This window comes from Oryctolagus cuniculus, chromosome 9 (assembly GCF_051225735.1).
Source record: "Oryctolagus cuniculus isolate XC-2025 breed Fujian yellow rabbit chromosome 9, ASM5122573v1, whole genome shotgun sequence".
Lineage (NCBI taxonomy): Eukaryota > Metazoa > Chordata > Mammalia > Lagomorpha > Leporidae > Oryctolagus > Oryctolagus cuniculus.
The window spans coordinates 94178118-94466475 of record NC_142875.1 but is presented as its reverse complement, the minus strand read 5'-3'; the positions used below and the strand labels follow the sequence as shown (position 1 = coordinate 94466475).

Here is a 288358-nt window from a genome sequence, read left to right as displayed (position 1 = left end):
TGAAAATGTACATAATTACTTTTATTTTGAACTATACAAAAGTTGGTTCTGTCTCCTCTCATCTAGTATTCCCTGTGGTTTTCTAGCATTCTTGGCTTTTGGCGTTTTTAATGAAACATCCATGTTGGTTTAAATGACAAGATTCCTCATTCATCACTTAGAAGGTCCAGATGTTTAACTAAGTCCAATGATACTGAAATGGAAAGTGAAAGATTTATTAAAAGGAGAAGTAAATCAATATGCTGAATCTAATGGCCAATAGCATCGGTATTATTAGAATTGAGCAGTAACTTTTGCTTGAACCTTTTCAAAAATAAACACAAAAAGGCAAATACAGGTGCAGGTCTAGTTGCTATTGCTCACTAATGAAACACTTTGTTTAGTAGATTCTTTTGATCAATTCTCAAATAAATTTGGTATAGGAGCAAAAGTATTGCCTGCCTTATTTACCACAGAATCTGTTTCAAAGGAAGTATTCAATGAATAATTTGAACAGATGAATATTGGACATTTTACACTGACATCAAGCAGAGAAAACCACAGTGATATGAAAATTCTTTCTAGTGTTTATGGGACTGACCGCTGACCCAAGTGCTATGCAAAAAGCAGTGTGTTCGAAATCTCAATTATTTCACAGAGGCAATCTGTAGGGTGTTAGTATGATCCTCATTTATTTATTTATTTATTTTGACAGGCAGAGTTAGACAGTGAGAGAGAGAGAGAGAGAGAGAGAGAAAGGTCTTCCTTCCGTTGGTTCATCCCACAAATGGCCGCTAAGGTCGTCGCACTGCCAATCCAAAGCCAGGAGGCAGGTGCTTCTGACTCCAGCTCCCTGCTAATGCAGATCCTGGGAAGCCCACTGACAGTCAAGTAGTTCGATTCTTGCCACCTACCTGGGGCTCCTGGATTTGGTTTCTGGCTTTGGCCAGACATTTGGGGAAGAGGAGCAACCAGGACAGAACCGGCGCCCCAACCGGGACTAAAACCCGGAGTACCGGCACTGCAGGCAGAGGATTAGCCTAGTGAGCCATGGTGCCAGCCGTCCTCATTTATTTTTAAGATTTATTTTATTTCTTTGAAAGGCAGAATGACAGAGGGAGGGAGGGAGGAGAGGGAGAGGGAGAGGGAGAGGGAGAGGGAGAGGGAGAGGGAGAGGGAGCGGGAGCGGGAGAGAGAGCGAGAGCGAGAGCGAGAGCGAGAGCGAGAGAGAGGATCTTCTATCCTCTGCTTCATTCTTCAAATAACTGTATAAGATGGGGCTGAGCCAGGCTGAAGCTAGGAGTCCAGAAGAAACCCATTCCAGGTCTCCCACAAGGGTGGCAGGAACCCAAGCACTTGGTCCACCTTCTGCTGCTTTTATGGGCTTATCAGCAGGGAGCGGGACTGGAAGTGGAGAGGCCTGGACTCTAATTGGCACTCTGATATGGGATGCTGGTGTTGCAAGTGGCTGCTTAAACTGCTGTACCACAATGCTGTTCCCTCATCATTTTACATTTGAGAGAACTGAGGCCTGCAGACAAATAAGTGTCTCAGGGTGCCATAACGGGAAGTGGGGGACCAGGACTTGTGCACGGTTGGCAACCACCCAGCCTCCCTGCCATGCCAATGCTGAGCACATCGTGGTGCAGGGCCCCTTCCTCACAAAATCATCCACAATTTTCTCAGACTGGATAAACCCCGAGGAATACTATGGAACGTTCATCTGAAAATGAACATGGCCTCTCTCAGCCCCTGCTAATGGGAATCTCAATTGGAAAAGTCTTGGAGAGCTGTTTGGCAAACTCTTGAATGAAGGCTTTCAAGAAGTAAATAGGCAATCTGTGTTATGAAATGACTGTGCATGGATTTCGAAAGTTTTTTTTTTTTTGCAACAAAATAGACTTATCTTTTAATGCCATTTTAACATGATGTTTTTTTGAAGTACCCTCATATAAGATGACTTGAACTTTTCCATCCTTTTGGCCTAGTTTCAACTTTGAGGAAACAGCATAAGGAAATTACTTCCATACAAGCAAAGATTTATAGCTACGAATTGGATATATCTGAAATAGACATTGGCAAAGACTTGGTCTAAAACATGTAAGTATGGAGGTGGAATCATATACTCCATTAAAAATTATATTTTAAAATGAAACTTTAATACTCAGAAAAATGTTAGCAGTGTTTTGTTCAATGGGACAGAGCACAAGCTTTGACAGAAAGTACATTGTGGCTTAGTGCACTTGGTAAAGTGATAGGTATAAATACACAACTGATCAAAAAGATAGGGTATCTGTTGGTGAGATTTCACAAATAAGACCAGTGTAAGCAACTAATGAAGGATAGAATTAAAAGGGAGAGAATGATCCTGCAGGGGAAACAGGACACACAGCAGACTCATAGAATGGCAGCACTCCTGCCTCAGAATCAACCCTTGGGACATTCGGATCTGGCTAAAAGGTCCATGAGAGTCTCACAGGCATGGGAAGCCATGATACGGTGGCAAAAAACAATCTAAATGAAAGATCCTGGTGAACAAGACCCCAGCAGAAGGAACAGGCCATCAAGGAGAGAGGCGCCTTTCTCTGAAGGGAGGAAGGAACTTCCACTGTGATACGACCTTGACTAAACAAGTTCAGAGTCGGTGAACTCAAGGGGCTTCCATAGCCTAGACAGCTCATAGCAAGAGTCTCGGGTGATTGCTGATGTCATAAATAAGAGTGCCAATTGTTAAATCAACAACGGGAGTCACTGGGTACATGCTCCCCACGTAGGATCTCTGTCCTTAATGTGTTCTACTATGAAACTTAAAAAACAACACTACTAGTCGAACAATACCCTGTACCTTGTGCGGTTGTGTGAGTGCAGCCTGTTGAAATCCCTGCTTAGTATATACTAAGTTGATCTTCAGTATATGAAGGTAATTGAAAATGAAACTCGATGAAGGGCGGGATGGGAGAGGGAGTGGGAGAGGGGAGGGCCACGGGAGGGAGGGAGGGAGGTTGGGGGGGAGAGCCACAACAATACAAAAGTTGCACTTTGTAAATTCACATTTATTAAATAAAAAAATAACTATATAACAAACAAGAAAAAAGAGAACTTAATACTTTACCCTTTTAGTATTTTTTATGTTCTACTTAAAACTATTGGTTGAACTCTGTAATTAATACACAATTACTCTTAGGTGTTTAATTAATGCTATAACTAGTACTCAAATAGTATTTTACACTTTGTGTTTCTGTGTGGGTGCAAACTATTGAAATCTTTACTTAATATATGCTAAATTGATCTTCTGTATATAAAGATAATTGAAAATTAATCTTGATGTGAATGGAAGGGGAGAAGGAGTGGGAGAGGGGAGTGTTGTGGGTAGGAGGGAAGTTATGGGGGGGGGGAAGCTATTGTAATCCATAAGCTGTACTTTGGAAATTTATGTTCATTAAATAAAATAAAATATAAATATAAAAAAAGAAAGTATACTGTGGCTTTAATTTTAATTTTGCAAAGGATATGCTTCTGGTGGGACATTAAACTGAAACATACAAATGCTTTATGTTGATAGAGCCATTAGACAGTACGTGTTAGAATCCAATGGTCCATCAATTCCACCTCGTATGAACTGCCATAGAAAAGTAGGCACATGGACATGGAGAGGCAGGGACATGGATGGTATCATAGTATTTAAAATGTTTTTTATTAGAGGGGGAGAGAGAGAGAGATTAACAAAGACACACACACACACACACACACACAGCTACAATGGTTCGTTCCTCCAAATGCCTGTATCTGTCCTGGGCTGGACCAGGGGCTGAAGCCAGGAGCAGAGAACTCAATCTGAGTCTCCCACATGGGTGACAGGGACCCAATCACCTGAGCCATCACACGTTGCATCCCAAGATTTGCATTAGTGGGAAGTTGGAGTCAGGAGCGGGAGCCAGCAATCAAACCTAGGTATTCCAATGTGGGACATAAGTGTCTCTCTCTTTTTTTTTATTTACAGGCAGAGTGGACAGTGAGAGAGAGAGAGAGAGAGAGAAAGGTCTTCCTTTGCCGTTGGTTCACCCTCCAATGGCTGCTGTGGCCGGTGCGCTGTGGCCGGCGCACTGCGCTGATCCGAAGGGCAGGAGCCAGGTGCTTCTGGTCTCCCATGGGGTGCAGGGCCCAAGCACTTGGGCCATCCTCCACTGCACTCCCTGGCCACAGCAGAGAGCTGGCCTGGAAGAGGGGCAACAGGGACAGAATCCAGCGCCCCTACCGGGACTAGAACCCGGTGTGCCGGCGCCGCAAGGCGGAGGATTAGCCTATTGAGCCGCGGCGCCGGCCAGGACATAAGTGTCTTAACTGCTAGGCCAAATGCCCACCTTTTCTGAACTTTTGACAATGCAAACTGGAAGACACTTTAATGTGAATGTCTATCAAGAAAAGAAGCATTCGCTATAGGATGTGTTGTGAGTACAGAACAATATGCAACAGTTAGAGAGAATGAGGTACTAGCATGGAAATCTAGATTATTTCCTGAGATTATGAGGCACAGAAAGGAAGTTGCAGAAAGAAAAGTAGAGCTTACATTCTTTTAATGATTTGTATGATGTGCTGCTATGTTTTATGAATATGCATTATCGAAAGACTCAGACTGCCTTTAGAAGGAGAACGCTCTGTTCAAGTCACCATTTCTCATAGTGTCCATTTCACTTCAGGAGGTTTCCTTTTTGGTGTTCAGTCAGTTGAACTCTGTGATAATGGTTACCTATGATGAGACATGGGACATGTGCTTGCTGTATAAGATGGTTTGCTTAGCTGTAGGACTCAGGTTGTTTATACAAAGAATGCAGCTGTATGTTACTTGTGTAATAAAAATATTCTTTAATAATTTGTGAAAGAAATATACAAAAATACTAATAGCTGACTATCTTTGTATTTTTTATTACTGTTAACTTTAATCCCATCAAATGATTAATTTTAACTGTAGTTCTAGACTGGAAAATTCTGTATTTTATAAGCCTTGCATAGGATGAATATCCAGAAAATAATTTTTGACTTATCTTGCTCTCTAACATAGCACTTCCCTAACACCATCACTATCTCTTCTTATTCTATGTAATTTTCTTTTCTTTAAGTTTAAAAAATGATTTTAATTATTTTAAAGGCAAAGAGAGAAAGAAAGAGACAGATAGGGAGGTCTCCTAACTGCTGGTTTACTCCCCAAATGCCTGTAACAGCTAGGGCTGGGCCAGGCCCAAACCAGGAGTCTAGAACTCCATCCAGGTCTCCCACAAGGATAGTAGGGCCCCAACTACTTAAACCATCAGGTTGTGCATTAGCAGGGAGCTGGAATTGGGACTAAACCCAGCTATGAGATGCAGTCATTCCAAGTGGCATCTTAACCACTTATAGCCAATGCCGAATCCCTCTGCTTAATTTTCTTCTTAACATCTATTGTAACACTGGCATACATGTTGTATGTGTTGGAGCCGTGTCCCTTTGGTTTACTGCTTCAGTGGGTTGTTCATCTTGTCAATAGATGTGACCAGGACAGCTTCAAGCATCATCTTAAAAATGGACAGTAATTCTGCCTACGCTTCCTCGTGTAGCAGGACCGGTTCAGTAATTAAAGTGCACAGAGTCTGTAGCTCCGCACTGTGATATGCTTATACTACGATGCAGGCACAAAAGGAACATGATTGCAGCTTTGGATAAACAGCTGCTTACGTGGAAACTATGTGGCGATGGTGTCTGTACATTTACACAGCCCGCTTCAAGAGGCCTGGAACCACACACCTCTAGGATCCTGCAGGAAGTGTTAAGTCAGAGCCAAGATTCGGGATCGGACTTCTTAGAAACAGTTCAGGGGACCCGTAGCAGATTCGTAAAACAGTGCGACCACCTTGGTCTGAGGTGGAAGAGGGCGCTGTCCCAGGTGCCCTCTGTTCTGCATTCCCTGGCATACACCTTCCATGTGCACCCCCAGGGCTGGAAGCTTCGGGGATTCAGAGGGAATTTGTCATGGGGTTGGTGTATTTAAGGTGCTGTCTTATTTGAGGAGCCACATTGCTTCGGAGTTTTTTTTTTTTTTTTTTTTTTTTGTTCCATTTTGACCGTGATTGGAATTATTTTGCTGTTGTTGGAAATGAATGTAGTTGGGGGTTTTCCAAAAGCCTTAACCTAGAGCTTTTTGGTGATTTTAAGGGACTGTGTCTTGTCTCTCCCTTTAAAATGAAAAAGTGTCTCAGAGCAGGAAGAACAGCAATGCGTGCTCATCACCTCTATGATGAGAATACGTACGGGCCCTGCACAGTGAGCTCCTTTTTTGGAAGGTATTATTCCCACTTCACAGATGAAAAAGTTGAAAGTCAAAAAGCTCACGTGACTTGGCTGGCTATTTACTGGTTCATAGGAATCGAATCCCTATCTGCACTATTAAATACCAGGAACAGTTATGGTGGCAGCGAGCGGCACAGCCCTCAGGTGAGTTAATAGAACCCGTGGCAAAGAGAACAAGGCTGACTCCAGAATCATGAGTAGATGCTGAGCTTGAGCTGATACTGCTCAGGTTGAACCACAGAATTTTCTGGGTGGATAAGATCCATCATTCCTGAGACATCGTGCAAGAGTCCAAGCGAGCCACATGGTCACCAGGCCACAGGAGAACAGAGCTATGGCCACATGATGTAGCTGGAGAGGAAGATGGGGACCAGTGTGGACAGTGGTTGGAGGGCTCCAGGAGAAGGAGCAGAGCTGGTGGTGCCAACTGTTTGAGTGCTCTGGACATGCGGTAGACTCGTCCTCTGGCTGGGCCCTCGTGGCTCTTGGCAATGGTGGGCACCGGGCAATATTTTCTTACATCATGTTCTAGGGTAGGCTTAAGGTGAAATGAAGACATGGTACTCATTAGGGTTCTCCAGAGAAGCAAAACCAGTGGGAAAAATACAGCCACATAAGAGGGGACACGTTGTGGGAACTGGCTCCCACGATTACGGAGGCTGAGGGGTTCTCTGTTCTGCCATCCACAAGCTAGAGACCCAGGCAAGCTACTGGCAAGATCAGTCCACATCCAGTGGCCTGAGAACCAGGGAGTTGATGGAGAAAGTCCCAGAACAAGGACAAAAACTTGGGGGTGGGGATATGCGGTGCCAATATAATTCCTAGAGTCAAAAGCTCAGAGAAGCAGGAGCTCTGATGTCCAGGGTGTCCCAGCTCAGAGAGAGAGAGAGAGAGAGAGAGAGAGAGAGAGAGAGAAAGAGGGAAAGAATCCTCCTTCCTACATCTTTTTGTTCTAACCAGGTCCTTGATGGATTGGGTGGTGCCTGCCCATCCTGGGAAGGGTAGATCTTCCTTATTCAGGCTTCAAATTCTAATACTAAGCTCTTTGAGAATCATCCTCACAGACTCATCCAGAAATTATGTTTTATGATATGTGGGCATCCCTTAGCCCAGCCAAGTTGACATTCTAGCCTTTGCCTAGAATGGGAAAGATCTGTGATTTACTAATCATCCAGAAACCTTTGCCTTCTTAATATGTTTTGAAACAAAGTGTGAATTTTTTGATAGCAATGTTGCAAATACTATTAGTGGTACCATGAATTTAATTGGAATGGTTTGATAACTCTGCTGTTGTGTCTGGACGGGGGTGGGAGGAAGGACATTCAGTGGACATGAACCGACCTTCAGCCTGCACACAAAGCCGCATGTTAATAATGGCAGTCAGTGCTCAGTAGATGCCTGCTGAACTAACTGATGACAACTGAAACCATAGTCCTAGAAGTGAGGGGCAGCCACACAGCCTCGTGGTGACAACCCGATCAATGGGCCCCCTCAAGGCACCATGTCTCTTTCCCTAATAGAAACCTGTTTTACTTGTTGTTATATAGTGATTTTGTTAGCACGAGACATTTCCTTGTTATCTCCCAAGAAGTCATATTATCTAATCATCTCTCCATAACTCTGCATTCTGCACCCAGAAATTCAACCAACGGCAGGTGGAAGATAACAACACTGATCATGCACAGACATTTGCTTGTCACTGCTCCCTAAACGGTGTAGTACAACAGTTATTCACATGACATGTATGTACATGGCCTTGGGGAAGTACAAGTAATCTGGGCTGATAAAGGGTATGGGAGGGTGTGTGTAGGTTCTGTGCACTTGCTATGCCATTGTATTTTGGTAGCCACAGGGTCTTGGAACCAAGAATCAGTGAGTCTAGACTGTGCAGGAAATACTGTCAGCATTGGCATCTTAGGTGTCAGCTCAGTGTGGGGCCCCAGCAGAGAGAGAGGAGACAGGGCCCTGCTTCTGGAGTCAGGGCTGACATTTGGGACAGGCTTTTCCCCCAAGAGAGATCATCTGAGCCTGTTCAGATCCAGGGTTGATTGAGCTGAATGAAGCATTTTCCACAGGGGAAGAAAGCAACTGGGAGCTTCCAAACTCCAGCAGCCCCAGGTGGGCCTAAATCCTTGATTTGGGGGAACCCACTGGACAGTTCTGCTGGGAGACACAATGAGGAACAGGTGGTCCCGAAGGACAGGAGAGGAGGACTGTGTGTAAACACTGACACTGTTGAAATTTTGTGGGGGAGTCAAGAAAATAGAATTCTATTTGATTTATATTATATTATCCTCATCACTAAATTGACATAGCAATGAAAACTTAGAACATTGTGACTTTCTAGCAGTTCACAGTTTACAAAGCATTTTGAGTGAGTCCTTTTTAAGTTTGGAAACCTCATCCTCCAATGCAAATAAATAGCACAGGGCTATTTCTTGGTGAGTTAAGGCACACACCACAAACACACCGTGGTGCTGAATTTTTTCTGCCCGTTTGTTGCCAATGGCTTTGTACTTGTTTGCAGTCAAGAAGAGGGTTTCCAGACTGGTCCTTGCCTGGTCGCAATGTTACATTTCTCCTGTGCAGCTGAGCCCCACTTGTGGGGCGTCAGTTCCCACAGCTAGTCCTGGCTTAGCCCAGCCTGCCTCCTGAAAAACTAATCTTGATCTTGGCTGTGAGAAGGGAATACAAATGTGCTGACAGTTGCATTCGTTGAGCAACAATGCCGCATTTGCAGCATCATTGACACCTGAGGTCGATGTCAGTGCTATCTCTTTAAAAAGAAAAAAATCAGGCCGCTGGGTAGGGGGAGCTCCTGACTCTGCGGCAGTCATCGGCCAGGCCCCGGTGCGGCTGGCTGCGGTGGCAGTCACGCTGGAACCTGCTGATGGCACAGAAGGCAAACAAAGGCACGGAGACCAGGACGCCCTCAGCCACGGCCAGCGAGTGTCTGAGGCTCCAACTAGACAGCAAGTGGGAAGCCTAAAGGAAGCCGCAGCTTACAGAGGTCCGCAGGCTGCGCGGTCTGATTGGTCACTGGATCCTCCCAGAGCTGTGGAAACCAGGTCGGTCGGTCACTGCAGTTGTTTGCAGAAGCGGACGGAGTCGCTTTCCTGGAGGTAACTGGCCTTCGCTAGAGGATGGGGGATCTTGGTTAGCGTGCTGTACAGCTGTGAGTAATGAGTTCTTTTACCAACGTACGGTTCAGGCTGGCTGCCTGCGGATTTGTGGGTGAGGCGCCAGCTGCACTGTTACTAGAGAGTGGGGGGGGGGGGGGGCGAGCGCGGGAGCTCTACCCTGGGCAAGATGCTCAGTCCAGACGGCTTTGTCATTTTAATTCCCACCCTGGGTTGCAGTGTGTGGTCACAATGGGTCTATTGCAGTGGTACTAGGGTCTTGCTGAATACTAAAGTGGGATTCTCAAAGTAGCTTATTTAATTTGCTGGGATTGTCCTCATTTTAAACAGCCTGTCCATAAAGGATCCCATACATTGTAGTTATATAATAATACCCGAAAATCCTACTTTCAGTTAAAAATGTTTTATTTGTTTAATGTTATTCTAATAAGTAATCATTAGATTCTTAGAAAGAGTTTTCCAATTTTAGTAACAACCTCTCCCTCCTTCCCCCCTTCCTTCCTACGTTCTGTCTGTCTTCCTTTCTTTTGGCAAGGGTGATATCTTATAGAAGAGTGTTGGATTTGTTCCTAACATAATCATTTATTTGGACTCTAATTTTATTCTCTCTCTGAAGACGAGTAAAAGTCTGTTCTGTGTGAAAGGCAGAATGCAGGTGGGTTCCATGTGTTTTCCCAGTACAAGCTAACCCTGATGTTATATGGGAAGGGACCTTTTTAAATCTCCACCAATGCAGTTCCGAGTAATTGACACTTAATCCCATTTGATTTGCCACATGAGAAGTAAATTTCCTGCATTGTTTTGAAGGTCCCCATTGAAGGCCAGACACCTGCTAGGTGACTGCTTGGTTCTGGTGACCCCGAGGTTTTACTTATGACTGTCCAGCTTCCTCGCCTGCATTCTGCATCACTTATGGATGATGCCCAGTCCTCTTTCCCACTCCTTGGCTGCCCTCTTTGTCCTTTCTTTATCTGCCTTAGTTGTTTGGCTGACCAGTTTTCCCCTTCTTTCCTCTCTTCATCTTCAAGACTCCTTCAGTTTCCATCAAAAACAAACCAAGCAGATCTCCTGTATTCCCGTATTTTCCTTTTCCCTTGCTCAGACGGCAAGAACTTTTCCATGATGAGTAGGGCATTTTCTATTTTTCACATGGTAGGAAGAAAAGCCTGGTGGTGGCTTTTTGAGACTAAGGGTAGTTTATCTTAGAAGCATGTCACATATTGTTCTTTTATGTGGGGTTTCCCCTCTGGGGTCTTGAGTTCAAATTTTGTCTCTGCAGCCACTGACAGTTTGCTTCACTTGCTGTCCCTTTGCCTGTCGGAGAGGATGGTGCTCATCACTGGCAGGATTGTGATAGGGGTGCAGCCAGGTAATGCCTGTGAAGTTCTTGGCACAGTGTAGCTATTTAGTAAGTGTGCTTTCATTTTCTCATTCAGCTCACCCATCTGCCTGTCCATCCATCCATGGTGAAGCAGGCATAGTGGTTTAGTAGTGCATTATTCATTATATCATCCACTACTATTATATATTATTTGTTCCCCAAGTGGGTAAAATTGGAAATGAACTTTTGGTTGAGTATATCTTCATCAACTCTGATCAGTATGAAAATAGATGATTCTTGCTATGGGCTTAGCACCACTCACCTGTAGAAGCAAGGCTGACATTTCCATGTTGCTATGGGTGTATTCTGTTGGTGAATGGAAGGCAAGGCCAATTCCCTTTGTGTAACTCTTCCTGAATCTCCTGGCTGTCCTATGCTAGCAGCAGTGATGATGATGTTGACCACCAATGCTATGAGCCCGAGTGAGGACCGCAAGTGTGATTGATGGCGAGGGTGCCAGATGGGACAACAGAACGGTTCTTGTTGCTATTCTGCTCTCAGGCAGCCTGAGTGGTATGTGCTGTTCGTATTGCCCATCCTATTGCTATTTTCATTTCTGTTTTATATGTTATCTTCTTTTCTCCTTGACATCATTGCTTTCCTTAAACTCTGTACTTCGCAAATTGTGCCAGATTTCACTGTCCAGGATGGAGCCGCTGTGCCTCTGCCTAAGGAGAACATAGTGAAGTTACAAAAAGCACTGGACTGGGGACCAAGGAGTGTGGCTCTGGCTCTGCTGTGGCTTCTCTTTGTGCTAATGAGAAAGTACTGGCCTCTCATCTCTCAGATCCGAGGTATGGAGCAGAGAATCCTTGTAGTCCTGGGTATGTGATTCAGGTCACTCCCTTGGGGGACGTCTTCAGTTTAAAACAATTATTTGATCAACTCACAATCTTTCACCTATGTTGTCTCTTGACCCTCACGGTAGCCTTATGAGGTAGGCAGTCCCATTCTGCAGATTACAACATGCAAGACTCAGGAAGGGCAGAACCCTGACTCTTTTTGTGGGAAGAGAGCTCACCTGGATGGTATCCGGGTTTGCATGTCTGACTGATCTCTGTGAGTTCTCAGACTGCACCTGGGAGCTCTGTTCCTTACCCCAGGACCCTTCAGGGCACTCAGAGTCCATGGCAATGTGAAGCCAAGACGTGGTGGGGGTTTGCAGTGTGTGAGGAGAGATCTGAGGTGCACGTATGTCAACGTGACGTCTAGACAGTGTTTTCAACATTCAGATTGAGATCAGACCATGAATCTGCCATCTGGGCCAGAACTAAGGACAGTGCAGCCCCGCACAGCCTTTCATGGGTTCTGAAGCTGCAGTCTGCTAAACGAAGTCACACGCCCTCTAAGATCACTGTGGGCGATCATTTATGTCTCATAGACTCCATGTTTCATCAAGTACTTCATGCGATTAAGGAGGATGGGTCTGAATTTTATAGTTACCTGTAATTTTTTTCACATTTTTATATAATTGAGGTTTAGTCTTTTTCTTTGTTTTAATGAAGAGATAAATTTGACCATCAAAAAAATCCTGAGGATTATAAGAAAAATATCAGAAATAGAGCATAAGACATATACATACTAGCAAATTATCCATTGTATATCTGAAATACAAGCTTAACCAGGCATATTTATGTGTGTTCATAATTCTTACTAAATCTGGCAACACTATAAAAAAAGAATCTGAATTGATGAATTAAATAATAGTTATTTTGAGTTAAGAATAGTAACTTTGTTTGGTCTTCAAACTTAACACATAACAGATTACAACCAATCTTTGTCAGTTCTCCACAAGTTATGCCAAAGGTCCTACTAGTTTTATTTATTTATATTTTTATTAAATGTTTGTGAGAAGTGCCTATTCTAAGAAAACATCCTGATCCTGAAGAATTTATAATGTTTTCAACTTACCTTCATTTGCCTCTGAGACCCTGCTAACAATGAGAAAAGAAAAAAAAAAAAAAAAAGAAGTAAAGGAAGTATTTTAAAGGCATTTACTTGGAGCCAGTTAGACATTGTTTGAAACCTGGACCTGTATCATTCTATTTCTGATACTTAACCTCAGTTTATTCCTTCTTCTTCTTATTTCTTATGATTTATTTATTTAAATGACAGAGTTATATATAGAGATGGAGAGATCTCCCAATTACTGGTTCATTCTCCAGATGGCTGCAATGGCCAGGGCTAGGCCAAGCCAAAGCCAGGAGCCTTGAACTCTATAGCATCTCCTACATTGGGTGGCAGGCACTGGTACTTGGGCCATGCTCTGCTGCTCTCCCAGTGCATTAGCAGGGAGCTGGATGATTTAAATCAGCCCTCCTCTATAGGTTGCTGGTGTGTGATAGCTTGACCTGCTGCACCACGAGGCCGGCCCCTAGATTAAGCTTTAAAAGGCTAATCCAAGTCTCCTAGGAGCCAGTCCCTACAACCCGTGCCACGCATATTTAGCTCTGTAGACTGACATCTGAACCTAGATCATTTCAATACAAAATAAGCTACAAAAGTGCATGAGTAGTTTCATTACCTGGAAATTAGCCAGAGTGGTGTTTTTCACTCTTTATTGTGTACTCTCTGTCTCCATGGCCCTGAATCTGGTTGAGTGGGAGAGTAAAAGGAGACTCTGATGTGCTTGAGTAACTTTGAGCAGAGATTTGTACAACACAGAGGGATCTGAAACACTAGGGGATCATTTCTATATTTTTCTTATTAAATCTGAGACAGAGGATATAGTCTGTTACACAGTTCACGTGGAAATCTTTCTTACGCACACACACAAGGTAAGGAACACTCACTCTTAGCTTCACCATTGACCGTCTCTGAAGTGCATTGTGGGTAAATATCCAAGTACAGGGCTGTATAGTGAGATCAAGCCATGGTGATGATGACCACGGCCCTTTCTACCGCACAATTTGCCAGCACAGCTCTGCCATGAATGACGTCCGCGGCACTTGCTGTCTCGCGTTTTGGTCTAGCGATGTATAGGCTGAATTCCTGAAGAATTTTTTGCAAAACTTCCACTTTAAACCAGTTGGGTGTTTGCTGACTCATGTTTTCTGTTGACATAATGGAGGACAGGGTGGTTCCAGTCATTCCAGGCCTTCTGGGGGCCTTGAGTCTCTCTTGGGCTCCTTGTTCTGGTAGGGGCAATGGAGGGCAAGTTCTCACCATGTCCCAGCGGTGTTAGCCTCCTCTGATTTGATTTGTGTGGTCATACCTAATGTGAAGTAAGCTGGATTTTTCCATTCCCATTTTTCCATGAATGGGTGCCCTGTTCTCGGGAGATGGCCAAGGCCATTCTGCATCTGGCCTTTGGTGTAAATGGCTTAGATAGTCTAAGCCTATTCTGGTGGGTGGAGTTTCAGAAAGTGTGCCTGTGAGCTCTGCAGCACCAGGAAAGAGAGGCGGTCTTCCAGGCTGGCCTCCCTCCTCCCCACCCGGCCCCTGGAGGAGGGGGTTTCACCAAAGTCCATGCAGAAAGGCTACGGTTTGAAATTTAACAAGCACCCTTCAACAAACAGAACAGACGTCACGTTGACGAAGGTGATGTCTTAGGGTGGTTCCTGATTAGCTTTTCGTCCCATGCCCATGGCAAAGGCCTTTCTTGTCATTTCCTTGGGTGACAGCCTGGTGTTCGTGTGCTAGTTCCCCGAAGTTTGCTTGGTCCTCCTCCTTTCTGCCGAAGTTCGCTTTGTCTCACCTTAGGAGCTTCTTCATCTTCGCACACGCGCCTCCCTGTCCACCTCTGCCACAGGGCGGCTTTGAGTGAAGGGAACATTGCCAGTTATTTGTACCCTGGTCGTGAGTGAAGCCTGGAGTCTCCTGGCTGTTTCTGTTTCAAAGCTTCACATCCGTGAGAAGTGGAGCTCGCATGTTTGTCCTCCCACTCCTTAAATGAGACCATTTTTGGTGCCAAATCCTTGGCCCATGGGCAAGCCCAGGTTGCCAAAGTTGGATATTTTTGCTGGGAAAGCAATGAGGTCATTGAGTGCACACAGCGAGCTTCTGTGAGCCGTGAGTAGCAGCTGCAGGTGTCAGCCCCAAGTGATGATTCCCCAGCTGTTGAGGTTGGGTGTCCAAGCCCGTTCCCTCACAGCGATCACTGGAGCATGGATCCTGCTGGCCCTGATGCATGAGAGGGGGTCAGGGGTCGGCGGGTAGAGAGTTCATCACAAGCGCATTCCATGTCACATCAGGTGTTATACAATGTTATACAATGTAACACTCCAATATCTGCAAAACTTGTCTGCATTTTCCTAAGTACTTTCAGACAAAGTTCAAGTTGGTCTTTACCTTGCTGCTGTTCATGCTGAGAGCAACCTAGCAGGCTTTTTTTTTTTTTTTTTTTTTAAGATTTATTTATTTATTTGAAAGAGTTACACAGAGAGAGAAGGAGAGGCAGAGAGAGAGAGAGAGAGAGGTCTTCCTTCTGCTGGTTCACTCCCTGATTGGCTGCAACGGCCAGAGCTGTGCTGATCCGAAGCCAGGAACCAGGGGCTTCTTTCAGGTCTCCCATATGGGTGCAGGGGCCCAAGCACTTGGGCCATCTTCTACTGCTTTCCCAGGCCATAGCAGAGAGCTGGATTGGAAGTGGAGCTACTGGGACTTGAACTGGCGTCCATATGGGATGCCAGCGCTGCAGGCGGCGGATTTATCCACTATGCCACAGCACCAGCTCCCCAGCTGGCTTTACAGAGGAGGTAAGCTGGGTATGGAGGTACTTCGTGACCCTCAAGTCACAGTGGTAGAAAACACCGGCTGGCTCTGTCTTGTCTCACTGCGCCCTGTGTGGCAGGGTGAAAGCAGCTTCCTTCCCCCTCCCGCAGGAGAGAGGGCAGAGGAAATAATATTTGAATGTCTGATCTGTCATCCCCGGTATCAGTGGAAGATTGCTTCCAGGACTCCCTCAGATAAGAAACCCTGAGGGTGCTCAAGTCTTTTAGTAGAATTTGCAAAGAACCTATTTACATCCTTCTGTATACGTCAGATCATCTCTAGATGACTCATAATACCTAGTAGAATGTATGTGCTATGTAATAGCGGCTACCCTGTGCTGTTTAGTGAATGATGACAAGAAAGAAGAGTGTGTACACATCTTTTAGTACAGATGCAATATATGTTCAGTCCACAGCTGGATCTGTGGATGCTGAGCCTGTGGGTGTGGGGCCAGCAGTGCCCATGGCAGGCATTTGGTTGTTGGGAATGAATTAAGGGTTGAGAGTCAGGACAGCCTCTGGTGGGCTGTTGTTTGAGTCTTCTGGGTACCAGCTTGTCTATGAAGCGGGACTAACAATTCCTAACCAAATCACCAGGCTATTCAGAGGCTGAAGTAATGACTATGAAATCATGTAAACTAATCTAAATTCCAGGCTTCTCCAAGGTAATCTTATTATGCTGCATTTTACTTTTATTATCAATAACAATTTTAACTATATACAGTATTTAAGATATACTAATTTCCTTGGCTGTGTTAATGAATTACATAAAGACAAAATTATCATGAAAGCAGTTAAATAAATATCAGACCAATCATATCATGATTATTTTGATTGGGTTATTGAGGAAATGTCTTCAAGTCATTAGTAGGGAGAGCTTAAATGTTCTCGTTTCTTATTTTCTAAAAACTGCATTAGACTGCTGCTTAATTGCATTAAGAGTCATAAAGAAGGCTTTTATCTTCCATGCAATGTTATTATCAAGAGTTACAAAAGTAATTGTGTGATATATTGGAGCACTCAAAAATGGATGCGTTATCAGATGAGGGTGTATATACAAAGGAAATATTAGGCATGAACATAGAGAAGTCCTGTGCAGTCTGAAGTGTGTTATCAGGAAGGAACAAGGGACAATCCTGTAGTTTAAAATAATAAAATCAAAGTGGCACTAAATGTGTATTTCAGTACAAGCAGAGATATTCTTCATGTATATTCCCCCATATCTACCACATGTTTAAATGCCTAATTATGGCATATTAAGAAATGACTGTTGAATTGAAGTAAGGTATATGTGTGTATGTGTGTGAAATCATGAATTGGCAGTTTTAAAAATCTATATTTAAGGGGCCGGTGCCGCAGCTCACTAGGCTAATCCTCTGCCTGTGGTGTCAGCACCCCGGGTTCTAGTCCTGGTTGGGGCGCCTGTTCTGTCCTGGTTGCTCCTCTTCCAGTCCAGCTCTCTGCTGTGGCCCAGAAAGGCAGTGGAGGATGGCCCAGGTGCTTGGGCCCTGCACCCGCATGGGAGACCAGGAGAAGCACCTGGCTCCTGGCTTTGGATCAGTGCAGTGCGCCGGCCACAGTGGCCATTGGAGGGTGAACCAACGGAAAAGAAAGACCTTTCTCTCTCTCTCTCTCTCTCTCTCTCACTGTCCACTCTGCCTGTCAAAAAAAAAAATCTATATTTAAGTATTTCTTTGCCCATTCATTTTGGTCTAGCGATTTATAGGCTGAATTTTTGGTCTTGGATTAGTACTTGTAGTAATGAGAATGTTGATGTGTGCTACTCATTTCTTTCTTTATCCGGGAATCTATCTGCTTTATCGTAGAAAACCTCTCTCTGAAGCAGAGCCTGGATCTGGCGCTGGAGCTGTCACCTCCTCCGTGTGACCTTGCAGGGGTGTCCTGTGCCAAGAGGCACTGCGATGTGTGTGCATTTTCCCTCCCTAACCTCTACTGCAGAAGTGGATTTTGCAAACACCAACATCATGGTGGCACTCCTGTAGACTGGCCCCAGGGACATTTTTTTTTTTTACTAGGTCTTCTTCTTCTCCAGACCCTGATAGCCTGGGTGCATCCTTTAACCTCTTTGAGCTTCAATCTCTTACCCTGTAGTAAGGAAGCTATCTGGTCTACCTCTCTTGTAAAGCTGTCTTGAGGGTCACATGAGGCAATGTATATAATTGTGAAAGACTGCACAAATGCAAGGTCCTACAATTCAAAAATCATATGTATAATTTAACAGAGATTACGAAGTGTCTACCAGCATCATGTGGATCTTTGGACAACCAAAGAATAAGCTCATGGTTCTCACCACTAAGGAAGGAGTTTCACAGGTTTATGACACATGCTCCTGCCAGCAGTGGGAGGGTGGTTAGTGGTTCAGGGAAGACGTAGGTGCCACTCAGACGTAGGCTGCAAGTAAAATGGGTCATGCAGTGAGGAGGTGATCCCTTCTACCCATCCTTCTGCCCCTTGCCTGCTCTCCTCTCCCACCTCTCCCTCCCGCCTTTCCTCCCTCAAGTGTTATTACGTTGACTATTATTTCATGTTATTATTATTATTATTTTATTTTTTGACAGGCAGAGTGGACAGTGAGAGAGAGAGACAGAGAGAAAGGTCTTCCTTCCGTAGGTTCACCCCAATGGCCGCTGAAGCCAGTGCGCTGCTGCCGGCGCACCCCGCCAATCCAAAGCCAGGAGCCAGGTGCTTGTCCTGGTCTCCCATGGGGTGCAGGACCCAAGGACTTGGGCCATCCTCCACTGCACTCCTGGGCCATAGCAAAGAGCTGGACTGGAAGAGGGGTAACCAGGAGAGAATCTGGTACCCCGACCGGGACTAGAACCCGGGGTGCTGGCGCCGCAGGCAGAGGATTAGCCTAGTGAGCCGTGGCGCCATCCCATGTTATTATTTTTTAAAATCAACTGCTACTTTTGTAACAATTAGATTTTCATAATGAAGTTTTATTTCTTATTTTCGTTTTATTTGAAAGGGATAATGAGGAGGGAGGGGGGTGGGAGTGGGAGTGGGAGAGAGAGAGAGAGAGAATCATCTATCCGATGGTTCACGCGCTAAATGCTTGCAATAGTCAGAGCTGGGCCAGGCCCAAAACCAGGAGCCAGGAACTCCATCTGAGTCTCCCTTGCTGGTGGCAGCAACTCAAGCACTTGAGCCATTACCTGCTGCCTCCCAGGTGCAGATTAGCAGGAAGCCTGGATCAGAGGCAGAATGAGGACTGAAAACCAGGTACTCCAGTACAAAGTGCAGGGTTTCCAAGCAACAGCTATTAGGCTAATAAATGAAAGATATTAAAGTCACTATTTCAAAGATGCTACTATATATTCTGCACCATGTCATGAACAGATTTTCAATAATATCCAGTGTAGGGATACATTTATAGTACAAATGAAATACGATCCATATAAAAAGATTTGTAGAAATTGGACACTATTGCTCATTATTCTGTGAGGTTGTTTCTTTTATTTATTTATTTTATTTCCAAGAATTCTTTTTATACTCTGGACACAAAGCCTTTGTCAGTTATCTGTGGGGCAGACCTGTTCTGATTTATATAGCTTGCCTAAGGGGAACAGAGGGAACAGAATTTCTTAATTTTAATGTAGTTTGAATTTTATGTCTTTTCCATTATGTTTTTTAGTTTTTGTTTGTTGTTTAAGGACATCTTCTCTACAGAGGCCCTGAAGGTAGTACGCCACACTTCTTCCTAAAAGCTTACAGGTTTATATCCTTAATCTCCTGGAATTGATATTTGTGCACAGGGTAGGGTACAAATAAGTTTTTGTTTCCTTGCAGATAGCAACTTGTCCCAGCAGTGTTTTTAGCATGGTGCAGCTTTCCTTGCTCACTTATCAACTTTCCACTAATTCATGAATCTGATTCTGAAATTCTTACTGTCTGTGTCCCTGTGTGGATGCTGTACTGACTTAATTGTTATAGCCTTATATTCATTTTTTTTTTAATTTAAGAGGCAGAGAGAGAGAGAGAGAGAGATCAGAGAGACATCAGAGAGAGATCAGAGAGAGCACCTCTCTGCTGGTTCACTTCCCAAATGCCCACATGGTCTGGCTGAGCGTCGCAACCAGCATTTCACCCCCCCCCCCCACAGTTTTGTAATCAAGGCTGAGAGTCTAGTAAGGCGAGCCATCCCCCTGACTCTTTTTCCTAAGGAGTGTCTGGTTATTCTTGTCCCTTCATTCTTCCATAACACTTTTAGAAGCAGTTCACCAAGTTTAATTTTGTTTGAGATTTATTTTATTTATTTGAGAGAGAGAGAGAGAGAGAGAGGTCTTCCATTCGCTGGCTCGCTCCCCAAATGGCTGCAATGGCCATTGCTGGGCCAGACTGAAGCCAGGAGCCAGGAGCTTCTTCTGAGTCTCCCACATGGGTGCTTAGGCCAAGGGACTTGGATCCTCCTCTGCTGCTTTCCCACATGCATTAGCAGGGAGCTAGACTGGAACTGGAGCAGCTGGGATGCGAACCATCACCCAAATGTGATGCTGGTGTTGGAGGTGGTAGCCTTACCTGCTATGCCACAATGCCAGCCCACCAAGTTTCATTTTAAAAAATTATTGGAATTTTGATTGGATTGCTTTTAATTAAAAGTTCAATTTAACATGAATAACATGTCTGTGCTATGAGCCTTCTTGGCCATCATGCACAAAGCTGCATTTTTAAAAAGTACTTCTTTCTTGGTTATTCATTAAAATTTATAAATCCTTGTACAGATTCTTTTGTTATAGTTACTCCAAGATGCTTTACTTTTTATTGCTATTGTCATTTTATTGCCATCTTTTTTTAAATTTTTTGACAGGCAGAGTGGACAGTGAGAGAGAGAGACAGAGAGAAAGGTCTTCCTTTGCCGTTGGTTCACCCTCCAGTGGCCGCTGCGGCCCGCGTGCCACACTGATCCGAAGGCAGGAGCCAGGTGCTTCTCCTGGTCTCCCATGGGGTGCAGGGCCCAAGCACTTGGGCCATCCTCCACTGCACTCCCGGGCCACAGCAGAGAGCTGGCCTGGAAGAGGGGCAACCAGGACAGAATCTGGCGCCCCGACCAGGACTAGAACCCGGTGTGCTGACGCCGCAGGTGGAGAATTAGCCTATTGAGCTGTGGCGCCGGCCAAATGGCCATCTTTTAAAGAATACCCTTTAAGAAAACTTGTGGGTAGGTACTTGTATCAATGTGCTTGATAAACTCTATTATTAATTATGCTGGTTTGTCTGTATTTTATTTTTAACATCTGTGAGCAGTGACAGCTTTGTTTCCCTTCTTCTTTCTCTTCTTATTCCATTCCCCCTTTTCTGTCTTGTTTTGGTCTTGACTTCTAAGAAAACACTAAAAGAGGGGCCAATGCTGTGGCATAGCAGGTAAAGCCGCCGCTTGCAGTGCATCCCATATGGGTGCCGGTTCGCTTCCTATCCAGCTCTCTGCTATGGCCTGGGAAAGCAGTAGAAGATGGCCCAAGGACTTGGGCCCCTGCACCTGCATGGGAGACCTGGAGGAAGCTCCTGGCTCCTGGCTTTGGATTGGCACAGCTCCGGCCTTTGCGGCCATCTGGGGAGTGAATCAGCAGACGGAAGACCCCGCTCTCCCCCGCCCCCGCCCTGTGTAACTGTGACTTTCGAGTAAAATAAAATAAATATTTTTTTAAAGAAAACACTAAAAGAAATAGAGCTAGCAGTGTTCTTCCCACTGTGAAGCATGACCTTTAAAACAGTTCCCATCAGGGTGGGCATTTGGTGTAGCAGTTAAGATGTAGGTTAGGCTGCCTGCATCCGTAGGGGAGTGCCTGGCCCTGCTCTGCATCCCTGCTTCCTGCTGATGTGAACCCCAAGCAGCTGTGATAGCTCAGGAAGCTGAGTCCCTGCTCCCACCTGGAAGACCTGGAGCGCATTCTGTCTGGTGCAGCCCCAGCTGGGCATGTGGGGCGTGAACCAGTGGGTGGGGGATGGCTGTGTCTCCCTGTCTTTCTCTCTGTTTCTCTGCCTTTCATGTAAACAAATAAAGTTCCCCTGTACTTGTGTACTGGGAGTTTTTTGTTTTCTTTCTCTTTTTTTTGGTTGTGAAGGGATAGTGAATTTGTCATATGATAGATCCAGTTTGAACATACGATATTTATTCAACATTACTGAATTCAACATGCTAATATGTATTTTGAATTTTTACTTGTATAATTATGAGTGAGATTGGCAAATAATTTTCATTTTTCACACTATCGCAATCTGGTTTGTGTGTAATCTTAAAATTATATGGACCTATTGCCTGTTTTAATGTTCTCTGGTAGAATTTTTATGATATTAGAGTTATCTGTTTATTGTGCGTTTGATAGAACTTATTGGTAAATGTATCTAGTTTAATGTTTTTTTCTGTGAGGAGGCTAATATCAGTAGATAGAAACTATTTAGTAGGATTGACTTATTCTTTTTTTTTAAAAAAGATTTATTTATATTTATTTGAAAGGCAGAGTTACAGAGAGGCAGAGGCAGAGAGAGAGAGAGAGAGAGAAGAGAGAGAGAGAGAGGAATCCTCAATTTGCTGGTTCATTCCTCAAATGGCCACAATGGCTGGGGCTGGGCCGGTCTGAAGCCAGGAGCCAGGAGCTTCCTCCAGGTCTCCCATGCAGATGCAGAGGCCCAAGCACTTGGGCCATCTTCTACTGCTTTCCCAGGCCACAGCAGAGAGATGGATGGGAAGTGGATCAGCCGGGACTCAAACCAGCACCCATACAGGATGCTGGCACTGCAAGTGACAGCTTTACCCACAACATAGCCCAGGCCCCAGATTGACTTTTTCTTGGAAGACTTTTGGTACTTTATACTTTACAGGAATTTGCCTATTTTCAAAATATTCAAATTCGTTCCCTCAGAGTTGTTTATAGTATTTTCTTACTTTTTTTTTTTTTGGTTTAAAAATGATTATTTATTTGAGAGGCAGAAGACAGAGAGACAGCAAGCGAGCTCCCACCCACTGAGTCACTCCTCAGACCCCCAGAGTCTAAGTTCCCCACGTGGGTGGCATGAACTCGATCCCTTGGGCCAGCACTGCTGCCTCACAGGGGCCTATAAGCAAGAAGCTGGGATCAGAAGCGGAGCTGGGAATCAAACCCAGGCACTCGCATATAGGACACAGGAATCCTAACTGCCTTGCTTTGTGCCTGCCTCTTATCTTCTTAATTTCTAATGCACCCATGTTTTCATTCTCAACATTGTCTATGACTTACTTGCTTTCATCCTGATATTTCTTTCAGAAATTTGCCGATTTTAGCAAGTTTTAACAGAATTAACTTTGTTTTTGCTGATCTTTCCCTTGTGCCTTTACTTTCTTTCTCATGAATTCTGCTCTCATCTTTATTTTGGATTTTCTTTGGTTTTATTACCAAATTTCTCAATTTAACCTAGTGTTTCTTCTATCTGAATGAAATCATTCAAAACTGTAAATTTCCTCTTAAATTTATTGGTTCCCATTTTAATAAAGGGCAGGTCACAGACTCAGTATTTTTGGTGGACATTTGCATCCAATCAGAATTTAATAAGAGTCCTTCACTTATCATTAGAGTTACTGTTTGTGACTCATGGTATGGGGCTTCTTTTTATGGAAGGGATGGAAAGTTTTTTTTCCCTTTATTTAAGCAAAGAATTATTTTAAAGAAAAATATTAAGTAAATAACAGGTAGTACACAAATAAGCCAGAGATCCCCAAAGTGCTAATGAAGAAATGAGGGTCATTCATCAGGGATTGTAATTTGGGACACTAATGTTCTGAACAATATATTACTTTCTCTTATTCAGACACATCATCTCCCTGACATGTGGAATTACCGAATCGCAGTGGAGGATTGCTGACAATTATGGAGACTAAGGCAGGTCCTAGGGGCACTTAGTGTGTTCTAGTGTCCAAAAAGGAATGCTAATTGTGGGAATTCTGAATTATGGGTTAGATGTAATGGTAAAAGCTGTACTAAATGATTAGAATACTGAGAGAGATTGCATTCTGGAGGAATCAGACAAGGGCACAGTGATCCCTAAGACCCAGGATGAGTTCGTCAAGAACAAGTCCTCTCATGTTCACCTACTCCATCTGTACTGTTGGTCAAGGATGTGTGACTGGCAGACCTGTGTAATTCAGGAGGAAGACTGCAAAGTGATCATAGCCTGCTAAAAACTAGCATGAATGTAGTAAGAAGGCATTATTCAAATATTTTTTTTGTAAAGGAAATATATCATTTTTATGGGGAAAAAATTTAATAATTTGCCACGGGGCCTCTTTGCCATTTAGCGATTTCATCAGACACATCAGGTGATAGCTAATTAATATCACTGATTAAGAATGTGTATTTTAAAAGATGTCGACAAAGTGGAAGGAGAGGCCCAGTGAGGTTGACAAGCACAGAGGATCAGTGTTCCCCTGAGACTGATGCTTGAGTGTCCCCCTGAGGCTCCCACAGCAGCAGAGCGACTCCAGGAAGACATCCTATGAGGACTGGGGGAAGAGTACTGCAGGTGTAGCTGTCCGCTTGAATCTCAACTTCTGTCATAAAGATTCGTACAAACCTGTGTCTATTTTATAATGCTTTCTTTTTTTTAACTTTTACTTAGTAAATATAAATTTCCAAAGTACAGTTTATGGATTACAATGGCTTCTCCCCCCCCCCATAATTTCCCTCCCACTCATACCCCTCCCATCTCCTGCTCCCTCTCCCATTCCATTCACATCAAGATTCATTTTCAATTATCTTTATATACAGAAGATTGATTTAGTATCTATTAAGTAAAGATTTCATCAGTTTGCACCCACACAGAAACACAAAGTATAAAATACTGTTTCAGTACTAGTTATAGCATTACTTCACACTGGACAACACACTAAGGACAGATCCCACATGAGAAGTAAGTACAGTGACTCCTGTTGTTGACTTAACAATTTGACACTCTGTTTATGGCGTCAGTAATCTCCCTAGGCTCTAGTCATGAGTTGCCAAGGCTATGGAAGCCTTTTGAGTTTGCCGACTTTGATCTTATTCCGACAGGGTCATAGCCAAAGTGGAAGTTCTCTCCTCCCTTCAGAGAAAGGTACCTCCTTCTTTGATGGTCCTGTTCTTTCCACTGGGATCTCACTCGCAGTGATCTTTCATTTAGGTCTTCTTCTTCTTCTTTTTTTTTTTCTCAGGGTGTCTTGGCTTTCCATGCCTGAAATACTCTCATGGGCTTTTCAGCCAGATCGGAATGCCTTAAGGGCTGATTCTGAGGCCAGAGTGCTGTTTAGGACATCTGCCATTCTGAGTCTGCTGTGTATCCCACTTCCCATGTTGGATCGTTCTCTCCCTTTTTGATTCTATCAGTTAGTATTAGCAGACACTAGTCTTTTTTGTGTGGTCCCTTTGACTCTTTGACCTATGAGTGTGATCAATTGTGAACTGAAATTAATCACTTGGACTAGTGAGGTGGCATTGGTACATGCCACCTTGATAGGATTGTATTAGAAACGTGCCAGGGGATTCCAATATAATGCTTTCATACTTAATGGTTTTATTTAAATTGACAATTCTCATCAGTGAAGACTTTCATTTAAATTACATATTTGAAATCCTAGTCTCAGAATTCTTGATGAGCTTAAAATATGGATATACTTACGAATAATAGAATTTTAGAGCGACTGATCACTTGGAACTTATTCCAATCCTCTTATAGATAAAATTAATTGATCTGAATCTTCCACTATATTATATTTGACCACTGTAAACCTAAACACTTCAAACTGCTGCATTGAATTTAAAAAAATCTATTATTATACAAAATACTCTCATCCTCTTACTAATGTAATAGTTTAATTTCATCCTAATTTTTTTAAAGATTTGTTTCTTTATTTGAAAGGCAGAGTTATATAGACAGAGGGAAAGACAGAGAGAAAGACATCTTCCATCCATTGGTTCACTCTCCAAATGGCCACAATGGCCAGGGTTGGGTGAAACAGAAGTCAGGAACCAGGTGTTTCTTCTGGGTCTCCCACATGGTGACAGAGGCTCAAACATCTGAGCCATCTTCAGCTGCTTTTCCCAGGCCATTAGCAGGAAGCTGGATCAGAAGTGGAGCAGCTGAGACACGAACTAGCACCTTTTTGGGATGCCAGCATCTCAGGCAGTGACTTTACCTATACACCACAATGCTAGACCACATTCTAATTCTTAAATCCTAAATTTTAATGTAGGACTTCTCTAGTTTTTGATGCATAACAATCAAAATGTCATAATGTATTGCTTTATACGAAAGCATTATAAGTTTTTGGATTGGTTTGTTTCAATTAATTGCACTTAAATGCCTTGCAATATTTTTTAATTATACCAAGTTACTGGGAAAGTGTTTTAGGGGAAGTGTTTACAAGGAATTTTCAATTCTTTTTCTGGGCTTTGATGGAAATGCGAGAATCTGTGATAATATCAACACAGCTTAGATGATTATCCCAAATTGTCTCTGTCTACAATGAAACACTGTTGGATAATGAAAACAGAATAAGAGCTAGGAGCTGGTTTCTACTTCCCAGTCCTTCCCTTTCTAGTTGGGTGAGTTTAAACAAAGTCACGTACCTTCTCGCCTCAAGAGCCCTAGACACAGTAATAATGTTATCTCTGTCAGTCTATCTACTTCAAAGAACCATTAAATGTAATAATATCTAGGAGATATAATATCTGAAATTATGAAGTGTTTTGTAGCCATGGCATTTGCATAAACAGGCAAAACGTTCAGTCTCATTGTGTCCATATGGCTTGCTGTTGTTGAGAAATGTTGGTCATGTTGGTCTTCCATTTGTTACAATGCTAGACTGTTGCAGGCACCAGCGGCTACTAAGACTATTGCTAGTTAGTAGACTGACACCTTTTGATAGACAGATTTACTCCTTCTAAAGTAGATGTTTTGCTTTCAAACACAAGTTGTTGTGTGTTTAAAGGTATACATTCTGAAGCACGTGCTACCACTTGGGAGAAGCCAGGTAAATAGAGAGAATGTGAAACTAAGTTGTTCAGTAGATTTGCTTTTTATTTCTAAGTGTGCCACCTGTGCGGGTGCTGGGTACTTATCTTGTAGGGAGGTGAGTGATAAATGACATCTAGCTGGCAGGGCTGTCCAGCAACCCGCAGTTTATAATTAGAAAGTCAGTAGAGCTAAGAAGCATGGCTGTCGTCCACAGGGAGCTACACCTTCAGTGTGTTCCCCTCGGCTACTGTTCCTAACTCCTCTCTTTCCCCTTCCTTCATTTTTCCTTCAGGGTCACAGAAGCGAGGCCAAGATGCCCGTATCGAGAGAGCCAAGTGAGGCTGGCACCAGCAGCATCCTCCGTTTGCTGAGATGAGGGGGACAACGCCGAGTCCAGGGACTTTTCCAACAGAACAGCTTCCCCTGTCACCTTCCAAGAGAAACACAGAAGATTCTCAGATGAAAACATTCATTTTGCTCTGGGGAAAAGCCAAAAGCACTTAGGTAATCAATATTGCTTTCCCTTAAGAACTTGTGTGGGGTGCTGCATCCCACGCTCACTATTGGTGGACTAGAGAGTTCTCCTTTAAAGAACACGGATACAAAACACAGCCATGATGTCGGATATCAGATGATGAGCAGACACTGAGGGAAAAACAGGCTTTTCCCCGGCCGGGAAGAGCTGAACTGGGTGTGTCCATCTCAAGAAAACCCAAGCAAAAGACTTAAACACGACCGAGGGAAATACTTTCATGGTTTGCAAGGACGACTATTCCAGAAGAAGCAACAATGGAGACCAAGGAGAACAGGTAAATGAGTTCGTGGCTTCAATGACAGCAGTGTGTGCTGAGATTTCCAGAGCTTGTTGAGTTTTCTCGGATGAGTGTAGGTAGGCAAGACCAGATGATGGCTCTCTGGAGGGAGAGGTGCATCCATGACAGATACGTACTGCGGGCCTGTGAAATGGTGTGTGCAGCTTTTCAGGGGCTGAGAGCAGCCCTTTATGTTTGTCCACATAGTTTTGGATTTTCCATTTCCTGGTGCGGGTATGGAAGCAAACAGTTGACAAGACAGATGCCATTTTTTCTTTCCTGAAATGCATGTGTTGTTGTCCCTCACCTGCCATGTGATTATCCAGAAAAGTTAAAATAAACAGCCACTTAGAATTCTATCAAATGATCTGAGAAGGGAGAGAGGGAGGGAGAGAGAGAGAGAGAGTGAGAGAGAGAGAATGAGAGGGAAAGAGAGGGCAGCTCTGCTTCCCCTGTGTAAACTCTTAGGATAAAAGAAAATGCTTGCTCCTTTTTTCAAATATAGTCGCCGTTTTATAAGAATTATGCTTATTTTGCAGGCTTGAGGACTAATACAAAAATATATTATTTATGATTTTTCTAATTATTCCTTCCATGTACCTTTGTATTTTCTTAAGCTTACAGGAAAATACTCTTTCATTAATTTTCATGCTATATTCAAATACTGTGTTCAATAATCAAAATTTTACTACCATAGAGACTGGGAAAGTCTTGACATCTTGTAACTTAATGACATCAGTAGAATAAAAAGCCTTGTCAAATTTGACTTTCCAAACTTAAAGCATCGAGAAAAGAAGCACAACTTGTTTTTCTCTTTATCTTTCAAAAACCTTTACTCGTTAGAAAGATGACCTAAATCTTACTTTTCAGTAGAACTTGCCTCTTAGTATATCAGGATTAACTTTGTGATTGATGTTTTTTATTTATTTATTTATTTTTTGACAGGCAGAGTGGACAGTGAGAGAGAGAGACAGAGAGAAAGGTCCTCCTTTTGCCGTTGGTTCACCCTCCAATGGCCGCCGTGGCCGGCGTGCTGCGGCCGGCGCACCGCGCTGATCCGATGGCAGGAGCCAGGTGCTTATCCTGGTCTCCCATGGGGTACAGGGCCCAAGGACTTGGGCCATCCTCCACTGCACTCCCTGGCCACAGCAGAGAGCTGGCCTGGAAGAGGGGCAACTGGGACAGAATCCGGCACCCCGACCGGGACTAGAACCCGGTGTGCCAGCGCCGCAAGGTGGAGGATTAGCCTAGTGAGCCACGGTGCCGGCCTGATGTTATTTAAGTATGTGAAAACACAGAGTTAGTGAGCCAGTTTATTGGTGTAATTTTTATTGAAAAATGGAATATTTTATTATTTTCTGCATTTCCTAGGATTATGAGGATTCATCTGTAATTGTCTTACTAGTACTGATGCTAAATTGTTTAAACATGAGAGAAATCTATTTATCATCGTACACGTTATCTTACAGTGTTTATGTTGATTTTTAAAAACCTGCTAAAGTGCTTCTGTTTTGCTTCCTGCCCTCCCCTAGCCAAGTTTGGGAAGTAAATGCTTCTTCAAATGAAAGGCAAACTCATTTTCGTATAACCTACCAGTTCGCCAATTTGTTATAAGTTGTTTCCTTCATACGTATACTTAAAAAGAGCCATGATCATGCTCGGGCTGACTTGACCCAATTGGTAGAGTTGGAAACATACCAGGGGATTCCAGTTCAATCCCATCAAGGTGGCATGTGCCAATGGCATCTCACTATTCCAAGTGATCAATTTCAGTTCACAATTGATCATAATGAAAGGACTAAGAGTCAAAGGGAGCACATAAACAAGTCTAGTATCTGCTAACACCAACCGATAGAATAAATAAAGGGGAGAGTGATCCAACATGGGAAGTGAGATACTCAGCAGACTCATAGAATGGCGGATGTCCTAAATAGCACTCTGGCCTCAGAATCAGCCCTAAAGGCACTCGGATCTGGCTGAAAAGCCCATGAGAGTATTTCAGGCATGGAAAGCCAAGACACTCTGGCAAAAAGATCTCTGTGAGTGAGATCCCAGTGGAAAGAACAGGTCTTCAAAGAGGGAGGTGCCTTTCTCTGAAGGGAGGAGAGAACCTCCACTTTGACTATGAGCTTGTCTAAACAAGATAAGAGTCGGAGAACTCAAGGGGCTTCCATAGCCTTGGAAACTCATAACTGGTGCATAGGGAGATTACTGATGCCATAAACAGGAGTGTCAATTGGTAAAGTCAACAACAGGAGTCACTGTGCACTTACTCCTCATGTAGGATCTCGGTCCTTAACGTGCTGTACACTGAGGCTTAATGCTATAACGAGTACTCAAACAGTATATTTCACTTTGTGTTTCTATGGGGGTGCAAACGATTGAAATCTTTACTTAATGTACACTAAACTGATCTTCTGTAAAAAAAAAAAAAGAAAAAAAAGAAAAAAAAAAGAAATTATCAATTCCCAACTTGACTCTCACTGGGATTAAACATGACAATAGGTCTGATCTGATTTCATCATCATTTAAAAAAATCATCTATTATTTTTCACTTTATGTTTCTGTGTGGGAGCAAACTGTTGAAATACTTACTTAAGGTATACTAAGCTGATCTTCTGTATATTAAGATAATTGAAAATGAATCTTGATGTGAATGGAAGGGGAGAGGGAGTGGGAAAGGGGAGGGTTGTTGGTGGGAGGGACGGTATGGGGGGGGAAGCCATTGTAACCCATGAGTCGTACTTTGGAAATTTATATTCATTAAATAAAAGATAAAAAAAAAAAAGAGCCATGATGATATGTAGCCACTGATGCATACCTTATGTGTATATTGTCAATGATCAGGATTGATTTTTTTTAAAAGATTTTATTTATTTATTTGGGAGGTAGAGTTATAGACAGTGAGATGGAGAAACAGAGAGAAAGGTCTTCCATCTGCTGGTTCACTCCCCAATGGCTGCAACGGTCGGAGCTGCGCCAATCCGAAGCCAGGAGCCAGGAGCTTCTTCCAGGTCTCCCACGCGGGTGCAGGGGCCCAAGGACTTGGGCCATCTTCTACTGCTTTCCCAGGCCATAGCAGAGAGCTGGATTGGAAGAGGAGTAGCCGGGACTAGAACTGGCACCCATATGGGATGCCGGCGCCACAGGCAAAGGATTAACCTACTGTGCCACGGCGTCGGCCCCTCAGGATTGATTTGAAGCATCTAACACATAAAGAAACCAACAGATTGTATTGTCTTTGCCATTGCTAGGTGACAAGTTCTATTTATAGCTAGAAAAAAAGAAGCATGACTTTGAGCGTATTTTTGTAGAGATTGACATTATATAGGCGTTGAATACTTTGGAGTTTTCAATTTACTTCAACCAAAAATATCAATGACTGGGTATGGTAACCTTTATGAGAAGAGCATATGTGTTGAGAGTTAAAGCATCAATTATAAAGTTTGCTTTTTAATACGCACATTCTTATCAGGATACAGAAATTCTGTCTTACTAGGACCATAAATATGCAAAATATGATTTGCTAGTCTCCTTGTTTCTGGGGCAAGATAGTTTTTCAGATATTCATTTATTTACCTGAGAGAGCTCTCTTAGTATATCAGGATTAACTTTGTGATTGATGTTATTTAAGTATGTGAAAACACAGAGTGGTGAGCCAGTTTATAGGTATAATTTTTATTGAAAAATGGAATATTTGATTATTTCTGCATTTCCTAGGATTATGAAGATTCACCTGTAATTGTCTTACTAGTACTGATGCTAAATTGTTTAAACATGAGAGAAATGTATTTCTCTATCTGGCTTAATCTCCAAAAATCACCCACATTGGCCAGGGCTGGGCTGGACCCAAGCTGGGAGCTGGGAGCTGGGAGCTCAGTCCAGGCCTCCCACTTAGGTGGCAGGAAACCAACGACTTCAGCCATCAGCACTGCATCACCGGGTTTGCATTAGCAGGAAGCTGGAACTGAGAACCAAGCCGGGATTTGGAGCCAGGAGCTCTCACGGGGGTGTAGGCTTCCTAACTGGCATCTTAACCACTAGGCCAAAATCCACCTCCAAGATCATTTTTAAAGCTAAGAAGTGCTCTGTGTGGGCTCCTTGTGCTGTAGGGTTTTTGCATCTGAGATCACAGGTGTGTGTGTGTGTGTGTGTGTGTGTGTGTGAGTGACAGAGGCTTCCTCAGAGTTGGCTGAACACCCAGGACTTCCCAGGTGTTGAGTTTATGTAAATAGTTTTGGGGAACAAGTTAAATGGTCTATTTAATAAGCCTTACAAAATATGGTATATATGGTAAGATAAGAGCAGAAATATTATTGAGTATATTCATCTGAAATTTTAAGCTTAAAGTTATAATGTAAGGAATCTCACTTATTATGTATGTGTATTGATTTTTGTTTATTTGAAAAGCAGAGAGAGAGAGAGAGAGAGAGAGAGAGAGGAGATCTTCCATCTGCTGGTTCACTGCCTAAATGCCCAAAAGCTGAGGTTGGGCCAGGCCGAACCCAGGAGCCAGGAGTTTCTTCTCCCACTGGGTGTCAGGGGCCCAAGTACTTGGGCCATCCTCCGCTGCTTTCCCGGGTGCATTTGTAGGGATCTGGATTGGAAGTGAAGTGAGCAGCTGGAACTTGAACTGGCACCCACGTGGGATGTCGGTGTCGCAGGCAGTAGCTTTACCTGCTACAACACAGCGCCGGCCCCTATGATCTTTTCTCTGACCAGCATCAGTCCATTTTTCATGCTGCCATCTTTTCTTCCTCAAGGACCAGAGAAAACATCTGTGGAGATCTGAGACTAGAGGATATTTGCTAGACTGTTCAAGAAGTCAGGCGTTTAGCGAGGGGAGTTTCTATGAAAATGAAGAAATACCAATTAATGGTTGGAGCAGACAAGTGGGCAGTTTCTGAGTCTGGAGTGCAACTTGCTAAGGAGTTACAGGTGCTGGGCTTGAGCACCCTTGACAGTGGAGTGCGGGTGCTGCTGGCCTTGGAGTGAATGTCCTGGCTTGAACATCTTGGAGATGGCGTAGACATTGGTGTCACAGTCATGGTTATTTTGCAGAGTGGAGCTTGGAAGGTGCAGGTGAGGACTGGGAAGGGGCTGGCTGACAAAGTCCCCCTCTGATGAGCACAAGCAGTTTGACTGGTGGTGGACCGCAAATGTTTTGAGGGAGAATGAAAGTAAGACAAGGACTGTGTGGGTGACAAAATGGATATTGTTAACAAGCTGATGAGAATTCATTTAACAAGAAAATGTGGTTGTTTCTATGGCATACAACATTTTAACACAATAACTAGAAAATACGATGATAACCCAGTAGCAGAATGTGTCATGGACAGGGAAGTTATTGAGAAATTCCCTATGAATGTCTTATAATTTCTGCAAACTTTTTATTATTAATATCTGGCCACATGAGTTTAATCTAGGGAAAGTTAAGCATCTTTTTTTTTAATTATACAATGCTTTTCCATTCAGTTCAACATAGCAAATAAACCTAATCCATTTTTTCTTTTTTTTATTTTTTATTTTTATTTATTTATGTTTTTGACAGGCAGAGTGGACAGTGAGAGAGAGAGACAGAGAGAAAGGTCTTCCTTTGCCATTGATTCACCCTCCAATGGCTGCCGCGGCCGGTGCGCTGCGGCCGGCGCACCGTGCTGATCCGATGGCAGGAGCCAGGTACTTATCCTGGTCTCCCATGGGGTGCAGGGCCCAAGGACTTGGGCCATCCTCCACTGCACTCCCTGGCCACAGCAGAGAGCTGGCCTGGAAGAGGGGCAACCGGGACAGAATCCGGCGCCCCGACCGGGACTAGAACCCGGTGTGCCGGCACCGCAAGGCGGAGGATTAGCCTAGTGAGCCGCGGCGCCCTAATCCATTTTTAATATCACTGCTTTTTGTAAAAAGCAAACAAAAAGCAAAGCAAGAAAACAAATCCTTGAGGTCTCCTGATGAGGAGACTGTGGGGTGCAGAGGGGCTAGAGTGGAGTGGAAAGACCTGGCTAAAGGTTAGGGAGGGAAGGAGTTGAAGGAAAACTTATAAAGGACCCAGAGGAGTTGAAGCGAGACTAGGAGATAAAAAGCAGAAACAGGGGTGGAAGTGATGAGTGGGGAGAGGGCTTAGAGGGCAGGGTCTGGGGAAGCCCTCAACATTCCAAACTATTCTTAGTAAAATCAGGCCACAGGAGAGAAGGTGTCCAGAGCCAGTGCCATAGTGGAAGCAGTGTGTAGTCTTGGGGTTTGAGGGCAAGGGCTCAGTCGACTGAGAAAATGCTGTATTCTAAATCAATGGTACTTTGCAGAAGATGCAGCCTGTTTGCCTGGAGTGCCACCCCAGCTTCTAGAGCATACTCAGAACCTTAGGAGTCCAAACTGTCCTTCCCATGGTCCCTGTGGCCTGCGGTCTGCAGTGCTGGCTCAGGAGGTGGATTCCCCAAGGGACACTGAGAGCCACTAGGACTGAAGACAAGGGCTACAGGGTGTGGCTCTCGGGTCCTCAGGGCCGGGACTGGGGGTCTGATGATGAACCTGAGTCTACACAATTCAAAGCTCCATCAGAACAAAGTCTTCTGGTGCTAGTTGAAACAGCTAGGAATACTTTAGGATTATTGCGATGAGGGTCAAGACTACCACAATGGTGGACAGCGTGGGCTCTATTCCTGATACAGCAAGAACTGCAGGTGATTTCCAGTCACTTAACAGAGTGAGCAGTCAGTGGATGGAAAATTACTAAGAAGAGACATCAGGGATCAGGGATTCTTGCTTAATCAACTTGACAGGATTCTTACTGAAGGCAGGCCGAGGTGATCAGCGATTAAGGGTGGTCAAGGACAGAGTCCCAGTCAGGTTCAAACCCAGCTATTCTGGACCAGGCCGTCCCGTCTTCTTGCAGGCCCACTCACTATGGCTAGCTCTACATCCACCTGGAGGTTGTAGTTTCCTACTTCTAGTTAGGGTTCTCCAAACAAGCTTCTGCTCTTAAAACCATTCACTCCACCAACACATATTGAACATTTATTATGGAATTATCTTGGAAATATACTGGAATTATATTGGAACATTATATCAGAATATATGACCAGATGAAATTGATACAGAAACATACTTTTGCAAATTTTATATTCTAGCAGGGCAAGACAGAGAGACAAGTGATACGTGCGATTGTTAAGCTGTATGGTACATTATGTTATGGAACAAAAAGAAAGGTAGGCAAGGAGGAGGAAGTGGGAGTCCCATGAGCTTTGGTGGGACGTGTGCTGGTGTTTTTTATAGTAAGGTCAGGATGGACATTGTGGAGGTGAAACCTAATCACTTGGCGGAGGTGAGGGGATTGGTAATGAGCCAGTCAGGAAGAATGTTCCAGACAGGGGAGCATATCCAAGCCCCCTACAACCTCCAGGTAGATGTAGAGCCAGCCCCAGTTGCGGGGCCTGCACACAGAGGAGACGTCATGGCTGAAATGAAGTGAGTGAGGGCAGGGAAGTGGAAGATGCAGGAGAAGAAGGAGCCCTACACCAGGTCCCTGGGAGGAAAGGAGCCACTGTAGGGTTGCAAGGAGTGACATGGTGTGATTTACGTTTTCAAAGTGTCCCTCTGGCAGCTCTGTAGAGGAGCAGAGGTAGAAGAGGAGGAAACCCATTGTGGATTATGACAACCAGGTATGAGATGGTGGTGGCTGTGGCCAGGGTGGCAATGGAGGTACTCACTGGTGACTCTTTGCTGGCTTATGTGTCAGGCCCTCCAATGAGGGTGAGGCTATATCCTTTTCATCCAATGGGGTTGGAATGTTGAGTCCATTTGAGATGAATATCAATAACCAGATTGTTGTAGGTACTGTGCTATTTTTCTAATCACAAACAATTTCCAATTTTCTGATGTTTTTCAAGTGCTCAGCAATTCCATTCATTTCTGACATTAACTCTCCAGAGGTAGCACAGACTCCATAGGTTAAGGGCTCAGCACCAGAAGCATGTCCACATTTCAGACACTAACCGCAAATGAGGTTTTCAGGCCACTTTGCTCTACTTAGCCAACTGCAAATTCAAGGCTTCCCAAACTAAAATTATCTCCTCCAAGTCCGACAATTTGCTGGAATGACTCAGCCCTTAGGAAGTGATTTGCTTATGATTGCAGGTGATTATAAAGGTTACGATGCAGAAGCAATGAAGTGGAAGAGACACACAGGGCCAGGTGTGAGGGCAGGCAGATGCACCACCCTTTCAACACCCAGATGCGTTCCTTGTTTTGAAATTCCATTAAGGTTTCCTTACATCTAAACTATTGATTAAATTTTTGGCTGCTGGCAACTCAGCTCCGTCTTCATCCCCTCTCCCATCCCTGGAGATCAGGGAGTCAGGCTGAGAAGTTCAAGTTCTGATCACATGGTTGGTTTCTCTGCCCACCAGCTCCCATCTTGAAGCTGCCTGGGGGCCACAAACTCGGGTAACAACCAAAGGGGCTCTTTCCCAGTAACAAAAGACGCTCCTACCCCTCAGGAAATTTCAGACTTTAGGAGCTCTATGCCAGGAATTGGGGACAAAGATCAACTATGTATTTTCTGATGCTACAATGGAAATATCAAAAATTCAGAAGGAAGAACAGGCAGATCGACAGTCCATGTGTGTGAAAATAAACCCAGACAGGGAGGAGCAGGTGGGCAAGGGTAGACCAAGAACACCAGCCAGTCCAGCTGGTCTGAGCAGAGCCAAGAGTGGATTCAGACTTGGAGCCGCAGTCTTTGGCAGGAACCCAGAAACATTCAGGGGTGCAGGAGGAGCAAGTGGACTGGCAGTTATTCCACACCTCCTGGGTTTCAGGAGTTCATGAGTACAAATGAGGTCAATTAGTATTTACATGCATATCTCCATGGCTCCACAGCCTCACCTACCTCGACAAGACCTTAACCCCCAGGATTCTCTTGTCTGCTGTAATACTTCCCCAGCTATTTCTGAGTGTTCTTGGGGGTGGTGACATCTCCCAGGGGTGCAGGAATAGGTTTTCTCATGTTCTTTCCACTTGAGCCTGTTGGACTGGGTGCCTTGCCACGCCTCTGCAGCTGGTGCCTCTGTTGGACTTCGTTCCCATGCACCCAGCAGGCCCCTGGAGCCCACAGTGACTGCCACCTGTGGATGGGTGGTGAGGGGAAGTGAATGGCTGCTCCCCAAGCCTGGGCAGCCCTCAACAAACATCTTTTCATCTCCTTTAAGAGAAAACAGGTGGTGTCATGGAAAGAGCATATAAAACTGGAGCTGGACACCCTTGGGTTGCATCTCAGCTTTGCCATTTGCCAGTCATATGGCCTTGAATCAGTGACTTTTTCCACAACACAGGAAAAACAATATGTGCAATAATCTTGACTAAGAGATCATGAGTGTAAAATACTTGGCATAGAACCTGAAGCAGAGAGAAGGCCCAGAAGAGGCAACTGTCATTATCGTGACCCCAGAAACCAGTACCACACGTAGCCATCAAAGGCGCTGTGTCTTCTTTTTTCATTTTTTAAGATTTATTTTATTTATTTGAAAGAAATACACAGAGAGAGAAGTAGAGCTAGAGAAAGAGAGGTCTTCTATCCACTGGTTCACTCCCCAGATGGCCACAATGGCCAGAGCTGAGCTGATCCAAAGCCAGGAGCCAGGAGCCAGGAGCCAAAAGTTTCTTCCAGGAAACCCAAGCACTTGGACCATTTTCTGCTGCTTTTTCAGGTGCATTAGCTGGGAGTTGGATCTGAAGAGGTGCAGCTGGGACTCAAACTGGCACCCATACAGGATAGCAGCACTGCAGGCTGGGGCTTTAACCTGCTGTGCCACAGCGTTGCCCTGGCACTGTGTTTTCTAAAAGTCCCTCTGCAGCTGCTACTGGAAAGGGGATGCCCACCATTATTCCTGCCTAGTGAGAGCTGCATCAAATCTGTCTAATCGCTCTTGTTTTCATAGAGTTTCCTTCTTGCCACTACTGTCCCCTCAGTGTGTCTAAGAACTTGTTTTTGGGAAGGGGAATATTGAGTGTCTTTAGCCATCCAGTGGGAAGGAGAGGGCCTGGGTAGAATCCTGATGAACACCACACAGTATCCTTAGAAAATAACCATCAGGTACAGGATGGGGTCCAGCAGTTAAGACTCCTGTGTCAGACATCCAGCTCCAGCTCTGTATTATAGCTTCCTGCTAACGCAGACTCTAGGGGCAGCAGTGACAGCACAAGTGATTGGGTTCCTCCTACCCATGTGGGAGACTGCATTGAGATCCTGGCTCCCAGCCTTGGCCTCATCCAATTCTGGCCACTGTGGTCATTTAGGGGAATGAACCAGTGGGAGGGAGCTCTCTCTGTCTTTCTGCTTCTAAACTAACTTTAAAAATTGAAAACAATAAAGAACCCGCAAAAGATGGCAGGATGCTGCCTTACAGGTGCGGTCCTCAGAGTGGTGATGGAAAGAAGGATTCTGAAGACCTGGTTTCCTTGCAGGCTCCCCCTGGAGGCTCCCCCAGCCTTCCTTCTTACTGGCTTCTGGGGGAGAGAAATCTCACCCAGCTATGTGATCTGAGCTCTCCTTTTGAGTATTTGCAATTTGGGTTTGGTCTGCTGGTGGTGACGGGTTAGCTCTTCCAGCCTCATGGGGGAGAGGGATGGTGGTGCCGGAGATCTATTTTCAACGTGCAAGTGAAGGAACTTAGTGAGGGAAGGAGATACACACACAGCAGCACTGTTCTGTCACTCAGGCCTGCTGCTTCTTGCCATGAAAGTGAGTTTGGGGCTGGCGCAGTGGCTCACTAGGGTAATCCTCCGCCTGTGGCACTGGCATCCCGGGTTCTAGTCCCAGTTGGGGCGCCGGGTACTACTCCCGGTTGCTCCTCTTGCCGTCCAGCTCTCTGCTGTGGCCCGGGAAGGCAGTGGAGGATGACCCAAGTGCTTGGGTCCCTGCACCTACATGAGAGACTGGGAGGAAGTACCCGGCTCCTGGCTTCAGATCAGCGCAGCGCTGGCCGTGGTGGCCATTAGGGTAGTGAACCAACGGAAGGAAGACCTTTCTCTCTGTCTCTCTCTCTCACTGTCTAACTCTGACTGGCAAAAAAAAAAAAAAAAAAAAAAAAGTGAGTTTGGTTCTGTGTTCTTCCTGGGTAGGATGTGAGGTCATACTGTGTTAAGGGACTAGCAGTCAGGGTCCCAACAGTCAAATGAGGGTGGGTCCAGGCTTTATAAACACAGAGTGGACAGGGTAGAGAGCATTCTGGAGCCAGGAGGAGGGCAATAGCAGTGGCAAGTTACTACCTGGGGCCTGAGGGACTGGGCAGGAGCAAATACAGGTTAAGTATCTCTAATGCAAAAACCTGTAGTCAAAAGTGCATCCAAACCCAAAGCTTCTTGAGCACCAGTATGACACCACCAGTGGAAAATTCCACATCTGACCACATGAGATGGGTTGCAGTTAAAATGTGCCGACAGGGGCCGGGCCGGTGCTGTGGTGCAGCATGTTAAAGCCCCGGCCTGCAGCGCTGGTATCCCACATGGGTGCCAGTTCGGGTTCTGGCGGCTCCACTTCTGACCCAGCTCTCTGCTATGGCCTGAGGAAGCAGTAGAAGATGGCCCAAGTCCCTGGGCCCCTGCACGCATGGGAGACCCGGAAGAAGATCTTGGCTTCTGGCTTTGGATCAGCCTAGTTCTGGCCACTGTGGCCATTTGGGGAGTGAACCAGCAGATGGAAGACCTCTCTTTCTCTCTGGCTTGACCTCTCTCTGTAACTCTGTTACAAATAAATTAAATAAATCTTTAAGAAAAATGTACAGACATAAAATACTGTATAAAATTACCTTCAGGATGTGTGTAAGGTATACATGAAACACAAATGAATTTTGCATTCAGACAAACCAGTGAATGGGAGCTCTCGTTCTGTCTCTGTGTATCTTTGCTGCTTAAATAAGAAACTAAATAAAAAATAGGAAATAGGATTCCCACTGACAATAGTAGTCCTCATAGGAGATACTTTGCATATACATGCAAATATCCCCAAATCTGTAAAGGTCTAAATTCCAAAATCCTAAAAAAAAAAAAAAAATCCCAAATCCAGAACGTTTCTGATGCCAGGCATTTCAGGTAAGGACACTAAATCTGTACTTGAATTACAAAGGACAGGACTGACCCCTTGAGAAGGGCAGTGACCTTGGGATGAAGGACACAGCCTGACTGGGAGGCAGCAGGGTGGGTACTGGGGATGAATTCCCTGGACTCCTTCCCTTTCTTCCCCTCAGCTCCTGCCTTGGCTGCTCATGGGCCAATCTCACACATGGATGATGTGCCCAGGAGTGCCGCTGCCCACACCAGACAGTGTGGGCCAGGCAGCAGGGTGGAGAGAGCCCCGGGGCCAGAGGGAAGCTATTTGAGATGCGTGGGGAGATGCCCGAGACACTGTGCTTGGCCTTGATGCTTCATTATCTCTGTCCAAAGGTTTTATCAGCAAGTATTTCAGGCGTGTGCAGAAGCAGAGGAAAATGTTACAGGAGTATCCATGTACCCATTATACTGATTCAACAACTGTTGCTATACATTACTCTTTTACTTTGCTTCTGATTTAAAAGTTTTTTGCCAAAAATTTTATTGGAGAGGCAAAGAAACAGAGAGACACAGGGACAGAAAGAGCTCCCTTCTGCCGACTCACTTCCAGATAACCTTGATGGTTAGGGCTGAGCCTGGCCAAAGCCAGGTCTCCCACGTGGGTGGTAGGAATCCAATCACATGAGCTATCACCTGCTGCCTCAAAGAATGAGCATTAGCAGGAAACTGGAGTCAGGACCCAGAGCCAGGACTTGAACCTAGGCACAATGACATGGGAATGTCGGTGTCCCAACCCATGTCTTCACTGCTAGGACAAATGCTCACTCCTTTTTCATCATTCGAAAGCAAATCCTATGTTGTGCTGGCCCCCATGGCAAGGTCTTGTGATAGCATCTATGTGTAGGGGCACTTCTCACACAATGCACTGGACACTTGGAGGGGCCCTGAGAATAGCTCTCTGCTGGGTGGTGCAGCACTGGGGCAAATTCAGCACAGTGAGCTGATAAGGGACACTAATGGCCTGCCATTTAACATGCATATTAAATTTTATGCTATTTCAGATGGTTGTCTTCACTGAAAAAAATCAACCGACAGCTTTTTCAAGAGAAAAATATAGAATTAATGTATTGACCAGCATAAAACCCTAGGATTTTAAATTATCTCACTTACTGAATTTCCTAGAGGAAGCAATAAATAAATAAGAGTAAAACTGACTTAAGATTGCTTTTGAAATTAACTAATAGGAAAATTTACTTATATGTGAAAATTTAATGTGGATTATTCTCTTATTCACTATTTAAGATATAAAACAATAGCCATGAGAAAAATAGCACAGGCACATAAGGTGAATTCTTTTCAGAGGCACAATTTGAAGGCTACACAGCTCTTAGATCAGGTAAATAGATTCTGTAGAAAGAATAAGTTTTAAACTTTTATAAAGTAAATTGAACAAAAAAAATCCCTTGAAAAATTGTAGGAAATACAAAAGAAATCAGAAAAGCTGTACAACAGTAGCTGTGTGCTATTGTGACTTTTGCCATCTCTCTAGGCAAAGTCAACCACTGTGGGGTTTTGACATAAAACTGAAGTACCTCCTTCTCTACTACCTCCTTTCTTCCTAAAAAAAGAAAAACAGATGGAAAGAAGGGAATCAATCCTTCTCATATTGGAAGGACAAACATGACTAAATGCAGGATCCACAAAGAATGGATTTCAGACTTTATCATTGATTTGTTCTTTTGCTGGCATGGAGAAGAACTGAAGTCAATGTGTCCTTCCAAGAGAGTAACATGCTGCCCACCCCCATGGGTGTACACCTGCATGGTCCTCTGTTGTTTTTAATTAGGGAAGGCTTAGCTTAAACTTAGCTGAGTTACAGGATCAGCTCTTTTTAAATTTAGAGAGGGCAGAGTTTGGCAAAGAGGGCGTGTGCTTTGCAAATAGTGTGTGAAGTATGGAGGGAACTGGTTATTTCTTTCTGGCTACCCAACAGGGTCTCCAGAAAACATGAATACCACACAGCAGTCTGCCTATTCACTGTTTACTAATGGATAGTACCTCGTCATCAGATTCTTTTGGGTTATGTTATAATAAGAGATGCTTTATTTTATTTTTTTATTTATGTGTGTGTGTATGTGTATGTGTATGTTTGTGTGTGTGTGTGTGTGAGAGAGAGAGAGAGAGAGAGAGAGAGAGAGCGCGAGTGCATATGCACTTTGCTCTGCCACTTCACTCCCCAAATGCCCACAATGGGAGCTGGGTCAGGGGATGGGAGCTGGGTCATTTGTGAAGGCAGCACAGGGATCAGGTTAAGGCTCTTTGGCCCATCACTTTGCTTCATAAAGTGCATTTTCCATGGATTAAGTTGTCTTAGTCTCTTAACCCTCTGTGTCCAGGCCTAGATGTTGGTGGCTGTGTTCACCTTAAGTATTTTAAGATAGAGTAACCTACATTTCCTAGTTATACTCTTTTTTACAGGCTACTTCACATTACAAAAAGGTTAGCTTTTATAGCCATTACTTCTCATGGTTAAAAAGTCACTTAAGTGGACTTTACATTAGGGTACACATCAAGTACCAAGTTCACACTCAGAAATAGTACTCTTGGAACCATGTGGTCTACAGGTGAACTTGTTACCCTGCTCATAAGTTGTGTCACTTAAACCATTGCCTTCCACAGATAAATGATACCTTTTCAGAGAAATGGCTTAATACCAGCCATCGAAAAGAACTCCAAAGAAATGTGTAGGGTGACCAAAGGGACCCTCTGATCTCTAAGGGGCCCATGAATTTAAAAATATTTCCTGAGATATAGTCTCTTGCCAAAAATGTTCCTTTTTACTTTAAATTCCTTATGTAAATTCCTTAGTCATTTTAATATGTGAAGATTATAGAAATATATTTATTTATATTTAGGTTTGAGTGAGTTCCTAATGAAATATACTTTTGAATGTTATTTGCTTCCCTTATTAAAAAAATCCTGTCCTTAGTACTTCAGTAACATCCATTGTATAATCAGTGACTAAATAGACATCCTCTTTTCCCATTTTATAACTCTTTTTGTTTCTAATGAAATCCTACCAAGAAAATTTTAAATGGCTTGGAAAATGAGCAAACTATAGGATTTTAACAGATGAAGTTTCAGTTCAATTGTAGCAAACATGTAAAATCCAGTATTTTGTTTTTTTGTGGATCTGTTCCCAATTTCCCTTAAAAATCTCCCTTGGCCTATTTTTCTTACTGTGTTTTCTTTGTGTCCCTGTTGGTAGTGGATGCCTGCCAGCTACTAAAATTATTCTGCGTGGCAGCAAATGCATACTGCCATTTATAATCTCTTCTCCGTGAGGAAGACTGTAGCATGCTCCTCCTCTGATACAAGCAAAAAAAGAATATCGGGTTCTGCTCATCACAGACTCACAGATCTGTACTCTGTGGGCATGGTTCCTGTGCTTCATCTTTCCAAGTTACTGTGGCATTGGCTCTGCAGAGAAATAAAATAATGATCATTCTCTGAATGGTTTATTGACATTATTACTCCAAATCCAGATATTTAGAAATATTTAGAACATGGTTTTATTTTAAAAACTCTTTAACAAGGGGCTGGCATTAGGGCATAGCGGATTAAGCCTCCGCCTGCAATGCTGGCATCCCATATGGATGCTGGTTCAAGTCCCGGTTGCTCCAGTTCCCATCCAGCCCTATGTTACTGCACTTGGGAAAGCAATGGAGGATGATGGCTTGACCCTTGAATCCCGCACCCATGTGGGAAACTCAGAGGAAACTTGACTTGTGCCTGGCCCAGCCTTGGCTGATGTGGTATTTGGGGAGTGAACCAGGGGATGGACAATCTCTGTGTTTCTCTCTGTCTGTAATTTTGACCGTCAAATAAATAAAAAATAAATAAACAAATATGAGAACAAGATTTCTATGTATTTTTCATAAACAAACTCATGTTTCTCAATCAGTTATGACCAGAGGGTGTAATTTAATAAAATCCTATAGGGATTCTATTTGAGACAGCATTTCAAAAATAAATAAAGAGAAGTGTATTTTTAAACAAGTCACTCAGTGGACTGTAGTTAACTGAATAGAAGTAGATAATTGTAAGATCACACCCTTTTGGTAAATGCATATATCTCTGTTCTGTAATTCATATTTATTTATTTGCCCTGTGTTTTTAGTACATGTTAAGTATACCTAATAAAAAATCTAGAATTTAAAATGCTCTAAAAATCCAAATGTTTTATGCACTGATGTGATACCACAAGTGGAAAATTCCATACCTGACATGTGATGGGTTGCAGTCAAAATGCAGGAGCTATTGGTATAAGGTGAATATGAAACATCCATGAACTTAGTGTTTAAACTGGGGTCCCATCTCCAAGATATCTCATTATGTTTATGCAAATAGTCCACAGTCTGCAAAGATCCAACATCTGAAACACTTCTGGTCTCAAGCATTTTAGGTAAGGGCTACCGGACCTGGAGCAATGTTAGTTTTCAATGTGTGTGGGAGGGCTTTGTGCTGCCTACCACCCCGAGCCAGACTATGAAATTACCACCTGCTTGGGAATACAAGATTGTTATTAGCTCTTAGGAGGGAACTTAGGACACTTTTGTCCCTAGAGAATACAGGCCATGAGCTTCACAGTCTCCAGCCAAGTGCTGGTTTCAATCCCTTCACTTCACAGCTAAGAGGAGTGCAGCAGAAGGGAATTCAGGCAGAGGCCTGGGTTCCAGTCCTGGCACTTGCGCTTGCAAGGGAACTTGAGACACATTGCTGACCATCTCTGTGTCCTGAATCCTGACTGCTGACTGTGGATGGTGGTGCCTTAAATGAGATAGTATAGATGTAAAGGATTTGGCATACACATGAATACCATTCTAATTATTGGAATGTTTCTCCTTCCGTTGAGCCCCAAATTTGTCTGACTTTCAAGCCACAAAAACGTTCATACCCAAGAATCCTTCCCCTGTTTCAATAGTGTAAGGTATCCCGTGGACTCATCTTTCCTCTTGGATAACCATCTCCGGTTAATCAACAATAGGCCCACATGGGGGTCTATTCAGTGATGAAGAGCGCAGACTTTGGGCTCACTCAGGGCAAAGCTAAATCTCAGCCCTGTGTGAGGTCTTGGGCAGGGATAACCTTTCTGAGTCCCTCTTTTACCATTTGTGAAATAGAAATACAAATGTCCTAGTGAAGATTAAATATGATGATGTTTGTAGAAAATTTAAATCATCTGAAATGTTTGGTGCCTACTAAGTGCTCTATTAATGGAATATTTTATTATTGTTATTATTGGGCATGGTTTTGAGTTTCTCATCATCACAACTGGTCTTTGTGATGTGATTTCAGAGGCATTTGGATGACTAACCTTTCCAAGTGCGAATCCAATGCCCCAACCAGCAATAGAAATTAAGATTCCCCTGTTACAATACAGGTGCCATAGATGTGAGAGAGGTAAGCATTGGCTGTGATGAATGCTCTTAGCTGCATTCCTGTATGAAGCAGCAAGTGGTGATCAAAGGGCACCTCCTATGGCCACTGAGAATGAGCAATGCTGATGCCAGTTACCCAGTCTGCATCATCCTTGCTTAAAGTCTAAAGAGAGGGGAAGAAAAATCAATTGTTTGCAACTGTGCACACACATACACACACACACACCAGAAAGAACACCAGGGCCACTTTGGAGTACAATGTTTATTGTGAGCAGTGAGGATGTTGAGGGACTGAGGCCTGGCCTATGTGGGAAGTGGAACTGATGACATCCCATGATAGGGAGCTCTGGCTGGGAGCTGAGCTCAGCAGTATGCTTGGGAATTATGACATTGAGGGAAAAATAAACAGCCTGTTTCATTCCAGATGTCAATCAACCAGGAGGACACTTGCTGTCCTGACTGGGACATAAAGCCGTGGTGGGTAGTCCAGAAAAGCCCCGTTAATGGAAGACAATCATTGAGAATTTGGTAGCCAATAAAGATGTAGAGAAGCCTCCTTTATGTTGGTAGCCTCTCTTTTATCTTGCAATTGATTTTATATTTGCACATCTCCTTATTCTTCCAGCTCCTTACAGGTAGAAGTGTTTTATTCCTGTATCTCTGGTTTCTCAGCACCCTGCTGAATGCCTGTACATGGAATGCACACAGTTAATGCTTGCTGTACTCAGAAAAACCGGGGAGTGGATGGAGGACAGGGTGGGGCGCATCAAGAAGGGAGGCGGAGTTGAGACACAGAGGTTGAAGTACTCCAGCCACCCCTGGCCCCCTTCACATTTCCTCTGGCCTTGGCCTTGATTGTTCAGATGAGAAACCACGAGAAAAGGATTGCGAAGGGGCTGAGAGTGAGGAGAAAAGCACACGGAGCCACTATCCTGTCATCCCTGTTAGGTTGCTTTTCTGAGTGAGCAGGGGAGGTGATCACTGGGCATTGCAACTGTGGTCTTTGCTGTGGTACCAGTGCCCAGCTTCATGGTTTTCTTGTTTTTTTTTTTTTTTTTTTTTTTTTTTTTTTTAAGTTTATTTATTTATTTGAAAGGCAGAGTTACAAAGAGGCAAAGGCAGAGAGGGAGAGAGAGACCCTTCATGTGCTGGTTCACTTCCTAAATGGCCACAACGGCTGGGCCTGAGCTGATCCCGAGCCAGAATCCAGGAGCTTCTTCCAGGTCTCCCATGTGGGTGCAGGGGCCCAAGCATTTTGGGCCATCTTCTGCTGCTTTCCCAAGCTCATTAGCAGGGAACTGGATCGGAAGTGGAGCAGCTGGGACTTGCAGGCAGTGGTTTTACTCACTATACCACAGATCCGGCCTCAGCTTCATGGTTTTAATGTATGAATAAATGAGCATCTCCTGGGTCAGTAATGGCCCCATTCTACCTCACAATAGCCTTTGGAGGAAGGTGTCTCCAGTCCAGTTTTATGGGTGAGAAAGTGACCTTGGAGAGGTGACTTATCCACAGGTGTGAGAGCTGGGGACGCAGAGAGCTGGGGCAGAGAGCACAGGTCACTGATTCAGAAATATAAAGGACAAGGCTGAAGGAAAAATAACTGGAGGAAAGGCAATTGGGAGAAGACACAGAAAAAAGGAAAAGTACGAGTATTGTGTACGTGACAGCTTTCTTTGCTCGTACTATTTCCTTCCTTTGTGTTCAATGCTGTCAGTTTTATGATGGAAAGTATCATGGGGTCTGTGTTCCAACTTTCCCTGAGACATCATTCAAACATGCTAATTATTTGCTTTCTCTTATTTTAATATACTACCGCTAGAGCCAGTTTCACCCTATTCCCATATTTTCTGCAAAATATTTTTTAACTAAAGGCTGTCATAAATGCAAGAGGAATTCAGCAACAACATGTGGTTTGTGTTCTCCCTGGAGTGACTAACCCAGCTCATGATGTGTCGCTTTCCAACAGCCCAGGGCCTGAGTCACATTTTTTTTTTTTCCTTTCTAATGCAAAGTTCCCTTGGGTTACTCAGTTGATGTAGGAGTGTATGGACTATGTTTAAGGCCATTACTCATTGGTGTTCCTTTGTAAAGTTGTCTTTGAACAACCCTTGACTTTAGGCAATCAAGCAACCAGCTCCCATCTAATGGATTCAAAGCCACCACGTGGCGTCTGTACACTCTCATTTTCTGATCACTTTTACAGCACTCCAGGGAATTTGCAGTGCCTTCCTTGGAAGTAAAATAGTCAGAAATGCTAATTTAGAAACATGACATCACTTTCCAAAGGATGTCTAATGACACTAAAAATAGAAGCTAAGCAGTTGCGTTTACATTAGCACAAAGAGAAGGGAAGTTTTGTCTCTTGTCTGCCATACTGCCGACTGCTGGAGAAATCCCACCTGGGCCTGCAGCATTTCCTGGAGAGCTTCCAGGCTTTGCTGGAAGCAGCTGCTCTGCTCTAGGTGAGGACGGCAGAGCCAGGCACGGGGCTCCCTGTGGGAGAGGAGGCAGAGACAGGGCTCACAGCACAGGGTCTTCAAAACGCATCAGGCATTCCAGGATGGGCTTTCGGGTTGAATCTGGTGGAGGGGATGGATGTGCAGGAAGGAAGGGACATATTGCCTCTATGAAGGCCAGGGTTGAGAGCTTGGGGAGTTACAGGAGAGCCAGGCGCTTAGAGAGGGAGGCGAGGACAGTCAGGATAACAGCGAGAGCCAAGGGCGAAAAAAAGAATTTGGATTTTCTGGGATGTGCTTGTCTTGTCTTGCCTTTAAAAAGTATTTATTCATTCAAAACCAGAGAAAGAGAGACGGAGAGACAGACAGTGATTTCCCACCTGCTGGTTTAATCCCCAAATGCCCACAACAGCTGGGGCTGGGGTAGGCTGATGCCAGGAACCCTGAACTCAATCGGGATCTCTCATGTGGCTGATGGGAAACCCAAGTATTTGAGCCATCACCTGTTGCCTCTCAGAGTGCGCTTTAGCAGGAAGCTTGAATTAGCAGCAGAGCCAGGATTCAAACCTGTCAGAAGTGAACCAATGGTCTATTTTCATAAGAATTAGCTTAGCCTAAGTACAGCCATGATGCTGGGGCATAGTCCTCAGCTGCAAAGGGGGTTAAGTAAAACAAAACAAAACAAAACAAAACAAAACAACTGATGAACTTGCTTAGAAATGAGTAGAATAGGTTCTTATCTTAATGCAAGAAAGAATTCAGGCAGGAGACGGAGAGGAGTCGTCAGCAAGAAAGCAAGGTTTATGAAGTAGGGCATCTGTCACTACAGATGGGCCCCTCTCCGGACAGGATCTGAGACTGGCTCCTTTACATTAAGACAGGGGAGTTCTAAGGGAATGGGGTCCAGTTCTTCATGCCATTTCTCCTTCCCTCTCTATCTGCTCAAAGGCTTTGCGGAGTGTGAATTAGGTAAAATTCCTCTTGAGGTTTTACTACTGATTGTTATCAGCCCCACCTGGAGCTAAACGGAAGTGATCCTTTTGGGGGAAGACTGGGACCACCTATAGAGCTCTTGGTATATGGGCAGGAGTTTATAGTGTACAATACTGGGCTGCTTCTAGGGTTTCCTTTCCAAGGCTGTTACATTCTTTTTTTTGAAGGAATTTTGTTTTCAGGCCCTCACTCACAGGTAGGCTAATTTCTAATTTCCCAACAGTTTCAACTACATAGCCACAGAATAACCTCCCCTTCCCCTATGCTACCTGTCCAGCAATACTCAACTCCATTGGCTCACCCCCTTCCCTTCACTGTTGTGTGTGTTTAGATTGTGTTTCCTGAAGATGCTCACACTGGGGGAAGGGAAGTTTGCCTGAAAGATATAAAAGGAAGTAAACTTCTGAGAGCACTGCCTGCTTCCAGGGGCTGGTCACCACTCTCAAGACTATGCATTAAAACACGCCTCACTGTCTGCTTCCTTCGTGTTTCTGAGTCCATCCTTTGGTGGGTGGGTGGTCTCGGGTAAGCTTTGTTCCCACAAACCCAGACGATCTGATATTGGTTATGGGCATCCTAAGCAGCCTTTACCACCAGGCTAAACACCTGCCCTGTCTGTCTTGTGTATGTGTATATTGAGCAGCCATGATGTCAGTTCTGATGATTTAATGGACTGAAGGCACTGGAAGAAGACAGCAGTGAGCAAACCATTGGCCTCCCCAGAAAAGTCAAGCTAGCCATATTCAAATGTGCCCAGAGGGATGCTACATTGGATGGTCCAGGAAAAATTTATTTTGTGGTCACATCAGCCACAATGTTAACTTTTATTTAAAAAAATTCACACACCATTTAAATGAACACAATTTTGTGCATTTAAAATTCACCACTTGGGTCCGGCACTGTGGCGCAGTGGATTAACTCCCTGACCTGAAGTGCTGGCATCCCATATGGGTGCCAGTTCTAGTCCTGGCTGCTCCTCTTCCAATACAGCTCTCTGCTATGGCCTGGGAAAGCAGTAGAAGATGGCCCAGGTCCTTGGGCCCCTGCAGCCATGTTGGAGACCCAGACAAAGCTCCTGGCTCCTGGCTTCGGATCGGCACAGCTCTGGCCATTGCTGCCAATTGGGGGATGAACTATCGGATGTAAGACCTCTCTCTCTCTCTCTGCCTCTCCTCTATGTAACTCTGACTTTCAAATAAATAAATAAAATCTTTAAAAAAATATTCACCACTTAAATGGGTACAGTTCAGAGATTTTTAAGATAGAAACAAAGTTCTACAGCTTTGAAGACTATCTAATTCCAGAACAATTCTTTTCTTTTTAAATATATTTTTCTCCAGAAAAATCTCACAAATCTGCACTTTCTTACTGGAAAAGATTAAAAGGCTGGATATTCACTTTCTCTGCCTTCCCTGTGGTTGGAGTGGCTATGTGATAAAGTCTGGCCAGTGAGACAGAAATAAATCTACTGGGGGAAATTCTTATTTCCCCGATGAAACAAATAGTCGCAACCCGCATCTTTCTCTTTCCTTTCCTGCCTACAGCAAACACACTTATATTAGAGCTGGATTAGTCATTTTAGGAAAAGGAAAGAGACCCCAAACATCACCAGGGCCCTGGTTCTGACATTGTTGAGGAATGGCCTTCGTAGAGACTTATTGACAAGTCAGAAAAATAAACCTTTATGGGTTTAGCCATTGCTGGTCAGGTAATTAATTACTTGCAGCCAAAACACTCCCAATATAACCAAAGCCAAAATAGAATCTCATTGACTGACTTCGGGAGTGAAGGTGATACCCACCTATATGGGTTGTTCATTCAGCTTTCTAATATCTCAGGGAACATTTACAGAATATTACTGTGTGTGAGCCCTTACGACACAAAGAGAAATGTGAAGATGCTCCTATCACAATGAATAAAAGTGAATTATATTGAATAAAATGTGATAAATGCTCTGATGACAATGTGAAAATAAGTTATGTAGAAAGAAACAGCCTGGAAGCATTGAGGAAAAATGCAGGAAATAGAGGTTCTTGGGCTGGGACTGAGGGATTCCTACATGGGGAGTCGTAGAAAGGGGACAGGACTGAGGTGTGGACAATTCAGGTGCAATACTTGTGCACAGCCAGGCCAGAGGATGCAGTACTGTGTAGTTTAGCATTTACTGTTTCACAGTGCTTGGGCTCTGGAGCCGACTACCTGGGCTCAAAGCCTGGCTTTCCTATTTGTACCTGTGGGACTCTAGGTAAGATGTTCAATTTCATTTTCCTTATTGAAAATGAGGGTTTCACATTGGGAAGAGCACATGTATCCATCACAGGCCACAGAAGGCTTTTGGCCATTATCTGGCACACACTGAACACTCTGTAGCTGTTACATATGATTATCACCTGGATGTGGGGAGAGAATGGATCCTGAGTTCAGGGGCAGTCCTGAGAAAGTCGAATGGGGCTGACATCTGATGGACCATGGGTGCCAGGCAGGATAACTTGAACTTGACCCTACAGTCATTGAAGGTTCTGGAACACAGAACCCCATCAATAGTGGCCTTCTAGTTGTCAAATCTGATGGGCACTGCACCTCCATGACACTTGGCACTGCGGATTCCCTCCTTGAAGCTTTTCACTTAATCTCATGGATACGATTTTCGGGGGCTTGGTTTTGTTCCTATTTTAAGTCTTTTTGCCTTTGAAGTGATCCCCCTACTGCCTAAGGAGTCTTTGTGAAATACAATTATGATTGCCTAACTAGCTTAACTTCAAGAAAGTACCTCCCTGGGGCCGGCACTGTGGCACAGTGGGTTAACGCCCTGGCCTGAAGTGTTGGCATCCCATATGGGTGCTGGTTTGGGACCCAGCTGCTCCACTTCCAATCCAGCTCTCTGCTATGGCCTGGGAAAGCAGTGGAGGAGAGCCCAAGTTCTTGGGCCCCTGCACCAGTGTGGGAGACCCAGAAGAAGCTCCTGGCTCCTGGCTTTGGATCGGCACAGCTCAGGTTGTTGCAGCCAATTGGGGAGTGAACCATTGGATGGAAGACCTCTATCTCTCTCTCTCTCTGCCTCTCCTTTCTCTTGTAATTCTGACTTTCAAATAAATAAATAAATCTTTAAAAAAAGAAAGAAAGTACCTCCCTGTTCTGTTCAGGTAATTCCCCAGGTAACACAAAGGAGACCTGCCAACCATGCTTCTGCCGTTTCGCCAGGCTCACCATTTTCTTTGCCCTTGGGTGCATCTTGCTCTGTCCTCATGTGGAAGCAACAGCTGGAATTCCCTCAGCTTTATTGCTGACTTTTAACTCGGTGATCTTACAGGTGCCACTTCCTCTCCCGTATGATCTTTTGTGTTTGCCTTGTGGATTTTACTCCCTCTTTAGGACTTCCTGAAGGGTGTGTCCTCCGTGCCCTCACTTTTCTGTTTTCTGCTCTCAGCCTTGTGCTGATTCATTAAATAAAGTAGAAATAATGAATCCTACTTTTGTCTTTGCAGAACTGGCAAGCATTCTGCAGAAGGGTAAAATTGGTGGGCTCCCTCTGAGTGGAGGCATGCCATGGAGTCCATTCGACTCAGAAAATCACAAAGTGTTATTTCTGGGAGGTCCCCGTCAGCTTCACACTGTGCTTCTCCACTGCAGTGTGCCTATGGCCATGGCTGAGGATGGGCGGGGACCCCGGCTATCTAACCGTCTATACACTGGGCCACGCTGGCATTTCGATTATTATCCAGGATAGGATTTTCAGGTACTACAATGAATCCATTTGAGGGACTGTGAGAGACTTGCCATCCAGGAATGATGGGGAAACTATGGTTCCTGCTGGGTTCTTTATCCAGGGATAAGGAAAGAAGCCCAGAGGCAAGTTAAAATGGGCATCATGAGAAGCAGTGGTATGGCTTTATGCTATGATGGTTGGAGTCCAGCCTCTGCAGATAGGCAATGCGTGGTCCCGTGACTTCCCGTGGGTTGTTGACAGGGACTCACTCTCAAGGAGCGGCTAATGTTTTGGCTTCCTGCTGGGCTACAGCTGAGCGTGTGCTCTTGCAGGGTGAGTTCAGGCCCAGCCAAGCATGTTTCAGAATACATTAGTGTTACGTATTTCCTTTTCCTCATAAATAGTGGTAAAAGCTCATGAAAAAGTTAATTCTTGGAATTTTTATGCTTTTGAAAAATTAAAATACCTGTGTAAATACCAGAGTTAAGCAGCCTAAAATATTTCTTCTTAGTAGAATATAATGCAGAAATTTTACATGAAGTTTATACACTGATAAAAGGTTGAATATACTATGTATCCACAGTGTAATTATAATCATCTTGAAAATAGTTACATTAATGGCATTATAAAAATGGTGCTTGTATTGGGGTGTGTGAACTATGGATAATGTTTGCAGTTCTTTCTATTTTTCTGTGTTTTCCAAATGTTCTTTGCTCCCTCCCTCCTTTCCCCACCCAAACCCTCCTTCTCTTTCCTGTCTCCTCTCTTTCCTCCTTCAGCCATCCTTCCCTCCGTCCTTGCTTTCTTCATGTTTATCAAGCACCTCTTCTGTGTTAAACAGCTTTCAGATTGTGGGGAGCTGTCAGTACACAGTGTAGACACCAACTCCAAATCTGACCTGGGGGCAGGTTGGGTGGTGATTTGAAGAGGAGAAAACTGGAGGAGGCCAAGGGGTAGGAGGTGAATAGACTAAGCCAGGCCAAGGATGATGAACGTGTGAATTACACCTGCTACCCTGGGCCCCCTTCCTTCTCCCATAGGCTTTGTCTGAGGAAGATCAGCTTCCAGCAGTTCATTCAGGCCTTTGATGCAAGGTCACATCTCAGAAAATCATCCTATATCTACCCTGCCTTCTTGGCTCTGTTCTCTTGTCCGTGCCCTAACCCCCTGCGTCTTAAATAGTTCTTATCCCTACTGGAAATCATAGGAGGAATTTATACAGTGCTTGTTGATTTGCTATTGTCTTCCTTCGGTGAGATGTAAGCATGAGAGTAGGGACTTTTTTTTTTTTTAAAGACATTTATGGGGGCTGGTGTTGTGATGCAGCAGGTGAAAGCCACTGCCTGAGATGCCAAATTCCATATGGGTGTTAGTTCAAGTCCTGGTTGCTCTGCATCTCACCCAGCTCCCTGCTAATATGCCTGGAAAGGCAGCAGAAGATGGTCCAAGTACTTTGGGCCCCTGTCACTCACCGATGTGGGAGACCCTGATGGAGTTCCAGGCTCCTGGCCTAGACCCAGTTCTTACAACCATTTGGGGAGTGAACCAATAGCTGGAATAAATCTTTCTCTCTCCCTCTATTTCAAATAAATAAATATTTAAAAAATTATGCATTTGAAGGACTGCCATGAGTTCAGTGCAGACAGAAGCTGCTGTGTGGACAAAGTTCTGGGTCTCAGTCCTGGCCCTTTCACTTCCAGTTCTACCCAGCTGCATGACTTTGGGCAAATTATTTCACCCCTTAGCCCTTCAGGGTCCTCACCAAGGTTGGATTCTCTCCGTTTTTGGGAGGGAGGTGGAGGGACTCATATACTTGGTTTTCATTGGGATAATCCTGTCATTTATTCAGATAATGTATGTTAGAAACCATTATCATTCATTGAGAAATTAGAAAACAAAAGCTGCAGACACTGAAGTCTGTCTTTTTACCAATTCCAATTATGAATACCTTGCTAACAATATATTGTGACTTTCATCTTCTTCAACTGCTGGGCACCCAGCTTCTTTCTTGCTCTTTCTGGCCTTGCAGCCTTTGGCAGCTTGTCCTCGCCTGCCACCTGTACTGCAATAGTAAATCTCTCCTGTGGCCACAGTTGCTGATGTGTGTCTCAGCTGTACCACAACCTGCTTCCAGCTGCTGCCATTGGCTCCAACTCTTCTCATTCACTTCTTCAGCGTTTCTGAACTAGTTTAAAATTATTTTATTGAGACAAAATACATATAACATGCATACATATTTTCAGTATACACTCTATGCTATCAAATACATGCATAATGTTGTGCAAGCACCACCATCCATTTTCAGAATTGTTTGCATCTTGGACAACAGAAAGTCTGCAGGCATCAAGCAGCCACTTGTAGGATTTGTCTTGTTCAGGGCTGTACCCCTGTCATTGGGAAATGTGTTTCCCAGCTAGGGTACAACAAGGTTTCAGTGAATATTATCCAAATGGCTAAGTGATTATATGTTTAGCTTTGCTATCTCTTCTGAGTTCCATATCTGAATATCCCATGGTAACTAACCTCTTAAAATGTATCTGAAGGCATTGGTGTTATGGCACAGTGGGCTAAGTTGCTGCTTTCTTTTTTTTTAAAAAGATTTATTTATTTATTTAAAAGAGTTACAGAGAGAGGAGAGGCAGAGAGAGAGAGAGAGAGAGAGAGAGAGAGAGAAAGGGAGAGAGAGAGAGAGAAAGAGGGTCTTCCATCCGCTAGTTCACTCCCCAATTGGCTGCAATGGCTGGAGCTACACTGATTCAAAGCTAGGACCCAGGAGCCTCCTCCAGGTCTCCCATAGGGGTGCAGGGGCCCAAGGACTTGTGCCATCCAGCATTCCTTTCCCAGGCCATAGCAGAGAGCTGGATTGGAAGAGAAGCAGCCGGGTCTCGAACCAGTGCCCATATGGGATGCCGGCACTGCAGGCCAGGGTGTTAACTCGCTGTACCACAGTGCTGGCCCCAAGTTGCTGCTTTCAATGCAAGCATCCCATATGGGAGTGCTGGTTGGAGTCCAGGCTCCTCTGTTGCAGATTAAGCTCCCTGCCAGGGAAGGCAGCAGATGACAGCTCAAGTACTTGGGTCCCTGCCACCTATGTGAGAGACCCTGATGGAATTCTTGGCTCTTGGCCTCCACCTGGCCCAGTCTTGGCTCTTGCTGACATCTGGGGAGTGAACCAGAAGATGGAAGGTCTCTGTTTCTCTGTTGCTCTACCCTTAAAATAAATTAATAAATCTTTAAAAAAGAATTATCTCTAGGATGCTTTGAACTGTAGATAATCAAAGTTGCTTCTTGTTTTTCTTCTTATTTATTTATTTGACAGGTAGAGTTACAGACAGTGAGAGAGAGAGACAGAGAGAAAGGTCTTCCTTCCGTTGGTTCACTCCCCAAATGGCCATCATGGCCAGAGCTACAAGGATCCAAAGCCAGGAGCCAGGTGCCTCTTCCTGGTTTCCCATGCAGGTGCAGGGGCCCAAGCACTCAGGCCATCCTCCACTGCCTTCCTGGGCCACAGCAGAGAGTTGGACTGGAAGAGGAGCAACTGGGAGTAGAACCTGGCACCCATATGGGATGCTGGTGCTGCAGGAGGAGGATTAACCAAGTGAGCCACGGTGCCGGTCCCCTTCTTCTTCTTTTTCAAGATTTATTTTGAAAGGCAGAGTTATAGAGACAGTGGAAAGTATATATATATATATATATATATACACATACATACACATATATATGTATGTATGTATGTGTGTGTATATATATAAATATATATAAATATATATAAATATATATAAAATATATAAATATATATATATAAATATATAAATCTTCCATCCACTGGTTCACTTCCTGAATGGCCACAACAACCAGGTCTGGGCCAGGCTGAAGTCAGGCACCAGGATCCAGGAACCAGGAGCTTCATGCAGGTCTTCCAGGTGGGTGCAGGGGTCCAAGAAGTTGGGCTATCTTCTGCTGCTTTCCCAGGTGCATTAAGCAAGGAGCTGGATTAGAAGCAGAGCAGCCGGGACTCTAACTGGCACCTATATGGGATGGCAGGTGTCTCATGCAGCAGCTTTACATGCTACACCACAGCACCAGCCCCCATCAAAGCTTCTGTCCAGCCTCCTGTTCCAGCTGGATCCGCTTTACTTTTTGTGGTTTTGGACATTCCTGTGTCTTCAACAAATACCCAAGGTCCCATTGCCACCCCATCCTGTTTGCCTGTTTGCCTGGGTCTCCTGGAAAGAGCAGAAGGAAAGCTGGTAGAATCGGGTTTGCCATGGAGGCTTTTTGTTGGATGTAGATGTGCTTGCACACTCTAGCAGGAGCTGGGCTTCCAGCCTTGGCTACTGAGCACTGTGCCTGGGCCAGGGAGAGGTCATTGGAGAGAGGTTAACCCACATTCCTTCCATTTGTTGATCCTGGAATGGATCTGCTTCCACAGACTTGGCCATCAAAGGAGGATTAGAATCTTCTGTCTGGTCTTTATATAGAACTACCATATTTTCCTCTGATTTACCAAACATGCTTATCTCTTCCAAGTAGTAATAGGCAGGGAAGATTGACATCACCCTCCCTTTTAAGTAGGATAAGAAAGAGGATGGTTCAGCTGAGGGGGTATTCTGTGTCTCCACTACTGATGATGAGTCTGATTTAATATTTTTTGGGGGAGAGGGAGAAGTGGTAATTTAAGTAATATTGAGTCATTGTGAAAATTCCATTCTATTCAGGGTATTTAAAATAAGCATACACGTCTACACATTTGTTCACATTGTAGTTTTTTAAAAAAATGTTCATTTGCACTTATTTATTTTTATCTACTTGAAAGGCAGAGCGAGAGCCTGCAAGCTTGAGAGATCTTCCATCCCCTGGTTCACTCCCCAAATGTCAGCAACAGCAGTTAGGGCAGGTCCAGCAGAAGCTAGGAGTCTGACACTCAAGGAGGCTGGTCTCCCACCTGGGTGGCAGGGGTCGGAAGCACTAGAGCCATCACCTGCTGTCTCCCAGGATGCAACAGCAGGCAGCTGGATGGGAAGCAGATGAGCTGGACCCAAATTAGGCATTTGGATATGGGGTGTGGTTGTCCCAAGCACACCTGCCCCACCCCACAATGGAACTTTGGATGGACTTAATAGATGTTGCCATTTCTTTCTTTTTTGCAATGTGTCTCATGAATAAAATAGAGCCAAAAGAAGGGCTTGGTGTTGACTGAAGCCTTATCAGACACTCTGCACTTTCAAAAGACAACCTTAGTTACTGGTGTGGGCGACTCCACCAACTCTATGACTCGTGTTCCCGCCTTTAAGGAGCCTTAGGATCAGTTATAATGGGGAGACCTTGAGGCCACGATCAATAGACTATAATGGCGCCACAATAGGCTACACTTTTAACATGTCCCGGGCTGTATTTGTGCGACTCTCCACTCCTACGTTGCTACTGGCTCTCTCTGCTTGCAGCCAACAGCATCGCTCATCCTACTTCTATTCCTTCAAAACAAACACGAAACGACTCCATGGAAAACCTCTGTCCTCTGGAACCACCGCGCTCTCCTCATGAGTCAATACGAAAATCCCACTCTGTTCAGGGTATTTAAAATAAGCATTCATGTCTACAGATTTGTTCACACACCATCAAGCTTATTTGGAGAAGCCTCCTCCTCAGGGCAAACGTCATTGGAGCTGAGGAGACAGAAGCCCTAGAAACGTCAAATTTTGCAGTTCTAGGCACTGTGGAACACGGTCAGGGACCTACATTCCGCAAATACCGCTGCCTTGTGTTCGGGTCTGGCCAGAGGCGCCGCCGCAGGCGGGGCTGGGCTGGGGGCAGGGCTTGGCGGGGCGGCTCCTCGGCTAACGGTCCGGGGTTGGGCGGGGCCGGGCGGGGCCTGGCGGGAGTGGGGGGCGGGGCTGCTCATCTGCTAAAGGTAGTGTGGGGCAGGGCCCGGCGGGCGGGGCGGGGCGCCTCCTCGGCTAAAGATCCGGGTTGGGCGGGGCCTGGAGAGTGGGGCGGGGCGGGGCAGGCTCGGCTAAAGGCAGCGTGGGCGGGGCCCGGCGGACGGGGCGGGGCCACTCCCCGGCTAACGGTCCTCACAGACGGGCGGGCGCGTGCCCGCGGGCGCCGCCGGGAGCGCGCAGCCGCGCCGCCTCCTTCTGCTCCTCCTCCTCCGCCGCGGCTTCCTCTTGCGTTTCTACCTCGGCTCCGGCCGGCTTTGCTCACGCTGCTGCGGGCGGTGCCCGGCCGCGGGGGCGCCGGCCTGCGCCATGAGGCTCCCGCCCTCCGGGCCCGCGCCGGGACTCTCGGTGCCGCGGCGCTGGCCGTGACCGGGCGCCGGCGTGAGGGGGCGGCCACGAGCTGCGCGGCCGCGGATGCCCGCGATGGGGGACAGGTAACCCCGCCGGGCCGCGGGGGGTCCTCGCGCGGGAGAGGAGGGCGCGCGCTCGGCGGAGGCCGGGCCCGCGGTGCGGCCGGCCCGCAGGCTCCCTCTGAGGGTGCGTGTGGCTCTCGCGCAGGTGCGTCCGGGTGACCGTCCTCCCCGGCTGCGTGGGCTGCAGGACCGTGGCGGTGCCGGCGTCCGCGACGGCGCGGGACGTCAAGGAGCGCATCTTCGCCGAGACGGGCTTCCCGGTGTCGGAGCAGCGGCTGTGGCGCGGAGACAGGGAGGTAGGCCGGGGTCTGCGGGAGGGCGCGGGACCCCCTTAGCTGACGGCGGGGCCGGGCAGGGGTCCTTGGTGCCAAGATCGCCCCGCGCACGGTGCACGCCTGGAGCAGTGACCACGCGCGCGTGTGCCTGGCTTTAGTCGCTGGGTGTACCTTCCCTGCATTTGTATCCGTCACCCCCCTTTTGTCTGAGCCTTCACTTCCTGAAATTAAGGTAATTCTTTGATGCACGTTATAGCAAGAGGAGGATGTGTAGAGCCATCACCGAGGTGACCTTATCATTACTCATATATATATATATAATTTTTTTCTTCGTGTAATAATTTTAACTGGAGTACTGTTAAGTCTTCACCTTTTATGTCTTGGAAGTTTTTCTGCACTGCTGAGTCACAGAAATGCAGGACTGAAAGGCTCTGCTCGCATGACTTAATACACAAGGTATTATTTTTGAGGAGTAAAGTTGTGTTAAAACTTTTGAAATACTAACGAATACCGGATGGATCAAAACTTTGGAAACGAGGGATATTTCATTTTGTTCTGGGCACCCTTTATGATGGGTCAAACGTTCCAGCTTTCTTGAAGGGGGAGTTTTGGCTGAAGGCATTCACCACTAGTTCATACATTCTTTAATTCTTGTAAGTACAGGTGTCTTCACGTTTTTATGTGAGAAGAGCATCATTGGCGGGACAGAAAGAGGAGAGGTGCCTGAACAGTGCAGGGCAGTGTGTCCAGTGTTGGGTTTCCTTACCACCCAACATAAGCAATGCGAAGGACTTGCTGCCTCCGATTTTTAATCCTCTGTGCAGTTTTGACCTTCCGTGTCCCTGGGTCAGTTCTCTGGTGGTTGTTTTGTTGTTGTTGTTTTTTTTTTTTTTTTTGCCCAGGGAGACAGAGATTTCTGCTTAGTCTGTTCTTACCCTCTTCCCTCATGATGAATCTGTTCTTGTCGGTTCCCTGGGGTGTGTGTTGGCCACAGAGACAGGGGCTTGAGGACCCGGGACAGCATTGAAAAGGAACACAGTCTGTCCTTGCTGTCTCTTCTGTGCCTGCCCCCTTTTTTCATCCCCTCCTGCTTCCTGCTCCTGGTTCGCTGCCCACTTCTGTACTTATTCCCCTGGATCTACTTTAGGTGTGGCCACACCCAGTGGCTTCGCTGTGGCTCAGTCTTGCTGTTTCTGCAGGTGTCTGTGTGCAGCCTGGGAATCGGGTGGTGAGTGTGGCAGAGGCTTTGGGATGGGGTGGGCAGGTGGAAGGGAGTCCAGAGGGGACATCCTGTCCTGATGTGACTCACGTAGTGACGTTCTAGACCGTGGCTGCAAAGGGCGTGTGGTTCAGATGATGGTGAGACAAGAGAGGCATCGCGGAGAGTGCACAAGACAGGGAGAATGGTGACCTGGATTCTGCCTGCTGCATTGCCCATGTGTAGAAAACACAGGCTAAATTAGGACATGGGTCGGGTCTGCTTACCCTGTTTCTGATATGTACGGCAAACGTCTGATTCTAACCACTCTAAGGCCCCTGGGAGATAGAGATATTCAACAGGCGGCTGCAGAGCTGGGACTGAAGCTGCAGGGAGCAGGTCCTGGGCTGGAGATGGAGATTTTGGGCATTGACTCAGGGTAGCAAGTTTCCCTGAATGTGATGTGGACACTTTTGAAGCAGCTGTGTTCCAGACATTTGTCTAGGAACATTACCCATATTGTTTCATTTGGTGCTCAGAGATGCTCCTGGGCTCCTTATCATTAGTTGGTTTTGGGGAAGTGAACCAGCAAGATTCAGAGCGACGTGTCAGGTCGGGATTTGAGCCAGGTCTGTCTCCTTCAGTCTGGGGACTTTTTCCCATTTTACACCATAGAGAATCTGAAGTGTGTTGGTTGGGGATAAATTCAAGACAAATACAAATTAAAAGTTCTTTTTAGTAAAGGGGGAGGGCTGAAACCATGAAAAATAAACGTGGACAGTTAAGGATGAAGCTTGGGTGGCAGACAAGCAGAGGGCCGAGTCCTCTCCTGATTCGGAGAGGGTGGGCTTGTGTTGTCAGAAAGGGCCACCTGGATGCAGGCGAATCTGTCATGCAGGTGGCATGTTCTTTTTCTTTTAAATTCACCTGCGCAAAACCTTGTAGATTTGAGTTCTTGGTGAGAATTTGAGTATTTCCGGGTGACAGGAAACAGAAAGCTGTTGACAGCTCCTTGTCAACTAAGTCACTTACTTACTAAGTCGCTTCGTTGGTCACCTGCCATTTTCTTTCTCTTGGGTTTGCTTTTCCTGTCCTGGAAGTAGAGTAAGTGAATGCCCCATCTTACCTCTTGTCCCATGAAGATACTGAAGCTCTAAGTTACAGCTGTGCCACTTCTTGATCCTTTTTCTTCTTTCCTGAATGTGTTTGCCCCGCCAACTGGGAAGTTTGAAGTCTTGCCTAGCTTTTCTGTCTTCTGATTGATCCCCAGTGCCCTCCTCCTCCCTGCTCCCAGCTGTTGACTCTTGACCATCTCCCTGTGTCTTTGACAGCTGAACCAAGAGAGAAGTGCTGGGAGATCCATACTGAACTAATCTTGTCATGTTTGCTTAATACTTCGTAGAGAGTTACCGTTCCTTAGTAAATGAAGATGAGGGTCTCTGAGATTTACAAGGGAGAGTGATGCTGCATGAACAGAGATTCAGGCGTTCAAATTACTTTATAGACACTCTTTCAAAAGCAAGCAAGAGGGACTGAAATGGGCACTTTTAAGATTTCGTGGGCACATTGTAGGTGGGGATGAATAGGACCAGGTTCCATTGAATAGGACAGTGTTGGAGTGATTTGTGTTCCAGGAAAAGGAGCAACCCAAGCAAAAACTGCCCAGGGTTGCTTAGCCCAGGGGGAGGAAGCAGGTACTGAAGGCGGCTGTGCTGCTTGCTGGCTATGTGGAGGATCCTTCCCTGGGCCTGGGCCGCAGTTACAGTCCACCCACACGCTGGTCGTCAGGTCCCTGCCGCCTGTGTAGACCAGCCTGGTTCCGCTCAGTGTCGGCTTCTTCTCAAGTCCTCTTTAAGACCAGGGCACTTCTCTCTGCATTATAAAGTTTCTTCTTCCCTTTCTGCCCTGCTTTGTTGCAGTATACCTTAGCTATACTGAATTGGTCGTATAATCCTTGGCTCACGCATGGCTTTGTTTTAACAGTTATTTGGCTAATTAATTGATGAATGATAGAATAGTCATCTAAGATGACATCATCCAACCAGAAAACTAGAACACTGCGAGTAGGTTATATGTATCTTTGAATATCTTCTCCCCAGCCTGTGTGCCTGTCTTTCCTTATCCCTTTGTGTTTATTATTCTGTTTCATTTTTTGTAGTTTTAATAGTTTTGTAAGTATATGTATGTATATATATGTGTGTGTCTGTGTATGTGCAGCCCAGATATATAACCTAAGCAATATAGTATTTACTTTTCATTGTTTGTGAACTTTTTAAAAAGCCTATTACTCTATATGTAGTAACTTGGATCTAGTTTATTTCACTAAATACTGTGGTATTAGTATTCATCCAAATTTGTGTGAGATTGATTCATTTTTCATTGCTGCATAATATTTTACCATATGAATATGTCACCGAACTTGGGTTGTTTGTAAATTTTTGTTGTTTGTGATAGTTATGTTGTAAATATTCATCTATGTTTGCTGGAGCAAGGAGTGAACTAGATTTTGCAGGTTAGCTTTAAGATTCACTGTGTACAGGTACACGAGTGTGATTTATAACCTGGGAATGGTAACAACGTGCTCAGATTTGTGTCTGTAGCAGTGGGGACTAGAAAGAGGATGGCATACCGAAGGTAAAAAGACCAGGTGGGATGGTTATAAAAGTTCAAGAGATGTCTAGTGTGTACAACTGGAAATGGAGAAGGCGAGTACGATTTGAGAGAGGTTGGGGGATGGGCATGCTGGGACCTAGAAATCAGTTGGGTGTGGCCAGGGATGGGGTGGGGTGAGGGCAGAGAAAGACTTTCCAGCAGAAGTGACAGTAGTGTTAGATGGTGACACTGCTAGTTGAGATACAAAGTAAAATGAGAACTGAAACTGGAAGGAGAGCTACTGAATTCACCTTCTGACAGTGCAATTTCAGGAGCTTCGGGGGCCGTCAGTGTGAGATGCGTGGGAGAAATTGGTGGTGTCGGATGTTTGAAGCGGTGCGTGATGTCCTTCACACCTTGTCCATGGGATGTAAATTAGAAAGAGGCCCTTCAGCGGACACTTGAGTAGCATTGTGCATGCTTAGACTGTGAGAGGTGGTTATAAGAATCCAGGAGATGCTGAATGTCTGTATAACTGCAGATGGAGACAATAGAACAGGAGACTGTCAGTGTCCTGTATGATGACGTCATCCAACCAGAGAACTTTACCATTGCCAATGGTATTTACCTCTGGGCATCCTTTCCCCAGTCTGTGTGCCTGTCTTTCTCTTTATCCCTTTGTATTTACTATTCTGGGAAGACTCAGGAGTGGGCCTCAGTAGGGAAAGTTGGAACTGGGGGTGGATAACTTACCTTATTCTTCAAAAATGGCACTCTTTCAATCCACTCTTGTGCATCACAGTGATGCATGTTGTCCCCTGCCTGTATGATGCCAGAGGATAGTGGATCTCAAAGTATTTTTCTGGAACCTCAGATTCAGGGACATCGTGGACTACACCCACCCACTTCAGGGGTTGAAAGCATCATTTGTCCCTTCCTTCCATAGCACAGTAATTTCGGGAGAAACCTGTGCAGACATGCTTTCCAAGATGTGTTTCTAAAAACTCTATCCTACTTCTAGGAATACTAGGATGCTCTTTGAAAATAAGTGAAAAAAATTACTTACTGTTAACATTTGGGAAATACTTCTTGGTATAATCCTTTCTAAGAAAGTTATCATTGGTATTAATAAGTTAATGCCCTAAAAGCCAAATTAGTTCAACTAGTTATAAGTAGAATCATTTTTTTTTTTTATCCTCCAGTATCTGCGGAGGTCTCATGGTGTTTGGTTCTGAGTAATATGTTTGGCAGTGTTGATCAACAGAATGATTCTCTTTGTGTTGCAGATTCTGATTCATCATTTAAATATCTGAATGTTATAGCAGGAATATACATATCCCTATCTATATGTAATTACTTAAGGAAAAAATCCTGACATATTTTAAATCTAAGTCCTTTGTATATTTTAAGTTAACTTTCTCTTCTCTGGAATACTCACTTCTGAGGAACAGATTCCTTGCTGATAAAAAATCAAGCATTTCTTCTTAAGTACAAAAGAAAAATTGAAGTAAACTTTTAAATTTACAGCGTTAGAGATAAGAGATTATGTTGCTTTTCATGTTTTCTTTTCTTTCTTTTTTTTCAGTTAGCTGACTGGATCAAGATTGGAGATGTGGCTTCCAAAAGCTGTCATCTTTTTGTCAGCCTTCAGTCAAAAGGCTTGAGAGGGGGAGGTATGAATCTGACTTTTCCAGGGGTGAATGCCCGGCTCAGTTGTATGCCGATTGTGTTCTACCATAGCAGCATGGTTGCTGGGGGCTGGGGTAGAGAGCAGCGTGTGTGTGTGTGGGGTGTGTGTGTGTGTGTGTGTGTGTCTGTTCTTGGTCAGAGGGTACAGACTTCCAGGCATGCACAATCCCCAAGATTTGGAGCTTTGCTGTATGACAGAGGGCCTCTCATTAGCAGTCCTGTAGTGTACACCTACACATTTGCTAAGAGGGTGGATCTTTTACTAAGTGTGCTTCCACAGAAGAGGTGGGAGAAAACTTAGGGAGGTGATGGATGAACTTGTGGCGCTGGTGGTGGTGCTGGTTTGATGGTTTTCTGGCGGTGTACTCATCAGCAGGTGCTTCAGACTGTATACACTCAATATGTACAGCCTCTCTGTGTGTGAATTGTACCCAAATACAATGGTTTTTAAAATGATCCTATTTTAAAAGTGAAATGGAAGCATATAATGTTGGGATTAAATGAAGACAGTGAGGGTCAGAGGAATACAGGAAAATGGAGCTAGTTCTAAAGTGAGACAGAAGACTATGAGAAGCAGGGTTTTATTTGAGCATGGACTTTGTGGACAGTTGTACCAAAATAAATGTGTATAGCTTGAATATCCCTAATCCGAAAATCTGAAATGCTCCAAAATCTGAACCTTTCTGGGTGCTGGTGTGCTGCCACAAGTGGAAAATTCCACACTTCATCACATTGCCAGGCCTCAGTCACAGTGCAGGTACATTAAATATATTGAATAAAATTCAGGCTGTGGGTATGAAACAGTGAAATTTGTGTTTAAACAGAGATCGTATCCTCAGGATACCTTCTTTATGTATATGCAAGTATTTCCAAATCTAAAAATACCCAAAATCTTATACACTTCTTGTCCCTTGCATTTTGAAAAGGAGCACACAATCCATAGTGACGATTTGGATCTTTAAGCACAGCCGGCTTTTAACTTATTTACGGATTTTAAAAGTTCTGTGCATTTGAGGAGTTATTTCCCTATTCCCCATTCTCATACTACCTTCCTGTCACTTCTCGGAAGGTGTCCCCGTCGCTTATTGTAGGGTTATCTAATGTAGGCAGGGCTTCAGACTGCTTGAGCTGGATAACCACTGAGACAGTGACGGCCGCATTTCAGAACAGTCAGGACCTTGGCTCAGTTTGTGAGTGTTAGCCATGTGACGACAGGCGACAGGCGTGCTGCCACGTCTGGCTGGTTATTCAGCAGCAAAGCACCCACAGAGTAAATCACAAGGTAGCACCATTTATTTCATTGCTCTGGAAAAATAGCAACACCAATCCCCCACCCCCCCGCCCCGGGCTCTTTATTTTTGAATTAATAATCTTTTGAGATGGTTACTATATTTTGGAACATTCTTGGAAACACTATGCAGTTCAGTTAAAAATCTCAAGATTTGATAAGGTAGAATCTACTTTACTGAATTGCTTATGTAGATTTTGTACCAGGGTGCTGGAGTGAGGTGTATGACATTACTGTAACTTGTATAGTTATACTGTCTCCTAGAACCAAAGTACTCATTGGTGATAAGTCAATGGGATTTTTTTTTCTAAATTATTTGAAATATGTTCTATAATTTAGGTCGCTTTGGTCAAACAACACCACCACTTGTTGATTTTCTTAAGGACATTTTAAGAAGATACCCAGAAGGAGGACAGATCCTTAAGGTAAGGCATGTATGGTATTTATGTTTGATTTTCCTTTTCAGTAACAATTTGATAAAATTACTCAGGGGTCCTATTAGTGTTTATATTTCTAAAATCTTGCCTAGACTTGAGTGGTTGTATTTGTCTTCCTCTGTGATTACAGTACCTAGCTGCATGGGATGGGTTCTGAGGACCGAGAAGCACGCTGAGCCGCTGGCTGTGGTCATCCAGCAGTGTTGCTCCAGGAGGCTTTTACACAGACCCTGTGAAGGGGCGCTCCACAGCAAGCATGCGCACAGTCGGACGCAGCTTCTGCAGTCAGAGGCCACCAACATAGGCTCATTTGAACCCAGGATTTGGAGGCTTGCTTTTTTGGGAGGGTTTATTTATTAGGATAATTATTTTAGTGGTTTATTTCTGTTTATAAAATATTTGAATATACTCACTAAAAAAGGAAAACAAATTTGATTATTAAAGAAAGCAGTAACGAAAAGTTAGGTTTTGTATTTGAGCTTAATAAGAAACCTTCATGAACTGTAAAAGTAGATCAGTTATTACACATTTTCCTTCTCTTTTTTTTTGTAAATTTTCTTCCTCTGGGTTTTTGGGAAGGGTGCCTTTTTTTTTAAAAAAAAAAGATTTTATTTATTTATTAGAAAGTCAGAGAGTTACACAGAGAGAAGAGAGGCAGAGAGAGAGAGAGAGAGGTCTTCCATCCGATGGTTCACTCCCCAATTGTCTGCAACGGCCAGGGCTGCGCCGATCCGAAGCCAGGAGCCAGGAGCTTCTTCTGGGTCTCCCACGTGGGTGCAGGGGCCCAAGGACTTGGGTCATCTTCCACTGCTTTCCCAGACCGTAGCGGAGAGCTGGATTGGAAGAGGAGCAGCTGGGACTCAAACTAGCACCCATATGGGATGCCAGTGCTTCAGGCCAGGACGTTAACCAGCTGTGCCAAGCGCCGGCCCCACATTTTCCTTCTCATTAATGTTTAGTACCTTCAGTGTCTTATCCCCTATTATGTTTTCTAGGTTAGGTGGTATCTGTTTTATTTGTGAAAACACAGTCAGGCTCAGATAGGCACGGCCTGAGGATCATTTAATAAGATGGGATAGTGGAATGGTGACAGCCCATCTTTTAGAATAAGCACCAGTGGTTTACAGAAGGTTAATTTAAAAATTACTGTATTGATGTATTGGGCAAGTGAAAGGAAAGAATATGGTTGTGGGTTGTTATGGGCATAGAGAGAAGTGAAGGCAGTAAATTCAAAATGAAGACACAGTTGGTGGTTACAGGAGAGGGCGTTGTCAGTTCTGGGGGAGTATTGAGTCCTCACTGAGAAGTGAGCAGGGTCTGGCGAGGAGCTCAGCTGCTTCGTGTGTGTGTGTGTGTGTGTGTAGCCTGCTCAGTATCATCTTTATCCTCAGATAGTTTAGTTGCAGTTTCATAGGAATCTTACACAGCACCTAGACCTGTCACCATCTTTGGTGATGTTTACTGAGACAGGTTCAGAGTGACTTGCCCAAGAGCAAATGCAAATTTTATTGCTGCTGTTTCTCAGAATCGGTTTGAAAGTGATCCTCTGGGGAGTGCAGGGTGGGGGGCTTCCCATCCTGTTGCTTTTTCCACACGTGATGGATAGGTAACGCCTGGGTTTCATCTTCTACTCCAACTCTGCTTACTAAAATACACATAAATCACACATACATTCTGAATGAAAACTAGCTTCTACCTCTAACGTACTATCATTTTAAGTTTCATATTAATATTTTAATTAATTTATTTTAATGTTAACATTTTAATATTAATGTATACATACTAAGTTAATATTGTGTTTTGCTACCTATTTCATTCTTGTATCCTTTATATTCTCATAATATTCTAATGTAAGTAAAATGGGTAATTTGGGGGGATTCTATTAGATTGAATAAGGTAGAAAAAGGCCTTGAAAAAGTTAAAAATCCTTTGAGAAGTGGGCAGTTGTGTGAATAGGAGGTATTAGTAGCTGATCAGAAGGCGTGTTTGGGGTTGAACAGCTGGTGGGTGACACCCTAATCCATTGGAATGTGCTGGATGAATTGAATGCCTAACCTCAAACTCACTTTTTAACTCTGGCCTCTTCTGTTACTCTACTGATGGACTGATGATGGTTCTTTTGGGTCTTTTGGACACTGCTTCCCCTTTCTGCTCTGATCTGATACAAGCTTTACTGTTGGCATTGCTGTTGCATCAATATAAGCTCTTTTAATTTCTTGCCCATTCCAACTCCAAATTTAATGATCTCAAGTTTCTAGGGCAGTGAAAATGTAATTCTCCCCAAACTCAGAGGCTTATAAGTTTAATAATATGGAGTCAGTATTATATCGCCATCCATTTAAAACATAACACTTTCAGTGGATTTTGTCAGAATCTGACCTGATTCAGGAAATTATCATTTATTTATTTTTCCTTACCTTACTTAGGTATTTTATTTGAATGGCACAGAGTGAGAGAGAGAAAGAGAAAGAAACAGAGAGAGACTCTCTCTTCCACTAATTCACTCCTCAAATGCCTGCTACAGCTGTGGCTGGGTCAGGCTGGAGCTGGAGTCCAGAATTTATTCTCAGTCTCCCACGTGGGTGGCAGAGACCCAAGTACTTGCCCTAGCACCTGCTGCTTTCTAGGGTGCACATTAAAAGGAAGCTGGATACACGAGCAGAGTTAGGGCTCTTAGCCGTGCACTCTGAAAAGGGATACAGGTGTCCCACTGACATCTTCACCAGAGTTCCAAATGCCTGCTCCCGAATTTTCCTGGTTTTTATACAAGGTCCAGAATAAGTTAGAGATTGTATCTTTGGAGTTTATTTCAAATTTTGATGACTATGGGGTTGGTCAACATTGGAAATTTGGTTGAGGCTTAGATGAGTGGGTAGAGAGCCTGCAGACTGCACTTTCCTGTCTGTATTACAGGTTCTGGCCTCCCATCCGCTCACTCACCAAACAAATAATATTCACTCTGTTCCTTGTAAAAGAAATGAGTCTGTCCTGACCACGGAGAAGCTGGTAGCTTAGTACAGGAGAACAAACTGTGCGTGTCTCAGGCTCTCAGGCTTGCAGCCTGTTAAAGGGCACTTCTAGATTGATACTGTTTCGTAATTTGGTTTCATCTTTTTCTGAGAAGTTAGTTTGGTAAACAAATAATAAACGAAAGTCTGTTTTTGCCAACCTTTCATGGGAGAGATGCCTCTCAGAAAACAAACATGTACAGCTTTTGAAAGTGGAGTAATTTCTTTGAATGAAGGCATAAGTACATTTTCAGTGAATGGGAGAATTGTAAGTAGTTCCAAGACTTGTATTTAGAGGCTAAGTGGAAACAAAGTAAAAGATGAATTTCAGGCGAGTATAACTGGAAAAGGACTTTGCAACCATATGCTTATGTGAGATTCTTCAACAAGATGCACGTCATGAAAAAACAGCGTGAATTTCAAATTTCTTTTGCACAAAAATAAACTTTTTTGTTTTTAAAGATTTATTTATTCGAAAGATTACACAGAGAAGGAGAGGCAGAGAGAGAGAAAGAGAGAGAAAGAGAGAGAGAAAGAGAGGTCTTCCATCTGTTGGTTCATTTCCTAATTGACTGCAATGGCTGGAGCTGTACCGACCCGAAGCCAGGAGCCAGGAGCTTCTTCCGGGTCTCCATGTGGGTACAGGAGCCCAAGGACTTGGATCATCCTCCACTGCTTTCCCAGGCCATAGCAGAGAGCTGGATGGGAAGTGGAGCAGCCGGATCTTGAACTGGTGCCCACATGGCATGCTGGCTTCGCAGGCGGCGGCTTTACCTGTTACGCCACAGCGCCGGCCCCTAAACCCATTTTTAAATTCCATTTTTCATGTACTTTTTAAAGTCCCCTTTGTATGTGTGCAACAATTACTTTCAATGATAACTTCACCAGATTTTAAGGATAATGATCTAATAATTTCTTTAGGTATACTCCTGAAATATATTACGTAAATGCAAATATGAGCAGTAGATTATTATTAAACACAATTATCTTTTGGTATATTTTGTGGTTAGGAATTAATTCAGAATGCAGAAGATGCTGGGGCCACAGAAGTTAAATTTTTATATGATGAAACTCAATATGGAACGGAGACTCTTTGGTCAAAAGATATGGCGCAATATCAGGGTAAGAACCAATTGTTACTGAGAAGTAAGTATTGACAGGTGCTTTGTTATGGTTTCCAATACTTTGTTTCATGAACAGCCTATCATTTGGGCTTTGCTTCTTAGCATAAATTCCACTTCTTCAGATACTTTCTTATTTGTGGTGGGGAGGTGTCTCTGCTTATGCTATTTTTAGAGAATAAAGAATAAAAATCTCAAAATTCAAAATAAGAAACTAGATAATGGCATTGGCCTCTCATTCTGTTTGTCACTTGTGTTGTGTGCTATCAGTGAGATAAAGGGATGCTCTTTCCATATCCTAGCAGTTTCTTGCATCAGCAGAGAAGTTGTAAGAGGCTGCACTTCTGTGTGTGATTTTCTACTTTAAGTGTACCGTGGTAGAGGGGGAAGAGAGATTGAAGGAGAGGCAAGAGAAAGGCGAATGAAAGGGAAGGCGGTAAGACAGCCATGGTTAGTAGATTCTTGAGTGAAGCGTTGGGCTGAAAAGATCTTCATAACTCTTCGTGCAGCTCTGATGCCAGTAGGATGAGTGTGAAAGTCTGTAAGTGATGGAGAGGTACTGAGAAAAAAAGGGTCACTTCAGAGCATCTTAGATTTTTAAAGAGCTAGAAGTTATACATATATATATATATTTTGACAGGCAGAGTATACAGTGAGAGTGAGAGACAGGGAGAAAGGTCTTCCTTTTACTGTTGGTTCACCCTCCAATGGCTGCTGCGGCCGGTGTGCTGTACGCCAAGAGCCAGGTACTTCTCCTGGTCTCCCATGCAGGTGCAGGGCCCAAGCACTTGGGCCATCCTCCACTGCACTCCTGGGCCACAGCAGAGAGCTGGACTGGAAGAGGAACAACTGGGACAGAATCCGGCGCCCCGACCAGAACTAGAACCCGCTGTGCCTGCGCCGCAGGTGGAGGACTAGCCTATTGAGCCGCGGCGCCAGCCAGAAGTTATATGTTTTTAAAAAGATGTTTTGTGACTTAGGAAAGTACCAACATTATTGTTTATTAACTATTTAATATTTATGTAGCTAAGGTGGTCGTTTGTAGATTAAATTTGTGATCTAAAAGTTTCCTTTTTGAAAAATTTTTCTATAAAAGGAGATTAATGAGCTGTGGTACCATTAGAAGTGTTGGGCTATAGTCCTGCTGCTACCCCCTTGCTGATCCTGGGCCAGTCATTTCAGAGGCCAGATCATTCCTTTTTTTAAGATTTATTTATTTATTTATTTTTTGACAGGCAGAGTGGACAGTGAGAGAGAGAGAGGCAGAGAGAAAGGTCTTCCTTTTCCATTGGTTCACCCCTCATTGGCCGCTGTGGCTGATGCACTGCGCTGATCCAAAGCCAGGAGCCAGGTGCTTCTCCTGGTCTCCCATGCAGGTGCAGGGCCCAAGCACTTGGGCCATCCTCCACTGCACTCCTGGGCCACAGCAGAGAGCTGGACTGGAAGAGGACCAACTGGGACAGAATCTGGAGCCCTGACCATGACTAGAACCTGGTGTCCCGGAGCTGCAGGCGGACGATTAACCTATTGAGCTGTGGTGTAAGCCACTTATTTATTTGAAGGCCAGAGTTACAGAGAGGGAGAGATGGAGAGGTAGAGAGGTAGAGAGAGAGAAAGAAAGAGCTTCCATCCACTGGTTCACTCCCCAAATGGCTGTAACAACCAGGGTTGGACCAGCCTGAAGTCAGGAACCAGGAGCTTCATCTGAGTCTCCCACGTGACTGCAGGGTCCCAAGCACTTGGGCCATCTTCTGCTGCTTTCCCTGGAGCATTAACAGAGAGCTGGTTCAGAAGTGGAACAGCTGGGACTTGAACCAGTGCCCACATGGGATGCTGGCTCTGCAGGCATTGGCTTTACACTGTAAACCACAGCGCTGGCCCCCAGATCATTTTTATAATGAGGGGATTAGAATGTAAGATTTCTTGGCTCTTTGTGTCTATGATTGAATGTAACCGTGGTGGAAAGACATCCAGTATGGATTCAAGAGACTTCAGGTTAAGTTGTGATCCTCTGCAGCTATACCGTGTCCTACAGCTCTGCGACCCCTGGTGCAGCAGGCGGTGCCCCTGATTCTCCTGTTTACCCACCCTCAAGTGGTAATAAGAGCAAAATTTGCCTCTCAAGTTATTTTGAGGATTAAATGAGGTCATATACATGATAATGTTTTACATCTAGTGTCATACTGTTCTAAATTATCATATACGAGTATGTGCTATAGAACTGTAAAATTGAGAGTAAAGAGGTCCTAGAAGTACTTTGCTTCCAAATTCCATCTAATGTTTAGGATTTTTTTTTTGTTTCCAGCCTTGACTTCACCTCATTAAAAAAAAATTGAAACAAGGTTATTTAGTTGAGTTTGTGCATAAGTATATTTAGAGATAGACTTTTATAAAACGTGATATCATATTAAGCTAATTGAAGATAAGCATAGATGTGTAAAAGTAGGTTGCGATGATCTTGGATGCCCTTAAGCGAGGAACATTCCCTGAGGACCCTTTGTGTTCTTGCATGTTGGAGAATGTCTTCCTCTTGCATTCATGTAAATTGTCCCTTTCTCAGGTCACAGTATTTTTTGCTTTTCTGGTACTTGGTATTGCAAATGAGAACTCTTGAGTCCAACTTGTTTTATTCCTGTTTCTGTAATTAGATAACAAAAGGCTTAGATTGTCAAACTGTATGTACAACACAAGAGCTCTTACCCAGTATCACACTTCTCTAAGGAGTTCATGGATATGGTAAATGAAGACTCACAGGTGCACAGTGCATGGAGAAGTCTGGACTCCTGACAGCTCCCTGGAGTCCTTTTGTGTTACGCTGGGCACATCTTGGCCTGCATTTGGCAGAGGTGGTCTCTGGGTGGTACCTGCAGACCATCACCTCCACAAAGGGAACTATTTTGGTGACATGTTCCTATTTTTCTCTGATGATCACATAGCTTGTGACATTTTCAACGAATAATGCCTCATCAATGTATACATTCCAGGCTAATTTACAATAAACTACCTTCTGAAAGTATCCAATAGCGCAGGACTTTCCCCCTGACACAGAAGGAGAGTATGCCCAGAGATCTGTCATTAGCTTCATGAAGGGTGTGATTATGGCTTTTCATTCCTCCTTGGGTATTTCCTAGGTGAAGGGACAAACTGCACAGTTAGCTTTACCTTTCTAAGCAGCCTTTTGGTTTTCTCTGGATGTTTCCTTTCCTATCTCATTTTCAGGACCAAGAGCACTCTTTTGGTGAGGATAGATATGGGATGATTTTAAATTGATCCCACAGAGACAAAATGTACAGCTTCTCCTAATTGCAGGAAGAGTAGCAATGGATCTGTGCTTTGGTGGAAAACATGAGATGATGACTAGGGTCTTCTGACTAGAGGCTGCAGCTGGTTGAGAAGCAATGCATGGAGCCGACTTTTGCCAGTGCCCTGAGCCAGGGTGGTGCTGTCCTCGTGTGCTCCATCTGGGTCTGACACTGAGTAGTCAGAGCACGAAGCAGCTCCAGTTCCCAGGGGTTAGAGCGGCTCCAGTGCAGGATGCTTCTCACCTGTCCCTTCTTTCTAGCAGCTGCACTGATAACGTAGGATGGAGAATAGCAGTTCTGATCCCTTTATAAGCCTTGGAGAATTGGGATGTGAAGGGGGAGTTCACACTCACAGGAATTTGTCAAAACAAGGCTTTTTTATTCTGCAGTTGAACAAATCTTTTATCTAAAAAGTTGGGCAGTAAAGAGTCAACTACCAGCTTTCCTGCTGACAGAAGGAGGGAATGTAGAGCTCTCTGTAGGCTGTGGGGCTCTGGTGGCATTACAGTGTGTCCTCTGCTAAGTATTTTAATTCCCTTCCCTGGATGCTGTAGCTACATGAGCTATTTCTAGATTCCAGCAAGAAGTTAGCTCTTGGGGACCATGTGTTCTCTTGTTTCTGTGGTCCTTTTTTCTCTGTATTTGTAGGTATTTTTGGAGCAGGCAGAACCACACACTGCTTGCTAGATGTTATTTTAAGCCAGCTATCATTAGCTGATAAATAATAACAATATTATAATAACAATAATTATAATAACAATAATAACAATATTCTGTAACTATTCCTGTGATATTTATTCTGTACAGTTATATATTACATTTTACTATGTAGAGACTAGTAGCATCACTTTAAAGACTAATAGTTCATACACGGATACCAATCACATCAGGAGGGATGCCTGACATTTTTAGGAGTCTGCTGGGTGCTGTGCTGAGTCTCTTGTTTGTGGTGGCTCACTGGGCCCTTGGCTGGGCGTGTGTGCTCCGTTCCTCCTTGGGCCTCAGCTGAGAAACCTGGGCTGCCTTGGCTCTGGTTTGCCTGAGGTGCCACAGTTGGAAACATCGAGCTGGCCTGATGGGTCCTCTCACCAGCACAGGGTCCTCTCGCCACAAGGCTTGGCCTTTCGAGCAGCCTTTGCAGCCTTGACTGTGACTGTATCAAAAATAGTCACACTTCTGTGTAACACAGAGGCCAGCACCGCAGTCTTGCTTGCATTTGTAGGAGCTAAAGGAGAGACTTCTGGGGGTCCTGGGAATGCTTTTTACAGCACACATGATGGACGTTGCACATGTAGCTGTGCTTTTTAGGAATTCATCACACTGTACGTGTAACATCCCTCCTCTCGTGTGTGTGTTGTAGTAATTTTTAAGGTATGAATTAATATAGGTGAATATATTCAAAGCATGTTAGAGCTTCTAAAGATTTGTTTCAAAATAGAATTCCAAAAATATTTGTGCAGAATTATAAATGTAACTTAAAGAAAGATTTATTTATTTGAAAGGCAGAGAGAGGAAGAGGAGGAGAGGGGGAGAGGGGGAGAGAGAGCGCACGTGTGAGAGCGCTTCCATCTGCCGGCTCACTCTCCAAATGGCCTCAGAGATCAGGGCTGGGCCAGCCTGAAGCCAGGAGCCGAGCACTCCATACAGCTCTCCCAATTGAGTGGCAGGGAGCAAAGTACTTAGGCCGTCATCCTCTGCCTTCCCAGACACATTAGTAGAAAGCTGGATTGGAAGCCGTGTAGCTTGGACTTGAACCTGTACTCTCATGTGGGATGTGGATGTCTCAAGTGGTGACTTCACCTCTGCACTGCCACACCTGCCTCACAAATATCTCTATGAAGAAACTACTTTGGAGACAGGGTGGTGATATTGTGGAGAATTTATTTAAACATCTGTGACTTTAATTTTTTAAATGATGCAAGTAATATGTTTTATAGGAAAACCTAGAAGCTGGCCAAAAACATAAAACTCTAAACACAAGGTAACTTTACTTTACTAAAGAATTTTCACCTTATGAAATATTATATGTGAGTACTTTAAACAGTTCATGGAAAATGGAATTAAAATTATGAGTTAATTTTTATGCAGAAAGTTTTGAAATTCATACATAAAACTTTTCATAGTATACCTTATACATCATCTGAAAAAAATTTTTCTGTTCCCTAATCAACTCCATTAATTCTATTCTTCATAAGCTTCTTGAAGTACTCTTAAATCCACAAGGTTTCTATAGATAGCAAATCTCCTTAATACATTTTCAGGTAATTCCACATGCAAAAATAGTGATTTAAATATGCTATATAGAACAGTTTTCTTTTTTTAAAAAATATTTATTTTATTTATTTGAAAGAGTTACAGAGAGAGGTAGAGACAGAGAGAGAGGTCTTCCATCCACTGGTTCACTCCCTAGATGGCCGCAACGGCTGGAGCTGTGCCGATCCAAAGTCAGGAGCCAGGAGCTTCTTCTGGGCTCCCACATGGGTGCTATCCCAGGCCATAGCAGAGAGCTAGATTGGAAGAGGAGCAGCTGGGACTAGAACCGGCACCTGTATGGGGTAGCAGCACTTCAGGCTAGGGCTTTAACCTGCTGTGCCACAGTGCTCGCCCCAGAACTGTTTTTGTAACTTGCAGTACACTGTGATTGTTTTTCTGCTTGCTCCGTGTTTTAGATGTCTGCCATAATACTGTTGCTTTTCTCCTTTTGTACTTTTAGCCAACTATACTGTATTTCTGTTGTTACCGATTCCTACTTTTAACCTGTATTTTTATTTTTACTGTTAACATAATCAGAATTACAGTGCAGAATGCAGTTACTCTATTCACTTCTCTCCCTGTCCCATCAAGTAAGTAGTTTTGTGTAGCGGAAGCCCTTCAAACAGAGCTGAACTCTCTGGTCTGCTTCTTTCTGAATACCTACCTATGTGTGCTATCACCCAGGGGCCGCTCTCTATGTGTACAACAATGCAGTTTTCACCCCCGAGGACTGGCACGGCATTCAAGAAATAGCAAGAAGCAGGAAGAAGGATGACCCTTTGAAAGTCGGAAGATTTGGGATTGGGTTTAATTCTGTCTACCATATAACAGGTATGGTTCGCCTTTTATCGTTAATACTGGAGAATATTTTGGCTTATGCTCTGTGATGTGTGTGGTTAACTTCAGAGATGATACTGTTCTGACAGCATCTTTCCAAAATTTTTCTGGCAGTGGCATAAAATGAAATACGAAATATCAGTTTGTCTTGAGTTTTCTATAATTGCCACAGCAGCTCTTCCAAAGTTTTACTTCACTGAGTGGTGCTAAAAATTAAAGTTCAACACCCATAATTCAGTGGAGTCAGTATGATGTCTCACCATTTTATATGAGATTTGAAATATCCAAAATTGTTATTCTGAAAAATTTTACACTGGGAATCTTCACACAAGCTGATTATTACAGATTTTCTTGTGTGAGGTTACTTTAAGAAATTTGTGAAAAATGGAATTAAAAGACAAGTTTATTTTAGCATAAAATATTTTGAAATCCTTGCCTACTTGTACATAGTTCAGAATATCAGTAAGGCTTAAGAGGAAGATCTAATATCTAATGATATTGAATAAGGAAATGAAGATTGTTGATTGTGGTTCTGGTGTCTACATTTTTGTGGTTCTGTTGTCTACATTTTCCTCTCATGAACATTTTGCTTTTCTTAGGCTTACAAGTGTTTTAAAAATTACTTTAAAATCATGTTTTGAATCTAGAAAGAAAATGAGGTTTCTGGCTTGCAGTTACATAGGAAATACTTGCAAGGTTCCTGTAGGCATAAGTGTATATGGCTGTTCTTCCAGAATCAGAGCTGTTAGTACTTAACAGTTTTGTCATCGACATTTTTTTTGTGGAATTGGCTTCATTATGGTTTGCTTTCAAACTGTCTTTCCCAAGGGAAGACTGAATGTGCAGGACTAGAACTGTAGCTAGGGTAACCATCATATTTCTCATCCATGGTGGGATCCATTTCAAAGAAAAAGAGGTAGTCTTATTCTCAGACCATTGGCATAAACTGAGGCTGCCCTGGACAATGGGAAGTAGTGTTATCCTAACTCAATTTTAGTAAGCCTGTTGCATTTGCTTTAATATTAATTATTAAATAATACTGACTGTGTTATATAGTACATAATAAAACTGTATTAGATTATATTTGTTGAAGTACATGCTAAAATTATAACTATTATACATACTAAAATATAACTGTTATACATTATATAACTATTATACTATTATATAGTTATAAAATTATCACTATTATAACTTACGTGTCACATATTTGCATGTTACCCTTCAAGTCTGTGATGTGGTTATTTGTAAATGTCAGGGGAAGTGTCAGTGTGACTTGTACAAGTGAGGGGACTGTTGGGTAGGCATGAACAGTGCAGTTAGGGTGCAGCTGACTGCCCAGCATCAGCATCCTGGTGTGGTTTGTTCCCTGGTTGAAAAGGAGCACATTTATGTGAAACGTTAACTGGAGGCCTGTTCTCTAGCCTGAGGATTTGAGAAGGTTGTAGATCATGCTGGCCAATGTTGGGAGTCCCCTGACCTGATTTCAGTCATGGGGGTGTGGCACTGTGTAACAAGAGTGGAAACAGCCATGACCCAGATTGCATAGTCACTGGATTTTGCTAGGGAGTTGGTGGATATAACATCTGCTGCTTTAAAACATCCTAGGGCTTAGGGGTTCTTGACTGCACCAGCCAGCCAGTAGTTGGATAACCACAGATGTTAAATATGAGCCTGCCTGGAGTTGCATCTTACATGGAGGTTAGGTGCTAGAGTCAGCATGTGAGGCAAAACATACGTCAGAGTTAGACTCTTGTGACATTCTCAGAAATGCACTGTGTAAAAATTGTTCTCAGTACAGTAGGTCCAACACATCTAGTTTTTGTGCTAGCCAGATACACTCTTTCTTTGGTTGAGAAACAGGTGAAATAGTTGGTGTAAAGTTAGGGGTCATGTTGTTGAACAAGGATGCACCTGTAAGTACTACAATGAGACAGTGAGATGTTCCCAGTATGAGAAGCACTTCTACTCTGAGAGGCACAGGGCCACCATCCTACTCACTGTTGTGCATGTGCTTGTTGGGTGACAAGGTGGGCAGAATTGCCACATTGCATTCTCATCCCACTCTTCTCAGGGTCTGTAGTTGAATTTTAATTGTGAGCCATTCTGTTCTGTTAAATTGGGTTCACATGGCAGTGAGGTGGTAGGTGTATAGCAATCTAAATATTCTTTTCCTCTTTTGTTTAATGAGTATTTGCATATACATTCCAGGTGTTCATAAGAATCATGGAAAGTCTATGCCTGGCACGTATTATTAGATTGAATCAAAAGAGAAATCATTATTTTGCATGTTCAAAGAGTTAATTTCAAAAGCTAAATTAGCTTTCAGATGAATCTATTTTCAGGCCATTTGATGGCTCATGCTGTTCCATATGTAATATTCTGATGGTGGTTACAGCTGTTCATTATAACTTTAATTCTAACTGTCCCTTACATTTCAGTTGATCATGTCTTAAATGTTTCTTTCCAGATGTTCCTTGTATCTTCAGTGGTGACCAGATTGGGATGTTAGATCCTCATCAAACACTGTTTGGCCCCCACGAGTCTGGCCAGTGTTGGAATCTCAAAGATGACAGCAAAGAAATCAGTGAACTTTCAGACCAGTTTGCACCATTTATTGGCATTTTTGGAAGCACCAAGGATACATTTATAAATGGCAATTTTCCAGGAACGTTTTTCCGTTTCCCTCTCCGCTTACAGCCCTCACAGCTTAGTGGTAACCTGTACAATAAGCAGAAGGTTCTGGAGTTGTTTGACTCTTTTAAGGCAGATGCAGACACAGTGCTGCTGTTTCTGAAAAGCGTGCAGGATGTCTCCTTGTATGTCCGAGAGGCCGATGGGATGGAGAAACTGGTATTTAGAGTGACAGCGAGTGAGAATAAGGCCCTGAAACACGAACGGCCAAATTCTATAAAGATCCTGGAAACTGCTATAAGTAACTATTGTAAGAAGATTCCAAGCAATAGCATCACTTGTGTAACATATCATATAAATATAGTGTTAGAAGATGAGGGTACCAAGGATGCGCAAAAGACATCTTGGTTGGTGTGTAACAGTGTGGGTGGGCGAGGGATCAGTAGTAAACTTGACTCTTTAGCTGATGAACTGAAATTTGTACCTATCATTGGAATTGCCATGTCACTAGCAAGCAGAGATGAGGAGGAAAAAGGAGCTGTATCGGATTTCTCAGGAAAAGCATTTTGTTTTCTTCCTTTGCCACCTGGTGAGGAAAGCAGAACGGGGCTTCCGGTTCACATCAGTGGGTTCTTCGGCCTGACTGACAACCGCAGGAGCATAAAGTGGAGAGAGCTGGACCAGTGGAGGGACCCAGCTGCCTTGTGGAACGAGATTCTTGTTGTGAATGTTGTCCCCAAAGCTTATGCTACTCTGATCTTAGATTCCATAAAGCGCCTGGAGATGGAGAAGAGCTCTGATTTCCCCTTGTCCGTTGACATCATCTACAAGCTGTGGCCTGAAGCGAGCAAAGTCAAGGTGCACTGGCAGCCGGTGTTGGGGCCGCTGTTCAGCGAGCTGTTCCAGAATGCTGTGATTTACTCTATTAGCAACGACTGGGTCAAGTTGGAGCAGGTATACTTCTCAGAACTTGATGAAGGTTTGGAATACACACAGACTGTGCTCAACTACCTCCAGAGCTCAGGGAAGCACATCGCCAAGGTGCCAGTGAACCTGGCTGCTGCTGTTCAGCTCACCGCTGCCCCCGGCACGGCGTCCGCGAGGAAGGTGACGCCTGCTTGGGTGCGGCAGGTGCTGAGGAAGTGCGCACCCCTGGGCAGTGCTGAAGAAAAGCTCCACCTTCTCGAGTTTGTGCTTTCTGACCAGGCCTACAGTGAGCTGCTGGGGCTGGAGCTGCTACCATTACAAAATGGAAATTTTGTCCCCTTTTCCTCATCTGTATCAGATCAAGATGTTATTTATATTACCTCAGAAGAGTTTCCAAGGTACAGATCACGCTTCTAAAATGCTTGTTAACTCTGGGGCTCCCCGCCCCCGCTCACATTTAGAATTCTTTATCATGGCTTTCATCAGTCAACAGTGTAGTTTATGGTTAAGAGACTTTTGCAGAAATGTGTTGTTAAAATAAAAAAAGGTGTGTTTCATATTTTATTTTTATTCATTTTAAAATTTTATTTATTTGAGAAGTAGAAAGAGAGCGTGAGCGCTCCTGTCCACTGGTTCAGTCCCTTCAGACCTGCAACAGCAGGGTCTGGATTGGTTGCTGAAGCCAGTAGCCAGAAACTCAGTGTAGCTCTTCTGCTTGGGTAACAGGGAGCAATTGAGCTGTCACTGCTGCCTCGCAGGGTCCACATTGGCAGGCAGCTGGAGCCAGGAGCTGGAGCCAGAGCCAGGTGTCAGACCCAAGGGAGGCCGGCGCTGCGGCTCACTAGGCTAATCCTCCGCCTGCGGCGCTGGCACACCGGGTTCTAGTCCCAGTTGGGGCGCCGGATTCTGTCCCGGTTGCCCCTCTTCCAGGCCAGCTCTCTGCTGTGGCCAGGGAGTGCAGTGGAGGATGGCCCAAGTACTTGGGCCCTGCACCCGCATGGGACACCAGGAGAAGCACCTGGCTCCTGCCATCAGATCAGCATGGTGTGCCGGCTGCAGCGCACCGGCCGCAGCGGCCATTGGAGGGTGAACCAACGGCAAAGGAAGACCTTTCTCTCTGTCTGTCTCTCTCACTGTCCACTCTGCCTGTCAAAAAAAAAAAAAAAAAAAAAAAAAAAAAGACCCAAGGGAGATGAGTGTTTCCTAACTGGCATCTTGTCTCAATCACTAGGCTAAATGCCTACCCCTCCCATGAAAAAGCATTGAAAATTGTATAAGTTAAAGAGTTATCCAAGCAGTTCTTTCTCTTGGAAATTTCAATAACAGACACTGAAAACTGGCCATAAAGTGCTAATGATAACTAGGTCAAAATATTTAATGAATTATTTTTGATGAAATTTAATTTTCATTAGTGTATTTTTATAGCTGAGGGTATGCATTGACATTTCAGGAAATAAAGTGAATTTTATTCTTAGAGTATTTCTGAATTCATATGCTGCTCTCATGTTTTAAACCAAAGCCTAGACAATATTTGGACAAGAAATATTATAATTTGAAGTGTATTTTATAATGTACATAAAATGAAGTAGTAGGCTATTTACAGACTTGAAAATACATGATTATTTTAAAAAAATTTTAGAATACTTAGAAGATTATGATAATCGCTTGTGTACCTTTCACTGTTTAGGTCCCTTTTCCCAGGTCTTGAAGGAAGATTTATTTTGGATAACTTGAAGCCTCACCTACTAGCTGCTTTAAAGGAAGCTGCCCAGACCCGAGGTATTATAGTTGGCATTTTTTTTTTAAATAAGCCTCTTTGTAAAAAGATAAATAGTTTTCATAAGCTTTCTATTAATAGTTACTACTTTATATCTATAAATCAGCAATTTCATTGTGGTTTAACCTAATATAATTGTTGTATTTTAAGATGTCAGTAGCCTTTCTGGCATCTGAAAGAGCCTGGAGATTATGCTGTGTTTAGAGTTGCCTCCTGTCTTGGGCTGGTGGTGTGCAATTACTGCAGTTACATCTTACACTGCTTATGTTTTATAGTTTTTCCAGTGTTTTCCTATGACTTTTATCACTTGAGTCTCTCATCTCCCATCTGGCAGCCTGTATGGTAATGAGGACAGTGATTATTGAGTTTCGCAGATGAGGAAAGAAAGATTAAGTTCAGAGTCCTCAGCTCAGTGCCTGGAGGTGAGGTCTTCCCCTCTTGTTGTCCTTGCTGGCTTTAAGTTAGGCCTGATCGAAAATGTGGACAGGTAAAATTAATTCTGTAACGGTGTCAGCTAAAAGGTCCTGGCAGTCTTAGGGAAGCCACGGATGTCCTTTTTTGATAATTCTTATTAGGAAAAGACAGTAGCGTGGGAAAAGCAGTCACATGGTTCTGACTGTAAAACTGTTTTCTAGCTTTTGCTGGCACCCTTTCCCTTATGAAACTGTTGCCTGACCTTTTTCTAAGTTAGATACTGAGGTGAAAAATCGTAGATTTGTCCCATTGGTTAACGTTGTAAAGCATATTCACTGTGATGCGCCTTTTATAGTGCATGCTCCTTTCCTTTCAAAGGTAGTAACTCCAGGGAAAAGTGCTAATAATTGGGCATCTTTATTCATTACAGTACAAGTGAGAGGAATTGGCATGGGGCATCACGTTAGGTTGGAATTAAAGTGAGACTAAAAGAAATTGAGTATATAAATGTTGCTTAACATAGGGATCTGTAACTATGAGCTAGTTCCAGTGAGATTAATTTTGCCAGCATCTAGTTTACATATTTAATTGTGAATTATCCTTTCCAAAATAGCCTTTTGGGGAGTGTAAACATGGATTTCTATAACCCTACAATTCTCTGTTCCAAAGTTTTTGAACTCTTTTTATTTTCCTTTATTTAAAAAGTTTGCATTGGTCCATGTGGAAAAGTGCATGTATCATAGATGTAGGTTTAGTGAAGTCACAGGCTGAACCCTACATGTAGCCTAGATCAGAAAACAGGAGATTACCAGCACCAGAGCCTTTCTCTTGCCTTTTCTTGTCCTGCCACTCTAGAGGAACCGTGATTCTGGCTTTTAATAGCAGAGATGAACTTGTATGCTTATTGTACTTTCTATAAAAGCAATTATACGGTATGTAATCTTTGGATCTGGCTTCTGTTTATTTACTCATATTGTTTTGCCTGTGAGATTCAACTAGATGCATGTAGCTGTGAATGGTTCTTTTCCATTGCTGTAGTGTTTCATTGTGTCGTGTATTACTTTCTTTTGAAGAGGATATTTTTGTTGGTGGCAGAGTTTCTGAGGTGGTTATGGAGTTGTTACTCAGAGTCAAGTCAAGTGAAAAGAGTAGAAAGACCATCAGAATTATACTGCTTTTATTCAAAAATTTCCAGGTATCCTGTGATACAGTAAGACCACTCTTTGTTTCTCTTATCCTGGCTGGATAGGGGGATGAATCTCACATTATATTTTTAGGGATGAGTTAAATTTGTAAATTGATTTAAAATTGGATGTTTTTACTAAGTTGAGTCTTCTTACTTTTTATGTCTTTGTTTTCTTATGTACTGTAGATTCCTGTTTGTTATTTTGGGGTCATATGATGAGCGATAAATACTGTGTTTTGTCTCTGGTTCTTGGTTTCTTTGTACTGTTACTAGCAGTTGTTTCTCTAGTGTTTTTTGTCAACCATAATATGTGGCTCAGTCTTCCCAAAAGTTGTCTTTATGGTCACTTTTCTTTCTGATTTAGATGTTAGGTGCCCAATTCTTGCAGTGATTTAATAACCCGATCTCTAGGCTCTGCAGTGTTGCTAACTGGTCATATGGGTGATAAGTAACTTCTCCTGGGATTCTTCCTGGTTATTTTTATTTTGGACAAAAATTGTTTATTGTATTTCATTGATTTAAATTTTCAGCTCCAAGTTTGTTGATTCTTCTGTATAATTTCTTTTTTTTTAAGATTTTAGTTTTATTATTTATTTGACAGGTAGAGTTACAGACAGTGAGAGGGAGCAATAGAGAGAGATCTTCCATTCACTGGTTCACTCCCCAGATGGCCACAATGTCTGGAGCTGTGCCGATCCAAAGCCAGGAGCCAGGAGCTTCTTCCAGGTCTCCCACGCAGGTGCAGGGGCCCAAAGATTTGGGCCATCTTCTACTGCTTTCCCAGTGTGGGGAGCAACCCGGACTGGACTGAGTTACTGGAATTAAGACTTATTCTATGCATCTGCTCTCCCACAATATGGCGCTGGGAGAGAAGAAAACAGCTTCTACACAGCTGCCTCCAGTTCAGCCAATAAACTGTAGGACTTGCTCCTGATTGGAGGAGAGCAGCGTACTCGGCGTGTGGGCAGCCGAGTTAGGATTGGCGGAGGAGGACTATAAAGGAGGAGAGAGACGGCATGTACCAGGAACATCTAAGGGGAACATCTAAGGGAACACCTGTGCAGCCCCCGAGAGAGCCGGCCGGCGGTGTGCCGCTCCCCTGCGGAAGTGGGGAATGTGGCAGGGGGAACCGCCCTTCCACGGAGGTGGAAGGGATAGTAGCCAACCCGGGAAGAACCAGCAGCAAACCTGGGGAGGGCCGAGCAGACGAAAGAACAGCGCAGGGTCCTGTGTTGTTCCTCCATGAAGACGGGGAGCGACATAATGGTGCCGTGACTCGGATATGAAGCCTAGGCAGGGTTTAGTGTCGTTCCTCCATGAAGAGGGGGAGCGACATAATGGTGCCGTGACTCGGATAGGAAACCTAGGACGGATAGGAAACTTAGGAGGGAAGAAACGGGAAGAAGTGGAAAATATCGGAGAGAGAGACTAGCAAACAGCCTAGGGAAAAGCCGGACGAAAAAGGTGCCGGAAGAAGCTATTGAAAGCCTAGGCATAGAATCGGATACGGACTACGGGGGGAAGCTGGGAGAAATCTCTAAGGTCGAAAGCGAAAGTGAAAGCTAGAACAAACAGACTCGGATGCGGACTGTGGGGAGAGGCCAGGAGAAATGAGGGAGGAGTATTGTTGGAGGAAAGCTTGGGGAAACATACCGGGTAGAGAAAAATGTTAGGGAAATTGAAGCCGCGGGGGGCAGGCCAAGGCGGAGACAAAAGCCACTTTGGGATTCTCAAGTTAGCCCGGGAATAGGGGGCGAAAAGTTAAAACCAGAAGCGGAAACGTAAGCCCGGTTGGGATCCGTCTGATTAGCCCGGGGAGCAAAGGACGGGAAGCCAAATTGTGGGGCGGAGACGTGAGCTGGGTTGAATTCGCCAGGTTAGCCCGGGGAACTTGGATTGAATGCTAGTGGCGGAGACGTAAGCTACGCTGTGTGACTCGCGGAGGCTGCCGCGCGCAGAGAGAGCGTGCGGGGCACAAGTAGATAGGGAACGCGGGGCTAGTGAGAGACCGCGGAGTGTGCGCGCGAAGCCGAGCCGCGCAGAGCCGCGAAGCTGCGCAGATGAGAGAAGCGGGCTGAAGCGGCTCAGCCGGGAAGCCGCCGAGAAGCAGCCTCGGGGCGGGCGCCGGGAAGCCGCGGGGATAAGAGAAACAGAAGTTTAGAAGTAAAACGAGACCGGGAAGCCGCAGGGATAAGAGAAACAGAAATTTAGAAGTAAAATGAGAGAAATAGGAATGTTGGCAGACAGAAGTAAAATGGGAGAAATAGGAATGCCCGGAGATAGAGAAATAGAGAAATAGAAAGGCCTCCCCACAATACTGCAATGAGAAGGCTTGGATTCGGTCTGCCTGATTAGTGAGGCGATGAGCACCTGCGGGTGGCTAGCAGCTTATGCGCCGCAGGTCACCGAAGACAGGCACGTTATCAACACCAATAAGTCACCCCACAACATGGCAATGAGAAGGCTTGGATTTGGTCTGCCTGATTAGTAAGGCGGTAAGCACCAGTAGGCGGCTCGACCAGAGTATGAGCCGCAGGTCACCGAAGACAGGCACGCATCAGCGCCTAAAAACCTCCTCACAACATGGCGAAGAGAGGACCCGGATTCGGTTTGCCTGATTGATAGGACTTGTAAGAACCTGTGGCAACTCTAGCAAGTAGAGCAGAGTGTGTGCTGCGGGACACCGAAGACAGGCGCGTATCAACGCCAAAAAATAAAAAGAAAGGGGGATCTGTGGGGAGCAACCCGGACTGGACTGAGTTACTGGAATTAAGACTTATTCTATGCATCTGCTCTCCCACAATATGGTGCTGGGAGAGAAGAAAACAGCTTCTACACAGCTGCCTCCAGTTCAGCCAATAAACTGTAGGACTTGCTCCTGATTGGAGGAGAGCAGCGTACTCGGCATGTGGGCAGCCGAGTTAGGATTGGCGGAGGAGGACTATAAAGGAGGAGAGAGACGGCATGTACCAGGAACATCTAAGGGGAACATCTAAGGGAACACCTGTGCAGCCCCCGAGAGAGCCGGCCGGCGGTGTGCCGCTCCCCTGCGGAAGTGGGGAATGTGGCAGGGGGAACCGCCCTTCCACGGAGGTGGAAGGGATAGTAGCCAACCCGGGAAGAACCAGCAGCAAACCCGGGGAGGGCCGAGCAGACGAAAGAACAGCGCAGGGTCCTGTGTCGTTCCTCCACGAAGACGGGGAGCGACATAATGGTGCCGTGACTCGGATATGAAGCCTAGGCAGGGTTTAGTGTCGTTCCTCCATGAAGAGGGGGAGCGACACCCAGGCCTTAGCAGAGAGCTGGATTGGAAGAGGAGCAGCTGGGACTCGAACTGGCACTCATATGGGATGCCAGTGCTGCAGGTGGAGGATTTACCTACTGCGCCACGGTGTGGGCCCCCTTCTGTATAATTTCTGTCTCTTGAATTTCTCACATCATGAATTTTTTTCCTTATTTCTTTGCATTACCTATCTATATTCTCTTGCACATCTCATTGAGCTTCCATAGGATCATTGTTCTAAATTCTTTTTCAGGAACTTCATAAGTTTCCCTCAGTTGTGATCTGATTCTGGAGAATTATTGGGTTCCTCTGGTGGTGTCAGGCTTCCTTGCTGCTTCTTGTTTCTGAGTCTGTGTATCTGAGATAATGGTTGCTTCTTCCAATTTATGGAGTAGCTTTTTTTTTGGAAAAGTTTTTCTCATTTAGGTGGGCTGTAGTGTCAGTAGATGGCTGTGTTGCCTTTGGTTCTAGGTGAGCTCAGCAGCATAGGCTCTGGGTGATTTCTGTGGGTGCAGGCCACATCAATAGTGGCTGTGAGTGCCACAGTTGTGTTGTCTGCAGCAGTGTGTGGGGTTAGTGATATGACTTTTCCAGTGGACATGGACTCCCAAAGCTGTGTCCTCAGGCCCTGCAGAGTTACGTGCCAATGGCACTGGGGTTTGTGATGGTGGTAGGCATAGTCCTGGTACTGTGGGACCCAGATGGAACCATCCTGTGGTCAAGCAGAGCAAGTGCAGGTGATGCGAGGACTGTGACATATGCAGCTGTGGTCTCAGGTCTACAGGGAACTGGGGACCTTGCCCAGGTCCCACAGGGCAAGAAAGGGTGACTCCTGGCTTGTGTGCTGGCTACCGAGGACCCTGAGTTGTGAAGACAGGAGGTTTTCCCCAGATCTTGCAGCACTAGTGTGAGCAACTCTGGAGCTTATGCACCACCGTCCTGCAGCTGGGGACATTGAGAGGCCTGTCCTCTGCCCTGTGAGGGGTGTGCTGGTTCTGGGGCTTCTGGTGGTGTCTGGGGCCACCTGTTGGCCTAAGACAGTGGCTGTGCAGTTTGTAGCAGCTCGGGTCATAGGGGTGGGAGGAACACAAGCTAGGTTCCCTTTTTAAAGTAAAGCAATCTCCTGGAGAGACATGAAACGCTCACCCTGGAGAGTTTCAAGCCAGTGAGGACTGTGGATTTCTCCTGTGGTGGGGGCTGCTGGTTTGCAGTGATCAAGGTGACCCTGATCACTGAGTTTTCCTGTTTACCTTTTCCCAGCAACAAGGGGCTTCCGGGCTGGGAGCTGCAGTGTGCTCTGTTCCTCTCTATGCTGGCGTCTGAGACTGCTGTTCAGGTTCTGCCACTTGCTGTTTTTCCAGAGTTGTCCTGCAGTCAGTCTCCTCAAAATCCAACATTCTTTTATTGCCCTTTTCTTTGTCAGCGGAGAGTGCAGGGCACCTCTGTTTGGCTCGCTTGCGTCTGCCTGAAAAATTAGTTTTTGATACAACTTTATTGCCATTAACGCTTTCAGTGTTTGAGGTGCATAATGATGTTGGGACTCTAGGGGCCCAAGACATGACACCCTCTCTTGCCTAAGACCTTAGCCAGTGAAGAGGTCAGCAGAGGTGTGGGGCAGGTGGATGGTAGTCACCCCTGTTGCTGATAATGGCGACAGTGAGGATTATGGCTGGGAAGGCAGTGGCTTCCACTGCACTCCATAGGCAGCACTCAGAAGCAGCAGACCATCTGTTGGCTTGCCCCTGCAGACGTGGGGCATGAAGATTCCCTACAATGGCCAAGCAGAGGAGTCCTTCCATTGTTGGAGGTGTGGGCATAAGGTGGGTATCAGTAGGAGGGGAGAAGCCAGGAGTGCTGTGTCCGTGGAGTGCTGTTGGTGTGGTAGGGAACACCCAGGTGTGGCACAGAATTTGATGTTTCTTACTCTCAATAGTGGCTACTCCTATTGAGTTCCTGACATAAAGTACTTTGGACTTCTGTTTCCTAGTAAAAAATGAAAAGTTTATAGAAAAAAGGTACTTTAATGTACTACTGCATACAACTGAAATGTGATTTTTCTCTACAGATGTTTCTCTAATTCTATAGCTGTAACAAACTCTTACTATTCGATAATTTTATCTTCTAAGTCAAATATTGAATCATTGCTTTTATTTTCAGTGTATATGTTTTTAAGTTTTTACTTATTTGGGAGGCAGAGAGCGAGAGACAGAGAGAGAGGGAGGGAGGGAGGGAGGAAGAGAATCACACGCCCATCTGCTGGTTCACTTCTCAGTTGCTTGCAGTGGTCAGGGCTGGGCCAGGGCTGGGCCAGGGCTGAAACCAGGAGCCGGGAACTCAGTGTACATCTCCCATGTAGGTGGCAGGAACCTAATAACTTGAGCCAGCATCACTGCCTTCCCAGGGTGCTCGTTAGTTTGAAGCTGGAGTCTGGAGCCTGGAGCCTGAGTTGGAGCTAGGACTAGAACCCAGACACTCCCATGTGAGGCACAGGTGTCTTAACCATTGACTTAACCACTAGCCTTAACGCCCCTCAAGTGTCTGTCTACCTTTGCTGGTCTTTTTTAATTAGTGATGAAATGTGTTTCAGTGTCTCCCATTTGAAGGTCAGCCTTGTTATTGATTTCCTTTCTTGTGTTCTGTCATAGGCAAGCTTATAGTCTGACTTCCTTCATCATTCGTTATCACACCAAAAAACCTTTTGCTTCTGCTCTCATTCCATTGAAACTGTCTGGTTGCGCTCTGTGGTATTGTGTCCAGTGGACATTTTCTTTCTTTTACCTGTTCCCCCTGAAGCTCTGGGCCTCCTCATCACTCCCTCTTGGGAGCCTCAGCTTTCATGGTACTCCCTGGTGTCCTGCTATCACTTTGCCTCCTTCTCAGAATTGTTTGTGAATCTCTGTTCCTCAGTTCATTCCCTAAATATGGGTTGGTCTGGGGGCTCCTTCTTTGACTCTTTTATTTTGTCCCTTACTTAAGCTGAGTACACTCTGCGTGTGTTAAAGACTTCTGCATAGTCGCTTGCAACCCCAGATTCAATATGAATCTGAGCTCAGACTTCACTCTTGTATTTATTGTGTGATTTTGAACAAAGGAGCTGCCCCGTCCACGCCTCTGTGTCGTCTTCAGTAGCACAGTAATGCGGTGACATCCTTCTGTAAGGGGATACCTGAGATCCCCAGGATTCACTTACATATGGTGTGGGGTTGCTTTATTGCAGGGTGGCTGGAAGGTGGCAGCAGTCACAAGTTACTAACTGCATTTTGTCCACATGAGCATTATGGTAGAAGCAGCTCATTGGAAAGCCTTATTGTAATATTTGATTGATTGATTACAGCATTCCTCTAAAGATTAAAGGCTATAGCATAGTATATATACATCAACACAGCACATAAGTGGCAGGTATTATTAACATTTGATACTCGACGTTCCTAAGGTATTTCAAATCTGTGTTGTGAAACCTTAGTCCTCACTCTTCCTTTTGAGTGGTCTGCTGAAAATGGCTCAGCTGTCCACAGAGCTGCTTGAGTGGATCCTCAGTTTGTCATCTTTCCTAGTTTCCAGGGTCTGCTCATCAGTCCCTTGAAGCTTTTTGCATCCATCCCTACGTCTTACTCCACTGCCACTGTTGCAGTTCAGGCCTGTGCTTTCTTGTGACTTAGTTCTGTGTCAAGTGGACGTGCTTGCCTCCAGCGCTCGCTGTGCATCTGATCATGTCACTCGCCTGTGATGGGCAGCTTTCCCGGGGGATGCTGATTCTATCAGGAGAACCTAGTCTTGCGGTCAGGACGAGAGGGCTTCCTGTGATGGCAGTTTTGCTGCCATGGCAGTGAACTTCCTGGCTGTGAGTGCTGTCTCATTGGTGCTGCGTTCTTCCAGGCACAGCAGCACACAGAGGTTGATAACTGAATCCTCTAATTTCATGAGAACAGCGAGACCTGTCACATTTGTCCCCAACAGGTAGCGTGGTGCCTCCTTCAAGGTAGATGCCAAATTATTATTTTTTTTAACTCTAAGTAGGCGTTTTATCTGTGTTTTAGTGTATGCTGTTCCTTTTGCTTAGAAAAGCTCCTTTGCTTCCTCACTTTGCTCAACTAACTTCTGTCTGTCTCTTCCTACTGAGCTGAAGGGTCACCCCAGCTCATGGTTGTCTTCTGCATCTCTCCCTGTGCTCCACCCTGCTGTGCAGTCTGAGGCAGGTGGCTCCTTGATCTTCTTAGCCAGTGCACTGCTCATTTAATCCACTTGGCTTCATTGCAGTATTGTTACTGTGCTAAACTATGAAATTCCTGAAAGCGGGGACAGTCATTGTTTTAGTTTTGTATTCTGGACTCTGGCCAAGTCCTGGGTGGCGAATTTGGTTGGCATGTTGATGCTTTCATCTGCTGTGCTGGGACAGGATGGCATTGTGGGTTTGCAACTTGAACTTATTTCTACAAGTGTGAAAAGGCAGATTCTGGCATTGTGTCTGTGATTTAGTGTTTCTTTTCCAATTCGGTACCTTCTATTACAGTATTTGCTCTTTAAGCCACGAGATAATAGTGTGACATTGCAGTTCTAAAGAAACGGAAGGATTTAAACAGCCTGCTTGGGTGCAGAGTTGAAACTGCTAGTCTGGGCTTGTCTTCCCCACCCTCACATCCCTCCCACAGGGTCTAGATTATTTCTATATTAAGTTATTTCAGTAAATAAGAGAGTATCAGAAATTTGGTAGTAGCTAGGAGAGTAAGCAAATGGGCTTTGGATAAAGCAAATAGGAAAAAAGCAGTCGAGTGAGACAATGACTAATATATTAGTACCAGAATCCTGTGTGTATGTTTTTAAATTTGCATACATAGTTATTAGGTATGGTTACAGGCATTGTTCTTTGTCATGACAAAAGACTTCCGTAACATTTTGTTTTGGTTTCCCACATGTACCAGGCATCCTCTAGTCATCCAAATGGACTTAATGTAAAGCACACAGCTGAGGCAGCTCCTAGCTGGGTGAGGACACCAGTGTGAATCACTGGTGTCATTTAATGTGAGGGGCACTTTATCAAGTACTGAGACTAGAGGAGGCCTGCCCAGTGGGTGGCACGTCAGGGAGCACAGCCGCGTGTGCTGTGTGCGGGGGAGACTGCAGACCTCATGTCTGCAGGGAGAGTGTGATGCCCTGTCACAATCGCAGTATTTATGACAGATAATGAAGTTCTTAAGCATACCTGGAAATCTCGGGAAACAGCAGCATTTTTAGGGGCCAGCCTCAGGTGCACAGAGTTCCTGAGACCTTGGACCTTGGTGGCAGATTAGTGGTGTGAAGATGCTCCGGGCTGCCCCCCCCCCCCCCCCCCCCGCCCCATAGCGACTTCTTGGGTCAAAGAACCATGTTCTAGGAAGTCTCTTTCTCTCTCCCCACCCACCTCCAGCCTCAGTGAGGCAACAGTCATCCTCCTTGAAATGCAGAAACAACCTGGGCAGTCTCCCCATACCCGTCTTACCTGTCTTTCCTCTGGTGAGTTCCACATTGCACTGTCAGGAGTATTTCTCTGAAACAGTGTTTTCCCCTTCTTACCGAAAATCTTTTTTTTTTTTTTTTTTTTTTTTTTAAACAATGCAAAGGGCAGTCTTGAGCATTTCCTGTGGAGCTGCATTGCCTGGCTCCATTTTCTGGGTGTGGTAAAGATGCCTGATACACAGACAGGCTTTATAAAGTTTGCTGTTCTTTATCTTCTTCCTTAGTTTCCATTGCCTCCCTTTTTTAAAAAAAAATATATTTTTTAAAAAGTTATTTCCCCTGTACGTATTTATGGGATATAGTGTGATAATTTGTTACAGGGAGTCAGGGTGTGATGATCAAATCAGATTAGTTAGCATTTGCATCCCCTTAAACATCAAACTTTTTTTTTTTGCTTAAATACTTAAAAATAGTATATATTTTTGGGGTACAGTGTGATATTCCAGTAAGTGTATACATGTATTGATCAGGTTAGTGTAATTAATGTTTCCTTCTGCTTGTCGTAACTTTTCTTTAGGGCCTTTGCACTGCTTTCTGTTTGCTCATAGAAATACACTGTGTACTGTGAACTAGAGTCACTCCCCGCGCATTGGAGCTGAGGACTTTGGTCCCTGTTACTCAGCCCCCTGCCATCCTGCCTCCCCGTGCCCTTCCCAGCCTCTGGTAATCCTGGTCAGTGTTTAGGTACATGGTTTTAAATTTCCTCATATGAGGGAGACAATGGAGTATCTGTCTTTGTGTACCTGCTTTATTTCACTTAACCTGATATTTTCTTGTTCCGTCCATCTTGCTGCAAATGACAGGATTTCATTCTTTTATCTGGAGTTGGGCTTGGTCTCTTCCCCCTTGGATGAGGTTTCTTTTGGTTTCCTTTGCCAGCTCCCTCATCTCTGCCTCCTACTCATCTCCCGCAGCACTGGTTTGCCACAGCTCTCACCCCATGCCCACGCGTTGTTTGTAACAGTTGACCCAATACCAGCCTTCCTTGTTGGACTGTGGGCAATGTCTAGAGCTGTGTCGAGTTGCTCATTTCTTTATCTCTAGTACTTGCTCAGTATTACCTGGCTGTAAAATGCCTGCCTCTATAGCGTAATTGGGAGGATGTTAAGACTGAAGAGCTTACCTTCCTTTGGTTCGAACCGTGGCCCCAATGTCTAAAGCTGCCAGGTTGCGCCTCAGGCACCCAAGGAGACAGACATCTCACAGGGTGTAGGAGAAGTCTGCTTGACCAAATAAATGATTTAACAGTAGACAGGGAGTTAAGTGCTCATGGAGAGGTTCTTAGACACTGGTAATTATTGGTGGTTACCATAAGCAAGAAGTGGAAATGGGAGAATGTGATAAAGTCTCCTTTTTTTGGTCATAAAGTATGGCACAGTTACTTTGTATGGATCCTCCAACACTTTTAAAAAATCAGACTTTTCTTCTTTCTGAATGTTGTATCATGGTATCCTGTGTGAAAAGCCCCAGGGAAGCTTCTCACATGACTTTTGTGGTGCCCTGTGATTTATGTATGTAAAGTTTTCCTTCCTTCTTTACTTTTTGTTGAACTAAGACTCCTTTACGTAGTTCAAATTTAATTCACAATGAGATACATCTTTAAGTCTGAAATACATATTCTGCTATGTTTGGGGTTTTGTTTCCAGTGTTCTTTTATATGTGATGTGTAAAGGTTCTACAAACAGTGTTATCTTAAGATACAGAATAATTTCTGTAGCCATCATATGAAAATCATGACAATTCTGGCCTTTTCTAAGAACAGATTTGATTATATTCTAGCACAACAACTTCTCTGGGGATATTCAGGTAGGATAATTGACTGAATGTTGTGTTCATCTGAAGCCTGTTATTTTTGTTTATTTGGTTCTTTGAATCCTGTTTTTTTTTTTTTTTCATTTACCCACGTAGCTAGAAATTCTGTGAACAATTTTGTTTTCTGGTGGTAATAACTACTAAAGGAGAGAGGAAACTACAGATGTAGGTATTTGTTGTTCCAAATACCACAATAAAACCATGTTTAAATGACCCAGAAATACCCTTCACAAAATATTTAGTTTCAAGTGAAAGAATTGTGTACAGATTTCTATTTAAAGCTGCGGAATTTAATGGGAAGGTATGGTAGTGAATGTGTCTCTGTTTCTTGATACACAGATTCTCACAGGGAGTAGTAATCCCTGGGTGCTGTGAGAATGAAATTAGAACACTCAAGACCCCTTTGCGCTGAGGCTGGAGGCAGTAGGACGCCCTTATGCAGGCATACCAAGGGAGAGCAGAAAGGCCCACCCAGATTTCCTTGGGAATGGTAGCTCAGGGTTATCCCACTGTGTGCTGTGTCATTCTGCTGACTGCCTTTTTAAACAAGGATAAAACATTTTCTACTTGTGGTATTATTTTTCCCCAGATTCATATTTCACTTAGAAAGCTAGAGGATGTAAGATTTGCTCTACAGAAATCATTTTTATGATTATTTTTTGAAGTGGGCCATACATACACTAAAATTAACTTGGAAACCAAATGATTATTATGCTGATTGTTTATGTAAATATTTAATTTGGCTTCTGGCTTCTATCATTCATAACTACAATTGCTATACTTTTCCTAAATAATTATCAAAATATCTTACATTTTGTAGGGTATAGTGAGGTCAAAGAGGAAAGCCAAATGCACCTGCCCCGGGGACTGTCTGGGTTCTGTTAGTGATCATGCTCTATTGGTACATCTCCTATTCAAGATGAAAGCTAGGAAGTCACTAGGAGAGTGCCACTGCTGATTTTGGAGGAAGATGTGTTGTCACTGGGGCTAATTTTGAAATATCTTTTCCACATCAGAGAGGGCCATTTCCGCTCAGCCAAATGCATGCTGAGCTGCCCCTCAGCTGGCAGACTGGCTGCTTTTTTCCTTCCTTTTTTGGATTTCATTTCCTCCCCTCCCCTCCTCTCCTCTTCTTATTCTTTTTCTACTTTCTTTTCCTTTTTCCCTACTGTTTCTTGGAAGGTTATGTTAGACCTGATTGACAGCACACCACTGATTGGACCCTAACTATGTCACCTAAGTATTTACAAAGATTTGACCCTCACTGCACAGTGGAGCACTGTTAGGATTTATCAGTCAGCAAAGCTGCTGTGGCCACTTTGTGTTTCAGAAAACTGTACAGAACCCGCGCTGTGCCTGGAGTCTGGGATCACCACCGTGGCCAGCTTTTGTGATTGTGGATTGTGGTCCAGTGTAGTAAATTACAGTTAATGAAAACATTCAGGCCTGAGATATCTTGGTTGACTAAATTATTAAGTAGACTGTAATATTTCCATCTGTGTGGAATTCCATTTCAAAGTTTGCACTGAACATAAATGTAGAAGTAAATATAAACAATTAAATCATGCAATCTTTGATTTGTGATTCATTGTGTTGAAGCTATTCTGATCATATAAGGGATTAAACTGGTGTAATAGTAAACCAAAATCTACTTTTAAAATAAGAGTTTCTTCTAAGTTAAATGACCATGTTTGGTAATTTAAATAAAACCCTTATGTCTCTAGAAACAAGCTAAATGTCATAGATACAAAATAGATAAAACTCAGGACTTCAGATTGAATTAACTTAATGGACTTAGAATTATGTCTTACTACATTTTCTCTCTCCTTTATTTTCCATGTTTTTTTTTTTTTTCAGTTGAGCATGACTGGTGTGTTAGTTGCATGCTAAATGTGGGGTGTGTGTGTGTTTTGTTGACATTTATTCATAAGTATCAAATAATCTTCCTGAAGGTAGGTATATGTTTTATAAATCTGCTAAATTTCATGCAAACATATTGAGTAAGATTATTGGCAGAATGCATGCCATGTGGCAGTTATTAACAGAACATGAAGTGGTATATATTTACTTTTTGGTTTTCTGTGTGATTTGAATTTTAATCTCTAACTTTTTGGTATCCTTATATCCTTGCCTTACTTATAATTTATATTCTCTATTATAGTTCATACAATTCAGTAAATATTTTAAAAGGATATTGTATATTTTAGTGGAACTCATAGACTGCTATGAGACTACCTTAGGCTGCTGATAAATCTTATAATTTCTTAAATATTACTACTTGAATTAACCTAAATCACCCTATGTAGAAACTGAAATTGTTCCAAATTTGGGTATTGACACCCTCCTGAAGTTGGAAAAGTGTGTCTTTGCTTCAGTTTCCATAGCAGTAATTTAAAATTGTCTTAATGTAACATGAAAGATAATTTCTTATTAGAAGGTAAAATCTTCCTGTTGTGTAAGCCTCTGAAATAAAGGCTTCTTTCCTTGGTTAAAAAATAATTGTAGACACACATTTCAAAGACCTGACCTGTGCCACCCCTCATAATGTTTTGCAGACTTGCTCTTTTAAAGGTCTAGAAATTGGATGCCCACAGGAGAAGATTGCATGTTAGTTTCCACATGTCTGAATTTGAGGTGCTTTTAATTTTCCTAAATGGGTAAATGCATACCTATAGGTATATAGTGCTGTTTTTTCATTTTGTCCCTACTGCTATTATAAATATTATAAACATTCTAAAACAAAAATGCACTTAGAAGGAAAATGCTGATTTCTGGAGCAGTGGTTAAAATCAGCAAGACTTTCCACCTCAGCATCTTTTTAGTTTCCTTCTATATGAAATGTCCAGCAATAGAGCTAGTCTTGTGGGAGACCACCCTGCTTTTACAGCAGTGCCCCACTTGCTCCTTTTGCTTGCCCCCAAAGCATTTCTGCAGAATTCGAGGACTCTGCAGAACTCACTTAGCAAGCGATGAATAATGAATAGCTGGGAAAATGCGTCTTTGAGAAGTTGTAAATGTGTTTCATGTTTTGGCATGTGTACAGAGCAGTCTTTAGACCTAGAATGCCATTCCCCTTACTTTTCCAACTGAGCAAATTCCAGAAAGATTAAATGACACCCAAATTATACATGTGGGTAGTGGTTGAACCTATGGCAGTCTCCCCCTGCCTTGGCTCCAGAAAGTGTTGGTCGGCTGAGACCAAGACTCTCATCAATCACTGTGCTCTGATGTCAGGCCCTTCTTTCTACCCCCTGCAGCCACGCGGCTCCTGGGAACATGAAGTAACATACACAAAAATTCATGTTGGCTTTGCTTATCCATTTTTACCCTTAAATGAAAAGGTACTTAAACTTTATCTGCAATTTCTTTGGTGCTTTTATTTGTGACAAATAAGCACTAAATGTTGCTTTTCATACTGATTCCATTTGCTGACCTTTAATGGATATTTTTAAGAACACATGTAAATGCATTTTATATATTTACTTCATAAGGGTGAACTTCAAGTTGTTCATGGAAAATTAATAAAGATGTTTCTTCTGGTGCAGAAAAGTTCTTAAATCCATGCATAGCTTTTTTTGTATAATATACATTTTTCCATGAATTTTTTGAATAGCCCCTCATGTAAACACTCCAGAGAAAGTTATTTATTTCATAGGTTATCATAAATTCAGATTTATGCATAAATTTTCATTATTTAAAAATCATTTTAGCCAAGCTGTGCTGTTTTGGCATGTACTTAGAACTCTTCAAGCAGCTTTTGTAGTGCTTGTACTATCTTATCTGTGAGAATAGAAGGCTATTAAAGTAGAATTATATGTGTTTATAACATTTGTGTGTATGATTTACAGGAAGACCGTGTACTCAGCTACAGCTTCTGAATCCAGAACGATTTGCACGTCTTATCAAAGAAGTAATGAATGCATTTTGGCCTGGCAGAGACTTGATCGTTCAGTGGTATCCATCTGATGAAGACAGAAACCACCCATCTGTTTCATGGCTTAAGATGGTTTGGAAGAATCTCTATATACATTTTTCAGAGGATTTGACTTTATTTGATGAGATGCCACTTATTCCCAGAGCTACACTAGAGGAAGGTCAGGCATGTGTGGAACTCATTAGACTCAGGATTCCCTCATTAGTCATTTTAGATGATGAATCTGAAGCACAACTTCCAGAATTTTTAGCAGACATTGTCCAAAAACTTGGAGGGATTGTCCTTAAAAAGTTGGATGCCTCGATACAACATCCACTTCTTAAAAAATACATTCATTCACCATTACCAAGTGCTGTTTTGCAGATAATGGAGAAGATGCCATTGCAGAAATTATGTAATCAAATAGCTTCACTACTTCCAACCCACAAAGATGCTCTGAGGAAGTTCTTAGCTAGTCTTACTGATAGCAGTGAAAAAGAGAGAAGAATAATTCAAGAATTGACAATATTCAAGCGAATTAACCATTTACCTGGTCAGGGAATTTCTTCTTACACAAAACTGAAAGGTTGTAGGGTTTTGCACCATACTGCTAAACTTCCGCCAGACCTCCGGCTTTCTATTTCGGTGATAGACAGTAGTGATGAAGCTACTATTCGCTTGGCAAACATGTTGAAAGTAGAGAAGTTAAAGACCACTAGCTGCTTAAAACTTATCTTAAAAGACATTGAAAATGCGTTTTACTCAAACGAAGAAGTAACACACCTTATGTTATGGATCCTTGAGAATCTGTCTTCTCTTAAAAATGAGGATCCAAATGTGCTTGATTGGTTAATGCCATTAAAATTCATTCAGATTTCACAGGAACACATGGTGTCTGCTAGTGAACTCTTTGATCCTGATGTCGAAGTATTAAAGGATCTCTTTTATAATGAAGAAGAAACCTGTTTCCCACCCTCAGAGTTCACCTCACCAGACATCCTTCACTCTTTAAGACAGATTGGTTTGAAAAATGAAGCCAGCCTAAAAGAGAAAGATGTTGTGCAAGTGGCAAAAAAAATTGAAGCCCTACAGGCAAGTTCTTGTCCAAATCAAGATTTTCTTCTGAAGAAAGCCAGAACACTCCTACAGGTTTTAAATAAGAACCATGCACTGTTGCAGTCATCTGAAGGAAAGGTAACTTTGAAGAAAATCAAATGGGTTCCAGCCTGCAAGGAAAGGCCTCCCAATTATCCAGGCTCTTTGGTCTGGAAGGGAGATCTCTGTAATCTTTGTGCCCCGCCAGATATGTGTGATGTAGCCCATGCTATTCTTGTCGGCTCATCGCTTCCTCTTGTTGAAAGTATCCATGTAAACTTAGAAAAAGCATTAGGTATCTTCACAAAGCCTAGTATTAGTGCTGTCTTGAAACACTTTAAAACTGTTGTTGACTGGTACTCTTCCAAAACCTTTAGTGATGAAGACTACTATCAGTTCCAACATGTTTTGCTTGAAATTTACGGATTCATGCATGATCATTTAAATGAAGGGAAGGAGTCTTTCCGAGCCTTAAAATTTCCATGGGTTTGGACTGGCAAAAAATTTTGTCCCTTAGCCCAAGCTGTGATAAAACCAATCCATGATCTTGACCTTCAGCCTTATTTGCATAATGTCCCCAAAACTATGGCAAAATTCCATCAGCTGTTTAAGGTCTGTGGTTCAATAGAAGAGCTGACATCAGATCATATTTCCATGGTCATTCAGAAGGTGTATCTCAGAGGTGAACAAGATCTCAGTGAACAAGAAAGCAAACAAAATCTTCATCTGATGTTGAATATTATCAGATGGCTATATAGCAATCAGATTCCAGCAAGCCCCAACACACCAGTTCCTATACATATTAGCAAAAATCCTTCTAAGCTTATCATGAAGCCAATTCATGAATGCTGTTATTGTGACATCAAAGTTGATGACCTTAATGACTTACTTGAAGATTCAGTAGAACCAATCATTTTGGTGCATGAGGACATACCCATGAAAACTGCTGAATGGCTAAAAGTTCCATGCCTTAGTACAAGATTGATCAATCCTGAAAACATGGGGTTTGAGCAGTCAGGGCAAAGAGAACCACTTACTGTCAGAATTAAGAATATTCTGGAAGAGTATCCTTCTGTGTCAGATATTTTTAAAGAACTACTTCAAAATGCTGATGATGCAAATGCAACAGAATGCAGTTTCATGATTGATATGAGAAGGAACATGGACATAAGAGAGAATCTTCTTGACCCAGGAATGGCAGCTTGCCATGGGCCTGCTTTATGGTCATTCAATAATTCTGAATTCTCAGATTCAGATTTTGTGAACATAACGAGGTTAGGAGAATCTTTAAAAAGGGCAGAGGTTGACAAAGTTGGGAAATTTGGTCTTGGATTTAATTCTGTGTACCATCTCACTGACATTCCCATCATTATGAGTCGAGAATTCATGATAATGTTTGACCCAAACATAAACCATATCAGTAAACACATTAAAGACAAATCTAATCCTGGGATCAAAATTAATTGGAGTAAACAGCAGAAAAGACTTAGGAAATTTCCTAATCAGTTCAAACCTTTTATAGATGTGTTTGGTTGTCAGTTACCTTTGACTGTGGAAGCACCTTACAGCTACCACGGCACTCTGTTCCGACTGTCCTTTAGAACTCAGCAGGAAGCAAAAGTAAGTGAAATCAGTAGTACCTGCTATAATACCGCAGATATTTACTCTCTTGTGGATGAGTTTAGCCTCTGTGGCCACAGGCTTATCATTTTCACTCAGAGTGTACACTCAATGTATTTGAAGTACTTGAAAATCGAAGAAGCTAATCCCAGCTTAGCACAAGATACAGTAATAATTAAAAAAAAAGTTTGCTCTTCCAAGGCATTGGCTGTACCTGTCTTAAGTGTTTTGAAAGAAGCTGCTAAGCTCATGAAAACTTGCAGCAGCAGTAATAAAAAGCTCGCTGCTGAAGCCCCAAAGTCATCTTGCATTCTTCAGATCACAGTTGAAGAATTTCACCACGTGTTCAGAAGGATTGCTGATTTACAGTCGCCCCTTTTCAGAGGGCCAGATGATGACCCAGCGACTCTCTTTGAAATGGCCAAGTCTGGCCAAGCCAAGAAGCCTTCAGATGAGTTGCCACAAAAAACAGTCGAGTGTACCACGTGGCTTATAAGTTCCTGCATGGATACAGGAGAGGCCCTGAAGTTTTCCCTGAGTGAAAGTGGAAGAAGACTAGGACTGGTTCCTTGTGGAGCAGTAGGAGTTCTGCTGTCTGAAATTCAGGATCAGAAGTGGACTGTGAAGCCACACGTTGGAGAAGTGTTTTGTTATTTACCTTTAAGAATAAAAACAGGACTGCCTATTCACATCAATGGGTGCTTTGCTGTTACTTCGAATAGGAAAGAAATCTGGAAGACAGATACAAAGGGACGGTGGAATACCACATTCATGAGACACGTTATTGTGAAAGCTTACTTACAGGCCCTCAGTGTCTTACGAGACATGGCCACCAACGGGGAGCTAACTGATTATACTTATTATGCAGCATGGCCTGATCCTGATTTGGTTCACGATGATTTCTCTGTAATTTGTCAAGGATTTTATGAAGATATAGCTCATGGAAAAGGGAAAGAATTGACAAGAGTCTTCTCTGATGGATCTAGTTGGGTTTCCATGAAGAATGTGAGATTTCTGGATGATTCTATACTGAAAAGAAAAGATGTTGGCCCAGCAGCCTTCAAAATATTTTTGAAATACCTCAAGAAGACTGGGTCCAAAAACCTTTGCGCTGTTGAACTTCCTTCCTCAGTAAAATTGGGCTTTGAAGAAGCTGGCTGCAAACAGATATTACTAGAAAATACATTTTCAGAGAAGCAGTTTTTTTCGGAAGTGTTCTTTCCAAACATTCAAGAAATTGAAGCGGAACTTAGAGATCCTTTAATGAACTTTGTTCTAAATGAAAAAGTTGATGAGTTCTCAGGCATTCTTCGTGTCACTCCATGTATTCCTTGCTCCTTGGAAGGGCATCCATTGGTTTTACCATCAAGATTGATCCACCCTGAAGGACGGGTTGCAAAGTTATTTGATATTAAAGATGGACGATTTCCATATGGTTCAACTCAAGATTATCTCAATCCTATTATTCTGATTAAACTAGTGCAGTTAGGTATGGCAAAAGATGATATTTTATGGGATGACATGCTAGAACGGGCAGAGTCGGTAGCTGAAATCAATAAAAGTGATCATGTTGCTGCTTGTCTAAGAAGTAGCATCCTGTTAAGTCTTATTGATGAGAAATTAAAAATAAGGGACCCTAGAGCAAAGGATTTTGCTGCAAAATATCAAACAATCCCATTTCTGCCATTTCTAACAAAACCAGCAGGTTTTTCTTTGGAGTGGAAAGGTAACAGTTTTAAGCCTGAAACCATGTTTGCTGCAACTTCTCTTTATACAGCTGAGCATCAGGATATAGTTTGTCTTTTGCAACCAATTCTCAATGAAAATTCCCATTCCTTCAGAGGTTGTGGTTCAGTGTCTTTGGCTGTGAAAGAGTTTTTGGGGTTACTTAAGAAGCCAACAGTGGATCTGGTTGTAAACCAGTTGAAAGAAGTGGCAAAATCTGTTGATGATGGAGTCACCTTGTACCAGGAGAACATCACCAATGCTTGCTACAAGTACCTTCATGAGGCAATGATGCAAAATGAAGTCACTAAGATATCGATCGTTGAAAAGTTAAAAGCCTTTCGCTTCATTCTAGTTGAGAATGCTTATGTCGATTCAGAAAAAGTTTCTTTTCACTTGAATTTTGAGGCAGCTCCATACCTTTATCAATTACCTAATAAATATAAAAATAATTTCCGTGAACTCTTTGAAAGTGTGGGTGTGAGGCAGTCATTTACAGTGGAAGATTTTGCCCTTGTCTTGGAATCCATTGATCAAGAAAGAGGAACAAAGCAAATAACAGAAGAAAATTTCCAGCTTTGCCGACGAATAATCAGTGAAGGAATATGGAGTCTAATTAGAGAAAAGAAACAAGAATTTTGTGAGAAAAATTATGGCAAAATATTGTTGCCAGACACTAACCTTATGCTTCTCCCTGCCAAATCACTATGCTACAATGATTGTCCGTGGATAAAAGTAAAGGATACCACTGTAAAATATTGTCATGCTGATATACCCAGGGAAGTAGCAGTGAAACTGGGAGCAATACCAAAGCGACATAAAGCCTTGGAAAGGTATGCATCCAACATCTGTTTTACAACACTTGGCACAGAATTTGGACAGAAAGAAAAATTAACCAGCAGAATTAAAAGCATCCTTAATGCCTATCCTTCAGAAAAGGAAATGTTGAAAGAGCTGCTTCAAAATGCTGATGATGCCAAGGCTACAGAAATCTGTTTTGTGTTTGATCCTAGACAGCATCCGGTTGATAGAATATTTGATGATAAGTGGGCCCCCTTGCAAGGGCCAGCACTGTGTGTGTACAACAACCAACCTTTTACAGAAGATGATGTTAGAGGAATTCAGAATCTCGGAAAAGGCACCAAAGAAGGAAATCCTTGTAAAACTGGACAATATGGCATAGGATTCAATTCTGTGTATCATATTACAGACTGCCCTTCTTTTATTTCTGGCAACGACATTCTGTGTATTTTTGATCCTCATGCTAGGTACGCACCAGGAGCCACATCGGTTAGTCCTGGACGCATGTTTAGAGATTTGGATGCAGATTTTCGGACGCAGTTCTCAGATGTTCTGGATCTCTATTTGGGAACCCACTTTAAGCTAGATAATTGTACAATGTTCAGATTTCCTCTTCGTAATGCAGAAATGGCAAAAGTTTCAGAAATTTCCTCAGTTCCATCATCAGACCGGATGGTCCAGAATCTTTTGGACAAATTGCGCTCAGATGGGGCAGAACTTCTAATGTTTCTCAATCACATGGAAAAGATTTCAATTTGTGAAATAGATAAAGGTACCGGAGCTCTAAATGTGCTGTATTCAGTCAAGGGCAAAATCACTGATGGAGACAGATTGAAAAGGAAACAATTTCATGCATCAGTAATTGATAGCGTTACTAAAAGGAGGCAGCTCAAAGACATCCCAGTTCAACAGATAACTTATACTATGGATACCGAGGACTCCGAAGGAAATCTTACTACATGGCTAATTTGTAATAGAGCAGGTTTTTCCAGTATGGACAAAGTATCTAAGAGTGTTATATCTGCCCACAAAAACCAAGATATTACTCTCTTCCCTCGAGGTGGAGTCGCTGCCTGCATTACTCACAACTATAAAAAGCCTCACAGAGCCTTCTGTTTTTTGCCTCTCTCTTTGGAGACGGGGTTGCCCTTTCATGTGAACGGCCACTTTGCACTAGACTCAGCCAGGAGAAACCTGTGGCGTGATGATAACGGAGTTGGGGTCCGAAGCGACTGGAATAACAGCTTAATGACAGCGTTAATAGCGCCCGCATATGTTGAATTATTAATCCAGTTGAAGAAACGCTACTTCCCTGGGTCTGACCCAACGTTGTCAGTTTTACAGAACACACCCATTCATGTGGTAAAGGACACTTTAAAAAAGTTTTTATCATTCTTCCCAGTTAACAGGCTTGATCTACAGCCAGATTTATATTGCCTGGTTAAAGCACTTTACAGCTGTATTCATGAAGACATGAAGCGTCTTTTACCTGTTGTTCGGGCTCCAAATATTGATGGCTCTGATTTGCATTCTGCAGTTATAATTACTTGGATTAATATGTCTACTTCAAATAAAACTAGACCATTTTTTGACAATTTACTGCAAGATGAATTACAGCACCTTAAAAATGCAGATTACAATATTACAACACGGAAAACAGTAGCAGAGAATGTCTATAGACTGAAACACCTACTTTTAGAAATTGGTTTCAACTTGGTTTATAATTGTGATGAGACTGCTAATCTTTACCACTGTCTTATAGATGCAGATATTCCTGTTAGTTATGTGACTCCTGCTGATGTCAGATCTTTTTTAATGACATTTTCTTCTCCTGACACTAATTGCCACATCGGGAAGCTGCCTTGTCGTCTTCAGCAGACTAACCTGAAACTTTTTCATAGCTTAAAGCTTTTAGTTGATTATTGTTTTAAGGATGCAGAAGAAAATGAGATTGAAGTGGAAGGGCTGCCCCTTCTCATTACACTGGACAGTGTTCTGCAAACTTTTGATGCAAAACGATCCAAGTTCCTAACAACATACCATGAATTGATACCATCCCGCAAAGACTTATTTATGAATACATTATATTTGAAATACAGTAATATTTTATTGAACTGTAAAGTGGCAAAAGTGTTTGATATTTCCAGCTTTGCTGATTTGTTATCTTCTGTGTTGCCTCGTGAATATAAGACCAAAAACTGTACCAAGTGGAAAGACAACTTTGCGAGTGAATCTTGGCTTAAGAATGCATGGCATTTTATCAGTGAATCTGTAAGTGTGAAAGAAGATCAGGAGGACACAAAATCCACGTTTGACATTGTTGTTGAGACCCTGAAGGACTGGGCCTTGCTCCCAGGAACAAAGTTTACTGTTTCAGCCAATCAGCTTGTGGTCCCTGAAGGTGATGTTTTGCTTCCCCTCAGCCTTATGCACATTGCAGTGTTTCCAAATGCCCAGAGTGATAAAGTTTTCCATGCTCTAATGAAAGCTGGTTGTATTCAGCTTGCCTTGAACAAAATCTGCTCCAAAGACAGTGCATTTGTTCCTCTGCTGTCTTGTCACACAGCAAACATAGAGAGCCCCTCAAGCATTTTGAAGGCTCTGCATTACATGGTCCAGACATCAACATTTAGAACTGAAAAACTAGTAGAAAATGACTTTGAAGCACTTTTGATGTATTTCAACTGCAGTTTGAGTCACTTAATGTCCCAAGAGGATATAAAAATTTTAAAGTCACTTCCATGCTACAAATCCATCAGTGGCCGCTATATGAGCATTGCAAAATTCGGAACTTGCTACGTACTTACAAAAAGCATCCCTTCAGCTGAAGTGGAAAAATGGACACAGTCGTCATCATCTGCATTTCTTGAAGAAAAGGTGCACTTGAAAGAACTGTATGAGGTGCTTGGCTGTGTACCTGTAGACGATCTTGAGGTATACTTGAAACACCTCTTACCAAAAATTGAAAATCTCTCTTATGATGCAAAATTAGAGCACTTGATCTATCTTAAGAATAGATTATCCAACATTGAGGAATTATCAGAAATTAAAGAACAGCTTTTTGAGAAACTGGAAAGTTTGTTGATAATCCATGATGCTAACAGTCGACTAAAGCAAGCAAAACATTTCTATGACAGAACTGTAAGAGTTTTTGAAGTTATGCTTCCTGAAAAATTATTTATTCCTAAAGATTTCTTTAAAAAGTTGGAGCAAATTATAAAGCCCAAGAATCATGCTGCTTTTATGACATCCTGGGTGGAATTCTTAAGAAACATTGGACTGAAGTACATACTTTCTCAGCAGCAGTTGTTACAGTTTGCTAAGGAGATCAGTGTGAGAGCTAATACAGAAAACTGGACTAAAGAAACATTGCAAAATACAGTTGATATCCTTCTCCATCATATATTCCAAGAACGAATGGATTTGTTATCTGGAAATTTTCTGAAAGAACTGTCATTAATACCATTCTTATGTCCTGAGCGGGCCCCTGCTGAATACATTAGGTTTCATCCTCAATACCAAGAGGTGAATGGGACACTTCCTCTTATAAAGTTCAACGGAGCACAGGTAAATCCAAAATTCAAGCAGTGTGATGTGCTCCAGCTGTTATGGACATCCTGCCCGATTCTTCCAGAGAAAGCGACACCCTTGAGTATCAAAGAACAAGAAGGCAGTGAACTTGGTGCACAAGAGCAACTTGAACAAGTTTTAAGTATGCTTAATGTTAACCTGGACCCACCCCTTGATAAGGTCATTAATAACTGCAGAAACATCTGCAACATAACAACTTTGGATGAAGAAATGGTAAAAACTAGAGCGAAGGTCTTAAGGAGCATATATGAATTTCTCAGTGCAGAAAAAAGGGAATTCCGTTTTCAACTGCGGGGGGTTGCTTTTGTGATGGTTGAAGATGGTTGGAAACTTCTGAAGCCTGAGGAGGTAGTGATAAACCTAGAATACGAATCTGATTTTAAACCTTATTTGTACAAGCTACCATTAGAACTCGGCACATTTCATCAGTTGTTCAAACACTTAGGTACTGAAGATATTATTTCAACTAAGCAGTATGTTGAGGTATTGAGCCGCATATTTAAGAATTCTGAAGGAAAGCAGTTGGATCCTAATGAAATGCGTACAGTTAAGAGGGTGGTTTCTGGTCTGTTCAAGAGTCTACAGAATGATTCAGTCAAGGTGAGGAGCGATCTTGAGAATGTACGAGACCTTGCTCTCTACCTTCCAAGCCAGGACGGTAGGTTGGTGAAGTCAAGCATCCTAGTGTTTGATGACGCACCACACTATAAAAGTAGGATCCAGGGGAACATTGGTGTGCAGATGCTGGTTGATCTTAGTCAGTGCTACTTAGGGAAAGACCATGGCTTCCACACGAAGTTAATAATGCTCTTTCCTCAAAAACTAAGACCTCGTTTGCTGAGCAGTATACTCGAAGAACAGCTAGATGAGGAGACTCCAAAAGTTTGTCAGTTTGGAGCCTTGTGTTCTCTCCAGGGAAGGTTGCAGTTACTCTTGTCTTCTGAACAGTTCATTACGGGACTGATTAGGATTATGAAGCATGAAAATGATAATGCTTTCCTGGCCAATGAAGAAAAAGCCATAAAACTTTGCAAAGCCCTAAGAGAAGGATTGAAAGTGTCCTGTTTTGAAAAGCTTCAAACAACGTTAAGAGTTAAAGGTTTTAATCCTATTCCCCACAGCAGAAGTGAAACATTTGCTTTTTTGAAGAGATTTGGTAATGCAGTCATCCTTCTCTACATCCAACACTCAGACAGCAAAGACATTAACTTCCTACTAGCATTAGCGATGACACTGAAGTCAGCAACTGACAATTTGATTTCTGACACTTCATATTTAATCGCCATGCTAGGGTGCAATGATATTTATAGGATCAGTGAGAAGCTTGACAGCTTGGGAGTGAAATATGACTCTTCAGAACCATCAAAACTGGAACTTCCAATGCCTGGCACACCAATACCTGCTGAAATTCATTATACTCTGCTGATGGATCCCATGAATGTTTTCTACCCAGGAGAGTATGTTGGCTACCTTGTTGATGCTGAAGGTGGTGATATCTATGGGTCATACCAGCCAACGTATACGTATGCAATTATTGTACAAGAAGTTGAAAGAGAAGATGCTGATAACTCTAGTTTTCTGGGAAAGATATACCAGATTGATATTGGTTATAGTGAATATAAGATAGTTAGCTCTCTTGATTTGTATAAGTTCTCAAGGCCTGATGAAAGTTCACAAAGCAGAGACAGTGCTCCCTCAACACCCACCAGCCCTACGGAGTTCCTTGCCCCTGGCCTGCGGAGCGTCCCACCTCTTTTCTCCGGCAGAGAGAGCCACAAAACTCCATCTTCAAAGCATCAGTCTCCCAAGAAGCTTAAGGTTAATTCTTTACCAGAAATATTAAAAGAAGTGACATCAGTGGTGGAGCAAGCTTGGAAGCTTCCAGAATCGGAACGAAAAAAGATTATTAGACGATTGTATTTGAAATGGCACCCTGACAAGAACCCAGAGAATCATGACATTGCTAATGAAGTTTTTAAACATTTGCAGAATGAAATCAACAGATTAGAGAAACAGGCTTTTATGGATCAAAATGCAGACCGAGCTTCAAGACGAACATTTTCAACCTCAGCCTCCCGATTTCAATCTGACAAGTACTCATTTCAGAGATTTTACACTTCATGGAATCAGGAAGCAACGAGCCATAAGTCTGAAAGGCAACAACAGAATAAGGAAAAATGCCCTCCTTCAGCTGGGCAGACTTACTCCCAAAGGTTCTTTGTGCCCCCCACTTTCAAGTCGGTTGGTAACCCTGTTGAGGCACGGAGATGGTTAAGACAAGCCCGAGCAAATTTCTCAGCTGCCAGGAATGACCTGCACAAAAATGCTAATGAGTGGGTGTGTTTTAAATGTTACCTCTCTACTAAGTTAGCTTTGATTGCAGCTGACTATGCGGTGAGGGGAAAGTCTGATAAAGATGTAAAACCAACTGCACTTGCGCAAAAAATAGAGGAATATAGTCAGCAACTTGAAGGACTGACAAATGATGTTCACACATTGGAAGCTTATGGTGTAGACAGTTTAAAAACAAGATACCCTGATTTACTTCCTTTTCCACAGATCCCAAATGACAGGTTCACTTCTGAGGTTGCCATGAGGGTGATGGAATGTACTGCCTGTATCATAATAAAACTTGAAAATTTTATACAACAAAAAGTATGAGAGTATTGAAAGAGAAAAATTGCAGAGCCAGATCTTGAGTGTGTTGTAGCACAAATGCAAGTTGCTGTACTTTGTTTAAGCTTTGTTGTCACTTATCTAGGAATTGTGAAGCACATTGCGAATTGTTCTACAAGAATTTTGCAGTTACTAGCAGTATAAATGCCAAGAGAAGACCTTAATGAATCTAAAAGAAAGTTATTTTGAAGATGGTAAACTGCAGAATTGCTCAGTGTGTTGGAGGGATTGGGATGGCACATGGTTGAACCGCACTTTATATAACCAAAGCTTAGCGATCAGTTGAATCTGTGGCTCTGGCTAGGGTAAAGTTAATTTCATGTTTTGAACGTGTATTTTTGAAGAAGCTAATGAAACACTGGACATATCATTGGTTTAAACATGTAGGGGGGATTAAGTCTTCAGAGTTTTCATATGTTTTATGTGGATCTTCTTGGATGCATTATTTTCTTATCAGCTGGATCTGATTATGAATTTGTTGCAGTTTTGCATCTTAAATACCCAGTACATTTAAAATGGTACAGTATTTTAATCCTGAATATTACTTGATCAGAGTGGGAAGATAGAGTGCACTGGGTGCACTTTGCATCTTTATTTTAGGTGTTTTTTTTTTTTTTTTAATTTTATGTTTACAGGCTTCCTATTTGATGAAGATACCATATGGGAAACTCAGAATGGTGGCAGTTCTCATTACCAGATGTTGATATTGTTCCGGAAACTGCTTACCAAAACAGCATTTATCAACTGTCAGAAAGCTTGCTTTACATCTGCGTGTACATTTGCCAGAAGTGTCACAATTTGTACAGTGTGATTGGCCAAGATGCAATCTTTTGTTGTCTAAAGGTGCTGCAGTTAAAGTTTTGTCTTTCAATATGGCATTTCATAGAGGTTTTTTTTTTTTGAACTTTATGTTAAACACATTTAAGAAGTTGTTCATGTAATTGTGATGATACCCAATAGTTTATAAAAGGAGTTTTCAGCTTGTATTTCCCCCTTGAGTGATTCAGAACTGACATATGATTTTAATCATGTTCAGATGTCTTACCATGCTTATTTACTTTAACATATTTCTTTTGCAGAATGTAAAAAAGTAATGATAATTAGTTTATATAACTGTACTGGCTGTAAATGATGCTAAGTATAGTATTTTATGCAATTAAGGGCTTACAGAATATATTAAAACTTTTTTTACTTATATTGGTAATAAGGAATGTTTGCACCTCCACAATTGTGTTGCTTCTGGATGTGAAACCGTGTAATTATTCCTGCTATTATATTAAGTGCCATAATTTTAATAAAGCAAAATGTACATATTAATTCATTGTAACTGGTATTTCCTGAGAACTAGTACATTGGGAATCTAACTTAATGTCTTTATATATTAAGTATTGATTGATCAGTTGAGTTTGTGTGTGTGTGTGTGTGTGTGTGTACTTGGAGTTTTAGGATAGAATTTTGTGATGCATTTTCATGTTGGAATTCTAGTTAAATTTCTTTTTCATGATTAATTGGATGTAAAATACATATTATACACAAGGTTCATTAGTTGTTCATGATTTAGTTGAAAGTTTTTTTTTACCTTCTCTGGGAAAAAGATCAGTTGACATGTGGTAAATACACTTGTGTGTTTTGAAAGAGATTCCTTATGAATGCTTCTGTAGGCAGAGGCTGGATTCACATTCTGCTTGCCTCTCAGGGTGTTCCTGCCTGAGTTGTGGGTCTGCTTCTTGGTGCCTATAATGAAGAAACACAAGCAGGAGTTGTCATACAAAGTAACATCTTATCTGTGGCAAAATAAGGAGGCCATGGGCAGTCACTTCCAAAGCTGTGGTGCCTCCACCAGGGGAAAAGTTTCCTCTAGGTGGGCAGTGAAGAGGAAGTCGTGTCCCTGTATTGAAGTTAGCACAGGTGCAGTTTGGAAACAAGCTTCTCATATATGTACAGTGCATAAACAGTAGTGAGGCCTGAGCTCCCTCTAGGGTGGAGATTTTCACATTAAAATTAGGGAAATGGGCAGTTGTTGCAGCACAGCTGGTTAGGTCGCCTCTTGGGATGCCAGTGTCCCATATTGCAGTGCCGGGATCAAGTCCTGGCTACCCTGTGCTTCCTATACAGCTTCCTGCTACTGCTCCCGGGAGGCAGTGCATGATGGCCCAAGTACTTGGTTTGGGTTCCTGTCAACCACAAGGGAGGCCCAGATGGAGTTCCAGACTACTGACTTAGGCCTGGCCCAGCCCTGGCTGTTTGTGAGTGGGGAGTGAAGCAGAGGATGGAAAATTTCTCTGCCTCTCTCTCTCTCTCACTCTGCCTTTCAAATAAATAGATAAATCTTTAAAAAACAGTAAAATAAAATTAGGGGAAGGGTAACCTTCTCACACTTGCACATGCACGGTTGTCTTGGCTGTGGTCCTGTTTGCTTCCAGCTGGTTCTCAGGTCTGTTGAAGTCACCTGTTTCCTCCATCTGTGACTGAAAAATAACTTGCAGGAAATGTTAATCTTTTTCCTGGTTACCCAGGGGTGGAGCTCCTGTCATCCATTGCAGGGGACAGCCGTTGTGTGGGAAGCGAATTCATGCTAATTCCTGACTGATAGGAAGGCTTCATCTTTAGACCTGAGGCATGAGTCTTCAGTTAGGCTGCCCAAATTATGGGTTTTCAGCTTTTTTTTTTTTTTTAAAGAAGTGATTGTTACTCTGAACCTCGGATTCAGCACTTAGAATATATTTTATTGCTTTTGAATATTAAAATTTACACAGAAAATCTTGGCTGGCTTTGATAATAGTTGATTCTATTGGAGTTTTGTATTTTTATTGACTGAGTGTAGGGAACAGTGCTGAAAAACCAATGGTTTGGGTAAAATGTTGAAGAGTGTTCAACAAAGTAGAGAAGTGGCTCACCTGTCTAACCTGGGGATGGTGGGGTTTATTTCCATTAGTGCCAGTTGAAGTGTTTTGTAGGCCTCATGTATAACATTGGTAGTGCTAGTAGAAATCTGTAGTTATAGAAGATTTTAATTACTTGGGTGTCAGAGAGCTACCAGAGAAACAGAACACACACGTGAAGAGGTTGGTTGCCAGGATTGCGCCTCACGATTGTGGGGACTGCCTAGTCAAAATCCATCAGACGGGCCAACAGGTTAGATTTGCCCAGGCTAGAACTGAAGCTGCAGTCTGAAGGTGAAATTTCTTGAAACTTTGGTTTCTTAAGTTTTTCCCCCTATTTATCTTGCTTTGAGAGAGATGGCTTCAGATTATTGCTGTTCAACTATAAGCCTCGTGTGCACTCTCTCGTGTGCACTCATGTGTAGGCATTTGGTTAAGGTTGGAGTCAAACCACAGTCTGGGAGTGACTTTCCTGCCAATGCTGTGAAATCAGTCTCCTTATATCCTGAAGCCAGACCAGATATACTTTATTTAAAAATAAGAATTATGGGGGCCAGCACTGTGGCATAGCGGGTAAAGCCGCCGCCTACAGTGCCACCATCCCATATGGGCACCAGTTTGAATCCTGGCTACTTCACTTCCAATCCAGCTCTCTGCTATGGCCTGGGAAAGCAGTAGAAGATGGCCCAAGTCCTTGGGCATCTGCTCCCAGAGTGGGAGACCTGGAAGAAGCTCCTGGCTTCAGATCGGCGTAGCTCCGGCCATTGCGGCCATCTGGAGAGTGAACCAGTGGATGGAAGACTCTCTCTCTCTCTCCCTCCCTCCTTCCCTCCCTCTCCCCCCACCGCCTCTCTGTAACTCTGCCTTCAAATAAATAAATAAATCTTTAAAAAAATGAATAAGAATTACATGCTGTTAATGAGCAATGCTTCAGACCTACAGGCTCAATCTGTTTCTTAATGCTTGATGGAAAATTTATTGAGTTTGTAAACCACAGCAACTTATAAAATATGGAGAAAGCTGCTAAGAAGTGATATTATTTTGCAGTTTTATTTATTTTTATTTATTATTTTTTAGTTGTTGAGGGAAGAAACAGAGAAAGAGAGCATGCTTCCCCCAGCTGGTTGGCTACAATGTCCTCAATGGCCAGAACTGGGCCTGGCTGAAAGCAGAAGCCGAGAATTCAGGTCTCCCATGTAGTGGGTGGCAGGGGCCCAACTACCTGAGCCAAAACCTGCTGCCTTCAGCAGAAGGCTGGAGTCAGGAGCTGAGCCAGGAGTTGAACCCAGACACTGCTGTTGGATGAAGACTTAACCACTAGACTAAATGGCTGCTCCCAGAGGGCTGTTTTAAATCAGAGTAAGAAGGGGACAAGAAACTGAGAGAGCAGATGTACCCTGAAAACCTTAGCTTGGGGCCTCTGCCCTTTCAGAAGAGTTTCCACCCTCACTCACTACTCCCCAGAGGAGAGACTGGCTTGTTGGGTGTACTGGTCCCTTCTCCCTTCAGGAAGCTATGGGAGTTGGGAGCCTACAGTTAGGCTTCTGAGCAAAGAGGTTTGTGTTTTATCAGCTATGAAGCTTTAGAAGTTGATTTTGCTGCAAATAAAATGTCTTTATTATTTAAAGCTTATGCTTTAATTTTTCATGTTTTTTGATCTGATGGAACAAAGACATACACCTTAACCGTTCTCGCTCATTGACTAAAAGGTAGACACTGGAATTTATTGTTTGCCCTTGAATCTCAACTGGGTCTCCCACCCCACCCCCGCATTCTTCCCTGGGGTTCCAGAGGCCCCCACACAGGGTCACCTGAAAGACCAGCTCCAGGAATTCACCCTCCCCCTCCTGCCCTCTGCCCCCATCCTAGCCCTCCTAAAATATAAAAAAACCTGGCTCAGGGGTCGGGGCCTTCTGCCCAGTATTCTCTCAGTGTGCACACTGGCAGTTGGTCACCCACCTCTGCGAATTTATTTTCTCTGTATAAATTCGGTCTGGCTGTAGGTTTGTACACTGCCTCCTCTCTGTTCCGTGCCTCTTTTTCTAACATGATCCATGTCTGCTCAGTTCATTGATAAATTGAAACAATGTGCTGGTTTTAGATCCTTAAAATACCTGCGTTCAGTGATCTAAACCACTCAGTGTAACAGAGATCAGTCTCTGTACCTCATTTGGTGTGTTCATAATCATGACCTTGGGTCTTCCATGAGGATTTTTTTTTTATCTTTTATTTAATGAATATAAATTTCCAAAGTACGACTCATGGGTTACAATGGCTTCCCCCCCCATACCGTCCCTCCCACCCACAACCCTCCCCTTTCCCACTCCCTCTCCCCTTCCATTCACATCAAGATTCATTTTTGATTATCTTAATATACAGAAGATCAGCTTAGTATACCTTAAGTAAGGATTTCAACAGTTTGCTCCCACACAGAAACATAAAGTGAAAAATAATAGATGATTTTTTTAAAATGATGATGAAATCAGAGCAGACCTATTGTCATGTTTAATCCCAGTGAGAGTCAAGTTGGGAATTGATAATTTCTTTTTTTTTTTTTTTTTTTACAGAAGATCAGTTTAGTGTACATTAAGTAAAGATTTCAATCGTTTGCACCCCCATAGAAACACAAAGTGAAATATACTGTTTGAGTACTCGTTATAGCATTAAGCCTCAATGTACAGCACATTAAGGACAGAGATCCTACATGAGGAGTAAGTGCACAGTGACTCCTGTTGTTGACTTTACCAATTGACACTCCTGTTTATGGCATCAGTAATCTCCCTATGCACCAGTCATGAGTTTCCAAGGCTATGGAAGCCCCTTGAGTTCTCCGACTCTTATCTTGTTTAGACACGGTCATAGTCAAAGTGGAGGTTCTCTCCTCCCTTCAGAGAAAGGCACCTCCCTCTTTGAAGACCTGTTCTTTCCACTGGGATCTCACTCACAGAGATCTTTTTGCCAGAGTGTCTTGGCTTTCCATGCCTGAAATACTCTCATGGGCTTTTCAGCCAGATCCGAGTGCCTTTAGGGCTGATTCTGAGGCCAGAGTGCTATTTAGGACATCCGCCATTCTATGAGTCTGCTGAGTATCTCACTTCCCATGTTGGATCACTCTCCCCTTTATTTATTCTATCGGTTAGTGTTAGCAGGTACTAGACTTGTTTATGTGCTCCCTTTGACTCTTAGTCCTTTCATTATGATCAATTGTGAACTGAAATTGATCACTTGGAATAGTGAGATGGCATTGGCACATGCCACCTTGATGGGATTGAACTGGAATCCCCTGGTATGTTTCCAACTCTACCATTTGGGGCAAGTCAGCCCGAGCATGCCCCAAATTATACATCTCTTCCCTCTCTTATTCCCACTCTTATGTTTAACAGGGATCACATTTCAGTTAATTTTCAACACTTAAGAATAACTGTGTGATAATTACAGAATTAAACCAGTCATATTAAGTAGAACAGACAAAAAAAAAATACTAAGAGGGATAATGTATTAAGTTGTCCATTAGCAGTCAGGGCTATGCTGATCAAGTCACCATTTCTCATAGTGTCCATTTCACTTCAGGAGGTTTCCTTTTTGGTGTTCAGTCAGTTGTCACCGATCAGGGAGAACATATGGTATTTGTCCCTTTGGGACTGGCTTACTTCACTCAGCATGATGTGTTCCAGATTCCTCCATTTTGTTGCAAATGACTGGATTTCGTTGTTTCTTACTGCGGTATAGTATTCTAAAGAATACATATCCCGTAATTTCTTTATCCAGTCTACCGTTGATGGGCATTTAGGCTGGTTCCAGGTCTTGGCTATTGTGAATTGAGCTGCAATAAACATTAGGGTGCAGACCGCTTTTTTGTTTGTCAATTTAAACTCCTTTGGGTAAATTCCAAGGAGTGGGATGGCTGGGTCGAATGGTAGGGTTATATTCAGGTTTCTGAGGAATCTCCAGACTGATTTCCATAGTGGCTTGACCAGTTTGCATTCCCACCAACAGTGGGTTAGTGTCCCTTGTTCCCCACATCCTCGCCAGCATCTGTTGTTGGTAGATTTCTGTATGTGAGCCATTCTAACCGGGGTGAGGTGAAACCTCATTGTGGTTTTGATTTGCATTTCCCTGATTGCTAGTGACCTTGAACATTTTTTCATGTGCCTGTTGGCCATTTGGATTTCCTCTTTTGAAAAATGTCTATTGAGGTCCTTGGCCCATCTCTTAAGTGGGTTGTTGGTTTTGTTTTTGTGGAGTTTCTTGATCTCTTTGTAGATTCTGGTTATTAACCCTTTATCTGTTGCATAGTTTGCAAATATTTTTTCCCATTCTGTCGGTTGTCTCTTCACTCTCCTGACTGTTTCTTTTGCAGTACAGAAACTTCTCAATTTGATGCAATCCCAATAGTTGATTTTGGCTTTGACTGCCTGTGCCTCCTGGGTCTTTTCCAGAAATTCTTTGCCGGTGCCAATATGTTGTAGGGTTTCTCCAATGTTCTCTAATAACTTAATGGTGTCAGGATGTAGATTTAGGTCTTTAATCCACGTTGAGTGGATTTTTGTGTAAGGTGTAAGGTAGGGGTCTTGCTTCATGCTTCTGCACGTGGAAATCCAGTTTTCCCAGCACCATTTATTGAATAGACTGTCCTTGCTCCAGGAATTAGTTTTAGATCCTTGATCAAATATAAGTTGGCTGTAGATGTTTGGATTGATTTCTGGTGTTTCAATTCTGTTCCATTGGTCTATCCATCTGTTTCTGTACCAGTACCATGCTGTTTTGATTACAACTGCCCTGTAGTATGTCCTGAAATCTGGTATTGTGATGCCTCCGGCTTTGTTTTTGTTGTACAAGATTGCTTTAGCTATTCGAGGTCTCTTGTGCCTCCATATGAATTTCAGCATCATTTTTTCTAGATCTGCGAAGAATGTCTTTGGTATCCTGATTGGGATTGCATTGAATCTATAAATTGCTTTTGGGAGAATGGACATTTTGATGATGTTGATTCTTCCAATCCATGAGCATGGAAGATTTTTCCATTTTTTGGTATCCTCTTCTATTTCTTTCTTTAAGGTTTTGTAATTCTCATCGTAGAGATCTTTAACATCCTTGGTTAAGTTTATTCCAAGGTATTTGATTGTTTTTGTAGCTATTGTGAATGGGATTGATCTTAGCAGTTCTTTCTCAGTCATGGCATTGCTTGTGTATACAAAGGCTGTTGATTTTTGTGCATTGATTTTATATCCTGCCACTTTGCCAAACTCCTCTATGAGTTCCAATAGTCTCTTAGTAGAGTTCTTTGGATCCTCTAAGTAAAGAATCATATCGTCTGCAAAGAGGGATAGTTTGACTTCTTCCTTCTTGATTTGTATTCCTTTGATTTCTTTTTCTTGTCTGATGGCTCTGGCTAAAACTTCCAGAACTATGTTAAATAGCAGTGGTGAGAGTGGGCATCCCTGCCTGGTGCCAGATTTCAGTGGAAATGCTTCCAACTTTTCCCCATTCAATAGGATGCTGGCTGTGGGTTTTTTATAAATTGCTTTGATTATATTGAGGAATGTTCCTTCTATACCCAATTTGCTTAGAGTTTTCATCATGAAAGGATGTTGAATTTTATCAAATGCTTTCTCTGCATCAATTGAGATAATCATATGGTTTTTCTTTTGCAGTCTGTTAATGTGGTGAATCACATTGATTGATTTGCGAATGTTGAACCATCCCTGCATACCAGGGATGAATCCCACTTGGTCTGGGTGGATGATTTTCCTGATGTGTTGTTGTACTCTATTGGCCAGAATTTTATTGAGGATTTTTGCATCTATGTTCATCAGGGATATTGGTCTGTAGTTTTCTTTCAGTGCTGGATCTTTCTCTGGCTTAGGGATTAAGGTGATGCTGGCTTCATAGAAAGAATTTGGGAGGATTCCTTCTTTTTTGATTGTTCTGAATAGTTTGAGAAGAAATGGGATTAGTTCTTCTTTAAATGTCTGGTAGAATTCAGCAGTGAATCCATCTGGTCCTGGGCTTTTCTTTGTTGGGAGGGCCTTTATTACTGTTTCAATTTCTGTTTCAGTTATGGGTCTATTTAGGTTTTCTATGTCTTCATGGTTCAATTTTGGTAGATTGCATGTGTCCAGGAATCTATCCATTTCTGATAGGTTTTCCTGTTTGCTGGCATACAGGTCCTTGTAGTAATTTCTGATGATTCTTTTTATTTCTGTGGTGTCTGTTGTTACGTTTCCTTTTTCATCTCTGATGTTAATGATTTGGGTCTTTTCTCTTCTTTTTTTAGTTAGTTGGGCCAATGGGGTGTCAATTTTGTTTATTTTTTCAAAAAACCAGCTTTTCACTTGGGTGATTTTTTGTAGTGTTTTTTTGGATTCAATCCTGTTAATTTCTTCTCTGGTTTTAATTATTTCTATTCTCCTACTAGATTTGGGTTTGGTTTGCTGCAGTTTTTCTAGGTCCTTGAGGTGCGCTGAAAGCTCATTTATTTGGTACCTTTCCAATTTCTTGATATAGGCACCTATTGCTATAAATTTGCCTCTCAATACTGCTTTTGCTGTATCCCATAAGTTTTGATATGTTGTGTTGTTGTCTTCATTTACTTCCAGAAAGTTTTTGATTTCTCTTTTGATTTCTTGAATGACCCAGTGTTCATTCAGGAGCATGTTGTTCAGTCTCCATGTGTTTGCATACTTTCTGGGGTTTCCTGAGTTGCTAATTTCCAGCTTCATTCTGCTGTGGTCTGAGAAGCTGCATGGTATGATTCTAATTCTTTTAAATTTGCTGAGACTTGCTTTATGGCCTAGTATGTGATCAATCCTAGAGAAGGTTCCATGCACTGCTGAGAAGAATGTGAAGTCTGTAGATGTAGGGTTGAAAGTTCTGTAGATATCTGTTAGATCCATTTGGGCAATAGTGTCAATTAAATCTGCTGTTTCCTTGTTGATCTTCTGTCCGGATGATCTGTCTATTTCTGAGAGTGGAGTATTGAAGTCCCCCAGTACTATTGTATTGGAATCTAAATCTCCCTTTAAGTCCCTTAACATATCTTTTAAATAGACCGGTGCCCTGTAATTAGGTGCATATACATTTATAATAGTTACATCTTCCTGTTGAATTGAACCCTTAATCATTATATAGTGTCCCTCTTAACAGTTTTTGTATTAAAGTTTATTTTGTCTGATATTAATATGGCTACACCTGCTTTTTTTTGGTTTCTGTTCGCATGGAATATCTTTTTCCAACCTTTCACTTTCAGTCTGCATGCCTCTTTGTTAGAGAGATGTGTTTCTTGTAGGCAACAAATAGTTGGGTTGTGTTCTGTGAGCCAGTCAGCCAAACGGTGTCTTTTAACTGAAGAATTCAGACCATTAATGTTCAATGTGACTATTGATATGTAGTGACTTTGCCCTGCCATTTTCCCGGAAATATTTTCTAGTCTATGCTTTGAGCTTCCCATGCTCTTTTACTGGTAGGTGTTCTTCCTTTCCATTCTTTCATATTGATGGCCGTGTTTCTGTGTTTCTGAGTGTAGCACATCTTTAAGTATCTTTTGCAGGGCCGGACAAGTGGCCACAAAGTCTTTCAATTTCTGTTTGCTATGAAAGGTCTTTATTTCACCTTCATTCACAAATGAGAGCTTGGCAGGATATAATATTCTGGGCTGGCAATTTTTCTCTCTTAGCACCTGTGCTATGTCTCGCCATTCCCTCCTAGCCTGTAGTGTTTCTGATGAGAAGTCTGCTGTGAGTCTGATTGGAGATCCTCTGAGAGTAATCTGACGTTTCTCTCTTGCACATTTTAGGATCTTTTCTTTATGTTTCACTGTGGTAAGTTTAATTACCACGTGTCGTGGTGAGGATCTCTTTTGGTCATGTTTACTGGGGGTTCTATGAGCTTCCTGTACTAGGATATCTCTGTCCTTCTCCAAACCTGGAAAGTTCTCTGCTAGTATCTCACTAAAAAGGCCTTCCAATCCTTTCTCTCTCCCCATGCCTTCAGGAACTCCTAGAACTCGAATGTTGGTTTTTTTAATAGTATCCTGTAGATTCCCAACAATATTTTTTAGATTTCTAATTTCTTCTTCTTTTCTTTGGTTTGACTGTATGTTTTCCTGTGCTCTATCTTCTAAGTCCGATATTCTCTCTTCTGCTTCACCCATTCTGTTTTTAAGGCTTTCTAATGTGTTTGTCATTTGATCTATTGAGCTCTTCATTTCATTTTGATTTCTCTTCACTATCACACTTTCCTGTTCTACTAGTTTCTGAGTTTCATTTTGACTCTTCCTTAAAATTTCATTTTCACGAGAGAGATTTTCAATCTTGTCCATTAAGGATTTCTGTAGTTCAAGGATTTGCTTTTGAAAACTTCTAAATGTTCTTATCATAAATTTTTTGAAATCCATATCTTGCATTTCTTCTATCTCATCATCTTCATACTCTTGGCTTGGGGTGTTTTGCTTATTTGGAGGCATCATAGTGTCATCGTTGATCTTGCTCCCTCTATTTCTGTGTTTGTTACTTGGCATAGTTAATTCTTCTTGCGTCACTGTGCGTTTTTTTTTTTTTTTTTTTTTTATACTGTGTCCGTGTTAAGTGGACTGCCTGCTGTTGGAGGAGCCTTAGAGGCTTGAGATGGGTGCGGCCTGAGAGCTCTGCCTGGTTCTTCCTGGTTAAGGGTGTGCAAAGGTGACACCCTCAGGTTATGCGTGGTAAATCTCTCTCTTTTTATTTATTTATTTATTTTATTTATTCAGGGGGTAAGTAACACCGCAGGGCAGGGCTGTGCAGAATTGATGGTATTTCGTTTCCAGTCTTTGGCTCCTCTGGACTCCCACTGGGTTGCCTAGGCTACTGAATTGTAGTGACTCAGTTCCTTAGCTCTCCCCCATTGATATGTAAATCCAGAGAGGAGGCCTGCTCTTTGTCTCTTGGGAATTCTTCAAGCCTTGCAGCCTTGTAACCTTTGCAAGGTTAGGGGGAAGAGAAACCCCGAAGCTTTTTTTTCCTTCTTTCTGGTAGTGAGTTTGCTGCACTTTCCGGCCCCCCTCTAGATTCTGACCCCCGTTTCCCCACCAATGTCTCGGGTTATTGAGCTCACCTCCCCTTCCAGCGCCGATGTGTGGACTCGGAGCCCTGAGCGTCCCAAGTCTCCCCGCTGTTGTCTGTGTGGCATGCACTCCCCTTCGAGCACTGATGTGCAGACCCTGGGGCTTCTGCGGCTGGGTCCCGGGACTTTGCTTCCGTGTGGTGGGCGACCTTGTTCTCCCAGTAGGTCCTCCGATTCACGGCCACTCCATCCAGAAGGGTTTCCCCTGCAATATTTTCCTGGTTCTTTTTTCTGCGGCTACCGTAACTCCCCTTTTATTAAACTAAATTTTCCCGGACTATCGGTGCGCGCCCTCACTATTCTGCCATCTTGGCTCCGCCTCCATGAGGATTTAAATTACATTGTGCATTTAACACAGATTTATGTCATACATTTTAGAATACAGATCCAACTAAAAGCTTTGCTTGTAACAAAGGATCATTTCCCAATCATTCTGGAGATTGTAGCTGTCCAAAATAACTTCTTCCAAGATGATTTCGTATGGCTAAGAAGCTAATGAAATCAAATAAACCTTCTATTCAAAAGGTCCTATTATTCATACTCTCTTCTTGGTCCTTTTTCTTGACCTCATTTCATCACCTAAGCAGCCTCTCTCTGGCCATGTGCTTTGAGGACCAAAGCAACAGATGCTTGGCATTGCTGTGTTATGGCAACAGAGCTTGAAGAGGTTTGTTTTGCACAAATATAAGAGAGGAAACTACGTATGACAAAAGAGCAGAATGATTTACAATAGGATTGTCACAGGATGAAAGCAGTCTTGAATCTTAAAAATCAGGACTTAACTAAATGGAAAAGGTGAATGTCAGTTTATAACTAACACCACCCAATCCCCTGCAAAACTTAAGGAGCAACAAATCTATTAGAGTTGTACTCACTCCACCTCCTTGGGGCATGCTGAATTTTCATTTTGCTATTTTAAATGTTAATGCATACTAGCAATTGAAAAATCAAAGAGTTGTCCTAAGCTGTTCTACTATAAAATGACACTTATTATGACAGCTCTAGAAAGACAGTTCACTTTTCCATGTTCTGTTTATTCTGAGACTGTAGAAAATGACTTTGGACTTGTGTTTAGAGATGCAGATCCTATAGTTAGCAGTGCTGTTGGTCTCCATCTTGAGCTGTTTGGGGATTCTTCTAACAGTGGGTGAAAAACAGGAAGTCTACCACTTTTGTGATGGAGGGCATTTTACAAAGTGAGTGGCCTACACTGAAGCTGTTTCCATGGGTTTAGTGTGTCCTTTTAAATTTATGGCAGCTTATACAACCAATTGACACTGACCCACCGTCAGACCACGAGAGTGATTCTGTGGGATCACATACCACCTCCAATCTCTGCCATAGAGAGCAAGCACAGGAGCGGAACAGGCAAGAATCCCACCACCCACTTGCTGCTGGTTCTTGGTTGACATCACAACCCCATTGGGCTTCAGTTTTGTCATTTGCCAAATGAGTACCACCCCATCATCTCAACACAGCTGTGTGGATGGAACGAAACAGCATACCAAAGGTTTTCTTTTTTCTTTTTTTTTTTTTTTGGACAGGCAGAGTGGACAGTGAGAGACACAGAGAGAAAGGTCTTCTTTTGCTGTTGGTTCACCCTCCAATGGCCGCCGTGGCCAGAACGCTGCAGCCGGCGCACCGCGCTAATGCGAAGCCAGGAGCCAGGTGCTTCTCCTGGTCTCCCATGCAGGTGCAGGGCCCAAGCACTTGGGCCATCCTCCACTGCACTCCCAGGCCACAGCAGAGAGCTGGCCTGGAAGAGGGGCATCTGGGACAGAATCCGGTGTGCTGGCGCCGCTAGGTGGAGGATTAGCCTATTGAGCCATGGCGCCAGCAACACACCAAAGGTTTTCAAAGTTAAAATGGCTATGTTCAAGTTTCAGGTCATATTTTGTTTTGATTTCAGTAGTTAATGTACAACTTGTGACTCGTCCTATCTGAGTCTTTGTCACTGATAACTTGGGGAAAAATTATACATACCTGAAAAGGTTATTATGAGGATTAAAGAAAAGTAAGACACTCAACTGCCAGGTCCTTGAAAAATGTAGGTTGATTTTTATTGCTCACTGATGATATACAGAAAGCACGGCCAATTCTGTGTAACTTATTCTGTTGACTACATCTTGAAAGTCAGATCAACCTCAATCCCTTCCAAACCTTTTTCTTGCACAGTCTCAGCATCAAACTGAGTGGAAGGCCGGCGCCGCGGCTCACTAGGCTAATCCTCCGCCTAGTGGCGCCAGCACACCGGGTTCTAGTCCCGGTAGGGGCGCCGGATTCTGTCCCAGTTGCCCCTCTTCCAGGCCAGCCCTCTGCTGTGGCCAGGGGGTGCAGTGGAGGATGGCCCAGGTGCTTGGGCGCTGCACCCCATGGGAGACCAGGAAAAGCACCTGGCTCCTGGCTCCTGCCATCGGATCAGCGCGGTGCGCCGGCCGCAGTGCGCCGGCCGCGGCGGCCATTGGAGGGTGAACCAATGGCAAAGGAAGACCTTTCTCTCTGTCTCTCTCTCACTGTCCACTCTGCCTGTCAAAAAAAAAAACCAAAAAAAAAACAAAAAAAAACAAAAAAAAAACAACTGAGTGGAGAGTTTGAGGTTTGCATGATGTACACGAAACACTGAATAGAACTTTGGGGGCATCTAATACTGACTAGTGCTACTTTTATGGGGAGTCAGAAATCCAAAGTTGAATATGGTAAATTCATTCCTCACAGCAGTTCACGTACCTAATGTGGGGAGGGAGGTGAGGAAAAGAGCCTATTGTTTTCTTTCTTTTTTTCTTTCTTTTTGGACAGGCAGAGTTAGAGAGAGAGAGACAGAGAGAAAGGCCTTCCTTCCGTTGGTTCACCCCCCCAAATGGCTGCTATGGCTGGCGCTGAGCTGATCTGAAGCCAGGAGCCAGGTGCTTCCTCCTGGTCTCCCATGCGCGTGCAGGGCCCAAGCACTTGGGCCATTCTCCACTGCCTTCCTGGGCCACAGCAGAGAGCTGGACTGGAAGAGGAGCAACCGGGACCGAACCGGCGCCCCAACTGGGACTAGAACCCTGGGTGCCGGTGCCGCAGGAGGAGGATTAGCCTAGTGAGCCGTGGCGCCGGCCAAGAGCCTATTGTTTTGATGAAAATTAACAAATCCAGTGGAATACACACATTGTTTTAATGCTTCTTCAACCCACGTGCCAGTGAGACCCTGTCTTATCCAAACACCTTCCCCTCCCGGAGACATTTTTCTGAGTCCCTCTGGAAGGCACGCCCTCTTCCTGAGTCCCACCCCCCTCTCAGTCCTCCAAGGCATCATGGGGCTCCCAAGGCGGGAGGGCTTGAGGCCACACCTCCCAGGTCACTGAATCAGGCAGGTGCTCTGGAAGAGGCTGGCGGCGGTCAGAGACAGATGTGACTGTGCTCCTGGCATGTGGTGCCCGCGCCTGCCACAGACAGATACAGCTTCCCGTCTGGACACACGCAGATTTCATAGAGCCCCTGCGAGCTGCCGGAGGCGGCTTGAGTTCCCTGCAGCAACTTGGGCAGACACACGGTTTCAGCATCGAGCACAAGCTGGTGGGGAGAAAGAGATGAGATGTTAGAAGAGGGAGGAATCCATGCGCAGGAATCAGCTCATAAGCCACACCCTCAGATCGCTTCTAGAGTGCCTAAGTGTTTCTCTAAGACGCCTGGTTTTCCAGCAATTGTACTTTTTCTTTTGTAAGTAAATGGGATTCTAACAATTAATATTGAGTGGCATGTATTCTCTTGTCTCGTTATGACTTTGGTCTGTTTTGGTGATGTTTGATTTCTAGACTTGAGCTCCCAGATTTTGTCCTTATTATGGTTGACTTTTACAAAGTGTCCTTATTTTTCATTTAAATTTCATTCTGTGTAAGTAAGCACTGCGCTCTGTGGGCTAAGAGGGAACTCATGTCCTTAGCGAGTCAGACTGAGAGATGCTGCATTAGTAGGAAATGACTACACTGATGTTCTCTGTAAGCTCCAAAAGTCTGCAGTGTTTTTTTGAAGTTGAAGATAGGTGACTTTGTAGCATACAGGCCAGTTAAAAACAGCTGTCCAGATCTACTATAGAATAACATCAAACTTCCTAGGCCCTTCTTTCAACTCGAAATTGTCTTTTGTTTCCATTTCATGTTATACTCTATGACTTTCCCAAGGTTTTGTTACAAACTAACAGAAATTTGATACAACAAAACCTCAATGGACTCCATACCCAGCGATGCTGTCAAGACATACAATAGGCATTTGGATCCATTCAACTTACCGTTCCGTCGCTACTATGGAGAACGATGTCCATCTGAGAAAGGGCCTCGACTTCCCCAGCATGAGCTTCTATATGAACTCCCCTTGGGGCATCCATGCTTAGGCTCCGTGTGGGGGATTCCAACCTGAATGAGGAAGAGCGAAAAACTCAAAAGGCGCCACCCCAGCAATCCCTCCACCACAGGCTGAGCATAGGAAACATAATTGATAAGGTATGGAGAATCTTCAAGTCACTCCTGAATGCTAGCATAATGCACATTATTCATTGATAAACCGAAGAATAATGTGCAGTAGGAAATAAACTTCCTGGTAATGAGAGACAATGAAATTAGATTTCTACAAACAGACAAAAACACGGTAGTGCTCTAATCCTGTGCACTGGTTGACTACTGCACCCCACACCAGAAGAGAATACCATTTGTGAATGAATTTGTGAAGTTTCAAACTTAGTTAAGAAACAAGCTTGTTTGGGGAACAGAAAAGAGAGATTTAAGGACAACATAGACTTTTACTGCATGATCAGGAGTCAGTGAAAGTTTGGCCTCTTGGTTTTGTTTGCATTTTTACCCTTTCATTTGCTGTTTTTTTAGAAAGATTATGGGGAGCATGGGGAGATGACTTCTCAAAAGATCCTGAACTGAGAGTGCTGAGAGATGGTGGTTGGCCTCAGCACGCTTTGTTTTTGAAAAATTAATCAGAATCTCCTTGAGGTTAATTCAAGCTTGGGAAGAGAACTGGGGAGACAAGAGCAAAGTGTTCTCCATTGTTTCTGCCTGGAGAAGAATTCCAGCAGGTGGCACAACATGATCACCGGGACGATTTTTCAGCTGCTCGGCCCCAAAGTTTGGAAAGCTGATTTTGTTGAAATTTTTCAAGATCAGTTAAGAGGCAGAATGCATAGAAAAAGATACGTCATTCAGAGACCCAGCCCAGTGTAGGGCAGGAAATGGCTAGAAGGCGTGGGAAGGAGAGGGGAGGAGAAATGGTATGAGAGAGAAGTGCCTCGGTAATGGATTTGCCTTTAAAGCAAGCGTTGTGGAGCTGGCATTGTGGTACAGCAGGCAAAGCACTGGCTTCTCACTCCCACGTCCCATGTTGGAGTTCTAGTTTCATGTCCTAGCTGCTTTGCTTCTGATCCAGCTCCCTGCTAATGCATCTGGGAAGGCAGCAGAAGATGGCCCAAGTACTTGGGTGTCTGCCACCCATGTGGGAGACCTGGATGGAGTTCCTGGCTCCTGACTTTGGCCTGACCCAGCCCTGGTTAGTGTGACCATCTGGGGAGTGAGCCATCGGATGGAAGATTCTCTCTCTCTCTCTCTCTCTCTGCTTTTCAAATAAAAATAAATAAAATGAAGATTTGTTTCTGATTCTAATGTGTATATATATATATATATATGTTCACAGTAAAAATAATAGTTGTAAAAAGATACAAAAAAAAAAAAAAACCAAATAAATAAAGTGACTGCTATTTGTTCCATAGACTTGCAAACCAGATGGATTCCTGGCTTCAGTCAGCAAGTTTTTGTATCTTTGGCTATTTATTGGAGAAGACAAAGCTTCATTTTCTTATGCATGTCGGGGCATGTACACCATGATTTGCTACACATTTTGAAATCTTACCTTGAATATGAGAAAACTCTCACCGATGCAATTTATTGGCCCAATTAGGTTAGGCTTCACTAACGAGGAAGCGCTTTAGCCTGCCTGCCTGTCCAGTTTGCTCTTTTGAGTTCTCGGAGTTGCCTGTATTTTTCCTGGCTTGGGGGAAGGGAAGGAAGGAAGAACACAGAAGGAAGTTTCAGAGGCCCGGTCCCTGTCACCATGTGTGGGCCTGAAGATGCTGGCGAGATGATCTGTTCCCACCTTAGTTACTAACCCACCATGAACTAACCTCACCGTGATGACGTGCTGGTAGATGGGTGGACAGGTGTGATATGACGGTCATGGCCAACACTCCCATAACCAAAGGCAGGTTAATAAGACAGGAGCAGAACAGACTTATTTAAGTTGCATGTGACATGGGACTCTGACCCAAAGACCCAGGGAAACCGTCTCTTTCTAGGCCTAGGTTGGTGAACCGTGGTCAGCTTCACTGTCGAAAGGTGAGCTGGGAAGGGATACACTGGGGCTATGTGCCCCGATGCTTCTTGGTCTCTGTGAGGACTCCTTCCTCCCGGGGAGGGGACAAGGCCCCTCTGCAATGAGGATCTTCTGGGAGAAAGGAGAGTGTGAGCTCTCTAGGCTTCATGGCCAGCTTTGGGGGAGAAGGGAGTTCTAGTTTCTGTGACCCCACCTTGACAGTGACAGGTAAACGGCCTTTATCTGGGGAAAATGTTCATGCGGTTATCAGTGGCTAAAGAATGGACACTTGCATACCACTCTACAACTTCCAGTTTTCACAAACCTGGAATCTCATAAATACACTCAGCGCTGAAACTGAAACTGAGCATGGTTTTATATTTCTTTAGCAATTTCCTAAAATGACTCAGCAGGTGTTTTCAGGAGCCCTAGTTAATACAAAACAACAGCTCCACATTTACAAGTACAGCTAAAAAGATGGCATTCAAAAACGGAAACTGGTTAACACCTCCCTACCTGCTATGCATCTTTAAAATCTTACCTCATAACTTCAAGTGCAATTATCCTGACAAGTTTGTCCCTTTCTTTCTTTGAAAATATCAAAACCCACCAGCCTTCCTCTCTGGAAAGAGAATGCATCAGGGATTTTGGAGCCGAGCAATGAGCATCTTAAGGGTTTTTGTGAATTGGCCTTGAGAGCAATTCATGGTTAAGGACATAAAGGAGGACTCCGAGCTTACAGAGATTTCTCTCTGATAGGCAGTTGGGAGGGAATTTATGAATATGAAGTTAGTATCGATCCAGATGCTATGAAGCATTTGGCTCCTGGCTTTATTTGCAGGCAAAGAAGAAGCCAGTGTGCATTGAGACTTGGAAGGTGCTTAGCAGCCCAAGATTTCACAAGCAATGAGAGGGGATGAGATCAAGGGCTTATGCGGCAGGCACAGCCTCAGAAAACCTAAGGCTCACCTTTTCCTCCAAGATTGCATAAAAGGAAGAACACATGCAAACTTAGAGTAGATTTTAGAATTGGGAAGGAGAAAAGTTGAAAGGCGTTGTCAGCTGACTTCAGATGTCAGTCAATGATGAAGGGCATAGAGGTGGATTTGGAGGCAGAGAAGGAAGAAAAATAATTTCAATTTAAAAAACTTGTGTTCTCATATCAGAAATTGGAGACAACAGCAGCTGAAAATGCATGAAAAGATGACTGTGTATCATTTAGGAACTGTTTTTTTTTTTCTTTTTGAGAGGCAGAGCTAGACAGTGAGAGAGAGAGACAAAGGTCTTCCTTCCGTTGGTTCACCCCCCAAATGGCCACCACAGCCGGCGCTGTGCAGATCCAAAGCCAGGAGCCAGGTGCTTCCTCCTGGTCTCCCATGCGGGTGCAGGGCGCAAGCACTTGGGCCATCCTCCACTGCCTTCCTGGGCCACAGCAGAGAGTTGGACTGGAAGAGGGGCAACTGGGACAGAATCCGGCACCCCGACCGGGACTAGAACCTGGAGTATCGACGCCGCAGGTGGAGGATTAGCCTAGTGAGCCACGGCGCCGGCCTGTTGGGTTTCAATATGCATTTTTAGTAGCTTTCTGCTACTATGGAGGAGGGTAATGGACCAGATTTTTTGTTGAACACCTTGCCTTCAGGACTGGGTGTCAGCCCTGTTGTGCCCTGTTCTTACCCCTGGGCAGTGTGATGACAGCCAAGACCACTGCCTTGCACAAGGAGCTGGACACTCCCCAGGGGATGGATGGGGAAAAGCAACTTTTCCCTTCTCAGAAAGAGGAGCTGGGCAGCTACGCACCTCCCTCCTGGAAGGGCCTCCCTTACTTTAGCCCTCTGCTAAGTGAACACAGTGGCTTCAGGTAGCAGAACCAGCAGCTGGGCTTTAGGAGCCAGAGACATCTCCCAGCTCCTGGGCCTCCCTCTCCCTTGAAAGTCGACTCCCAGGGAAGTCAGCCCCTCCAGCCTCCTCACCCCTTGGACAGTACCCTAGGAACCTTAAACTGAGCGAGGGCGAGTGCACTGGGCCTCTCCAGGTGATTGAGAGCTTTTACTACACCTGCAGAGACAAATGCCTCCAGATTCCATTCTCACAGTCCCTGAATATGCCTCAGGACACAAAGGCTTTTCCCAGGAACATGGAGAAAGGCAGGGAAGCTTCTTACCCCAAAGGGATGAGCTGCACAGGGTTAATCTGTCAACAATTTGGCAGTAGAGTGGGAAGATGTGTGAAAGGCTGGGGAAGACTGAGTTGCAGGTGGGCACGTGCAAAAGCCTTGAGGTGGGAAAGGCCTTCATGTAGTCCAGAAATGAAGAGTCTAAAATGTCTAGAGCTTAGGGACAGTGGGAACATAGTGGTGGAGAGGCAGGCACTGGCCAAATCCATGCATAATTTTTTCATAATGCACATTTTTCATGGACTTTAGAAAGACCCCTCATATGCATGTATATCAGATTTTTTTTTGCACCAAGATTAGCTATGTTTAAATTCCATTTTCTCTCTTATAAGGATAAATTAACTTTCACATTAGACAAATGCACCCCCTCCCTGTCAATATCTATAAATGTGTGATTGACAAGTGAAGCGTTCGTGGTCTTTGGCCATCTGTTACTCCTGGACTTGACCACGTTTGATGTTTATATTCACAGATGGCTGGATACATGCAGTTGCTTTCATTTTCATTGCTACATCTATTTTTTTGTACATAAAACTTGTATTTTGGTTTATTTTCACTAATAAATTCAAAGCCATTTCACATATGTATTTGTATTTATTACATGTCTACCTTTTGATAGTTACACATTCATTTATGATATTCATTTTGACTTCTAATGCTTACGAGATTTGAAATTCAACTATTTCACTTGAATTTTTTATAAATTATTTTTCAATGCAGATATAGTTGGACACATCTTCAGAATTGTTTATTTTCATTTACCTTAACGGAGTGAGAGATGTAGACAGATACAGAGATCTTCCATCTGCTGATCCACTCCTCAAATGCCTGAAACAGTTAGGGCCGGGCTGGGTTGAAACCAAGAGCCCGCAGAACTCAATTTGAGTTTCCCATATGAGTGGGGGAGACCCAAGGACGTGGGCTGTCACTTGCCGTCTCCTACTGTGCACATGGGCAGGAAGCTGGTGAGAGTGGAGCCAGGACTCAGACCCAGGCACTCTGATATGGGACACAGGCATAACTAATGTGCCAATCACCTTGCCCCTAGCCTATCACCTTAATAATGAACATAACTTTGTGTCTTTTCCTAACATGCACCTTCCTAACCCCAAGTATTTTAATTTGAATTGGATGGCGTATTATTACAACTTAAAATGAAAAACAGAGCTCTGTAGAACATATCTCCTAAAAGATGCTCAACATGGCACAGGATTAAGCACTGTCTACAGTTGTCACTCCCGGGATTTCTGTATTTCTGGAGTCTGTGTCAGTCTTGAAAACGTATTGGATTCCTTTAATTCATGAAACATTAAATTATCTTGTAAACTCATTAAGGCAGCACTCTGCAAAGCGGTGGACTGTGCTTTGCAAGGAACGGGAATTGGGGAGGGACTGTGTTGGGTGTCACGATGACTCAAGTCACTCGCATATGATGCCTGTGATGAGACCTTCTGTGACATGCCCCATTACACTCTCACCGGAGCCCTGGCTTACTCACTGCAGAGGTCAGACTGAAAACGTGCACTTGTCCTTGAGACCCCCCACCCCTTTTCAGTACCTGTGTTTAGTACTCCATCTTATTTGTCAATCTTAAGGAGAACAAGACATTTTTTTTTTGCTAAAAAAAAAAAAAAAGTAAACCTGTAAGATTCCTTTTAGCTAAAAGAAAATGATAACCTATATATTCAGAAATCCATCTTGGAAGGATAGCTTTTTACTTGACTTTTGGAATATTAACTTTTTTTTAACCTCATGTATTTCACCTTCCTGATTTAAGAGTACCTTAAATATAGATATCAACAGAGAATTCAACTTTGCCAAACTCAGCCAAAATATGTCTCAAAGTAATTGCACTACTTTCTAGTCCTATGAGTAGTGTGAGAATTTGTCCTTCCTCAAATTTTTATGAATTTTTGACATTGTTAGACTTTATAACTTTTTTCATTATTGTGAGCGTTTTATTTATACAAAGTCACCCCAAAGAGTTTGTGGAAAATTGATTTAAAATATTATTTGTGTGCAAACAACTTTGCAATCCATGTGCACATTTTTCATAATTCTCGTTTCCATGAACTTTTGGATGAACTCTCACAGTTAAACTTCAAAAAGTTCATACAAAATGCATCTCATGAAAAAAAAAAAACTGGATTGTTTTGCACCCAAACAAATCTATCTCTAAAAAACTTTTTAGAAAGATTTATTAATTTATTTGAAAGGCAGAAGGATGGAGAGAGGGCAATATCTTCCATGCCTGGCTCGCTCCCCACATGGCAGCAACAGCCGGGTCTGGGCCAGCCCAAAGCCAGGAACTCCATCCTGGTTTCTCAAGTGGATGGCAGGGATCCAAGCATTTGGGCCATCTTCTGCTGCCTTCCCAGGTGCATTAGCAGGGAGCTGGATCAGAAACGAAGTAGCCAGACTCAAACTGGCCCTCTGATAAGGGACACTGGCACTGCAGGTGGTGGTTTAATCCACTGCACCAAAATGCCAACACTTAATGCTATCTTTTCATTTCATTTTTCTGCAAACTTTTTGAAGTCTCCTTGTATTATGGTGCTCTGTTTTTCATTTTCCTGAGGACTGGTGTGCTTAAGAATCTTCCATAATTTTGTTATTACACTGAGTTTCTCTGAATTGACTTTTCATCTTTTTTGCTTTGCTTTTAAAAATGGATTCATAGGTATTAAAAACAGTGTATAAGTGTTCCAATTATAAATGTTTTCTATTATATTTTCATTAATTTCATTTATAGTGTATTTCATTGCACAAAAACACAATGTTGATATAGGTAAATTAAAAATTGTTTCTTTAAATATATTTTCGCTGTTTTACTAAGCAATCCTCAGCATATAAAGATACTTTTCCACATTTAAAAAATTTTTAATTTTTTGTTTTTCACTTTGTCTTTAACAAAATGTGATTTTGTTATATTTAAAATTTTAGTTTTTTATTCATTAATTTATGCTATTTCTTCCATTCTTTCTTTGATTTCTTCATAGTTTTTCACTTTTTTTGAAGAATGTTGATTTTTGTTTTTTCCTTGTTTTAAATAAAATAAATGGAGAGAAGCCATATTTTGCTCTAAATAGTAGTTAATTTACATTTTGGCAAACTTATTGTCATTTAAATTATAAATATTTCAAAATCACCTTTATTATTTTCTCTTAAATCACAGATTAAGCTTATTTTAAATTTCTAAACCACATTCCTTTTTAAAATTTTTACTGGTGATACCTAATTTAATTGATTATTACTAGTGAACATCTTCTATAGCTTTTCCCTGCATTTGTTTTAGAATTTAGAATTTTTTTTTTTTGACAGGCAGAGTGGACACTGAGAGAGAGAGACAGAAAGAAAGGTCTTCCTTTGCCGTTGGTTCACCCTCCAATGGCCGCCGCGGCCGGCGCGCTGCGGCCGGCGCACCGTGCTGATCCGATGGCAGAAGCCAGGAGCCAGGTGCTTTTTCCTGGTCTCCCATGGGGTGCAGGGCCCAAGCAACTGGGCCATCCTCCACTGCACTCCCTGGCCACAGCAGAGGGCTGGCCTGGAAGAGGGGCAACCGGGACAGAATCCGGCGCCCCGACCCGGGACTAGAACCCGGTGTGCCGGCGCTGCTAGGCGGAGGATTAGCCTAGTGAGCCGCGGTGCCGGCCAGAATTTAGAATTTTTTAAGAAAAATTTATTTATTTGAAAGGCAGAGTTACAAAGGGAGAGACAGAAAGATCGTCTATTAGTTAGTTCACTCCATGTAAGGCCACAATTGTGAAGACTGGGCCAGACAGGAGCCAGGAGCAGGGAGGTTTATCTGGATCTCCCATGTGGGTGTAAGGGACCCAAGCACTTGGGCCATCTTCTGCTGTTTTCCCAGGCACATTAGCAGGGAGTTAGATCAGAAGTGGAGCAGCTGGGACGTGAACCAATGCCCCAAAGGGATGTCAGTGTTGTAGGCTTTACCCCTATGCCCCAGTGCCCCAGTGGAGTCCTTGGAATTTAGAATTCTGATTACAATCTGATTTGTATGATGTATTACTAGAATTCACTAGGTAATTTGGGAGTTTGATTATTGACTTAGTATTTGGCCAAGTTTTATGTTTTCTGTGTACCTGAAAAATAAGGTATGGTTTCTTTTCATGGTCTATATAATTCAATGTATACATTGAGTAGATAGGTAATATATTTCTATATCCTTATTGATATTTGTGTTGCTTGAACTAGCAGGCTCAAGAAAAATATGATAAATTATTCAACTATCACTATGGATTTGTCCATGTCTCCTTGTAATTCTAGTTTTCATTGTGTATATTTAAGTAAAAAGCCATGAAAGATAATCAATAATCAATGTTAATTTGACTTGGTAAATATTTCCTTTCATCATTAAATAGTATTTCTACTGATCCTTCTTAATGCCATTTTTTCTTAATTTCCATTTTGTTTGCTATAACTTCTTCTTTTTGGATGGCATTTCCCTAGAATATATTTTCCCATCATTAATACACAGTTACATGTGATTTTGATTTTTGGTGATTTTCTCATAAGCAACAATAATTTGGATTTAAAAAAAATCAGTGGGAGAATTCATCTTTAAAGACGTCTTTAACCTATTTAGAATGAGAATGATTATTGGCAGTTAAACTTACTTTGTATTTGCTAAGTATTTTTTCATGTATCCTTTTGATTAACTTTACTATTTACTCTGGAAATTATATAGTCTATTTTTCATGCAATTAAATTAAAAACATTAATGCCAATAACATAATCTAAAACTAATAGAGTTAGCATTGGGAGGTCCTCCAGTTGGCTCTTGTGTCCCTTTGACATTTCTCCATTGTTTTTTTTTTCTTCTTTGAGTGTTTGCCTTCTGTCTGGCACCACACACTGCTCCAGGCTCATCTACAGTCCCTGCTCCAGCCCTAGAATCAGGTGCTTGAGAAGGATATCAGAAACGAAGTTCTGGGTTCTACTGATTTTATTTATTTTTTAAAAAATATTTTATTTTTGAACGGCAGAGTTAGAGACATAGGGAGAGAAAGAAGAGAACTGACATCTGCTGGTTCACTCCCAGAAGGCCGCAACGCCTGCCACTGCACCGATCTGAAGCCAGGAGCCACGAGCATCTTCCTGGTCTCCCATGTGGGTGCAGGGCCCAAGCACTTGGGCCATCTTCCACTGCTTTCCCAGGCACATTAGCAGTAGGCTGGATTGGAAGTGGGGCAGCCGGAACGTGAACCAGTGCCCATATGGGATGCCAGCCATGCAGGTGGTGGCTTTACCTGCTACGCCACAAGGCTGGGCTCCTACTGATTTTATTTCAATGATTTGATGTCTTATTTCTATAATTTATGATGTGTGATTTTCCATATTTGCTAGTTTTCATATGCTCTTCCATTTTTATTATTTTTTTTTCTTTTTTGAGCATAATACTTTAAAGTCTCTTCACTTTGCTCTACTACTTACAGTTTTGGGGGTTACTTGTGGCTGCTTCTGGTTCTTACTCACGTGTATGAATCAGCTTTTCATTACTACAGCAAATATCTGATAGGAGCTACTGAGGAAGGAGAAGGCTTATTTAGGCTCATGGTTTTGGAGGTTCACAGTTCAAGATCAGGCAGCCCTGCCCCTGTTTAGGTGAAGCCAGAAGATGGCAAACTGTGATCGCATGGTGAGCAGGAAGTAGAGAGACAGGGGGCATGCTCTTCCTCTGTGTCCCTGTGTTTCTATAAAGCCATTATGACTTAATCATGGGGCCCATACCCTAGCAACCTAATTCAATCCAATCACTTCTCAAGGCTCCACCTTCAGACATAATCCATCAAGCTTTCACTCTTAATCCATCAGCGGTTAACATTGGTTTATTAACCATTAACATCAGACTTTGGGATTTAAATTTCCGCATGGCTTTAGGGAGCCAAATCCTGTTCAAACTGTAACACCACGGTAATTCAATTTCTTATTCATTTGTCTTTTTCTTTGTTTAGCAAACTTATCTTCAGTAGGGGTTATTCACATATATCTCTTTGTGTCATTGGCAATGGGATAATTTCTTCAATGGAGTTTCTCTTTTTTTAAATTGTCCTGTGGATTTCAGTCTTTGGTGATGTTTTATGCTAATTTTCCAATTTGGAGTTCCTATGAAATGGGGTGTAATGGATGTGGTCATCCAATTATTGGCCAGGCAAGTGTTTATAGTTTATGATTTCTTATTGGTGTTTTATAACACATGCCTAAAGACAGCAACTTTCTTATAACATCCTTGAGCTGCTGGCCACACTGCTTTAAGTACTTATTCCATGGGAGGCCAGGATTAGTATTTAAACATGCACACTGGGGTATAGCTTGAAATCTTGAGTCACCATATAAGCATTAAAGTCTTAGCCTCAATGGGATCCTGATTCTCTCTGAGTACCCTGGGTTAGTGATGGTTCTCTGCTCTGACTCTGAGCTTCCTCTTTGTTAGAGAATCTGGGAACTACTCTTTCTTGGTTTCTAGTTGAACTTAGAATTTCTAAGCTCTTACTAAGTAAGTCCCAGTATTTATAAATGTTTGCAACAGGAGCTAATGTTTCCATGTTTGTTCATTTTGCTTATCAAATGAAGACATACATGTATTACAGACTGTGTGCTAGGCATCATTCCCAGAAATTTGCAAACAATAAATTACTTAATCAATGCTACATCCTCATGGGGTTGCACAGGATTCAAATACTGGGATATCATCTCAGATTATCCTGGGAAGATTTTTATGCTCATTCTTATACCCCGACTGTAATTTATATTTGCATCCTAGTCATTAATTATATCAGTCTAGTTTGTCTGCACATTTTTTCCTAATGAACTGTAAATTCAATAAGGTCAAGACCATGACTTTAACACCATATACTAGCAATTTTCATAGACTGTAGTGTAACTTTTTTTTTTAAAGAATGAATTACACCATGTATGAATGAAGCTTGAAGGTGGTATATCAAAGTTCATACTTTTTTTTTTTGGTGACTAATTTTGAAATAGGTTATGCAAATATAGCTTTCGTATAAGTTATTTATTTTTGCCTTAAAGAAAATAATAACCATCTCCTTTCTCTATCAAAGTTCAAGTTCTGATAAACATATGTTTCATGGATATATTTATAAATGTAATGTGATCTTTATCTCCCAAGATCTTTATTACATACTTTCTTGGGTTAGTCAGGATATTCTAGAATACTTTTCACTTTCCTTGGGCCAGGAATGGTAACACTACTGGACCCAGGAATTAAAAGTGAAAATAATTTATGATAAGAAGTTGTGGAAGCAAGTATGACTATCATGTAATCAATTCATAAAATCTGATAGCAAATAAAAGACTATATCACTCAAAAATTCACTTAAGTATTAATAGGGATACCGTGTTTATTGCAGTTCAATTCACAATAACTAAGCTATAGAATCAACCCAGATGTCCATCAACTGATGAATGGATTAAAAAAGTGGTATTTATAAACTACAGAATGCTACTCAGTCATAAAAAAGAAATTCTGTCTTTTGCAAAAAATGGATGCAACTGTAAACCACTGCACTTTGGTCCCCCAAAGACAAGTACCATGTGTTTCTTTGATTTGTAGTATCAAAGAAATTAATGTTGAATATAAAAATGTATAGGAATGAAATGGACATCTTGTGATTTGATTGCTGTTTTTAGCCCTGTTTACACTCCTGTGGAACTGTGTCTTTCTACTTTTTACTTGTTGAATATTATGTCTAGTGGTGCATTAAGCCTAAGTGGAATGAAATTATGTTTTTGCAAAAATTAAAGAAAAAAGGGGGCTGATGCTGTTGTGTAGCAGGGAAAGCTTGCAGTGCTGGCATCCTTTATGGATGCCAATACGAGTTCTGGCTGCTCTACTTCCAATCCAGCTCTCTGCTAATGCGTGTGGGAAAGCAGTGAAGATGGCCCAAGTGCTTGGGCCCCTGCACTCATGTAGGAAACCTGGAAGAAGACTCCTGGCTTTGGATTGGCCCAGCTCTGGCTGTTGTGGACATTTGGGGAGTGAACCAGTGATGGAAGATCTCTCTCTGTTTCTTTCTGTCTCTCTGTCTCTGTAACTCTACCTTTCAAGTCAATAAATATATCTTTAAAAAAATTTAAAAAAAGAAGAAAGGAAGAAAGGAGGAGGATTGAGGGAGATATGAGAAGAGTGAGAGAAATATGGTTGTATGCTTAGAATTGTACCTATGAAGTATATGAAATTTGTTCTCATTATATTAGTAAAATTAAAAAGAAAGTGGGGACAGTGCATAGAATGTACATGGACTTTGAATTTGAATTATGAGTCAGCTACACTTTTAGCTTTGTAATGTAAAACCTGATATTATCCAGATCTCATTTTCCTCCTTCGTAAAATGATAAAATTGTTTACATTTAATGCTGTCTAGATGATTAAATGAGAAAATTTATATGAAAGCAACACAGTTCCTGGCAATCAAAGACCTTCAATAAATGTGATTTCAAATCTTCCATCCTTACTTTGTCCCTGAAATAATTCACAGTTTCATTATTTGCTTAATCTCTTTGGTGAAAACATTTGGGGTATCTAAACCTCCTTGTGTACATTTTAGAAGAAAGGAAATACTCTTGCAATTTCTTCTTCATCAAGAGCCTGCAGTATGAGAGAGCAGATTTATGCCCTCATAAGGCAACATAAGATGAATTATTTAATTTTAAGCTCTATATATTTTAAAATTTTGATGTTCACTTTATAAAGTGGCTTGACATCTATACAATTTATATTATTTTATCATTTCAAAATGGCTTTAGTGGGATTATTTTTAAAAGTTATTGGATCATTTTTCTATCTTAGGGGAGTAAAATGTTCTTCTTCTCTAGCTATAATAATTCTTTAATACTGCTCTTGTAATCCTCTATCAAAATTAATGAACATTGTTATAACTTGACTATAGCCACAATTTATTTTTATGATGCAAATGTTCTCTAAGTGGGTGAGATGAATTAAATTCCTGTTTTCTTTTAATATTTAATTAGCTATAAAAGATAAGAGAAATGATAAATTTCCTAACTCCTATTTAGTGTGACTATCTACTTAGTACAGAAACAATAATAAAGATTATTATTTGTATTTGATTTTTCAGTTTACAAACTACTTTAAATATTTCTTATTAAATCTTTCCTAGAATACTCTGAGGAAGGGGTTACTATTAGTATTTTAATATGAGAAAAATTAGTCTCAAAGGGTTAATTTGGCCAAGGACACCAGGCTTGTCGGTATTAAAATGAGATTCCAACTATGTTTTGTTTTCCTTATTATATATTACTTATTATAAAACATTAATTGCCCAGCATATACTTCAATTTCAAATTTTAAATGTGATTTTAAGTGATATCTTGGACTTTAAGGCCATTTGTTTAAAAATATTATTTGGTTTTGATAGAAGAAAATATATTATTATAGTAAACAGTTATAGCACTAAATGACCTTCAGTTGTCTAGGGACAAATTGAAATACACAAAAGTATGCAGACTATAAAAATTTTACATATGGAATTAGGAGATTTGTATATCGAGGATATTGTGTAGAGATATACCAAAGGTTGAGGACATTATGCTAAGTGAAGTGTACCAGTTACAACAGAATAACCACGTCACGGGCCCATTTACATGTGGTGCTCACTGTAGTTAAATTCATAGATGTGGAGTCAGAATGGCAATTACCAGGGGTGGGCAGGAGGGAAGAAAGAAAAGTTTAATGGGTATAGAGTTTCAGTTTTGCTAAGTGAAGAGTTCTGGAGATGGAGGACAGAGGGAATGATTGTAAAACAATGTGAATGTACTTAACACTGCTGAACTGTGTGCTGAAGATGGTTAAGATGGTGAATTTTATGCTGTTTGCTACAATGGATAAAAAGAGGTATACCAAAGATTTCTAACATTATTGAAGATATGAGTTCCTTATGTATTTGATATTGAAATATTCTGTTTTCTACTAATAGTGCATTTATTTTTAAAATTTTAAACTAAATTGACATGTCAAGAATGCCTTTTGCACATTTCAGGCACCATTCACTTCCCCTAAATGGTACAAAGGTATGAACTTGTTTGTAGACAGTGTAGAGATGGCTGGTATACCAAGAGGGGCACTGCAGTCGGATGCAACATCTTGTGTAAGATATGGGGTGGGAAGATATGACAGCCTCTCATGCCTGGGAGGCCGGTGAGGGTGGGGGCCATGAAAGGCCACGAGCATGTGGAGGGGGCCTTTGTGGCTAATGATCAACATAGAGTTTTAAATAACTGGCAGTTGGCAAAGTCACTAGCACAGGTGTGAAGGGCAGATTGGAGAGGAACAAACTGGAGGCAGAAGTAGGCTGCTGGTATGGCCCAGAGCCTGCAAGGAAGCACAGGGATATAGAGAGCAAAGGGGTATGGGACTCAGAGACAGCAAGACTACAGATTCCCTGGGACTTCTGCACCCCCTATAGATTTTAATACATGAAGACTTTTCTCAGTAGAATGTCATGAAAATAGATGATCAATTGAGTAAGAAGAAATCTGGTACTGATTGCAAACATATTATTTCAGCATATATTCAGTTGTCTTCTCTAGGAGGCTTTGTTTATAAAATTTTTGTTTATATTTTAACAAAAATTAATACCTGAGGTCTTGAAATGGATCAGCTGTGACCAGAGGTGTCTCCACTGAGTGTTCAAAAAGAGCTCCTTCAGGTCCTAAAGGAAAATGAAGCATACATCAGTACTGCAGATGGCATCAAACACATTAAACTCTTAGTCTAGACAGTCATCTCCCAGTATCTGTGGGGGGTTGGTTCCAGCAGCCCTGTGGATATCAAAGTCCATGGATGCCCAAGTCCCTTGTACAAAATGGAATAGTATTTGCCTATAGCATATGCATATCATCCTGTATGCTTTAAATTATCTCCAGATAACTTACAGTACCAAACACAGGGTAAATGCTGGGCAAATGGTTATCATTTAAGGAATAAAGGCAAGAAAAGAGGTTTGCACGTATTCAGTGGACATGGCAATTTTTCAAATACTTTTGTTCCATGGTTGAATTCATTTATGTAGAACCCATGGATATGGGTTGACTGCATTAAAGCACGAGTCGATTTTGTACTTTGTTGCCGAATTTGTGAACATGTTTAATTACAGGGAAAAAATCAGCACAATTCCTTCCCTTTTCTGAGGCTATCACAATATTCAATCAACAAAATATGATTTTCAAAGCAATTACAAAGCAGAAGACTTATTTTTAAAACTAGAGAGCAACATTAGCCCTCAAGTTCAAACATTCCTGTTGAACTTTGCATATGTCTACATACTTTTTAGGTAATAGTAAGTTCTAAGTTTTATGTGTGTAACTTGTGCCTTGTGCTATTTATTTCTAAAACACACAGAAAAACAAAAACTTTAAATATTTAAATATTTCTAGGAAGCAGAATGTTCCTAGTCTCAATAGTCTGGGAACTTAATTACATGCAAGGCCCAGTGTCAGGGGCAAGCGCCAGCGGTTTGTTCCATCCTAACTTGCTTAATACCCAGGTGCCTGTGCTGGAGGCACTATCATCCCATTTACTGACGAGGAAACTGACGAGCAGGAAGGTTAGTTAACTTGCCTAGGGTACCTTGAATTCAGAGTCCAGACTTTTATAAGATTTCTTATATGCTGTTAACAAACAAGACACAAGACAGAAAGCAGTGTGCCGGGAGAAAAGCGCAGCTCCATTATTGTGGAGTTGTCAGCAGGTAAGAGTTACTTTACCGCCGGAGGACTGTACAGTAAAATGCAGTGGGCCTGGACTTTAAAATGAGCAGACAGGCCAGCGCTGCGGCTCACTAGGCGCCGGCACCCCGGGTTCTAGTCCCGGTCAGGGCACCAGATTCTGTCCCGGTTGCTCCTCTTCCTGTCCAGCTCTCTGCTGTGGCCCGGGAAGGCAGTGCAGGATGGCCCAGGGCCTTGGGCCCTGCACCTGCATGGAAGACCAGGAGAAGCACCTGGCTCCTGCCATCAGATCAGCGCTGTGCACTGGCCGCAGCGGCCATTGTGGGGGTTAACCAACGGAAAAGAAGACCTTTCTCTCTGTCTCTCTCTCTCTCACTGTCCACTCTGCCTGTCAAAAAAAAAAAAAAAAAATGAGCAGACAAACATGAGCATAGGGAGTTTGTGGACAAGGATTTCAAGGACAGCATTACCTCATGGGCATCAAAATGTAATGTGCATGGGCACAAAGAAAGCAATCCGATCCACTGGAAACGTAATGGATTCAGCATGGAAATACAGGTTTATCATTTGCATTGCGCTCAGACTGTTTCTTGTCCACATATACCCATTATGATTTAGCCAGGTGCTGTGTTTCTGGCATGGTCCTAACTCTGCTGTAGGCTCTGACTCTGGCTTAGGACCGCTTTGGCTTTGGCCTGATAATCTTGTTTAGGCACTCTCCTGTTCTAGGACTGTGGTTACATCTTACAAATAATTTGTTTTTCTTTATCTTGGTTCCATAAGGATCTCAGGACTCCTCTTCACATTGTGTAGACTTTCCTTTTTAGGAAATAAATTTTTCATCTTTTAATCTGTGCTTGTACTAGTTTTGATGTTAGATATAGGAAAAATAATTGTTTGAGTGAAAGTTCCCAGACACTAGGTTAAGAAACCACCATTCTGGACAAAAGTCTTCTCAGCATCCCACATTGAGTAGACAAGTCACAATACCCTCACATCATCCATACAAATTACCAGCTCTGTTAGCTCCATTCCCGCCATCGTGGATTTCTTTAAACACGAAGCTATGACAAAAACCCATACTGACATCCTCATTCAAGAAATCATAGCTTGTGGTACATAAGAGACTTATATCAGTACAAAGTGAACTTTTAAAACTACAACCAGGTTTAGTAGCATGATTTACATAAACGCTATGACCAGCTAAAATAAATGAAGACATATAAATGAAGGTTAACATGTCATGAAAATTCTTATCATCATTCATGTAAGTAATATTCATATGAGAAACAGATTCTGGAATGGGTCACACTACCTGTAAGTGCCATGTAAGCAAACTTATTTGCTAAAAGGGAGTATTACATTAAGTAAGGCTATAAACATTGGTGTTTCCACAATAAAGTGTGCCAACCAAATATGATAGAATAATTTCTGGTTTGCTAGAAGCACAGATGACATTCCTATTTGGCCTAGAGTGGAAAATGTGTGCAATACTTGTATGCCCTGCATTCTTTTCTTTCCTCCTTCCTTCTCCTGATTTGTAAAATATCAAAGGAAAGTAAAGAAAAATCCTATGGGTGGGGGCTCTGGTGAAGTGGGCTAAGCCTCCACCTGTGGCGCCAGCATCCTAAATGGGCGCGGGTTTGAGTCCTGGCTGCTCCTCCTGCTAATGGCCTGGGAAAGCAGTGGAAGATGGCCCAAGTCCTTGGACCGCTGCACCTGTGCGGGAGACCTGGAAGAAGCTCTTGATTCCTGGCTTTGAATTGGCGCAGCTCTGGCTGTTGTGGTCTTTTGGGGAGTGACCCAGCAAATGGAAGATCTGTCCCTTCCTCTCTCTGTTTGTAATTCCACCTTTCAAATAAATAAAAAAATTTAAAAAAGAAAAAAATCCACTTGAAGTGATTAACTAAGACAAGTGAAGATATGCTCAATGTAATTTTACACAAATAGATCTACCGTGTTTCAAATAGCACTGCTTGAGTGGTGCTGTGCTGTGAGAAACTGAGAAGGGTCTTTACATATCATCAAACAACAATGGTTTCTTTCCATGACTAAGCCAAATGAAACAAAAGAAATGTGGATCATAAAATTTAATGTAATTATTTTTTCTGGTTCTATACAAAAGATATAATACTAGAAAAAAGTTTAAACAATTCTGTTCTCTATAAGCATATATCATATCCTTTTAAAAAATCAAGCTAGAAAAGGCAATGTAGTGTAGTTGCATATGCCATTTTTAAAAAGAGGTTTTATTTATTTGAAAGGCAGAGAGAGAGAGAGACTGACTGACTCTCCCATTTGCTGATTTACTCCCCAAATGCCCCCATTAGCCAAGACTGGGCTAGACCAAAGCCAGGAGCTAGGAGCTCAATCCGTCTTCTCTGTGGATGGCCGTGACCCAACACTTGAGCCATCAACTGCTGTGTCCCAGGGTATGTATTAGCAGGAAGCCGAGTCAGGACTCAAAAGCTGGGTACTGGCATATGGGATGCAGGCACCCCAAGGGGCATTTAACTGCTGTACTGAACGTTCACCCCAGCATTTTTAATTTGAGCACAGTTTCATTCTTTTTCCTCTAAGACCTGAAATCATCCACACTGTCAGTGGCACTATTTAATAGGCAAACACAACTCAAGTCTAAGTTCATGACAATTATCTTCTAAGATGAGCATAATTAGTGATATTACATTGGCATGTGATGATAGTACTGCACTTTTGGCAGATATAAACTGTTTTTTTTTTTTTTTTTTTTTTTTTTTTTTTTTTTTTTTTTTGACAGGCAGAGTGGATAGTGAGAGAGAGACAGGGAGAAAGGTCTTCCTTTTGCCGTTGGTTCACCCTCCAATGGCCGCCACGGCTGGCGCGCTGCAGCCAGTGCACCGCGCTGATCTGAAGGCAGGAGCCAGCTGCTTCTCCTGGTCTCCCATGGGGTGCAGGGCCCAAGTACTTGGGCCATCCTCCACTGCACTCCCGGGCCACAGCAGAGAGCTGGTCTGGAAGAGGGGCAACCGGGACAGAATCTGGTGCCCCGACCGGGACCAGAACCCGGTGTGCCGGCGCCGCAAGGCGGAGGATTAGCCTATTGAGCCGTGGTGCCACAGCAGTTTTTCTATCATTGCAATTCTAAGTACTCAAATTATATGATCTTGATTATATCATTAATATTCAACTCCAAAGTAAATACTCCTTGGAACCTATATAATTAAAAATTTTTTCCCTAAATGGTTTCATAAAATGACTCTTTGTAAATAGTTGCTGATTTTCAATGTACTTTTTTTCCCTTTCATGTTGGCACTCATATTTAAGTATTTCCAACCAAGATTATATGACAAAGTCATCGGTTTAACACTTTGTGTGTGTGTGAAAATAGAACGCATTATTTGCATTTGTTTAATCTAAGTTTTAGGCAGGGAAAGAAAGTTATATTATATCATATCATTATGTAAATCATGCATTAAAATAACCCTTTTTAGTATGCATTATTTATACAAGTAAGTATAGCCAAAAAGGAGGAAAAAAAAGGAAAATAGTCTTCTAGTGTTCACTTTTATTCTCCTGGTTTATAGTACATATCACTGAATTAGACAACGTATCTGCTCTGGCCGTATCTGCTCTGAAGTAGTAGTATTTGGACAACGCCCTGCTGTTCTGGACCCCAGAACATTTAATGATGAATGATACTCATGTGAGGAGCTGTGGTACAACATGGATTGAAATGGTGGAAAGAGTAGTTGAAGAATTCATGGATAAATTCGAGCAATATATACCCAAGTACATGTTAGGCTTTTCTATCTGTACTGGTAACTATAAGGCTAATTCCACTTATTCACTGAGCATTTGTGGACTGAGAGGGGCTTTTCAAGTGGTGCAAAACAATTCCGTTGCTTCGCTTCCCATCCTTGCCAAACTTGCACATCGTGTTTCTCCTGCCTCCCATTCTGCGCAGTCTGTAAGCACTTTGAACTGTTTTTGCTTTTAATACTCCAGTGAACATGCTCTCATATACGGAGCAATGGGCTCCATTATGGTGAATTTCCTTCCTGTCATCTGGATCCAAGCCATGGGAACTCAGTTTCTCCTGCAGCAGAATGGCTATCGTGTTATTCCTCTCGCCACGTTTCTGTGCCTTCCCACTCTCCTCTGGTCTTTTCTTAGCCTCTAATGTTGGCATTTTTCAGAGCTTAGCTGGATGATGATGCCCATGTTTGTGTCTCTAGCCTGGACTTCTGTCCTGGGAAATAGAGAGCTCACACCCAATAACTCACTTACCTTACCCACTTTTCTCCAGGTATCGTCAACTTCAGTATGTAAAGTGTGAGCTTTTGCTGCTTATTGCTATACAAATATAGTCTCCTGCTCAAGGCTTCTCTATTCCCCAGAGAAAAATGCCATCACTCAGCAACAAATACTGTCATTACCTAGACAGTAAGCCATTGCCCAGGAACAAATATCATATAAGTCTCTCCCTGGATGCCTGCCACCAGGGAATCTGCTGGCCAGTCTCTACATGTCAGACACTAATTTGGAGGAATTTACTTCCCTCTAGGACTAATGCTACCATCAAGTCCAGATATTTTAAACAAGTCCTCTAGCTGATTCAGATGTACCTGTGCAAGTTACCAACATAGCTGCTTATCAGTTTTTCTCACCTGGTTCTCTAATAGCAACATCATGGCCTAGAAGGAAGCCTGGGCTACAGAAAAGCTCATGGTTTCTGATTTCCTGAAGGATGGGTTAGGCATGAGGCAATCTTAGCCGTTGCTCAGACTTTTTCCTTACAGAGTGTATGGCCCTACAGTGCAATAATATTCTATTAGGAGTTGTGCAGTCCTTTGCAGACATTAACACTTAAGCGAGAGTACAGTAGACATTCTCATCCCATTTTTAGAAGTGAGGAAATAGTCAAGAAGACTGAGTTACGTGCTTGAGCTCATGCAGCTAGTACCTGTTGAGGTAGGAATACAATCGAGATATCTAAAGCCCACACTCTCAATACAGAAGCTTCTCCAATTACAGTGGGGTTGTGTCACTACACCACTATAACAAGCACCTGAGAGGATCCGCTTATGAAGGAAGGAGGTTTATTTCAGCTCACCGTTTTGGAGGCTCACAGTCCAATATCGGGTGGCCTCTGGTGTCTGATGAAGGTGGTGGATGGCAGACTGTGTGCAGAGAAACTATCCCACAGTGAGCCAAGAAATAGTGGGTCAAAGAGTGTGCTCATCCAACCATAGGACTCCTCTCTAGCAACTTAATCCACTCCAGTTACTTCTCAAAGGCTCCACCTTCAGACACCACAGTTGGATTAAGTTTTCCTCATGCCAGCTCCATTAACATAAGCCTTTGGGTTTTAAATATCTGTGTTAATTGGGCAACCACATCATGTTCAAACTAAAGCATCCCAATAAACTCATCACAAAAGACTACTGTAGTGTAAAACACATGGAATCCATCTACACATCTACCCTATTGCACACCCCAGCTCTGCTGCACAGTGCACCACAGAGCATCAGCTGTGTTTCCCTAGGCCTGCAAGGCTGGGTGGGAGCTGTGGCCACTGCTACCACCTAGCATCCCAAAGAGGATTGGGCTGCACAGCTCTTGCCTGGAATGAGCCAAATTCAACACTGAGTATAATTTGTTCTGAATTCAAAAGTTGAAAAATCTTAAGTTGAACTGTTGTGAGATGGATTTCTTTTCTTTTTTTTCTTTTATTTAATGAATACAAATTTCATATGTACAGCTTTTAGGGATATAGTGTTTCCTCCCCCTCATTCCTGCCCTCCCACCCCCCTTCCCATCCCACTCCCTATTCCCTCTCATTCCATTTTCCATTAAGATTCATTTTTAATTGACTTTATATACAGAATGACAACTCTATACTAAGTAGAGAGTTCAACTATTTTCACCCACACAGACACACAAAATATAAAGTACAGTTTGAAGACAAGTTTTACTGTTAATTCCCATAGTACACCTCATTAACATGGGGAGCAAGTGCACAGTGACTCCTGTTGTTGATTTAACAACTGACACTCTTACTTATGACGTCAGTAATCACCTGAGACTCTTGACATGAGCTGCCAACGCTATGGAAGCCTTTTGAGTCTACAAACTCCATCTGTTTTTAGACAGGGCAATATGCAAAGTAGAAGTTCTCTCCTCCAGAGAAAAGTACATCCTTCTTTGATGGCCCCTTCTTTCCACTGGAGTCTCACTCACATAGATCTTTCATGCAGAACCGTTTTTACCACTATGTCTTGGCTTTCCATGCCTGAAATGCTCTCATGGTATTTTCAGTCAGATCTGAATGCCTTAGGGGCTGATTCTGAGGTCAGAGTGCTGTTTAGAGCACTTGTCATTCTATGAGTCTACTCTGTGGACTGCTTCTCATGTTGAAACTTTCTCTCCTTTGTAATTCTATCTATTGTTATTACCAGACTCTTGGTCTTATTCATGTGATCCCTTTTACTTATGGCCCTATATACATGATCAATTCCATACTTAATATGATCACTTTATCACATAAGATGGGATTAGTGCCACCCAGATAAATGGGATTTGGAGTCCCCTGGCAAGTTTTAGCTTCACCCTTAGGGGTAAGTCTGTGGGAATGTGTGCCCATCTGTACAGCTCCTCCCTCTCTCATTCCCACTCTTATTTTTAACTGGGATCTATTTTCAATTGACTTACTACATGTGAGATGGATTTCTAATTGTACCAATGAACAGCGCATTTTTCATTTTTTTCCATTTGGCTCCACTTGAGAGATTTATGTACTATTTATTTACACAGGTCCAACAGTGCAGTCAATAAATTTCTGACAAAACATGGCACACTTATAAGCATTTAACATGACTTTGCAGAGTTCATTTACCCTAAAGAAACTTACTAACCCGGGAAATAGCTTTGAAGCCCGGGAACAAAGACTGTAAAGAAATTCCTAAATGTATTTGTCTGGTAAATTTTCACTCTTCATGTTGCATTTGAGCAACATCATAATCAATGAAGGACCACAAAAATTCTTTCATTATATGTATTACATGTTACACTTGGTACTTCAAAATTTCCAGTTCACTAGCTAAGGTTAGATGATACATAAATAAAAAGCATGAATGTTATTTATAAAATGCCCACTTTCTAGTTCAAGGTTTTTTTATAGAAGAGCTTTATTTAATAAATACAAATTTTGAAAGTACAGCTTTAGGATTATAGCCGTTCTTCCCCCCATAACCACCCTCCCACTCGCAAGCCATCCCATCTCCTACTCCCTCTCCCATCCCATTCTTTATTAAGATTCATTTTTATTTATGTTTATAGACAGAAGATCAGCTAGTCCAAGTTTTTGCTCAATAATTACACTATGAGTGCTTATGATGCTCCAGAATAACCTACATCTGTGGACATAAACATCTTTATTCCATCATAACATTCACAATATGTAATGGAGTTACTAATAGCTCACTTAAACACGGGCAAAAGATGTAAAAAAAAAACAAAAAATAGAGTGGGAAAGAAAAATAACACATTTATGCAGTCATTTACAAAGCTGAGACATGGAATTTCAGCAACTATAGTAGTATTTTGGTAAATGTAACTTTTAGCATTGTTGAGTTTCACACAGGTGCCAGCGAAGAGCTGGTCAAGGCCAAGAACTTGCAGCACTTTCTGGACTTTGGGGCTCATACCACTGATATCTCTGATCCTGATGGCAAAGGCCAGTTTGGGTTCTGCAGGCACATGGAGGTTGCCAGCTTCTCTCGCCATCCTTGCCATCTGAATTTCAGTTCCTGCATCTGCCTGTGTTCCTTGCGGTAGTGCTCAGCTTTTTCATAGATAAGTTTCCTCCTGGCCTTTCAAAGCATCTTTTTGGGCAGACTTCTTTCTCAGGCACTTGATCTGCAGCTCTGCAAAATTTTGCTTTTTTTTAAGGGGTTTCTGGCACAGCAGGAACCTTCTTCCTCTTTTAGCACCCTCCAGTCAGAAAACAGCTGATCAGTGCATTTCTAATGGCAACAGCACTTGGGCTACTTAGTCCCTTATTAATTAGACCATAGTCAATTTCCTCTCATTAGATTTCCTAGTGCCCTGTATGAGTATTTCAGTAAGAACCAGGATCACTACTGCTTTAGACTATGCAGCACTTACTTGATTATGATTTTTTATACTTTGTTTGGTCAGGAACTAAACATTGCATAAAATCATGTGTTAGGATTGTATTTCCCTTCTAGGTCAGGAAACATTGCTTCCTTTTCATTTGGGAGTGTTGGTAATATTGCGTGAGAGACTAGTGTTGCTATTGATGTTCAGAAAAGTGAAGTAAATTGATCCAACCAGTATCTGATTGCTTGTGTCTCCTGTTCTTTATAGAAACTCAGCCAGCAAATTCAAAATGTGTTTCAAATTTTTTTCTTTAAATTTCTTCTTTTTAGTACTCCCCAGTAAGTCTTGCGAGAACCCTATTCAAACTTCAGTTCAAGAAGAATTTTTGTTTTTCTAGAAATACAGGGCATTAAATACCTGATAGAATGGAATAGAAGAAGCTTGGAAAAGATTCTCGGACTGTTCAGATGACATAGGAATACATGATAAGCCCTTGGGTTACACTCACTAGAGAGAAGCAAAGGGTAAGAATATGGTGGAAGAAAAGATTGGTGAGGTTTTCATTCTTCTCGTAGAGTTCCAAAGAATGTCCAAAGAAATGCCATTAAGAAAAACCAAACACACACGCTACCTTTTCTTTTCTACCTGAAATATTGTGGCTTAAGCTCGCTACGTACAATCTGTTTTTGCAGAAGTGCACTCCATGAGAAATCAATTTTTTCAACAGCTACTACATACCAGTTACTCGAAGTCTGTCCGTGCCGACCACAACTTCCTCCTCATCAACCGTAAACAGGGACTTGCCCTCTCTGGAGTTGATCTGAAATTGCTGACTCTGAACTTCTACCATTTGGGGACCTGAAGAATTATAATAAAACAGTTTATTGTAAAGTATTTATTATAAGTAGTGTTTAAACCTCTATTTTATACATCATATCATCAAGCAACACCAAATAACTAGATATTTAATATTTTGTACCAATATTTTTATTTATTTCTACTTCGTGCATTTTAAACCTAAGTCTAGAATAGTATTGAAATTAATCATGTCAAGCATATGCTAATATAAATCAAATATATGTATGAATAAATTTAAAACTTACCAAAATAATATATTTATTTTAATCATAATCAAAGTTGTATTCATTTGGTTATTAACCACTAGGGAATTTGCATTCTGAAATGTGAGATTTATGAAAGACTATATTACAGAAAGCTTGCTTTAGGGATCCAAGTTCACCCAGAAGCTTAATCACACCCTGAGTCTCAGAAGAGCCCCTTTCCTCTTACCACATGGGAAAGCCTGGGCAACACTCTCCTGTTCTTCCCCTGAGAAATTTCCGATTGCTTCGTGACATTATTCTTTCTATTTCACTTTCATCTCTAAGTTTAATCTCTCCCCCTGGGCTGTAGACACATTGTCTGCCAACTCACAAATCTGTTCGGCACATGATTGTGTGTGCCCACTGTGTGCCAGGCCCTGGAGGTACTGTGCCCAGTGGGGCATGGAAGATCATGCTTGGCTTCTCACCCGCTCGCCCACTCATGCACACGGACACACACCCCAGGCAGTCATCCTTGTGTGACGTCCAGCTTCCCTTGTGCCTTACTTCCCTGTGTGTCCACTTAACCCGGCAGCTTTGAGACTCAAGCTCTCTAGAACACAGCTTTCACCATTGGCTTAAATAACTACCAGAATTTTCCAATGTGTAGTGTGTTTTATTTTCTCAGCTGTAAAAATGAGGTAATTGAGAAACAGGTCATGTGTTATAAGTTTTGTGTTTCTCATCGTACTCATTAAAATTGCTGGGTACCTGATAGAAATTTTAAAAAGCTTTTCAATTAATGTATAAATTACTTTTAAACATGGTCACCAAATAATTCCTGTTCTCATATAGATTTATTAATTTGTACTTCAAAACCTTCCAAGGATTCTTCAGTTATAAAAATAGATAAATAAATATATATTTTTGTTGAGAGAAGTAGGTATAAAGTTCACTTTTTCCATTTTTTTTCACTTTTTCTAGGTTAATTTTTTTTTAGAAAACATGGCTTTTTTTTGGATATTTGTGTGCATTTTCCTTTTAAATTTATGTTCACTGTTTACCTCTTCTCTTTTTTCCCTAAGGCTGAGGGACAGAGAGTGAGCGAGAGTGAGCAAGAGAGAGTGAGAGTGTTTCATCTCTTGGTTCACTCCTCAAATGTTGGTGATGACCTGGGCTGGGCCAGGCTGAAGCCCGGAGCCTAGAACTCTATCCACATCACCCATGTGGTTGTCGGGGCCCAAGCACTTGGGCCATCTTCCCCTGCTTTCCCAGGCATACCAGCTCAGATGCAAAGCAACCAGGACTCAAACTGCCGCTCATATGGGATACTGGTGTTTCATCTGGCAGCTTAACCTGCTGTGCCACAATGCTGGCCCCACTGGTTTACATATAATGATGGATATGAAGTTACCTGACTTTAAAATTAAGAAAAAGAAATTAGAATAATGTATCCAGTAAAAGTCCACTGTTCTGTTCATTGGAGGGTCATATAATTCTAGAAGGCCTTATTAAATGAAAAGCGCTAAACTTACATTTAATTGACTTCATATTTTTCTGCAACTATTATTTAATATACTCATATACTGATGGCATATTCAACAACTAGATTTAGTTGCACTTTACTTATCAAAGTATCAAAGCCATATAAATCCTTACTGAAAAGACATGTAGGAAAGTGAATCCCTTACATGCAAAACAAGTTGATTGAATGCTTTTTATGTGCAAGGTTCTGTGCTAAGAACCAAGGCTAAATAAATGAGTGACACACAGCTCACAGCTTGTTGAGGTTCATAGTCCATCAAAGAGAGACACACATAGACTTAGTTTCAGGTAATCCAATTAAATGCTGTGTTGAAGAAGCATGGACCAGCGTTCATGAAGAGTCCTGATAAGGAATGCATGGTCCATCCTTGGGGGTCAGGAACAGTATCAGGGGAAGACAATATCTGGGCTGACCTTGCAGAAAGAATTCACAGCTGCCTGATGAGGGCAGAGGGAGGCACTCCAGGTGAAAGGAACTGCCTGGACAAAGGCCTGGAGGGGACGTCCATCTCCAGTTTAGTCAAAGAGTATAGACACTAAATGTTTACGTTTAAATATGATTTTCATATCAAAGGAAACTCTTCTTCAAATGATAACACGCCCATAATTACTAAATTTGTAATGAATCCTTTAACTTTTATTAGTATTCTACTTTTTATAACCTCATGGGACACTGAAGCAGAGATCTTTAAGTAGAACTGAAATTCTACCTTTTTAATAAGAACAGAGCTATGTGGTACAATACCATGTGTAATGAAAGACTTCAGAACAAAGTAGCAAAAGTTAATGGTTTTATAATTTGATTAAGTTTATTAAATTGGCTTAGACTTTTAAGTGAAAATATCATTGAATTCTTCCTTACATACAATATGCCTTGTTAATAAATAGTTGTTTTACCCTTATGATAGCATTAATTTAAGAAAACAACATTTAAAAACAAATATTAGGAAATGAGTGTTTAGCCTAATGTTTAAGATGATGTCCCGCATCAGAGTACTGGGTTCAAATCCTGGCTCTGGCTCCCGGCTCCAGCTTTCTGCTCCTGCAGACCATGGGAGGGAGGTAGCAGTGATGGCTCAAATAGTTGGGTCCCTGTCACCTACATGGAAGACGCAGATTGAGTTCCCAGCTCTTGGTTTTGGCATAGCCTAGTCTTGGTCATTGCAGGCATCTGGGCAGTGAACCAGGAAATAGCTCTGTGTCTGCCTGTCTGCCTTTCAAATAAATACAAAATAATTGAAAAGAACTCACAGAATCCTGGGGCAGATGTTTGGTGCAGCGGTCAAGCCACCACTTGGAATGCTCACATCCCAGGGTGGGAGTCCTGGCTTTGCTTTCCATACAGCTTCCTGCTGGTGCACATCCTGGGTGACAGCAGGTGACGGCTCAGTTCGTTGGGTCCCTGACACCCACATGGGGGACGTCCTCTGGATTGAGTTCTAGGCTCCTGGCTTTGGCCTGGCACAGCCCTGGCTGTTGCATGTATTGGCCAACAAATATCTCTCAGTTTCTCTCTGCTCTTCAAATAAATAAAATAAAATTTAAAAATTTCAAAATCCTTTATGAAAGGTCCATGCATAATATGATTTGGCAAATGCCAGGAACTTCAAGGAGTTTGTGGAAAATTTGTATTATCTTTAATCCCATTTTTCTGCTTTTTGAAGCCCCCTCATGCAGTATTGTAGAGAAAGTACTGGACAGAAAGCAAAAATCATGATTAAGTTCACGCTACTGCTTTTACAGCATGACCTGTACTATTTGGCTGTACTTTACTAGCCTGACATTAATGAGCCTTATCTGTATTAAAAATTAATTAGAAAAAGATAGAATAGAATAGAATACAATAGAAAAGGTTAAAGACCAAGCTTGAAAGTTCCTTGAGCAAAGTCAGTGAATCCAAGCAAGTGAAACTTAGACGACTTCTTATAAATGCCTTTGATATTCATAGAGGAAACTTAAGTTGGCTTCCAAAAGGGTATAAAATACTTCTAACTAATTCTCTGCTGTCTGGAAGCTTCCACTTTTTGTTGTTGTTGTTGTTGTTTTATTTTTATTTTTTTAAACTTTTATTTAATGAATATAAATTTCCAAAGTATGGCTTATGGATTACAATGGCTTCCCCCCCATAATGTCCCTCCCACCCGCAACTCTCCCCTTTCCCACTCCCTCTCCCCTTCCATTCACATCAAGATTCATTTTCGTTTCTCTTTACATACAGAAGATCAGTTTAGCATACATTAAGTAAAGATTTCAACAGTTTGCTCCCACACAGAAACATAAAGTGAAAAATACTGTTTGAGTACTAGTTATAGCATTAAATCTCAATGTACAGCACACTAAAGACAAAGATCCTACATGAGGAGTAAGTGCACAGTGACTCCTGTTGTTGACTTAACAAATTGACACTCTTGTTTATGGCCTCAGTAATCAACCTAGGCTCTTGTCATGAGCTGCCAAGGCTGTGGAAGCCCACTGAGTTCACCGACTCTGATCATGTTTAGACATGGTCATAGAAAAGTGGAAGTTCTCTCCTCCCTTCAGAGAAAGGTACCTCCTTCTTTGATGACCTGTTCTTTCCACTGGGTTCTCACTCGAGGAGATCTTTCATTTAGGTTTTTTTCCCCCCCCCCAGAGTGTCTTGGCTTTCCATGCCTGAAATACTCTCATGGGCTTTTCAGCTGGATCCGCATGCCTTAAGGGCTGATTCTGAGGCCAGAGTGCTGTCTAGGACATCTGCCATTCTATGGGTCTGCTGTGTATCTCACTTCCCATGTTGGATCGTTCTCTCCCTTTTTTATTCTATCAGCTAGTATTTGCAGACACTATTCTTGCTTATGTGATCCCTTTGGTTCTTAGTCCTATCATTATGATCCATTGTGAACAGAAATTGATCACTGGGACTAGTGAGATGGCATTGGTACATGCCATCTTGATGGGATTGAATTGGAATCCCCTGGTATGTTTCTAACTCTACCGTTTGAGGGAAGCTTCCACTTTCTAATAACCAGTCATTGCAACACAGGCCTTATAGGAATATATGCATAATATGTAATTTTATATACTATTTATTATATACTGTATAGATATATTGTATACAATATATGCAATATATTCTACATTATTGTATTATATCATATAATGTATACTATATGAAAATATATAGTATATTATATATTATATACAACACATATTATATGCAATATACAATATATATAATACATTAACTTATATATGTACTCTATTATATTATATAATTAATGTATTAATATGCAATTCCACATTATGATTATATTATACTATATAATATATTATATACATAAATATATTATAGCATATGTATTACATAATATACAGCATATAATATATGTAGTATATAATATATTATATATAACATATAGCATACATAAAATATATGATTTTATATAATATCAGATAATATAGCTATAATATACATTATATGGTATTATATATTACATAATATATAGCATTATACTACATAATGCAGTGTATAGTACATAATATGAAATACACATGCATTATTTTATATAACATACCATATGTTATATGTACAACATATATAATATAGTATATATTATATAATATATTAGCTATTATATACTATATATTAGCTATATTATATTCTATGCTGTATCACATTATATCATGCATAATATACAATTATACAATATAATACATATATATTATTATAGTGCATTATATATATAGTGTATTATACACATAACATATTACATCATATGCATTATATAATATACAGCATATAATATATGTATTATAAAATACATCATAAATAATATATAGCATACATATATTTGTATTATGTATATATTATATATGAATTATAATGTATTTATAATTATAATGTATATATAATGTATATATAATTATAATGTATATTATTATATTAGAGATATTACACAGTATATATAAAATATATCACTGTTTATTATATAATATATGATATGTATTATATAATATATTATGGCATATATAATACTATATACTTCATATAGCTATATTATATGTCATATCATATAAAGCATTATATCATGCATTTTATATATACTATATAATAATATAATATAAATATATAATGTAATTATGCACTATAATACATAATGCATAATATACAATATATTATAGCATATAAACAATGTATAATGCAGTATATAAATTATATATAATAAATTGTATATATATCACATTATATCATATAATAAATAAATTATACACTATACAATATAATACATAATATAACATATTATCACATTATAATATAATATAACAGTGTATATTATATATTATATAATATACCATGATATTGTAGCTTATATATTATATATTGCATGTATTATATAATGTTACATTATATAGAATATCACATCTATATTATATAATATACATAATATAAAACATATACTATATATTTTATTACATGCAATATAATATATAATATATTATGCATTATTATATATTACATATCATACATATTATATAACATACAATATAATATATCATGAATATTATATAATAGATTATATAATATGATATATTGTATATGTAATACACTTTATATACTATATGTACCATATTATATATTACAGGTTATTATATACTATATCATATATTATATATTATATATTTAATATGTAATACATATTATATTGTACATATTATATATGCATACATAATGTATTATACATCATATATTATATATGACTATATAATATTATATAATATTACATATAATATATGCAATATATTGTATATGTAATATATTATATATTATATAATAGCATATCATATATACTATAGAATACATAATGTATTATCATACAATGTATAATGTTACATATTATATATGTGATATACTATATAATACATATATTATATATACTATATATGCAATATAATATACTATATCATATATTATTATAATATATAATATATAATATAGTATTTTGTAATATTATATTATAGTATATAATAAATTATATAGTATAATGTATTGTTATATAATAATGTATAATAATATAGATGTAATATATTATATAATATATAGTATGTTTTATATATTACTTATTTTACATGTGAGATTATATAGTATATGTAATATATTATATATTATATAATACAATACATAATATAATATAATCATATGATACAGTGTATTGTCTAGTGTAATAATTTATTTATTATATGATACAATGTGATAATATTATATACAATTTATTATATATAATTTATATATATTTATATATAAATATATTTATATCTATATATTTATATAGTATTATATACAATATATTGAAGATATTATATATTAGATATGAATTATATATTATACAATATACTATGTATTCTGTAATATATAATATGCTGTATAATTACATTTATAGTATATAATATATTATACATATATCACAATATATGATATAGTATATATAATTATAATGCATAATGCCTAATTATTACATTATACATTATACTATATAAATATATATTATATAAAAATACATATTAATATGATAATGTATAATGTGATAATTATGCATTATGTATTTTAATATATATGAATATGTATATTTATGATATATAGTATGTACAATATAATTATATGTATTATAATATATTTTTATTTATAATATGTATTATATAACATATATACAGCATATATATTATATATTATATAATTATATTATATATACAATATATAATATTATCATATGTCGTTTATTATATGTTATTTATTATATAATATATAATATATATAATATATATTATATAACATATATAATATATAATTATATAATATATAATGTATAATATATGTAATATATATTTATATATTATATATAAGATACAGATATATAATATACAGAATATACAGTATATAATGCAGAATATATATAATTGTATAAATATATGTAGCAGATATATTTATTTATTTAGGATGTAGAGTTATGGACAGAGAGAGGGAGACAGAGAGAGAGGTCTTCCATCTACTGTTTATCTCACTAAATGGCTGCAACTGCCAAAGCTGTGCTGATCCGAAGCCAGGAGTCAGGAGCTTCTTCCAGGTCTCCACATGGGTGGAGGGGCCCAAGGACTTGGGCCATCTTCCACTGCTTTCCCAGGCCATAAACAGAGAGCTGGATCAGAAGAGGAGGAGCCAGGACTAGAACTAGTATGCATATGGGATGCCAGTGCCACAGGCAGAGGCTTAGCCTACTGCGCCACAGCGCCAATCCCCTTATTTGGTTTTAGTATCAAGCTAATGCAGGCTTTCTAAAATGAATTTGGAAAAATTATCTCTTATTTTTTTGGAATAACAAGAATTTATGCTATTTTTTATTTAGCATTATGTAGAATTCAGCAATGAAGTCATCTGTTCCTAAGCTTTTTATTGATGGGAGTTTTTTTATTACTGATTAGAATGCTGCTACTCATTATTGGTGTGTTTAGCTATTTCATTTATTCATGGTTAATACTTGGTAAAGGTGTATGAGACCAGGTATTTGTCCATTTTTTTCTAGGTTATAATTATTGTTTATACTTGTTCATAAAATCGCTTTTATTTCTATATATATAATTTCTTTTATTTCTATAGCATCAGTTCTTACCTCTGAAATTATTTATTTAAATCTTCTGTTTTGTTCTTAGTTCATCTAGCTCATTTTCTTATGAGAGAGAGAGAGAGACAGAGAGGAGGGTCTTGCTTCCGTTGGTTCACTCCCCCAAATGGCTGCTATGGCTGGCACGCTGCACTGATCCAAAGCCAGGAGCCAGGTGCTTCCTCCTGGTCTTCCATGGGGTGCAGGGCCCAAGCACTTGGGCCATCCTCCACTGCCTTCCTGGGTCACAGCAGAGAGCTGGACTGGAAGAGGAGCAACCAGGACTAGAACCTGGAGTGCCAGTGCTGCAGGTGGAGGATTAGCCTAGTGAGCCATGGTGCCACCCTGCTTATGTTTTCAATGAAGATCCTTATCAAGAAACTCTGTTTCATTTTTTTGGTGTTGATTTTTATTTTCTATTTCACTTATTTCTACTTTGAGTTTTTTTCCTTATACTAACTTTGGGTTTCATTTGTCCTTATTTTTCTAATTCCTTAAAGTGCAGTGATAAATCATTTGAGATCTTTCTGATGTTTTGATGTAAGCACTGATTGTAATAAACTTTCCTCTTAGTACTGCTTTTGCTGTTTAGTATGCCATTTTCCATTTCCATTTCTTTAAAGAAATTTTAAAATCTTCTTAATTTCTTCCTTGATCCATTGGTTGTTGAGGTGTAAAGGCATTCAATTTCCATGTGTTTATGTTGTTTTCAAATTTTTTTTTGTTACTGATTTTTAGTAACAGATTGTGGTCAGAAAAGATACTCAGTATGCTTTCTATTCTTAAAAATTTGTTGAGACTTATTTTGTGAATGACCTATGATCCATCCTGAAGAATGGTCCATGTACTGTTAAGAATATGTATTCCGCAAATGTTGGACGGAATGTTCTGTAAGCGTCTATCACATTCAGTTGATCTAGGGTGCGATTTGACCCTGCTATTTCTTTATGTATTTTTCTGTTTGTATGATCTGTCCATTTCCGAAAATGGGAAGCTCAAGTTCCCTACTATTATTGTATTAGAGTCAATATCTCAATTTAAGTCTACTAACATTTGATTCATGTATTTGGGTGCTCTGATATTGGATATTTAAATTCCTCTTTCTAGTTTGAACGATTTATCACTAGGTTGTGATCTTCCTTGACTTTTTATATTGCAATTGATTTAAAGTCTATTTTATTTGACAGACGTATGAATACTCACGCTTTCTTTTGGGATGCATTTGCATGGACTATCTTATTCCATTCCTTCACTTCCAGTCTACCCATGTCCTTAGAAGGGAAGTGAGTTTCTTGTATCATATGGTTATGCTTTTTCTTCATTCAGCAACTGGATGTTTTTAAAAAAGATTTATTTGATGGAGCTTATGTTGAGAAATAAAGTGTTGTACTTGATCACTGATCATGAACTGCCTCTGTTGTAACTGTGGATCGAAGAGCTAGCAGAGAAATTTGTACTTTTATGCGTGTGCTCAGAGTTAACAGACTGTGGTAACAGAAATCTGAAACGTATTGTTGGAGGACTGGTGTTATTTAACTAAATCATGATAGCTGAAATTTGTGCTTATCAGAGACACACAGGACGAGGACTGCCTGTATTTTCCTCTCTGACATTAATAGTGAATACATCTTTACCTTGATGATAATGTAATTTTGTAAATACAGAAAAACATTTTGAAAATTCCTTGATATGACAGGTTCGACTACTTTCACTTCTATGTGGCTATTACGGATATCCAGAAACTTAACCATGGGTCAGAAAACCAGGACTTTACTTCTAATCCTAGCGCTAATGTACCACATAACATGAGAAATCACGTAAATTCCTTTGGACTTGGGGCCCATATTGAGGTGCAGCGGGGTAGGTCACTGCTTATGATATTGGAGTGCTGGTTCAAGTCTTGGCTGCTTCACTTCCAATCTAGCTTCCTGCTAATAATGTGCATGAGAAGGCAACACATGACGGGCCAAGTATATGGACCCTGGTCACTCGTGTAGGAGACCATGATGGAGTTCCTGACTCTTACTTCTGCCTGGCTCAGACCTGCCTGCTGCAGACATCTGGGGAGTGAACCAGCAGATGCAAGATCTTTCTCTGTCTCCCTCTCTCTCTATTGCTCTGCCTTTCAAATAAATAAATAAATCTTTAAAAAATAAAAAGCTCATGTTTTAATTTTTATCTTGTGATTCAATTTTTCCCATGGACTTTATTAAGTCTCCTCATAATTCTTTAATTAATAACTTTAATTAAAATATTTCAGGCTTTCCCTGTACTTTTCCATGGCGCCCTGTGGTGCTATTTTCTATGGTCAACATAACATAAGAATTAGAGAATTCATACCATAATGGTTCATAAATGTTTTGGAATTCTTGAGAAAAGGTAATTTATCTAATTAGCCTATTCATGGGCCAGGTGCACGCAAACACTGTGAAGCTGGACTCACCCACTTTCAACCTGCCTGTGACCTCCCCATCTGAGTTGCGAGCATTTACAGTCACATTCTGGGTCGACTGGAGGAGCAGAGATGAGTCCTAGGAAGGAAATCACAGAATTAGCAAAGGAGATGCTATTTTAATGATCATATCACTTATAGACTTAGGACTTAAATAAAATAAATTTCTGTATAGTCACAGACCCTGGGAGCCTATTAAATTTGTTGCTAAAACCATTAAAAATTTTGAGCTATGTTAAGGGAGTAAATGTATCAGCTTTTCCATAAACTATAACTTTATGGGCTTATTAAGATTTTGTGCACTGGTTACAACGTGCCAAGTCTGTTCTCAAGGTAAAGATCTAAAATGAACAAATTTTAATCAACGCTCTTTTTTTTTTTTTTTCCAAGGAATTGAAATTCCATTTCTGGTTATACCCAGGACACGACACATTTTAGAAACATAAATCAGAGAATGTTCGCTTCTCCTACAGGAAATATCATTCAGAGTGGGTTAAGCTGCTGCTTACCATGACAGCATCTGATATCAGAGAGCTGATTCCAGCCCTGGCTGCTCCACTTCCAATCCAACTTTCTGGCACCGTGTTTGGGAAAGTGGCAGAAGATGGCCCAAGTATCGGGGACCCTGCCTCCCATTTGGGAGACCAGGATGAAGTTCCTGGCTCCTGGCTTTCACCTGGTGCTCCAGACCTGGCTATTGTGCCCATTTGAGGAATGGACCAATGGGTGGAAGTTCTATCATTCTCTCCCCCTCTGACACCCTACATTTCAAATAAATAAAATCTTAAAACACAGAACTCAGTAATTTGGCTGTTGGAATCAGGTAAGTTTATGGCTCACTCAGTAGAAACTAAGTCTCTTCCAAAGTGGTGGGTAATTCTGTGATTTTTTTCAGAGGAAAAGAAGTTTAAGACTATATATAAGAGATCAGATTTTTTTCTAATTTGCAGTATGGAAACAGATGAATCTATCAGCAATTATTATTTAACAATGCGACCTTTTTATATTTTATTTATTTTATTTTTTCACTCTTTTTAAACTTTTATTTAATAAATATAAATTTCCAAAGTACAACTTTTGGATTATAGCGGCTTTTTCCCCCCATAACCTCCCTCCCACTCACAATCATCCCATCTCCCACTCCCTCTCCTATCCCATACATATCAAGATTCATTTTCAATTATCTTTATATACAGAAGATCAATTTAGTATATACTAAGTAAAGATTTCAACAGTTTGCGCCCACACAGAAACACATAGTATTTTTTTTAACTTTTATTTAATAAATATAAATTTCCAAAGTACAATTTTTGGATTATAGCGGCTTTTCCCCCCATAAACTTCCTCCTACCTGCAACCATCCCATCTTCCACTCCCTCTCCCATCCCATCACATCAAGATTCATTTTCTTTTTTTTCATAATACACATTTTTTAAATTTTTATTTAATAAATATAAATTTCCAAAGTACAGTTTATGGATTACAATGGCTTTTTCCCTCCCATATCTTCCCTCCCACCTGCAACACTCCCATCTGGAGTGTTGGACTGCAGACATGGGCCTGATAGAGCTGAGTGCTGAGTTGATGGTGAACTTGCCCACTCCATTTTGCTTTATGAGAATAAAAGTTCCCACAGTCTGAGGATACCTAATCTGAAATGCTTAGGACCAATAATATTACAGAACATTTTGGATTTTGGAACATTTGCATACACATAATGAAACATCTTAGGGACAGGACCCAAGTCTAGATGTGAAATTCATCCATATTTCATATACACTTTGTACATAGAGCCTGAAGATAATTTCATATGAGGGACTCCAAAAATTCATGGAAAATGGAACTAAAAGATGTTTATTTTGGGGCAGAAAATTGAAATATATTTATGGTTTTTTCATGCACATTTTCCATGAGCTTTTTGAAGTTTCCTTGAACAATATTTTAATAATTTTGTGCCAGAAACTAAGTTTTGTGGAGTTGAATTTCCCATTTGTGGTTCATGTTGATGTTCAAAAAGTTTTGGAGTTTGGGTTCTTGGGCTAGAGATGCTCAACATATATCAAATTATGGCACTCATCAAAGGAGGTAACTTTCTCTGAAGGGAGGAGAGAACTTCCACTTTGAATATAGCCTTGTCTAAATAAGATTGGAGTTTGTGAACTCAAGAGGCTTCCATAGCCTTGGCAGTTCATGACAAGAGCGTTGGGTGATTACTGACGTCATAAATAACAGTGTCAATTGTTAAATCAACAACGGGAGTCACTGTGCACCTACTCCCCATGTGGGATCTCTGTCCTTAATGTGTTGTACTATGTGAATTAACAGTAAAACTAGTATTCAAACAGCACTTTATACTTTGTGTGTCTGTGTGGGTGCAAAGTGTTGAAATCTTTACTTAGTATATACTAAGTTGATCTTCTCTATATAAAGATAATTGAAAATGAATCTTGAAGAATGAGATGGGAAAGGGAGTGGGAGATGGGATGGTTGTGGGTGGGAGGGAGGTTATGGGGGAAAAGCCATTATAATCCAAAAGTTTTACTTTGGAAATTTATATTTATGAAATAAAAGTTGAAAAAAAAAACAAATTATGGCACTAGTAGCTGGGTATTCTGCTTTTTTTTTTTTAAGATTTATTTATTGATTTGAAAGTCAGAGTTAGAGAGAGAGAGAGATCTTCCATCCACTGGTTTACTCCCTAAATGACTGCAATGGCCAGAGCTGGGCCAATCCAAAGCCAGGAGCAAGGAGTTTCTTCCAGGTTTCTTACCTGGGTGCACAGTTCTGCTGTTCTCTCTGGCACACTGGTAGGGATTTGGATCAGAAGTAGAGCAGCTGGGACTCGAACCAGTGCCCATATGGGATGCTGGCTCTACAGGCATAGGCTTTACCTGCTATGACACAGAGCTGACCCCATATTCTGTCATTTGTTGTAAAGCTCTCTTAATTGAAAAATTGGCAGGTCAGAAACTGCAGTGTATCTACATTAACAAGAAAACAATACATGTATTCTCTATTACTTAACAAATCTCATATTAAATTATACTTGTCCTGTAATCTACATTTTAAGAATCTACAGCAAAACAATCAAGAGGTACATTAAGGAACAATTGTAATTTTTTTTTTTTTCTGGGAAATACAGGAGCATTGTTTTCATTTTAGAAAAGGAAATCAAGAGCTACACAATGTGAATTATTTTTTCTATTTCGGTTTTCCTAATTAGCTAGTCATGCTATTTTTCTTTAAGAAACGATGTATTCATCTGTTTGAAAGGCAGAGTTACAAAGGGAGAGGGAGAAACAGACGAAGGAGAGAGACAGAGAAAGAGAGAGAGAGAGGGGGAGATATCTTCAATGTGCTGGTTCACTCCCTAATTGGCTGCAACAGCCAGGACTGGCCAGGCTGAAGCCAGGAACTTGGAACTGCATCTGGGTCTCCCACATGGGTAGCAGGGGCCTAAGCAGGGAGCAGCCAGGACTCAAAGCAGAGCCCATACGGGATACAGCTATCACAGCAGCGACAACCTGCTGTGCCCTGCTGGTGATGTCCTTTAAAAAATCTAGAGCATTTGCAGAATGACAGCAATATAGAAGAACACTTTGTTTTGAATTCTGAATGTATTTATTTGACATAGTGTGACACTCAGCACTATTTTAACTTTAGGGTGTAGATAAAAGAGGCAGAGGACATGGTGTCTTTTGTCAACAGTGTGTGGTCCACGTAAGGGACCATGGGAGAGAGCATGAAAGACAACTAACAATATAAGGTGTATTTGGTAGGGCCTCATATGGATCAAAATTGCCATAAGAGCTCTCAATAATCCTCTGTGACCACTTCATACACACACATAGTTAATTATTTCAAATGAACCTAACATGGGAAAGGTAGAGACTAATTTAGTCAATGAAGCAACATCCTTAAGAATTCTATCATATAGTATGTGAAAAGTTATATTAGCTGGCATGAAGATATTCATTATATTCTCTGACCATTCTTTGAATGGTGGTGGGATCCACAGGGGTGTCTCCAGTTAACAGTCTGTGTCCTCTGTTTATAAAATGATCTATCTGGTTGTATGCTTATGAATGTTTACTGGTCTTCTGAAAGATTGTCTTTGGGTTTCATTAATTTTCTCTATTGTTTCAACATTTTCTATTTTACTTTGGATCTCTATTCTTTCATACTTTCTCTTACTTTGCTCTTGTTTTTCTAGTTTTCAAGGAGGAAACGTAAGACATTTATTTTATTCTTTCCTGACATAGCCCTTTATGTCCATAAATTTCCCTCTAAGCATTGCTTTAGCAACGTCTCTCAAATTTGAAATACTGGTATTTTTTTCAATTTTATTCAGTTGGAAATACTCTTTAATTTCCTGTTTGTTTTCTTCTTTGATCCATGGGTTATTTATAAATACTTTACTTAATTTCCAAATATTTGGAAAATTTTCAGATCGTTACTGCTATTAAATTTATTGTGGTCAGATAACATGTTTTATGACTTAAATGCTTTTAAATATATTGATATTGTTTTATGACCCCAAACATAATGTGTATTGATAAACGTTCCTTGTGCAACTGACAATAATTGTGTTCTGCTCTTATTGAGTGGAGTGCTTTGTAAATGTTAATTAGGTCAGATTGATTTATAATATCCAGGTTTATTGTATGTCCATTTGTTCTACCAATTATTGAGAATATGGTGTTGAAATCTTTGTTGTGGATATTTCCAGTTTTTCCTATATTTCTATCTGTTTTGACTTCACGTATCTTGAAGTTCTGATATAGGTATATAAATGTTTAGTTACTCATAGATAAAGGTTGCCAAATGTACTCCATTACCATCTGAAATGACTTCTTTCTGTATCTATGAAACCTTTATCTATTTGCTTTAAATCCACCTTATTTATATAGCCACTCCAACTTTCCTTTGATTAGTGTTAGTATAGTACATCTTTGATTCTTTTCACTCTTAACCTATTTGTATTTTAATAATTAGGGTGTCTTTCTTGTAGGTGGCATATACTTGAGTTTTGCTTTTTCATTCAGTGTGACATTGTCTTTTAATTAGAATGTCTAGCCATGGATTTCATGTGATTGTTGCCAACTTGCTATTTATTTGATTCCTATTTATTCCCCCCTTCCTTTAGCTTCCTTTTGGATTGAGTGTAATTAATTATTTAACTTTTCATCTTTTTGGTTGATGTGCTAACTAAACTTTTTTAGTTATGGCTACTTCAGATTTATATTATACATCTTTAATTTATCATGACCCCTTTTTACCAGTTCATTTATTTTTTATTTTTTTAAAGATTTTATTTATTTATTTGAGAGGTAGAGTTACAGACAGTGAGAGGGAGAGACAGAGAGAAAGGTCTTCCTTCTGTTGGTTCACTCTCCAGATGGCCACAATGGCTGGAGCTGAGCCAATCTGAAGCCGGGAGCCAGGTGCTTCTTCCCGGTCTCCCATACGGGTGCAGGGGCACAAGGACTTGGGCCATCTTCTACTGCTTTCCCAGGCCATAGCAGAGAGCTGGATTGAAGTGGAGCAGCTGGGACTAGAACCAGCGCTCATATGGGCTACCAGCGTCACAGGCAGAGGATTAACCTACTGTGCCATGTAGCCGGCCCATATCAGTTCATTTATGATATAAGAACCTTACAATGATATTTTCATTTTCTTTCAGGGTCTTCTTTTTTTGCTATTGACATACGTTTTATTTTTATCCTTTTATAAACTCACAAATACGTTGTCATTATTTCTGCTTTAAGCAGTCATGTAGATTCTAAACTGTTTGAAAATTTCTTTTTGTTTAGCCACATACTCACCATTTCTGGCATTTTATTTTTTTGTGAAGATCAACACTTTTATCTGGAATCAGATTTTCTTAGTCTGAAAGACACCCTTTAAAATTTCTTGCAGTGCTGGTTTGCAGCGATATTTTCTTTCAGTTTTAGTAAGTCTGATTAAAGTAGTTATTTTGGCTTCATTTTTTGAAAGCTTTTTTTCTAGGTATAGAATTCTAGTTGAGTTGTTTCATTTTTCTTTTAATATTTTGAACTTGGTGCTTTGATGTCTTCCGGTTGGCTTGTTCCTTTTTAGCAGTTCAGTGTCATCCTTTTCTTTGTTCCTTTGTATATAACACACTGTTTATCCATGGTTGCTTTCAATATTTCCCTTCACCTCTGCTTTTAAGCAATTTGATCATGGTGCATCTTGATGTTGTTTTTTCTTGTTTCTTCTGTCTGGCGTTCATCAGACCATGTCTGATCTGTGAATTTAAAGTTTTCATCACACTTGGGACAAATGTCACACTTTTTTTTTTCAAATAATATTTTCCCTCCCATCTCTCTCTTTTCCATTGGAGATTCCACTTAGACATACACACAAGGTGCCTCAAGTCACTGATACACTGTTAATCTTTTTCCAGTCTTTTTTTTTTCCCTCCAGTTCCTGGGAGCAAGTTGCCATCTTGTTATTTTTATTTTTATTTTTTTTCAGTCGTTTTCTTCTGTGCTTCATTTTGGAGAATATCTGTTGCTATGCCTGCTATTATTCCTGCCCAGTGACATTTTTTTAAATTACAGATACTTTTCATCTCTAGACTAACTTGGGTCTTTTCTGTCTTTCCATCTTTCATGCCTCTCTTTAACGCAGTTGTATTTGATGTGTGCGTACAGTTGAAACATAGCTTCCTTGGACTTTGTAGACTTCTAGATGATTTGTCAGAATGAGCCAGGGCAGCATTTGTTCTACTGTTGGTTTTCTGCCACTCTTGCACCAATGTCCTTCTGTCTCGTGTTGCTGTCCCAGGACTTTGGAGTGTCTCCACTCTGGCTGGTGGGAACATGAATTGATCCCAATCTTGTGTGAACTCCAGGGGGGTGGGTCCTTCTGGTTCCCTTCTAGGAGTTATTTCCTCAGTCTCAAGGTGCTTCCTCACACACCTGCAGACATGGGGCAGTGGGCGAAGAGTGAAGGGAGCAACTCTGCTGTCTCTGGAGACCTGGGAACCCCAGCTGCCTTTGGTTCCAGGTTACTCTCAACTCTAGGGAGAGGATCTGCCTCTACTTGGTTCCCCTCCCTTGCTGTGGCTGGAAACTCTCTCAAGGCAGTGACCTGGGCAAGTCTTTCCTCAGGGACAACTGTCTCTTAAGCTGCCCACTGTCCAATATTTGAAAACCACTGATCATGTACTTCCCCCTCCCCTTTTATTAGTTGCTTTGTGCAGGAATAAATCTATTCCCTTTCATTTCTACCCTATAATGATTTGTTTTATTTTTACATTTTTTTGTTCTTTTAATGAAAACTTCTCAAAAATAGCTGTATCTCATTTCAAGGGAAGTTTTATTGCCACAAATTTCTGCTGCATTTCATTTTTGGTCACAGTTATAAATAACAGTTTGAGCATTCCAAAATCCAAAAATCTGAATCCTAAATTCTCCTGAATATGAAACTGTATGAGAACTGACATGACACTCTTGACCTCAGGTATTAGGCTGCAGTTGAAACACAGGTACATAAAGCATGGTATAAAATTACCTTTAGGCTATGTGTATAAAATGAATACAAAACATAGATATATTTCGTGTTTAGATTTGGGTCACATTCCTAAGATATCTCATGATGCAGATGCGAATATTCCAAAACTGAAAAAAAAAAAAACCCAAACGTGAAATACTTCTGGTTACAAACATTTCAGATAAGCAATAGTTAACCAGTAAAACCTTTTTGTTTCATCAGTGATCATGACTATGTGCTTGGGTTAATGAGCAGGCTAGACGGCTTTAAACCAGGAATTCCTTTTTGACTTTTTGAGTAATCAGATGTTGGAGGCCAGAGTACCATGTCGATTTATGTAGAATGAAAGAATTCTCTCAGTCCAGGAATACAGATAAAGGAACTACATGTCAAATTTTGCAATGTCATAAAGAAATTTCTTTTCTGTAGTTTCATGGAAAGTTGCTACATTGACTCATCTTTGGAAAGGAAACTGGTAACTAAAATATCAGTGCATACAGAAGTTTCGAGACAGTTTTGTTCTGGGACTGCTATTGTTGGTAAGCCATATTAGTTACAAAATACTGTTAAGCTCTGTTATCACATATCTTTCTCAATGTTACTATAACTGTATGCATTGATTGGCACACTCATTAATCCCTCATTGTGAGACTTTAATATGTGAGACTTTAATATGCGATTATCTGAGATATTTTGCATAATTTTTCTGTTTTTTTCAAAGCATCCTGGAGATGAAGAAGTCTGATATTATACAACTGAATGTTGTTATTAATTCTCGAATATTAAACTTGCTATCATCTAGCCACCTGATTTCAGTTGTCAGGACAGTCTGATGTTTTCTGAATTACTTCCCAGTGTGTGGGGAAATCAGCCAACACAATGCTGGAGGGACGAAGACTAAGTCCTAATATCTGAATCATTTACTCATGTCTGATTTCCCTGTCTACAAAAACTTGCATAGACTCCCCATGCTCCTGTCAGGCAGGGCTGACACACACCGACATGCCATCACGGCCAATGTGGTAGACCTCAATAAGCGGAATCAGGCTCATCCACGGATCAGCTGATATTTTAGGTCATTGCCTGCTCTTGTAGCCAGTAAGATATTCCTAACAGTAATCAAAACCGCCTATAACTACTTGCACCCTTGGCAAGTGCTTATGAGTAAGCTCCAGGTAAAGCTTGATGAATATTCTGATTTTTAGGTTAGCCCAAGAGTGTTTTAACCTCTAGCAAAACTTTTGTTCCCTTTCTAATTTCCCCATCAGATGTACAGCCCCTGAAGTTAGGAGACACTGAAATATCCTTCCGTATTCGGAAGTATGGACGGAAAATGAAGAAGGTACTCGTCAAATAACAGGTGATTTAAAGTTGGATGCAATTTTTACTTTTTGGGGGGACAATCCTATTTATCAATAAACTAGTTCAATGTTTATGTCTACTATAAAATTTATAGCATCACATAAAGGAAAAAAAGAAGATATTGCAAAAAATTGTCTGAACTAAATTGTATGAGGGTTCTTCAAGAAGCTCATGGAAAAATGCATATTATGAAAAGACCAGCATATATTTCAAAATTGTTTAATTTTTTGCACCAAAACAAAATTATTTTCAAGCTTATTTGTTTATTGGGGAAAGAGAGAGAGAGAGGGAGAGGGAGAGGGAGAGGGAGAAGGAGAGGGAGAGAGAGGGGAGAGAGAGAGAGAGAGAGAGAGAGAGAGAGAGAGGTCTGAAGGCCTGCAATAGCAGGAAGCTGGAGTCAGTAGCTAGAGCCAGGAATCAAACTCAGGAACTCCAATGCAGGAGCAAGCTTCTTAACTGCTAAGCAAATATCGACTTCCTAAATTCATCTTTTCCATAATTTTTTGAGATATCCTCACATTGGTTCTTGGCTACACTTCTCATAAATTCTATGGTGGTAAGTGAAAGTCATGATTTAAAAGTTTCACATCATTTGCTGGTGATTTGAGCCTATTTATGGAGAATCTTATAGGTAGGATAATAATCTGCAACTAGTAGAATTAATGCTGAAGATATTACTGTGAAACTAATTCAAACTTCTCAGATAATTTTATATGTCTTGCATTAAATGTATTGAAGTTAGTTACACAGATGGAAAACAGCACAAATTGATTTTGGTCAATACTTTTATTTTTAAAAGCTTTAGTTTATTATGGTCTAAATTACTGAGGGCACCAAATTTAAAGCATGACACAAGCGAAGTCTCTTTAAAATGTAAAATTAGAGATAAGTTTCACAAGCTAATATTCAGGCTATTAAAAAAGGGCTTATTGTAAATGTGGGCATATGAGCACACCCTAAGAATAGCCTTTGAAATATATTCAATTTCTCTGCTTAACTATTATTTTGATAATGAACCAATTACTTAAAAATGTCATCAGATTATTCAAGTCTTGTATTTTCTTACCACTCTGGAGTGTATTTCTTTGGCGTACAATGGGAATAAAAATTCTGATTCTCCTTCCAGGCGAAGTCCATCTTTTGTTACATGCAAGTGACCCATTCCTGTCTATTTAAAAAAAGAGAGAAAGAAAGATATAAAACAGATGTTTTTGGTTGCTTTCTTTTCCATGTCTCTTTGTACTGATTTAAATTTCTTCACATTCTCACTAGAACTTGTTATTTTATGGTCTTTGATTGTAGCTAACCCAATGGGAGACTCACCTGTTTTTATCTGTTTAGCTTCTTTAAGTTTCATACCCACATAAACAATTGTTCACCTGTACTCCCTTTTTGAATGTATTGGAAGCACATATATTCAACCAACTGAATGTTGATCTTCTCTCCCTTCCCCCAGGATAGAGGGTTTTGTCTATTTTTTAGAAAGGAGAGCAGAGCAGTGCAGAGAATGACACAGACACTTAAAAGCATTTTCTACAGTGACAGGTGAATTTCCAGGGCAGGGACAGGTGATTCTAAACAGAAGCACATTCTGTGTTGCAGACTTCTTAGGACTTTATCAACAAGTCGCATTCACAAGAATCAAATTAAATGTGTGATTCTTCTGCAAGGTCTCCTCTCCATGACCCACCACTGTAGTCCTCTTTCCAAGGAGGGAATGTCTGGCTAAGGAAGCTCTAAATGCCGGTGGGCGTGGCCACTTCCACCCAGGCATAGGAGGTCCTTGGAGTCCCTTTTTGGCTTGTGATTCAGAGGATGGCGTGATTTGAAGGCCAAGCTCACATTAGAAAAAGCTTAACTACTGTTTGAATTCACAGAATTCAACCATGCAATTGTAAATCAAGGTTTAAGAAATTAAACCAATAGTGTAAATATTATAAAATCCATCATGAAATGGGTAATTAGCAGCATTTTGTTTCTACCAGGAATCTTTTTTTCATCATAGAATTAATCAAAGTGAAACTTCAAGATTATAATTCTTATGTGAAAATCTGCTGCTGAATTTCTGGGTTCAAGTAAATAAATGCCAACAGTTTTGTCAGAAAAATAAGCCCAGGCTCTACGGCACAGTGTGCTAAGCATCCGCCTGTGGCACTGGTTGTGTCCCCGTTGCTCCTCTTCACTTCTGATCCAGCTCCCTGCTAATGTGCCTGGGAAAGCAGCAGAAGATGGCCCAAGTGCTTGGGCTCTAGCACCGGTGTGGGAGATCCGGAAGCAGCTCCTAGCTTTGGATGGCCCAGCTCCAGCCATTTGGAGAGTGAACCAGTGGATGAAAGACCTTTTATTCTTTCTTTCCCTCTGTCTGTAACTCTACCTCTCAAATAAACAAATAATATCTTAAAAAACAAGCAAACAAAATAAGGATGATGCTAATCTTAGCGTCTGACATAGCTAATTTCACCATCAGATTGCCAAAGCTAATTGTCTGTGCTTTCAAGTGGTTATTTTTTTTTATTTGAAAAAATGAGGGAATTGACATAAGATGACTTAGGTATCTTTTCACCATATTCTATGATTTCAATAAAATATAATCTTTTAAAAAATAAGTCATCATACAAATCTTGAAAATAAAATACTTTTTGCTCAGCTTTTTAAAAAGATCAAATATATTAAGGTGTAACTTACAAATACCCTAGATCAAACTTCATTAAATAAGCTTAAATGCAGAATTCAGGTTACCATCTGATGATTCTAAGTTACTATTGCATGTCTGAATTTACTATCCTTTATTAAATAATACTGAAAATAGAGTAACAGGTTATGGGACTTTATAATTTTGTGCCAAGTTTAAACCAAGCATTCAATTAAAATAATCATGAACAGTTCGTATGTGTGTGTGTGTATGCATGATCAAAGAATCACAGACTGAACACAATCCTGATTAAAACCACCATTCTTACCCAATCTGACTCTTAAACTAATGTTCTTCTCATTGCTTTATAGAAGCTTTAAAGTAGTTTTTTTTTTTAGACAGTGAGAGAAAGACAGAGAGAAAGGTCTTCCTTCCATTGGTTCACTCCCCAAATGGCTGCCACGGCCAGCACTGCGCTGACCCGAAGTCAGGAGCCAGGTGCTTCCTCTTGGTCTCCCATGTGGGTGCAGGGCCCAAGCACTTGGGTCATCCTCCACTGCCTTCCCTGGGCCACAGCAGAGAGCTGGACTGGAAGAGGAGCAGCAGGGACAGAACCAGCGCCCCAACCGGGTCTAGAACCCAGGGTGCCGGCACCACAGGCAGAGGATTAGCCAAGTGAGCCGCGGTGCTGGCCAAAGTCTTTGTTTTAAACAAATGAGATTGTTAGTATATAGTTTCAAGATACCACCTCCATTAGCATTCACATAAAAATAATTATGATCCCAGAAGACAGTAACAGCTTTATATTGCTGGTGGGAGAGCGGAAGTGGGTACATTGACATGAAAAAGCACATTAACATCGAGGGTAAAACTGCTCCACGTGATAGGAGCGTAATTCTGGTTCAAGCTGATGAATATCACTGCTCACAGGGAGAACCTGTGGCTTGTAAATGTCTATGTGGGCCTTGGCCGCCTTTATTTCTTGGTTGCTGTCGCTCCCCCTCTTCGTGGAGGAACGACACAGGACCCTGTGTTGTTCTTTCATCTGCTCGGCCCTCCCCGGGTTTGCTGCTGGTTCTTCCTGGGTTGGCTACTGACCCTTCCACCTCCGTGGAAGGGCGGTTCCCCCTGCCACTTTCCCCACTTCCGCGGGGGAGCGGCACACCGCCGGCCGGCTCTCTCGGGGGCTGCTCAGATGTTCCTCAGGTGTTCCTTCAGATAGATGTTCCTCTTAGATGTTCCTGGTGCATGTTGTCTCTCTCCTCCTTTATAGTCCTCTTCCACCAATCCCAACTCTGCTACCCACACACTGAGCACGCTGCTCTCCTCCAATCAGGAGCAGCTCCTGCAGCTTGTCAAGTTGGTGAGAGGCAGCTGGGTAGAAGCTGTTTGCTCCTCTCCCAGCGCCATATTGTGGGAGAGCAGCTGTATAGAATAAGTCTTAATTCCAGTAACAGTATAGTCCAAGTTGCTCCCAACAGATCCCCCTTTCTTTTTATTTTTGGCGTTGATACGCGCCTGTCTTCGGTGCCCCGCGGCACACACTCTGCTCTGCTTGCTAGAGTTGCCCACAGGTGCTTACAAGCCCTACCAATCAGGCAAACCGAATCCGGGTCCTCTCTTCGCCATGTTGTGAGGAGGTTTTTAGGCGCTGATACGTGCCTGTGTTCGGTGCCCTGCAGCGCATGCTCTGCTCTGCTAGAACTGCCTGCAGGTGCTTACAAGCCCTACCAATCAGGCGAACTGAATCCAAGCCCTCTCATTGCCGTATTGTGGGGAGACTTATTGATGTTGATAACGTGCCTGTCTTCGGTGACCTGCAGCCGCCCACAGGTGCTTATCGTCTTACTAATCAGGCAGACCGAATCCAAGCTCTCTCATTGCCATGCGTGTTGTGGGGAGGCCTTATTTTTCTCTATTTCTCTATCTCCGGGCATTCCTATTTCTCCTATTTTACTTCTATCTGCCAGCATTCCTATTTCTCTCATTTTACTTCTAAACTTCTGTTTCTCTTATCCCTGCGGTTTCCCGGCTGCTTCTCGGCGCCTCGCTGCCCCACGGCGGCTTCCCGGCTTTGTGCCGCTTCAGCTGGCGCTTCTCTCATCTGCGTGGCTTCCCAGCGCCTGCCCTGCGGTGGGCTCCCGGCTCTGCGCGGCTTGGCTTCGCGCGCTCCGCGGTCTCCACGCCCTTCGCGCCCGCACCACGGCCTTCGCGCTAGCCCCACGTTCCCTATCTATTCACGCCCCGCGTGCTCTCTCTGCACTCGGCGGCTTCTGCGAGTCACACAGCGTAGCTTACATTTCCGCCACCGGTATTCAATCTAAGTTCCCCGGGCTACCCTGGCGAATTCAACCTAGCTTACACGTCTCCGCCTTATGGTTTGGCTTCCCGTCTTTTGCTCCCCGGGCTAATCTGACGGATTCCAACCTGGCCCACGTGTCTCCGCCTCTGGTTTTAGATTTTCACCTTTTGCTCCCTGGGCTAACTTGATGAATCCCAAGCTGGCTTCCATCTCCGCCTCAGCCTGCCCCCGCGGCTTCATCCTCCCTAACATTTTTCTCTACCCGGTATGTTTCCCTAAGTTTTCTTCCAACAATATTCCCCTCTCACTTCTCCTGGCTTCTCCCCACAGTCCGTATCCGAGTCTAAGTTTCTTCTAGGTTTCACTTTCACTTTCAACCTGCAGTCCGTATCTAAGTTTCTACTTGCTTTCACTTTAAATCCTAGCTTTCTTTTTTTTTTTTTTTTTTTTTTTTTTTTTTTTTGACAGGCAGAGTGGACAGTGAGAGAGAGAGAGAGAGAAAGGTCTTCCTTTGCCGCTGGTTCACCCTCCAATGGCCGCCGCTGCAGCCGGCGCACCGCGCTGATCCTGGCAGGAGCCAGGAGCCAGGTGCTTTTCCTGGTCTCCCATGGGGTGCAGGGCCCAAGCACCTGGGCCATCCTCCACTGCACTCCCTGGCCATAGCAGAGAGCTGGCCTGGAAGAGGGGCAACCGGGACAGAATCCGGCGCCCCAACCGGGACTAGAACCCGGTGTGCCGGCGCCGCAAGGTGGAGGATTAGCCTATTGAGCCACGGCGCCGGCCTAAATCCTAGCTTTCAATCCTAACTTCTTTCCCACAGTCCGTATCCAAGTCTATGCCTAGGCTTTCGATAGCTTCTTCCGGCACCTTTTCCGTCCGGCTTTTCCCTAGGCTCTTTGCTAGTCTCTCCAGTATTTTCCCACTTCTTCCCACTTCTTCCCTCCTAGGTTTCCTATCCGAGTCACGGCACCATTATGTTGTTCCCCCTCTTCATGGAGGAACGACACTAAACCCTGCCTAGGCTTCATATCTGAGTCACGGCACCATTATGTCACTCCCCCTCTTCACGGAGGAACGACACAGGACCCTGTGTTGTTCTTTCATCTGCTCGGCCCTCCCTGGGTTTGCTGCTGGTTCTTCCCGGGTTGGCTACTGACCCTTCCACCTCCGTGGAAGGGCGGTTCCCCCTGCCACTTTCCCCACTTCCGCGGGGGAGCGGCACACCGCCGGCCGGCTCTCTCGGGGGCTGCTCAGATGTTCCTCAGGTGTTCCTTCAGATAGATGTTCCTCTTAGATGTTCCTGGTGCATGTTGTCTCTCTCCTCCTTTATAGTCCTCTTCCACCAATCCCAACTCTGCTACCCACACACTGAGCACGCTGCTCTCCTCCAATCAGGAGCAGCTCCTGCAGCTTGTCAAGTTGGTGAGAGGCAGCTGGGTAGAAGCTGTTCGCTCCTCTCCCAGCGCCACATTGTGGGAGAGCAGCTGTATAGAATAAGTCTTAATTCCAGTAACAGTATAGTCCGAGTTGCTCCCCACAGTTGCCATCCTATGCTTCAATCACCCATAGAAAAATTATAATAACAGGAAAAACTCAAGGCATATCCCTGGGATAAAAATTACAGCTACAGTGCTTTTTGTATCTCAGACTCCAGTAATCACAGGGCTCGGGGTGCTCACGGCAGTGATAATGAGACCCCTCTGCACCTAGGATAACTTCAGATTTATTGTTCTCCTGCAAATGCAGTCCTAATAACCTCTTGTCTTAGCACGAAAACACCACTAGGTTAGCACGCGTTTCTCCTGCTTGTGACCTCTGCTTCAGTCCTTCTCTGTTACAAGAAACATATACATCAAAGATTTCAATTTGGTTTCCAGACTGGAAAGCACTGGTGGAATATAATACCTTGCAGAAAGAAACGACTTGGAAAAATGCCAAGGTTAAAAAAGCCACAGCACCCTATTTTTCTTTTAATCATACTTTCCATCAGTTTGTAAAACAAATGGGAAGCCGAGGCAGGCAGTTTAAAGCATCTGTGTCAGATAAAGGAAAACCTAATGACCCCGTGGGCAGGGCAAGGGAGAGGCAGGGGTGGAGCCGACGAGAGGGGACCAAGCTCAGTCCTGGTGCAGTCAGACCCGTGGTGAATGTGACTGAACGGAGGCATCATATGTGTGTGTGTGTGTGTGTGTGTGTGAGATGTTCCCAGCCAAGAAGGAAAATCCTTTTCCTAGAAGCCAGACAATATTTGATTGCTTTCCCTTCTCACAGGTTGCTTTCTTGGGCGGAGATGTGTCCTTTTCACAACTGATTTCATGAGACATGGAGACTTGCAGGGGTGAGTCTCAGGTAGTCCAGCAAACCTGCCATCAAGCCGAGTGAGGGAGGTGTCCTCCTGGTGTGGGGTAGTGTCATGCCAGCCTCTTAGTGACGCAGGGAAGCAAAGCTGGCTGATGAACGCAGGCACCTTCAGTGCCCTCCTGAAGCAGTCAGGACAGAAACAGTGGGCATTGTGCTCGTTCATACGATCACTGCTACAAGGTACTTTTTATCAACCCTTCCTCCAGTCTGATATCCCTCATTTGTAAAATACGGAACATTTTGGCTGGGGCTCCATTTGATCTCTTACATTGAATGAGTGATCAAGGACTGACACAGGCAGACAGAATTTCAGTACAAGTCTCACATGCCTTCTTTTATGAAGAAATCTTACAAACTGCAACCCGATTCAACATGTGTGCTGCTGAGAGGTGGGTAACGAGATGGGCAGCTTCAAAGAGAGGCTCACATCTTGGGTGCAGGATCTCATTCAGACTCACTTCTTCTGCTTGTGTTTCCCCAGACAAGGAACGGAACCTCCCAATCCACATCCGGATGATATAGTACAAGAAAGAACGTGAAGTCTGGGAAAAGGACTCCAAGCAACTCCTGCTGTATTCTCCAGAGCGGCTGAACTTCCCATGACCCTGGGAAACGCGCCTGCAACCCCACCTGCACAGCAGACTTCCCTGCGGCATGAGAGATGCTTGGTACAGATCATCAGGTAAGTTCATTTAGGTAACTGAGGGGTTTTTTGGTTTTCTTTCTTGTGATTGATCACTCGGCAGCAAAAGCAATGTTAAGCCCGTCTTTGTGGAATGTAGTGACATTGTATTAGTTTTGTCTTGCCACGAGATTACTTTAAGAAGTTCCTGGAAGGAAAGGCAGTGGGGATTTGGCACGGTGGGTAAGCTGCCTAGGTACACCTGCCCCTGATTCCAGCTTCCTGCTCATGTGCACCTGGGAGGCAGCAGGGGCTGGCTCCAGGTGGCTGTGTCCCTGCCAAGCACGTGGGAGAACAGGATGCAGTTTCCAGCTCTCAGCTTTGGCCTGGCCCAGCCCATGTTGTTGTCCAACCGGGGAGTTTTTTCTCTACCTCTCGATGCCCAAATAAATAAACAAAAATATAAAAACACCCAAGTGGTTTGATCTTTTTAAAAAGTATGTGGAAAGTGGAATCAATACGTAGTACCTTGCTGCTGAAAAATTTTGAAATGCATGCAGTAGTTTTACATACTACACATTTCCGCGAACTTTCTGAACTCTCATTAGCGTCAGCAATGCGCTTTTCTTCTCCCCGTTTCTGAGGGTCCGTGTCGCCGAGCAGGCCGAGCCGAGGGCTCTGTTCAGGGCCTCACACGGCTGCAAAGTGTCGGCCCGACTGTGTCTGCTCCGGAGCTTGTGTGGGTGTGGGCACAATTCAGTGTCTTGCTGAGTGGGACTGATGTCTCTGTTTTCTTGCTGGCTATCAGTAGCTGTTCCTCTCGGGTGCCAGAGGCGGCCCCAGTTCTGCTACGGTCCCCGGTCCCCAGACCCTCTCCTAATACGGCAGATCCAGCTCCAGGGCGGGCTGGAAAACCTCTCACTAAAGGCTCAGTCTCTCGCCTAAGGCCCTCACACCTGTAACTAATCTCCCTTTCGATGAACTCACAGTCAACTGACCCAGAACCTTAATTACATCGCAAGAGTGCTTTACGGCACAATGGCAACCAAAGTTCCATCACTTTCCTTATATTTTATTGGCTGGAAGTAAATCAAACCCCGCCCACAGTTAAAGGGAGGGGCTACAGGGCTTAACTCCAACGGGTGGAGATCCTGAAGACGTCTTAGAATTGTACCAGATAGGTTTTTTTTTTTTTTAAAAGATATTTAAAAAATAAAGACACTTAACCACATGAAAGCATTTTCATGGATATCATTGTCACCATCAAATGACGTTTTTATAATACAGTCCAGATTATTGCAGAACTAAGTATGCCATACTACATTTGCACTTACCCAAAGCAACTAAAGCTTTATTTAGAGGGTGAATCTTGGTGCAGGAAAGTAAGACCTATCTAAAAATCCACGAGTAAAATATGCTAGGCATAAAAATCATCTGTTTTAAATCAGGTATTTTAAGGAAGAAAATAAAGACTATTGTGATAAATGTTATTAAAGTGCTCATATGCAGTTAGTAAACACATTTTCTCAGATTGTGAGAGCTTTTAAGATGCAGAAGATTTTAGAAAACAGCACAACAAAAGTGGTATTTTAATGACCTTCTCTGTCCCTTGTGCAGTCACAGAATGCAAATAGTCATTTGTACACCTGCATTCTTTTTCCACTGAGTGTTAAGAACCCTCTTCCATTGATTCTACAACCACAGGTCTGTAATAGACATCATTAAGATTTCCCCAGCTTCCTATAAATGATCACTGACTACTTAATGAAGAAATATATGTTCTAGGGGACTAGCATTGTGGCATAGAGGTAAAGCCGCCACCTAAAGTCGCAGCTGCTCCACTTCTCACCCAGCTCCCTGCTAATGTACCTGGGAAAGAAGCAGAAGATGGTTCAAGTCCTTGGGCCTCTGCACCCACATGAGAGACCCAGAAAAAGCTACTTGCTCCTGGCTTTGACCTAGCCCAGCCCTGGTCATTGCAACCATTTAGGGAGTGGGCCAGTAGATGGAAGATTTCTCTCTCTGCATCTCCCTCTCTCCATAGCTCTGTCTCAAATAAGTAGATATATCTTTTTTTAAAAAAGATCCATCGAAGGAAAAGATGATATCTAGTAAGGGTTTACATTCTTGGGATGTGAAAGACTCTTAATGAGAAGGTCTTTGATGGAAGATTTCTGACTGCTAGCTTCCAAAAAATTAATCTCAAATACTTCTAAAGGATAAAAGCACACAAGGTTTTTGACATCTTGAAAAGGGGAAGGTTACCTATTGCCACAGTAAATGAAAGCGAAATTTAACAACAAAGTATTTTACAGAATTATAAATTTAAAGATAATATTGGCGGAGCCAAGATGGCGGAATAGTGAGGGCGCGCGCCGATAGTCCGGGAAAACTTAGTTTAATAAAAGGGGAGTTACGGTAGCCTCAGAAAAAAAGAACCAGGAAAATATTGCAGAGGAAACTCTTCTGGATCGAGTGGCCGTGAATCGGAGGACCTACTGGGAGAACAAGGTTGCCCACCGCGTGGAAGCCGAGCCACGGGACTGAGCCGCAGAAGCCGCAGGGTCTGCGCGCCAGTGCTCAAAGGGGAGTGCGTGCCACACAGACAACAGCGGGGAGGCTTGGGACGTCCAGGGCTCCGAGTCCACACGTCGGTGCTGGAAGGGGAGCGGACCTGCGTGGAGAGCGTGGGAGCCCACAGTTCGGGACACCAGCGGCAGACTCAACACACCAGCGCTGGAACGCGAGGTGAGCCGAACCTCAATAGCCCGAGACACCGGCAGGCAAGCGGAGAGAGGAGACTAGAGGGAACAACCCCCCCGGGGTGGGGGAGTTCACCAGGCTAGCTGGAAGAGAGAGAGAGAAAAAAAAAAGGTGACTGGTACGGACACGGGTTTCTCTCTCTCCGCTCACCTCTCAAGGGCGAGCAAGACAAAGAGCAGGTGCCATCTTGGACATACGTCATAAGCAGAGCGACCTCAGGTCTGCACCGGCCCTGAGCCTAGCAGAAAAACCTGACTCTGGGCGGGGCGAATGAACAGGAGATTAGGACCTAGTAAATTTGTGGTGCTACTGAACTGAGACTGTGAAAAAAGAGACGGTGGGGGAGAGAACTCATGGAATTCACGTGAGCACTCTCCAGAGATGCTACAATTCCGTAACTTTGGCAACCCAGTGGGAGACTGAAGGAGAATTTGAGCCCACTCTGAGGGCCGAACAGATTCCCTGTGTGGTCCTTGGGAAAGAGCTTCTGATCTCTGGCTCCTGTGGGTATATCATTTGCCTGCTAACTACCTCCAACTTCGTTCAGCTGTGCAGAATAAATTCCCTTTTGAATCAAAAAAAAAAGAAAGAGAGAGAGAGAGAGAGAGGTTTACCACGCCTAACATGGGAGTGTCACCTTTGGCACACCAAACAGAGCTCTCAGGCCACACCCATCTCAAGCCCTAAGGCTCCATCAAAAACAGATAGTCCACTTAATCTAGAGTCATAGTATAACAAGAAAAAAGCACCACAGTGAAGAAACTAAATATCTCCAATATGCCAAATAACAAACGCAAAAACCAAGGTAATAAAAACAAGGAAGTCACCATGACGCCCTCAAATGAAAAAGACACCCCAATTCAAGATTATGAAGATGATGACATAGAAGAAATGCAAGAAGCAGATCTCAAAAAATTGATAAGAACATTAAGAAGTTCTCAAAAACAAATTCTTGAACTACAGAAATCCTTAATGGACAGGATAGAAAATCTCTCTCACGAAAATGAAATATTAAGGAGGAATCAAAATGAAATGAAACAACTAGTACAACAGGAAACTGTGATAGTGACTGAAGTGAAGAATTCAATATTTCAAATGAAAAACACAATAGAGAGCCTTACAAACAGAATGGGTGAAGCAGAAGAGAGAATATTGGACGTAGAAGACAGAGAAAAGGAAAGGAACATTCCTCAATACAATCAAAGCAATCTATAAAAAACCCACAGCCAGCATCCTATTGAATGGGGAAAAGTTGGAAGCATTTCCACTGAAATCTGGCACCAGGCAGGGATGCCCACTCTCACCACTGCTATTTAACATAGTTCTGGAAGTTTTAGCCAGAGCCATCAGACAAGAAAAAGAAATCAAAGGAATACAAATCAAGAAGGAAGAAGTCAAACTATCCCTCTTTGCAGACGATATGATTCTGTACTTAGAGGATCCAAAGAACTCTACTAAGAGACTATTGGAACTCATAGAGGAGTTTGGCAAAGTGGCAGGATATAAAATCAATGCACAAAAATCAACAGCCTTTGTATACACAGACAATGCCATGACTGAGAAAGAACTTCTAAGATCAATCCCGTTCACAATAGCTACAAAAACAATCAAATACCTTGGAATAAACTTAACCAAGGACGTTAAAGATCTCTACGATGAGAATTACAAAACCTTAAAGAAAGAAATAGAAGAGGATACCAAAAAATGGAAAAATCTTCCATGCTCATGGATTGGAAGAATCAACATCATCAAAATGTCCATTCTCCCAAAAGCAATTTATAGATTCAATGCAATCCAAATCAAGATACCAAAGACATTCTTCGCAGATCTAGAAAAAATGATGCTGAAATTCATATGGAGGCACAAGAGACCTCGAATAGCTAAAGCAATCTTGTACAACAAAAACAAAGCCGGAGGCATCACAATACCAGATTTCAGGACATACTACAGGGCAGTTGTAATCAAAACAGCATGGTACTGGTACAGAAACAGATGGATAGACCAATGGAACAGAATTGAAACACCAGAAATCAACCCAAACATCTACAGCCAACTTATATTTGATCAAGGATCTAAACCAATTCCTGGAGCAAGGACAGTCTATTCAATAAATGGTGCTGGGAAAACTGGATTTCCACGTGCAGAATCATGAAGCAAGACCCCTACCTTACACCTTACACAAAAATCCACTCAACGTGGATTAAAGACCTAAATCTACGACCTGACACCATTAAGTTATTAGAGAACATTGGAGAAACCCTTCAAGATATTGGCACAGGCAAAGAATTTCTGGAAAAGATCCGGGAGGCACAGGCAGTCAAAGCCAAAATCAACTATTGGGATTGCATCAAATTGAGAAGTTTCTGTACTGCAAAAGAAACAGTCAGGAGAGTGAAGAGACAACCGACAGAATGGGAAAAAATATTTGCAAACTATGCAACAGATAAAGGGTTAATAACCAGAATCTACAAAGAGATCAAGAAACTCCACAAAAACAAAACCAACAACCCACTTAAGAGATGGGCCAAGGACTTCAATAGACATTTTTCAAAAGAGGAAATCCAAATGGCCAACAGGCACATGAAAAAATGTTCAAGGTCACTAGCAATCAGGGAAATGCAAATCAAAAGCACAATGAGGTTTCACCTCACCCCGGTTAGAATGGCTCACATTCAGAAATCTACCAACAACAGATGCTGGCGAGGATGTGGGGAAAAAGGGACACTAACCCACTGTTGGTGGGAATGCAAACTGGTAAAGCCACTTTTGAAGTCAGTGTGGAGATTCCTCAGAAACCTGAAGATAACCCTACCGTTCGACCCAGCCATCCCACTCCTTGGAATTTACCCAAAGGAGTTTAAATTGATAAACAAAAAAGCGGTCTGCACCCTAATGTTTATTGCAGCACAATTCACAATAGCCAAGACCTGGAACCAACCTAAATGCCCATCAATGGTAGACTGGATAAAGAAATTATGGGATATGTATTCCTTAGAATACTATACCGCAGTAAGAAACAACGAAATCCAGTCATTTGCAACAAAATGGAGGAATCTGGAACACATCATGCTGAGTGAAGTAAGCCAGTCCCAAAGGGACAAATACCATATGTTCTCCCTGATTGGTGACAACTGACTGAACACCAAAAAGGAAACCTCCTGAAGTGAAATGGACACTATGAGAAATGGTGACTCGATCAGCATAGCCCTGACTGCTAATGGACAACTTAATACATTATCTCTCATAGTATTTTTTTTTGTCTGTTCTAATTAATATGACTGGTTTAATTCTGTAATTATCACACACTTATTCTTAAGTGTTGAAAATTAACTGAAATGTGATCCCTGTTAAACATAAGAGTGGGAATAAGAGAGGGAAGAGATGTATAATTTGGGGCATGCTCGTGCTGACTTGCCCCAATTGGTAGAGTTGGAAACATACCAGGGGATTCCAATTCAATCCCATCAAGGTGGCATGTGCCAATGCCATCTCACTATTCCAAGTGATCAATTTCAGTTCACAATTGATCATAATGAAAGGACTAAGAACCAAAGGGATCACATAAACAAGTCTAGTATCTGCTAACACCAACCGATAGAATAAATAAAGGGGAGAGTGATCCAACATGGGAAGTGAGATACTCAGCAGACTCATAGAATGGCAGATGTCCTAAATAGCACTCTGGCCTCAGAATCAGCCCTAAAGGCATTTGGATCTGGCTGAAAAGCCCATGAGAGTATTTCAGGCATGGAAAGCCAAGACATTCTGGCAAAAAGATCTCTGTGAGTGAGATCCCAGTGGAAAGAACAGGTCTTCAAAGAGGGAGGTGCCTTTCTCTGAAGGGCGGAGAGAACCTCCACTTTGACTATGACCTTGTCTAAACAAGATAAAAATCGGAGAACTCAAGGGGCTTCCATAGCCTTGGAAACTCATGACTGGTGCATAGGGAGATTACTGATGCCATAAACAGGAGTGTCAATTTGTAAAGTCAACAACAGGAGTCACTGTGCACTTACTCCTCATGTAGGATCTCTGTCCTTAATGTGCTGTGCATTGAGATTTAATGCTATAACGAGTACTCAAACAGTATATTTCACTTTGTGTTTCTATGGGGGAGCAAACGATTGAAATCTTTACTTAATGTACACTAAACTGATCTTCTGTCAAAAAAAAAAAAAAAGAAAGAAATTATCAATTCCCAACTTGACTCTCACTGGGATTAAACATGACAATAGGTCTGATCTGATTTCATCATCATTAAAAAAAAATCATCTATTATTTTTCACTTTATGTTTCTGTGTGGGAGCAAACTGTTGAAATCCTTACTTAAGGTATACTAAGCTGATCTTCTGTATATTAAGATAATTGAAAATGAATCTTGATGTGAATGGAAGGGGAGAGGGAGTGGGAAAGGGGAGGGTTGTGGGTGGGAGGGACGGTATGGGGGGGGAAGCCATTGTAACCCATGAGTCGTACTTTGGAAATTTATATTCATTAAATAAAAGATAAAAAAAAAAGAAAAGATCCTAAAATGTGCAAGAGAGAAATGTCAGATTACTCTCAGAGGATCTCCAATCAGACTCACAGCTGACTTCTCATCAGAAACCCTACAAGCTAGGAGGGAATGGCGAGATATAGCCCAGGTACTAAGAGAGAACAACTGCCAGCCCAGAATATTATATCCTGCAAAGCTATCATTTGTGAATGAAGGTGAAATAAAGACTTTTCATAGCAAACAGAAATTGAAAGAATTTGTCGCCACTCGTCCAGCCCTGCAAAAGATGCTTAAAGATGTGTTACACACAGAAACAAAGAAACACGGTCATCTATATGAAAGAAGGTAAAGGAAGGAAACCAAGGAAGGAAATCTCACAGCAAAAGATCACAGGGAATTCAAAGCATATATTAGAACTTATCTTTGGCAAATGGCAGGGCAAAGTTACCACTTATCATTAATCACATTGAACGTGAATGGACTGAACTGTCCAGTTAAAAGACACCGATTGGCTGATTGGGTTAAGGAACAAAACCCATCTATTTGCTGCTTACAAGAAACACATCTTTCCAACAAAGATCCATACAGACTGAAAGTGAAAGGCTGGAAAAAGATATTCCATGCCAACAGAAATGAAAAAAGAGCGGGCGTAGCCATCTTAATATCAGACAACATAAACTTTACCACAAAAACCTTTAAGAGAGACAAAGAGGGACACTACATAATGATTAAGGGATCAATTCAACAGGAAGATATAACAATTATCAATGTATATGCACCTAACTACAGGGCACCGGTTTATCTAAAAGATTTGTTAACGGACTTAAAGGGAGACTTAGACCCCAATACAATAGTACTGGGGGACTTCAATACTCCACTCTCAGAAATAGACAGATCAATAGGACAGAAGATCAACAAGGATACAGTAGATTTAAACGACACTATAGCCCAAATGGATCTAACAGATATATACAGAACTTTCAATCCTACAGCTAAAGATTTTACATTCTTCTCAGCAGTGCATGGAACCTTCTCTAAGATTGACCACATACTAGGCAATAAAGCAAGTCTCAGCAAATTTAAAAGAATTAGAATCATACCATGCAGCTTCTCAGACCACAGTGGAATGAAGGTGGAAATTAGCAACTCAGGAATCCCTAGAGCATATGCAAACACATGGAGATTGAACAACATGCTCCTGAATGAACAATGGGTCATAGAAAAAATTAAAAGAGAAATCAAAATTTTTCTGGAAGTAAATGAGGATAACAGCACAACATTCCAAAACTTATGGGATACGGCAAAAGCAGTGTTAAGAGGAAAGTTTATATCAATAGGTGCCTACATCAAGAAATTGGAAAGGCACCAAATAGATGAGCTTTCAACACATCTCAAGGATCTAGAAAAACTGCAGCAAACCAGACCCAAAAGTAGTAGGAGAAGAGAAATAATTAAAATCAGAGAAGAAATCAACAGGATTGAATCAAGAAAAACATTACAAAAAATCAGCCAAACGAGGAGCTGGTTTTTTGAAAAAATACACAAAATTGACACCCCATTGGCCCAACTAACTAAAAAAAGAAGAGAAAAGACCCAAATCAATAAAATCAGAGATGAAAAAGGAAATGTAACAACAGACACCACAGAAATGAAAAGAATCATCAGAAATTACTACAAGGACTTGTATGCCAGCAAACAGGGAAACCTATCAGAAATGGATAGATTCCTGGACACATGCAACCTACCTAAATTGAACCAGGAAGACATCGAAAACCTAAACAGACCCATAACTGAGACAGAAATTGAAACAGTACTAAAGGCCCTCCCAACAAAGAAAAGCCCAGGACCAGATGGATTCACTGCTGAATTCTACCAGACATTTAAAGAAGAACTAACTCCAATTCTTCTCAAACTATTCAGAACAATTGAAGAAGAGGGAATCCTCCCAAATTCTTTCTATGAAGCCAGCATCACCTTAATTCCTAAGCCTGAAAAAGATGCAGCATTGAAAGAAAATTACAGACCAATATCCCTGATGAACATAGATGCAAAAATCCTCAATAAAATTCTCGCCAATAGAATGCAACAACACATCAGAAAGATCATCCACCCAGACCAAGTGGGATTTATCCCTGGTATGCAGGGATGGTTTAATGTGCGCAAGACAATCAATGTGATACACCACATTAACAGACTGCAGAAGAAAAACCATATGATTATCTCAATAGATGCAGAGAAAGCATTTGATAAAATACAACACCCTTTCATGATGAAAACTCTAAGCAAACTGGGTATGGAAGGAACATTCCTCAATACAATCAAAGCAATTTATGAAAAAACGAACGGCCAGCATCCTCTAGAATGGGGAAAAGTTGGAAGCATTTCCACTGAGATCTGGTACCAGACAGGGATGTCCACTCTCACCACTGCTATTCAATATAGTTCTGGAGGTTCTAGACAGAGCTATTAGGCAAGAAAAAGAAATTAAAGGGCTACAAATTGGGAAGGAAGAACTCAAACTACCCCTCTTTGCAGATGACATGATTCTTTATTTAGGGGACCCAAAGAACTCTACTAAGAGACTATTGGAACTCATAGAAGATTTTGGCAAAGTAGCAGGGTATAAAATCAATGCACAAAAATCAACAGCCTTTGTATACACAGACAATGCCATGGCTGAGGAAGAACTTCTAAGAACAATCCCGTTCACAATAGCTACAAAAACAATCAAATACCTTTGAATAAACTTAACTAAGGACGTTAAAGATCTCTACGATGAAAATTACAAAACCTTAAAGAAAGAAATAGAAGAGGATACCAAAAAATGGAAAAATCTTCCATGCTCATGGATTGGAAGAATCAACATCATCAAAATGTCCATTCTCCCAAAAGCAATTTATAAATTCAATGCAATACCAATCAAGATACCGAAGACCTTCTTCTCAGATCTGGAAAAAATGGTGCTGAAATTTATATGGAGGCACAAGAGACCTAGAATAGCTAAAGCAATCTTGTACAACAAAAACAAAGCCGGAGGCATCACAATACCAGATTTCAGGACATACTACAGGGCAGTTGTAATCAAAACAGCATGGTACTGGTACAGAAACAGATGGATAGACCAATGGAACAGAATTGAAATACCAGAAATCAACCCAAACATCTACAGCCAACTTATATTTGATCAAGGATCTAAACCAATTCCTGGAGCAAGGACAGTCTATTCAATAAATGGTGCTGGGAAAACTGGATTTCCACGTGCAGAATCATGAAGCAAGACCCCTACCTTACACCTTACACAAAAATCCACTCAACGTGGATTAAAGACCTAAATCTACGACCTGACACCATTAAGTTATTAGAGAACATTGGAGAAACCCTTCAAGATATTGGCACAGGCAAAGAATTTCTGGAAAAGATCCGGGAGGCACAGGCAGTCAAAGCCAAAATCAACTATTGGGATTGCATCAAATTGAGAAGTTTCTGTACTGCAAAAGAAACAGTCAGGAGAGTGAAGAGACAACCGACAGAATGGGAAAAAATATTTGCAAACTATGCAACAGATAAAGGGTTAATAACCAGAATCTACAAAGAGAGCAAGAAACTCCACAAAAACAAAACCAACAACCCACTTAAGAGATGGGCCAAGGACCTCAATAGACATTTTTCAAAAGAGGAAATCCAAATGGCCAACAGGCACATGAAAAAATGTTCAAGGTCATTAGCAATCAGGGAAATGCAAATCAAAAGCACAATGAGGTTTCACCTCACCCCAGTTAGAATGGCTCACATTCAGAAATCTACCAACAACAGATGCTGGAGAACATGTGGGGAAAAAGGGACACTAACCCACTGTTGGTGGGAATGCAAACTGGTAAAGCCACTTTTGAAGTCAGTGTGGAGATTCCTCAGAAACCTGAAGATAACCCTACCGTTCGACCCAGCCATCCCACTCCTTGGAATTTACCCAAAGGAATTTAAATTGGCAAACAAAAAGCGGTCTGCAGCCTAATGTTTATCACAGCTCAATTCACAATAGCTAAGACCTGGAATCAACCTAAATGCCCATCAACAGTAGACTGGATAAAGAAATTATGGGATATGTATTCTTTAGAATACTATACCGCAGTAAGAAACAACGAAATCCAGTCATTTGCAACAAAATGGAGGAATCTGGAACACATCATGCTGAGTGAAATAAGCCAATCCCAAAGGGACAAATACCATATGTTCTCCCTGATTGGTGACAACTGACTGAACACCAAAAAGGAAACCTGTTGAAGTGAAATGGACACTATGGGAAATGGTGACTTGATCAGCATAGACCTGAGTGTTAATGAACAACTTAATACATTATCCTTCTTAGTAGTTTTTTTTGTCTGTTCTACTTTATATGACTGGTTTAATTCTGTAATTAATACACAGTTATTCTTAAGTGTTGAAAATTAACTGAAATGTGATCCCTGTTAAACATAAGAGTGGGAATAAGAGAGGGAAGAGATGTATAATTTGGGACATGCTCAAGCTGACTTGCCCCAAATGGTAGAGTTAGAAACATACCAGGGGATTCCAATTCAATCCCATCAAGGTGGCATGTACCAATGCCATCTCACTAGTCCAAGTGATCAATTTCAGTTCACAATTGATCATAATGAAAGGACTAAGAGTCAAAGGGATCACATAAACAAGTCTAGTACCTGCTAACACTAACCGATAGAATAAATAAAGGGGAGAGTGATCCAACATGGGAAGTGAGATACTCAGCAGACTCATAGAATGGCAGATGTCCTAAACAGCACTCTGGCCTCAGAATCAGCCCTAAAGGCATTTGGATCTGGCTGAAAAGCCCATGAGAGTATTTCAGGCATGGAAAGCCAAGACACTCTGGCAAAAGTTCTCTGTGAGTGAGATCCCAGTGGAAAGAACAGGTCTTCAAAGAAGGAGGTATCTTTCTCTGAAGGGAGGAGAGAACCTCCACTTTGACTATGACCTTGTCTAAACAAGATAAAAATCGGAGAACTCAGAGGGCTTCCATAGCCTTGGAAACTCATGACTGGTGCATAGGGAGATTACTGATGCCATAAACAGGAGTGTCAATTTGTAAAGTCAACAACAGGAGTCACTGTGCACTTACTCCTCATGTAGGATCTCTGTCCTTAATGTGCTGTGCATTGAGATTTAATGCTATAACGAGTACTCAAACAGTATATTTCACTTTGTGTTTCTATGGGGGAGCAAACGATTGAAATCTTTACTTAATGTACACTAAACTGATCTTCTGTCAAAAAAAAAAAAAAAAAAAAGAAAGAAATTATCAATTCCCAACTTGACTCTCACTGGGATTAAACATGACAATAGGTCTGATCTGATTTCATCATCATTAAAAAAAAATCATCTATTATTTTTCACTTTATGTTTCTGTGTGGGAGCAAACTGTTGAAATCCTTACTTAAGGTATACTAAGCTGATCTTCTGTATATTAAGATAATCGAAAATGAATCTTGATGTGAATGGAAGGGGAGAGGGAGTGGGAAAGGGGAGGGTTGTGGGTGGGAGGGACGGTATGGGGGGGGAAGCCATTGTAACCCATGAGTCGTACTTTGGAAATTTATATTCATTAAATAAAAGTTAAAAAAAAAAGATAATATTTAGTTTTATAACCAAACTTTGAATATCCTGAGGCCATCCAGTGGGGCTGGGGGTCTGTGGGCTCCTCAGATGTAGATAGAAGTCCTCCAAAAGCAGGCTGCAGGCTGTGGCTGGAAAGCTTGTCCCCAGACCGGCCAGCATCTCCCCCACTAACAGCTTCTTGTGCTGCATGTGTGGCCTTGTGGCTTTAAATCACACCTGCAGGGTGGGTGCCATCTCCCTTCCAGGCTAACAGAGGATGGGGCTGAGCCACTAAGGAGAATTGGGCTGTCTCTAAAAGAACCCTCTATCTCCCTGTCTCCATGAGCCCCAAGCCAATCAACATACAATATGCAAACAACTCCCCTCTCAACCTCCTGTCCAATAGGCACCTCCATAGAATGCCTTAAAAACCCTGGTTATTTCCTGAAAGCCAGCGTAGTCCTGTTTGTTCAGGAATTCTGCCTGGTCTCCTCTCAGACCAGACACTTTTTCTGTCACTTGCCAATCAAACAAGAGTTTCTGCTTCTTTGCAAATTGCTTCCACCTTTTTATTTCTATACTAAACTGAGGAGAAGAACCCATGAAACTTGCTCCAACAACTGCCCTCCCCTCTGAGAATGGTAACATATTTATATGTATTTTTCCCCAAATAAAAAATGTCCTCCCAAATTTAATTTCCATTGTTTATATAGTTAACTCAGAATCATTAATCTCACCTGGCAAAAGTTATTCATTACATGCAGTAAAATATTTTAAATACAAATATTGATAACTATAAAGGTTTTTAAAAGGTCTATGTCATTAAAAATTGGAGATGCCCTAATAATTAACTAGTTTATGGGAGAAGTATACAATAAGGAAAAAATAGAATAAACCATTACATTGCATTGATTTGATTTTTTTTACTTTTTTTTAAACTTTTATTTAATGAATATAAATTTCCAAAGTACAGCTTATGGATTACAATGGCTTTCCCCCCCATAACTTCCCTCCCACCCGCAATCCTCCCTTTTCCCGCTCCCTCTTCCCTTCCATTCACATCAAGGTTCATTTTCAATTCTCTTTATATACAGAAGATCAGTTTAGCATATATTAAGTAAAGATTTCAACAGCTTCCACCCACATAGAAACACAAAGTGAAAAATACTGTTTGAGTACTAGTTACAGCATTAAATCACAATGTGCAGCACATTAAGGATAGAGATCCTACATGATAAGTAAGTGCACAATGACTCCTGTTGTTGACTTAACAAATTGACACTCTTGTTTATGGCATCAGTAATCACTCTGGGCTCTTGTCATGAGTTGCCAAGGCTATGGATGCCTTTTGAGTTCACCGACTCTGATCATATTTAGACAAGGTCGTAGTCAAAGTGGAAGTTCTCTCCTCCCTTCAGAGAAAGGTACCTCCTTCTTTGATGACCTGTTCTTTCCACTGGGATCTCACTCACAGAGATCTTTCATTTAGGCTCCCCCCCCCCCCCAGAGTGTCTTGGCTTTCCATGCCTGAAATACTCTCATGGGCTTTTCAGCTGGATCCGCATGCCTTAAGGGCTGATTCTGAAGCCAGAGTGCTGTTTAGGACATCTGCCATTCTATGGGTCTGCTGTGTATCTCACTTCCCATGTTGGATCGTTCTCTCCCTTTTTTATTCTATCAGTTAGTATTTGCAGACACTAGTCTTGTTTATGTGATCCCTTTGGTTCTTAGTCCTATCATTATGATCAATTGTGAACTGAAATTGATCACTTGGACTAGTGAGATGGCATTGGTACATGCCATCTTGATGGGATTGAATTGGAATCCCCTGGTATGTTTCTAACTCTACCATTTGGGGCAAGTCCGTTTGAGCATGTCCCAAATTGTACATCTCCTCCCTCTCTTATTCCCACTCTTATATTTAACAGGGATCAGTTTTCAGTTAAGTTTCAACACTTAAGAATAACTGTGTATTAAATACAGAATTCAACCAATAGTATTTTTTTTTTGACAGGCAGAGTGGACAGTGAGAGAGAGAGACAGAGAGAAAGGTCTTCCTTTGCCGTTGGTTCACCCTCCAATGGCTGCCGCGGCTGGCGCGCTACGGCCGGCACATCGTGCTGATCTGATGGCAGGAGCCAGGTGCTTCTCCTGGTCTCCCATGGGGTGCAGGGCCCAAGGACCTGGGACATCCTCCACTGCACTCCCTGGCCACAGCAGAGAGCTGGCCTGAAAGAGGGGCAACTGGGACAGAATCCGGTGCCCTGACCGGGACTAGAACCTGGTGTGCCGGCGCCGCAAGGCAGAGGATTAGCCTAGTGAGCCGCAGCGCCGGCCCAACCAATAGTATTAAGTAGAACAAACACAAAAATACTGAGAGGGATAACGTATTAAGTTGTTCATCAACAGTCAGGGCAAGGGCTGATCAAGTCACCGTTTCTCATAGTGTCCCTTTCACTTTAAAAGGTTTGCTTTTTGGTGCTCGGTTAGTTGTCACTGATCAGGGAGAACATATGATATTTTTCCTTTTGGGACTGGCTTAATTCACTCAGCATAATGTTTTCCAGATTCCTCCATTTTGTTGCAAATGACTGGATTTCGTTTTTTTTTACTGCTGTATAGTATTCTATAGAGTACATATCCCATAATTTCCTTATCCAGTCTACTGTTGATGGGCATTCAGGTTGATTCCAGGTCTTAGCTATTGTGAATTGAGCTGTGATAAACATTAAGGTGCAGACCATTTTTTTGTTTGCCAATTTAAATTCCTTTGGGTAAATTCCAAGGAGTGGGATGGCTGGGTTGAATGGTAGGGTTATATTCAGGTTTCTGAGGAATCTCCACACTGACTTCAATAGTAGCTTTACCAGTTTGCATTCCCACCAACAGTGGGTTAGTGTCCCTTTTTCCCCACATGTTCTCCAGCATCTGTTGTTGGTAGATTTCTGAATGTGAGCCATTCTAACTGGGGTGAGGTGGAACCTCATTGTGGTTTTGCTTTGCATTTCCCTGATTGCTAGTGATCTTGAACATTTTTTCATGTGCCTATTGGCCATTTGGATTTCTTCTTTTGAAAAATGTCTATTGAGGTCCTTGGTCCATCTCTTAAGTGGGTTGTTTTGTTGTTGTGGAGTTTCTTGATCACTTTGTAGATTTTGGTTGTTAATCATTTATCTGTAGCATAGTTTGTGAATATTTTTTTCCATCCTGTCTGTTGCCTCTTCACTCTCCTGACTGTTTCTTTTGCAGTACAGAAACTTCTCAATTTGATGCAATCCCAAATGCTAATTTTGGCTTTGACTGCCTGTGCTTATGAGGTCTTTTTCAGGAAGTCTTTGCATGTGCCAATATCTTGCAGGGTTTCTCCAATGTTTTCTAATAATTTGATGGTGTCAGGTCGTAGATTTAGGTCTTTAATCCATGTTGAGTGGATTTTTGTGTAAGGTGTAAGGTAGGGGTCTTGCTTCATGCTTCTGCACGTGGAAATCCAGTTTTCCCAGCACCATTTATTGAATAGACTGTCCTTGCTCCAGGAATTAGTTTTAGATCCTTGATCAAATATAAGTTGGCTGTAGATGTTTGGATTGATTTCTGGTGTTTCTATTCTGTTCCATTGGTCTATCCATCTGTTTCTGTACCAGTACCATGCTGTTTTGATTACAACTGCCCTGTAGTATGTCCTGAAATCTGGTATTGTGATGCCTCCGGCTTTGTTTTTGTTGTACAAGATTGCTTTAGCTATTCTAGGTCTCTTGTGCCTCCATATAAATTTCAGCACCATTTTTTCCAGATCTGAGAAGAAGGTCTTCGGTATCTTGATTGGTATTGCATTGAATTTATAAATTGCTTTTGGGAGAATGGACATTTTGATGATGTTGATTCTTCCAATCCATGAGCATGGAAGATTTTTCCATTTCTTGGTATCCTCTTCTATTTCTTTCTTTAAGATTTTTTAATTCTCATTGTAGATCTCTTAACATCCTTGGTTAAATTTATTGCAAGGTATTTGATTGTTTTTGTAGCTATTGTGAATGGGATTGATCTTAGCAGTTCTTTCTCAGCTGTGGCATTTCCTGTGTATACAAAGGCTATTGATTTTTGTGCATTGATTTTATATCCTGCTACTTTTCCAAACTCTTCTGTGAGTTCCAATAGTCTCTTAGTAGAGTTCTTTGGATCCTCTAAATAAAGAATCATATCGTCTGCAAAGAGGGATAGTTTGAGTTCTTCCTTCCCAATTTGTAGCCCTTTAATTTCTTTTACTTGCCTGATGGCTCTGGCTAAAACTTCTAGAACTATGTTAAATAGCAGTGATGAGAGTGGACATCCCTGTCTGGTACCAGATCTCAGTGGAAATGCTTCCAACTTTTCCCCATTCTAGAGGATGCTGGCCGTTCGTTTTTTCATAAATTGCTTTGATTGTATTGAGGAATGTTCCTTCTATACCCAATTTGCTTAGAGTTTTCATCATGAAAGGATGTTGAATTTTATCAAATGCTTTCTCTGCATCTATTGAGATAATCATATGGTTTTTCTTCTGTAGTTTGTTAATGTGGTGTATTACATTGATTGATTTGCGAACACTGAACCGTCCCTGCATTCCAGGGATAAATCCCACTTGGTCTGGGTGGCGGACTTTTCTGATGTGTTGTTGTACTCTATTGGCCAGAATTTTATTGAGGATTTTTGCGTCTATGTTCATCAGGGGTATTGGTCTGTAATTTTCTTTCAATGCTGCATCTTTCTCTGGCTTAGGGATTAAGGTGATGCTGGCTTCATAGAAAGAATTTGGGAGGATTCCCTCTTCTTCGATTGTTCTGAATAGTTTGAGAAGAATTGGAGTTAGTTCTTCTTTAAATGTCTGGTAGAATTCAGCAGTGAATCCATCTGGTCCTGGGCTTTTCTTTGTTGGGAGGGCCTTTATTACTGTTTCAATTTCTTTCTCAGTTATGGGTCTATTAGGTTTTTTGTGTCTTCATGGTTCAATTTAGTTAGGTTGCATGTGTCCAGGAATCTACCCATTTCTGATAGGTTTCCCTGTTTGCTGGCATACAAGTCCTTGTAGTAATTTCTGATGATTCTTTTCATTTCTGTGGTGTCTGTTGTTACATTTCCTTTTTCATCTCTGATTTTATTGATTTGGGTCTTTTTTTAGTTAGTTGGGCCAATGGGGTGTCAATTTGTTTATTTTTTCTAAAAACCAGCTATTCACTTGGCTGATTTTTTGCAATTTTTTTTGATTAAATCCTGTTGATTTCTTCTGTGATTTTTTTTGACAGGCAGAGTGGAGAGAGAGAGAGAGAGAGAGAGAGAGAGAGAAAGGTCTTCCTTTTGCCGTTGGTTCACCCTCCAATGGCCACCGCGGCTGGTGTGCTGCGGCTGGCGCAACACGCTGATCCGATGGCAGGAGCCAGGTGCTTCTCCTGGTCTCCCATGGGGTGCAGGGCCCAAGTACTTGGGCCATCCTCCACTGCACTCCCTGGCCACAGCAGAGAGCTGGCCTGGAAGAGGGGCAACCGGGACAGAATCCGGTGCCCCGACTGGAACTAGAACCCGGTGTGCCGGTGCCATTAGGTGGAGGATTAGCGTATTTAGCCGCGGCGCCGGCCTCCTCTCTAATTTTAATTATTTCTCTTCTCCTACTACTTTTGGGTCTGGTTTGCTGCAGTTTTTCTAGATCTTTGAGATGCGTTAAAGCTTATTTATTTGGTGCCTTTCCAATTTCTTGATGTAGCCACCTATTGATATAAACTTTCCTCTTAACACTGCTTTTGCCGTATCCCATAAGTTTTGATGTGTTGTTATCCTCATTTACTTCCAGAAAGTTTTTGATTTCTCTTTTGATTTCTTCTATGACCCATTGTTCATTCAGGAGCATGTTGTTCAGTCTCCATGTGTTTGCATATGCTCTAGGGATTCCTGAGTTGCTAATTTCCACCTTCATTCCACTGTGGTCTGAGAAGCTGCATGGTATGATTCTAATTCTTTTAAATTTGCTGAGACTTGCTTTATTGCCTAGTATGTGGTCAATCTTAGAGAAGGTTCCATGCACTGCTGAGAAGAATGTAAAATCTTTAAATGCAGGATTGCAAGTTCTGTAGATATCTGTTAGATCCATTTGGGCAATAGTGTCGATTAAATCTACTGTTTCCTTGTTGATCTTCTGTCCGGTTGATCTGTCTATTTCTGAGAATGGTGTATTGAAGTCCCACAGTAGGTTTGTATTGGGGTCTAAGTCTCCCTTTAAGTCCCTTAACATACCTTTTAAATAAACCGGTGCCCTGTAATTAGGTGCATATACATTTATAATAGTTACATCTTCCTGTTGAATTGATCCCTTAATCATTATATAGTGTCCCTCTTTGTCTCTCTTAACAGTTTTTGTGTTAAAGTTTATTTTGTCTGATATGAATATGGTTACATCTTCTTTTTTTCATTTCTATTGGCATGGAATATCTTTTTCCAACTTTTCACTTCAGTCTGCATGCATCTTTTTGGAAAGACGTGTTTCTTGTAGGCAGCAAATAGATAGGTTTTGTTCCTTCAGCCAGTCTGTGCCTTTTAACTGTAGAATTAAGTCCATTAACTTTCAATGTGACTATTGATAAGTATTGACTTTGCCCTGCCATTTTCCGAAAGATATTTTCTAGTATATGCTTTGAGCTTCCTTTTACTTGTAGGTTTTCTTTCTTTACCTTCTTTCATATTGATGGCTGTGTTTCTGTGTGTAGCACATCTTTAAGCATTTTTTGCAGGGCTGGATGAGTGGCGACAAATTCTTTCAATTTCTGTTTGCTATGAAAGGTCTTTATTTCACCTTCATTCACAAATGAGAGATTTGCAGGATATAATATTCTGGCCTGGCAGTTTTTCTCTCTTAGTACCTGGGCTATATCTCGCCATTCCCTCCTAGCTTGTAGGGTTTCTGATGAGAAGTCAGCTGTGAGTCTAATTGGAGATCCTCTGAGAGTAATCTGACGTTTCCCTCTTGCACATTTTAGAATCTTTTCTTTATGTTTCACTCTGGTAAGTTTAATTACAACGTGTCGTGGTGAGGATCTCTTTTGGTCATGTTTATTAGGGGTTCTATGAGCTTCCTGTACTAGGATGTCTCTGTCCTTCTCCAAGCCTGGGAAATTCTCTGCTAGTATCTCACTAAAAAGGCCTTCTAATCCTTTCTCCCTCTCCATGCCTTCAGGAACTCCTAGAACCCGAATGTTGGGTTTTTACTAGTATCCTGTAGATTCCAAAAAATATGTTTTAGATTTCTAATTTCCTCTTCTTTTCTTTGGTTTGACTGTATCCTTTCCTGTTTTCTTTCTTCTAAGTCCGATATTCTCTCTTCTGCTTCACCCATTCTGTTTTTGAGGCTCTCTAATGTGTTTGTCATTTGATCTATTGAATTCTTCATTTCATTATGATTTCTCATCACTATCACAGTTTCATTTTCTACTAGTTGTTTCATTTCATTTTGATTCCTCCTTAATATTTCATTTTCATGAGAGAGATTTTCTATCCTGTCCATTAAGGATTTCTGTAGTTCAAGAATTTGTTTTTGAGAATTTCTTAATGTTCTTAACGATATTTTGAGATCCACTTCTTGTATTTCTTCTATCTCATCATCTTCATAATCTTGAATTGGGGTATCTTTTTCATTTGGGGGCATCATAGTGTCTTCCTTGTTCTTGTTACCTCGGTTTTTGCATTTGTTGTTTGGCATTGTGGAGATATTCTTTGGTTTCTTTGCTGTGGTGCTTTTTCTCATTATACTATGACTCTAGATTAAGTGGACTGTCTGCTTTTGATGGATCCTTAGAGCTGTGATGGGTGTGGCCAGGGAGCTCTGTTTGGTTCTTCAGGGTTAAGGGTGTGCCAAAGGTGACTCACCCAGATTGTTCGCTCGCTTCCTCTCTCTCTCTCTCTTTTTTTTTTTTTTTTGACTCAGTTGGGAAGTAATTCTGCACAGCTGCGTGGAATTGAGGGTAGCTGATGTATGAAATCTGGCCCCTGTGGGTATTCGTCTGCTCTAACCCTGGGACCACACAGAGTTTATACAGCCCTCAGTGCGGTCTCAAATTTCTCCGCAGTCTCTCACCGAGTTGCCAAGGTTACGGGGTTTGTGTACTCTGTGAGTTCTCCCCCGCCCCCGATTTTCACAGTCTCAGTTTGTTAGCTCCACACTTTCACTAGGTCCTAACCTCCTGTTATTTCTCCCCACCAGAGTCAGGTTTTTCTGCTTGGCTGATGGCGGGCGCTGCTTTATGTATGTCCAAAATTGCGCCTGCTCTTTGTCTTGCTCAGCTTTGTAAGGTGAGTGGAGACATGGGCTCATGTCCGTGCTGGTTCCCCTTATTTATTCGTTTTTTTCTCTCCTCCAGTCAGCCTGGTGAACTTTCCCCACGGCGCTTCAAGCCTCGTTCCCTCTAGGCTCTTTCTGCCTTTCCCCGCCAATGTCTTGGGCTACTGAGGTTTTTGTCTAACCTCCCCTTCCAGCGCTGGCGTGCAGACCCTGCGGCTGGGCTTCCACATGGTGGGCGACCTTGCTCTCCCCATAGGTCCTCCATGTCACATCCACTAGATCCAGAGGAGTTTCCTCTGCAATTTTTCTTGAGCCTTTTCCTGAGACTACAGTAACTCCACTTTTATTAAACTATCTTTTCCTGGACTATCAGTGCGTGCCCTCACTATTCCACCATCTTGGCTCTGCTCTCTCATTGATTTGATTTAATGTCCACTTTCCTGACTAATTAATTTAACTATTATAATGGCTAACAAAGAATATTCTAGAACATTTATGCCTAGCAATAGTTGATATCATTTCCTAAATATTACTTTATATTCAACAGATGTCTTTTATAAAAAGAATGTAAGTTTCTCTTATATGAAGCTTTTTTTTAAAGATTTTATTTATTTATTTGACAGGTAGGGTTACAGACAGCGAGAGAGAGAGAGACAGAGAGAAAGGTCTTCCTTCTGTTGGTTCACCCCTCAAATGGTTGCTACGGCCAACGTTGTGCCGATCTGAAGCCAGGAGCCAGGTGCTTCCTCCTGGTCTCCCATGCGGGTTCAGGGGCCCAAGCACTTGGGCCATCCTCCACTGCACTCCCGGGCCACAGCAGAGAGCTGGACTGGAAGAGGAGAAACCAGGACTAGAACCTGGTGCCCATATGGGATGCTGGTACCGCAGGTGGAGGATTAACCAAGTGAGCCACGGCACAGGGCCCCTCTTATATGAAGCTTTAATTCTAAGTGTGGGACTAGACTTGATAGATGATGCATGTGGTATCAGTTCTTTATAACCCCAGGTAGGTAGTTCAAATCAGGCTCAGCTTCATTTGAACTCAGAGTGGTTCTCCAATGTGGTACTCATGTGTCCAACGCTTTCATCTTGTTGCAACCACATCATTCTTTGGTGTCCTTGTGTTTTTATTTTGTAATGTTTTACTTGCTTTCTCTCCTTATTTTATCTTGGCACTATGGATTATATTTTCAGTACTAGCTTTATTGCATTGTATTGTGAAATATTAAAGCTTAATGAGGTGAAGAAAGTGGTTTGAAATGTTAGTACATATAAAGTAATTGAGGCAGGCTTCTCATAGTGCTTAAGATGCCACTTGGGACCTTTGTGTTCCATGTTGGAGTGGCTGGGTTGGAGTCCTGGCTTTGCTCCCAATTCCAACTTCCTGCTAATGGGCACCCTGGGAGACAGCAAGTGGTGGCTCAATGAGTTGAGTCCCTGCCACCCACATGGGAGACCAGGATTGTGTCCTGAGCTCCTGGCTTCTATCTGTCCTGGGCCTGGTTATTGTGGGCATTTGTGAATTGAAGGAGTAGATGGGAGACTCTGTGTGTCTGTCTCTGTCTGTCTTTCAAAAATAAATAAAAATAAACAAAACTAGTAATAAATATGATCTTGTTATACTTGTGGGGATCTAAGAAGAGAAAGCCATGTTAAATTTTGCTAATTTGCAAAATGAAAGTTTCTCCTATATCCTAACATCTGCCTGAGTTAAAGATAGGCTATTATACTGATTTTACCAAGAGAATTATACTCTAGCTGGCATATGTTGTTGTTGTTGTTGTTGTTCCTTTTTTTTTTTTTTTTTTTTGACAGGCAGAGTTAGATAGTGAGAGAACAAGACAGAGAGAAAGGTCTTCCTTCTGTTGGTTCACCCCCAATATGGCTGCTATGTCAGGCACGCTGTGCCCATCTGAAGCCAGAAGCCAGGTGCTTCCTCCTGGTCTCCCATGCAGGTGCAGGTCCCAAGTACTTGGGCCATCCTCCACTGTCTTTCTGGGCCACAGCAGAGAGCTGGACTGGAAGAGGGGCAACCTGGACAGAATCTGGTGCCCCAACCGGGACTAGATCCCGGGGTACCAGCGGCGCAGGCGGAGGATTAGCCTAGTGAGCCGCAGCACTGGCCTACTCTAGCTGGCATATGTTTCAAATTTAATAGTTCTCTGCAAATACTCAAAGCCCTATTTTATTTTATCATTCCAGAGTCAAAGTTTTCAGAAAGGTACTTCTGTAGTCATGCTACTTTCTTGGCATGTATGTAAGTATTCAAGAAAGGACACTGGTTTATATATAACTAAAAAAAGAAAATGGCTTCCTTTATTTGTATGAATACCCAGAAATGGGATTGCTGGATATTATGACATTAATTTTTAATTTCTGAAGGTTACTTCTTACTGTTTTCCACAGCAGCCATACCATTTTGCAAATAGATTTCCCATTCTGTAGGTTGTATTTTTACTTTATTATTTTCTTTACTGTGCAGAAGCTATGAAGTTTGATGTAGTCTTTTTTTTTTTTTTTTTTTTTTTGCTTCTATTGCTTGTGCTTTTGGTGTTGGACCCAAGAAATCATTGACAAGACCAATGTCATGAAGTTTTCTTCAAATGTTTCCTTCTAGGAGTTTCATAGGTCATGCCTTATGTTTAAGTCATTAACCCATTTTGAGTTGATTTTTGTGTAGAATGTAAGGGTTCAATTTTATTCTCTTCAGTTTCCCCAAAACCATTTGTTGAAGATACTGTTCTTTCTCCATTGTATATTCTTGTCATCTTTGTCAAAAATCAGTTGACCATTTATGCATGGATTTATTTTGAATTCTCTTTTCAGTTCCATTGGTCTATATAAGGGCAATTCCAAAAATTCAGAGAAAATGGAATCAAAACTATGAGTTCATTTTGGTGTAAATTTTTTAATAGTACATGAGAAATATGTATTAGGGAAAACCTATGCAATGATTTAATCTTTTTTGCATAAAAATAAACTCATACTTTTAATTCTACTTGTACATGAACTCTTCAAGTACACTCACGTCTATTTTTATGTATCATCCTGTTTTTCAATTACTTTAGCTTTATAATATATTTTGAAATCAGGAAGTGTGAGGCCTCCAACTTTGTTCTTTCTCAAGATTGACTTTACTGGATTTGTTTGTGCATTCATACGAATTTCTAGATTTTATTTTCTATATCTATAAAAATTGCCATTGAGATTTTCATAAAGACTGCATTGAATTTGCAGATCACTTTGGATAGTGTGGATATTTTAAGGGTATTAAGTCTTCCAATCTATGAACATAGGATGTCTTCCCATTTGTTTATATTTTCTTACCTTCTTTCATCAATGTTCTGTAGTTTTCAGTATTTAAGTCTTTCACCTACTTGAATTTTTCTAGTTATTTTTTTCTTTTTGGGACTATTGAAAATGGAATTGTTTTTCTAATTTCCTTTTCAGATAATTTATTTATACAAAAAAATGGAAATCAATATCTGGATGAGATATCTGGATTCTTATGTCCTTCATAGCATTATCCACATTAACAAAGATTTAGAAAGCAGCTAAATGTCTATGGAACATGAATGGATAAAGAAAATAGGATATATGTGTGTGTGTATATATATATATATAATATTCCATATATATATGTGTGTGTGTGTATATATATATGGAATATTATTTAATCCTAAAAAAGAAATTCTGCAATGTGGATGAATCTTGAGGACACTGCACTAAATGAAACATGCCAATCACAAAATGATAAACACTACATTATTCCACTTTCATGAAGTATCTAAAATAGTCAAATTCATAGACTCAAAGAATGCTGCCAGGGGCTGGGAACACACACTATATAAGGAATGTGAAGCTTCAGTCAAGCCAAGTGAATAAAGTTTTCAAGATCTACTGCACAAAATCATATATGTTATTAAAGATATTGTATTATATACTTAAAAATTTTTATTAGGAGGGCAGATCTCATGTTAAGTGTTCTTATCACAATAATATTAAGTTAAATTAAAAATAAATGAAAATAAAAATCTCATATTGAGATTTTCATGTCGGTAAAAAATTAAAGCATAAATTAATATATAATTCACAATTTTATGTGTATGGGATAATTACAAAAGCAAAGAACAAGGCTCACACCTATCTTAGGATTACATAATTTATGTCATTGTGCTCTGAGAATAATGACCTAAAGTCTATCCAACATCTTTCAGTTAAGGCTTGGAACTTTCCAGTGGTTAGAGCCTTTCAGTTTCTTGTCTTTTTATTCTATAAGTGTTGTTCTTATTCTGCAGTAGTTTTTCTTATTATTTTTATTATTGTTATTATTCATAGTTTTTCTTATTCTGTTAAAAGACAGCACTAAACAGCCCTGAGTGGTCACTCCCTAGTAGCAACATGTTCCTCTGGTTATAAAGAATGCCTTGCCCAGTGACGCATCTCACTGGAAAGTGTAGGCTGTGAACAGCTGCAGATGGAGCCAACCTCTGTGATCAGCTGTTCTAAACTGGTGGCTTGCATTTAGCTGCTAGAAAATTTAATGTGATATAAATTCATAAAACACCTAAAAGTTGTTTTAAATATTTTCGTGTATTATAAGAATATAAATTAAAAATATTTCCACTTAATATTCACATATGATTTACAAAATTAACTCACATCTCTCCAGAATAATGCACACCTTCATTCATTTAAAATGCAGTCTGAGGGTGAACCTTTGGCATAATGACTAAGATGCCACTTGGGACACCCATATCTTACACTGGAGTGAGAGGTTGGGCCCAGCTCCACTCCTGGTTTCAGCTTCCTGGTCATGTGTACCCTGGGAGGCAGTGGTGATGACTGAATTTCTTGGGCCTGTCACCCATTTGGGAAACTAGGATTGAATTCTTAGCTCCTGACTTCAGTCTGGCCCACCCCTGGCTGTTGCAGGAACTTGAGGTATTAACCAACTGATGGAAAACCTGATCTTTGTTCCTCTGTCTTTCTTTATAAATAAGAAAGAAGGGAGGGAGGGAGGGAGGAAGGAGGGGGGAAGAGAGCGAGGGAGGGAGGAAGGAGTGGCCTCACTTAGTCCTTGCTGCACTGTGGGATGGCTTCTTAGTCCAGGCACTTCTGGAATCTTCTTAGTAGTATTTTCTTAAATAGTCTGCATGATGGAGGGGCAGGTCAAGGCAGAGCCTTCTACCCAGTGGGTACCTGACAAATCCCACAATTTTCAATGTGTGAATCTCAGCCTTGATTCAGTCTCTAAAAAGTAAGGTGAAAAGTTCTTCAGTGGAGATGTTAAAGTGTATATATTGTGCAAAAACATGCATCCTGTATGTTGTGTTACTTTCCTGTCCAATGGAACTAAATACTATCATGATGGTATAGAATTACTGTTTTTATAAATTTTAACCAAGAAGTCACAACTTCAATTTGGCTAATTTAAATATATTTATGCATCTCTCTATATAATTTATATTAGCAATAATTTACATTGTATTATATATTTATATTACATATTTATATTAACATACCATATTTGTGATATAACAGACATCTCAAACTGTACTTTGATTAGGTTGGTACTTTATGTTTATTTTAAAAGGTTTATTTATTTGAAAGAATTACAAGAGAGGGAGACAGACAGACAAAGATATTCCATCCCCAAAAAGGCTCCATAGCCAAGGCTAGGATAGGCTGAAGTCAGGAGTCTGGAACTCCTCTGGGTCTGACATGTGGGTGGCAGGTATCCAAACACTTTGGGGCATCTTCCACTACTATTCCAGGAGCATTAATAGGGAGCTGGAGTGGAAGTGGAGGAGCAAGGACTTGAACAGCACTCATATGGGATATTGGTGTTGCAGGTAGTAATTTAACTAGACACACACCTGGTACTTTACCTCTTTTCATATGTAAAATTATAAATATTTATTTATTATGTCACCAAAATAATGTGCCTGCTGGCTAGACCTGCAGCGAGATAGGCGTATTTGTGCACTGAATGACTGGCGCTACTCGAGGGACAGGCTCTCAGGCTGGATGACGACAAGTGGTGTTGTTGGAAGAAGCCCTTGCTCCTTGCACGTGAGAACAGAATGGTCTACCTGTGGTGTTCCCCGTAGTACTTTTACCTCACCATAGTTCTCTTGTAAAATTAAGATGTGCTACATTAAATGATCATTTTTCAAAAAGTACACAAAATATTATCAGAAACTATAAAATCATGCACTTATCTCTGAAATATGAGGATGTTTAAAATAGCGTATTGCTACCTTAGGACTGCTGGCATTTTATTTGACAAATCTATTGTTGAATGTTAACGTGGTCTCATGAATTATTGCATATCAGAGTGGATTTTTTAAAACACGAGAGAGTGGCATCTAAATGGCAAATATTTGTGAATTAGTGAGATTAGAAAAACTGATGTTTTATAAGATTTTACAAGTGATTAATGGAATCTTAAATCTAATTAACCACAGTCTTGAGAGAACAATTTTCCCACCCTGTGAAGATAATGAGTAATGACAAAAATTAGAGTAAAAATAGGCGATTCCCATACACTATAATTCATAGTGAGGTTAAAAAAAGGGAAAAAAATAAGCACCACATATACATCTTGCTACTAAAAAGACTGTTCCAGACAGGAAAGACAAGACACTAAAGGAAACCTTTATCCATACCATGTAGATGAGTGCTATAGTGAACAACACCAGCACATATTTACCAGGAAAACACATCATACTTACTGGAGAAAACCACATCACTTTAAGAATCCAAATTGTAAGAGCAAGATTCACGACGAGGATGATGAGTAAAAGAAGAACAAGCAAGTAGAGACAGCGCTTTCGCCAGCCATAAATGCCAATTTTGTAGACACACTGATTCTCGGGCCTCTCTATGTGAGTGCCTTCTGTGGCCGTCAGGTACTGTTCACCAGCCATCTGCTGTAGGGGTGGGGGTGAGGGGTGGGGAAGAGAGAAAGAGAGGGAGAGAGAACAACTTGTTTATCATTACTGATTTCCTATGAGCCTAAGAAACATATTTCTTAGTTAAAAAAAATCCCCCAAAGTAATGCTTTTTAAAAAAGTAAGCTATTACTTTGAAATACCTCACTGTGTTTCAACCAGAGGAGAAAGTTAATTTGTCATGTAAAGTATTCTGCTTGAGATGTCCACATCCCACAGGAGACAGCCTGGGGATGAGTCCTGTTCTGGTCCTAATTCCTATTTCCTGCTAATGAGCTCCCTAAGGGCAGCAGGCCCAAAGACCCATGGATCATAGTGGGGTGAAACAGGGGGGGAAATAAATGTTACATACATATTTTGCTACTGAAATTGTGGGAGGCCTCTACTGAATTGCAGGCTCCTAGAGTCAGTCTTGCCCCATTCCAGCCGTTTAGGGCACTTGGGGATGAGAGATTTTTGTCTGTCTGTCTCTGTGCCTTTGAAATAAATAAAAGCTGGGGCTGGCACTGTGGCATAGTAGGTTAAGCCTCCACCTGTGTTGCGGGCATCCCATATGGGCACAAGTTAGAGTCCTGGCTGCTCTACTTCTATTCCAGATCCTTCCTGATGGCCTGGGAAGGCAGTGGAAGATGGCCCAAGTGCTTGGGCCCCTGCAACCACCTGGAGACTCAGAGGAAGATCCTGGCTCCTGGTTTCAGATTGGCCCAGCTCTGGCCATTGTATCCATTTGAGGAGTGAGCCAGCAGATGGAAGACCTCTCTCTCTCTGTCCTTTTCTCTGTACCTCTGCCTCTCAAATAAATAAATAAATCTTTCTTTTTTATTTTTACAAAAAAATTTGTAAAGATGTTTTTATTCATTTGAAAGACAGAGTTACAGAGAGAGAGAAGATCCAGAGAGAGAGAGAGAGAGAGGTCTTCCATCCGCTAGTTCACTCCCCAAGTGACCACAATGGCCGGAGCTGAGCTGATCTGAAGCCAGGAGCCAGGAGCTTCCTCTAGGTTGCTCATGCGGGTGCAGGGGCCCATGGAGTTGGGCCATCCTCCACTGCTTTCCCAGGCCACAGCAGAGAGCTAGATCAGAAAAGGAGCAGCTGGGACTTGAACTGGCACTCATATGGGATGCTGGTGCTGCAGGCTGGGGCTTTAACCCACTATGCCACAGCACTGGCCCCATAAATAAATCTTAAACAATATAAAAAAAAGTCAAAAGATAAAATGTTAGGTAAAGCATATGCATTTGGAATCTGATCATAACAAATTTTACACACACACACACACACACACACAGCTTTCTGCAGGGTTAAACTTGGAATTGGAGCTTCAACTAAAACAATCAAATTATCACATCTTTAAAAATTCAGTGGGAGAAAAACTGGTATCTATATATCTTTTTAAAAATTCAATTACTCAAGTTAATGCTGTGATTAAATTATATCTTTCTTCAGTAACTAGATCATTCAGAACTTAAAAGTTTCTTTAGGGGCTAGTGTTGAGGCATAGTGGGTTAAGTCGCCTCCTGCAATGCTGGTATTCCATATGGTTTGAGTCTAGGCTTTTCCACTTCTGATCCAGCTCTCTGCTAATGTGCTTTGGAAAGCAGCAGAAGACAGGCCAAGTTCTTGGGCCCCTGTACTCACATGGGAGACAAGGATGGAGTTCCAGGCTTCAACCTGGCCCACTCCTGGGCATTGGAGCCATTTGGAAAGTGAACCAGCAGATGGAAGATGTCTCTGTCTGTCTTTCCCTGTCTGTAACTCTGCATAACAAATACTTCACTAACATCTGACTATAGTGAAATTCTCAATATCAATCTGCTTTAAGAAAGATCAGAATATGTGTGTATACAAAATTCCTTGTTTTATGTAAACTAGAGTAAGAATTGTATTTAAAAATTTTAGTACTTTGAAATCTGAAAGTCATAGAGATAGACAAGGGAATACACGTTCAGGGAGATCTCCCATTTGCTGTTTCATTTCCCAGATGCCCACAACATTTTGGTGTGGGCCAGGCTGAAGCCAAGAGCCTTCAACTTGGGGACCCAGGTACTTGGGTCAGCGTCTGCTGTCTCTCCTGGTGTGTAGTAGCAGAAACCTGGGCTCAGGAGTGGACCTGGGACTTGAACCAGGCACTTTGATATGAGTTCGTGGGCATCCCAAGCGGCATCTTTGCCACCTCACCAAATGCCAGCCCTAGAGTATTTTAGCACAAATTTCAACTCTATAAAAATTATTCATCTTTCTCTGTATCCAAAGAAAAAAGAAAATGCTTTTTATCATCAAGTGGAGATCAGAGATTACGAAGACTTTTCTGACTGTAAAGGTAGTAAAATGATAAATTAGAATACATAATGTCCTTCTCTGGGATTTTTTTTAATGCAATGGTTTTAGACTTATTTTTAAGGCTGTTTTGGAGGTGTTCTTACTGAAAACAACTCACTGTCTAAAATATTTAAATCCAGTTTAGCTGTAGGCATCTCCCATATTCTAACTGGTTATATGAAATGGTGCTACCACACAGTATTTTCAAATATTCAGGACTGACAGTTGACATCATTCAACACCTAAATGTTTTATGACTTCATAAGGGCATGACCTATGTACTCATTTCTTTGAATCCTGTTGTTCTGCTGCACGTTAGAAAGTCACTGAACTGTACCCCATGTCTCAGGCCTGAGTCCCACAAGTCGTGCTTGCTTCCAGCCTCATTTGGGCAAGTCTTGTCAACTCTGCTGTCACATGCATCTCCAGCGTGTCTGCTGCTCTACATGTCCTTTGTTACTACACTGGTTCAATCCACCATGAACAACCTCCACACTGCTGCACATCTGCTCTTTGTCTTCTCAAGAAACCCTTCTCTACACAGCAGCTCCATGTGTGAAGTGTAGCAGGTTCCTGGCACTGTTTATAAACCTCTCAATGGCACAGAGAAGGTCCAAACTCCTCTACTGCGTGCAAGAGCCTACACTAGCTAGCCCTTGTTTACGTCCCTGACATCATCTGCTACTGTCCTCTGTGACAGGGCTGACTGTCGCTGCAGAGCCCTTGGCCTGGACTTGCTGTGCACCTGCTGGTTCCTTCTTGCCTTTCAACAGCAGCGCACATGTCATCTCCTCAAAGAAGCCTTCTCGGGACGCTGTCACTCAATGTCACATCACCCTATTATATTAATGTCACAGCTCTCATAATAGTGGCAACTCTGGAATTTCTGTGAAGGACCGACTAGGAGTGAAATTGAGGAGGGTGGGCAGAGGGCCTGAATTCAAAGCAATCACACTCTTTTACAGTATTGCTACAGATTAAGAAAACAAGCAACGTTTCATAAAAATGTATGTCTGTGTGTGTATATATTCTTATTTCTAAATATTCCTATAGATAGTGTCCTATTTTTGGTGTAATAAATTATCACAAGCTTAACCCAAGACAATAGTATCTTGTAGTTTTGGCATCAACTCCGCCCCCACCTCCTGCACTGGCATAATCGTTGTGTAGAACCCGCACATCTTATCTCATGTAACTTAAATCATCTCAAAATGACTCATAATAGCTAATACAATAGAAATTCTGTGTGAACAGTTGGTACTGTCCAGGAAATAACGACAAGCAAACACTCTGTGCATGTTCAGTACAGACTTGTTTTCCGGAATGTTGTTGATCCATGGTTAGTTACAACTACAATGTGGAGCCTGTGGATATGCAGGGTCGATTGTACTCACTGTCTTGAATTATGCGTCTTCTGTACTCTCTAGAATCCCCTTCCAGACCTACAACTCTGCCTCTCCTTTGAGCTTGCTCTTGAGTGTTCACCAACAACCTTTATGTTGCTCACCTCTGTGTGCATTCATGGAACCTAGAGTTGCTGATGCCTCTTTGAAGCACTTTTTCCACTTGGCTTCCAGAAACTCTCTGTGCCTTATTCTTACTCTACTGCTGCTTCTTCCCATCAAGTGCTTCCACCTCATCCCTCTGCCTGGTCTCAGTCCTAGAAGTTGTGTATGCATGTTCACCCCACTGTGGATGCGTGTTTACACCAGGATGCATCTTTTCCTAGCCTGGACTTGCCCTGGACTTGAGATTCTGGTATCCAATTGGGAATGGCAAACTTTGCAAAACTCTTCACCTTGCTTTGCTCCTTGGAAAACTTTCCTGCACTTTGGCAAATGATAACTTCATTCTTCATGCTGCTCAAGCCCAGCGTTTTAGCTTCATTCTTAGTTTCTTAATACGACACTCAGTCAACCAGCAAACCTTGTCGGTACTACCTTGAATCCAAAATCTGATCATTCCTACTATTGCCTCTCACTTGTTATTGCCACAGCCACCCTGACTCCACCATTTGGTCCCCTACAGTTAGTTTTCAACACAGAGCCTGGAGCAGTCCTTTTAAAACAGAATACCTAAAATGTAATACATTGGAGTGAAATGGACATTTTGAAATTCAGTGATTGTTTACAGCCCTTACTTCCTGGATAGAGCACACCAGCTACATGCTCACTTTTTATTTTTATTTTATTTTTTTTGACAGGCAGAGTGGACAGTGAGAGAGAGAGACAGAGAGAAAGGTCTTCCTTTTGCCATTGGTTCACCCTCCAATGGCCGCCGCAGCCGGCATGCTGTGGCCGGCGCACCGCGCTGATCTGATGGCAGGAGCCAGGTGCTTCTCCTGGTCTCCCATGGGGTGCAGGGCCCAAGCACTTGGGCCATCCTCCACTGCCTTCCCGGGCCACAGCAGAGAGCTGGCCTGGAAGAGGGGCAACAGGGACAGAATCCAGTGCCCTGACTGGGACTAGAACCCGGTGTGCCGGCGCCACAAGGCGGAGGATTAGCCTACTGAGCCGCGGCGCTGGCCACTTTTTATTTTTTAATAAGGAGAGGGGGAGTGAGGGAAAAGGGAAAGGCAAAGGGGTCTGGTGTGGGCGGGGGTAGAAGAAGATGAGATCTCATTTCATCCACTGGTTCATTCCCCAAATGCTCACAACAGCTGGGAGGGGGCCAGACCAAAGCTGGGAGCTAGGAACTCAATCCGGGTCTCCCAGGTGGGTGGCAGGGACCCAGTTACTTGAGCCTTTACCAAGAGTGTGCATTAGCAGGAAGCTGGAAACAAGGAGTGGAGCTGAAACTTGAACCCAGACATCCAATGCAGGGTACGGATGTCTTAACTGATATCTTATCTTGTAGGCCAAGTGAGCACCTCCTTTTGGAAGCATGTAACCTGCTTTCTAGACTTTCTATGTCTGATTTGTAGTCTCCAAACCCTGTCTATTTGGTCCCAAACCTAGGTTCATTTGTCTACTTATTTTTGCTGATTAAGCTTATTATCTCATGCTTTCTGATATATCTACTCTAATGTTTTTGGTTCATTTGCCATCTATCAGTGTTACCTCTGTTACTTAAAAAAGGCCTTTACAGTGGCCATTATTGTGGTGCAGCAAGTTAAGATGTTGGCCTCCTATATGAGCACCTGTTTGAGTCCTGGTTTCTCCACTTCCCATCCAGCTCTCTGCTAATGCACCTGGGAAAGCAACAGAAGGTGGCCCAAGAGAACCAGCAGATGGAAGATCTCTTTCTCTCTGTCTCTTCTTTTATCTCTGTAACTGTCTTTCAAAAAAATGAATTTCAGAAAAAAAGACCTTTACACTAGATAAGCATAAATTAGATGATTATGCAGAACAAGTGAATACATTTTTTTTTTTTTTGGACAGGCAGAGTTAGACAGAGAGAAAGGTCTTCCTTTTTTCCATTGGTTCACCCCCCCAAATGACCGCTATGGCCGGTACGCTGCACTGATCTGAAGCCAGGAGCCAGGTGCTTCCTCCTGGTCTCCCATGCGAGTGCAGGGCCCAAGCACTTGGGCCATCCTCCACTGCACTCCCTGGCCACAGCAGAGAGCTGGACTGGAAAAGGGGCAACCAGGACAGAACCGGCACCCCAACGGGGACTAGAACCTCAGGGTGCCGGCGCCACAGGCGGAGGATTAGCCAGGTGAGCTGCGGCACTGACCTGTGAATACATTTTTAAAAGTTGATTTTGTTATTAGTAAAATATTAGTTTATATTTCTCACAACTCAGAAGTGTCATTTTTATTAGACACTCTCTTAAATGTTTACTAGAAAAGGCCTACAGAGGCTCTTTGGTTCACCTAAACTTCTTTAGATAATTTTTATAATTGTGACTTGGAAGGATATTAATTCGTCAGTGCTTTGAGGTCAGAAAAATACAAAGTGGTTTTCATATTGGCAAGAATTGCACTGGAACAATGATAGCACTTTGTGACTTACTTGCAACCTTTTACAAAAGGTACTTGGTGAACTACATCTATGAGAACTGGATATCTATATTCCATGATAAAGAATTTTGAGTTTTAATATATCTTGAACAAAATTTGTTTTTATAGAATTTATTTTAAAAAGTAACAAAATTTCACCCTTTCCATTGTTATCCATCTTTTAAAGTGTGTTGATAATATAATTGATTTGGATTGACTTTAAATGCATCTCTCAAATATGGTTATCAATATTTTAATTGATAGTGCTCAGTATATGAAGTATTATAATATTTTTGTATGAATATCAGCTTTTATATGCTTTTGAATTTATGGTCTCTTGATTATTATTTAAAAATTAAACAACCTTAAGGATTGCTTGGCCTTCCATGCTCTTTGGCTCTTGTTTCAGCACTTAATACAATGAATTAAACACAGTGTCTATTACGGAAATGCTTCTTAACCATACTGTTTGCTTTACCTAATGTTTATCAACATCATTAGTTTGGCTAGGCCATGGCCAAGAGTTTGGAACAGGGAGCTGGTAAACCCATGAGTGATGTTCAAAAGGAGTTAATAAATTATGATTTTTAAAAGGTGATTTTGAAAAAAGAACTAAAGAGACCCTTAGAAATGAGAAATTCAATTGTATCTAAGAACTGAAAGAAGGAAGTAGAGTTTAAAGTTACAAAATATACAGTTTCCCCATCTGACTGATTACATATATGATGTACTTCAAAGACTTTGTGAAAAATGGAATTAAAAGATAAGCTTATTTTGGTGCAAAACTTTTGAAGTCCATGCATAGTTTTTTTTTTCTTTCATTTTTTCAGTGAACCTTTTGGAGAGTCCTCACAGCTGGAAAAGAATTAGTATGTTGGAAGGCAGATCTCAGATGACACTGTGGTGTGACAAAGATGGGGAAAATGTGAAGATAAGTTTAAAGAACATGGCTGATGAATGAGAAAGTCTAAATATATCTCAGTGAAGTTTCAGTGGGAATAACCCAAGAAAATAGGGGGGGACGGCATTTAAGCTAGTAGTTGAGATGCCTGTGTCCCACATTTGAGTGCCTGAGTTTGAGTCCCCACTCTGGCTCCTGACCCCAGCTTCCTGTTAATGTGGATCCTGGGAGGCAGCAGATGATGGCTCCAGTAGCTGGATCCTTGCCACCCATGTGAGAGTCTTGACTTGAATTCCTGGTTCCTGGCTTCAGTCTGGCCTAGTACTTACTGTTGGAGGCATGTGGGGAGTAAATAGCAGATGGGACTCTCTCTCTCTCTCTCCCTCTCTCTCTGATTCTTAACTAATGAATCAATTCACTAAGTAAATAAATGCTAAACAGAAATATAAGAATGATGATGATTTAAAAAGTAATGGTATGAATTTTCTATAACTGATGATAAGTTAGATTGAAAACAAATACTGATTCTGCAGCAGTATACATTAATTAAAATTTGTTATATAAAATCATTCTGAACTTACAGAATGCCACAAATAGAGACATTTAAAAGATCCAGTAAAAATGAATGGTGTAATGTTAACAAAAAGCTTTATACACACCTGTGAAGTGAGTGAATGAACTGGTGAAAGCATGGGGGTGGAAACAGGTCCTGGAAAAAATCACTACCAAAAATGCTGGACCAGAGGCAACTTTACGCAGGGCAAACTTCAAGGTCAAAGAGCAAAATAGAACCATTTGGTATAAAGGTGAATGAAGTCCAGCCTAACCCAATGGGCCTGGGCCCCAAGGGGCAGTGCTGTCCGGGAGGAGTGGTGCTGCACAGTTAGGGGAACCAGAGTGGTGAATGCAGCCAGGCCATCACTAAAAGTCCAGGCTCAGACAGAGTGCCCATCCACCCATCCTCCTCCCTGCCGGGACCACATGTCAGTGCACCGAGAATGGCCTTTGGCTGTAGGGCATGTATAGTGTTCTATAAGGAAGTGAAGGGGACCAGCATTTTGGTGCAGCAGATTAAGCCACTGCTTGAGACATCAGTATCCCATAACTGAGCTCTGGTTGAATCCTGGCTGCTCTGCTTCTGATCCAGCTCCATGCTAATTCACTGGGAAGGCAGCCAAAATTGGTCCAAGGGTTTTGGCCCTTGCCACCCATGTGGGAGACCAGAATGGAGTTCCTGGCTCCTGCTTTTGGACTGGCCTGGCCCTGGCCACTGTGGTCATTTGGGGAGGGAACCATCAGACAGAAGATTGATCTTGGGGCCGGTGCCGTGGTGCAGTAGGTTAATCCTCTGCCTGTGGCGCTGGCATCCCCTATGAGTCTAGATTATCAGTGGCAGGAACTCACTCATTTAGAAAAAATATTTGAGAAGAAGAGCGGGAGAGAAGGGGAGGGAGAGGGAGAGAGAGCACTGCCAATCACTGTTCACTACTGAGAAGGCTACAGTGGCTGAGACTGACCAGGCCAAACTGGGAACTAGGACCTCAAACCAGATCTCCCACATGGGTGGCAGTGACCCAATTACTTGAGATGTCACCTGCTGCATCACAGGGTCTGCATTAGCAAGAAGCTTGAGTCAGGAGCCGTGGCTGGTAGTCAAACCCAGGCACTGATGTGAGATGTCTGTGTCTTAACTACTAGGTTAAACACCTGTTCCCAGGGGCCCAGTCTTAACAGCCCGTGTACAGGGGCTTCTTGTTTCCAGCCTGTCACACTCACCACCACATACCACCACTCATTCTTTGCCTCAAAGAAGCCAAAGCTTTGGTCACTCCTTCTTTGACATTAAGACAGAAGCCATCTGTCATTTATGTCATGTCTTAATTCGTATAATTACAAGACACCTTGTGATTAAGAAGTACTATAATGCTGAAATAGAGAAATGCTCACATTTTCACGTATACTGCAACATTGACAAAAATCTAGGTCATAGAAAGCATGAAGAAATGCCAATGCAGCTATCTGGTAATAACAGAATAAAATTATAAACTCTTGACAGGCCTAAAAGTCTTTGGAGCCGATTCAGAAGATGGGTTGAGGCTTGGTGATTTGCTCAACCTGACCCATCGATCTGATTTATGTTTTCTGCCCTATGCTTCCTAATGAACTGTAGCGAGCGTACCCACTAGACCTGAGGTGGGAGAGGTGCACAGGGCAGACCTACTCCAGTTGCCTTCATTTCTCCAGGGGCGACCCACGCAAATATTATGGATGCAATTATGTCTACCTTGGGCAAGGTCATTCTAGGTCACGAGGCTTACTGACAGGGGGTTTCCCAAACTTCTTACAACACTTACAATGTCAGTCTAAAAACTGGGAAAACTGTCTTTCATAAGCCATATCACCTAGCTCTAATGCTGAGAAGGATAATTTCTTAGTATGGACTCAATACCATCATGTTGCATCATCCGTCAAAAATGACAAGGCCACCCATGTGAGAAGTCAATTATTGGTACATGACGGCATCACCATGGCCAGTGTGGCTATGTGTGCATAATGGACAATGAATAAATTTTTGTTGACCCAATCAATGTGCAGGCAGTGGGGCTTATCCTACGGCATGTGGTGGCATAGCTTTGTGCTATGAAATGAAAAATGAACGAGCAACAAAATGATACAGAAACTGACAACTAGATTATAGAAAGAAGCCCATACACATAAATGGTAAATAAGTACATGAAAAGTGAGAAATAAGACCCATCTTTGTAGTTAGGAGACAGGGAAGAAGCAGCTACTGTGTTTATTAAATGAAAGTTGACTAAGTCACTACACGAAGAAAGACCGCATATAGTTCTGTATTTAGGCTTCAGAGACGTCACTTCCCTGTTAATTAGCAGCAGTAATTCTCCAAGTACTTCTGACTTCTCAGTTGACACCACTCTGAATGAGTGCCAACATTTAACAAGAGCAATAGGGAGGTGCCCACCCTCATCAGGTGTGTGATAAAAAGAACATCATGGCAAGAAAAATTTAATAGAAGATAAATTGAGAGGAACTTTTGTTTTAGAGATGGGACACATTTAGTAAAATATAAACAATTTCAACCAGGAAAAAATGCAAAAAATTCAGTAGGACTTGAACAATAGTAAGCATATGCACCATAAAAGGCCAAATGAAGAATACATAGCGAACATATTCAGCTTCACCTTGAATCACAGAAATCCCAATTAACACAATTGCTACATCAGTATTCAAAGATTTCAGGGGGGGTTAAAAACCAATTATAGCCAGACTGGCAAAGTGTTTGAGGAATGAACATGCCACTCCCATGTTGTTGAAAGTGAAAGTTTACAAAATGCCTCCAGAAAGATATTTGGTATTCAGTTATAGGAATACTCCAATTATAGGAACGTTTCTCAAAAAAAACAACTAGGAATAAAAACTAGGATTTGTGCTTAAAAAACATTTATTTTAACATTATTCTAATGGTGAAAAATTAGAAACTAAAAGATGAAGGGTTAAATATTAGAGTAATTAATTCATTAATTATTACAGTATTAGAAAATTAACATTTTGTATGTGAAAAGTCTTCAAAAAGTTACTAGAAAGTGAGTATTATGAAAAAACATACATGAATTTCAAAACTGTGAAACTTATAAATTTTAATTCCATTTTCCATAAACTTTGAAATCCTCCTGTACATTAGGAAATGATATAATAACCTAGTAAATGTGATATAATATTACATGAAAAGATAGACTATATGAATACATTTAAAAATATATGCCCACAGAAAAAAATAAGGTAAAGAAATAAAGCTAATAGTTTCCCACATTCTTCTACCTTTTAAAATAGCATATCCCAATTATTTTCAGATTTATAGAATTGATATATACAAAGGGCTTCAAAATGTCTGTGGAAAAATGGAATTAAAAGGTAAGGTGCATTTTCACTAACTTTTGAAAGCCTTCTGTAATGTATTTCTTTTTAATAGCAAAATTAGCAATAGATTTTCACATTTATCCCAACTTACATTTAGGTTGATCAAATAAATTTAAGAATAACTGGTTTTATTTAGTAAAATTGCTCAGCCTGGTAGCTCTAAATATAATAAAGTAAGAGGATCATAACTATTGATTTCATTCAAAGCATAATTCTTGAAAGCACAGATGACCTTATTATAAATGCATGCACATATGTGTGCAGGCAAGCATACACATGTTCACACACACACACATACATTTTACCGTAGTAAGAGGTCATCAGACCATTCTCTTCTTCACAAGGTTGACTTATAAAATGGCAAACAGCCATTTTCAGAAGTTATTTACAAAATATGCCAACAAAATAAATGCCCTTAAAGTTGCTGAATGGGGAAGAAAGCTTTATTTAAATAAAAAAGTGCCTGAAAGGAAAATAAAAACAAGCCAAATCCAAACCAAGGGACATGCAGATATTAGCTTATAAAACAGTAATCTTTTGTTTTTTCCTAGTGATGTGAGCTCATTTTTAAACATTGTGTTATCCTTACAAAGGGAGATAGGCAACTCAAATATTCATTTCTCAGTTTTTTTCCATTAAATACACCCCAGAAATATGAAGATTTTCTGGTATCATTAGATCATTAGAAGAGGATAGAACTTGACTAAGGATTCGTATAAATACCTTGAAACTGAGTTATCAGAAATGACACAGTGGGGCCGGCACTGTGGTGCCTACCACCGCAGCATCCCATGTGAGTGCCACTTTGAGTCCTGGCTGCTCTGCCTCATCTCTAACTCCCTACTAACACACTTGTGGAGACAAGGGAAGATGGCTCAAGTTCTGGTGCCCCTGCTACCCACATGGGGAATCTATGGAGTTCCAGGCTTCTGGCTTTGGTCTGGCCCAGCACTGGCCATTGTGGTCATTTGGGGAGTGAACCAGTGGATGAAAGATCTCCATCTCTCTCTTTCTATGTCTCTCTCTCTCCCTTTCTCCCTTTCCTTCTCTCTCTCTCTTTCTCTCTCTCTAACTCTGTATGGCACAGAACATCAGCCCAGCAAGAACAGCATTTTTGTCCAAACAAGTATTCTAGCAAAGACAGTCACTCTTGTACACCTAATCTCCTAACCAGAACTAGGTGTTATGCACTACCAAACTCGCTCCAGTTCCTGGCATGGTTTATATCTACTATTAAGTATCCACATGTCAAACAGAGAGAGAGATTGAATAGTTGGCTGTAGCAAGTGCTCAGCTAGTGTTAACCAAGCACTATATTGAAGGGCAGGTACAACTCTGGCTCCTGTAACTCAGAGAACAAGAGTGGAAGGAACCTGTTCCCATGGGTGACCAGGCAGAAAAGTCTTTCAGGTCCAGACTATGGAAACACGCGACTTCACCCAACTTGAGATGCTGGCTTGAATCAGTCATGACCACAGCCTGGAAAACGGATCATGTGCAAACGTCCAAGAAGGAACCTTTCCCTAACTTGAATGCTAAGATCTCTACTACAGAGGAGCTTGTATGAGAAGAAAGGAGGCAGAATGAAAGAGAGGGGAGAGAGTGTGAGAATAAGACTGGTGTCCTACCAGTACCAACAGCCTACTGGAGAAGCACTGGCTTCTTTTATGGATTATTAAGATCCATTTTGGCTTGAACTTCTTGGGCTTGAGTTTGCATCACTTGTACCTGGGAGCGTTCTGAATGATACTCCTATGTGCACCAGGAGATACAAAGGCAGGGGAGCTTACAAAAATAAACCGTGGAGGAAGAATGCATTTTACAGACTTGGTAAACGACATCGTTGGACTATTTTTGGACTCATTTTCTTTCTGGGTCAAAAAGATCTTTCTAAAGAAGAAGTAAGTTGTTAACATTAGCAGAAAGCTGCAGTCAGGAGGCTCATGTGGGGACTGAGCCCAGGTACTCTGATATGCATCTTAACTGCTAGGCTAAATGCTCTTCCCTGTGACTTAATTTTCTATGACTATCCTTCCTCCAAAACCTCTTCTTTCCTCACTTCCCACCTCAGTAAATGACCCCAGCGGACCGTCTCAGATCAAGAGTGCCATCCACAATTCCTCTCTCTACCAGCCCTGTGTCTGTTCTTCAGCAAGTCCTATCACGTGTGCATACTGAACAAAGCTGTCCTCCCCTCTCCACCCCCTCTTTCTCCTGCCACAGAGCTCTTCACTGGTCTTCTGCACCCACTCTGCCCCTCTTGATCCACTTCTCCCCATGGCAGCTCAACAACAGCACCACAGCCTTTCCAGCCGCTTAGCAGCTTCCCACGGTAGCCAGGGGCAGCCCCTCCCTGTCGGGCACAACCCGCCTCCCCAGCTCCATCCCGTTCCAGTGGGCCCTTGCCAACAGTGGCTGCCTTCCACTCCCTCATCAGAGTCAGCCTGCTCCTGTCCCACACCCTTTGCACAGGTTGTTCCGTCTGTCTGGACTATGGGTCCATACCTGTGGCTGCCACTTCAGTCCTGCTGGCCTCATTCTTTCTTGAACACCTTTCCTATGGGCTTCATATCCTGTATAATCTACAACCGGGTCCAGTTTAATTCCTCCTTATTTCTTTACAGGACTTAGATTGATTTATTTACTTTTTCCTGCCTGTTCTGTATTAGATTCTTATCTCCGTAAGGACAGGAAGTGTGTCAATTTTGTTCATGGTATAACTGGCACCTAGAATGGTGCCTGGCACACGGCAGAAGCTCAATGATATGCTTTTGTTAAAGAAAGGCAGAATAAAATATAGTCTTGCTTACAATGTGTTTGTGGAATAGATTCCACATCTGCGCTCTAGCGGTATGATTATAAAGCTACATCATTCCACGTTGACTTGTAATTTATTTATCTGTCTTATCTGTCCTTTCATAGACACCCTACCAACCTTGACAGAAATCCCACGAAGAGCTGGGAAAAAGTTGGAACCCACTGAACAAAAGGGGAATTGAGAGATTTATGGATGATTTTCCAGACCCTTTTATTGCTTTAATGTTATGACTGATGCATGTGTCAGGATTCACAGACGGAAGCTCCCCATATTTTACATCCCAGTGCTCAGGCATACCACTGTTTTCCAGCATGGAGGCTTATCCAGGAGCACTCCTTGGCTTCCAACGGTGCATTTTATGGCTCAAGAGCATATCAAGTTCTACCCTCCTAAGATGAAGGTGATAGGTCTGGGGGGAGCTTTAGTGTCTGAGAAGCAGTAGTGTTCCTGCTTCTGCATTTCAATTCCACTGGCATAGGTAACTCCCTTTCCTCTCTTACTAGTCAGACTGAGTTGTAAAGACAAGACTTACGATGAAAGTTTTTTGACAATTTTGTCAGCTGAGCAGCTGTCCATTGATGAGTGAATGTACTTAAAAGGCCTGGCAGGCTTGCCCTGACTGCCCCAGCCCCAGGGTGTGTCCTGACATTGGTAGAATTCTTTGGAAAGGCTCTACTGCAGGACTCTGCAGTTCTAACATCTGTCTTGAGCCTTAGGAAGTGGATCACAGAATCTCCTTTCTTTCTGATACCTGTTTCTGGTTCCTGAACAACTGGACTTTGCCTTGCTGTTTTCCCTCATCCTCTCCCAATTCAGACTGGTATTCCTCCCCAAACTCCACTCCAGTCTGATGTTTGTTTACTAAAGCACTGGGGGAAAAAGGTGGAGCAGATTTGCTTGGAAGCTGCAGTTTCCTATTTTATTTATTATGTAGCTATTGGAAATGGAATTGTTTGCTTGGTTTCTTTTTCAGATGAATCATGATTTTTGTACAAAAATTGTTACTGGCTTTTGTGCATTGACTTTGTATCCTGAAACTGTGCTGCATTTGTCTCTTTGGTGGACTTTCTGGTATTTCCAATACATATGATCATGTAATCTGCAAACAGTAATAATTTGCCTTCCTCCCTTCCAATATAAATGCCCTGTATTTCTTTCCCTTGCCTAATTGTTCTGGCTAGGACCTTTAGTATGATGTTGAACAAAAGTGTTGAAAGTGGCATCCTTGTCTTGTTACTGATTAGAAAGTCTCAGCTTTTCCCCATTCAATATGATGTTACCTGTTGGCCTGATATTTATGGCCTTTATTAATTTGGGGAATATTCTTTCTATACCCAATTTTGCCAGTTTTGGTTATGAAGTGATGTTGAATTTTATCAACTGTTTTCTGCACTTATTGAGCTGATCATGTGATTTTTACCCTTCATTCCATTGCTGTGAGGTATCCCATTTATTGATTTACATATGCTGAACCAGCCTTGCATCCCTGGGATGAATCCCATTTGACCATTGTGAGGGATCTCTTTGATGTGCTGTTGTATTTGATTTGCTAGCATTTTGTTGAGGATTTTTGTATCTATGTTCATCACCGATAACCTGTAAGGTTTTGCTGTTGCTTCTATTATTGTTGTGTCCTTCTCTGCTTTGGGTATCAAGGTAATTGGAAGATTTCCCTCCTTTCTTAAATTTTTTGAAGTAACAAGAAGGATTTATGTTAACTATTCTTTAAGTATTTAATAGACTTCAGCAACGAAACCACCTGGTTCTGGGCTTTTCTTTGATGGGAGATTTTTAAAAATTACTAACTCAGTGTTACTCCTTATTGTTACTTGTTTTAGGTATTCTATTTCCTCATGATTCAATCTAGCTAAGGTGCATGTGTGCAAAGATTTGTCCATTTCTTCTGGTTTACAGAATTTATTGCCATGTAGTTGTTCATAGCAATCTTTGACAATCCTTTGTATTTCTGTGGAATCAGAAATAATGTGTCTATTTCCATCTCTATTTTTTTGCTTGATTAATTTATCAGTTTTGTTTATCTTTCCAAGGAAGCAGATCTATTTTATTGCTTTTTTATTTCAATGTAATTTACATATATTCATTTTTAAAAATTTTTAAAGGTTTATTTACTTGAAAATCAGAATTACAGGTAGAGAGAGAGAGAGAGAGAGAGAATGAGAGAGAGAGACACATCTTCCATCTGCTGGTTTAATTCCCAAATGGCCACAACAGCTGGAGCTGGGCTTATCCAAAGTCAGGAGTCAGGAGCTTCTTCTTGGTCTCCCATGTGGGTGCTGGGGTCCAGGCACTTGGGCCATCCTCTGCTGCTTTCCCAGGTGCATTGTTAGCAGGGAGCTGGATTGGAAGTGGAACAGCCAGGACTCAAACTGGTGCTCATATGGGATGTTAGTGTCACAGGCAGAGGCTTTACTGGCTATGCCACAGTGCCAGTCCCTCTCTTTATTATTTCTTTCCTTCTATCGATTTTTTATTTGATTTGTTTGTTTTATCCCCTATTTCTTTGAGGGACAGTGATAAGTTGTCTGAGATCTTCTGTATTTCTGACATAGGCATTGATCACTAAAACACTTCCCTCTCAGTACTTCTGTGGTTTATTCCACAGGTTGTGGTATGTTGTATTTATATTTTCATTCATTTTAAGAAATTTTTAAATTTCCTCCTTGATTTGTCCTTTGATTCTTTGATTGTTCTGGAATATTCTGTTTAGTGTCCTGTACTTGTGTCATTTACAACATTTTTCTCATTGATTTCCAGTTTATTGCATTAAATTTTGGTCAGAGAAGATACCTGATACGATATCTGTTCTTTTACATTTGTTGCGACTAGTTTTGTGCCCTACCATTTGATCTATCCTGGCAAATGTATTCCATGTGCTTTTCAGGAAAATGTGCATTTTGCAGTTGTTGGATGGAACATTTTGTACATGTTTGTGAGATCCAACTGATATAGTGTGCAATTTACTCCCTCTGTTTCTTTGTTGATTTTCTGTCTAGATGATCTGTGCATTCCTGAAAGTGGGATGATAAGGTCCTAGACTATTTAGTTTGAAGATTTTTATTTATTTATTTGAGAGGCATAGCTATAGACAGAGAGAAGGAGAGACTGACAGAGATGTCTTCCATCTACTGGTTCACTCCCCAAATGGTCGCAATGGCTGGAGCTGAGCAGATCCAAAGCCAGCAGCCAGGAGCTTCTTCTGAGTCTCCAACATGGGTGCAGTAGCCCAAGGATTTGGGCCATTCTCTGCTGCTTTCCAGGCCATCAACAGGGAGCTGGAGCAGAAGTGGAGCAGCTGGGACTTGAACCGGTGCCCATTTGGGATGCTGGCACTGCTGGTAGAGGCTTAGCCTACTACACCACAGCACCGGCCCTCGTGGTCCTCTACTATTATTATATTGAAGTCTATCTCTCCTTTTTGGTTTATTATATAAATATTTGACATTTAAGGTAATTATTGATAGGTAAGATCTTACTACTTCCATTTTGATATGTTTTGTATTTTTATCATATTTGTTTGTTTCTCCCTCTCTTAAATGTTCTTTTGTGGATAAGAGATTTTCTCTAGTGATACACTTTGATTACCCCCACCCCCCATTTTTTTTTAAAGTAAGTCTGTTATAAGTTCTTGTTTTGTGATTACCATGAGGCTTAAAAAAAAACCTCCTTTTTCTTATAACAAGCTATATTGAAATGGTAACAACCTAATGCTGATTATAAAGAGAGGGGAAAACCGAGAGAAAAAAAAACAAAGAGATGTGAAATCCCAATAAACAACTCCACAATTGTGTTCCACGTCTCCCACATTTTGAACTTTTCACGTGACATTGGACCTTTTCGATATTGCCTGTCTCTTAACATTTAAATATAGAGATTGTAAATTTTTTGTTTTCACAGTTAAGATACACATTGACATACTGCATTTACAATATTAGAGAATTCAGGATTTGTTTCTATAGTTACTCTTACCAGTGAGTTTTCTACCTTCTGATAATTTCTTTGCATTTGTTAACACGTCTTTCTTTCTGTTGGAAGAATTCCTATTAGCATTTTTTTGTAACTCAGGTCTGGTAGTAATAAATTCTCCCAGCTTTGGCTTGTCTGGGAATGTCTTTATGTCTGCTTCTAAACTGAAAGACAGCTTTTCTAGTACAGTATTCTTGGCTGGCATGTTTTTCCCTTCTGTGCTGTAAAAGTCTCATCCCATTCCTTGCTGACTTCTAAGGCTTCCGCTGAGAAGTCAGGTGAGTTAGGAGCTCTTTAGATGATATTTGCTTTTCCTCTGGAAGCTTTGAGAACATTGCTTTTATCTTTAACCTCGGAGAGCTTGACTATAATATGTCTTGGGGTAGATTTGGTTTGCTTGAATCTGACTGGGGACATTTGACCTTTCTGTATGAGGATAGTTGTACCCTTCTCTGGGTTTGGGAAGTTTTCTGTCATTATCTCTTTGAATATGCTTTCTATTATGTCTTTGAATATGCTTTGGCTTCTCAACTCCTTTCTGCACCCCAATAACTTTATTTGAACTTTTCCTGCTATTCCATATTTTTCCATAAGCTTTATTCCTCTTGATAGGTTTCCTTTTTTCTCCTCCAACTGCTGTTTTCTTTTTTAAAGATTTTTGATTTCAAAGACAGAGATACAGAGAGGAGGGCAAAAGAGAGAGAGAGAGAGAGAGAGAGAGAGATCTTCCATCTGCTGGTTCACTTCCCAAATGGCTGCAATGGTCAGCGCTGGGTCAGGCTGAAACCAGAAACCAAGAGCTTCCTCTGGGTCTCCCCAGAGGAAGACCCAAGCACTTGAGCGATCCTCCGCTGCCTTTCCAGGCCCTTCAGCAGGGAGCTGGATCAGAAGTGGAGCAGCAGGGACTCGAACCAGCACCCACAGGGGTTGCTGACATCACAGGCAGAAGCTTAACTTTCTATTCCACAGTGCTGGATTCCAACTGCTATTTTTAAATAGTCCTTGAGCTCATCGATTCTTATTGTGTTTGATTTACTCTGCTATTGATGCCTTCTATCACATCAGTATCACTTAGTGTATTTTTCAGTTGAAGGATTTCTGCTTGATTTTAGTTCATTACTTCCATCTCTATCAAATTTATTAGACTATTGAACATTTTTATGCCCCTTAAATTTCATTGTGTTTCTTTAAAACAGTTATTTTGAAATTTTCATTTGCACATTTTGAAGTTCTAGTTCCAATGGAGTTAGTTTCTGACCTCTTTGTTGGTCTTTAAAGGATGAGGACAAGTTTCCCTGGAAGTTACTGACACTGCTGGTATATGAAGCTATCTGTGCAGTGAAGGGTTGGTTTTAGTAATCTGACTTCATTTGCAGTTATATCCCTACAGATTCCAATTCGTCTGTTCTATTGAGGTAAGCTTTGGTCTGTCTGCTTCTGAGGTGGGCTCTCTGGCCAATGTTGCACCTATCAACCACTGGTGATGTTGGCTTAGGTATAAGACTGCTCATTCAGGATCACAGAATACCTTACTGTCTGCCCCAGGTTGCAGGAGAACTGATAGAGGCAGCTCCCCAGCTCCCTAGGCAAGCCCTAGGTCAGTCACACCTGGATTTCACAGTCACTAGGTCTTGGGCAATCTTGGGGATGCAAACTAGTTCAATGGGAGGCTTGTGTTGCTACCTAGTCTATCTTACTGGGGTGCAGGTCTCTGGACTTGTTCTGCGCACAGACACTGGCCTAGGAATGGAATCCCTTAGGATCTGCCCAGCACTGGGCTTTACCAGCTCAGCACTGATTTCCAAGACGGAGTCTCTTGGCCCTTTGCTGTCTGCTCAGAGTTGGAGGAGAGTGATAAAGGCAGCCCCCCGATCACCCAGATTAGGCCCAGGCTGGTCATACCAGGGTCCCAGAGTTATCTAAGTCCCACAAAGTCCTGAAGGTGCCCTCTGGACTTACCCAAGGCTGGCAGTATTACTTGTCAAAATGAGTCCAACCCACTGGAGCACAGTGTCTGCCTGACGCTGCACAATTCTAGATGCTTACTCCGTGAGCAGTGGCTGCAAGGTAGAGGATTTGGGCTTTATAAGATACCAGGTTTTGGTGCAGTAGGCCCAGCTTTGAGCTCCAAGGCGTGGTCCTAAGTTGCTTCTCTGCAGGAATAGAGTCTGCTGTCTCCTGGCCATTGGGGGAGTGATGCCAGAGGCCACCCGGCTATGGAAGCTCCCAGTATTCACTAAACAGGTAATAGGCTAAGGGCAGGGCCAGGTAGGCTCAGCCCAGCTGAAATTTTCCCAGTGGCACGGGGATTCTGCTTATCCTCTCGCAAACAGGAGGCATCTCTACACTCTGTACTCCTTGGGACTGCAGGAGAGCTGACTGGGACAAATCTTTCCTTATTTGCTTCATCCATGCCTTTTATTATGATTACAACAAGATGACATGCTGGGGTCTCTCATCTGGCTTCCACAGCTCTTATGAAGGTGACCTAGCTCTTAGCGTGTGTGCACAGCTGGTCTAGTTGGTGTCTCTGAGGGGAAGTGGTCACCAGAGTCTCTTAGTCACCATCTTGGCTTGCTGCCCTGTTGCTCCCCCTCTTCATGGAGGAACGACACTAAACCCTGCCTAGGCTTCATATCTGAGTCACGGCACCATTATGTCGCTCCCCCTCTTCGTGGAGGAACAACACAGGACCCTGCGCTGTTCTTTCGTCTGCTCGGCCCTCCCCGGGTTTGCTGCTGGTTCTTCCCGGGTTAGCTACCATCCCTTCCACCTCCGTGGAAGGGCGGTTCCCCCTGCCACTTTCCCCACTTCCGCGGGGGAGCGGCACACCGCCGGCTGGCTCTCTTGGGGGCTGCACAGGTGTTCCTCTTAGATGTTCCCTCAGATAGATGTTCCCTGTGCATGTTGTCTCTCTCCTCTATAGTCCTTTTCCACCAATCCCAACTCTGCTACCCACACACCGAGTACGCTGCTCTTCTCCAATCAGGAGCAGGTCCTACAGTTTATTGGTTGAACTGGAGGCAGCTGTGTAGAAGCTGTTACTCCCTTCTCAGTGCCATATTGTGGGAAAGTAGATGCATAGAATAAGTCTTAATTCCAGTAACAGTCTAGTCCGAGTTGCTCCCCACACTGCCCTCCCCCCACTGCCTCTCCAGGTGATATATGCTTATAAAGTCTTTATTGATTCTGTATTTTGTTCCTCAGAAAGTCCCTGCAGATTACTCAGAAAGTAACTAAAGGTGTGTGATATTTCATTGCATAGGATTTCCTGAAATCTATGCTTCTTCAAAAGTAGTTTTCAATTGCTCATTCATTTTTTTTTAAAAAACACATCAAGGTTTCAAGGGGATGTTTAGTGGCATCTGAAGTTTTTTCTAGTATCTCAAGGAACGTAATAATTTTCCTCTAAGTCCCATGAACCTAGGAATGGACTTACAACAGGGATTCCTAGAGTTCTTAAGCTCCTGTACCTGCTGCATGTCTTTCTCCCAACAGGTGGATTATAAATCCAGCTGGTGAAAAACAAGACTTTAACATCATGAGAAGTGCAAGTTTTATAAAGGTCATCATGCCTCTGATTACTATAATTATTTCAAAGCCATTTGTTTCAACTACACTGACAACCAATCCACCTAACCTTACAAATGCTGTTGAGGTATCATCCAGTGTATTTTGGCAACACATCTGGAGGCCTGTACTTCCCTAAAATATGTCATCACAGCTCCACTTGGAAAAGGCAATGTACTAGAATAATTTTGGTCATAGAGGAAGCATTATGTTTGTTATTATTATATAGTAAGTATAAAATTCATGATCTATGAATTCATATCATCTTGGTATTCCAAAGATTATATATTTATAGAATATGAATATTGAGAAATTTTTGGAAATGATTACTATAGATAAAACTCACATTAAATATGAAGAATTCTACAATGGCAGTAACATAGACAAGGCCCTGGACATTAGTCTTTTGGATAAGATCTCAAAGCCATGGGCAACAACAGCAAAAATATACGGCAGTTGCTACATCAAAATATATAGCAAAGGAAACAATAGAATGAAGAGGCAACAGACAAAATGGGAGAAATATTTGCAAACTATACATCTGACAAGAGGTCACTAATTGGACTTTGTAAGGAATTCAGCAAACTCAATAACAAAGCAAATAAATAACTCAGTTATCACTTGGAAAATGCAAGTCAAAATCATTCCAGTTATAATGGCTATTATCAAAAAGACAAAACATAAACATGTACAACTAACATATGTCAATAAAAATTCAAATATCAGTTTTCTAAAATTATTATCTCAAGGATTTATGTAATGCTTACATAGTTTCCATGTACAGTCATATTAAAATACTTAAAATAGAACCATTATATTGAAATCCTTTTCATGATTAATTCCCCCTGATATATTATAAATCAAACATTTTAATTTTTTATCCTGTTGAGCTTTTTGATGTAAGAATATGACTTAATCAAAGTCATTACCAAAATAATAATGAGCCTCTAGTTCTTTGTGGAGAATAAAAAGACAATTATTTAGATGTCTTTTGACACAGCCTGTTGGGTGTAACCACTATTTCTTTTTTTTTGACAGGCAGGATTAGACAGAGAGAGAGAAACAGAGAGAAAGGTCTTCCTTTTCTGTTGGTTCACCCCCCAAATGGCTGCTATGGCCGGCGTGCTGCGCCGATCTGAAGTCAGGAGTCAGGGGCTTCCTCCTGGTCTCCCCTGCGGATGCAGAGCCCAAACACTTGGGCCATCCTCCACTGCACTCCTGGGCCACAGCAGAGAGCTGGACTGGAAGAGGGGCAACCGGGACAGAATCCGGTGCCCCACCCGGGACTAGAACCTGGGGTGCAAGCGCCGCAGGCAGAGGATTAGACAAGTGAGCCGTGGCGCTGGCCGTAACCACTATTTAAGATGGAATTTTTGCAAGGCTGAGCTAGGAATGGGGTGGTCTCAGGTCTGCTGATGACATTAACCTATTTCCCCACTTCTGAATCCAAGGAGATCAATCTTAAATCCAAGTTTATTTCCTCTGTCTCCTGTTTCCTATCTCACTGACATCCAAAAAGTATTGCATCTTTGTTCCCATATTTGTCCACCTCCATGAGGCAAAATGATTTTCTTTTTTCTCTGTTGGGCCAGTCTCAATGCCTATAACTCCTCTTAATATGTGTTGATTGATGTGCGGATATGACACAACAATGGAATGTCTGTTAGACACTATTTGTGGTGGTTGTTCCACAGAAGTAAAATCAGGAAAGAAATTTTCAAAAACATTCAGGAAAAATAAAATATTCGTAAATATAGAAAAATGTTAAAGGTTGCTGTTCATTGCATTTGCTATAATGTGCTTTCTAGTTCTTCCCTCACCTCCAAGGAGCTCATTGTCCCAGCTTCTAGGTCTGTTTCCTCTTAGAATTCACATCTGAGTTCTTGCCCTGGAAGTACTTTGGCTGATGAGAGCTGAGGACCACCCCTCCCAACCGCAAGTGGAGCTCCCTGAGCATGCAGTGGCTGCAGAGGCTGGGTTCAAGGGCTTGGTCTTAATTCAGAACATCTCTGAACGGCCAAGATCATCTCAGAGAGTGCCTCCAGTCAGACCTCAAGGGTCAGCTGAGGCCACTGTTGTCACTGCAACACAGTTCAACTCCTTCCTCTGTCCAATCCAGTTTCCACTGCCTTAAAGTTGCCCTTCCTAAGAGCATTCCTCAGTATGCTTCTAGCATACAAGTCCCAGTCTCCTAGTGTATCCTGGAGAAACTGATACAATACACTTGGTGGCCAGCAGTCTGGGAAAGCAAATCTAAAATGATGTCATCTTTGTACAGATTCAGTGTGGCATAACCAGAACCTTTGAATGGTCATCCCAAGCCCTATGAGACAAACAAAATTGCTTAGATAACTTGCTACTCTTGTGTGATGCCTGGAAGACCTCTTATGAGTATTAATGTTTCTTTTAAACTTTCTTTTTTTGAAAAGTCCAGTTATATTTTAATTAGCCATGACCACCTCTGTCTACAAATCCCGTGTCTTCCTGTTTCATGGCATATGACCCATGTCTCACTGTCACCTTGAGAACACATTTCTATCTGTAAATCTCACTCAAAAAATTACATTCTCTAAACAAGGGAGAGAACTATCCAACATGGGAAGTGGGATACACAGCAGACTCATAGAATGGCAGATGTCCTAAACAGCACTCTGGCCTCAGAATCAGCCCTTAAGGCATTCGGATCTGGCTGAAGAGCCCATGAGAGTATTTTAGCCATGGAAAGCCAAGACACTCTGGGAAAAAAACAAACAAACAAACCTAAATGAAAGATCTCTTTGAGTGAGATCCCAGTAGAAAGAACAGGCCATCAAAGGAGGAGGTACCTTTCTTTGAAGGGAGGAGAGAACTGGAGAGAACTTCCACTTTGACTATGACCTAGTCTAAATAAGATTGAAGTCAGCGAAGTCAAGAGGCTTCCATAGCCTTGGCAACTCATGACTAGAGCCTAGGGAGATTTCTGATGCCATAAACAAGAGTGTCAAATTGTTAAGTCAACAACAGGAGTCACTGTGTATTTACCCCTCATGTGGGATCTCTGTCCTTAATGTGTTATCCAATGTGAATTAATGCTGTAACTAGTACTCAAACAGTATTTTACACTTTATGTTCTGTGTGGTGCAAACTGATGAAATCTTTACTTAATATATACTATATAGGTCTTCTGTATATAAAGATAATTGAAAATGAATCTTGATGTGAATGGAATGGGAGCGGGAGTGGGAGATGGGAGCGGTGCGGGTGGGAGGGAAGTTATTGGGGGAAAAAGCCATTGTAATCCATAAACTGTACTTTGGAAAATTATATTTACTAAATAAAAGTGTTTATAATAAAAAAAAACTTAAGACAGTACCTATTAGCTTTGTATAAATGCAATTGTTATCTGTTTTATATAATAAATAAAAATATAAAAAAATTACATTCTCTGTAATTCTGGACTTACTCATCCCTTTCTTCAGCAACACCTCACCTTCTCCCTTCCATGTCCAGTTCCGTATAACAGGCTTTTCCTAACCCACCCATCTTGGGGAGGCCCCCGAATATTTCAGTTGCCATCATTCACATCAGCAGCTCTCACCAAGGTAGCACTGGGAAGACCAGGACACATCATTCTTACACTAACTGTTTAGGGAGAATATGTTCGTCACCCAGGTAGACCTCCAGGACCTGCTTTAGTATTTCTGACCATTGTGACAGTCAATGGACAAATGTTCTGCCACGCAAGAGCCACAGGTGCCTTGGGGCTGATGACCAAGAGAATCTGAGGGATGCAGGAGTGGGCTCTAGCAGTGTGCCACCCTGGTTGCTATTGAGAAGCAAGACACTCACTCCTCGGATGCCAGCAGCAAAGGCTGGAGATGAGCATAGCTTTAGATGGCACTGAGCTGCCTCGCCCACAGCTGCGACCTCTCCATGAGAAGCACATCTCGTGTTAGGTTAAGTGCTGAGCTGCAGAAGTCCAGCCGTGCCCTCCCTTTGGGAAGCAGTCTGCAGACCCATCAGAGCTCGGCCACAATGTTGTCACTCTTCAGTACCTCCTTCTGCCCCCTCTCCTGCACCTGTGTTTATTGAAGTTGCACTCCAATAAGCCGGCATGTTGGTCTCCAGCCCAGAGCCTGTTTTCTGGATATCTGTCTCAGCAACTGTTGTTGGGAAAATTGGGATTTGAAAATGCAGTTGGGAGACTGATGGATTTCTCAGTAGGACACTGTTTACCTTTATCTGTCTTAGGTCAGGTTCCCTGGAAGCAGAGCCTGAAATGAGGCTTCTTTTACAAGGCATTTAGCCAGGGCATGGTCTCAAGAGGGAGGTATTAGGCGCAGAGGGAAGCAGGCTAGGGTAGGATGTGGACTGAGGCCAGGGATTCCAGAAAACCCTCTCAACTGGCCATTTATTAGCCAGTGAATGTAGGAGCTCCAGGCCAGAAAGCAGCTTATTGCAGTTTTTGCATATATTGCATATATTCCAATTTAGCCTGTATAGAATTGACCTTAATTACAAAAGTAATACGGAGTTTAGAATATTCTTAAATTAAAATTCCACATGAAACTCATGTTTAACCAAATAGAGAATGAAGTAAACTGTCATCTGTTTGTGAAATCTTTTGATTTTTTTAATTAAGGTTGAAATTTACAGGCAAACCAACTCTAACTCCACTTCAAAAAAAAAATCACAAATAATCTTCAATTTGCCCAGTCTCTAAAAATAGCATTTAACTAAATTCTAACTCTGAAAAATATTCACACAAGTTAAGGACAAATTTTAAGAAAAGGAAAGTATTTAAATTTATCAGCTAAACTGAGTTTCTTTTTAGTTGCAACAGTCTAAATGATTCACAGCAAAAAGAAAGTCTTGCCATAAACATAATTAAGGTTCTTATCAAATGTGTTTATGCAATTTTCCGATTGCCTTGAGCAGTTCATTAAAATCATTCAGAGGACTTTGGGACCATGATTCACTTCCACTCTGTGGTCACCTTTTCTTCAGGATTGGAATGGGATGATTGAAAGTGAATTTCAAATATGGCCAGGAAATGCACATTCAAATGCATTACAGAATGCAAACAGCAATGTTCTTACATTTCATCAAAGCTACCATTGGAGAATATTTCCCATAAAGTTTTCATTCAGGACTAAAATGTTTAATGAAAAACCAAATCAGTCATTTGGCTTTCCTTCCTTCCTAAATCCGCCAGTGGAGATGTCGGTCACCAGGAGTCAGGCCAGGTACATTGCTTGCCTCCTGGAATGCACCTGCCGGTCCTCTGCAGCCATGACTGCATGTGGTTGACATTCTCTGTTGGAGCGGAAGCAGCCTTAGCCTGGACTCTCCTGCCTGAGGGGGGCTCATGGGGAATCCTAGGGAGTCAGGAGAAGCAGGTTGGAGATCCGGCCAACTCACAACCTTCCTCCTGGGGTGGCGGCCCCTGATTTCTCCATCCGTGGTGGTCAACCTAGCGGGTTATTTGAGGGCACTTCAAGAAGGTCATGGGAAAATGGAATGACAAGATAAGTTTATTTTAGTGCAAATCTTTTTTGAACTCCCTGCATAGTTTTTTCATATGATGCATTTTTTCATGCACTGTTTTGAAGTCCACGTAACTGAGGGATCTTCAAAATGCTCATGGAAAATGCCTGGCATGAAAAATCTAGGCATGAACTTCAAAATATCCTGCTCCAAAACAGACTTATCTTGTCCTTCTGTTTTCCACAAACTTTTTGAAGTGCTTCACATGCTTTCTTGTTGCAGCTGATAAAGAAGAAAGTTACTCCGTATTAAGAAGTCAGAAGCTTTCTAAGTGCCTTAGATGAGTTGAATTTGATATTCACCATACCAGGGAGACGGATGCCATGGATTACCTCCTCCTATACATCAGGGAGGTTGAGTGATATGGATATTCAGTGATGCACACAAGTGGGGTTGCCAGAAAGAGTGGTTCTGATTCCACAGCCTAAACTTTGTAATCACTGCCTCTTCCTTGATGTTATTCTTTACAAGGATGTTCTACAAACAAAACTAACTGAGAACTTAGGGGAAAAAGAGTTAAAATAGTCACAAGGTGAAGCTAAGTTTTAAGGCCTCCTGCACTGCCCTTACTCTATTCTTAATGGCACTAGGAGGGATCCTTCCAAAGAATAAATGTGATTGCCCTGCTCTTCTATTTTACTTTATTATTACTTTTAATTCATTTATTTGAGACTTAGAGGAAGAGAGAGACCCCCATCTGCTGGTTTATTCCCCAAATGCTCTCAGCTGTGCTGGGGTGGGGGATAAGGCCAAGGTCTGTGAACTCAATCCAGGTCTCCCACATGGGTAGCAGGCACCCAATCACTGAAGCCACCAGTATGCCTCCCAGGGTGTGGAATCAGCCAGAATGTGGAGTTGGGAGCCAGAACCAGGGCGCTTTGATGTGGGATTCTCATCATTTTTTTTAAAGATTTATTTATTTATTTGAAAGTCAGAATTACACAGCAGAGAGAGGAGAGGCAGAGAGAGAGAGAGAGGTCTTCCATCTGATAGTTCACCCCCCCAATTGGAAGCAACGGCCGGAGCTGTGCCGATCCAAAGCCAGGAGCCAGGAGCTTCCTCCAGGTCTCCCACGTGGGTACAGGGGCCCAAGGACTGCTTTCCCATGCCATAGCAGAGAGCTGGATCGGAAGTGGATTAGCCGGGTCTCGAACAGGTGCCCATATGGGATGCCGGCGCCTCAGGCCAGGGCGTTAACCCACTATGCCACAGCGCCGGCCCTGGGATGGGCATCTTAACAGCTCAACCAAATGCTTGCCTCTGCTCTTCTGCTTGTTCTGCGGGCTCTGTGCTGTTTTAGAATACAGCCCAAATGCCTTTGGCCATAAGCAGGTCCTTCCTAGTTCCCAGCCTCCTGTTTCCGCAGTGGAGCACTACACAATGGTCATACAAAGTCAGGTACACTTTACCACTTGGAGGGAATCTGAGCGGAATCTCAAGACCTTTGCAAATCCGCCAAAGACTAAATATTCTCATTATCAGTTTTCCCAGAAAGTCCTGTGGAGCATTACATACAGAATTACATGTGAAGTTGGAATCCTAAACAGCAAATACAGTAGGGGACAGATTCTATACTTACAAGTACATCACAGAACCATCTGACCTTGCAACAGGTGCAGAGAAAAAAGAGCCAGCAGGGGCTAATGAGGCTGAGGAAGAGGAGAGGAGGGTAGGAAGGCATGTTTTGTGAGGATTGGTCAGGTTCTGAGGGAAGGAGAAACAGCAGAGTCAACTTAAAGGATCTAAAGTTTTCTCTTCCCACTGGGAAACCACAGCAGTGGTGGGTGTGGCTGGGAAGCAGCAAGGTGCTACCAGGAACCACAGAATAGGAATAAAGAGTGTTACAGGCCCTACAAAGCATGCAAAGGTAAACTCACTGGACACTCACTCACTCATAATTTAGAACCAATCTTTAATTTTCTGTTTTAAACCTTCCCCCCTTTTAAAGAGTATTTATTTGAGAGTCAGACAAAGCACCCATCTCCTGGTTCACTCTTGAAACCCAAGCTGGGAACTCAATCCAAGTCTCCCACGTAAGTGGCAGGGACACAATTCCATGAGCCATCTCTGTTGCCTCCCAGGGTCTGCATTAGCAGGAAGCTGTCAAGAATCAAGAGGCTAATCCTCCGCCTGCGGCACTGGCACCCCAGGTTCTAGTCCCAGGGGGCACCGGATTCTGTCCTGGTTACCCCTCTTCCAGGCCAGCTCTCTGCTATGGCCCGGGAGTGCAGTGGAGGATGGCCCAAGTGCTTGGGCCCTGCACCCCATGGGAGACCAGGATAAGATAAGCACCTGGCTCCTGGCTTCGGATCAGCACGGTGCGCCGGCCGCGGTGGCCATTGGAGGGTGAACCAATGGCAAAGGAAGACCTTTCCCTCTGTCTCTCTCTCTCTCACTGTCCACTCTGCCTGAAAAAAAAAAAAAAAAAAAAAAAAAAAGCCGGTGCCGGCAGTGCAACCTAAGTACTCCAATGTAGGACATGGGCATCCCAACTGGTGCCTTGCCTTCTAAGCTAAACATTTGCTCCTAGTCTTTAATTTTCCTATTCAATTCAATAGCAATTTAATGACTAGAGAAAGTATGTGTTTTAAAGGACAATGTGGAGCAACTTCATTTTCAGCACTTTAATTGCATGATCAGTTGCATCTTTTGGAAACTTGGGTTTGCTAGTCTTTGGTCTATCTTACTACACTAAAGTACTATTTTCCATTTGTCCTTGAGAGAAAATCTTAAATGAATTCTAGAACTTATAAAACTAATCCCAAATTGAACTGTTGGCTTTGAACCTCTTTGTATCTAGCTCTACAAAGTATTTCTAAGAAAATGAGAAGAAAAAAAAAAAGTACTTTTTGTAGTTTATCCTGTAATAGTGAGTTACTCTGCCCTGCTGGCAAATCTTTCAATCATTGGAGTTATATTTTCCCTTACTATTTTTCTATAAGCCTTTCCATAAAAACTTATGTTTTCCAATTGCCATATATTAATTTTGGAAATACAAAGTACCCACAACTTTTCGTAATCCAAAGCATTAACATATATTTATTTTACTATTTGAAAAAACAGTTTAGTTTTTTCCATATTTTGGGAGACAAAGATTCTTCCCTTTTTCACTAAAGAATAGTTACAAAGCCAGCGAGGTTGCTATTTTGCTCTTGTTTTGCTTATTCCCTATTTAGAAAATGACTTGACTTTTGTTCTCATTAATTTTAGTCTGCTTCTTCATGTCTAAAACAAAGCTATCAACAGAATCTAAAGCAACTGTAACTCTACCTCAAAAGTTTCAGAGTAGAATTATGAATCAACAATGTTAAAGATAATGCTTTGTCTGGATTAATTACAGTGCCCAATTTAATGCCCAGTATACAGAAATACTGCCATGGCATTCTACAAGTTGTAAATACCAGAAATTCATGAATATGCCAAAAATACAGAGCATATTACTAGTTAGAGTAACAGTTGAAATAAGAAGTTGACTGAATTTTGTTAATAATTAATCTATAATTATTTTGATACAATCAGTTTATTCAACATTATTTTTAACTTCTTAGTCACTGTTCTGCTTATGCAGGAGAAAGACCAAGAAATCTATGGCAGTCTTCAAATTGTGCATTTAATTACACAAAATCCAAGTTAAAACTGATTACTCACCTTAGACGTTCTGAAAAGTGTGCTGGTGAAGTCACTGCGACTGGCCTGAGCGCGAGGCGACACAGAAGGTTTCGAACTTCTCCATAACTCACAGAACTGGAGGAAAGGGTTTCAGCTTCAGCAGCTACGCCTGGAAGAAAGGGCTGTCACGTGTTTGGCCTTGTATCATGTTTCATCCCCTCGTATTAGCAACAGGCACATCTAATTTTACTCGGTGACATAAACAGTTCATACCACACTCAAAATTGTTAAGGAACCAACTCCAGGACACAGCTCTCAGTGTTCCAAAAAACAAAATGAAGCAAAACCAGAAAAGTCCAAACCGTTCTTACAAAACCAACATTCCACCATTTAAAGCCTGAGTCATGAGTCTTGTACAATTAGAACTTTCTAAAATTAACTTCACCTCAAATGAATAGCAAAATACTTCTGAGACCGGTTTCTGGTAGCGTCTAATGTAGATATAACCTCATGAAAAATAATTTCAAATTGAAATACAAGCTTTAGAATTTGTGACTTGTAATACGACATGTTTACTATTCTCATATAAATAAATTGTACACTATAAAATAATCACTATTTAAAAATCAGTTCCTTCAGCCTCTTTTTAAGGAGAAAAGCCTTAAATGCTGAATATGATAATAAATGGAAAGCAAACCAGCTCTCCATGTTAAAATTATCACAGTGCTTCTGAGCAAACCAGTTTACATTATGTTTAGCAAATTATATGAATGTAATCATGTAGCTCTAAGTAATTTTTATTTAAAAATAATTAGACCCAAGAAAAATATTATGTACATGTACGTAAGTAAAAATCTACATATGAAGTATGACAAAATGATAAAAATTGTTAAATTTTAAAAATAAGATTAAAAATAAGCAAATAAAAAATCTTGAATGTTCAGTTTTTTATAAGATGAAAGAATAATAAATATTAAAGCTTTGAATGATCTTAATCGTTTTGCCATGTTTTTAGGTAGCCTCGTTTGCAGCATGAATTAAAACTGACAAACTATATATCTGAAATTTTAATTTTAGTACTAAAACTTGAATATAAGAACCAATCCAATGATACTCCATATGCTTGATTTTAATTAATTTTTTCTCAGGAGACCTTTTCTCTTCATTCTGCTTATTCATATTGTAACTTCTTTTGAAATTCGATGCTCCTATCACACTAACAGCTGCAGGTCTTAAATTAAAAGCCGATGCAGCTTCAACTGATCATGCTTCATAAGACATTTAAAAATCTTTCAAGAATCCTTCAACACAGTCAGACATAGAATTACAGCACAAAAATCAGTCCTTAACAAAAACACCTAGGATATTTAGCAACAATGGTTTGGAAGATATTTTAGGATCAGTGACTATCTGAAAAGTCAAAATGTGAAACTCCTAACTCATACGCTGACTGAAATGGCACATTTAAAGGTTACATGTCGGGGACCTTCCCATCAAATCAGTAAGTGGGCTTTGTTGCAACGAACATCGTAATATTTTGGGGACTTTTTTTAAAAACAGCAGTCAGGTTGTGTGTGATCTTCACTCTGAGTTACAGGCTTATTTAGTACCACCCACCTCGGCTTTCAGTACTTCAGAGGAGGACTTAAAGAAGGTTTTGACGGTATAGATGAACTGAACGCACTAACACTGACCTTGACAGTGGTTCATGGAGGTCTAGCCACAGTTGGTAACTCGCATGCACAGATCTGCTATGCGCCCAGTGGAATCAGCATTCCCAAGCTGAAGAGACCTTTGATGAAGTTTTGCTCTAAGGCTCTCCCAGCTGGACGCCATGTGCTCCAGGTTGCACAGCTAACGCGCGTGGGTTGCGTGGGTTCAGCAGACTCTGCTGTTACCTCGACTGTTGCCCTGAGTTCCCAGGACGTAATCCCCTAGACGTCCCCCTACTCCCAACTCACCATCTCCTCAAGCCTGCTCTGTCGTCCCGCCCTGCTTTCTTGGTTTCTGCCTGGATTCCCCGACAAGGTCAGGCAGATGTGGGAGGGACCCTCCGCCGCCGGCCAGTCACAGGGTGCCGTGGAGCCCCTTCCCATTCCCTCCACCTGTGCTCCCCTCACCTCCGTGGCCCTGCGCACCTGTGGGGACCACCTGTGGCCTCCCTGTGGCTCCTCTGCTTCCAGGCCCTGTGTACCCCATCTTACACTCGCGCGACTGCCAGGGAAGGGCAGGGGACAGAGAATTCTGTCGTCTCGCGCCTCTGCGTCACAAAGACCCCTCGGTGAGCCCGTGTGAGTCCTCACCACAACAAGACTCCAGGATGGTCCTCCAGGTCCCCTAAGAACCCAGGAAAGTCACCAGGTGAAGGTGGTGGGGGTACCTGGCTGTATCTCTGACTAGGGCCACCTCCCATCTCTTTCTGGCTCTCATATCATCATCAGCTTTCTCTGGATGATTTCCAACTTATGACATAGGTATCTGTATTTACCTTGCCACCACTTATTTATTTATTACCTGGCCTCCCTAATAAGGAACTCCAAAAAGTTTGTTTAAAGGGGAATTTATTTATTATTTTTTACTTGACAGAGTTAGTGAGAGAGAAAGAGAGAAAGGTCTTTCATCTGTTGGTTCACTTCCCAAATGGCTGCTATGGCCGGCATGCTGCGCCGATCCGAAGCCAGAAGCCAGAAGCCAGGTGCCTCCTCCTGGTCTCCCAGGCGGGTGCAGGGCCCAAGCACTTGGGCCATCCTCCACTGCCTTCCTGGGCCACAGCAGAGAGCTGGACTGGAAGAGAAGCAACCGGGACTAGAACCCGGCACCCATATGGGATGCTGGTGCTGCAGGCGGAGGATTAACCAAGTGAGCCACGGCACTGGCCCCTAAAGGGGAATTTAAAGATGTTTACTTTGGTGTAAAAATTTTGAAATTCATGCATAACTTTTACATAATACACATTTCATGATCTTCTAAAGACCCCTGAGTATGGTGGATTTCAAAAAATGTTTGTGGCAAAATAAACATCTTTTAAAGCCCTTTAAAAAACATGGACTTCTCATACTAGACTGTGAACTCCTTGCTTAATGTCTTCATACAACGAGCTTGAAATGAGCTAAACTCTGAACGTAGAAAAAAAAAAAAAAAAACAGAGCTAACATAGGATTTGGATAATGTTATAGGAATTACCCAGAAGAGGTCAGTATAACAGTGATAAGAGTATGGTTTGGGGCCGGCGCCGCGGCTCACTAGGCTAATCCTCCGCCTAGCGGCGCCGGCACACCGGGTTTTAGTCCCGGTCGGGGCACCGGATTCTGTCCCGGTTGTCCCTCTTCCAGGCCAGCCCTCTGCTGTGGCCTGGGAGTGCAGTGGAGGATGGCCCAGGTGCTTGGGCCCTGCACCCCATGGGAGACCAGGAAAAGCACCTGGCTCCTGGCTCCTGCCATCGGATCAGCGCGGTGCGCCGGCCGCAGCGCGCCGGCCGCGGCGGCCATTGGAGGGTGAACCAACGGCAAAGGAAGACCTTTCTCTCTGTCTCTCTCTCTCACTGTCCACTCTGCCTGTCAAAAAAAAAAAAAAAGTATGGTTTGGAGGGCGGTTTAAATGTGATGTGAAGTTAAATTACTCTGTAAGTGATAGACTTTAGAGTCTGAATGTATCATGTTAATTATTTGCCTCTTCAATTAAAGTTACAGTTCTGCCAAGTAGATGGCTGTAGACCTTTCATAAGCAAAAGAAGAGATCCAATGATTCTAGACATAATTGCAAACTAAGGGTGCTCACTTGGATCAAAATTACCTGGATGATTCTCACCCTGATTCTCTGATTAGATTTCAACAGAATTCGCCCAAATACATACATTTTAACAAAGATAATTCATATTACCTTTGAAGTTGCCATAATAAAATAATCAGACTAATAATAGACTACTAAATGTATTTTTTTTCTTGGCTCTTTTGTGGGAATTTAGGAGTTGATACTTAGTATAGATAGCTAATTCAGTATAGTTATGGAAAACAAAGGGAAAATAAACCACGTATAATAAAGAAGGAATCTTTGGGCTAACAGACAAATTTGAGGTATAAAAAGGACTAAAAGAAAAAGAAAAATTACATTTCAGAAGAGAAAGAAGAAGTCCTACCTGAAATCTCAGTATCATGGCTTATCTACTAGTAAGTACTGAATCGGGTCATAATATGCTGAAAAAACGATGATTCCATGGACATAGGCCTTTGCAAACCCATAGGAACACGTGAGTCAACTCCTTTCCATGTAGACTTCTTGGGCACAGAATGGACATGCAGTGTTTCACACCAGAAACACAGGAAATTCAATAAAAATAATTATGACAATGGGATTTGTACACGCTCAAGAGGGATCAGAAAAGAAGGGCTTACAGTAAAAATCCCACTGTCACTAGTTTCTTTATGCTCCATCTCCTGTCCACTTCTCTGAAGTCTTGACTTAGATCTTCCTTTTCATACTTAGTCAAGGTGACATTCTTGAGCATTTAAGTGACATCTGGTGTATGTCAGTGTTGTAGGTTTAGTTCTTGCACACTGTCACCTGGCCATCGTCTTCACCCTTTTCCTAGTGCTGTAGTTTGGATTTTAGTTTTGGTATCCCTCAGAGATGCATGTGCTAAGGACGTGACCCAGGGAAGTGCTGTTGAGGGAGAGCAGGGACTTGCTCCGATTACAGCATCTGGGAGGCGTGCCCTCAGAAGGTCGTCCTTGTGAAAGGGCTGGTTAAAAGAGCTCAGTGTGGCCCAGCCTCTGCTTCCTGGCTCACCGTGTGATCTTCCCTGTATACATGCTCTGCCATCCACTGCCCTCATCAGATGCTAGACTGACGGAATGCCCGATCTTAGACTGTGAACCTCAAAAACCGCGAGTCGAAATGCACCTTTCTCTTTCACAAGCAGCTTCTCTCAGGCATTTGCTGCAGTGAGCAAAGGTGACTAATAGGCTGTGGCAGGGCGGTCATTCCTTGCAGCTCCTTCTGTGGTCACATCAGCAGTTTCAATGGTTTACAGCAGCATTCATTTCTTTTTGCGAATCACAGAGTATCTCTGACTCTTAGGCTCTAGAACTAAGGACCCCATCACTCAGCCCACTCTGCTTCCACAGGTCCTGCAGGGCCTGCCACTGCCTCTTTTACACCATCTGAGCTGATCCCAGTCACCTTCCATTGTGAAACGACACCATCTCCTGTGATTGGATCAAGTTGATTAAAAAAATAAAAATGTGGAGCCAGTGCTGTGATCCAGGGGGTTAAAGCCCCAGCCTGCAGCTCCAGCATCCCATATGGCTGCTGGTTAGAGTCCCGGCTGCTCCGTTTCCAATCCAGCTTCTTGTTAATGTGTCTGGGAAAGTAGCCAGAGTCTGGCCTAAGTCCCTGGGCCCCTGCACCCATGTGGGAGACCCAGAAGAAGCTCTTGCTTCCTGGCTTCGAACCGGCTCAATTCTGGCTGTTGCAGCCATTTGGGGAATGAACCAGTGGAAGGAAGACCTCTCTCTATGTCTTTCCTCTCTCTGTAACTCTGTCTTTCAAATACATAAAATAAAAAATTAAAAAGTGCAGTAAACAGTGCTCTCATTTTTCTAACGACCTATGTTTCCTTTCAGAGACCAATACTGATTTCCCAACCCCTGTGCTAACCAACATTTATATTGCCAGCTGCAGACAGCAACACTTTATTAAATATCCCTCCGAATATATGAATTATTTTATGCTGACACTAGGCCTTTCTCATACAGTTTTTACTGTTGGAATTTCTGAGTATGTTTCTTCTTTGCTATGAGAAGAAACTGTACTAAATATGCCTTCCTCAGTCTAGCCTAGCTGTCTCCTGGCTTTTATTAGTTTAATCTGCTATTTGGGATTGATTCCATTTTCCTTCCTGAATGCACTCGCCTTCATTTCCTAATGGAAACAGTTTCTGTCTGTTGAATTGTGACTTTCTTGTGTGACTGACCTCCATTTCCTGTATTTTCCAACTGTCTTCCTTTTTATGTCTTGCAGTCTCTGTTTCTAGCACATTCTGCTGCTTCTGCCAAGTGTCCAGTAGTAACATGCATCAGGCACAGTCTCCTTTTCCTCCTTGGCACAGGCTCTCCCTCCTCCTTTCTGGTCTGGTAGGCTGAGCCTCCGCATGAGTGCGGTTTTGATTGGGTGTCACTGCTTTCCTGTTTCCTCAACCTTCTCTCATGTCCTTTCTGCACATACCCCCTTGCTGGGATGGATCAGAGCCTCAAGTAATTATTCAGAAAGAGTATTTGGGAAGTAGACGGTCTGAGTCTTTTTATGTCTGAAAATTTATCTGGTCTGGCCTAAAAGCAGTTAATAGCTAGTCTCATCTGGCACAGAATCTGGATTCAAATAACTTCCTACTGAACTTCAAAGTCAATGCTCTACTGCTATCCATCAGTAAGAGTTCTTTCAGAGAAGTGTGATTCTAATCTATTCGCATTTCTAGTTTACATTGGGTAAGATACATTACTGTTCAAGGGTACCTATGCCTGTCTTTTGGCAAAAACTATATTCTCCCCAATCTGTTTCCTTTTGCATTTATTTACTATTTTATATATCTGATGTGATCAAGGAGAAGATAACATTAATGTATAAAATGTAAATGTATTTGTTCTTATTGCAAAGCAATAATTATCAAGTAAGTATACCCAGAAACTCACATATTTGATGGATGTTCTAAACTTTATTTAAGTTGATGATGAATTTTGGATTAAAGATTAGAAAATAGATGACTGTCAGAGTTATGAAAGAAATAAAAGATCATATAAAATAAATTTGGAGGGAAAGGGCAAAATTGAAAAACAGAATACTGGAAGCCTAGAAATAGAGGAATAGGGAGATCTGTGTGCATGGATTTATATTTAAAAAAAAGTATTGATTTGAGAGGCAGACAGAGAGACAGAGAGGGTGAAGTTGCATCTACTGCTTTACTCCCCAATTGCCTGTAGTAGCTAGGACAGATATGAGGGCCAGGAACTCAACCCAGGAAGATCCAATTGCTTGAACTATCATTGATGCCTCCCAGGGTCTCCAGTAGCAGGAAGCTGGAATCAGAAGCAAATCTGATATTTGAACTCAGGTGATTGTAACCTCTAGGCCAAATGCCTGCTCCTGTGCCCAGCAACTTTGAAACTATATTAATCACTGAAAATTTGTGAAAGTGCTCCTTTATATAAGGAACACTTACTCCTTCTCTGAGCTTGTTCCTTTCATTGTCCTCACATTCCTGGACAGTGTTTACTCATTTTTCTCCAGGGAAAGTGGATTTATGCATCTCATAGATGAGCTGGAAAAGAAGTGAGTATGCATGGTGCAGCTCCGTCTTTTTTAGGCACCTGGCTTCAGGCCTGCAGAGGGTACACTTATTTGCACTGACCCTTCATGTTGGAAGCTTAACAAGCAGCCTTCCCAGTGGGGACCTGTGACCATTCAGAGCTACCTGAAGGGTGAGAGGGTGAGTCCTTGCCAAAAATGTATCACTGGAAGCCCACTGTCGTTGTACACCTAGGAGACATCCCCTAGCAATACCTGTCACAGAAATGACAGTTCCTTTACTTCATTCCTTTGTCTGTCTCCCAGTTGGTTCAGAATGTGGGCAAAAGAATGGACGTGTGATATTTTCTCAGTTCTCTTAAACTAAAAGAAAAAGTCAGTATTTAACAGCCACACATCTTTGCTGAGGTTCTACTACTTATTAAGGCCTATTTTGCTTTAAGATTTAGCATTCCTCAGTTGTTTGCTCCCAAATTCTTCCTTATTTGCAAGATCAGTGTCCTCTAAGCACCTGCATAGTGCTCATGACACTTGGCACAGACCAACATGTAACTGTTCATTTACTCGTCTATGCACTGTTCATCTATCACTTGATCTTAAATTTGACAGCAAAGGTTGAGTTTTGATAGCTAAATTTCCTTAGCTTCTAGATTCTCATTAAATACTAAATGAGTGAATGGATAAGTAAACCACGCCTTCTATGCTAAAGCAACTCTCTTTCCAGCTGAGGAGGCAGAGAGCTAAACAATCACTCAATACTAGGGTTAACGCTATAACTTGGACATGAACCCAGCGCTGTTGAGGCACATAATGGAAAACTAGTTTTATTTGAGTTCTGGCAGCGGTTGATTCAACAATAGCACAAATCATCATTGACTCATCTTTTCAAATTGTCCAATATTTGCATATGTTTTAAATGTACTTAATCTACTGATAAAAACACATGAATATAATTTCTGAAAGTATAAAAGTCAATACATATTGAGACATGTGTCATGCCAGTCATTCCCTATATGCTATATGTTTTTTAAAATATTTACTTATTTGAAAAGCAGAGAGGAGAAAGGGGTGGGGAGAGAAAGAGAGAGAAAGCACACTCAGGTGCTGGTTAATTTCCCAAGTGCCCCCAGTAGTCAGGGCTGGGCCAAGTCAGAGCCAGGAACCTGGAAACCTGGAACTCAATCCAATTTTTAGCAGGGACTCAAATATTTGGGTCATTACCATTGCCTCCCAGAAGGCACATTAGCAGAAAGCTGGAATTGAGAGTGGAGTTAATACTTGAACTTAGGCATCCAGATATGGGTTATGGGCATCCCGAGTGACTTCTTAACCACTACACAAAATGTCTGTCCTGATGCTGTGTTTTTCTTTAATTAGCTCATAAATAAGTTTGGAGATTGACTGCCAACCTAAACCTAAACCTTGGAGCAGCCCCCAACGTTTCTCCTTGAAAAGGAGAGAAAAAGAGGTGGAACAAGCTCACAGACTTTTTAGACACCTCCTCGGGAGACTCCCAAGAATTCAGATATGAAATGATGCAGAACTGCAAATGCTTCAGGGATTGGGGGTGGAGAGGAGATGGGTAAGGTTGGAGAGATGCCCTGTGACCAGATATTCAAGTTCAAAGGTGATCTCTTCTCTGCAGGAACTCTGTTCCCTTCAGCTTCATGGTATGAGCCTTAACCTTGACCTTCCTCCTTCTGAATCTGATCTTCAGTGTCTGTGACTTTGGCTCATCCTCCTAGATCTGCAAAAAGGAGATTCAGACTCCTGACAGCCTCTTTGGTTTGACAGCTTGGCTGATATCCTGTACTCTGGTACTGATGAGTACTACATGGGTGTTAGTTTTGAAATCTCCCTTACTTCCTCTTTCCCTGTAGATAATAAGAACAAATGGGTAAACATCCCAGAACTGGGACTCAGCAGCTGAGCTTGAAGTTCAGCTTCTTTACGTATTAGCTGGGTACTGTCAGATAAGGTCACTATCTTCCTTAATGGCCAATTTTCTCCTATTTATGTTGGGGATAACAGCATCTCTTGCTTAAGGTCAGTAAAATAATTGGGGAAATATACAAAAGGTGCTTGGCATGTGGCAAAACCTACATTACATGGTTAGCTGTATTACAACTACTTCATAATGCCAAGGGAGTTTTCCAAAGATAAATAAGATACATGTATTACAGATTATAGCTGCAGCCTGTATTATCAATGTGTTTTGGTTTACTTAATGATATACCCAAGGTGATAAAGGCATTTTCACATAATATTATGTCTCATCATTAGTGTGCTCAATTAGTAATTAAATCACATAGGCAGACCATAGAATAGCCATTTTACACAATCAGATTATCTTGTTTTCCCTTATAGTTTAGCTTTCCAATCAACACCATTTGTCAACAAATTGCCTTTATAAGATGTATGCAAGCAGAAAGCCAAGACACTGTGGCAAAAAATGACCTAAATGAAAGATCTCTGTGAGTGAGATCCCAGTGGAAAGAACGGGCCATCAAAAAAGGAGGTACCTTTCTCTGAAGGGAGGAGAGAACTTCCACTTTGATTATGGCCTTGTCTAAATAAGGTTGGCGTTTGTGAATTCAAGAGGCTTCCATAGCCTTCACAGCTCATGACAAGAGCCTCGGGTGATTACTGATGTCATCAATGAGTGTCAATTGTTAAATCAACAACAGGAGTCACTGTGCACTTACTCCCCATGTAGGATCTCTGTCCTTAATGTATCGTACTATGGGAATTAATGGTAAAACTAGTATTCAAACAGTACTCTATACTTTGTGTGTCTGTGTGGGTGCAATCTGTTGAAATCTTTACTTACTATATACTAAGTTGATCTTCTGTATATAAAGGTAATTATTGAATCTTAATGAAGAATGGGATGGGAGAGGGAGTAGGAGATAGGGTGGTTTGTGGGTAGGAGGGTGGTTTTAGGAGGGGGAACCGCTATAATCCAAAAGTTGTATTTTTGAAATTTATATTTATTAAATAAAAGTTTTCAAAAAAAGATGTGTGCAGGTTAGCTGCTTTGATAAACACACAGGGAGACTATCATAGTCTGAGAGGTAAAGGCGCTGGAATTACATGCGGCAGAAACCCTATCTAGTTCTGAACATTGTGCAACTCATGTCCCTGGGAGTCCCTGTGCTCCTCACTTCTCATCTGTATCTACTGAGAAGTCTTCCAAATTCTGCTCTCTCAAAAAATAATGTTCACATGCCAGCTGGTTCCCAGGACAATGGGTTGCTATGAGTAAAGCTGACCAATGAACCTCTCTCTGGCTTCCTGTTTCACCATAAGGTCTCTTCTGCACACACTTCTGTAATTGCGACATTATCCACCATGAGGCCTTCACCAGAGGTAGACAGATGGGGCTGGCAAATCTCACAGTTTTAGCCTCCCAAATTCCTTTCCTCCCTCTGTCTCTGTCCTTCCCTCTCCCCCTTCCTTCCAAGAGACAGAAAGCTCCTATTCATTGGTTCACTCCCCAGATGCCTGCAACAGTAGGGTTGGGTCAGGTTGAAACCAGGGGCCTGTAATTCAATCCAGGCCTTGTACATGGGTGGCAGGGACGCAACTACTTGTTGCCTCCCAAGGTGCACAGGAAGCTGGAACTGGGAGCAAAGCTGGGACTTGAATCCAGGCTATCTGATATGTGATATGTGCATCACAAGTGACATTTTTAACTGCTGCGCCAAACACCCATTCCCAAACTTATTTTCTTTATAAAGCACCCAGTTTCAAGTATTTTATTATTACAACAAAAAATGGACTAAGAAACCAAGCATGTACTTGGATACTAGAGGAATCCTGCCAACAGAAATGCTGTATCATGGGGTCATAAGGGTGACAGAAAGGTAATTATGTGGGGACATGGGGAAAAAGGCAACTGGTATAGAGATTGACAATTGCACAATAAGAAAAAAAAATAATGTTGGCTTTGGATCCTTAATATTTGAGGATCTATAAGCATGGACATTTCAGTCACCATGTTGCAAACTTTATATAATTCTATCATCCCTCCTACTTCTCTGCAAACTTCTTTATCTTTTTTTCTCCTTCGGCTAATGACACTGCCATTTGCCAGTTGACCATGCTAAATATTTTACTTAAATTAAATCACTTCAATTAATGTGTGCATCCTTTCTTCAATAAGCAAATGATTACAAAGCCCATTTTTGTTTTTATTTGTTTTTAATTTGGAAAGGAAGGGTTGTAATTGAAGGAAGAAATGATGAATGTTGGTTCAAGGACACTATATACATGATCTAGTCTAACTCCTTAATACAAAATAAAACTGTTGGATATCAAATATCAGATTTTGTATTATTTCAGCAACAAGAATAAACTTTTTTACTTCCACACAAATTTCTCCACAATGGTACAAGAATTCTACTTGTTTACTGACATTTAAAAGGAGATTATTTAAATTATAGGATGGGCATTTGGTACACTATTTAAGATGCTGTTGGGATGTCTGCATCCCATCCCTGAGTTCCTGGGTTCAAATCCCAGCTTTGCTTCTGATTTTGGCTTTCTGCTAATGTGCACCCTGGGAGGCAACTGGTGATGGCCCAAGTGTTTGGGTTCCTGCCACCCATATGGGAGACCTGGATTGATTTCTGGGTTCCGGCCTAGGCCTGGCTCATCCCCAGATATTGTGAGCATTTGGGGAGTGAATTATCTCTCTCTTCCTGATAAAATGAAAATAAATTAAAATAATGTAAATAAATAAATAAATAAATGAGATGTTAAAAACTTTAAAACGCATTAAAAATGAAGAGTTTGGTTTATAAAGCTTTTATAGGCACATGCTTGTTCACTATTTCCCAATATAATTAATGTCACTTTTGGTAGTGATACTTGGATTTTCTTTTTGGGGAATCACCTCTCCCCTACTCTTGTTCCATGCATTTTGATCAAGACAATTCAACACTATTCCCAGGTGCATGGGAGGTCATGTGATTTAGAGCAGGCCAATCAGAACATGACATTCCCTTGGCCACAGAGTTCCTGCAGAAGGGCTCAGTCCACACCAGAAAGGCTCAGTCAGAGCAAGCCCATTTTGTTTCAGTGACTGGGAAAATACACTTTCCCCTCTGACTGACTGACATGCAATAGTGCTTTAAGCCTGGCTTAGTGACAGCCATGAGAACAAGCCAGCACAGTAGAAGGCAGAGCTGATGGTGATGTCTGAGTTGGCAGATCAAGACACACCTAAACCAGCCCTAATCTTGTACTTTTCATTGATGACAGTCATTATATATATTTTTTGTTTAAAACTATGTGGTTAGTGTTTGATCATTTTCAACAGAAGTAATCTAACACAAGTTTTAGTTAAACCAATGAAATAGTCTAAGGAATTTGCCTTTAAAATATTTTGCATATAGTTGTGGGGTAGCATAAGAGTGAACTTAGTTCTGATGAATGGGAGAGTGAAGAGTAAGGTAACTGAGAGTAGAAAGAGGTAGTGAAAATGAAAGAGAGGTGGTGAACACGAATATGAGTGACTCCCATTGTTAATTATGCAAACAGAACTTGTGGGTTATGGAAATCTACATCCTCTACACTGGCACTCATGGATGAGGGGAACTACGTTCAGTGTTATCACTTGCTCTGGGGTGGTCAGAGATGAGAGTTGCAAAAGACCACTTTATACGGCGAGAGAAGACCAGAAGGAAATTTTAAGATAATAGTTTAAATAAAACAAATTTGAGAGGTATTGATGACTCAGGAAACCTCATGGAAAAATTCTTGATATTCTCACATACCAAACCCCATTAAATGATGATTTGTAAGAAAACCATCATTTTTCTTCTACTAAGAAAGGAAATACCTCCTCAAATTAAACTATAATATAACACCGATTACAATATGCATCCCAATTTCAGAGCTATTACAATGTGAGAAAAATGGACATCTGAGATTTGGTGAAATGGAATAATAGCACAATGGAGTGCATTTATTAGCAGTTGCCTGTCAATCATGTTTATTTGGATAACCTTCAGGAATGATATTCTCTGTCATATACATGAGCTAGCTTTGTTATTTTTTTTTTTTTTTGCTATTTATCAGATAGATGATAAATTCAGTTTTTGTTTAAGGCAGGAAAGTGATGCCTTTTTAGGCAGTTGTATAGAAATGTCCACATTATATGGAAAGAACATGAATAGAACCAATGACCAACTTTCCCTAAAGTTTGTCTGGGGTGCTGGGTTGTTTTGCGTTCTATGAGTCAGATGCATGGCAATGCCACCAGGACCCTGCTGGGGCTGCTCCTGCTGCTTGTGACCCAGAGAGCACCTACTAGGTGCAGACACTGTTCCAGGTGCTGACAATACCAACATGAACAAGACAAGGGAGGTTCCTCCTTCTTAGACTTTATAGTCTAGTTAAGGGGACACAGTCAACAAATAGGAGAATTTCTCATATTTATGAAAAAATAAGACAACCTCTCAAAGTGACAATTAGGAGAATATTATAAATAAAATGGTCAAGGGATGTCTTTCTGATGACACATGAGCAAACATCCAGACAATGAGAAAGAACCAATCACAGAAAGGGCAGGGCAGACATCCAGTTTTCCATTGGGCACACCGGGAATTTGGAAGCCACCATTCTAACAAGGAGTGGCTGAACAACAGGAAAGTCAACAACTCGTAGAACAATAAGAGGAATGAGGTCACAGGAATGTGCTACCCCTTCACTGGAGAAGTAGCCAGGCAAACACAGAGGGTCACAGAGAACTAAGGCAGAGAACCATGAGCAGAAACCACTACAGGAACCAGTGCTGGGCGGGAAGATGAGATGCAATCAGGGCTTTGTTAGACTCCGTGCAGACAACCCTGAGTGCCAACTCCTCTGGGATGCAGTCATAAGGAGCATCTCCACTCCCGCTTCACCTTCAGGAGCTCGGCCAGGATCTGGCACAGAACTGGGGAGAAAAATCCGCCCCCCCATGCCTCTGCAACGAGCGGAGGAAAAATAGCCCCTTTGACATAGGCCAGAGCACTCTACTGTTCTTAAAGAGGCCTACCCTGCACAGAAAGTAGCTAGGCAGAACCTAAACTGCTGGGGTATTGTCAGAGCCCAGCTGACCCAAGGAAGAGACATTTCCAGTTCTAGCCCATGCTAGCCATCCTGTCGCACCTAAGTTGAGAGGTGGAGGAGGCATTGAGAAACACTTGAGAAGTTCACATGCCAGAAGCATAAACTCATCTGAAGACTGAGACCTAATCATAAGACCACGGAAATCAGTCCCTCCACACACCTTACCATCACATTATTAAACCTATTTGTAACAGTTCCCTTTACAGAGTACATTAGATCCAGCTATAAAAAACGTTAGAAGCATGCTAAAATCCAATAAAACTGTTTGAAGAGACAAAGCAAGCATTGGAATCAGACACGGAGAGAATGTTGAATTGTCAGACCAGGAATTTAAAACAACTATGATTGCTACCCTAAAGACAGAATTAAGGATGAATAGGTTAGTGAGTAAAATAGAAAGCATGCAAGAACAAATGGGCACTGCAAGAAGAGAGATGAAATCCAAGGAAATAGCAAAAGCATGCTCAAGGTAACACTATAATCGAAATGAACAGTATCTTTGACGGACTTATTTATGTTAGACAAGGCTGAGGAAAGTATCTCTGAGCTTGAGGGTATCTTAATAGAAACCTCTAAAATTAAAAAAGCAAAGAGAAAAATGACAAAAATCTCCCACAGAATATGCAAGAACTGTGGGTCAACTACAAAAAGCATAATATATGAATGACAGGAGTGATGGGAATACTAGAGAAGAAAGAAAGGAACAGAAGAAATATTTGAAGAAATAATGACTGAAAATTTTCTCAAATTAACTTCAGACACCAAATCACAGATTCAGGAAGCTCACAGAACACCAAGCAGCGTAAATGGCAAAACACCTACATAGTACTATAGTCAAATTACAGAGAATTAAAAAAAAGAAAAAGTCTGGAAAGAAGCCAGAGAAAAAACATCTTATTAATAGAAGAGCGAAGATAAGAATTACATCTTCCTTCTCAGAAACTGTACAAGAATAAGGAGAATGGAGCAAAACGTTGAAGCATTGAAAGAGAAAAAGAACACCAACTTTAGAATTCTGTACTATGCAAAGTTATCATTTAAAAGTGAAAGACAAACAAAGGCTTCAAGCAAACAAAAATAATGGACTTTGTTGATGGTAGATCTCCCTTCCAATAAAGCTTAAAAGAAGTTTTTCAGAAAGAACATACATAGCTAAGAAACAGATCAGAAGAAAATCCACACATACACAGCCAACTTATCTTTGACAAAGTGCTGAGGATATGCACTGGAAAAAGGATAGTCTTGTCAATAAATGGTGTTGGGAAAATTAAATATCCACATTCAGAAGAATGAAATTAGACCTCTCTCTGTCACCATGTACACACCTCAAAATAGATAAACAACCTGCATATAGTAACTGAAACTTTGAAACTAAGAGAAGAAAACATAGTGGGCATGCTTCAGGGCATTGGAAGGACCAAGTATTTTTTTAAATTACAGCCCCAGAGTACAGGAAACAAAAGCAAGAAATTGACGAATTGGATTTCATCAAATGAAAGAGCTTCTGCATAGCAAAGAAAACAATCAACAGAGTGAAGAGACAACCTGTAGAATGAAAAACAAATTTGTGAGCAATACGTTTGACATGGGTTAATCACTAGAATGTATAAGGAACTCAAAAGCAAAAAAAAAAAAAAATCCAATAATCCAATTAAAAAATAGAGAGTAGACATTTTTCAAGGAAGACATTCAAATGGCCAAGAGGTACTTGGAAAAATGATCAACATCAGTCATCATCAGGGAAATGCAAATCAAAACCAAGAGGAGATATCCACTCACTCATGTTGGAATGGCTGTTATCAAAAAGGTAACAAGTGCTGGTAAAAAGACGTGGAGAAAAGGGAATGCTTTCATACTGCTGGCAAGAACGTAAACCAGCCATTGTGGAAAAGAGTATGGAAGTTCCTCAGGAATCCAGAAACAGAACTACCATATGATCCTGGAATCCCAATCCTGAGTCTATATCCAAGAGAAACAAAATCAGTCTGTCAAAGAGGCACCTACACTGCTATGTTTACCGTTTACCCCAGTGCTATTCACAGTAGCCAAGAAATGCAAACAATCTATGTGCCCATCCACTGATGAATGGATAAAGAAATGTGGTCCGTAACACACCATGGATTGTTACTCAGCCATAAAGATGCTGAAATCTTATCAGCTGGAATAAAATGAATGCAAGTGGAGGTCATTAAGTTAAGTGAAATGAACCAATCACAAAAAGATGAGTATTGCATGGTTTCACGGATATGTGTAGTATAAAAAATAAGGTAGCCTTAGAGCAGTTAAAACAGCGGCTACCAGAGGCTGAGGAGAGAAAGATAGGGAAGGCTGAGTAAAAAACACTAAAGGCATAGGAATAATAACTTCTGGGACTCTGTGGAACAGTAGGGTGATTACAGATAATGTTAATGTACTGTATATTTCTCTATTTTAAAAAACCTTCAAAGACAAATTTTTCAACATTTGCACTACAAAGAAACGTTCAAAATTTGAAGACATAAATGTATTTATCCTGAATGGACATGATGCAATGTATATGTGTATCTGAACATCCCATAATACTCATAAATAACAAGCAATTTTATGTGTCTGCTATAAAAATTAAAAAAAAATTTAAAAAAATTTGGATCTACATAAAGGGAAGAATATCAGAATAAGTGAAGGTAAACCAAACTTTTATTCTTTCTATTGTTAACTGATATGAATGGCAACAATTCATTCAAAACAACAACAGCAGCAGCACATCCCGCCATCAGCCAATATGTCTTCTGCTCACTGTGTGATGCTCACACCTTGCACCGTGCAGGAGAACCCTCTACCCTTGAGGAGCACCCACCGGGGTTTCGGAGTCAGTGGCTCTGAGGACCTGTCTCCGTCCCTCTCACACACACAGCTGCCCCATCCCTCTTCTTTTTTCACAGTGTGCTGCTCAGTTTGTAGTTCGGGATTTCAGTTATCTCCAGGTTTTGCCAAAAATAGAATTTGAATCAGCTTCTCCTTGTTGCTGCTAAACGATTTCAAGGCAACAGTGTGTGTAAATGCTAACGTCACTTAGCCACTTTTTTTTTTTTTTTTTTTTTTTTTTTTTTTTTTTTTTTTTACAGGCAGAGTGGACAGTGAGAGAGAGACAGAGAGAAAGGTCTTCCTTTGCTGTTGGTTCACCCTCTAATGGCCGCCGTGGCTGGCGCGCTGCGGCCGGTGCACCGTGCTGATCTGAAGGCAGGAGCCAGGTGCTTCCTCCTGGTCTCCCATGCGGGTGCAGGGCCCAAGCACTTGGGCCATCCTCCACTGCACTCCCGGGCCACAGCAGAGAGCTGGACTGGAAGAGGGGCAACCGGGACAGAATCTACACCACGACCAGGACTAGAACCTGGTGTGCCGGCGCCGCAAGGTGGAGGATTAGCCTTTTGAGCCGCGGCGCCGGCTCACTTAGCCACTTTCAAAGTGGAATCTGTCATCCCCAAGCTTCTTCCCAACAAGGGCTACTGAGATCCTGAGCTGACTGTGAAGTCTCTTGGTGAGCATTATACGTATCCTTCTCTGGATCCTTATTCCTGAAAGAATTTTGGGTTGGATAACAAAATGCATGTCTTGGTTCATAGTATCATGGATTGAGTGGTTTGTAAACAACAGACACTAACTTTTCAGAGTTCTGGAAACTGCAAGTCTGAGACTGGGGTGTGGCATGGTCAGGTTCCGGTGATAGCCCTCTTTGGGGGTAGAGACTGACTTCTCATTGTTCACCTTCTGACAGACCAAAGAGGGCAACAGAACTCCAATCCCACTCGTTATGGCTGCACCTTCATGATCTCATCACCTCTCAAAGCCCCACCTCCTAATGAAGCTTGAAGGGACAAAGACATTCAGTCCACTGGAGAGGGAAACAGGAACTTCAGCTCTATCTAGCAAAAGCTTAAATAGAGCACAGAACTGAGGGTGAAAATAAATGGAACAAGCCAGACTCTTAGGACTCCTGATTCCTCTAGATCTCATCATTTCAATGTCTGGCAATGCACCTGTTCTCTTTTGGAACACAATTCTCTTCAGTTCACCTTTATGTCTGGGAGCATGAGTACCTGCTTAGTCATCTCTCACAGTTTGTTTCAACCCAAGAAAAGGTAGTAATTGTTTTAGGTTTCAAAAGTGTGTTTGGGAGGACGGTGCTGTGGCATAGCGGGTAAAGATGCTGCCTGCAGTGCCAGCGTCTCATATGGGCGCCGGTTCATGTCCGGCTGCTCCACTTCCCATCCAGCCCTCTGCTATGGCTTGGGAAAGCAGGAGAAGATGGCCCAAGTGCTTGAGCCCCTGCACCCAAGTAGGGGACCCAGAGGAAGCTGTGGCCAATTGGGGAGTGAACCAGTGGATGGAAGATCTTTCTTTCTGTCTCTCCCTCTCACTGACTGTAACTCTACCTCTCAAATAAATAAATAAAAAAAATTTTTTTAAAAAAGAATACAGATCATCAGTTAAGTTAATTTATGCAACTGAAGAGATTTTTTGTTTCTTTTTTTGATTTTATTTATTTATTTGAAAGTCAGAAATACAGAGAGGATATACAGAGAGTGTACCTGTGCGTTCACACACACACACACACACAGATCCTCCATTTGCTGGTTCACTCCCTAGATGGCCTCAATCGCCAGGGCTGGCCCAAGCTGAAGCCAGGAGGCAGGAGCTTCATCCTGGTCTCCCACATGGGTGGCAGGGACCCAATCACTGGCTATCTTCCACTGCTTCTGCTGTTTTCCCAGGTGCATTAGCAGAAACGTGGATCCAAAGTGGAGCAGCCAGGACACAAATCAGCACCCATTTGGGTTGCTGGTGTCACAGGGGGCAGCTTTATTCCTTAATGCTGCAATGCCAAGCCCTTTTATGAATTTTAATTTTATCACATTTATCCTAAGCAAGTGATGATTCTAGCAATCTTCACATGTCATCATATTTTCCTATCACATTTCTGGCCTTTCTTCTTTTTTTCTTTCCTTTCTGATGTGTTTGTGAATGGGAAAGGGAGTTCTGGCATGCCTGAGCCTCTGCAGTAATAAGACACAGACACTCCTGTCTCCTCACGGGGCCTTTCCCGTGTGCAGGTAGCTGCTCTGTACTGCGAGTTTCCATCAGATCTAGCATGTTCTGCTTGGGGCGCGATGCTCTTCTTTCAGCTGAGAATAGTGTCCATGACGTTATTTCATGAGCGTTTGGAAGAACCTTCATTTTGTGTCTGTAAGATGTTATGAATATCCTGCATTCACTGAGTTTCCTAAGAACGTCAAAGGGAACACACCTAATTACAGGATGAAGTCATAGAAGGAGGCTTCGAAAGAGTTAAAAAAAAAAAAAAAAAAACCTTGTGATGTTGTAAGGATACCAAGGTTAATGGCTTCCATTCAGTATACTACTTTATTTCTAAGTGTGATAGGCTTCTTCCCCCTCCATTCAAATGTTCTACTAGCATGAGTCAGATGGGCTCGTCAGCTGGGGCAATCTGCCCTCGCAAGAAGAATGTAGCTGAAAGGCTGGGTTTGGCATCAGGTCTGCATTATTACCCACCTCTGCAACTTGAACACCTTGACAAATCACTGGCTCTCTGGGCCCAGCCTCCTTCCATGTTAAATGGAGTCTTAGCCACAGGGTGGGTGGGAAGACAGTGGGATGAAACATCCGTAGAGCCTGCCTTCCAGCAGGAGCATAAGCAGTGCAGTGAACAATGCGCTTTTCTTTTCAGAGCAACTGCTAGAACACACGGTGAAGGCACACAGTTATCAGTGCACACATCAGAAGCAATCTGGAGAATAATTTATTGGGAATTCACATCAAATCTTTTTGGATCAATGGGACTTCTAAACAAATGGAGTCAAGAATCTTAATGAGGGGCCGGCACTGTGGTGTAGCAGGTAAAGCCGCCACCTGCAGTGCCAGCATCCCATATGAGTGCCAGTTCGAGTCCCTGCTATTCCACTTCCCATCTAGCTCTCTGCTATGGCTTGGGAAAGCAGCAGAAGATGGCCCAAGTCCTTGGGCCCCTGCACCCATGTGGGAGACCCAGAAGAAGCTCCTGGCTCCTGGCTTCGGATAGGTCCAGCTCCAGCTGTTGAGGCTTCTGGGGAGTGAACCAGCGAATGGAAGATCTCTCTCCACCTCTGCCTTTGCCTCTTTGTAACTCTGCCTTTCAAATAAATAAATAAATTTTTTGGAAAAAAGAATGTTAATGGAGAAGGATATAGAGGAAGAAGACCCACGGTGACTAAGAGAAGCCATTGGTGAGGAGAACTCGCCCAGCATGAGGAGAGGATATAATGCAGCAATTCTTTCCATGTAGGGATATTTGCAACTTCAGTGCCACATATCACCACCCACTTAAAATGCGAGCAATCTCAACTGAAACAGCCCCCAGAACTTCACACACCTAACTCAATGATTCGCACAGGCATTGTTCATAAAAAGGTGACTTTTATATAGTCATAGCCTTTTTATATTGGGTTGCAACTTGGGCCTTTGCCTTCAACTATGACTTTAATTAAACTTTGCATGTTTCTTTATTTTCCTTGTTCTCATGAAGGCTACTTATTACTGTGTGTCTTATTTTTGAAAAATATACATAGCAGCAAATAATTGAATAATGTCTACTAGACAAAAAAATAAGTGTAATTTTGAAAATTAATGCCTGGTTCCTATGGCTTTTCAGAAAAGCTCTCATGGTTTCATTGTTAATGCAGCTATTAAGGCAGTTATACTCTGATATAATGGAATGACCCAGGGTTTTGTATATGCAGCAACCAGGCCCACTTACATGCTAGAGACTGAATTGAGGCGATTTCAGCTCTGGATCCAGAACTGGGCACCCCCCTCTCTTGACCTTGAATCCAAATTAAGTATTAACCTAATTGAAATTAAGTCCAAATTAGGTATTAGTTCCAGGAAGTATTTTGGATGGCAAATCTGTGCTTATCCCCAGAATTTCAAAGAGGTCCATGACCTTAAAGTAATGTGGAAGTATCAGTTTGCTATCTTCTTCCTTTTCCTGCTGTCTCCTATGCTGGTGCGTATATTTCCATCACATATAGAAAAATGACAGACTAAAAATACAGGTTGTTGATATAAAACATTTTATAATTTAGAAGATTTCTTTGTTCAGAAATGTCTGTGCAAATGTATTTCCAACAAGGGAATCTTATACAGGAAACATTGTACTTGTACCACTGTCAACACAGACCCAATTATGTTTACTTCCTATAAATTTAAAAACAGAAGACACAGGTAACGGACATTTGAAAAAAATTATAAAGCATCATTACTTAAATTTTTAGAGTATTAAATGTTTGGATTATTATGCCACTGTTATCTTGCCATCTAAATCACTTTCTAACAAGACAACTCTAGAAAAAGAAATCAAATAATCTCTACCCTACCTTTTTTTTTTTTCTTAACCATGGCATTTTCTGTAGTTACTTACACACAGTTTAATAACCTCTCTTGTAAGATACAGTCTTAAGTAGTAAACACCTCAGTGAGAGTCTTAAAAAAAATCATTCCCACAATAACCCAAGGAGGCTGATTAAAATGTAACTGTGTATATATGTTTAAAAAATGCTTGTAAATAGTAGTACAATACTTACTGAACAATAGAATGAGTTCATTATCTCAGAGATGTTTTAATAGTTTCAAAAAAGCAGATTACTTGTTAGATGTATAAGTTTGTGAACTTACAGTATGCTAGGTATGTCTGATCATTTTATTATTTTATTTCACCACTATTTTTTCTGCTATTACAAAAATTATCTGCTAAATGACAGTTGTGACACAGGACACCTTTACTTCTTAAGAAGCTCATATAATTGTGCTACAGGGATTAATGATTCATGCATAACTTCCTCTAAACAGTTTGTCTAATGTCTGGTTCAGCAAAAAATAAACATTCACGATGAAAAGAACACAGGACTTAGAGAACGTAGTAAAACACTTGGAAATATGCCTATTGCATAACTTTAAAGTGTCATGGTGAGATATTTCACACAGGTGAAGCAGATGCCTCCGTGAGAGGCACTGTGGTTGGAACCACACTTTGCTTCGTAGTCACCAAAGGAAGTTTCAATACCAGAGACACTGAAAGTGTTAATAAAATGTTCCGTCACCAAAAACCAAGACTTCAGCTTACCTATATTTTTGAATACTATTGAGCAATCTACTTTCTTTTTTTTTTACAGTCTTTGTAGAGTGCTCATATATCGGGAAGAAAAGCATGGGAAGAGCCGCATACAAAAGGTTTGCTTTTTCCAAAACAACAAGGACGACAAAAACCCGCACAGCATTCCATTGCTCAACAAACAAGGATTCAGGCGCGCCAGAGGCATTACTCGGAGGATGGCATTGCATACACAGGGCGCCAGCACTCGCAAACCTGCTTGTACGACATTATTACTTGATGAGTGGCTGTCTCCCAGCTGCACTGCCTGTGACTGCCCGGGTGTTTAGAGACGTCAGCATATTCAGCAGTGATTTAGAAATCAGTAACTCCCCAACTCTGATGTAACCAAGTGACAGCTTGCAAACAAATGAATACCAACTAGGGCAACTTCCTGGGGGGCCATGAACACTGCTTCTGAAGTTATAGTCCCGCTTTACAGGATAGGAGCCTCCCGTGTTTTTAGGGTTCTCCATTCTCTAACACGCCCCCAGTAAGCCCCATGCAACTTTGTGCCTGGCGCAGATACGCTGCGTACTCCCCAAATGCGTGAGCAGAGAACAAATCCACTCCCATTCCCTCAGGGTCACGCACACCAACTTATCCTTATCGAAGCCTTACTTTCAGAGTGCAGATCAGTTAGCAAAGTCTCCGGGACCGAGAGGCCAACTGTTCCAGCCGCGTTTCACAGCCGTCCCGGAGGGCAGGGGGCAGAGACCGCGGGGCGGGGATGGAGGCGGGCCGGGGACCCCCGGGGCAGCCGCGGGAGGGCCGGGGCGGGAACAGGGGAGGCGACTGAGAGGGAAGGGCCCCGGGAACCGGCAACTGGCGGCCAAGGGGCGGCTGTGGCCCCGATCTTTACCTGCGGTGCTTCATGGGGTACCGGAGCGCGGACTGCCGCTGCATTTCCCTTCATCCCAGGCCACAGGAGACCACCGGCGTCCCCGCGGGCAGCGCAAGCCTCGGCTCTGTCCTCCCTCTGCCACCGAAGCGACCACTCTGCTCCTGGGCGGGGGAGCAGATCCCCCGAGCCGCAGGCGCCCCCATCCATGCCAGCGCGCCGAGTGTTGGGGGCCGGGGCGGGAGAGGAGACTGGGGACGGACACCGTCCAGGCAACCGCGCCGCCCCCGGGTAGCCCCGCGCCGCCGGCGAGACACGCTTGGCGCCCACCGCGAGCGGCCACCGTGCCCAGTCCCACCGCGCACCCTGCTGCGCCCCTCGCAGCCCCTGCTGCGGCTGCCCCCAGCCACTGCACCACTTCCAGTGCCGCTCCACGTCCAGCACCGCGCGCCTCTCCGGGTCCCTACACCGCGTGGCCCTCCACATGCCTCTCCTGCGGCTGCCCCCACCTCAGGACCTTACAGGTGCCTCGACTCTCATTACCGCGCACCCCTCCAGGACCCTGCCGGGCCCCGCTCTTCCTGCGCCCCTCACGCACCCCTCCAGGTTGCGGTGCTTCCACGCCCTACCCCTGTCCCTGCGGCGCTCCAACCCCACCTCTCTTCTCTCCACTCGCCCCCTGTGATGGCGCACGCGCGTGGGTCGCTGGGCAGGGGGCACTTCTGGCTGCTGTGGGCTCCTAGCCGGCTGTTTTGGCCCCTTCCATCTTTCCCTCCAGTCCAGCTGCGACCTGGTAAGGCGCCTTGGGCTTGGAGCGCAGGTACGAAGCTGCGGCTCTTCCCACCTCGGATCCTGGTCCTTCAAGATCGCAGGAGTCCTCGCCTTCCCATTCTGGGCTGTTTTAGGGAGTTCCTGCTGGGCGAATGGCTTTCCACTCGCGACCCCCGAGGACTTCAGAAGCAGCACCCTTTGCTCTCTGAAGCTCCTGCAAGGCCAGGCCCTTGTCAGACCGCTAGGAGGCACTCCTCGGATTTTGCAGACAGCGCTCTCATAAAAGTCATGCTGAAATAGTGAGTGCTACTGATCCATTACTTGTTTGTTTTTTGAAATAGATATTTATTTTGTTTATTTGAAAGCCAAGCTTATAGAGTGAGAGAGGAGAGAGGGATATTCCATCCTTTAGTTCACAGCCTAAATGACACAGTGGCCAGGCTGAGTCCAGGAGCCAGGAGTTTCATCCTGATCCTTGAAGTGGCTGCAAGAGCTTGAGCACTTGGGCCATTTTCCACTGCTTTCCCAAGCCATTAGCAGGGAACCCTTTTTAAAAATAATTTTAAAAAATTATTTATTTATTTGAAAGGCAGAGTTACAGAGAGGCAGAGAGAGAGAGAGAGAGAGAGAGAGAGAGAGAGAGAAAGTCTTCCATCTGCTGATTGACTCCCCAATGGCCGGAGCTGTGCTGATCTGAAGCCAGGAGCCAGGAGCTTCCTTCAGGTCTCCCGCGCAGGAGCAGGGGCCCAAAGACTTGGGTCATCTTCTACTGCTTTCTCACGCCATAGCAGAGAGCTGGTTCAGAGGTGGAGCAGCCTGACACAAACCCGGATCCATATGGGATGCCGGCACTGCAGGCTGCGGCTTTACTGGCTGTGCAACAGCGCTGGCCACTTCCCGTTACATTTAAGAAGCTGATTTACTATGTTTTTTTTTTTTTCCAAGATCTGGTTAGATGCTTTCCTCTGCAATTACGTGAAACAGAGTTCTCTGACCAGTACTTGCGTAGTTCATTTATTTACTCCTTGACATTCTCAGAGACACATGCACACCCCTTCATTTACATAGCAGAGAGACTTGGGTTTAGCAGGTGGTGGATGGAGTGGGTATCTAAGATGTTTAATGAACGTGCACTAAGCAGGAAAATTATCAAACACTCATCTGATTTCAGAAAGGATCGTACTGATGCATGCTATGATTTTAACAATGGAAGTAAGCTACCATATTGAGACCCAGATAGAACCACAAAGTTGCTGGAGCATTTATAAATGCTTTTTTTTAATGTAACAAGATGCAAAATGCAAGGTAGAAATGTTTACAACTTTTATATGGCACTTTTTTCTTTTTAGAGAAAAACACAAGACCAGGTTTATTTCATACAATGTCATTCACACATTTTTCATTTTCTAATTCATATGTAATATACAAGGAAGTGAAGATGACATTTAATAGGAACCACTAAGAGCTAGGACTTAGACAAACTGGTCCAGAAACAAATCCATATCAAAAGGAGATACTCAAGAATGTGGTGGTTCTGCCCAATTTAATAGTTTTTTATTTTGAAACAGATTTGGCCAAAACTCCATGCCAACTTACTAAAAGGTGTTGGGGTAGGCACCAAAAATGACAGACCATATCATTTCCAAAGAACAGGTATTTTCTAGAGTAGGCCTAAAAGTCTTGGGAAGATTGGGTTGTCAGCTTCGGAACACATGGGAACATCAGGACCCCAAGAGGAGAGTTCGGTTTCCCAGTATAACGTTTCTGGGACTTGTCATTTCCTAAATGTGCAGTAACAACTGACTATGCCAGCAGAGGGTAAGGATGCAAACTGGGAATGCACTGTACAAACGCGCGGAAGTCATCACCCTTCTCCTGGGACAGCTTCGATCCTGAAACCAAGAGCTCATACTGGAAACGAAAGTGGAGCCAAGACACTCTGAAGCTGGCAAGTCAAGGTAGGTCAGGAAACAACAGTGTGTATGGGGGTGAGGGAGGGGAGTGGGGGGAGTGGACGGAGAAGCACTGCTGCTGTTGACAGGGCAGACCAGGGCGACTATGCAAAGCATTGGAACAAATGGTTGGATTTAATGGCCTCACCAAGGAATGTTGGGTTAGAAAACTAGGGTACTCAACAACAAATGTGAAAAAGTATGCCTGGTGCCCCAAACTTTATGCCATTCTTTCAGGTTCATGGCAAGAGCATCTAAGTGGTAAAATCTTTATATTCAACATTGTGCTAAGAAGATTGATATTCTTCTGCAGATCACTAGTAAAAAATCCCTTCCATGTTCAATTGACAAAGATTGCCTGTTCATTTCAGTTTCCAATTCTAAACATAAGTGGGTCAACATAAATGTTTATACAAAATATTGACTTCAACAAAATACAAAGCACTGGGGCCAGCACTGTGGCTCACTTGGCTAATCCTCCGCCTGCGGCACCAGCATCCCATATGGGCGCTGCGTTCTAGTCCTGGCTGCTCCTCTTCCAGTCCAGCTCTCTGCTGTGGCCCAGGAAGGCAGTGGAGGATGGCCCAGGTGATTGGGCACCTGCACCCATGTGGGAGACCAGGAGGAAGCACCTGGCTCCTGGCTTTGGATGGGTGCAGCGCTGGCCATGGCAGCCATTTGGGGGTGAACCAATGGAAGGAAGACCTTTCTCTCTGCCTCTCTCTCTCACTGTCTAACTCTGCCTGTCAAATAAGTAAAAAAAAAAAATACAAAGCACTTTCTTTATCTTTTAGAAACTGAATATACAAAGCAAGTTTTTCCCAAAATATTTTCATAGGCAAAGAATTAAAAATGATTTTAATCATACACATATGGTCACAATTTGGCCTTAAAAAGATTCTTGGGAAATGTACATAAACGTACATCATGTTTCCATTATAATGTCTTATGTCCAGAGGAAAAAGTGTTACCACACAGATTTGCTCTTACTTGGGAGTAGGCTATTCAAAAATACTGTACCCTTCTGTACAAAGAAAAAAGTTGTATCACATTTAATAAGATGAAAGAAACATTGGCCTCTGTGGTAACCAAATATCTCAGTCCAATACCTTCTAATATGCATAATACCTTGACTTCAGTTGAAAATGACCCAAATCCTCTCTTGTCCACATCAACCAAGTCAACAACTATGTTATAAAACAAAATGTTTCTCACAACAATGAAAAGAAGGCTGGTTCATACTTCTGAAGCCATATACAGGTGAAACATTTAAAAAAATCACTCGATTTGGTGAAATAGATTCACATTATACAACAATATATGATGGCATCTTTTTTAAAAGCAAACTTTTTTAAAGGTCATCAAAAGGTGAAATGTCAATTTCTCAGAAAAGTCCAGTGGAATATTTTAGTAATTATTTCTGTACCTTATAGACGGCCATAATGACCATTCCTCACAAATATTGCTCTCACACAGAGTAATGAGGTGGATGTGGAGATAGAGAGCTAAGGATATTTGATTGATTTTCTACATATTTCACAGGCAACACAGTGACAACAATTGTGAATTATTGGTCTAAGAGTGCCCATGATAGCCAGTAATGGCTGCAGTTTAAATGTCTCTGATAAAGAGTTTAAAAATCATTAATGTATTTTAAATTAGCAAAACAAACATCTCAGAGTCAGAAAATGTTTTGTTATTGTTGGCTTAGAAAGAAGTAACTGGCAAGTTTCATACCACAGATGGTGACAGCTCTGGGGATTGGGGGCATTTGCTAGGATTCCCCTGATGTTAAGCCAACTAAGCCCAAAATGGTATGTGGAAAAAACCAGATGTGTCTACAAGGTGTGCATTCTCCAGAGTGCTTTGACTGAACATCTTACCAGTAAAAAGGATTTTGAGCCACACAGTACTCATAATTGATGACTGTATGATATGCAGAATAGTAATCTATAGTTTCGTTATAAAACAGAGGGATAGCAATATCTCAAGGGGAAAAAAGAAAACAACTCGGTGTGACACCAACAGATGCAGATCAGCCAGAAGCTTAACAGGCACACCAGGGAAAAAGACAGTCAAGGAAGATGGAGAGAAAGCACACTTGTCTAAGGAGAAGGTGGTTGCAAAGATTGCATGCTTGCCCGGCGGTGTAGCTCATGAGAAGGGCACACCACAGGCCTGCACTTCTCTGAACATGTCCAGCCAATCACTAAGCAAAGAAGCCAGGAAACAAATGCCGACGATATGGGAGTGATCACAACCCAAGGTTGCCATAGCATGTTATTTAATACATGTAGTTTGCAATAAAAGTTATGAAATATTGAAAAATAGGCCAGTGTCACGGTTCAATAGGCTAATCCTCCACCTGCAGCGCCGGCACCCCGGATTCTGTGCCAGTTGCTCCTCTTCCAGTCCAGCTCTCTGGAGTCTCCACTCTCGGGAGTGCAGTGGAGGATGGCCCAGGTCCTTGGGCCCTGCACCCGCATGGGAGACCAGGAGAAAGCACCTGGCTCCTGGCTTTTGATCAGTGCAGCGTGCCGGCCACAACACACCAGCCATAGCAGCCACTTGGGGGGTGAACCAACAGAAAAAGGAAGACCTTTCTCTCTGTCTCTCTCTCTCTCTTCACTGTCTAACTCTGCCTGTCAAAAAAAAAAAAAAAAAAAAAAGAAATATTGAAAAATAAAAACAGTAGCAATGAAATCCGACAAGCAATCAACCAGGAAAAACCAACCAACCAACAACAACAAAAAAACCCAATAAAATATGACCCATATGCAGGAGATAAAGCATGCAATAGAAACTGATTTTGAGATGTTGGATTGAGCACATGAAGAGTTTGGAGCAGTTACTTTAAATGTGGTTAAAGGACTTGAAGGAAACTGTGCTTAAGAATTAAAGGAAGCTATAACAACAGTGTCACATCAAATAGAGAATACTGATAGATAGAAAATATAAAAAAGAACCAAATAGAAATTCTATAATTGAAAACTACAATAATCAAAACAATTTGCTTGGAAGCCTCAGCAGTATATTTGAGCCAACAGAGCAAAGAACAAATGAAATGAGGGATAGACTGACAGAGTTTATGCAATCAAAAACTGGAGAGAAAAGAATGAAGACAAAACGAACACAGTTGCTGAGGGCACAAATATATGCATAACAAAAATGTATAAAAGAAGGAGAGACAGAAACTAGAAGAAGTATTTTAAAAATTAATGACTGAGAGGCCAGCACTGTGGCTTGGCAGGTAAAGCCATCGCCTGCAGTGCCAGTATCCCATATGGGCGCCGGATCATGTCCTGGCTGCTCCACTTCTGATCCAGCTCTCTGCTTATACCCTGGGAAAGCAGTAGAGGATGGCCCAAGTCCCTGGGCCCCTGCACCTGAGTGGGAAGACCCAGAGGAAGATCCTGGCTCCTGGCTTCGGATTGGCACAGCTCCGGCCATTGCAGAGTGAATCAGCAGATGGAAAAACTCTCTCTCTCTCTCCTCTATCTGTGTAACTCTGACTTTCAAATAAATAAATAAATCTTAAAAAAATTAATGACTGAAAACTCTCCACATTTGATATAAATAATTAAACTACACATTCAAGCAGCCTAGCATTCTACAAGTATGATACACACTGGGAGACATGGTCACAATGTTGAAAGCCAAATACAAAGGGATCTTGATAACAGCAAGAGAAAAATCAAGTACACTAAGATTAACATCTCATCAGAAACAACAGGGTCCAGGGTGCAGTAGGGTGACATGCTGAGTGCTGAGAAGAAAAAAACACAAAACAAAGTAAAACTTCTGCCAACTAAGAGATCGAGCAAAATCCACTTTCAAAAATCACACAAAATAAAGATTTCTGAAGATAAATAAAAATTGTACACATGTTTTACAAGAAACACTAACAGTAGTTCTTTAGCCTGAAAGTAACACACACACACACAGCACCATGAATTAATTATGTAAGTATTTTAAAAAGAAAGTATAATTGTACCTTCTTTTGTTTTATTTTCCTAAATGATATACAAATCACTTGTGTAAAGCAAAATGTAAATAATTGCATTGGTATTCCTATAACACAGAGAAATGTTATATAATTGATAATAACAGCACAAATAATGTGGGTGAGACAGGAATACTTAGAGATAAATGAAAATAAAAACAATACAAAAATCTATGGGATGCAGTTAAAGCAGTGTTGAGAAGGAAATTTTTAGTTGTAAAAGCCTACATTACAAAGAAAAAAATCTTGAATGTATAATCTAAGCTTTAACCTTAAGAAATTTGAAAAAAAAAAAAAAGTGAACCAAACATAAAGCCAGTGGAAAGAAGGCAATAATAAGGTTAAATTGGAAACAATTGTAATAAAAATAGATGAACAACAGAGAAAATCAATAAAGTCCAGGTGATTCTTTGGAAAGATCAAATTGACAAACTCTTATGTATAGTCACACACGCACACACACACACACGCACACACACACACTCAAAAGATCAAACATCAAAGACATACAAAAAGATAGCAAATATCAAACTACTGAAATCAAGAATCATCAACCTTAAAGAAATGAATGGGTTATAAGGGAGTACTGTGAACAACTGTCTTCTTACAGAACAGATAACTTAGAGGAAATGGATAAACTTCTGTGTAGACACAAACCACTGAAACTGACGTAAGAAGTGAAAGTCTGAGTAGATATCTGAAAAACGAAGACATGGAGTTATTAGTTGAGCCAAATGCCTGTGCCCATATGACTCCAGTGGCGAACTCTAGCAAGCATTTAAAAAAGAATCAACATAAGATTTTCATAAGCTATTTCAAAATATGGAAGAGGAGAGACAGAAACCAATTCAGATGAGGCCATATTACCCTGATACCAATTCACACAAAGCCCTCATGAGAACCAGACAAAATCTTTAGAGTATTATAGATGCAAAAGTCCCCAAATTGCTAGCAAACAGAATCCAGCAGCATATAAAAAGCTATTATTTGCCATGATCAATGGGATTTACCCTAAGAATGCAAAATTGGTTTCACATTTGAAAACCATTGGTTTTAACACAGGATAGCAAGAAAATAAAAGAAAAAATTCACAATATCATCTTAATAGACACAGGAAAGCACTTGACAAAATAAAACAACTTTTCCAGATAAAAATACTCAAAAAACTAGGAATTAAAAAGGATCTGTCTCAATCTGATAAAGGGCACCTATGAAATATCCACGGCTTACATCTTATGACAACTTAATGGAGAAAAACTGAATGTTTTCTTCCAAAGATTGAAAAAAAAGACAAAGATGTTTACTCTCACAACTTCGAAAAACCAAGTTGTGGACCCACAGTTCCTAATTTTGAGACTTTCTGCAAGTTCCTTGTTTTGCTAGTGTAAGAATGGACATGTGGATTAATGAATGAGAGTTAAGAGTCCAGAAATAACTCTGCCATTGACAGATAATTGATTCTTCAGAGGGGTGCAAGAGCCTTCAAAGGGGCAGACCGGTTCTTTCAATAAATGATTTGGTGACACCTGGGTGGTCACGTGAGAAAGAGTGGCAATGGGCCTCTTCACACCACACACAGAAGTGAACTCAAAATGTATTACAGGCCTCCACATACGGTGCTAAATCTACACAATTGTCAGAAGAAAAAACGTGAGTAAATCTTTGTGCTTCAAGTCAGGCAAGTCTTCTTATGCATATATTAAAACTACAAGAAACAAATAAAAATAAACAAATTAGTCTTTATTAAAAGTGTTTCCCTTGCAATCAGATTATATAATCAAGAATGTGAAATGATGACAAAGCGATAGGGAATTAAAAAATTTGCATGTCCGAGAGCAACCCGCGCTACTGTGCGGATCCATAGCAGCTATTAAACTGTGGGTCATCTCAGGGGTCTGAATTCAGCTCCTTTCTGTCAGCTGACACCACTTGTCTTTCCACTCTTCAGAAAGAACTTGAAACCCCTTGTAATTGGTATTTATCTTTGGGTCTATTAAAAAAAATCAGGCTACTCTGTTTGGAACCAAATTGAGAGTCTGCAAGATGACATTTCACCAAGAAAAATAGGAGATCCAAGGTCTCTGGGCAGTAGCTTTGCTCCACATGATGGTGATTTTGAAAATATCTTGGTCAGCACCATGGCTCAATAGGCTAGTCCTCCGCCTGTGGCGACGGCACAGCGGGTTCTAGTCCCGGTTGGGCCACCAGATTCTGTCCGGGTTGCCCCTCTTCCAGTCCAGCTCTCTGCTGTGGCCAGGGAGTGCAGTGGAGGATGACCCAGGTGCTTGGGCCCTGCACCCGCATGGGAGACCAGGAGGAAGCACCTGGCTCCTGGCTTTGGATCAGTGTGGTGCACCAGCCACAGCAACCATTGGAGGGTGAACCAATGGCAAAGGAAGACCTTTCTCTCTGTCTCTCTCTCTCACTGTCCACTCTGCCTGTCAAAAAAAAAAAAATATCTTCTGTGGTTTGAACGCAGTTTGCTTCCTTTGAAACTCAGACTGAAGTTAGATGCCCCATTTCACGGTGGTGTGGGGAGCTGGTGGGAGCTCTCAGAGGTTAGTAGACCATTAACAGGGATTAGTACTTTTCTCTCAGGGGTGAGTGCTCACTGTGGCAGGGCTGGATTGGTCACCACTAGAGTGGGTTGTTATAAAGTAAGGTGGGCTTGGGTGGTCTGTCCTTCTGCACACATGCACCTGCTTGCCTTTCCACTTTCCACCATGTTATGACACAGCAGAGTGCTGTCAGCTGAAGTCAAGCAGAAGACACAGTATACTCAGATATCCCAGCTCCCAGAACTGTGAGCTAAACGAAGCTTCTTTTTTGTCAATTGCTGTCTTACATATTTAGTTATAGCAGCAGAACATGGGCTAAGAAAGTTGCTTTCACCTTAGTTTCTATTCAGATTTTCAGTATTTTATTCATGTGTTTGCATAGGAATACAAGGTAAAATTGCCAAGATATGTCTGACTTACAGGCCCAGAGACTGACACATTGTTACTTTTGACCCAGTAAACTAACCCAGTGTCCATTCTTCTTCATTCTAACTATCTCTTTTTTAATCTAACTACTTTTTTATCTATCTTTTTAAAAATCTTTATACAATTGGAAGGTATAGCAAGTTTTGCACTCCATAATTATATGGTTATTAAATGAAATACCTAATGTGAAAGTTGTCAGAACCAAAATGGAATCATTTTTATCAAGTCCTAACCAAACAAGAAATACATACATATGCACATATGTACACACATACACACATAAGTAAAGCTGGGAGACTGTGAAGGAAAGTATCTCAGGCATGATTGCTAATACAACAGCTGTTCACAGAAGAATCTTCCAGAACCATGAGCTCTCACGAAGGCCACTGCAACCTTTCACAAAAGAGGCTTCTGCAAAGACATTTGTCCCGTGGCTGTCTGCTCAACCTCAGACTGAAACCACCTTCCTTATTGCTCCTTGTGGCCAGTGATTATTGTCTTGAAATATTATATGTAATCCTCTTCATTTTGCCTTAAAAACTTTCCCCTGCTTTGACCTCCTTGAATGTGTGCATAGTTTGCTGTGGCTCTTGTGTTTGCATTGCAATGCTCTGCTATTGTCAAATAAGTATCGTGGTTCTTTGTAGCATCTCCACCTTAATAGTTATTTAGGTTGACGCTCCACAGATGTCCAGGGAAAGAACTGTAACAAATGGTTCTGTGAAAGTGGGGTGATGATTATATCCTGTATTCTCTCTTAGGTGATTAAATACTCTTTATTTCCCTCACAAATTTCTCAGAGTTGCATCAACGACGTTATGAGCTGGTGATGTTGCTGATGCTCTCTGACATGCCAAACTGGTTTCTGGCAGTGTTTTTACTTTAAAAGTTCATTTAAATAAAATTTTGAACCAAACTTGAACATTTTCAATTTGCAAATCAATTCAGCTATTCCTTTAAAAAGTACATTTTATGCCTTTCTGGTTTTCAGCTGGAAGCATCAGTAAAGAATACTAAAATTTTTACTGGAATTTTCTTTTGGATCTTGAAGTTCACTCCTGTTTACATCACAGAATGCCAAATTTAACTACGGTGAAAGTCATCATATAGGGTACCTTGACAACTGAAAAAAAGAAGCTACAATGGAAATTTTTTTTCAGTTTTACTTCTGAAAATACAGCCATCCTCTGGAATCTGATGAGAAATTTGTTCCAGAATCACCCCTAACCCTGTTAACTAACATCCACAGGTGCTTGAGTCTCTTTTGTGAAACAGCTTAGCATTTGCATATACACACCCTCCCATATACTTTAAATCATCTCCAGATGGCTTATAATATCCCATACACTGTCAATGCTATGAAGTAGCTGTTGTACTGTGTCATTTGGGAAATAATGGGCAAGAAAAAAGCCTCTACATGTTCAGTACAGGCAAACATTTTTGAATCACAGTCAGTTGATTCTGACAACACAGGCCACCATGTGAATACAAAAGGATGATTTATTAAACTCAAACCTGAATTTTTCAGGTTTTGTTCCCCATTCTTTACCTTTAATTTAAATAATTCTATAAGATAGCTAAAATAAGAGGGTGCTTCAGGCCTTAGTCTTATTTAAATGAAGGGCAATTTGTGTTTATTATGTAAAAGTGTTTTCCTAATACGCCTTTTTCATGAAATTTTTGAACACTTTCCAAGTACATGGGTTTCAATTTTTTTGCATTGATATAAATTTATCTTTTAATTCCATTTCCATGAACTTCTTGAAGTCTTTTTGTATGTGGCAGATTTTGAACTGATAATAGCTTATTTTTTAAGATTTCTTATTTACTTAGAAATGGGAGGAGAGAGAAAGAGGGACAGAAAGAGAGAGAGACTGAGAGATCTTCCATCTGCTCTTTTACTCCCCAGAAGGCTACAACAGCCTGGACTGGGTCAAGCCAAAGCCCGGAGCCAGGAACTCTATTCATGTCTTCCACATGGGTGGGCACCTGGCCATCATCCATTGGCTTTCCAGGTGCATTAGCAGGGAGCTGGATGGGAAACAGAGCAGTTGGGACCTGAATCGGCACTCTGATATGGGTCAACCTTTTCCTCCACAACAGAGTGATAGCAGCTTTTAAGTGGGGACTACAACACTTACTGCCCCTTATTGGATACTAATACTTAATCCCCAAATATCTTGCTTATATTACTGTGTAAAATGCCTTTCATTACCTTCATGATCTGAGAAAATTCTACTTATCCTTGAAAACACTCAATGAATGTATACATAGAGACTTGTAATGACAGTGGGAAAAAGAACCCTAGTTAATGCTTACTGATGAAGATAATGGTGGTAATGTTCTTGAAAAATTAAAAAGCACAGATAATCTAAACTACCCACCTAATCGAGTTGAATCCTGATTGATTTAAAGAATGTTAGCAAAAATATATAATTCACTAACATTTGCAAGATCTTGAATGATTTGCTCATTTGGAATCATCCTATAGATAATAGTCTTGGCTTCCTGAAAATAAAAATATAGGAATATTAAATACCTCTGCTTTATTCATCCTCCGTGAATTTCACCGTCTGAGATGGAACTGTGTTTCGGATTGCAGTTTGCCCAGAGGTGAAGCTGGCACTCCCAGGCTGTGGCACATCTGTGGTGTTGTGCTGCGCTGCTGCAGGGGAGAAGGGTGCCATGCGCAGGGTTTGGATACAGCTGTTCCTAGAGGAGAAATCAACTTGTCTCCTAATTAGTCCTTCCGACAGCCGATTGACAGGGGCAGACGTAAATCACCTGCAGAGGAAGGGAAGCAAAGATGCTTCACCTGGGGAGAGGCCAGGCCTGGGAGAGAAGGCGTGGCCGGGACTGAGCCGCCACAGCTGCGTGCCCCACACTGCTCATCTCGGGTTAGGATTTTAGTTTCTGTGTTGAGGTTTTTGGTTTCACAGTCAGAGTTCAGTGTGGACAGAGTCTAACGTTAAAAGATTGTTTAATTCAACTTCAAGCATTGCCTCTACTTTCTTTTATTATTCTTTGTTTTAGGGCTTGAATTATTACACTAAAAAAATTCAAGTGTCAAGATTATTTTTCTGTACATTTGTTTTATCCCAAACTTTGTTTTCTATTTGGAAAGCTTGCTAGAAGACACCAATTTCCACCTCAACGAACTTTTTAACTTATCTGATGACATTTTTAGTTTTAAGATTGCAATCCTTAATTGTATTAGAGCCAATCAGCTACTAAATCTATAAATTTAGCCCAGGTTTTAAATCAAATTGAATTCTGATTGCATCTGCCATCTTAGTCTAGTACGGCTTAATTAACTACGCAGATTTTGATGTAATATATTTTTGTTCTAGTTCCTCTAAAAATTGACTTTCACGATGTGTTAAGAATTAAATAATTGCTGTCAAGTTGCTGCAAAATTAATCATTATCATTTTAATATAACCATAGAAAACAGTGAAAAGTTAGTGAATTTCAAAATGTGTCTTTAAATTTTCAGTTATAAGAACCACCAATGCTGACATCTTAATTTTGCTCTGCTCTTCAACTGATGCACTTATTTTTATGTAATTATCAGCTGTCAAAGGTCCCTTTCATAACAACAGATTTTATTTGCTTCATTGAACTTAATGAAATCCATGTGCATGAGTGAATTTCACAGATATATTTAAAGCTGGTACCTGAAATTTCTGTTTCCAATGATATCTACTCTTTTTAAACATAAAGGCTATTGAAAAAAGCAAATTGCAAAATCATAAATACCATGAGTTAAAAGTTACTAAAGAAGATGGGTAGTAGGTTTAAAAACTTCAGTCCGTTTTGTACCCAAATTCATTTGATCTTATAGATGACTACTTTAGTCTTGACATTTTCATGGGAAAGACTATAATTTCTTCTGGATATATCAGTCTGTTGTCAGCAAGGGCTTTCTCAGAACCAACAGATATATTTTGGATCTTGTCATCACCCTAAAGGGAACATTTGGTCTATTTGCTGGTTTCCGTAAAGCAAATCTGGGAGCGTAAGAACCATCTCAGGACACGGGCGTTCTGAGGCCGAGAGGCTAGCCTCATGAAGCACGTGTCACCCCCCGGGCCTCCCTGGCTCCCTGCTCTCTTCCCCCCTTTCCCCTCACAGTTCCTCCCCTCTCCCAACTTAGAGTTCCACACACTGCTTCCTCTCTTGTGCAGAATGTCTACTTCTCTGTTCTGAAACGGAGCCCCAGGCAGTATCTGGGCTCTGCCCAGGGAAAGACACAACTGCCGAGGACTTCCCTCTGCAGACACATTAAGCTGCTCCTCTGAGCAATCTCCGTTTCACCGATAGTCAAAAAGCAAGCTGGGATATTATTCCTTCCTTTTATAATCACTTTAAGGCAGACCATCTTCACATTTGCACTTAATTCTATAGAGCAAGCAGTGTTCACCTGAACATGGCTTTGTAGACTAATACTCAGCTTCTCCCATTCTCTCCCTTAAACTGCCCTTCTCTTTCCTCTCTTCCGACGATCACCTTGTACTCATGACTCTCGCCTAGGTTGTGTAATTTACTTCTGCCACCTGTGTGTTGATGAGCACTTCCTCTTGCCTGTTCTGCTTTCCCACCACCAAATGTATTGTGTTTAGAATCTGTGGGGCCAGTGCCGTGGCTCACTTGGTTAATCCTCCGCCTGCAGTGCTGGCATGCCATGTGGGCGCTGGGTTCTAGTCCCAGTTGCTCCTCTTCCAGTCCAGCTCTCTGCTGTGGCCTGGGAAGGCAGTGGAGGATGGACCAAGTGCTTGGGCCCTGCACCCGCATGGGAGACCAGGAAGAAGCACCTGGCTCCTGGCTGTGGCAGCCATTTGGGGAGTGAACCAACAGAAGGAAGACCTTTCTCTCTGTCTCTCTCTCTCACTGTCTAACTCTATCTGTCATATAAAAATTAAAAAAAAAAAAATCTGTGTTAGCTTTGCAACCCAGGTTTGCAACCCCGAGTTTCACCTTTCTGATCACCTCTTTCAAGTTTGAGTGCGGTGCCTGAAAACAAGTACTGAACTGAGGCAACAGAGCTTTGGGTTCAGCTCAGTCATGGAAATGTTGAGGCCTGCCTTCTTGCAACGTGGTTCCCAGTTAAGGGGACTGAGCTAGTATAGGGTTCTAGGGCTTGGACTTTGGTATTTTTTGACATTGCTAAGCAAAACGTTTTGGAGTGGGCATTCATTTGGCAGGGTTTAACTTTCATAAGATTCTCAAAAACTTTCCTTTATTTTAAAGTAACTCCATGTCCAGTGTATCAGATTCTCTTTCAGATACCTTCCTGTTCTGACAGTCCCTTCTGAGGCCTTGGAGCTTCTGCACTGTGTTAGAATTCCTGGCAGTCAGATGAACACAGTGGATCAGATGTATAAATACTCAAAAATATTTAATGAATGCCTTAAAGTGTTATTACACTCACTCAGAAACTGGCACTGAATATGTTAAGAAACAAATGATTGCCACTCTTGCTATTTCAGTCTTTGTATATAAAAATATCTATCACATATGTACGTATTTATAAATTCATAACGTAAATCAACTTGAATGAGAAGTCACAAAGTTTCTTGGCTATGAAGTTTTAAGCTATGACTCTGCAAAATGAAACATGCAAATTTAATGAATCCAAAGAATCTTTATCGAACATAGTCACACAGTTTTCAAAAGTAATCTAATTTCATGATGAAACTACAGTGTAATGTTTAACTTTAATGATGAAATAAAATCTGAATTTGCTTAAATTCCTGATTTAGGTTTTTAACATTTTATCACTGATTAAGTGATATTTGTTAGGTTTGAAAAGATTTTTAATGCTTTAGAACAATTCATAACAGAATAATTAGGTATTTTTAGTTGGAAAAAATAGATGTGATAGTTTTTAAGTTTTAGTGATTAAAAATATCTTGGGGTTGCTATTGTGACACAGTAGTAGGTATACTCACATCCCATGTCTGAGTGGCTGAGTGCAAGTCCCATCTTTGCTTCCAATCTGGCTTCCTACTAATGAATACTTCAGGAAGCAGGGAGAGATGACACAAGGACTTGGGTTCTTGCTACCCATCTGAGAGATCTGGATGGTGTTCCTGGCTGCTGACTCTGGCCTGTCCCAACACTGACTTTTGTGGGGTATTTGAGGAGTGAACCAGAAGATGGGAAAATCTCTCTTTCTCTCTTTGGCACTCTGCCTTTCAAATAAATAAAAAAGAAACAAACAAAACTTTAATAAAGTCCCCTTAATTTGTTTTAACCTTAATTTTATACCTTTGATTAAATACAATTAGGCAAACAGTCAGATGGTACATAGGACTGCTGTCAAAAACCGCTAGCCAGGAGAGAATAAAACGAGGAATTCTTTAAAGCTGAGTTTAAGAGCTCACTTTGGAGCACTGGAAATAAGAAGTAGTGCTAGATTTCCTAAAAGGAGTTTTACAAGAATTTGGTAAGGATTTCATGTACTGAGAAAGATGAAGTAAGAATCATGTTGAGTCTGTTTAACTTAGGTAGTAGACAGGTTATAGTGGTAATGTGCTGTGAATTAGAGATAATTTGTGCTGTTCCTTGGGACATGGCCATGGAACAGCTTTTAAAATACTCAACTAGATCTTGTTAAATAAGCTAAAAATTTTGTACAGATGATACATTGATATTTAACTTTTTCTTTAGTGAAAATAATTAAAGATGAGATACAGCACTCTGGACTCACAGTCCCAGATAGAGGCTCTCATCATTACCTCCTTTGGAGCTGGCAGCATCCGTCCTGAGACAGGTCACTCATGCTCCTGACCATCTGCCGTGGAAGAAGAGGGGTCTGCTCTATAGCTTTCTTTAGTTTTGCTCATTAGGTTTAATAAGTCGGGTTTGCATTATGTTGTAAAGTGCGTGGTGTGGAATTTTCAATTTAATTGGATTACAAAGTTGACTTAGGAAAGCTGAAAGTAGAAAAACTTTAATTAGTTGTTTACCTAACTTGGATGTTAGCTGAAACATGCCTCTTAGTCTTAATTTGTTCATCCTATTTTAATAGTTGTTAACCTCTTGCTATGTCTAATGTATAAGCTAAAGTTTAATTTTATAATGGATAAGAACAAATATCATATATAGAGAATTCAATACTATGTAAGGTTTTAGGCATCCAATGGGGGGTCTTGGGAGTAGCTCCTGTGGGGGCCTACAATATAAGTACAATGTACTGTACCAAGTTTAAGGATACTGGTAGGAAACAGAGATGAATAACTAGTAAATTAAGTTTTAATAGAGATTGGCCTTTTGAAATGATTCTTGGAGAAATAATTGGAGTTGATAATGGGAGAAAGAGATGAATATCAAATCAGTAGTTTGTTAAATACCTTAGCCCTTTGATTCAAATCCCTGTCCCCTGACTTATTAGTAGTCATAAATTCATGAGCAAGATTAGAAGCAGGGTTGTAGGAAAGTTTTATTTTCATGCAGTGGTATTTTTTGCTCAGGTTAAACAATAAAGAAGATACTTAAACTCCAAAGCCATGCTGCTATTGAATTGTTTTTTTATTTTTTTGAGTTTACTCTATTTTTCTTTTTTCTATCTTCTTTTTTGAATCATTAGCTCATTGTTTTTCAGTTTTTATTTCTAAAACATATTTATTTAAGTGTATTCTCTAAATGACTAAAATTTGATTTGTATGGTTTATTTATTCTGATCTAGGCCATTCAGGTCCCAATAGTCTATCATTTCAATTGCAATATCTTCTTGGATTCATTAATTATTTAAAATTATATTATTAATTATTTGGGAAAAGTATTGAAATTTCCTATGCTTATTGTACTTTTGTGAGTTCTTGGCTAATGAGACTTTAATTTTATTGCATTTTAGTCAGATGCAAAGGTGTGTACAGTAAATTCTTCAAAATACTTTTTAAAATATTTATTTATTTATTGTGAAGGCAGAGTTACAGAGAGGCAGAGGTAGAGAGAGAGAAAGGTCCTTCACCCACTGGTTCACTCCCCAGATGGCTGCAATGGCTAGAGCTGAGCCAATCTGAAGTCAGGAGCCAGGAGCTTCTTCTGGATCTTCCATGTGGGTGCAGGGACCCAAGTACCTGGGCCGTTCTCCACTGCCCTCCAAGGTCATAGCAGAGAGCTGGATTGGAAGTGGAGCAGCCGACACTTGACCCAGTGCCCATATGGGATGCCAGCATTGCACGTGGCAGGTTTACCTGCTTGCCGCAACACCAGTCCCCAATTCTTCAATTTTTTTAAAAAAGATTTATTTATTTATTTGAGAGAGTTACACAGAGAGAGGAGAGGCATAGAAAGAGAGAGGTCTTCCATCCGATGGTTCACTCCTCAATTGGCCGCAATGGCCGGAGCTGCACTGATCCAAAGCCAGGAGATTCTTCCGGGTCTCCCACGTCAGTGCAGGAGCCCAAGGACTTGGGCCATCTTCTACTGCTTTCCCAGGCCATAGCAGAGAGCTGGATTGGAAGTGAAGCAGCTGGGTCTCGAACCAGTGCCCATATGGGATGCTGGTGCTTCATGCCTGGGCATTAACCCACTGCGCCACAGCACCAGCCCCAATTCTTCAATATTTGTAGGGCCTTCTTTTGTAGCTAGATATTGATCAATTTTTTAACAATATTCAATGTTTGCTTAAAATTTTTGGTTTCAAAAATCCCTATGTAAGTCCATCATGTTAAAATTATAGTAAAATGTTAAAATTATAGTATTATTTAAATATATATCCTTCCAAGTATCTAATTTTACTTTTTTTTTTCATTTGACAGGTATAGTTTTAGACAGTGAGAGAGAGAGAGACAAAGAGAAACGTCTTCCTTCTGTTCGTTTACTCCCCAAATGACCGCTATGGCTGGAACTGCGCCGATCCGAAGCCAGGAGCCAGGTGCTTCTTCCTGGTCTCCCATGCGGGTGCAGGGCCCAAAGACCTGGACCATCCTCCACTGCCCTCCTGGGCCACAGCAGAGAGCTGGATTGGAAGAGGAGCAACTGGGACTAGAACCCAGTACCCATGTGGGATGCTGGCACCACAGGCGGAGCCAAGTGAGCCATGGCACCGGCCCCTGATTTTACTTTTAAAATCCCTTTCCAATAAAGTTGAATTGAATTGATTTTGTTTTTTTCTTTACTGGTTTTGGTTGGTAGATTCAGGACTGCTTTGTCTTTTTTTTTTTTTTTTTTAAGTTGGAGAAACAGATACAGGTGAACGGGGTGAGAGAGAGAGAGGGGGAGGGAAAGAGAGAGGGAGGGAAAGAGAGAGGGTGTGAGAGAGAGAGAGAGAAGAGAGAAGCTCATATGCATTGGTTCACCCACCAAACCCCCAAAACAATAAAAACCCTGAAATAGGGCTGAGTTAATCTGAAGCTTGCGGCTGGGAGCGCAATCTAGGCTCCTCACATGGGTGGCAGGAAGCCCATTACCTGAGCCATCACCACTGGCTTCCGGGAACTATGTTGGCAGAAGTTGGAATTGGGAGGTGGAATTGGTATTTGAACCTGGCACTCTGGTGTGGAAAGTGGGTGCCTTAAACTGTAAGAAAAACAGCTACTCCTGCTTTATCTTTTTGGTAATTTTTTTTTCTCATATTACCAATCTCCTTATAACTAATAACATTTTTGCCTATGTGCTGTGTTAGTTGAAATTAAGTTGGGGGTGGTGGTGATATTTGCTGGTCAAATATTTTCAATTTTAACTCTTTAAACTTCTCTATATATTTCAGATTGTCTTTTGTAAACATTATTAACTAGATTTTTTAAAAATCCGATTTTACTGGAAAATTTAATCAATTGCTATACACCATGATTTTTAATACACTTGGATTTATTTTCACTATCATTTTGTGTTTTCCATTTATATTAATTTGATTTTTTTCTTGTTTTATGTTGAAATAGATGTGTTTCCTTCATTAGTATCATGTCTGTTTATGTTGTTAGTAACTGATTTTATTTTTTATTCATTTTATTTTATTTTAAATTTTTTATTAAATAAAGAGGACAGATTTCATGAATTTCATAAGTACAATTCTAAGAAGATAACCATAATCCCTTTCCTCCTTTCACCCTCCCTTAATCCCACACCTCAAGAAAAATTGAAGAAGAAAAAATGGAGGCTCACCAAACCAAAGATAAAGCCATAGTTGCTAAAACAGTGCTGCCTCACAGCAGATAGACTATAAATAGATTTCTACATATATGGAAACTTATGACAGAAAGGCATTTTAAGTTGGTGAAGAAATCTAGGATCTTCAACAGATTGTGGTGGGGCAATTGGCTGGTTACATGAAAACTAAATTAAAATAGATTCTATTCTTACCTCAAATTATGTACTAAAATAAGTACCAAATGTCTTATTACCCAAATATGGACACCAAAATTTAAAGTATTGGAATGAAAGCATAGAAAGCATAGAATAAGCTTCATGATTTTGGTATAGCAAAGAGTTTCTTTGAGATATAAAATCACAATTCATAAAAGAAAACAGCAATGAATTTGACCATTGAAAACTATAAAATATGAAAAAACCAGCTATATACTTGGAAGTTTTATTGCAATGCATAAATTGCAAAGAATCATTATCCGGAAGATGTAGATAATTCCTGTAAGATCAGCTAACATAAGTACAAATGAGAAGAGTATTGAGAAATTAGGCCGGCGCTGCAGCTCACTAGGCTAATCCTTTGCCTTGTGGCGCCGGCACACCGGGTTCTAGTCCCGGTCGGGGCGCCAGATTCTGTCCCGGTTGCCCCTCTTCCAGTCCAGCTCTCTGCTGTGGCCCAGGAGTGCAGTGGAGGATGGCCCAAGTACTTGGGCCCTGCACCCCATGGGAGACCAGGAGAAGCACCTGGCTCCTGACTTCGGATCAGCACGGGGCGCCGGCCGAGGCGGCCATTGGAGGGTGAAGCAATGGCAAAGGAAGACCTTTCTCTCTGTCTCACTGTCCACTCTGCCTGTCAAAAAAAAAAAAAAAAAGTATTGAGAAATGGCCAAAATGAGCTGAGGTAGATGATATTCAAAGATGGTTGCAGGAATTCCTGCCTTCTGCTTCCCTGAGAATCATGCTTCCTCATTTTACGTGGATCCTGTTTTTTTCTTTTCTTGAGCATACATTGATTTTATGGTTTGCTTTGTCCTACAAAATACGGCTCAAATGGTGGTGAATACGCAATTGGAAAAAAAGGAATCTGAAAGGCCAATGAAAAGAGAAGGCCTTCAGCTTCCCTCATACTCATGAAATGAAAATGGAGGAGCTTGTTTGACAACCATCAGTGAGGCACAGGTATACATCCTGACAATATCAGATCATGGTGAGGGTGTCACACACTGCTAGGGACAATGTAACCTGGGGTAGACATGCTAGCGAACAAACTTGCCACACTGGACAAAACAAAGATGAATGTTTTTCGAATTCAGCCATTACCCTAGACTAATGTTCACATAGAACTGAGGAAACATGCATAAAGATGTTTAGCTTGGCACTGTTTATTAAAGTGAAAGATTGGAAATCAATTACATATTTATCATCCAGAGGAAAAATATAGTGCTTTTGTACAAATATAAAGAGAAACTTAGAAAATAATTACTTACATTGACTGCTCTCTCAGGCTCTGGGCAAGATTCTAAGCTTTATATGTATTATTTCAATTTAATCCTCTTAGCATCTGTTTGAGTACCATGATCATTGTTGTTGTCATTGTCGCCATCATCATCGTTGTGACCATTATCATCATCCTCTCTCCATTTTATGAAGAAGGGCAAAGCATACAGCTAGTAAATGGGAGGACTGGGATTTGAACTCTGGAGTTCATGCTCTTAATGACTACCTTATGCAGATTTTGGAGAACTGTTGAGGACTTCAGCAAGTGGCTGAGGAACGTCATTGTAAGCCTCAGCTCCAGATGAGGACACACACTTGTTATTCCATTCCTGGGGTCCTGAATTTATCACGTCTCTGAGCTCCAGGCTGTGCCCAAGTGTCTTTATGTGAGAGAAAGCAGAGGTATGTACAGATAGGAGAATGGTAGCTTATTTGAGGAGATAAGATTTATTCTATTTATTTGACAGAGAGAGTGATACCTTCCATTTGTTGGCTCACTCCCCAAATGGCCTCAATTGCTAGAGTTGGCCCAGGAGCCTAGCATTCCATCCAGGCCTGCCATGCAGATGTTGTGGGGGCTCAGGCACTTGGATCATCTTCTGGTGCTTTCCCAGGTGCATTGGCAGGAAGTTGCATTAGAAGTGAAGCATTGGGACTCGAACTAGTGCTTATATGGGATGCCTGTGTTGACAGCAGCAGCTTAATCGGCTGTGCCACAATGCTGGCTCCCCCGTTATGTAACATTTTTAAGCATTGAAAATAAACTTTGCATACTTAGAAAAAAAAAAAGTACAGATTTTATTAAATTAAAATAGTAATGGAGGCTAGCTCCTGTTGCTTACGTGCAGCCCAGAGAGGTTCCCAGCGTGCACTGCGCATGCTGGAGACTCAGACCAACCAGAGTCGTCGCCATGTCTGGGGCTGGGGAAGCAGTGCTTGGAGCACATGGCAACCGTTCTCGCTGTGCAGGAGGCAGCGCTATGCTGGGATTTGGGCAGTGCCCGTACACAGCGGAGGAGTGCCAGGCCATCCCGAGTGCTCTCAAGGAGCGGCTGGGCCCCGAAGACAGCAGCAGCTGCAGGGCTAGAGGAGACCAGCAGGTGTGTTACGTTGAGGGTCACAGGGTTATTGGCCTGGCCAATGAGATGTTTGGGTACAATGTCTGGGCGCGCTCTGTCACGCGGCAGAATGCGACCTCAACAATGGCAAGTTCTACATGGGAGTCTGTGCGTTTGTGAGGGTGCAGTTGAAGGCTGGCTCCTATCATGGAGATGTCGGCTGCCGTGTTAGTGAGGGCAAGTCCAAGGCCTTGGCGTTGGAGAAGGCGAGCCAAGAAGCTGCGACCAATGGGCTGAAGCGAGCACTCAGGAGTTTTGGGGATGCACTTGGAAACTGTATCCTGGACAAAGACTGCCTGCGGTCCCTGAATAAGCTTCTATGCAGGTTGCCTCTTGAAGTAGATTTGAATAAAGCAAAGAGACAAGATTTTGAACCATCTGTGGCAAGCTATAACAGCTGCCAACTTGGCTCTGGGACTCCTACAACCTCAGGAGGTGACCTCCCCCTGCAGACCAAGTCACCCTGATAACCCCACCTTGTGACACGGGGGGATAAGGAGAGCCGCTCCGGAACTCCGGCCTGCTCCAGAAGGAGCAAGGCCACCTCGCAGCGGAAGCCCTGGCTAAAGCAGCTGCAGCGACATTTCCGGGAGCGAATGCAGAGACAGCAGCAAGTGCAGGCCCAGTTCCCAGTGGGAACGGAACCAGAGGAGGCACTCCCTGCCCCGCCCGCGATGCACAGCACTCCCAAACCTGCTGTTTCTGACCCGGGCATCGCGAAAGACTCCCTTGCAGAGAACCTCAAAGACAACCTGGACCTGTGGGATGAGACTGCAGACATCCTGGACAGCGTCGTCAAGGCCTCGTGGAGAGCAGCACCAGCCCAGACGTCTGCCACACCAGCCTGGAATGACCTGGAGCTGGAGACCTGGAACAAGACGCCCCCACGGCCTTTGCCACCAGAAACCACAAACAAAATCTGCACCCCGGCACCCCCAAATTTACAACACTAACCAGCATGTAATAGGAGACTGTGCATCTCATAGGAACAGCCGGGACATGAAGAAAAGGAAGCGGGACCTGTCCTCAGGCTCAGGCCACATGCCTGGACTTTGGTACCAAGGGGCTTTGGAAGCTACTTCTGAGTCATGAACTTGTTCGTCCCTGAGGAATGGACTGTCCACGGGTTCACACCGGGGTTCATCCTGAACCTTCCCAGGGGATCTGTCGGAGCCTGCTGCAGAGAAAGCCGAGTGCCTGAGGATGTCACACGCAGCAGTGGCGGGGGTGGTGGTGGGGAGGTGGGGGGGATGGAGTGGGGGTCTGGGACAGATGGAATGCCTTGCCTTTGGCCCTTGAGGCTTTTCAGTATTTATTCCTACGCAACTGTGTTAATAAAGACAGACAGACATTTTAGGACTGGCCCATGGCTGCTTGCCTCCAAGCAGGTAGGGCCACACTTAGTGCCAGCTTCAGCGGCCTTGATAAATTGTAGCAAGGAATCCCCCCCGCCTTTCTTTCTCTTTCCTCAGAACAAGGCAGGTGCTGCTGCCTCTTACTTTGTATCAAGCAGGTGGCCGAGTCCCTGTGCTACCCTGGTCTCCTGCATCCCTGAGGGATTTGTTCCAAGTTGCCCAGTGGATACCTGAACTCTCAGTGCCGAGCCCTGTCAGTGAGTGCCTCGTCCACCTTCACTAAGCATTTTGGCTGTAACTTTTGCAGCTTGTGGGGTGATAGAAAAGGACATTTTTCTTCTTCTCACAGAAGATTAGTTCTTTCTTTTTTGTTTTCTGTGAAAATTGTTGAACTCTTCAGTTAGTATAGAGTTGTTCTTCTGTGTATAAAGTTAATCGAAAATGGATCTTAGTGGAGAATAGAAGTTGGAATGGGAGAGGGAGGAGGAGGAGGGGTGGGAGAGTGGGTGGGAGGGTGGGTACGGTGGGAAGAATCACTGTATTCCTAAAGCTGTACTTATGAAATGCATGAAGTTTGTATTCCTTAAACAAAATGTTTCTTTGGGGGGAACAATAAATTAAAAAACACTAATAATGCATAGGCTTGTAGTAACAGTTAATGAAATAGGGTATTTATAAAGTACCTGGTGCGTGGGAGGTCCTCAATAAACGTTCACTTCTTTAATGTGAAATTTCTAACCATTTGCAGTAGCATTGTTTATGTTACCACCTCCATAAACCATGGGATCGCATAGAAAAGCCCTTAAGGTCTGAATTTACGAGTTTGTGTGTACTGATTTCAGCATGTTCTAAGTGTACAAGCAAAAAACCAAGAACTAATAATGATTTTGGATAGCTGTGCAAAGTCAGCAGCCAGAGGATATCTGAGAACTAGTAAGAGCTTATTGGTAAGTGGGGGGTGGGGGGCAGAAGTCACTTACTGTCCTAGACCAAATACATTTTGGAAATAGTTAATAATTCTTATCAGTAGAATGCTCTTGAATGCAGTCATGAATTTCTGTCCTGTTGATAGAAGAGTCTTTTTTTTTCTGTTTTAGATGATGGAGAACAGTATGGAACAAAATGAATCCTCAGTCACCATAAAGCTTTGTGACAGACAAAACAAAAATACTTGGAGCTGGTACGGTGGCGCAGTAGGTTAATCCTCTACCTGTGGCACCGGCATCCCATATGGGCGCCGGTTCTAGTCCCAGCTGCTCCTCTTCCGATCCAGCTCTCTGCTATGGCCTGGGAAAGCAGTAGAGGATGGCCCAAGTGCTTGGGCCCCTGCACCCCTGTGGGAGACTGGAAGATCCTGGCTCCTGGCTTTGGATTGGCGCAGCTCCAGCCATTGCAGCCATCTGGGGAGTGAACCAACAGACAGAAGACCTTTCTCTCTGTCTCTCCCTCTCACTGTCTGTAACTGTACCTCTCAAATAAAATAAATAAAAATCTTAAAAAAACACAAAAATATGTAAGATATAGGTTGCATCAATAATAGGAGTGGTAGAACTAGCAAGAAAGGGGTGTGGCAGGTGCAGATACACACCAGGAGTCCTAACTGCCTGTTAGGTAGGAAGGTCTCATGGAGCAGGAGCGTTTGAGTGAAGGTCTCAGGAATGTGTGAGAGTGAGGGAAAGACTATTCTAAGAAGAAAGAATGACTCACACAGAAGAATTCCTGTCAATTCCAGGAACAGCAAAGAGGCCAGATTGTTTGAATGCAGTAACCAAGGAAAGTTAGGAGGAGGATTTCTAGGTCATGACAAGACACTGGATGCTTCTGGGTGAGATAGAAAGTCATTGAACAATAACTATGTTGGAGCCAGCATTGTGGTGCAGCAGGTTAAGTCACCACCTGTGACACTGGCATACCTTATGGGTAAGCGTTTGAGTCCTGGCTGCTCTGCTTCCAATCCAGCTTCATAGTACTCTGCCTGTGAAAGCAGCAGAAGATAGGTCGAGTCCTTGGGCACCTGTACCCACGTGGGAGACCTGGATGGAGTTTCAGATTCCTGGCTGTTTCAGCTATTTTGGGAGTGTACCAGTGGATAGAAGAACGATCTCTCTCTCCCCCTCTCCCTCTCCCTCTCCCTCTCCTCCTCCCTCTCCCTCTTTCTCTCTCTCTCTCTCTCCCCTCTTCCCCCTACTCTCCGCTTCGTAATTCTGCCTTTCAAGTAAATAAATAGATGACATTTTTTTAAAAAAAAAAAGAATGATAATGTGTGCCTGGGACTGTGTTTCCCCTACTTTCACATTGTTGAAGACTTAGCCCTCATGTGAGTATATTTGGAGATCAATGCTTTAAGGTGTGATTAAGTTTAAATAAAGTCATAAGGTAGGACCCTGCCATGGCTTGAATGTGTCCCCCAAATTTCATGTGCTGGAAAGTGATTTCCTTGTGCATCAGTGCTGAGAGATTGGCTGTTTAAGAGGTCACTGGGTCGTGAGCGCTGGGCACTGAGTGGACTGATGTTGCTATTGTGGGAGTACTATCTTGCCCCTCTGCCTTCACCATACGGTGATGCAGCTGAAGGACTTTATCAGATGTGGGCCCCTTGGCCTTGGACTTCCTTGCTTCTAGAACTATAACAAATGTCTGGTTTTTTTTAAACTTAACTGATTTCAGGTATTACTTCAAAGCAGCACAAAATGGGCTAAGATAGGACCTACTCCAATATGTTTGGTGTTCCTATACGAAGAGATTTGGACATGTGACAGACACCAGGGATACTGTGCTCAGAGGAGATCATTTTAGGACATAATGTGAAGGTGGCCATTTCCAACCAAGGAAGATCCCTCAGGAAAAACCATACCAGTTCACACCATGTACTTGGACATCCAATCCCAGAGCTGTGAGGCAAAACATTTCTCTTGTTTAAGCCACATAATCTGTAGCATTTTGCTCTCATCCCCAGCTGATGAATACAGATACTGAGAGCTGAGTAACATAATTCAGTTAAACTTTTAGAAATTCACTCTGACAGTCTTGTGAGGAACAGGCCACAGTGACATGGGCAATGTGATAGAAGCTTATTGCAGTGGTCCAGATAGGAGTTGACAGTGGTCTGGGCAAAAACACCAGTCAGTTGGAGGAGGGAGTGGCTGAGGCTGTGTTTCACAGAGTAAGTGAAGTGTGGTGCTGGTTTGGATGCAAGATAAGGAGAAAACAGCAAAATTAAGGAGAATTGCAATGCTATGATCAACAAGTGATGAACCAGATTTGAGAGGCTGGAAATGAGATTAGAGTCACTTCCATATTTAGGGTTTGGGAAGATGAGGAAGAGCAAAGTGTCATGACAGGAGTAGCTGGTGATGTTGGGGGAGGATGAGGGAAGAGCAAGGGAAATTGTGTCCTAGAGGCTATGTGTTGTGTCTTGGGTGACTGTGGAAACTCAGGTTGCGAGATTGGGTGGATGATGGCTGGAAACTGACTAGTGGATTTAGCTTCATGGAAGTCACTCCGATTATTAGAGTGGTGAATGGGAGAAAACACACATAATCAAGTTTTCAGAGAAATTTGCTATAAATGGGAGGGGCAAGTATGATGGTAGAGGGAGAGGGAAGAAGACTCAAGAGGAATTATAAAACAGAAATACATTATTTTAGATACAAAATTGGCAAAGACTGATTATAGCAAAGGGTCCTTAGACTGAAGTGACTTACGTCTGCTAGAAAGAGATGTGCTCAGAAGATAGAAAGCTGAATTCAACAAGAATTGAGAGAATATGAAAGCACTGTATGATGAGAGACTGGATTATCAGAATTAAGCAGGCATGAAAATAGTTGCTTTTTCTTTTAAGCAAGTTTATTATTCTCTTTATGCCCCATTTTTCTCCTTTGTAAAAGGTTGTTATGAACACTGAATAAGAGAATCCATGTACCCCTCCAGAGTCCAGCATGTGGTAAGTGGGGCTTCTTGCCACATGAGATCAAAAGAGAAATGGCATCTGTTTCGGGAAGTTCTGCCCAATCACTCTCAGAAGGTAGGATCAGCATCAGTAGAAAGTCATAACCGAGAGACAGAAGACTTGAGTGCAGTGATTTCTGATGTCTCATTACCACAGAATGGAGCCACATCAGAATCTCCCCGGCAGCAATGCAAGCGGTAGAGCTAAAGGTGGCATAGGAGCGCTTCTGAGAGGGAAGGTGGAGGTTGCCAGTCGACCCTGGTGACAGAGGGGCTGCACTTGCACAACTGAAGTTCCTCACCACACATCCCAGGGGAAACAAGGGACCAGGGGCCCTGATTAACCCACCAGGGCGGACACTGCCTCCTGCCTTTCCCTGCAGGCTGA

At 41.8% G+C, this 288358-nt stretch overlaps 2 protein-coding genes and 1 pseudogene across 10 annotated transcripts; 2 read left to right on the top strand and 1 right to left on the bottom strand.

Moving 5' to 3' along the window:
• The first annotated feature begins 9120 nt into the window (after positions 1-9120).
• Positions 9121-110588, top strand: SACS (sacsin molecular chaperone). 4 transcript variants are annotated; one of them, XM_089303731.1, is made up of 11 exons: positions 9121-9422; positions 26809-27325; positions 58470-58620; positions 63975-64062; positions 65706-65791; positions 69822-69933; positions 76172-76318; positions 78795-80283; positions 81573-81664; positions 93818-93844; positions 97699-110588. In XM_089303731.1, exons 2-11 carry the CDS (start codon positions 27306-27308, stop codon positions 109254-109256), a joined length of 13770 nt encoding a protein of 4589 aa, XP_089159857.1. In that variant the 5' UTR covers positions 9121-9422; positions 26809-27305; the 3' UTR covers positions 109257-110588. The 4 variants fall into 4 exon arrangements, with proteins under 4 accessions (XP_089159857.1, XP_089159859.1, XP_089159858.1 ...); XM_089303733.1 differs by lacking the exon at positions 93818-93844; XM_089303732.1 differs by lacking the exons at positions 9121-9422; positions 26809-27325 and adding an exon at positions 58110-58345.
• A 12699-nt stretch (positions 110589-123287) lies between these two features.
• Positions 123288-261218, bottom strand: SGCG (sarcoglycan gamma). Of its 6 annotated transcripts, none has more exons than XM_070048305.2 (9): positions 260906-261218; positions 236847-236976; positions 205980-206177; positions 171225-171326; positions 161270-161357; positions 150345-150464; positions 140416-140488; positions 125520-125643; positions 123288-124804 (listed from the first exon to the last, which is right to left on the bottom strand). In XM_070048305.2, the coding sequence occupies exons 3-9, from the start codon at positions 206172-206174 to the stop codon at positions 124631-124633; spliced, it is 876 nt and encodes a 291-aa protein (XP_069904406.2). In that variant the 5' UTR covers positions 206175-206177; positions 236847-236976; positions 260906-261218; the 3' UTR covers positions 123288-124630.
• Positions 261219-282460: 21242 nt separating this feature from the next.
• On the top strand, positions 282461-283759 carry LOC100342040 (DNA repair protein RAD52 homolog pseudogene; annotated as a pseudogene).
• The last annotated feature ends 4599 nt before the right edge of the window (positions 283760-288358 follow it).

Coding starts and splice junctions, on each gene's coding strand:
- SACS (XM_089303731.1), top strand. CDS start 27,306: ATGGAGACCAAGGAGAACAG. Junction 27,326..58,469: donor ATGGAGACCAAGGAGAACAG/GTAAATGAGTTC, acceptor GCTCTCGCGCAG/GTGCGTCCGGGTGACCGTCC. Junction 64,063..65,705: donor AAAAGGCTTGAGAGGGGGAG/GTATGAATCTGA, acceptor TCTATAATTTAG/GTCGCTTTGGTCAAACAACA.
- SGCG (XM_070048305.2), bottom strand. CDS start 206,174: ATGGCTGGTGAACAGTACCTGACGGCCACAGAAGGCACTCACATAGAG. Junction 140,489..150,344: donor GGACAGACTTCGAGTAACTG/GTATGTAGTAGC, acceptor ATTTTCCTTTAG/GACCTGAAGGAGCTCTTTTT. Junction 124,805..125,519: donor TCCATAGTAGCGACGGAACG/GTAAGTTGAATG, acceptor TCTCCCCACCAG/CTTGTGCTCGATGCTGAAAC.